Raw genomic sequence first — 274,712 nt, 5'->3', positions numbered from 1 at the left:
GACTATATAATGTCGTCCCGTTGCGCATGCTTTCCATTCTGACTCGTGCTGTTGTGTTGGTAGCATCTTTTGCAAGCGAAGTATGCTTTGGAGAAGAGTTCAAGAGGGGTCGCATAGTAGGGCTCCAGGAAGCGGGATGGTCTTATCAACATATTGTGCGTCATGCAGATATTACAATAGCATGGTGTTGGTGGCAGTGGATTGAGGAAGGCATGCACCAGCAACAGGATCTGGGAGACCTACATGAACCATGAACACGGAGAAGGAGAACTGACCAATTGTCTGACATGCACGGAGTGACCCAACAGCCACAATTGCGGACATTCAGCGAGCAGTGATGCCATCCATGAGTCATCCTGTTGGTGCAAGCACCATTGGCAGACAGCTGCATGATGCAGGACTACATGCACACAGGCCGTTATGATGACTTCCCTTAACACCACGTCAACTTTGCCAAAGACTGCAATGGTGTCGTGCCAGACTGTCATGGAGTAACTCAGAATGGCAGCGGGTCATCTTCAGTGACGAGTCCCACTTTTGTCTTGGTGGAGACGACCAACGAATCGGTGTGTGGAGGCACCGTGGTCAGCACCAAGATGAACGGTTTGTTGTTGCACATCACACGTTCAGAAGGCCTGGTGTCATGGTGTGGGGTGCAATTTTGTATGATGCTATATCACCTTTGGTCTTTGTTACAGGCACTTTGATAGCCCAATGTGACGTTAATGAGGTCCTGCAACCAGTGGCCCTACCTTTTCTGAACACACTCTAATGTGCTATTCCAACAGGACAATGCTTGTCCACATACTGCTGCCATCTCAAAAGCTTGCCTTGAACACACAGATACTATGACATGGCCAGCTGCATCGCCAGACCTATCCCCGATTGAAAATGTGTGGGATGCTATTGGACACGCTATCAACACTCCACTCCTACCACAAAATCTCTAGGAACTATGTGAGAATATTAAAGCTGCATGGGATGGATTATCACAGGTCACCATTAGGAACCTCAGCAACTCATGCTGAGACATCTGGCCCGACGCCATACTGAGAGACACTACTTGTACCACTGTATGTGTAGCTCAATACATATTGCCCTTATCAGTCTGAATTTTTATCATTTATTGTTCCTGGTAACCTTTGCCTTCCTTCCAAATAGCACTGCAATCTGACTTCTGGGTGCAACTATTTTTTTTGATGATAAGTGTATATACTGTCAATGATGTAGTGTCCAAAAAGTCTTTTTGTCATTCCTTAGTCAAGTCACTATAGCAGGTCAGCTAAGGGACCATGAGGAAATATTCACTGAATTTGACAAAAAGTGTATTGGATTGAAAATGTATACTGTGCCTTTAAGTCCAGCTGGACCCAAATGAACCCTGTTAATTCAACAATAGCTGCTCATATGTTAGCCCTATTTGAATGTGCTGCTAGAAAAAACAGCACGTTGTGTTTTGGATGCTGGTATGCTGGTCAGCAGCAATGGTAGTTAATATGTTGATCACCACCAAAACCAGCATTTGTTGTTTTGATGCTGGTATACTGGTCGTGCTGTTTTTTCAGCAGAGTGTGCATGTTTTAATGACATATTTGTCTGTTAGAAATAAACTAATTAAGTCTTGTTTTTGATTTTCAAACAGATTCAAATCTAGTAAAGATTATCATAGACAAGGAGGAAGAAAGGGTTGCCATGTGCTCTTTGCATTTTCAACCTAAAACATTTCATTTCACAAAATAGTTCTTTCCCAAAAATGCAAAACCCTGGATACCACTGAACTGCTCAAGAGACAGCCCTGGATCTCTTATACAGTATGTGTTTATAGTAGAGATTTAAACAAGAGAGCTTGACATAGAAGCTTAAAGGCTCAGGATGTTATATAACCAAATATAAATATTAAATCCAACATGAATAAAATATCCTGAAATTCCAGGATCCAAACAAGATCCATAAAATGTTTAGGCTAGCCTATTCATACACATAGAAAAGTAATATGAGACTATTCTTTTCTGTGTACCATATCAAGCTCTATGACGTGGTGATATTGGAGCACTTAATTCTGAGAGCCCAGCGAGGATGAGCCTACATGCTGGGAGTGAAAATGACTTAAGAGTGTTCTTGGCTCAAAAGAGCTCTCCAGACACTGTTTATAATAAATAGTCCTCAGACAACACACCCTCCTTGCCTTTCTTCTTCTCTTCAGAACACCTCACTTTCCTCTATGGTCCTTCTGAAAACCTTCTGTACACTATTTTTTAGTTTTGCAAGGTTTTGAACCCAGCAGGTATCACAGTCTCTTTTAACTTAAGTCTCTGAAATCAGAAATACTCCTCCATGCGATCACATACTTGCACTCTGTGAATTAACCTTGCAGATGATTGCAGTGAACAGCATCAATGTGGTAGAAATGCATGTATTCATTAGGGTTAGTTAACTTAGAAAGTGCTTCTTCAACAGTTCTGTGAGACTAATGAGCAAACACTGATAAATTGGATTACAAAATGTTGACTGAAAATTATTTTGTGGGATGATGATGCCTTAAAGGATAAGTCCCCTGTTTTGTTATTTATTTTTTTCCCCAAATTTCTGCATAATTCAATCACTGAGAAGTCATTCAGAGTGGTTTGATGTAAAATAATTCATTGTAGAGAAACTTACAGACTCAGATTTCTTTACAGTGGTGCTGACAGCAACCAGTGGTATATTAAACTATTGTGAAACAATGGTTCACACATTAAGTTGTGTATTTAACCATTTCCTGTCATAATTTTCTCTCTAAGGGAGCTTTTAGTGGCATTAAACTCTTCAGATGTCTAGTTCCCAACGTAGCATTTCACATCAAACCATGCTTGAATGACTTAGTTTACATCTTAATGGTTTAATTATGCAGGGATTTTGTAAACTTGGTGGGGTGGGAATTCCCCTCTAAAAGCTGCCTCGAATAAACACTGGACAGTGCATACAATCTATATTTTTGGAAAACAAATTTGCTTGAGGAACATTTTATGGTATTTAGGTCATATAGGTGGCAAACAGCTGTAAAAAATAAAGTGTTCTGGAAGACTAACAGGACAGGAAGAAAAGGAAAAGTAAACTAATATTATATAAAAACTAATATTATATAAAAAGTTCTAGCAGAAAGAACAAAGGAATGATTAGTTGTTTGCGACAAACATATTTTGGAATGGACATTACTCATCCAGAAGCTGATTATGATTTCTATATTGTTTCACTAGTTATTTGTCAGTTTCCTGAGTTTAATATTTTTTGTTGATCCTTCATTTAATGTTGTGGGTGGAGATGATGAAGAGTGTTTTTTTTTAACTCCTGCCACCTGGTATTTCCTTCCAGTTTCAAAATCACCTGACCACTGCTATACTCCTACATGTTAAGGGGCATGTGTATAAGCTTCTGTTGTTTCTGCAGTAATTCAATGAAATAATTCATTATTTATATTTGATATTTCTTACTTCCTTTATCAAATAAAGAAAATATGTTTAAAAAATTTTGTTGTAGTGTTCACCGCTCAGCCACGCCATACACAAGCGAAGCTTTTCTCTGTCTAACAGCTCATTTTCTCCCAGCTCACATCCAGGGCCATTACTAGGTTCAGGATTTTAGTCTACATCCCACAGTTTCTCCTTTGGATCATCATTGTTCCTTTTTTTACCTATCCATATCTGTTATACAACTTTTCCTTTCATTAGTTCTATTCTCATCCCTCTATTGTTCCATAAACTGCTGTTATTGTTCCATAAACCGATTTGACTCCAGTCACCCTGTTTGTTTATTTAATTAATCATTTATCTATTTATTTATTTTTCACCTGAAAATACATTTAGAAACCTACACTAAATCAAGTGATAGTTTCAAATTGATTTTATTTCATTTACCTCTCTCTCGCTCTGCTTGTTTCTGTCCTCACTAACTACTGAAAGCACACATTAGACATACATTATATACATTATATACCCAGCTAATGGAAAAGGTAGCTACTCGTTCAGTTAATGAGACAAAATACAGCCAGATGTACCAGCTGATTTCCTAATAATGTTAGCTACGTGATATTATACCATCAATTTGCTAGTTACCATTGAACTTTCTCATGCTGGTTGTATTATGTTATGTGCAGGTAAAAAAAATAGTGTTAATTTCTAATCACTAATATAGCCAATTATGCTAGTAGCCTAAACTGAGCACATCTGGAACTACTGGAACTAGATTAAAGCATGATGATTTAGCTAGCAATGGTGTGAGTGCTCCAAATAATAAAAAAAAAATAACACAAATTATGGAGTTTCATTTTACAAACATAGCTAATATGTAAATGCTGCTTATGAGCGCTTACATTTTTAACATAGCAATGGTATATGTTAGGCTACTTTAACATTACCAGGCTGAAGTGGGACAAATCAAATTTTTTGCCCTAATGTGACACAGATAAGATGTTTTCAGAGCTGTGTGGACAGCATCTTCGCAGTGAAGGCTTGTTCTGCTGGTTAATTTGTGCCAAAGGTTTCAAATAAAATAATAAAATACACAAGCAAAATATTAGTCTCAAAATGTCCAAAATATTGTGCAAATACAAATAATGAGTTAAATAAAATTTTCAAAAAGATTACTGCTCGTTTCCACTCATTCTGACACAAATGTGTTACTCATTTTGCCAGTTTTTGCTCTGATTTTTTGCTGATTTTGCTGGTATCTTTTTTGCTTCTGGAATTGCTCTTTTGCTTCTGAAATCTTTCTTTTGCATATGATTTTAGCACTTTTCAACAGAGGGCGTTCACCTGCGCTGATTTGGAGTGACAGGTCTTCTGAATTCTGTTTGCAGCTTTGTTTTGCTAGCGCTACCTTGCAAAGCCGTGTCCCCTAAAGAGCTAACTAGGTGAGCTTTGCAGCTGTTTAAATCAGGGTTTATTAGCCCTGCTTCAGGAGACCTACAGCTCTGCACGGTTTCAACTATTCCTAACATAAAAACACCTGATCCAGCTCATCAACCGATTATCAAGCCCTTCATGAGCTGAATCAGGTGTGCTGGGTCAGGAAATCGTTGAATCTGCGGTGCTGTGGGTCGAGGGAAATAATGCAGCGCTGACCTAAACACTGTGAAAAGTGGAAAATACCTCTGATTACTGCCAGCTATGACTTACTGCTGCCATGAGACAGTTGATAGACAGTAATGTTTAATTACTACAAAAGCAACTTGTCATGGTTGGCTGTAAGTTCTGGGGGTTATGAAGGCTGTTCTGTCAGTCTTTTGTTGTTTCTACCCACAGAATCCCTCGGTGCCAGTCACTGAAACAAGCTTCCTATCTCAGCATGCTTGTTTACAGGATGCTGCTGCTCCAAATTACTGTCTTCACATTAATACAGTGAAGTAACTTTACATATTTAAGCCCTAGTGGACATCTGCAAACCTGAAAGGCAGTGCAGTTTTGTTCATTCATAAACTACTAAGTTTGTTCTTAAACGCCCATATTAAGTTATAATTTGCCCAGGTTGACATCGTACCTATAAACTTGTAACATTAATAAGTTAAAATGAATATGATAAACATTGCTTTTAATGTCGGACATGCCAGTAAAACACCGTACTCAGAGCAGCGCTCAGTACAGCATGTTCCGCCATGCTGGGGGCGGTTCATGCTGAGTGTCTATGTGTTTAGAAGACCTGACGCTCCAAATCAGTTGATCTATAAAGAGTGCCAGTAGGGTTGGGATAGCTACTGAAAAATGTGTAGTTTTTGTAACTTGTAGCTTTGTAACTTTTGCTACTTTCCCAAAATTTGTAGCTAGCTACAATTTAGCTACTTTTCCAGAAAAAGTAGTGACTATTTTTTTCTTTTTTTTTGAAAAGTAGCTCTACTTTTTAGCTACTTTCAAAGCGGGATTGTCAGAATGTTTGTGAATCTCCACCTGACACACAAAACAAGCCCACCTAAAAGTGCATTTAGTCATGTGCCAGAAAGAAACATACAATTCAAAAGCTGCAAATATACAAAAAGATCACCAACAAGTAAGTTCAAGTGTAATCAACAATCAAACATTATCCAACAAAAATTTTGACTAAGTAAAGGCAAAGTCAATTATTCCAGGTTTTTCCTAACAAAAATCAACAAAAATAACCTTAAACAAACCAAACAATTTGTGCAAAGCATTGTCCACTGTTAAAATAAAACTGCTCCAATTTAAACATTTCAGCAAGATATACAGACATGACATTCATGAGTCCTTTGTTAAACTTCGGCAACACTTTAGCCTTAAAATTCTCATCAGTGACCCTGGTTCTGTTTGAGGTGAGAATCAGGCCTGAATAATCTCTCCACTGCTGCAGAGCTGTTGCGGCTCCACAGCAGAATTGGATTTTTAGGTTGTCATTTGCTGTAAAATTGTTATAACACACAGTTATAACACAGTTTTCACAATAAATGGTCTTAAACGCTGGAGTTAACACATAACTGCTACGATTGACGCGCAGACTGCTGGTCACACAGCAAGGCTGACAACAGTCTCGCCTAGCTTGTAACTAACGAAATGGCAAAGAGAAAGATGAACATCGATCATTTGGAGACGAACGGACTAATCTGCATTTAAAAGCACTCCAGCTGGTTGATACGTTTAATCTGCAACAAGAAGCTGTCAAGCATAAGTCGCGAAGCTGAAGTCTTCTCTTTCGCCAGCTTCTTGATTGATTTATCCCGTTCCTTAATTCAAACAAGAAGCTGGTGAATGAGAAACAATACCTTTTTACAATAAACTTTTGAGGAAAAGTTTCCTGATGGAGATGTGAGTGAGAAAAGCAGCTACAGCTGACCTGAAGGTTAAGCAGAGCAAAGTAAGTCTGCGTTTTCGTTTAAATATTTTTTTTAGCCTACACTAGCACATTAGCACATACTGAGACGTACTTACAGCCATGATGGTAACACGGACATAAAATGTTGTGGCTCCCAGTGTGGTTTCATTTTTGTTGAAAGGACAAAATGGCTCTTCTTAACATTTCAGTTGCCAACCCCTGAGTTAACCCTACTATTAAGGGGTGATTAGCGCGTGGGGTGAGCGCATGACCATTTGCTCGAACTGTCTGCGGCTCAGTCAGGATTGCAGTCGCGACTAGCCCAGTTAACGTCTGCGTTCTATGGTTCAAGTTTTGAGCAGATTACGTGAAGCCTGTAGCTAAATTGTAGCGAAAATTATCGCTATAGCTACACAAAAATTTGTAGGCGCTACAGCTATTAGCTACTTTTAATAAAACTGTAGCAGCTACAGCTATTAGCTACAAAAATTTGTAGTTAGCTACAAAAAGTAGCACGCTACTTCCCCATCCCTGAGTGCCAGTTAAAGCCCTCTTGTAAGATCCGCCCCTGTCAAAAAGTGCCAAAAGTCAGAAGCAAAAGAGCCGTTAGTTGTTTGTGGAAAAATGCTTTGTTCGAATTGTCCCGTTCCACCTTAAATGGTGCCTGAGGTGCCAGATTGTACTGCTGTGCCATTTAAGGTGGAACGGGACAATTCGAACAAGAAGCAGGAGAATGAGAAGCCTCGTAAAAAGTCAAACATTGAGAGACATTTTACAACAAACTCACGGAAAAGTTTCCTGAGATGCGAGAAAAGCTGATACAGCTGAACTAAAGGTTAAAGCAGAGTAAGTCTGAGTTTTCGTTTATTAAATTTTTAGCCTATGCTACTATATTAGCACATACTGAGACATACTTACAGCCAAGATAGTAGAATGGGCATAAAATGTTGTGGCTCCCAAGGTGGTTTCATTTTTGCTGAAAGGACAAAATGGCTCCTCTTAACATTTCTGTTGCCGACCCCTAAGCTAAGCCTACTAGTAAGGGATGATCAGCACGTGGGGCCAGCGTGTGACCGTTTGCTCGAACTGTCCACGGCTCAGTCAGGATTGCACAGTCGCCACCAGTCCAGTTAACGGCCGCGCTCTATGGTTCACATTTAGCGAATTTGTAGCGAAAATTATCATTATAGCTACACAAAGATTTGTAGGCAGCTATAACAGCTATACAGCTATTAACTACAGAAAAATGTAGTTAACTACAAAAAGTAGTGCGCTACTTAGCTACTCCCCCATCCCTAAACGTTACTGTGCGTGGTTTAATATACAATAGTATGCCAAAGTGCCAAACACCATCACATGTCTACTGTGGATTACTGATAACCCGAATGACCTGTTGAATGAACTAAGGAACCTCCACACAGGCAGGCTGTGGGGCCTGATGGAATCTGCTCCAGGGTGCTGAAGTCCTATACCAGCCGGCTCTGTGGGGTTCTAGAGTACCTGTTCTCTCTCCCTGTGACTACATAAAGTGACTCTGGAAGACTTCCTGTATAGTCCCAGTTCCAAAGATAGGATGTCCCTTAAGGACTGTAGACCCATCACACTCACTTCACAAATCATGGAGACCTTTAAGAGGCTGGTTCTTATATGGTTCCAACTTTTCTTCAGGATCCATCAGCCAGTCGTGTGAGGAAAACTGCAGGACCACTCAGTAGACCAGCCTACGAGGGACACTGTCTTAATGAGTCACTGACTGTTTGACTGTGCCAGTACACACCACAATATAATGGCTAATGTAATAGAAGAAGTCAGAAATGCTTTAATTGAAACACATTATGGATTTTACAAAAACCTAATAACAGGTGAAGTCACACAGTGGTGAATAATTGAACTTGAGTTGTGTCCGACTTGCCATTTTTCCTTTATCTTGCTGTATAAGCAGCCTTATTTTTTCTGTTACAGGTGAGGATACAGTCACCAAACACTAATTAGATGATAGAAATTATCTTTGAACCTGATCGATATTGTGATGACAGAGCTCCACAGCAAATATATCACAGCACAACAGTGGTCTGCACAGGATTGTTTTGCAGATGAGCAAATACGACACACACAAAACCCCCACAGTCACCACATAGCACCTCCTAAGGCTCATCCCACCCAGCGACCCACTCATACCTCAACACTTACAATCCTCAACATTGTCTGTCTCATGCTTGATGGCACCAGTAAATGCCAGAATGGCAGGCACCCCAGCTAGAACTGCAGTTTCCCATTGCTGGTATAATAATCCATCTTGCTCTGCTAGACACTCTAAGCAGTTAATATTTCTAAGTGGGCCATGAGAGGTGTCACCCACCCAAACTGGCCTCCATCCCTTTTGCACTTATACCAGTTCTCCTGTACCTGATGAAACTCCTCTCTCTTGAAGTCATGGGCAGCTTTGTCATTTGTCATGATCTTCACTGCTTCTGCTCATATATAGCTTTGTCTGTGCTTCCTCCTCAGCAGCCCCCTTGCTGTTTTCTACTGGTGCAGGCTCACAGCAGTGATGTGCATTGTGGCTTCTCTTTTGGTAGCACCAGCAAGCCAGCTGTGATGCAAGTTGTCAGACAAGCTCCACCTGACACCCTTCTAACTCACTATTGTTGATGTCCTCTTTAACATGGCAGGGCTGCAGCCAGCATGAAGGGGTTGAACAACACAGGATAACCTCTACTCTCTCTGCCTTGGTGATGACTTGCTCCAGTGCTGCTGCAGGTCCTCTGGCGACAGGGCATTAAGGATAACTTTGAGATCTAGCTCTTGTGCAGTTCTTCAGGACAATAGGCATATGTTTGCCTTACCAGAGTGCACATCGTTGCTGCCAAAACACCCAACCTTTCCCCTTTTCCTCTCCATCAATTCCACAAAAACCTTCACTGGACAGGCGGGGCTGGAACTTGGCCGAAGCACCATTGAAGAGCTGCTTTCAGTGCCTTTAGCTGCCCATGCTCTGCCTCAAAGACATTGCACTTGGTGGGCTTCCCCCTCCAATGCCAGGTTAACTGTACCGCTACTAGCTCTGCAGTCCAGCCATAGAATCTCGCCACTGTGTCCAGCTGTGCCTTGTGGAGCTACAAAGGACTTTGACCATTATTGCTGGACAGACATATGACTGCAGCTTGGTTGTAGTACAGCTGTAGAAGTGGTATCTGTCCCCTTCAGGACTCCCAAGTGCAGGCCATGGCTTGCCATCAACCTCTAGGCTGGCTCCAAGTGCCAAAACCTCCATAGTCACCTCAAACAAGTACGTAGACAACAGGGTTGCATGCTTTCAAATCAGCTCTTTGAAGATGGGTCATGACTGTACTGCACAAGACAGCTGCTTTCACCTTTTTCTTTTGATAATGTAATGTAACCTTACTCACAGCATCTCAAGTACCCTCAGCTGTAAAAACCCTGGAACCACTTCACAGAGACTGTCCATAAACTGCTGAATCTTCACCTTCACCTACTACAAGAAGAACAATGCCTTTTTCTCATACAAACCCTTGGATTCAAAGAGAACAATTCATCAAGAATAGCAGCCATCCAGCTCCCAAGTGGCACAGCAGTCTAAGCCTTGGCCCTATCATCAGGAGACCATGAGTTCATTCCCTGGTGATGCTACAGCCATCCGTGGCCGGGTGTCCAAGAGAGCACAATTGACCTCACTCTCTCTGGGTGAGTAGGATGGCCCCCCACTTCTACCCCCATCACTCAGTGTGGTGCTAGTCAGCACAGGCGTCTGTTAGCTGATGTAGCAGAACTGGTGGTTGGTGCTTTCTTCCAAGTGTGTTCGGCTGTCCGATGACGCTGCGTGAGCGGCAGTTTGAAAAGATGTGGCTGGCTTTACAGGTCTTGAAGGAAGCCTGTGCTTGCCTTTGCCCTCTTAGCACTAGGGGTAGGGTGTGACTGGGGGAGTTCTAACTAGTGGGTGGGACTGGAGACGACTAAATTGGGGGAAAAAAAAAGAATAGCAGCTGTCCCATAAGGTACAAGAAACAAGTGAGGCAACAACTTCCCCAATGCAGTCAGGATTTCCTTATAAAAGTTGAGGAGGTTCCCCAAAATTGACCCCTTTAAAACCATTCATAACACATTCTGACCCATATGAAAGTCCCCATATTCATCCAAAAATACTCCATCACATCCTTCCACCCTGCCTCATGTTTACTCTCTAAAAACAGCTTGCCCTACTTAACCCTCAGGCTTTTCATTCTGATGAGAGAATCCCATTCCCCTTTCCCCCACCCTCCCAGATACTGTCACAGGTCACTCTAGACTTCCCTCCAACAAAAACTGTGGTCTTCCGTTTGTAAATGAATAATGGTATGAAAGTAACAGACAACACATACTAAAGTTTGGTCAGGAAAAGTGAATTTAAAAGCAATACCTTCCCCTGTAGATAGAGTATGTTTCTCTTCCAAAACATCGTTTTTCCATTCTCTTCTCCCTCATTTTCTTCCTACTGCAAGATGACTGTAGCCCTTTCATCCCTCCTCACTTTAACTTCCAGAATTGTGACATGTTCAAAAAACTCTTTAGTATTTACACACACAGGCACTGCATCAGTGGGACCCACCTGCAACACAGCTGATTTACCCCAATTCAGCTTGACACCAGAGCCCTCCAGTACTTATCTCCATGTCTCTGACAACACTCTTTGGGCCAGATGTACGTACAAGCGCAGCTGCTGAATTATCTACACAAGAAAAAAACTGTTTGTTAGCAAGCTGGCTATTTACTACTTTCCCTCCAGCAGCAGCAAGATCTAAAAGTTTTGTAACAGATTTTGTGCCTAACTGTAACTTTATAGGTAAAGTTAGTCACTTGTTTTACTCATTAGTGATAGCTTTGCTAACAAGCTATCATAATGCTACATTCTTAATTTTACTTTACTTTTAGTTTTACTTGATAATAATGATAATTGTTCCCTTAAAAAAGGGAGCCTGTGACATAAAAATTTAATATGCAAAAGGTGATCTGTTTTGTGACATTAAGGTTTACAGATTGTTAAATCCAACTAGAGACACTCCCCCAAGGGGAGAATCAATCCAGGTGTGACAATCCTTGATGTTAAAAGAATAACAAGCCTCCCTTGATCAGGGAGACCAGAGGCTCTGAGTGAGTGAATGGGAGTAAACAGAGGAAATACCTGCATATCTGAGTAAACAGAGAAAATACCTGCTTTTTTGTGGATGTAGATCACAGTATAACAAACCGTATGTCCTGATGTTTATCTTCAACTTGCAGTGGTTTGTAGCCACATTTGTATTCATCTGGCTTTTGTTTGTTCTCTTCGCTCATAGCTGGTCACCTCAGAGTCAACTATGACTGCTAGGGGTCATGCTTGTTAATTTTGCAGGCTGTAATGGACACACACGATGGCCACCAAAAGTGCCCCTCCTGTGTGGGGATGACCCATCTGCATGAAGATATAAACAACCCTTGCAACACAGCTCTAAACCTCCCCAGAGAGGTGAGGCTCAGGGCAAAGTGTGGTGATGGCTGTGGCAGAATCAAACCCACTGTGGGATCAGTGTTGCCAGGACAGGATATGACTCAAGAATGGGTCGGAATCATTCATAAACGCTGTCACGATCATAGATGCTATGAAAATGAGTTTGTAGAACCTTCCCCAGTGAGGGTGTCAGCAGCTGCCGAAGATCAGGCAGCTTTGCTGACTGCCATACATGCCCTGTTCGTAAGTATGGACCACCAAGGCTTCTGGTCTTCCATACTTTGGGACATACCTCCTGCCGACCTGCTCTAATCTTCCGGGACCCTTATCAGTCATCAACAACACCCTGTAGTCCCAGGAAGGAGTATACAAAGACTGCTGATAAGCTTATATACTGAAGGAATTTAAGGAAGGACATGATGGGTTTACCAGTTGTGCCAATGCATGTGTTCCACTCTGACTCTCAGGGTATCCTTGACAGGGTGAAAAGGTCCAGACACATCACCCTGTGGCAGACCATGGGCAGGCATAGACATGCAGGGCTTGTTATGTTATGAGAGAACAATAGACATACAGGCGTAGTGTGTTTCTTCAAAATCAACAGTCCGGTATGGCTTATGTACACACTCAAGCTAGGACAGGGGATTGCCTCTGGTCCCAGTCATCCAGCCAGCACCACCATGTGCCACAGAAACCTCATCCAAAGAACAGGCCCCCAATGGCTTGGGATGGAATGGTGGCACAGCACATCAGTGCCTTTCCTGGGTACGGTTAACGATCTCCATTGGTTAGCTCCAATTATATTGATGCCCCATGCTCTTTCAGGGGATCCATATGACATGGGTTTCCAGCTTGGAGCAACTTGCACTTATGCCAGACATCAAAACCCTCCTGCAGAAGGGGGCAGTTTCCAAAGTAAGCCCCAGAAAACAGCATACTGGGATTTATTACACTTATTTCCTCATTCCCAAGAAAGATGATCTTGGATGATCTTCCTGACCCACTTTAAACTCACTTTATGGAACAGACATGCACTGATTTGCACAGAAAACACACCGACAGTGTATCAAATCAGTCATGAGGGAGGCACCAAATCTCTGTGCTACCTTCAGGTTTCACGGGAGCTGTTAATTTGAGTTTACCCATGACTGCCCTCTCTGAGAGCAGTCTGTGTGTCAGGGATTGTGAATCAGGTTGCCAGTCTCTTCTGTAGAACAGGGCTTCTCCCAAGGGAACTGTGCCTCCACCCAGAGGTGGTGGCTCAGATTTGGTCAAGGTGTAGTGTAGCTCATGTAGACCTGTTTGCCTATCCAAAGACAACACATTCCCTTCTGCAATACATCCTGGTGGGCTTGGGAGGACCGCTCGGCTTCAATGATCTATGTAACAAGTGGCCAGATGAGTTGTTGTATGCTTTTTCACCCTTCCCCGCAAGTCATCCAAGTGATCCTGCCTAGTATCCTTTCAGGCAGCCACACAGTGCTCCTACGGGTCCCAAAGGGTCCGAGCTAGCCATGGTTCTCCATCCTGCTCTGGTTATTACAGGGCACTCTAAGGCCTCTTCTTGACACAGAATTCTTGACACAAGTGAGCGGGCAGGTCTAGCGCCGCAATCTGACAGCTGTGGGCTTTGCCCCTGATTTGGACAAGTTGGCATGTACCGTGGAGGTGTATGTGGCAGCTCTATATGCATTGTATGATGCTGCGGATTGGGCAAACACCCCTCTGTCACAAAATACCTGATGGATGTGCACAGATTGCTCTGTGGCTGCTCACTCTGTTCTCCTACATGAGACCTGCTGGTTGTGCTCTGTAACCTTGCAAGGGCACCATATGCGTCCTCGACAACTTCTAGCCTGGGTTGCCTTACACTTAAGATTGTTTTTCCCTTGGCAGTGTGTTCGGCCAAGTGGTGGGTCAGAGAGTTGTAGGCACTCTCTGTGAGCCCAGAGTGTATGAGGTGGATTGCAGATGTTTACTCTTGTAAACTTTTGTTTTGCCATTACTGAGGAGAATTGTTGTAATACTTGGAAGAGCTTCTCTGACATCAAGGTTGAATATGTTTGGCTCAGAGCTTACAGTTTGTGATTTGGTTGGCCAATTCAGGCTTTTCCCGAATGCCAAATAGCAGGGGATGGCCATCTCCACTTATATGAGAGAATCTCTGGTTGTACCACAAGAAGCACAGGAACTAGTTTTACACTGAGTTAGACTAGCTAGCCTCCTTCTCCCCTGAGCATGTGGATGTCGTTGTTACAAACCAACGATGACAAAATAATAAGCGCTAAATAAATAAATAAATAAATAAATAAATAAAAACCTGTTCCAGTTTCATAAACTCTAGCTGTGTGAGTTCTTCGTTTTAGTGTTCAGCCCTGACCCAGTTACAGAACATCTTGATAAACAAAAAGAAAAAGAGTTTTCTTTTTTTATCTAAAGCTTTTTTTGTCTAAATTTAATTTATAATTGCATACATGTTTTTTATTGCACATAAGTTTGGCCTTAAATGATATCAAATCTTACCTATATTTAGAACTTAACTTATCTATATGTATTTGTGTTTGCTTGAACATACAGAATTTAATTATAAAATTCTTTTACATGAATAACTGTAAGGGAATATTATGATAGTAGGAAGTATTATGATAATAATATACTAATATAATAATTGGTGTAAAATTAACCTTTTGGGATAAAATTTAATGTGAACCAAAATATGGGTTTAATGGTTAATGCAGCTTGCCAGGTTAAATGACCAAACATTCTTGCTGGTTTAGATTATTGCAAATTCCATGGTGTCTCCAGATGTTCATATTTACAGTGTAACTTCTTTCATAGTTTGTAATGCAATGACTTTCATTGCTATTGTTTCCAGTAGCTTTTAAGATGATGGTGTAGAGAGTCTTGCAATAATGACAAAAAGAAATTCAGTTATATTAACTGGACAAAATTAGCATGCCTGTTCATTTCATTTCAGTGAATGGAAGGATAGTGTATTCTCCCCCACAGAGAATCATTTCTCTTCTTGATGATGCAAATGCCTACAGCGTCATTGTAGTTTGAGTAAACACCTTCTCCATTTTTATTGGAAAGCGATTTGTTCTTGTGAGACGCTAAAAATCCAAGCAGTCCATCATTATGGAATGCTTGTCCAGACATTCTGACTTTAGCTGTGAGAATGCACTCTATAGTATATGCCCCAGGAATTATCTTGCCAACCCATCTCATAGTGTACATTCTGTGTAATCAAGAGGATCTTCTACATATCCAAAACAGTACAAAGACAAGATTTTAAATGTTTCAACTACAAACCCATTTACAAGAAAGTTTGTGAAATGCTAATAAAAACAGAAAGCAGAGATTAATAATTCTGTTTGACCTGTATTAAAATAAACTTCATTGTTTTTTGGTAATATACGCATATTACAAATGTAATCCCTGCAATTTGTTCCAAATAAGTTGGGATAGGAGCATGTTTACTACTGTGTTACATCACCTTTTAATATTTAATATTTTTATATAGCACTTTTTATGCTTGTGGCTGCTCAAGGTGCTTTACAGACAGGTGATAAAGCTTAACAGTAACATATAGTATTAATTTAAAATCATATAATGACAGATCAAATTAAAAAGATAAATACCAAGAGACATAGAGTTTGAAGTAAACACTAAGTTAAGAGACACATTTTTAAATGTTTCTTAAAAGTGTGCACTGAGCATGACTGGCTAATAAAAGGAACTGAGTTCCACAGTTTCGAAGCATAATAACTGAAGAGGCCAGTATCTGCAGATCTAAGATCATGTGCTGGAACATAAACAGAGAGACATTCTGTGATGTAAGCGGATACTAGCCCAGTGAGAAGAGCATTACAATAATCAACTTTGCTTTTAATAAAAGCAAGAACAGGTTTCAGATTATTGGTCTGAGATAGAAAAGGCTGAAGTTTAGCAATATTTCTCACATGATAAAAAGCTGCTTTAGTGACTGCATTTACAATTGGGTTAAAACAGAGCTCAGAATCTAAGATTACGCCCTGGTTTCGTACTTCAGGTTTGGCATATGAACCCTGGCATATGAATCTTCTCATAAAGCATTTTTCTCAGAGTTTTAGTGCCAATGATCAGTATTTCAGTTTTTGTGATTTATGAGAAATATCTAACACACAGCTAGTAGGCCTGGCAACAGTCTTTATTATCTGAAGGAATGGAAATGTATAATTGTGTGTCATCAGCATTTGAAAATTTATATTATGTTTCCTGATGACATTACCTAGAGATAACTTGCACAAAGAGAAAAGCAAAAAACTGAGACTTGTGGGATTCCACCAGAAATGTTACATTTTTTGAATGATTTCCTAGTGAAACCAAGAACTGTCTGTTCACTAAATATGATTTACACCATTCTAAAACTGCCTGAGAGGCCTACTCTGTATTCAAAATGGTGAATTAGAATCTTGTGATCAACAGTATCAAGAGCTGCACTAACATTCCCATAAGACCAGAATAGAAGGATTTTGGGATCAGCGCTAAGCCAGAGGTCACTGACAACACGAAACAATGCTGTCTCAGTACTATGGTTAGAACGAAAACCTGATTGAAACTTCTCATAGGTTGATATTAGATACACGTTTTATTGCTTGAAAACAACTTTTCCTAAGACTTTACTTAAAAAGGAAGGTTCAAACTTGGTCTAAAATTATTTAGTGTGGAAGGACACTCTTTTTCAATCGAGGCATCACCAAGCCAGTTTTAAAAACACCTGTTAACAGAGAACAGTTTACAAGAGTTCAAACATCACTGTGAACACAATAAAAACAACTAATAAGCTAAGCTAATAAGGTCAAACATAACGTATCATGTCTTTGTACTATTTTTGTTCAAAAGAGGCCAAAGTAGATGTAACAATCACTGCTTTCTGTTTTTATTTGCATTTATCTTCTGTCTACCGTTAGGAAATTGAAACAGATCAGATGCTCGCAGATTAAAAAACAAGGTTGTTGTTTACTTAGAGGTTTCTGAGAATCACAAAGAGGATAGCCATAACAGTCCAAGGTCAAAACCAGAGAGCATAATAACCATAACCAAATGGACATCAAGAGAGTGAAACCAGTAACTAGTCCTTATTCAAAAGAGATGAAATAATCGCTGCAAACAAACCAATAAGGGCAAACACGAAAAAGGGTAGGTCAAACACAAAAAACAGGTCATACACAAAAAGGCTTAACAAAGACAGAATATGCAACAAAGAAGGTTGGCAATACTTTGCAATGTGCTAGTCTAAAGCCTGGGCTTAAGTACTGACTAGCTAATGACTAGTGATGATAAACAGGTGTGTGAATTCAGACTTCTGGTGAGGAGGAGCACAGGAAATTAAATATTCATTGGTGGATGGTGAAGTGAGGGGAGTCATATGATCTTCCAATGGCTCATTGGAGTTGGAGTCCTCTACACAGTCCATGGGCTCAACTGATCCCGCAGGAGAAAGAGAACAGGCAAAGGAGGCATCCTTGGCAGGAGGCATGACATCTACCTACTGTTTAGAACTGGTTTTGTAATGAACTTTTTTGTATATATACACTTATTCTTATGTTCCAAAAAAGATGGTACAGAGGCCACTGTGTCACTTCACCTTTCCTTTCAACAATGACCAGTTATCATTTGTTAACTGAGGGCACCAATTGTTGAAGTTTGAAAATGGAAATTTTCCACCCTCTTGTTTGATATAACGGCTGCTAAACACTCCAGGGTCTTTGTTGTATTTTGCGCTTATGAGTCAGCCAAGTCAGTGTAGCAGCTGCAGAATGTGGCATGCCATTGTCTTGCAGGGACAAGTAGGGATATCCCTGAGAAAGACATTGCCTAGATGGCAGCAAATGTTGCTCCAAAATGCGCATGTACCCCTACATTAAGCCTTTACAGATGTGCAAGTTACTCATGCCATTGTCACTAACACACCCTCATACCATGACAGATGCTGGCTTTTTGAACTTAGCATAGGTAACAGTTGGGATGGTCCTTTTCCTCTTTGGCAGAGAATGCAATGTCCATTATTTCACAAACAATTTGAAAGGTGGAGTCAGCACACATTTCCACTTTGCCTCAGTCCATCTCAGGTGAGCTTTAGCTCAGAGAAGTCAGCGGAATTTCTGGATATTGTTGATATATGACTTCCGTTTTGCATACTAGAGTCTTACATTTGTAGATGCAGCAATGAACTGCGTTTACAGACAAGGGTTTTTCAGTATTCTTGAGCCCTTGTGGTTATATTCATTATCGAAGCAAGTCTTTATTTAATGCAGTGCTGCTTGAGGGATTAAAGGTCATGAACCTTGTCCTTATAGGATGTAGATTTTGAAATTCCTGAATTGTTTTCAATCATGCATTGAGAAATGGTGTTCTTAAACCGTTGGACTTTTTGCTCACTTTTTTTTTTTTGAAAAGTGGCAGAAGAGCTTTTCATGAATGCTACTTTTACACCCAATCATGATAGCATCACTTGTTACGTATTTAGCTGTTTACCTGTGGGAAGTTTGAAAACATTCATTCCTCAGGCTTCCCAGTTTTACATTGCTCTGTCTTAACTTTTTGGAATTAGCGTATCTGTACTCTTCTTTGTGTTGTTTTCAGTTAAATACCTGTAAAAGACTGTTTACCAATCACTACTTTTTGGTTTTATTTACACTTATCTACTTTTTTGCAATTGGTTTTTTAGAAAAAGCATGCTGTCTCCACTTGTACAAAAGTGAATACACATAACTGTCCTAATTTATCTAATTTCTTGATAAATATAAGCTTGGTGGAATAACCAAATTGACACAAGATACCACTTTCAATAATGCTCCTAACGGAAATTCGGGGATGGAGTGGAGGGCACTGATTAATAACATGGTGTCCTGTAATTCAAGATACATTATTTCACAGTGCACTCTAGAGGCTCTCTTTCTCCTGTAGTGCAGATGTTTTGGGCTGATAAATGGAACTACCAGGTTTGCTAGAGTAATGAAACTAGGTGAGATAAGAGGATTGGCTGAACAGAGAAAGGGAATGAAGAGAGGTGCTGAAACGCTGCAGTCCTTGGGCTACGGCACTAGACTCACAACAAAGAGGCAAAAATGAGGAAGCATAAAATGGGGAAGAACATTAATCTAGCACTAAGACATCTTCACTTGTATCATAAGAAAGAAAACAATGAGTGTTTTATTCTTGAGGCCTAAATACAGTATGAACAGCTAACACAGATGGAAGCATTGTGTGTGCATTCTTCCTCATAAGTGATTTGAGAGTTGGTTGCTCTTTAAAAACTAAGAGCTAGAGGGAGCGAAAAAGACCTGATCTAAACATTTCTAAAGAAGTCATTAGGCAAAGGAGCCTTGGGGAAATCATATCTTTACTGCTGGACATCAAATTGGCAACTAGGTGTAATCAATCTGGCAACCTTCCACTTTGTTAAATGAGCGACCAAGCCCACCACACCATCACATTAGAACGGGAAATAGCTCAGGTGGGGGCGGGTGTAAAAGTACAGAAGGGTAGTACTGAAGGCAGTGGATTAGAGGACATAGTCTGCATTAGCATTCTTCCTGTAGCGTTGCATGTCAAATAAAGTATATTATCAACAATGCTTTTATATCGTTGCTGACAGAATGTCAGTGTTGTTTGATTTAGCATTTGACTTGACATTTTAGCATCATGAAGGATAATTTGAATGTCACCTTTGTAGTGCTGCTTTACAGCAAAACCAAACAAAGCAAAGGCATTGCCAGGCCTGGTAACTGGTTAGCAGGAGTTTAACATTGGATAAGTGGGGCCTCTAAGCACTTCTACTACAGAGGTGGTATGAATTAGCATGTTAGAAACCTCAGCTGCTTATGCATTCCACCACACTCATTTGATCATTGCTCCCTGTTTGCTCCCTTGTGACCTCCTACCTATGACAGACCTTTGATACTCCTGTAATGTGAGCACAAACGCACACACACACACACACACACACACACACACACAGAGCTGGGTAAAATGAAGTGAAGTAAAACCAGGCTTCTGTGAAAGGTGGATGATGTAAGCCTTTCCTGTTACATTCATTAAAACTGTCCAAAGTTGTTTTTCCAGAGGAGAAAAGGTGGTATTGAGCAAAAAAGGCTTACCAAATTTGTTCAAATGCACACAGTGTCATTGCCAGAGTGCAGTTTGATGATCATTGCACAGAAAATGGCTTCATACCCTGTCTTTAGCTGAACAAAATGTGAGTGGTATTTCTTGCCTGAGATGCAGAAATCTCTATTGGGCAACTTTTAAAATAAGAGAAATTATAACATGGGGGTTACTTATAGCAGTGGTTCTCAAACCAGTGACCCCAAGACTGTCCACATCTTTCCTCTATCCCTATATCTTGCAAGGTTCAAAAAAGGTTCAGGTCTGGGTGTCCCTGAGGACTGGCTTAAGAACCACTGGCTTATAGGCTCAAACAAAATCTGCAATGATGTACCATCTAGTTTACTTTTTATTACTAATGGCAATATTTATTGAATATGACACGATAATATATATAATACTTTCCAGGTAAAGAAGTTTCATAAGTGTAATGTCAGGAAGGAGCTAAATGCAAAGGTGCCAATAACTGTGACAACTATGTTTTTGAGATTTTTTTTAATGAACTTTTCTTCAAATAATTTACCTTGCTGAAAGGATTGTCCCATAGCCTTTTAATAATAATTAAAACTATTAATAACTTACAGCCTTTTGTAATTAGGCAAAGTACTATACTCCATATTCGTCACATTTACGGACCATTCTACCAAATTAGTTCCAAATGCAGTCCTACAGTAAAAAAAAAAAAGAAAGAAAAAACTAACAAAAAGAGATTAACAAGGATTGTGTTATTTTCTTTTTAAACCCAAGGCATTAATAGAGATTATAAATAAGATAAATATATACAAAATCATCATTTACAGCATACTTTGTATTTAGAGTTGTTTGCTAGTCATGTACTAGTGTTTTTGAGTTATACAAAACAGTCACTACTGAAACATTTGGTAACATTTTGGAAGTGTTATGATGGTTTTGGTAGTGACAAAATGGAATGTTCTATAACTTATTTTAATAAAATAAACATAACAAAGGTATAGGGTCATTCAGAACAAAATAGTTAAAAATCTGAAAAGTGTTTTCAACTCTGAATCAATTAAGTATCAATACTATCTATCGCTAATTATTGATACCTATAGGATACTAATTAAAGAAAATAATGCAATTTCAGGTTTTTAAGTGATCTTAGTATTTCCTTAAACTAGACCTAAAATTGCACCAGTCAATTTTAATGTGCACTCAAAACATGACTTCTTGGCAGTATAAATGTTGGGCCTAAATGAAGATTTCCCAGGTAAGTCTCTAAAGTGTAAACAGGCATAACTTCAAACAATATAATCAAACATTTTTTGCATTATTGATGTGAAATGCAAGTGTTGGGACTCCTTAATCAAAACCTCACTGAGATTAAAACTGTGTTGAACTTCACTGCACTGTACTTTGTGCATTTCAATCTTAAATCACTACAACTATGCTAAGTATTCACTTAAAGAGCAGGCAGAGTGCCTGGGTGTCACAAGAATATTTATATTTCATAAGTCATTCAAAGTGTTGACATACTAACAATGAATAAGTCATACGTCTTGTCTGAACTATTGATGGCATGCTCCACAGAGAGGTGGAGGAGAAAGTGCCAGATTTAATGGCTGCCTTATTCATAAATAAAATACATTTGTCTGAGACAAATACGTCTAATAGTATTATACAATGAAGTCATCAATAAATGAATATTTCATTTATAAAATGATCAGGGCTTTTGGGGGGCCTTTCTTACACTGTAATTCTAAAAGAATGAGATAAAAGGGATTTTGTCTTTAATAAATCAAAAGGTAGGGGAGCCGCACATTTTTTAAAATCAATTTGCAAGCAACGAGCAGAGGACATGCATGTAATTATAATACCAAAACAAAGAGAGGAGAACAGTCATTCATAATGTAAGAACCAAAGAAAAGCCACCCAGTAAATCACTACCAGCTGCATATGATTTAGCCAGTCTAAACTCTGAGACAGTATTTTTAAGTACAGGTATTTTTAAGTAACTGTTCATAACTTCATTGATTTCTGATTACTTAAAACTCATTAACTCAGATTTCTTTACAGCAATCCTACATGTACAACCCCAATTCCAAAAAAGTTGGGATGCTGTGTAAAATGTAAATCAATGTAAATAAAAACAGAACGCAATGATTTGCAAATCTCATAGACCCATATTTTATCAGATGTTGAAAGTGAGACATTTTACCATTTCATGAAAAACATCTCAAAAAAGTTACAAATAAAAAACAGCTGGAGGAGCAATTTGCAACTAACTCACATGACTGGGTGTAAAAAGAGCATTTTAGAGAGGCAGAGTCTCTCAGAAGCTAAGATGGCCAGAGGTTCACCAATCTGAGAAAAACTGCGTCTAAACATTGTGGAACAATTTCAGAAAAATGTCAAAGTAAAATTGCGAAGACTTTGAATATCCCACCATCTACGGTGCATAATATCATCAAAAGATTCAGAGAATCTGGAGAAATCCCTGTACGCAAGGGACAAGGTCGATGGGCAGTATTGGATGCTTGTGATCTTCGGGCCCTCAGGCGGCACTGCATTGAAAACAGGCATGATTCTGTACTGGAATTCACTGCATGGGCTCAGGAACACTTCCAGAAATCATTGTCTGTGAACACAGATGGCCATGCAGTCCACAAATGCAAGTTAAAGCTGTATCATGCAAAGAAGAAACCATATATAAACAGGATCTAGAAACACCACTAACTTCTATGGGCCCAAGCTCATTTAAGATGGACTAAGGCGAAGTGGAAAAGTGTCCTGTGGTCAGATGAATCAAAATTTGAAATTCTTTTTGGAAATAATGGACTGCATCCTCCAGACTAAACACCTCCCAGCTTGTTATCAGCGCAGAGTTCAAAAGCCAGCATATGTGATGGTTTGGGGGAGCATTAGTGCACATGGCATAGGTGTCTTGCGCATCTGTGAAGGCACCATTAACGCTGAACAAAATATACAGGTTTTGGGAACATGTCTCTTCCATGGAAGGCCTTGCATATTTCAGCAAGACAATGCTAAACCACATACTGCATCCTTCACAACAGCATGGCTTCGCAGAAGAAGAGTCCAGGTGCTGAACTGGCCTGCCTGCAGTCCTGTCACCAAGAGAAAACATTTGGCGCATCATGACTCGAAAAAACAAAAAAGACCCAGGACTGTTGAGCAGCTAGAATCCTACATCAGACAAGAATGGGACAACATTCCTCTCCCAAAACTCCAGCAATTGGTCTCCTCACTTCCCAGATGTTTACAGACTGTTGTTACAAGAAGAGGGGATGCTACACAATGGTAGACATGGCCCTGTCCTAACTTTTTTGAGATGCAATGCTGCCATCATTTTCTAAATAAGTCAATGTTTTTCATGAAAGGGTAAAATGTTTCACTTTCAATATCTGATATGTGTTCTATGTTCTGTAGTGAATAAAATATGGGTCTATGAGATTTGCAAATCATTGCATTCTGTTTTTATTTACATTTTACACAGCATCCCAGCTTTTTTGGAATTGGGGTTGTATGATATGAGGTTTTTATATGTAATGCTGATAATGCTAAAGCAATTTTGCCCACTGCATGTACCTCTCTGCCATGAATAGGCCATCATAAAATATTGTTTCAGGCAAAAGGCAGCATATCCATAACCATTAAACGCTTTAGACGTCTGGTTCCTAACACCAGCACTTTGAACAGTTCTGATTTTGTAAGTTTCTCAAGAATGCCACATTTCATGTCAAACCACTCTGAAAAACTCTTTTATTTGTTAATGATTACATTATACAGAAACTTTGAAAAATGATGGAACTGACATGTAAAAGCTGTTTTTTCAGGCAGGGATTAAGCCTTAGTGTAGTTTTGGACTAAATTGCAGTGTTAGGGGTAAACCTCCTTTGGAAATTCTTTAAGTCTTTACACTCAGACAGTGGTCATGTTGACCGTATAGTCAAGCAGTGAAGAGTTAGGATGCCATGATCTATGTACAAAACACACTATATAGAGGCTGAACAGTTGTTGTGGTGATTTATGTACAGATTTAACAATAAATACAGTATAATAAATATACCGCACCGTAGCCTTTATATACGACCTTCATTTTATATGGTCTTGTAAATAGGTCATTGGACAGTACGACTTTCAAGAAGGTGTGTTGCGCAGGCACTCAACACTCTAGTCTCTGTCTATGCATTTAAAAAGGAAATCTTAGGGACAGTTGAATGCGTGAGATGAATGCCAAAAGTACATGCTTCCTTTCAATTCTTTAAAGGGAACTGAGAAATCTCAATCTCAATTTCTCAATCTGCGTATTAAGCACAGACCAGCCGTCATGGCCGATGAGCATGATCCAAATCCTGAGTATGGAAGGCGTAACAAAGTTTTTGAATTTATTTTTTACTAGAATGCGCTGATGCAAGGACCCTAGGGCATACAAAGGCCATCCAATTAAAATTCTTCAGGCCATCCACCAACAAACCAATGCACTGTTGTAATACAGTGCAACAAAGCCAAAAGACTCTGCTCTTGTTCATCCTGTATACTTGTGCCCTCAAAACACTCCACACAGAGAGAATCTATAGCCTAGTGCTTTGTTTGCCCATCAGTTTATGAATGTGATTCAGTATAACTATAAATCCATACAACATCTGCAGCTCAGTTACACAGTCTCCTCCATCAAACTCTTCTACAAGCTAATGTGTGATAATTTGGGGCTTAAATAAACTGTCTATTTGCCCAGTCACCAAAAGACAGGGATTAAGTCTTACCTCTAGAATTTGATGGGAAGATTAAAACCATGCCAAATGTGTCTATCCTCAGTGAACTTTCATTCCTTTAAAATATCACTGAGTTCCTCAGTGGATGTTTGTTCATCCTGGTACATCTGGGCTCAAATACTTTAGCAGGTAGTGAGAAACAGTTAACGTCTTGGTTTCACCTCATACCCTGAGGGCAATGATACGGGAAGAATCATGATACCACAGTCATACAATTTGAGTCAATGTCTTTAGTAATGTCCAAGTGTTGCCAAAAAGACCTAGTATGGCTGGAAGAACACTGTAATTGAATTTAATTTTATTTATAGAGGGCTTTTTACAAAGACTGTCACAAAAAGAATACGATCATTTGAAAAACATATAGAAACAGGCTAAATAAAATTATAATATTATCACAACAATCTAATAATGAGAAATTTTCAATACATATTAGATTTAAGATGATTTATCTTGCCAAGATATCATCTCTATGCGGTACATTAAGGTTAGTAACTTCATTAAAATGGTTACTTGGATTATTTACATATCACTAAGTGAACAATATGAGCGATGCATTTAAAACATAATGTTCGTTTATACAAATTATCTGTGCCAGTCCTTTGGACATGGCTGTGTTACTGATGGAGTAATTTTGATTGTGAATATGACCAGCACAGCACAAGCAGGGAAAAACTTTCCAGAGCAGCAAACTTGGCAAAAAATCTCTCAGATCATCTTATCATTTGCTAATATAAAACTAATCGATAAAGTTTCTTGAACGGAAGAAGACAGAACATCTTCCTCACCTAAATAGAATTGGTTTTCATTCAGGAACAGACCTGCAAGCATTACATTTTCTTCATAAAGTTTTTATTTCAAAGCAGCTGTTTTTGAATTGTTTCTACTGCCTTTTCTCTAGGTTTTCAGATAGCATTAGCCAAATTAACAATTTTAATCCAGCATAGCTGGCATTGTTCCAAGAAAGGGCAGGGATATTGACATGCCTTTTGTGAATGATGTTTACTGTGGCTGGTTATTTCTTCCTAATTACTTAAAGGACTGTTGTTTGTTTTTTTGCTGGAAGTATTTGATAGGTAGCAGGCACTGAAGTTTGCTTTTCATGCATAGCAGCCACTGCTCTGTGGCCCAGGCACTGTTGGGTACGGGCTATCATTCACAGAGACTCACTTCCCTGAGTGCAGAGCAGCAGAGAGAGGCTCTCGTTGCCGCTAAGACACTACAGACTAATGATAGTGTCAGGCACAGAACAATCTGCATTCATCATTTCTTATCTGCCTGGCCGCCGCGCCGATATAGCGAGATGCATCCCTAGGTCAAGGACTGTATGATTGAGCAGAATGTGTGGTTTTTTGTGTGTGTGTTGGTCGCTGACCAGCAATACACCCCCCCACCCCCACCCAAAGTCTTTCATGAAATAACATTCATGCAGAGTATAAAACCAAGAGTTGCAAGGGCATATATGCACATACAAGAGATACCTATGCTGAGACTGCTGATCTACAAACGTGTTCTCTTTTATCTTGTGATCTTGTAAGACTGTAAATAATGTCTGTGTATTTTTATTCTATCCTACTCATTTTGGAAGCTTACTCTGCGGAATAGATGTCATAACCTAACTTGTATACCTTCACCTCTCTGTCAGACAAATGAGCAAGAGGTCTCAGCGTAGCAGTTTTGGACAAGAATAGTGAATGCTCTGCTCCCTGCATTACAAAGTCCTGAGCCACGACAGCCATCTCTATTAAAAATTTTAAATGTAAAAAAAAACATTGTAATTACTGTTGTTCCAATAACATATTGGTATTGGCATCGATATTAGCAGTTAAAAACCATTATTGGTATTTGCAATAGAGAATACCTGTCATGAAGCTATTTCTGACCCATATGCATCATGTTTGAGACAATAAGCAGTAAAAATGCTCATTGCAAAACGTGTAATACTAGTATGTCAAGAGGAGGCCCTGGTAGTGGGCAGTATATCAGTTGAAATTCTTACTAAGGTATTAGACAAATAAACGCAAATGCAAAACACGATCAAGATTAGTAGGCCAGCAAGTGATCTTTTGTAGCTACTCCCAGAATTTTCCCACCTCAGCCTTGCTTTAGATTTCAAGATGGTCTCATGAAATAAGCATATTGTGCGTTCAAAAATGGCATGCTTCTGTGACGGATATCACCATGTGGGCTCGAGAATATTTTGTCAAACTGTTGTCAGTAAACACCTTGTCATGCATCAACAAAGATTGTACTTTGCACCACGGAAGTCATAAGTCAACGTCCAGAAATGCTGCTTTCTCTGGTGTTAAGCTCATCTGAAATAGACTGATGCACAGTGGAAGTGTATTGTGGTCTGACGAGTCAACTTTTTAGTTAATGGAAATAATTGACATTGTGTTCTCTTGGTCAAAAAAGTAAAACACCATCCAGTTTGTTATCAGCATAAAGTTTAAAAGTCAGAGTGTGTCATGGTATGGAGGTATATTAGTGCCCATGGTGTGGGTAACTTGCACATCTGTGAAAGCACCATTAACACTGAAAAATATATAAAAATAATATATACATTTGGAGCGACATATGCTGCCTTTCAGATGCTGTCTTTTTCAGGAATGTCCTTTTTTATTTCAACATGATGCCAAACCACATTTTGCATGTTTTACAACAGCATGGCTCCGTAAATAGAGGTTAAATATTGGTCTGCCTGTCACCTACTGAAAATGTGAGGTGCATTATGAAAATAAGATAACATAATTCTTTATTAGTCCCACAACGGGGAAATTCACAGTGCTACAGCAACAAAGGGATAGCAAGACACTCAAGAAAAGAAGTAACAAGACGAGAATGAACAAACAAAGTTAATTACTTAACACAGTTACAGTTTATTACTTATTGTAGAATACATTACAGTTTGTTACTTATTACTGTATAGACAATACACGTAATACCAAAGATAAATAATATTAACTCTATATTGTTATTTTTTTGAAGGATAAACATTATAAATAGAAAAGCAAAAAATCTGTATGCTATAAGGATATTTTACATGTATTGCACATGGAGAAAGGAGAAGCAGCCTGTCACTGAAGGAGCTGCCCCATGCTGCCAGACTCTTATGCATGGGGTGGGAGCCGTTCTTCAGCTTGGATGCTAGTCTGGCTAACATTCTCTTGTCTCCCACCACCTGCAACAATTGCTTTGCCTGCAATGTTTCAATCTTGTAATCATACGGCTGCAAACTGCTTGCTAGTCTTTGGGTTCTTGTAGCTTTTTCTGGATTGAACATATAGATATGTGGACAGTTTGCAGGACGCTGTGCAAAATGTAAATAAAAAACAAAATGCAATGATGTGCAAATCATTTAAACCCCATATTGTCTTGAAAATAGCACAAAGACAACAAATCAAATGTTGAAACTGAGAAATGTTATTGTTTTTTGAAAAATATATGCCCATTTTGAATTTGGTGCCAACAACACTTTTCAAAAAAGTTGGGACGGGGGCATGTTTACCACTGTGTTTCATCACCTCTTTCTTTAACAACTCTCTGTAAGGGTTTGGGAACTGAGGAGGACCAGTTGCTGTAGTTTTGAAAGTGAAATGTTTTCCATTCTTGTTTGATATAAGATTTCAGCTGCTCATCATTTCAGGGTCTCCTTTGTCATACTTTTAATTTCAAAATGTGCCAAATGTTTTCAATCGGTCTCAGGTTTGGACTTCAGGCAGGCCAGTTTAGTGCCTGGACTCTTTTAAGACGAAGCAATGCTGTTGTAATACATGCAAAATGTGGTTTGGCATTGTGTTGCTGAAATAAGCAAGGCCTTCCCTGAAAAAGACATTATCTGGATGGCAGCATATGTTGCCAAAACATGTATATATCATTAGCATTAATCGTGCCTTCACAGATGTGCAAGTCACCCATGCCATGTGCACTAATGCACCCCAATACCATCATGAATACTGGCTTTTGAACTGTGCACTGATAACAAACTGAGTGGTCTTTAGCCTGGAGGACTCCAAAAAGAATTTCACATGTTGATTCGTCTGACCAACATATCTGTATCCTTTTCATGTGCAGTTTCTTCTTTGTGTTTTAGAGTTTTAACTCGCATTTATGGATGCAGTGACGAACTGTTTTCACAGACAGTGGTTTTCAGAAGTGTTTCTGAGCCCATGCAGTGATTTCCACTACAGAATCATGCCTGTTTTTAATGCAGTGCTGCCTGAGGGCCCAAAGATCATGGCCAGCAAATACTGTTTTTTGGTCTTGTCCCTTGCATACAGAGATTTCCCCAGATTCTCTGAATCTTTTAATGTTATTATGTACCATAGATGATGAAAAGCAAAAGTTCTTTGCTATTTTATGTTGAGAAACGTTATTCTTGAATTGTTATTTGCTCATGCAGTCTTTCACAGTGGTGAACCCCTCCTCATCTGTACTTCTGAAAGACTCAGCCTCTCTGGAATGTTCTTTTTCTACCAAGTGATGTTATTGACCTGTTGCCAATTTTGTTTGCCCTTTTGTTGCCCCTTCCCAACTTTTTTGGAATGTGTCTTTGGCATCAAATTCAATATGGGCATACATTTTTCAAAAAACAATTACATTTCTCAATTTCAACATTTGATATGTTGTCTTTGTACTATTTTCAATTAAATAAAGGGTTACCTCAAATGATTTGCACATCATTGCATTATGTTTTCATTTACATTTTGCACAGCGTCCTGCAAACTTTTTTGGAAATGGGGCTGTAGAATCCAATGATGTGCAAATCATTTATACCCTATATTTCATTGAAAATAGTACAAAGACAACATATTAAATGTTGAAGCAGAGAAATTTTGAAAAACATATGCATTTTGAATTTGATGCCAGCAACATGTTTTAAAAAAGTTAGGACAGGCGCATGTTTACCACTGAGTTGCATCACCTCTTTTTTTAATAACACTTCTTAAGTATTTGGAAACTAAGGAGACCAATTTAGTTATGAGGTGAAATGTTCTTTTATTCTTGCTTGATATAGGATTTCAGCTGCTTAGCTGTGGGTGACAGGTCTGGACTGAAGGCAGGCCAGTTTAGCACCTGGAATTTCAAAGTTTGATTCAGTGGACCATGAGACATTTTTCCACTTTGCCATCTTGAATGAGCTCAGGCCCAGGGAAGGTGGCAGCATTTTTGGATCCTGTCTTTATATGGTTTTGTCAATGCATGGTAGAGTTTTAACTTGCATTTGTGGATGCAGTGATGAACTGTGTTCATAGACAGTGTTTTTCAGAACTGTTTCTAAGCCCATTCAATGATTTCCACTACAGAATCCTGTCTGTTTTTAATGCGGTGTTGCATGAGGGCCCAAAGACCATGGCCATCTGCTGTTTCTGGCATCAAATTCAAAATAGGCATATATACAGTTTTTAAAAACAATGAAATTTGTTGTGAGTACACCATTTTATCCCCTGTAACTGGTCTTCTCTTGTCTTGTCGCCATAAATGTTGTGTTGTTGAATAAATAAGTCGTCTGATATCTCTTTTATTGATTTATTAACAACTGCAGTACTGCAGTACAACTACAAAAGTCTCTCACTCTCTTTCTTGGTCCTTTAGTTCTCAAGACCTGTTAAATTCTTGCAATCACACAACTATACCACACCATAGAAGAACCACTTTTGGTTCCTCAAAGAACTGTTTTTGGAAATTAAATGTGCAAGTGTGGAAAACCTTTTTAAAGTTTAAAGAACACATTATCTAATGGTTCTATGTCCAAGCCAAGAGCTATTCAGGAACTGGAATGTGGAAAACAATGTAATAAAACTCTCTCAAATAAAAAGTTGTATTTTTAGTTGGCAGAAACTGCAGGGAGGCCGTAAAGTTCTTCTGTGCAGGTTGTGTGCACAGTAATCACATGAGGCAGCCTGACCCCATACACACCTATGCATTTTTAACGATGCAATTTCCATTCCTGGGCCCCTCAGGGCAAGCTTGAAGGAATCCAATTAAATGCATTTTCAGAATTGCCTCATCACTTAGGAGATGGGCAAAGGTTGAACGTACACGGAGCCTTTCAAAATTTGATCAGGATTGTGACCATTCCTCAATTATGCGCTCTGAACTGAGCTGAAGTTTCGTCCAGCTTTGTTCACAGAGCGATAAAGTTTGTGAATTAAAATCTTTCATTTTCCATATGCGATACTCAACACTCAAGTCATCAACCTCGTTACAAGCTTTTACACCTGTGATCCCAGAGTTTGGCCTGTTTAATGAACACCGTAACTCACTGCAAATCATATCGAGTGAAACTAATGGTATAAAAGAATTTGACAGAGCACTGAAAAGAAATCAATACTTCTTATTTGCCCTCCAGGCTGCAAAAGTCAGCGTGAGTTTTCAACAGACCATGATAAACATTTCTCTCAATCATAGCCATTTTAGTCAAGATCGGCAGCTGTTGCCTGGCTTCTGGTTTGACCTCAGGAACTAGGGCTGAGAGCAAGACCCATGAATTTTTAAATTCAGCTCCAGCATATTTCCTTTAATTAGATTTGTAATAGAGAATAGCGATTTGCGCTTCCAAGTGCAGGCTTGTTTTCATATTCCTCCTGCATAGCTCATTTAGATTTCATTGCCTTATGTTTATAAGTGGGGGCTGCCAAAACAAACTCCTTCTCTACGCAGGTCTGAGCTTACCTTCAGAGGAGATGGACATGATTGTCTCTGTGGTGTAATCGCAAGTGAAACATAATGGGAAAACTCAGACCACCCTCTCTCTACTCAGCAGCCTCAGTAGAATCTTGCAACATGATGAGATATTTTAAGAGTGCTTCCAAACCATAGGGAGTGAAAATGTTCCTTTGGACTGTAGAGGGGGTAGTGAACAGCAGAAGTTGCAGGAAAATCTATCTATCAATCACTGTATGTCTTTCAAAGATCAAGTGTTGCTTTGTGTTTGACGATGACAATGCATGGCGTTCTGAATGAAGGTATTTAAATAACTGCAGTTCCTTTAACCAACATCCTGTGCTCACTGTTCAGGGAATATAAGGGTACTGCTTGGGGAACCTGTGGAATGGATTGCAGCTCCTATCTCTTCCAGTTTTTGTTTTATCTGCAGCTCAAAAACATTGCATTTTGATTAAAGATTAGAAGACAGACAATAATTTTGTCTCTTAAATGATATGGTACACTGGTTATTTGGTTTTACCTGTCAGTTTTTTTTGAGGGCCGCTCAAAACTGCCTGCTTGACATGTTTTTCTTTTCTTTAATTTTATTTACACTGAGAACCAGATAACATTAGTCACAAAATCATAGACGCGTCAGCCACACGTCATTAAATAGCAATGTTTAATGAACAAACCACACAATTTGCTTTGTAAACAGCCTTTTTGTCTTTCTGCATGTTATGTTATGGCCAAGATAACGGTGGTGTATATTCACATTTTATGGCATGTATTGCTAGTTCTAACTTAAACATGGTCACTGGAAACTTGTAAGTAGATTTCAGGTAATATATTTTCACATTTGTATGCTGTCTGGGATATAACTAAGCAACAGAAGACAAGAGGGAGTATGGCTGTTTCATGGTTGCATTGAGTGCAGTAGTTAGATAACGTAGAGCTAATAGATTGGGTAATAGTGCACTGTGAGAGAAAATGTGGAGGGTGAAATAATGCTGCAATTAGAATATGATGACAATCAAGGGATTTACACAGAATAAGTATGTTCTTAGAATTCAATTAATAATCAATTATCACTCCCAGATAACAAGAGGATAGCAGAACACTAGCAACCCACTGACAGTATGAATGCTAAAATGACAGTAAGAATACTAAAATGAATGCAATAAACATTTAAGTACCTAAAAACAAATCCACACAATACATTTAATTCTCAGTTTCTCTTCTTTTAAGAATATTTCCTTTCCTTTTGAAGATTCTCATTGTATGCGTCCCTGCTCATAGGATCTTCCTTCGGTTTAAAAAACTCACTTTAATCTGAAGTTGTGTGTTACATTACTTCGCGTTAATACTAAAAGACAGAAAACAAAGCCCTGCTTTTGAAATAAGGTAGGTATTTAGCTAAGAGATGTTCATGTTATTGTGTTAGAAGAGTTTCTGTATGTCTGTTGACCACTGAATGACCACCTTCACCTGGAGCAGCTGGTTTGAAAGGTGGACGCTTCTCTCAGTGGTGAGCTGCTGCTTCAGAGCAGACACTTCAATATACAAGCCAGACAGCTGTAAATAATCCAGTACAGCATCAACAACAACATATTCAATAAAATCATTTTATATAAATAGTTCTTTGTTATATTTGTCTTAGTTTGTTTTCCAAAATAAAAAGCTTTGTGTATTTAATTTTTGAGGAGATTAAAAATTAGATAGACCTTTCACGCAGGATAATAAACTACGTGGTCTGAGGAAAGACCATCAGTGCCTTACAGTCAGCAGGGTACTGACCTTATCAAGCTAGCGGACTGATATATGCTTGCTATCTTTGTTGTATTTATTATGTTTTATTTTATGCTATGCTATACTACTGGTATGATAAAATGAATTATGCTTAATGTGATCATATATTATATATCAAATCTTATATGCAGTGATCTTAGCTCAACCTTCATCTGCAAATTTATGTATCAGTTTAAATGTAATGGATCTAGTTAACTGGGTGATATGTACATGGAACCTGGTGGCTAGCTAAGTATGTTTCTGTAGTCTAGTTAGCTACAGTAGCTAACTTCACTGTATGCTAACATTAGGAAATGTTCCATCACCTTTCAGATTCAACTTTAACCCCTGCTTGCAAATGCATAGTAAAAGTAGCCTAGTAGGTAGTGTTATATAAAAGCATGCTAAGTATGACTGGAGTTTTGGTCTCCAATTCTTTGAACCCCCAAGGCAAATCAAACTGTTTACCTTTGTTTGTTTTACTGCAAAAACACAGGCTTTCAAACAAACCTACATGTGTTAGGAAACAAAAGGTCAAACTAAGTGGAATTTATTTCAAAACGACAAAGCTTGACAAAGTGTTCTTTAAAAGGTGGCTGGCATGTTTCAGGTTATCGTTTGATCAATTTCTTTGTAAACCTCTGCAGTGGCAAACAGTTGTTGCAGGTTTGCATCCAAACAGACTTGGGCAATATCTAAAATTAAGTAGCACAATGTTTTCTAGTTTAAAAATTGCCATTATTGATTATATCACACCAGCAAATAATAGCGCCCCCTGCTTGAGAAAGTTCTGACTGCAACACTGCAATGAAGATATTTCCAAAACCATGTTCTTTATATATTACCGTGCTTTATATATTAGTTAGTCCTTATAGCGGAGTCGCTTTGGAATGCAGCTATAGAGGCCTTTGGAAACACTGGAGTGACAATGGAGTCACAGTGTGACTAAGTGACTTTGGCCACAGTATCATCCAGTCTGATGCTAACTGACACAACAGGCAGCTCTATCTTCATTACATTTGTTTTAAGCTTTCAGGTTGTTATCATGTACCAGTGTTTATACGTGAAGCTCCTGATGCGGTTAAAAGATGTAAGTTGACTGGGGATATTTTAAAGTATATTTGTAAAAGTATGTCATTTTCTACCCGTCCAAAGCCAAAAACGAATGTAAAAAAATATTGTTGGCGGTTTTCTGTGAATTTGGTACTACTACAGTGCTCTTTTACTACAAAAGCAGGCACAGGATTTGTGAAAATGTTAAAGCAAATATGTAACAGTATAGGTAAAACATAAATGGACAAATAACATGTTTCATGCCCGACATGGGATAATGCTTTTACCTAAGATAGTTAGGTTTAAGTTTTAAAGTATGCTGTGTTGTTTTTCCTCGTACACCTCAGGAGTCTGATTTTAACTTAGTTTTATCATATTTTCTGGGTAGAAGTTGTACCTGAGCTGACACATGATTTATAGATAAGCTGCAGTGTTGGTTGTGTTTATGTTAATTAAGCATTCTGGTTGATTGCTGCTGTTTTGTATCTGGCGAGGTCCTAAGAAAAAGTCTATGCCAGATTCATGACGTGTTCTTAAAGTGCAGAACTGTTCACACCTTTGTGCTCTTGTGTGTGTGTAGATTCTGTTCTTACCTAAAAACAAATCCCAAATAAGAAAACACTGGTGAATGTCAGACGTCTTCATGAAAACTGCGTAAGTGTGTTTTAAGAAGAAATTTCTTTTTAAGAATGGTTGGTAAATGAGGCCCATTGTTTGTAGAAGCTTAAACTTTTTTATAAAAAAAACTTTTCTGAACACAAAACGGCATAAAATATTTCCATACTGCGGCCGTATTCTTAAGTGCTTTTTAACCTCGGATAGCAGTAGCGATAGCGTCTTTCTACTCAAAACCTGTTTGCTGTATAAAATCAGAAAGACACAGGTAAGTTTCTTTGACATACTTCTATTTAATACCAACTTGGCGATTATCACAGCATCCTCAACAAGTCACTTGTCAACCATTAGTATCCAATTACATCGCCATATCAGTCAGGCTCAATACAACTTGAACATTTCCACCTCTGTGCACTTAGTGCAGTCTTCTCCAGATTTTCTCCAACAAAAATGGTAAAAAGGCTTTTCTCTGAAACAAACATCATTTTGTTAAATATTTAATGAAGTACAATAACCTTAACCTAACTTTAATTTCATTAATGTTTACCAATAGTGAAATGGTTAAAGCATCTAAATACTTTTTGCGGCCCCTGTGTACACATATAAATTGTATATACACTAAGACTTACAAAACTGGAACAGTTGCCTCACAGTGATAATTCCTGATCCGGTTTTTGAGGGAATACTGGGGAACACAGCATTTGTACACTACTATAACTATGACAAGCTTTATACCTCACCTAAAGTGATTGTTTGATCTTTTGTATCCCTTGTACTGGGGAAACATGACAGGTTGTGTTGGATTAAGCTCAGCTTCCAAAGTATGTGGATTAATCCACAGGAGAGCACAACAAAAGGCGCAGGTTTGTTGTCAGAGAGCGGCTGTCTGTGAAGCCGATGTTAGCTCGTCAGAGTGAAAGCAAAGACTTCAGACGAGTTTCTGGCCCCACAGCGCAGCTACTGCAGACTTCACAGACCATACACACACATCACTGAATCCGAGTCTAATTCAAACACAGAATCTACAAGATGCAGAGAGTGAAAGGTTCACTCTTATACAACAAAATCTTATTATACAAAAAAAAAGAGATTAGGGAGCTTTGTACTGCTCACCCAGAGACTCTCCTACAGGGATAACAAAGAGAGCTCTTCAGGCAAACTTTATTAGCTTGCCAACTCAGGAATTAAAGTATATGAATGCTATGTTTATGTTGAATTCTGTTGATTTTATTGTCTTGGGCTTGTTGGTAATCATTATTTACAGCATACCAAACTTACAAACACAAAATGAAGATGTCTCACAAATTCAGATATTAGTAATTCAATGCTGCAACAGATTAAGTAATGTAATAATAACTGAAGAGTGGTCAAGGTGGAAAATATGTGAGTGAATGTACTTTACTTAAAAAATAGTTTGGCAAATAATCAAATTAACATGTTTTATCCCTTACCCCGGATGGGTACAATGGAAGATGCTAGGCTAAAGTTGCTAACAAACTGTGGACTTCAAGTCAAGTCAAAGTTTACTTATATAGAGCAATGGCAGCAGAAAGCCCCATGGTGGTCAAACTGGTCCAGAAGGCAGGCAAGCAGTGGATACCTGATCAAGGCAGCTGAAGCAACAGCATCAGACTGCACAGGTTGGGTCAGTTGTTCTGCTCAGCAAAGAAACACACAAAGTTTGTTCTGTTTAAAGAGACTGATTACAGTTTACAGGGTTAACAGAGTGCAGCAGAGGCTCCAGCAGGTTGAACTATTACAGCCTAAATAAAAGGAGAGCCAAGGAGTAACACAGACATGAGGACTCTCTGAGATGTCAGCGCCCCTCCACTCCACCGTCAACAAACCCGAGTGAACGTGTGAGAGCCGAGGGGCGCTGACATCTCAGGAAGCCCTCATGTCTCTGTTCCCTACTGGCTCTCCTTTTATTTAGGCTATAATAGCTAGACCTGCTGGAATCTCTGCTTCACTCTGTTAACACTGTGTACTGTGGGAAACTGGAAGTGTTGGTGCTGTCGTTCTGCTGCTCTGATGTGTTCACTCAAGTTTGTTGAGTGAACGTGTGAGAGCAGCGGGATGACAGCACCATCACTCCCAGTTTACCATAATACTCTATGTTCATGAACCCCCCAATCTGCACCTTTTATCTAATGGGAGAAACTAATTAGCAAAGGCTCGACTAAACAAGCAGGTTTTTCGCCTAGACTTAAGACTGGGGCTGTGTGAGTCCCAAACACTGACTGGAAGTTTATTCCAAAGCTGGCAGGCTTTGTTTGAGAAGGCTCTACCCCTGATGTAAATTTCTTAATTCTAGTTGCTAATAGTAAGCCAACACCAGGTGATCTAAGTAGGCGTGATCTTTCATAATAAGAGATAAGTTCACTTAGATTCTGAGGGGCCATTTAGAGCTTTATCCATCCATCCATCATCTAAACCGCTTATCCTTCTGGGTCGCGGTGGGGTGCTGGAGCCTATCCCAGCTGTCATTGGGCGGAAGGCAGGATACACCCTGGACAGGTCGCCAGTCCATCGCAGGGCAGACAGACAGACATACACATTCACACACACACTCACACCTAGGGGCAATTTAGCACGTCCAGTCGGCCTGACTGCATGTTTTTGGACTGTGGGAGGAAACCGGAGTACCTGGAGGAAACCCACGCAGACATGGGGAGAACAGGCAAACTCCACACAGAAACGACCCTGGTCACCCGGCCGGGAATCGAACCCAGGCCCGTTTAGAGTATTATATGTCAGTAAAAGAATTTTGTACTTAATGCTGAATTTAACTGGCTACCAGTGTAGGTTTGATAAAACTGGACTGGTATGGCAAACCTTTTAGTTTTTGTAAGGATTTTGGCTGCAGCATTTTGGACCAACTGAAGCTTGTTAAGGCTTTTGCTGGACCATCCAGACAGCAGGGCATTACAGTAGTCCAGGCTTGAGGTAATAAATGCATGAACTAGTTTTTCTGCATCCTGTAGAGACAGTGCATTTCTTAATTTGGCAATATTGCGGAAATGCAGGAAGGCTATTCTGGTTATATGTGCATTGAAGGACAAATCGGGATCTATCGTGACACCAGTGTTTTTTCAGGTGTACCTGATGCAATTGAGAAACTATTAAGTTTAATCATTAAATTGGACAGTTTCTAGCAGCTTTTGGACCAAGAAGAGGAACCTCTCTTTTGTCTGAGTTGAATAGGAGGAAGTTATTCGACATTCGACAGTCTTTTATGTCTTTTACACAGTCATCAATCTCATTAAGTCAAAGTTTATCATCTGTTTGGGTCGATATATAAAATTGTGTGTCATTAGTGTAGCAGTGGACATTGACGTCATGTTTACTGATAATGGTACACAGTGGTAGCATATATAATGTAAATAATAGAGGTCCTAAAACAGAGACCTGTGGAACACCATACTTTACTGTTGAAAGAGAGGATGATTCGCCGTTTACATTCACAAACTTATGAAATTCCAAGTTAAATCAGGTATGTTTACACTTGTTTGGAGTGAAAACCTGCAACCACACTGGCCCTTTGCAGACAAGATTGGACACCCCTGATATGTAGCCAAGGCTAAGAGAGGAGTTTATTATTGACAGAAGAGGTTTGGTTATTTCTGGAAAAATATCTTTGAGTTAATTGTAGAAAAAAACATGTGCCAAGCCCAAAAAGTTGCCAAAAGGCACAGTTTGCATGTTTTTGCATTCTTAGGGAATCAGTGGTAATATACCAGACTACACATATATTTCTTCGTTCTGTTTACTGTTAATTATTTTTTCGGACACAATTAATTTTTGTAGCTTTATTGTTATTCAAATTGCAACTACTAGCTAACTTTAAAAAACCAACATGATGCGTAATGATGGAGTAGTACTACAAAGTGTGGTGTTATGCGAATACAGTAGTTCTAATGTTAGCTTAAATTTTTAAATAAGGTCTGTCTGTGCCATTTTAAGATTTTTTAAATTTATTTATGTAGATGTTCAATACATTTTGGAGCAAATAAATTAAGGTTTTGGCATATATTTACAGAGATGAGTTTGGTGATAGTCCAACTCCAGTGTTTGTTAGTAACGTTAGGCTGACATCTTCCGTTGTAAACTAATGAATCACAACTATTCTTACTTTGTAAGATTTGAGCATTTGGAGACCTCTCTGGTGAAAATGTGGAAAAACATATCGCAACATCAGTCGTGCTTCAGGCCACAACGAGTGAATGAATCTGACGTCTTCAAGTACCATGGAAGAGTATTCAAAGCGAACACAGTCTAAACTTGGTGAAGGACGTGTCTTCCAAGGATGTAAGTGAATTATCTACTATTGTCATCATACCTTCATCAGTATAATACTGATTTTGCAATCAATAAACATCAAGCCAGAATTATTTTGAGCCTGTACATGTCCATACATAACAATGTATGAGATGGTGCAAAAAACCCCCACAAAAACTGACTTGACACCTCTGACTTCTAATTATTTCAGGTTTTACTGGGTAACTCGCGATAATGAACGCAAACCATCTTCAAAAGTGTTTCTCTTTTCTTCTGACTCAGTAATTCTACTTTTTTAACAGAAATATATAGTATAGTATATAGTATACCAAGTGAAAAAAACACAGTATACCCCTTACATTTTCATTTAAACCATGAAGTCCGTTCTGATCCTTAACAGACCGGTGTGATTGTGTTTTTTTTTTTTTCATTCCAATGTAGGTGCACATCTGATTTTTCTTTTTGAATCAGTTAGTCTCAATTTCACAATTGACTATATGAGCTCCTGCTGTGTTGGAATGAAAACCTGCTGTTGCAGTCAAGATGGGGCAACCTGATTTAAACCTACAAAGTACTTGTTACAAATTTCAAAGGGAAGGAGATTTTTCTTTTTCCTCTTGCTAATTAGTTGAGCTCCTCTTAGATTTTTCTTTATGAAAATATCCAACCGAAGTCATATCAATGTAAAATGCAACTAGCCATAACTATACTAATTTGTCTTTTTGCAAGAAATACATGATCACTGACCATTACTTGCCACAGCGCACACCCAGGAAAAACAAAAGTTTTAATTTACTGTTTAATCCCTTTTCACAGTAGCCATAAAATGCTATTTATGCGTCTTTTAGAGCTCCCTTTACTGAACTATGCATTTTTTTCTTCAGTAACTGATGAACTGATGAAGCAACTAACCCGTTAAAAATATCCAAGTCAATTTCCCATCTGCTGACAGAATGGTGACTAGGGGGCCTTCAGAAGGAGGCTACAAGCCCACTTTTTGCTTATATATACTTGAGTATGTTTAAATGTTACTGATACTTTTTTAACTCCTGTTTTCACTTTTATTTGAGTAAGATTTTATATGTGCAGTACCTATACTTTTAAGTATAGTTTCTCAGCAATTTTTCCACAAAATGTCCATGTATGGTGGCTTTGAAGTAACCAGTTTAAAGCGACTGTCAGTAATCATTGCAGCTTATAGCCCACTTGTCATTATTACATTAGGGCTTTGAATAATAATGGCCCTATAAAAACACACAGCATAGATATTTAGCATGCAATCTGTTAAAATATCCAGAGCTAATCTTGGGGGAACCTGCAGTGCTGTTTTGATTATTTTCAACTGGTGTGAAATGGTCAGCTTGGTGCTGTTATTTTACAGATACTGAATATTATGAGGATTGCGTAGATATGATATTACATATTCACAAGATGGCTCAGTGTGATGCTGCCTACTTCCAAAAGAAGCAGAGCTTGTAGAAGGATGGACACAACAAAGAACACTCACTATGCAGCTACGACCTGTTATTCTGGACTTTGGATCACTCTTTTGAAACTAGTCTATCACAAAAGAATGGCTAACTCTCCTATAGTGTTCAGGGTCAAAATTGACCCTTTTCGGGTTTCAGTGTCTCTAAACACTATTGCACGTTATCATTTTTTCATGACACTTGATGATTTCCTTAACAGCGATGATGTGAGTGTGTAAAAGTGAAGAATTTGATGTTTTTGTTGAGTTTCTACAGCATTTGGGTGCAAACATACAAACAAATTTGACCCTGAACAGGACCTTTGGACACACACACACACACACACACACACACACACACACACACACACACACACACACACACACACCTGATCCTTTTATGTGTGCCCAGTGTTTTTTTTCATACACAAAGATTGTCCAGAGGACAGTGTTGAAATCAATTCAGAGCATGAGGAATTATCCTCTGATGAGGAAACTGATGCACAGCAAAGTGGAGGGAGACAGTCAATGTCAAAAAATAGCACAGTGCTCATCCCTGTCTGAAACGTGGGGTGGAATAGCACCTCAAAATATATTCAGATTGACCCAAAGTCAAAGCTTTCTTCAGCAAAAATGTATCACTTTAGTTTTTGGTTTCATTTGCAACATAAGGGTCAATTTTGACCAGTAACATAAAGGTTGTAAATTTATTCATAATGTCATCAACACAAATTATGTGTCACAATATCTGTGACATACAAACATGCTAGAAAGAGATAATCAAATAGAACATATGGCTCCTACAAAATAGCAATTTAACCTTCTGGGGTCCACAAATTCACCCCTGTGTCCACTTTAATGTTTCTATATATGTTCCTGTATCTTTGCAATAATACAGCACAGCAATACAGTTCAAACATTTCCTGAATCTGTAGTGTCTGCCCTTTTGATTCCATCTCATCACAAGATTATACGTGACTCATATCCAGAGATATGAGGCTATAAAGAGGGGTTGAGAGACATGTAATCTGCCTCTCACCATGTGTAATTGGTTGATGCGTGTCCGTCAACATTTTGTATGAAATGACCAATGACTCAGAAAATCACTAAGGACTTACCCATCACATCGGAAACCGTTCATTCTTTATTCAGTCAACACCGGAATAAAATGGCATGTGAAAATGGCACGCAAAGAGTTTACAGTCATTGAAGTTGTTGAAGCGGTTTTGGAAAATAGCGACAAAGATAATGGAGCATTTTGATATGAAACATGTGGGTATCATGTTATATGCAAGTGACTTTAACCGTTGTGTGGTGTTCAGGTCTGTGGGACCTATTTTCAATGTTTACTAAAAGAAAAAATTAAACAATTTATTATTATTTCAACCTCAGATTCCTTGGCCTTTACTCATTTTCTGTGAAGAACATATAAAATAACACATTTTTAATGACTACACACTGTAAAGCCTCTACACATTTATATTACACATGCGGTGTTGGGGTGAACCCGCAGGGAATAAAAGTGTGGAGGTGCTGTGTCCTTTCACTCTGTTCTCCTCCTTCATGGCCTGCTGTTAGTGTGTTAGTGTGTGTCTGCGTGTGTATGTGTTTGTATATGTGTGTGTGTGTGTGAGGGTGGACTACATGGACAGGCTGCTGACTGGCTACAGCTGCTAAAGGAGAACCCTACGCTGGCCATTTGTGATATTTCAAACATCTGGGTTTTTTACATAAATTGTTATGGCTGTATTGATTTAAAATAAACAATAATGTGGTGGGTCCACCAGACCACTGAGTAACAAAAACATCAACACTACACAAGGGCTAACGGTGAATTTAAAACGATATGCAAAAATATATATAATGCTCAAAAACTGTTTTTTTTTAAATGCATGTCATGTTTTGAGCTAAATAAGGTAATTATGAACAGTAAAATACAATAAAAGAAGTTAATATCTAAGCGGTAAGTATTTGGCAAGTACGGTCAAATGAAATTGTAGGGCAACATCTATTCTTGGACTGTTCTGAGATGATTTAGCCATATAGGGTTAAAACTGACCTGCAAACACCAATGATGTAGCCAAATTTCAAACATAATAGGAAGGTAATGTCAAAATGCGAATGTGCAGCAGGTTGCATAAGCTTACCTATTCCCCAGAACAGGTAGTTATTAAGTTATTTTATGATAGACAGTCTAGTCTATCATAAAATCTAAAAGGGGCTTTCTTTGGAACAGAAGGATAAAGGTATGAGAAAATCAAAAAAATTACAGATTTCAAGTATATTGCACTTCTTTATAAATCCTGACAGCGTAGCTTTTGATAGAACATGATATTAGTCCTCATCAGTTCAGTCCTACTCAACAAAAGAAACAGGTGGACAGAAATGACAGTTACCCCACTATCCACTTTGAACTCATTTGAACAGTATGGGATGATTTGCTCTTTCTGACACACAAGCAAAACAATAGGCCTACTTTATTTCATTGACCAGCTGAATTTGTTCCATTATTGACTGACCTTGTTGCTGCACTGCTCATGCAATTAGACAGACAAGACATGATATCACTGATATCCACTGAACGTCATTTCTTTAGGATGTCATTTACTTGGCTATTGAGAAGGGAAAGGAGACAGAGGAGATCGTAAAAGTAGAGTTTAAGTTCATTTATTCTTCTTGTCAATGAGTGCATTTACACGCACTTAATAATGCAGAACATTTTGTCAGTAATGTAACTGTTCAATGGGTTTACATTACTTGGGTACCAACTAATGGAAAACTCCAGCTCTCCATCAGGTAATAATCAATTTCCTCTTTTGCAACCTGTCAGTAAACTCACAGAAGAACGTGACATAAAATTCAAAGACATGACTTTTTTTAAAAATTGGAGTCACCAGCAAATATGAATCCTCTAGAAGATGAAGAATTTTCAAACTCTTCATTTTGTCAAGCATGTAGTTGGTTTTAGCATCGTTCCAAAAGGGTTTCATTTCCATTTGCCGAGTGCTGTGTTAAACGCCGCTTGCTGTTTCAGGGACAGCTCTACCCTCTTACTGTGCACATGTGCTGACTAAGAAAAATGAAAGAAAACAGAATAAGGTCATACATACACTAAAAACCCAATTAGTGAGCTAAAATCCAGGTCTCCTTCTCAGATTTCTTGCAAACTGATAACAGCCTTAATCTGCTCTAAGAAATCGGAGTGTGCTGTTTACATGACCGTTTGAATAATCAGATAATTGCTGAAATCCCACAGTGATCATGCTACTGGTGTGCATGTAAACACACTCAGTGAAGGTCTCCTCAGATCACCATTAAACTGAATTATTCAAAACAGTGTAAAACAACCATTGCTGTGTACCTCTATCCTTACAAAGAGGTTATTGTGTGTTTATTGTGATTTAGGATTAGTGGATAATGGAAATGGTCACAACAAATAACAATCTTGGCTCATTTTTCCCTGTATGTCCTTTTCCCTCGTTAAGGCAACTAAATATCTTGGAACCTTTCACTTCTTGAAACCACTCAACAGGCCAAGCCACTGCCGTTGCTTTCAAGAAGGATGTCCATATTAGTTGTACTGCAGCAAAGCTGGAAAGCTGGGCGAGATGTTTCCCACTTCTAACATTTTTAGCACCTGACAAACCAGCGGAAAAATGATCCCCTTTTTTAGAGAAGATATTTTTCCACCTGGTTGAACAATGGAAAAATACAGCTTCCCTAAAAAGGAGGTACTTTTACAGCGATTGCAGCACAAAATGTCTAAATCACTCATTCATTTTCGCGAAGAGCATGTTAGTGTTTTTAACGTTCAGCAGTCTGGAAGTCACATCTTTACAATTTAAAGTCAAGTCAAAGTTTACTTATATAGCACTTTTTACAATAGGTGTCACAAAGCGGCTTTGCAGAAAAAAAGTAAGACTATGATTATTTAAGAACTGAAATTCTTCCAGGAAGCCATCATTAAATGAGACATGGGGAAAAGCCTAAGCAAATACTCGTTAGCATGACTTTACTGTTGATATCAACAGACAAAATGACTTTCTATTTTCTATTATGATATATTTTATTGACATTTCACAGTTCATTGTCACAGTCAGAATCACAGCATTCTTATCTAGAAGTCTGTAGACTGGCTCATTCTGGTTGGGATGCCATTTATATCCTGAAATAATACAATGTGCAAATGTACACATTACACACAAATAGTGCTCTTATTAATACTGTAGTTATTAACCTCTGCATCATACAATCACCTTAATGTGAAACATAAACAACAGCATGTGTTTTGGCTATAATCACAATCCACATTACAATATTAGGAGGCAGAGGAGAGCGCTGCCCTTAGGATTTGTACATTAAAACATGCTTTTTTTCTATGGCTTGTCACAGGTGACAAATGGGCCTGCTTGCAGGGACTTCTCAGACCATAAATTACAGATAATAATACGGGCACTTACAACATAACCTAATGGAGATGCTCTAAGCATCTTCAGCATTATATGCTCAAGGGCATAAGGTGAAAACCCCTCAAGATTGGAGCTGGATTCTGAGGAACAGTGTGTCAGAATGGATTTGGATAGAGGTTAATCCTGCAAAAAGGACCATCATAAAACAAGTGGAAAAGCCATGAACATGTGTGACTTCAAGAAACTCAACATTTTATTTGATGTAAGTGATTCTAAAGAAGAGCATCTATATTTTGATACAGAACTCTTCAAATGAAACACTGAGCAACACAAAAAAAACCCCATAGACAAGATCAACAACGACACACTCAGTAGCCATATTTGTTACCTGTATTGCAGAAAGAGTATGTATACTACATACTACTGCTCTTAGGCCCTTCAACTTAAAAACCTGAATCCAACACTTTTATAAGAACTAGTTTGATTTATTCAAGACCAGTGTGAATGTGCAGCTTGAGGATCAAATGAGAAAAAAGTGTAATCTATTTTTGATGAGTCTTCATCTACTAGCTTCCCTGTGGTGAGGCTCTGCATACAGGAGAAGCCACTGAATCTTTGTAAGGATTAAAGGCAACCTCTCTACTGCTGAACTGAACTGTCACTTTTTGGGGCTAATGAGGTGATTTTTGAAGCCTTGGTTAAAAAGACACAGGAATGAGTTTCATCATAATTAAGATAGCTCTATTTGTTCATATTCTTTAGAGTAGTGTGAAGACTTTCTTAGCAATCAAGAAAGAGCAGACAATATATATAAGGCTATGGGAAGTGAACTTAAATATCTGCTTTGGGTGTTGCTTGGATGATGGTTGATGCTGCTTTTTCATGTTTTTTAAACATTTTTTCTCCCAAGATGCAGGCATATTTATCTTCATCTTCATAACCTGCTTGATCCAACTAGGGTCACAGTTGCAATAGAGAAAGCAGAGAAACACAGACAAACCTGTCCCCCGCAGCTTCCTCCAGCTTATTATGGGGGATCCTGAGCCAAACCCAGGCCAACTTGGAGGTATAATCCCTCCAGCGGGTCCTGGGACAATCTCGGAGTCTCATTCCAGTCGGCCATTCCTGGTAAGCCAGCACAGGAGGAGCAGCAGCAGCAGGTTAACCCCCTTCAGTTATTAGGAGAGAACGTGCCCCAGGTGTAGGAGTTTAAATATCCTGGGGTTTTGTTCGTGAGTGATGGGAAAAGGGATCGTGAGATCGGCCACAAGCTGGGACAGGCAGCAGCAGTAATGTGGTCCCTGTAACGGACTGTGGTGGTGAAGAGGGAGCTGAGTCATGAGGCAAAGCTCTGTTTACTGGTTGGTCTCCATAGCCACCATCTTACGGACATAAGCCTTGGGTAATGACCAAAAGAATGAGACTGTGGATACAGGCGGCTGAAATGAGCTTTCTTCGGAGGGTGGCGGGCTACACTCTGCTTGAAAGGGTGAGGAGCTCATGTAGAGCTGCTACCCCTCCACACTGAGTGGAGCTAGTTGAGTTGGTTCATGCATTTGCAGGCATATTGTTTTAATCAATGGCAGTAAGACATAAAGGTTCACCAATTCTACAAAATTATAGCTCCAGGTTGAAGCAGGCTGCAAGTGCGATGTGGCTTTCTTAGGGAAAGTCCAATACTCAGTCACATCAGGCAGTGGTCAAAACACAGGCAGGCAAAATAAGACGCAGATCTATACTCAAAAAACCAGGAGGCAAGCAAGGGTCAAGAAGAGGAGAACAATACAAACAAAGAAACAACAGCTAGGAACTCAGGTTAACTAACAGAGAGATTTTGCAAACACAGGGAAAACAATGGGCTATATGTAACAGTCTTAATTAGTCCTGAGAACATTGTGCAGGTATGTAAAGGAGAAGTGGGTGGAACCAGGTGGAGCTGAAAAAGAAAAACAAAATTACATGGCCTAGTCATGTGTGCCACCGCACAGACCCAGGAGGGGGTAATTGGTGACAGAATCCCCCACTTAAGACGCAGCTCCTGAAGTGCATAGATGTTGGGCCCAGGCTGTGAGGAAGCACGGCTATAACCAATAGAAAGTCCAGAGGGAAGCGCAGTCCATCAATTGAATCAACTAAGTACTGTTTGCCAATTATACTTGACTCCCTCTTGTTTCTTTTCTTTCTGTTATTCACATTGTAAAGCACTTTGAAATGTGTGTGCATTGGAAATGTTTGAAAGGTGCTATCTTAAAACCAAATAAGATTAGATCAACTTGTGTCAAGAAGTTAGCAGAGCAATAAATCTCAGGAATGCAGGTATCCACACAATATTTCAGAATTAGGCAGACTATAGTAATGCATCATATTTGTTGAGATCAGGACTTGCCCCATTATTAAGTCCAATGGGAAAATAAGGGGGGCTACATATCTGTGTTTCTCTTATACCTATGTCCTGAGCCCTCCACATAAAGGGTTTACCTTTCTCTTTGAGAAACGCCACCATCATTGCACAATTACTTTAACGATGAAGTTCAGGTTAGAAATTGGACTGCCATCCGTTAGCCAGTGAAATCAGCACAGGGTCCAAATCTGGAAACCAAAATGAACTGCTAATATTATTTTATTGGTACACTCAGATCTCATTCTGATTAAAACTCTGTTTTTTGACAGGAGTTTCTTCAAGAAGCCTTACTTTATCTCCTCATGTGCTTTTACAGATGCTGGCACACACGCACGCATGTGCGCACACACACACACACACACACACAGCTATGTGTTTGGCCTCATGTTGTAATTCAGTTAGTTTCTCTCCAATTACTCTTCAGCTGTGGAGCCTTGAGACACCTTCCAAGATCAGTGCCACAGGCTGAATTTCAATGGACTCAGGTATGTAACAGACAAAAGCTTTTTATGGAGCTACAGACATTGCAGATGGATAGCTCTGCACTTTCCCACACTGATCTTACCTAATTATCAAAAACAACGCTCCAGAGATGTATCTGACCATGAGTCTGGTGGCACCTTATGACATTTTTTTTTACTAAGGGCAATGTTTATTTAGCCTCTTGTACCCTCTCATGAGCAAATTAAGTAAATCAATTAACTGTAGAAAAAGAGGCCTCCCACCTTGCTGTAGGTCTACATGACGTCTTTAGGAACTTGTTTAGGATGACCTGATTAGCATTTGCACTTCCCAATGTGACTCTGCAGAAAGCCATTCTGTATGACTGGGTAAAACTGGGTAAAAGTTGCCTGTTTACAGAATAGTTCATGTTCTCTGTGATCTCAGTTTTACCACCTTAGTCAAACAGGCATGTAGAACTAACTAGCTAAATGTCAAAGAACTTGATCAGCTTAAACACACACAAAAGGGTACAAAGTGTCATTGACGCAAAGCACCACTCTACAATGTAGCATGTGTGGTGGTTTCTTGCCCTTTGACTAGTAGCAGCATTGAATGAGTGACACGAAACGTGAACGAATAGGTCCTTTGGACCGAATCACAAGTCAAACGTAACTTTTTTTTGGTACCTACACAATGTTTACGTATGCAGGTCAAAGGACTGTAAGAAAATTCTAGTCTAATCTTTCAAAATAACATAAAGTTTGATTTTACATGGTTAAACCGGTTTATGCTTTTATGCACACAGCAATCATGGCTAAAACGCAAACTGTGAATGTGGTTGTGAAAATGTGGATAACATTCTCGTCTGCAGAGTGAACTGTGGTTAAGCATTTACAAACAGGTAGCAGACTTGAAATGATAAAAATGATTGCCTAGGGGTCGTGGTGCATAAAGACATTCCTGCATTTTCCAACATTCAGCAATCTGGTCCTCCATTTCTGTGGTTCACTGCACACAGAGAGTACACCCACATCTTTGCCATTTTTTTCTTCTAGCTCTTTCTTTGGTAAATGCTTGTATCACTTATTCAATTATGCCACAGAAAATCTTGGGACGCCTTCAATCACTCTGGAGGTAGATGTGAAGGCTTAAGATTCACCTTCTCTAAATATCCGGCCTTCCCTGGACTTGCAGACTTGATCACAAAAAAAGTGAACATTTCCAAAAAAAGAAAAACCTCATAACAAACAAATGAAACTCTTCTAGTGTAAATAATAGACAATTCATATGCCATGATTGAGTACATATTTTAAGACATTATTTTTTATATACATTATACATTATATATACATTAAGATTATTTTCTTTTAATACTGTTTTATGTGTGATAGGCCCCACCTCATTAGTGTTTTATACACTTGCAGCCATATGGCCTTGCAGTGATATGATGTTGAGAAAGTCAGTAAAAGTCATCTATGATGTTGACGACATCTAAACCAGATCTTTTGTGCTATTGGGTCTGATCAAGCTACCAACCTTTAAATTAGCTTATGGTTTTAAAAAGTTAAAAAGTTTAAAAAGTTGCTGCTTTAGAATCATAATTTGTAATAGACTTCATTAATAATCTGCAGCCAGCACTTCAAACTGGAGGACTCACGTTTTTTTGCTCTCCTTTTGTCTAACATCTACGTTTTAAAAGAATCAGAAGCAGAGTAACATTTAAAATCATTTTTCAAAGCCACAAGGTCTGCGAATGTCTATGACATCTACATCTTGCATTAATTTCTGCATTCTATTATTCAGTCACAATTTCTAGTCAGTCTAGGATGTGCATTTTTGCCCACATTCCTTTCATTCTGCTGCAACCAGGTGTGTGCTTTGATAATGTGTCTACAGAAAAATGTGAATGTTCGTCAAACCTTCCACTGTTTCCAAATGCTGCTGAAATTATTTGGAAATGTTTTCACTCAGGTATTTGTAATTCCCAGTCTATACAGAGGTGGAGAGAAATGTCCTGTTGTAATTACTTAATTATTTAATAACTTAATAATTTACCCTTCTGGAGACTCATTTGTCTCATGTATGTGCAAAACTCACCAAAACTCACCTTATTGAGGTCCTTGGGCAAGACTCCTAACACTACCTTCACCTACCTGTGTAGAATGATCAAATTGTAAGTTGCTCTGGATAAGAGTGTCTGCCAAATGCCATAAATGGATTCAGTGTAGATTGTATAATAATTAGCTTTACTTCTGTTACTAGTAGATTGATCCTAGTTTACTTTTGATACTACAGAAGCTCTCGGTGCAGCACTTTAATACTGTAAGTCAGATGGATGCTGAAGTGTAATATTATTCATTTATTTCTACCCTATTAAAAGATTTCCATGTTTGATTTGTGAAGAGCCACTGTACCTATAAGAAAGCATCATGCGCAAAAAAGAATGTACTGTCAAATGCCCACAACATGGGACATTAAAAATCTGTCACTTCTAGAAATGAAGAAGTAGACACTCTTTTGCACTGTCATGTTTGTTTTTAATAGAAGCTAAGCCATTTGTGAATCAATATTTTTCAGGTTCTTTTACCAGTGCATCCATTGCATTTATAATAATATATAAAACAGTTCTCCACATTTTCTTGCCACATCTACACAAAACCGACATACTGGGAAATCATCTTGTAAGTCTGTTACAATTCTTGAATGAAGAAGGTCATTATTATGCAGCCAAAGGAACTTTGCAACCTGGTTTTCTTAAAATGTCAACTGCCCAGTACACCAACACATACCTGAGCTGATGCAAGACCGACAACCCTCACTGAAATCCTTATCACCACCATGAAGCACACTGTTTTGGCCAGCAAAGAACTGCTTCCAAAGACATTCACTAATGCAGCCTGGCAGTAAATATGATACGTCTGAAACTAGCATACTTGAAAAATGAAGATTATTCAATTAAGAATGCCACACTTTCTAAAGATGACATTCAAATCATTTACCCCAAAAACTGAAAACTTCATGGTTCTGCATTAATATTCTAAGATATTTTAAAAATATAAATATTTTCTCTTAATGTCTACTACTGCCGGATCACATCCGGTGCCACCAGAGTAGAAAAGTGAGGCGTAAAGCGCGGTTCTTTCAGTGACTTTTAAAACTATGAACAGTTCTGTACTGTTCTCTATACACTGTGAGTCAAGTGTCAGGAAACCACCCAAATATCTGTGAACTGCTTAATGTTAGATCAATTTCAACATTACTGTTATATACCAGACCAATATGTAAATCTATGATAAATAGTCTAATCAGTGGCAAACCGTGACTATCACAGCTAATTTCTGCTCCTTTATGGAATTCTAACAATACATTAGCACTAAGCTAACAATGATCATTTTCACATGATCATTTTGGCTGTTTTAGAATATATGCTGACATTTGCAGCTTGTATCAGACATCTCGTTTCATTTGAAGCTTGTAACAGATATATTAACATATATTTTACCTTGTAGCAGTTTTGCAGTGACTGGAGGCTTACAGTGATGTTTTTCTCAAAAAATAGGTACCACCCATTGTAAATCAAAACATGACCAATTCCTCTGTCAGTTTCTAATTTTATTAGTGGTTAATCTGACATGTTATGCCTTTAGTTCAGCTCCTGAAGTCTTAACCATTGGGAGAGCTCACTTGTCTGTATCTAACTAAATACCACAGTGAAAAAAAGATCCTGATTGGATAATAATAGATATTTTTCAATAACACCCAAAAAACTCAAATACGGCATGTATTGTCTTACTATTCAAACTGATTAGTTGCAGATTAAACCCATATATTGTTGACATTGGGAAAAATATTTGCAATAATCTATATAAACATCTATGTATCTATTTTCTTTACATAATTTCCAGCAGCTCTTTATATTATGTGAAAACTTGATGATGAATGGACCAGCTAAAATGATCCAAAATGACTTGGAATAATCTTGTTATATGAACTGGCATTAAACATTAACAAACACTTAACACTTCAGAGATAGAAATTTTGTTCTGACAATGATGATATGCATTTTGAGATGTATTTTCGCTATCTAGTTCCATTAACTGCTCTTTCTTTTCCTTACACAGACTTTTTTAGCTGTTTTGTCATCCTCTAGCCCTTCATCAGCAGCACAATGTATAGTCCAAAATGCAGCTCTTCATACAGTGAAATTGCCTATGCAATGTATTAATATGCCTTTTACACAATAGATGTTTGAACGAACAGACTTGGGAGAAATTCTTTTTCTTTCTCAACAACATCCACAGGCAGTGTTCCCATGAAAAAAAAATCTGTAAGCCATTTCTTGATGAAAGCTGCGTGTGTTTAATGGCCCACAAACTAGTTCTGCTGGCACCCCTTCATGCTGTGCTTATATGCAGACCTTGTAAGCTTTCAGCATTAAATAAATGAGGCCAGGAAAATTGTTAAAAATGTCAGTGAAGTGTGGGAAGTACAGAATTCCAACAGCAGACAAATCTCAATGAAGTATTTTAGGAGTACTTGGCGTGAGAACACAGTTAACCTTTCTGTAAAATTTGGTAATGCTGATGAAAAAAAAATAGGTCACTCGTTACCATGAAAGCTTTTTATTGATCAGAGATGTAAAATATCTTTTTGCCTTTTCATACGTAATTATTGGGGAGTAGTTTCTATTAGGTGTAGCTTAATCAAATTGAAGAAAAAGAAAACAACTTGTGTGGAAAGTACTGTGTGTATTGTGTAGTGATATTACTTGTGCTTTTTTGTATGAATATTTTAAAAATGTGAAACTTGAATAGGAGGTCCTATCCAATGTATTTGCATATAATCTCATATTTGATATTATTTCATAATACCATACTATAATTTCATATTATATCATGTTGAATCATACGATCATGAAAAGGGATTTAAAAATGGACATGTTTAAGAAAAAAAAAAAAACGAACAACATATTTTGGACTAACAAAACTCAGGGAGGAAAATGCATTTTCCCCAGAAACAACTTTATGAACAATAGAAGTGACTTTACAATACATTTCCAAAAACCAGCTGGTTAAGGTAACGGATGGTCTCAGGTAGTTCAAACAATTTTTTAAACAGTTTGTGTAAAAGCAGTCACTGTTCGTCAGAGTAATAAAATATCATTTGTAAGAATCCAAGTGGATGGACCCAGCTCATCAAGGCTGTTCATAGAGTACATCAGACTTCATCCTTTGTTCTAATCAGTCCTTGAGTGTTTGAAAACGTCTTCTTCGACAACACAAACGTCTTATTGAATTGAAGGAGGACTTCACAGTGACCCTCCCAGCAGTATTTCGTCCAGAATTCTGGCTCTGGAACTCCTATTTAAAGTCCATCATTAAAGGAACTGTCTTTCCTCAAATGAGTCCATCATAGTTTTTGTCAATCTCAGTTGGGAATGGAACATGTCATGGTGTATAATTTGAAAGCAATGGCTGTCAAAGTAAATGATGACCAACACTATGCGGAATCCAAGAGAGCTGTGAAGGGGCTTTGGGACAGGACGTGGCACTAGGGTCATCCATCTGTCGTGCTTGTTTCTTGCCCTTCATCTTGTTGCTATTGATATGCTATGAAACGTGCCAAAGATCAATAGCCCACCAGGTGTTTGAACTGAATGATGTTACACTAAGTTCTGAAGGCACTTGATTTCATTGCAGACAGCAGCTCCATGTTCTGTATTGGAACAGGGTCCTACGGTGAAAGGTCTTGTGAAAGGACGGCTATCTTTCTGCACCTCAAGAAAACAACTGCTTGCAGACTGGCACAGCTTCAGAGGAGCACAGTTTGGAATTCAATGGGCAACCCATGCAGGAGTTAAAGGTTGACATTCAAGCGGTCCCTGCACCTCATTTTTAATGCATTTTATGAAGTCATTCTAAAATGAAAAGGCCAACTCAATAATTCTTAAAGACATCGAGTGTTCAACTTGTCAGTTATCCCATGAATTAAATGATTTTGGCCAAATACCTGCGGATATCAGAGATGACAACCAAAACATAAAGATAGCATTGAAACAACGTAGTGGAAGTCACCACCATAAAGAAGTGATACTGCAGTATGAATAGGCCATGACCTATTCATATCTAGGCATGGCCATATTATGGGAGGTTAAAAAAATAATAACAACAAAAGACAGCAGACTGAAACCAAAAGGCATTTCTAAAACAGCCCAGTTTTCAGGAGCCCTGATGAATTAAGCGATATGTAGGGGAAATTGTTCATATTCTTCTGCTACTTAATGTATAACAAAAAAGATAAGAAATGGATTCTTGTCAAGACAAACAATAATTTCTACTTTTTCTAATTACCATTTATCAGGGGCTCTAGCTCTTTCACTTGTGTCATATATTGCAATAATGTGGACGTCAAGATGAACACCGAGAAACAAAGCAAAACCTTCTGGAAAATACATGTTGCGTCTTTGTGCTTTGAGAAGATTCACCTGGTCAATCCACGGTTATCAAAGAATCCAGGCACACCCATTCACGTATTAAGAACTTCACCAACTTTAATAGGCTTTTGAATCCTGACTTTGCATGGTCTCCTGTAATGTACGGATCAATATTTGTTAACTAGTGATCGACTCCCTCCCGCACTCCATCTGGATCATTCTTTGAACTGTGATTCTCTCTTACAGACGGGATGAATCTTTGGTAGTTGTATTCGGACAGTCCTTGTCTGCCAAAAGCCCCTAGGAGTGCCAGAGCCGGATTTGACCTCTCCAGGACATGGTCACCTCCGATGGCCAGCCAGGACCAAGAGCAGAGTGAGACACAACTGCCATATATGCTCTGCTGTAGGAGGGGCCAGGGACCTCAGATCTAGAGATCAAACACATGATTGCAAGCACTCAATTATTTTTAACCAAAATAACTGTAAATCTACACATCAAATCTACACATACTTACACAGTATTTACATTTCTAGATTATAGTGAAAAGATACAGAACAGATGCCAGCTTCAGAATTTTTGTTCTCACTTTCAAAGACACACCATGGTTGCCTTGTTATTATGTTTACAGAAATTACATTTCCACAGAAACTATTCTACAGTACACATAATTCAACCATAAATTACCTTCTGAAATTTGTCATTTATTTTCATTGTATTATAAGTACTTGAAAAGCTACTCCAGATGTCTCAGTTAAAATCTCCATTTGTAAACAGCCTTGTGAATAGCTAGTCAATAAAACAGCCAGTGAAGCCAAATCACTAGTAAATATTTCATACACTGTATCGATTGAGTATTATAACATTAATGCAAGAGGAGTCTGATAGTCTGCAGTCCTGTTTAGAAATCAATACCTGAGAGATTTATCCTCTATTTCAAGACCATCCAATATACTCACTGCTATTGGGAGGGGGGTCTCGACATTCTCCCTCCTCAATGGTCACATCGTCTATGGCAATATCCCCTTCAATTCCAGGACCACGGAGGCCCTCCAAAACCATCTACATGAAGGGACAAGAAGAATGATCTGGATGAACGCCCTCTTCTTATGCCATTACACAAACCACATTTTTCAGTTCAGTGCCATGTGTAATATCTTGTTAACTGAGTTAGTACAACAAAATACAACATGTGGAATTTTTTTCTTAATAAACTCAAATTTAGTCAAGTCCAGATATTCATCCCACCCGTAAGACCAAACTGAATGCTTAATCAATGTCAAAGTTGCACTAGGCAGAGTATTCTACCAAATGAAACTTGAGGAAATATTAGTAGTCATCAGTTATCATTGCTTAATCTGAATACTTCTGTCCAATGAATGTTTTTCCCTATTCTATTCTCTATTTTAATATCTTATGTTAACGATAAAAGCTTATTCTCTGTTACTATTGCTCATGTTATTGTTTTACTATCTGGTATCGACCAGAGGAGGACCTCCCTCTCAAGGTTTCTTCCTCTTGCTCTTAGGGAGTTTCTGTTTGCTACCGTCGCCATTGGCTTGCTCATGGGGGCTTGGACTATAAAAATAAACAGTGACTTGACTAGTAAAAATACATGTTATTTGAAAGAATGGTTTGGCAAAAAATAAAATCACAATTCTCTCTACCTACCCAGATATAGTTGATCAGCCAAGACATGTTTGGTGCCCAAATTTTGCTTCTTTAATTTAGTGCTGGAGTTACAAGGACAATGTTGCTAAGAAACACTAGAAGTCACCCTAATCTTTTTTGTAAATACATCCTCAAAGCTTCTCTCAACCCACTGAACCCACATCCAAGACTTCATTCAGGACTTGTTGATGTTTAGGACACAGTATGACTTTCTGAGAACTATAAAATGGCCAAAATCTCACAGTATAACAAAGTGCAGTATTAGACAGTTATATTAGACAACAGCTGTTGTGCCAAATTCCAACTGCCCTGCAGAATTCCTTTCACATTCCCATATAACACACTCTAGATTATACTCTCAATGTCTGTTGTTTCTATTTATGAACATATATTTTCAGTTCTAAAATTCAGGATTAACAGTTATCTATAAAAAGAAACAACAGAAATCGTGAAAGTCATCTGTAGCGCCTATATGCCTACATGACGTGCACTTGAAGAGGAGTCAGAATTTGGCACAAATATCCGCTGCGTTTAGCTAAACAAGTTTTGTGCATTTATATAGTTCACAGTGAGTCATGCTGCATCATTAACTACATTGACAAGTCTGTGTAATCCTAATGAACATGGATGGGCAAAGTGAGAGAAGTTTGTGTATTTGCGTCCATTGATGTCGTGTTTATTAGCAACGTTAGCTTCGTAACTCCAGCGCTAAACTACAGAAGCAGCATGTCTAGAGTGTATAGATCGACTACATCTTGGGTAATAGTGAACCATTTCCTTAATAGTAGTAGGAATACAGTGTTACATGGTGAAGAAAAGTGAAGGCACCCTTTAAGTGGCCATTGGGACAATTGTTGTTACTTCCCATTCCTACTGAATGATTTACACCTGCACTGAGCCAATCATATATGACGAGTACCTTCATCATGACAAGTAAAAGCTCAGGTAACAACATTATATAAGCATACAATAAGAAAAACGCACTGGTACGCAGACGTATACAAACAGTGAAAAAGCATTGATTCAGGCTGCAGGCTTTTGGAGGCTGCTCTTGATTCTTTTTCCAGTAGAATAAAGCATAAAAAATTCTCCTTCTGCTCCAGCAAAACCACAGTGGAGTCTGCCAGTCAGGCTCTAATGTGCCTTTGTGTTGGTGCAGAGAAGGAGTAGAAAGCATGGTGGTTTTTGGAGGTCATCATCTTTGTCAGTTTTATATGGAAGTGAAATGCTGTATGATTAATATATACTGGAAAAAACAAACTAAATCATGAATCCCCTTAAAAACAGTGCACAAATCCTTATGACAGTTTATATGACACTATCGATAACAATATAAACACAAACCTGCCATCTCTATTTCCGATAAAATCTTCAAGAGAACCTCAGAATACATGCAAAGACACAAACTATAAATGGGTGGTGAAGAATGGGCACAAAACACAGGTTTACAAATCAATGTCAACTAAATGGCATTTTTGTCTTTAAATTGAACCATGTGGCTACAGAATAAAGTGATAGTAATGCTTCTTTCCTAATTGAGACAAATACAAATTTCATATAAATGGGCCAACAATCCATACAAAACTTCATGACACATTTCAGAATCTGGCAAAATCCTTTGTAAGTGCCCTCATAAAACATTTATTCGGAAAGTTTTTAACCTCCAACATTATTATTTAACAGCATTACATGTCAGCAGAAAAGTGATTTTTTTAGTAGGGATGTGCATTCTGACGAATATTGAAATGAGCACCCACAAAGATCAATAACTGGTTAATCATGGAGAAAGAAAAAAACAAAAAGTAACACTGGTGTTGCACAAAAACATTTAAAGACATGTTTTATTATTCAAATATACAGCTGAGGATTATCAGTATGTTTTTGTGTAGGCTGCCTCTGGTGAGCTAAAGAGTTAACAGAGGTAATGGTACAGCACTGGATACTGATGAGGACTCCTCATCTTCTTACAGGTGGTCTTTTATCCTCAATAAATAATTAATAATTATTATATATTAGTTTGCTAGAGAAATGTATTTTCACTGTTTCTGGACCTAGCTAACTTCAGCTAGAGTAACTTGCATAGACATGTTAGCAATGAAGCTATTTTTTCCTTCTCTGTCACATCCTTGCTAATGCAAGCACATTAAGACCCTCCTGTTTAGGAGCAGCAACACAAATTATACATGCTTCCTCGCAAATATGGGCAATATTTTACAGTCCTGTTAAAACATAAAACTGGCGTTCATCTGAGCTGTTGGTCTTTTTTTTGTGAAGAAATGTAACAAATAGCCGAATAGCGATTTTAGCATTTGAACACCGACACTTTAAACAGTTAACCGAGTACTCGAGTACCCGTGCACATCCTTAATGTTAAGTACCACAATAATAGGTGTCCTCTGGATTTCTGGCCTTAAAGTCAACCTGGAATCAAAACTGACCTTTTTTTATCTCATTTGTTTATGTCCCTCATCTTATTAAGCATGAGCTATCATGTACCAATTTAACGCAAAACAAATTCTTGTACAATACAATAGAAATCTTATGACATCTTCATGTAATGTTGTGAAAGCTTATGTCACCCACTTTCATTTAAAGTAAAACTTGTAGAGGCATGTATGTCTCTTGCTTGATGGCCTTCCAACTCGAATGTGACTTTTTTGCTGGCTTGACTGTTGCTGAAAACCAGTAGTGCCTTTATCCACTCCTTTACTGACAATACTGTAATTGCCACTTTACCAGCATATTAGAGTCCATTTCTTATCTAGACTAACTGAATTAGAGCAACCACCAAATGCACACTAGGCATTAAGACTCCCAAGCATACTAAGCATGCTTATCCTGCTTCTATCATTAATTCACAAATTGGGCCAGAGCTCTCTTCAGTGTAGGTTACAGTCAATTTGAGAATGACTGCAAGGTCTGTTGAATTATTAGATAATTATGACATAATTTGTCAGAAGAGAACAACCCCAAGCTACAGTGGTGAGGAGTGCTCCTCATCTATTTCTCAAGGTTTTTAAGCAAACCTTGGTAACAACAATTTCCAGAATGGCACATACGGAGGGGCGCTGACATCTCAGGAAGCCCTCATGTCTTTGTTACCTTCTCCCTTTTTAGTTAATCTGTAATAGCTAGGCCTGCTTAAGACTACATTGTTCTCAGTCACCCCAAACAGAACTGTGTTTTTTTGCCAAGCTGAACAACTGAATATCCTGTATGGTCTGATGCTGTTGTTTCATCTGCCTTGATCAGGTGCCCTTGCTCACCCATCTTCTGGACCAGTCTGACCAGTCTGTGCACTGCTGTGCAGAAAGCCCCACCTCCTTATGATACTGGTGCATGCACTTGAACTATTTAATTACAGGCACTGTGTCACCTGCCTCACAATACACTGAGTTCTCTGTATATTCATAATAACATATCATCATGACAGTAGTGGTCACTGGTTATCACTGGTTAATCTAAATACTTCTGTAGGATGACAGGCTGGTTTCTTTTTTCCCTTTTTCTATATTCAATATCATATTTTAATTGTAAAATCATTTTCTCTGTTCACACTGCTCTTGTTGAGTTTTTGTTTTTCTATCCTGTGTCGACCACAGGATGATGGGCTCTGGCTTATAGCAAGGCTTATAAAGATGACCTGATAATTGGAAAACTGTAACTCCCATCAGGCAATCAGATTTCAGCAGGCATTTGACAGGCTGCACATTGACCAATCATTATGAAACCTGAATGGTGTGTTTGTGTAGGAAATCTCAATTACTCTATGATGTTTCAAAAGAATTGGCCGCAAAGGGCACAACTCAATGTTCCAACATTTTAATCAAGTATATCTAACATATCATTCCAATTGTGGGCATTAAACTGGATTCAAATAATGCAATTTAGTGAGTACCATAACTCTGCAGTTACAAGTGTTTTAATAAAATTACAATTTTTTGAAAACAGCACTTTTTGCACTAGTTACAGGATTTTGATCCCATCATGTCAACACTGGTCCTGAAATAATCTGTGGCATCTGGAGGTCAATAATTATCCAAAAAAATCCCTTAATTAATAATTACTAAAAATTAATTACTAAAACTCAAAAACTCTCATCACCTCATCATCAATTCAATATTCTTTTTTTATTATGGTCTTTAATTGTTTTTTATTTTATCTGCACTTACTCAAGTTTATTCTGTTTTTATTTGGCCGAGTGCATAGCAGTACTTACTACTGTGTTTGTAAATTATTTCTCCCCTCTGAATTTGCTTTAATTGTTCCACTACATTATTTTTGTGTCATAAGAGACTTTGAGCTATTCTAGTTATATTTAAATAAAAAAATAATAATAATGAATGATACTAGTCATAATTAGGTAATTATTATAATTTTAGAGACACCAAAGCTTAACCAACAGGGACACAGGAATCACCAGGGAGGGTAACTCTACCCCAAGCCAATACTGGAGATGACCACAGCAGAAAAGTGGTATTTCTCACCTGAAATGAGGATGTAGGGTGGATGTCGATTCTAGCCTGCCTCCAGCGGTCCCCTTGGTTTCCGCTGAGGGTCCACACAGAGCTATCCTGACCAGTCTGACTCTTCTGTCTTAAATACACATTCAGGGAGCCTTTGAAAAAACAACAGCACAATATAAAGATTGCTAATAGTAAACAGTTACTGGTAATGATAAATGATAAAGTGAGTTGCAAGTACTGGAAAATGGTATCTGTCAAGGTTGCAGCCAAAAGTATGTTTCATTTCTTTGCAAATGAGGAGACAGTGAGGCACATGATATGCAGAAGAGAAGAGTACAGTCATGCTAGGATAAGTTGCCCTGGAGAAAAAATGCTTCAAGCAGGAATGGAACATGAAAAAAGAAAAAAACTGAAAACTCCAAATGCATACTCTTTGCAGCCTCTGATGCAAGCTATCACATCAGAAGAGCAAAACGATTTGAGCTTGGTGATTCTGCTTTTTTTTCTTTTTGCTGTGCAACCAGATAGAAGATTCTGCTTGGTTTTTGTTTCCTTAAACCTCAGGCACCTAGAGAGGCGGTGGTGGAAAAGGCCAGAGAGAGCAGACCCTAGCGAGGCTGAATTAGCTTGACACGTCCAATTCAGAGGGCAGACAGCTTTGTGAACCAGAAAATTGCAGTTACAAGCTTGTCTGTGAGGCCAGCAAGGTCATCACGATCCCTGAAGTGCAAGTACATGTCCAGCATGAATGGAGCATGAAAAAGACCTCAATCTGTCTGGACATCTTGATTTGGGTTATGGGGAACAGTGATCCACAGTGTTTTGGATCATTTCTGCAAACTCGCCACATAAAGAGATAGTTTCCTATCCTGTAAATGAACCTAAATTTGATAAAAACTTTCAGTGATGGATTTTAAACAGGGTCTGAGACTATATTACTGTTTGGCTGTTTTCTCCACTGGTATGTTGTTTATGAAGGTTATACATTCACTGAGAAGGTCAATGTGTTACACAACATGAGATCATCACAACTATCACTAAATAGTTGTATGTATCATTCATTATTATTCACAGAGATCATCTTACCTATGTGCTTCCCATACATGTGGTAGTAGAAGCTAAAGCAGTAGGTTGGATTAGTGGCCACATTTCCATAGGGATTTTTCGGAGCAACATTGAACAAAGGGGTCAACAGTCGTGCCTTGTCTCCTTCCTGACGAGGCCTTGAGGTTTCAATGTACATGTAATAACCTATGCAAAACATACAAACACACACACACACAGATGACTGCATCACTAAACACCCACTTGTACATTAAGTCTTGCACATTGTTAATAAATGAAATGCTTATAATCCCTAATATAAAAAAAACCTACTATGTAACATTTATTAGATTTTTGATGTTTATGAACTGTTGACTGCAGTAGTAACATCATTATAAGCATACACTCCTAGCAAGAGGGTTATGTATAGTACCATAAAAGTGGTTCTATGGCTTGTAACAACAGCTTACCCATTTTGGTGCCATATACGACCATTTTTTAAAAAATGTTCTTTACAGACCCACATACAACGGTTTTCCAACACAGAGAAGAACCATTTAACCACAAAAGCATTCAAATGGTTCTTTGAGTCTTCATAGTCTTGAGTCTTCATCTTCATTCTTTATATAACCACTGTCTTTTGTTTGGGGTGAAAGTTTGTTGTGGTCCAAGGGCCAAAACAGAGAAAAGAAAACAGCGAGCTCATTAAGACCATTTCTGTCATTAGATCCTGTTTTAAATTTAATAATTGTTACCTTTTTCCTTTGAAAATTGCTACGTGTGTGTATATATATACACACACACACACACATTTAGCACACACACACACCATATTCCAGCAACGCTGCTGTGTTTGATCTACTTGTGCAACACACACTACAACACACAGTACAACACACCCTAACACACCTCCACCAAGTCAGTGTCACTGCAGTGCTGACAATGATCCACCACTCAAATAGTCCCTGCTCTGTCGTGGTGGTGGTGAGCTCTGTCCTGACCGTTGAGGGACAGGGTGAAAGGGAACTAACAAAATATGCGGAGAACAGATATACTACAGTCTGTAACTGTACTACAAAGTGCACCTATATGCTAAGTGGAGCTGATAAAAAGGACAATGAGTGAAAAACATTTATTTTTTTATTATAATTGTTAATATAACACTTTATTAGGAACACCTAATAGGTGCAATGAAGAAAAAACATCCAATGAGTGGCAGTTCTGCAAATGAAAATGCATTGTTGATGAGAGAGGTCAATGGAGAATGGCCAGACTGGTTTGAGCTGACAGAAAGGCTACAGTAACTCAGATAACTACTCCGTACAACTGTGGCGACCAGAAAAGCACTTCACAATGCACAGAACGTCAAACCTTGTGATGGATGGACCGCACATCGAACAGCAGAAGACCACTTTTGTCAGCCAAGAACAGAAAGCTGGGGCTGAGTGGGCACAGACTCACCAAAACTAGACAGCTGTAGTCTGATAAATCTTGATTTCTGCTGAGGCACACAGACAGTAGGGTCAGAATCTGGTGCCATCAGCATTTATCCAAGGATCCATCCTGCGTTGTGTCAACAGTCCAGGCTGGTGAAGGTGGTGTAATGGTGTGGAGAATGTTTTTTTGGCAAATCAATCATCTCTTAAATGCCACTGCCTTTTGAGTATTGTTGCTGACCATGTCCATCCCTTCATGGCCACAATTTACGATCTTCTAAGGGCTGCTTCCATCATGTCACAAAGCAAAAGTCATCTCAAACTGGCTTTATAAACATGATGCTGTGTTTGATCTACTTGTGCAACACTACAACACACACTAACATAGCTCCACCAAGTCAATGTCACTGCAGTGCTGACAATGATCCACCACTCAAATAGTCCCTGCTCTGTCATGGTGGTGGTGTGCTCTGTCCTGACCATTGAAGGACAGGGTGAAGGGGAACTAACAAAATATGCAGAGAACAGATATGCTACAGTCTGTAACTGTACAACTACAAAGTGCACCTATATGATAAGTGGAGCTGATAAAATGGAAAATGAGTAAAAAACATTTATTTTTTAATATAGTTTTTATTATAACACTTTATAAACATGATAATGAGTTCAATGTTCTTCAGGGGCCTTCCCACTCACTGGATTTGAATCCAATAGAACACCTTTAGGATGAGGTGCGATGGGAAATGTGCAACATGAAAGTGCGCCTGAAAAAGGAATTGCATGATGCAGTCATGTCAAAATAGACCAGAATCTCAAAAGAAAGTTTTCAACATCTTGTGGAATACATGCCACAAAGAATTTAGGCTATTTTCAGGAAAAAGGGAAGCCCTACCTGGTATAAGTATAGTGATCCTAATAAAGAGTTAGGTGAGTGTTTATATCAATTCAAGAGTGGTGCATGTGTCACTTGCCCATGTAGTCAGACTGCAGACTGAATCTGTCACTTTGGACAGGACAGCCCTCCCTTTTGTCTCTGCCTTTTCTGGGCTCATGTTTTCATTTCATTTGTGGATATTGCTAAATATTCTCTATTTACCTGGCACATATGAACAACATAGTGAAACTGTATGTAGTGTACTGCTAGCTTGCCTACAGCATGAATTTAAACAGTATTGGACTTATCAGTAAATGACAGGATGACAGTGAAGTAACTATGCAGCTCAGATGGGAAAACAAGTTAATGAGCCAGTCACATTGATCCTACAAGTAATTACAGATATCAGTCTACCCAGAACATCATTAGATCATGACACCATTTTGCATCCAGTGTACACAAACGGGTAGAGAACTACATACAAAAACTGCAGCAGGATTTGTGAAATTCTCTTTATTCTTCATTGTAGTTTTACAATAAAACTTTAAAGCAGTTAAAAAAGCTTGGCTTTTTTAGCTTTCAGGCACCTGCAATGGATTTCTTACTATTTTAATTGATATTTTCTTCAGTTTATTAATACACTATACATTTCTTAGGTTTAGTTTGCTTCTAAATGTGTAGAGCTACAACAACAGAACTCATAGTTCATCTATAACATTATTGTTATATACCATCACCAAAATGGTTAAAAAAATTTCTTCAATTATCTTACACTAGCAGTTTCTTACATTTTTTTTTATTTAAAAAAAATACATTACAGCTACCTCCTTCAGGCACTAATCAACCAGTCAGTCAGTGATGAATTCTGACCTCTCATTTTTTCCATGTCATCTTGGCTCCTATATGAAAGCCAAAGGCAATCCAAACGCAAGAGTGAAACACGTCTTGTTGGTCTAGCACTAGACACATCCTTGTAGCCCAATGATAAAGAGAGAGAGAAATGATCACATCCATCTCAAGAGTACAGCGCTGTGGCTAGACTCTACTCTTGAAATCCAGAAGAGACCGTACTCCTCAAGGCATCTGAAGTCAAAAGAAGCTCATATAAAAGTTTCATAGTTTCACAGTTACGGCATGCTGCAGAGCTTCATTTCGCCCACATAATGCGCCAACAACTCTCCTATTCCCTCAAATCTGAACTTTGAAGATCAATCTTTGAGTTTATTTAATGTTTCAGCAGAACTTCAATGCCAAGGCAAGTAGCAGCCATTATCCACAGTTGTAGTCTACAAATCTTACCCTTTACTGCTCTCATGCCAAACAATATCTGAAATAATAATCAATTGCAGAACTAAAATTACTCCACAGTATGTTACTGTTGATTAACTCTACAATCTACTTAATAGATTCAAAGAGGCTCATATTTTTCTTTTAAAATTGGGTGACAGGCTGCAGCTGACTTAAATTGCTATTGAGTCAGAAGGCTTGACCTTCGCTGATAACATGCATTCAAACGTATTTATATTGAACTTGGCAAACGTGTTGTAGTTCTGGCTTTGTGCTGTGGCTGCTGTACGAATAACCAGAGATTGCACAGATTGAATAGACTGTTCTGGCAAAGGAATTGTACTGACTTGTCAGTTTGGCCCTTTGATATTGTATAAGACTGTCCACACTTCTATCTTTCCAACAATGCCATTTTGGTTTATTGATAAACACAACTGGGTGAAGTGTTTGCCTTCAAGAGCAGCTAATAGAAATTGTGGAGCCCCAATCACAACTCCTAAGAACTAGTCAACTGGACCTTAGCCCCAGTTGTTGTCAGCTTGTGGAACAGGCAGTACGTGAGTGCTTGCTGAAGGCTGTTAGAATTTTACTTCAGATAGATTCATTTCTCTTTAATCTAGGATGTAGCGACTGGTTCAATAGCAAACTATCTATTGCACCATTTCCATCACCAGATATCTAAAGTTAAATTAAAGTGTCTTTAAGTTTGCATAGCAGTTAGCAGTCCACAGGAATCAGCAAAATCAATTTCAGATAAAAACAAAGTGATTGTATTAGTTGCAAACAATAATATTCTATGCATATTAATCTTGTTTGCCAACTGTTGAAGAAAGAATTGCAGAAATAAAATCAACTTCACCAATCACAGAATGTGGCTTTCTTTTCACATTTTGGTAATATGATCTTAGTTCTGAACGACCCATAACAATAAAGTATCATATCTTTGAGATATTATATTTTTGCTAGCAACTGCTGCTCATTAGATGAAACTCATTAAATACGGTTCATGTGAATGGCAAATTCATCACTCAAAATGGTGAACTTGCCAAGAGGCGATGAGTTTGCATATATGATGAATATCTTCAGGAGCAAAACATTTAAAAGACATATTTATGCCTAGGTCTCAGCACTCAGTACCTTGCTTTGAACCACTGTGGTCACTGCTGGGTCCAGTGTTAGGTGTGTACTTGGTGTCCCTGGTGGCAGCACTATGTCTTGTCCAGTCGAATTCTTCTGTCTTGTCTTGGGTGAACATACATATGGCTTCTTCTTCAAAGCTGCAATGGAATTTACCTATGGAGATGAAATTATTTTATTATTACTATTATGTAATAATTGTCATCTTTTTTGTTCAGTTGCAGGACAAATATTTTACACTTAATCAAATTATCACTTACACATGCAAACAATATTACTTGTAGTATATACATGCTAGACTCATAACTGGCAAAGCTGGCCATAACACTGGAACAGTTACTCACCACCTACATTGTTTGACAGCACTTGTTTTTCTTAATAATGTTTCAAGTTTTAATAGAAAAAAATATGTTTAGTGTATATCCAAACTACGTTATGGCCACTATGATGGATTTAAAAGATACTCACTCCAATGGGGGTTTACGGGAGCTGTAAATCAGAAGAGAAAAAGATGTTAGAAAACATGAAATTGTAGCTGTGGGTGGGCTACAGTCAATAGCTCATTATTACGCTACATAAAAGATAGTGGGGAAACAATCGGGACCATGTTGTTTGTCCCCAGAGTGTAATTTGAGAAAGAGAAATATTTGAGCATCATTACCTTTTATCACACAGCCAAAGAGAGAGGGAGAACAGGGGGAGTGTGGGGAGCTGATGGAGGACAGGAGGAGTGTATATGTGTGTGTGTAGGGAGGGGGAAGAGGATACAGAGCATTTGACTGCATGAGCCAGACAGAGAAGAGGGGTGGGGGAGTAGATCAAGGCTCGAGGGTCTGTTCAGGTGAAGCAAGCAGATTTGTAGATGAACTAAGCAGACCTGTAAATGATCTGTAGCTCTTATAATTAACTCAAAAGCAGCATATCTGGGCACAGTAGAAAGCTGCACAATTCTCTGTAAACTCTCTCAAGGCTGAGAAAATGTTTTTTTCCAGGTGCTATGGAGAGTCCTGTGCATGCTTCAATAAAAAATACCACGACACAAGATTTTACACAACATTCTTCCTCTAGCTTAGCACATGGCACAGCTGGGGCTCTAATCTGAATCCCCCTTATGGGAGCATGTCTTAAATGGTGAGTAGTGCTCTGTGCACTGGTATGAACTTTCAACAGTTTTCTGTCTGGAGAAGGGCAAGGAGTCGCATGCTGTGATCAGACGGTCATGAAGAGAAAATGAAGCTTGAAAACTGTTTCATGAGGGACCCAGAAAAAAATCTACAAAGGTAACAGCTTGGCATAAAACCTGTTTTGGTATGAAGTGGTGCATTGTAGAGAGACTTACTGACTGATACATTTCTTGATTTCTTTACAGTGGTGCTGATAGGAAAGTTTGCAATGTATACAACACAAAGATCCAAATCCAAATGAACAGTGAAGCTTCAACTCTGTTCTGAGTTTTTATATGCAATGTTGATCAAGTGAAAAGAGTGCGAAATCTGGCTTGTCCCTCTCTTCCCTCAATGATTTTTACAAATACATTTTAGGCTAAAACATTTTCTATCTACCTTGAGTATCATAAAACAATCAGGCAGCATGTTCATAACTATTTTATGTAATATCTGTCTGTGAGGCAACTCTTAGAGGTTTTAAATGCTTCAGGTGTCTGGTTGTGACCACCATCAATGTGAACAATTCTGACTCATTAAGTCTCTCTAAAATGGCATATTAAACACTGAATGGCTTTGTTTACATCTGGACGATGTAACTATCCAGAAATTTAAAAACAAAAGTGAAGAATTCCCCTTTAATGAATGGATGTGAACATGGATGGAAGGATGTATGGTTAGATGAATGAATGAATGAATGAATGAATGAATTAAATTAGTTTGGTAAAAGTCTGTTTCAAAAAATATGCATTAATGGACCTCTATAACATTTAACAATCTTTCATGAATACATACATCTGACAATAATAAGCAAAATCAACATGCATAAAGATACCCTCAAGACTGGGTGAGAGTTAGATAGGAGATTGATCAACTTGCAAGGCAGTTCACTCTTATGACTATTTGTGATGGGCAATCAACTACAGAACAGTGAGACCTGGAGGACATGCAAAAAGGAGAGGCATGGCATGTGAGATTGGATGTTCGTGTGCAAAAGTTAAATGTAATGGAACCTGGTAACACCGAGGCAGGTGTCTAAGGTGTCTAGGTGTACCCAGAATTTCCAGGCACATCAACAACATTATTTGTGCAGTAGAAGAGAGACACCATCATGAAGAGATTGAAGGTGTTCAAAAGATGAGAACAGCCAACATTGAGCACCAGGAGCCAGGATACCAAGAAAGAGCAAATGAAATAGCTGGCTGCAGCAGTGACAAGAGAATGGAAGATATTTGACCAAGAGGTGGATAAAATAGGACAACCATGGTGTCACGCATTCGGTCAACTCTAAGGAAGACACGGACTTCATCTCCCAGAATCCTCTGGGAGATCACATGACTGAACATCCGCACTCAGAATCCAGCTCCGGAGAGAACTCCATTGCCCAGAATTCAATGGGGTCTCATGTGACTTTGGACTTTCACCGCCGAACCTATCAGCGTTCTCAATCCCCTGAGTACTAACTATGTTCACCTGTGCATAAGATCATATGACAGATAGTTAGCATTATTTAAGCCCGGGCTTTAGTCTGAAATCTTTGCAAGGTATTGTTTCCTAGAAACCTACTGAGCGTTATTTACCCATTTGATTATACTCCGTGTTTTGACCTTTGCTTCGTTTGTTCTGTTTTTGACTTTTTGCCTCTTCCCTTGGTACTTTCGCTGTTCTGACGGATCTGTGTTTTGACTTTTGGACTATGTTTTTGACTTCGATTTGAGTTGTGCCCTTTTGCTTCCGGTTGGTTTGTTGTTAATAAACCACCTTCATTTTTTCTGTCATGGCGTCACACATGGCTGGATACATGGAGAGAAAAATTATAGAAAAACATGGAAAAAGGAGAGGAAATCAAGATCTTGTAAGAAGAGACAGAAAAAATGTCTTAGGGAGACTGATCTAAAGTGTAATTTTCAAAAGCTGAGAAGGGCCTTCCATCAAGCAAGGGTGTGAGCAGATAGACAGGAGGCAGTGGGCAAAGGAAAGGACAAATTTCAACAAAAACGCCTTTAAATATCTAGCCTCTTGGTGACAGAACAGAGGAGCTGACAGTGACATGGAAGAGTACCTCTGTGGGACTAGCAGTGATCCAAAGTGTGAGAAAGAATTAGAGTTGGCAAAGAAATGTTTTAAAATGTATTAAATTTTGACAATCTTGACAATGTTCCCTTTCAAAGATGCAGAACCCACATGGTGAGAGGTCTGTGAGTTCATTAATAAGGCCAGGGAAAACTTTGCCCTAGCGTCCAATGCTATCCCATATATTGTGAGACGTTGAGGATACAGCAGTGTAAACTGAGGAGGTGGTGTATACCTGAGAGCTGGCATACTGCTGAGTGTTGCCTTATTTGAAAGAAAAGAAGAACTCCAGAGACATAAAGCAGTTCCAAACCATCTCAATGCTTAATGTGGAGAAACCCTTTTGAAATTTTTCATTTACAGTCGCAGCAGCCCAGGCAGTGGTCGGTATGTAAAAATCAACAACGAATAACAAAACATTCACTAACATGTCACAGATTGCATATATCACAGTAACATTATCCACTTTGCATTTAACAGGGCTACAAACTAATTACTACCAACAACTAAACCACGCTTATGAAAGTGAAATTCAGTGCTAACAAAAAGCACTGCCTTAACAATAAGCAGGCAAAGATATTCACTTCATTCATGCATACAACCGTTATAAATGTTATAAATCTTGCACTCTCAGACTTAAATGCAGTATTAGTTTCACTCATGCATAAATACCCTGTAAAAGTAGGTTAACAAAATACCCAATGAGCCATTATTATATCAATATGTACTTTGCCATGAGTTTATTCAAAATGTATTGCCATACTGACATTCTGAACATAGCCCAAGCACAGGGCTGAGCTTAATGATGGGGGAAGTGTGAAGGACATATTTAATGAAGCAGAAGCTTGAATAACAACACAGGAGAAGAGTGGCTTACCTAGCAGACTAAGAGTGGTTTAGCTAACACAACACTGTGACTAATCCTGGTTTTTGACTCCTTTCCGCAGTAGAAGTGCGGGTAAGGAAATTTAACAGCTTCCTTAGAGGATGACTATCAGGTTTCTAGTCCACAGGATTGTACAATAAATTACACCTGCCAGTAATGTTGGTTGTGAATATAACAAGTTTTGAAAAGTATAACAGCTGATATATAATGCATATTTCTCTAATGAAGGTGGCATTGATCATAATGTATTATTCATACTTCTTGTACGAGTAAAGTCCTCTCCCAACAATGTATATTATGAAAAAAATAGAAAATTCTTAAAAGTGGTCTATAATCTATTTAGAATGACAACCTTTAGGGTGGGCAATATGATAATATAAATAAATATTTTGATACATCACATTATGCTTTTCTGAGCACATAGTGGATATCATCAGTATGTAACAAATGTATTCACTGTAAAGCCAGGATAATTAGCCCTGAAATTCATTGTACTGCTTTTGATAGTATTTTTGGCACTACGTTTGTGGTACTGATGGTTCTTTTATGGCTGTTTCAAATGATCAAACACACACACACACACACATACATTATCTAAGACACTTATGCTCCTGGGTTGAGGGGAGCGCTGGAGTATATCCCAGCGTTCATTGAACAGAAGGCAGGAAACACCCTGGATGGGTCACCAGTCCATCATAGGGCAGACACACAGACATAAACATTCACACACACACACTCACAGCTAGGGTCAATTTAGCATCTCCAGTTCGCCTGACTGCATGTCTATGGACTGTGGGAGGAAACCTGAGCACCTGGAGGAAACCCATACAGAGACAAGGGGAAAACATGCAAACTCCACACAGAAAGGACCCTGGTCACCCAGCCAGAGAATAAAACCAAGGCCCTTCTTGCTGTGAGGCGACAGAGCTACCCATTGTGCTGTGCGGCCCTTATCGAACTGCAGAAAAACGTACTACAACGTTTATCATGTATCATGAAAAAGTCCTGAAGTATTGCACACTGTGAGGATGAACCTGGAGTAGGAGATGCAGGAAGACCTAAGCAGGCAGCTCAGATTTCCAGATGAAACTGTCATCACAGATCTCTGACCATCATTCTCTGGTTAAAAAGTATGACGCAGGTGGTCCTTGCTGATACCATGAGGCAAATCAACAGAGGTGGCACATGAGCAGATGCTCCCGAAATTTCAGTCCCTCATCCTTTGATGCAAGCAGAAAGGACGGAGTGCCTGTAATCTGCTAGTTAAGGTTGGCTGCAAGGGTTTCTCGGGGTAACCACTCTGAAGAACTTTAGAGCTGAAGGAGCAGCTCAGAGAAAATTGGTATTCTGCTTCAGTAAGCAAGTGAAAAAGGCTTCACAGTGCATATGGGTAAAAACTACGAATGTGGGAAAATGAAGCATGTAGTAATGAGGTAGAATTGAGCTAAAACTCAACACATTTAACAAGGGATGGTTCCAGGTTGCTGGTTCTGCTTTAAAACCTTTCTGAGGTATCATGAGCTAACTGGCATGCTAACGAGGAAGAACCCCATACCTCTTTGAACAGAGAGAACCTCAAAAGAAAAGAAGAATCAGTTGTGTTAACAGGAAACAGACAAAAGGCCTTAAAGCCCTGAGGTGGTTGTGACGATCCCAATGCACTTGAAGATGCTGCAAATCATTTTAATTGTTCATTACATCTTTTCGCTTTACATGTCACAATGAAGAATCTAATTACATGTCAGAGGTTACATTCCCCATCTGCAAACCACCCAGCTGTTTCTAAGTGGAGTAAGGAGGAGAAGCCTGGCTGGGCTGAGCCAAACAGATGTTGCATATTTGGAAACATGTGCCACATTAGAACACACTCTAATTGATACGCTCCCTCTCTCACCATTTCCCCTTCATACATATAGGCCTATCTCTCACCCTCACATGTGTTCTCGCTCTCTTGCTCTCTCTCTCTCACTGCATCTGAGAGAGCAATTCTAGCCATATATACAGGAGGCAGAAGCGCTGAGCCAATATCATTAAATACACACGAACAGTACCAGCATACTGTATACGTGGCTGAAGCCCATTATAATGCGCCTACCAAGAATGCATTTCAATCACTTACTAAGACTTTGCAAGAAAAATTAATAATATTAAGCATTTTCTTCTGGGGAACATTTCTGTTACAACACATAATAATATTATATACAATAAACAAACAAGGACAGGACTGTAAGTTTGGGCCCTCTACTATACACTGAATTTTGAGTACTATATGGTGTGTTATTAGATAGCAGGGTATTGAGTGAGATACAATGTGAACAGTTTTGGGGGTCTACCAGGTCTTGCATGGGTTTAGGGGTCTCATTCATTCCTTTTCTTTTATCATTTGTTTTTAAAGCTTCCCCATCTTTATGTAAGTGGATAACTGTATATAATCTCCTCAGAAATATCTCTTTATATTATTGTTTTAGATGATGAGTTTCTTGTGTGAATGCTTTTTAAAAAGGTACATAATTTCACTGAAAAATGAATAACTTGTATTTTGACTGTAAGTTAAATTAGCTTCTGCACAGTACTATATGGAGTAGTTAATCAAAAAGTGACTTTATTTGGCTAGTAAAGTTTCTGTTTGGGACTTTTGTTGGTAGTCATGGTGTCTGGAAATGATTCAGTATGTCAGACAAATAGTTAAAATTCCAGTCATTTATTTGTTGCTGCTCAAATCCGTTACATTGTATTATGACTCAAAGACTAGTCCAAACGTTACCTAACACATATTTGCAGATTGCCCAAAAACTGTTCGCTAACACAGAAAGTATAGTTTTTGATAAAACTTTGGCTGTAAATATCATACACTGAACAGGAGTTTTATATGGCTTGGTGCTCAGACTGGCAGAATATATTGAACCTGAACTTCCATCTCTGTTCATTGGTGACAATTCCTCCTCCATATGCAGAACAGCAGGGCAACAACAACAGGGCAAGGATTTTAATCACTTAACATTTTTTTACTTAAATTGAATGAATACTTTTACCAGATAATTTACCGGTATTTACCATCTAATGGAAACCCCAAATACTAGCTAAGTGATAAAGCTGCATCTATGCAGTCTAACAAGCTACAGCTTATTTTAGCCAGTCGTATCTGCTGGAGTAAGCTGGGGTTTGCAGTTGGGATGCTGAAAACAATGCAATGATGTGCAAATCATTTAAACCCTGTATTTAATTAAAATAGTACAAAGACAACATATCAAATGTTGAACCTGAGAACATGTTTAGAAAAAGTTGGGAAAGGGCCAAAAAAAGACTGTAAAGCTGTGTAATGCTAAAAACACCTGGTAGAACACCTCACAACTAATAAGGTTAATTGTCAACAGGTCAGTAACATGATTGGGAATAAAAAGAGCATTCCAGAGAGGCTGAGTGTTTCAGAAGTAAAGATGGGGCGGGGTTCACCACTCTGTGAAAGACTGCGCAGGCAAATGTGCAACAATTCAAGAATAACGTTTCTCAACTTAAATTAGCAAAGAACTTGGGGATTTCATCATCTGTGGTCCATAATATCATTATACGATTCAGAGATTCTGGAAAAATCTCTGTATGCAAGCGACAAGGCCGAAAACCAATACTGGCTGGCCATGATCTTCAGGCCCTCAGGTAGCACTGCATTAAAATCAGACACAATTCTGTGCAAATCACCGCAGGGGCTCAGATCTGAACACTTCCGAAAACCATTGTCTGTGAACGCAGTTTGTTGCTGCATCCACAAACGCAAGTTAAAACTCTACCAAGTGAAGAAGAAACCATGTATGAACAGGATCCAGAAATGGCACCGTCTTCTCTGGGCCCGGGCTCATTTAAGATGGTCTGACGTGAAATGGAAAAGTGTTAAATCAAATGAAATTATGTTTATTGTCTATCAACATGTACACAGGTGTGCAGGTGAGTGACAATGTTAGATGCACAGTCCCTTTCACAAAATATAAACACATTAATATACACTAGCATTGTACCATTTTTCTAAGTATACAGTTGTCATAGCAAGTTATGAAATAATAAACTATAACATATACAGATGTACACATAGATTAAAATATTATTATATGAATATTATTATTTATTTCCCAGATTAAGCAAGATATGGATAGAAAAACTATTTGTTGAAGTACAGATGTGCTAAATTTGAAATTTCAATAAAGTGCAAAGTGAGTCTGTATTGGGGTGTGAATGTGATGTGATGAACTGTCCATGGAGATCATCATCATCATGATTCAGATGAGAGATGTAGTGCCAGGCCCATTTATCAATACCCTGGTACTACTGGCAATTTAACAGCCTGGGGGCAGAAGCTGTCTCAGAACAGGCTCCTGCTGCTCGGCAGCTGTGAGAACAGGCAGTGGTTTTGGTGGGTGGAGTCCTTTAAAATCCTCTTGGACTTCCGGAGGCAGTTGCTGGTGCATAAATACAAGTGGTTTGGCAGCTGAACCTCAGTGATGTACTGGGCTGTCTGCACCACCCTCATGTCAAACCTCTTCAGCCTCCTGAGGTAGAAGAGGTGCTGTTGTGTCGTGTGGTGTTTTCGGTCCATGTAAGTTCCTCTGTGATGTGAACACCAAGTAAATTGCAGCTGGTGACCCTCTCTACTGTGGCTCCATTGACGGTGATTGGGGCGTGCACTTTCTCCTGCTTCCTAAAGTCCACTATCAGCTCCTTGGTCTTGTTGACATTAAGAGAGAGGTTGTTCTCCTGGCACCAGTGTGTCAGGATATCTCATTGTTGTTGGAGATCAGGCCCACAGCCGTTGTGTCATCGGCAAATTTTACAGGGAGTACAAGAGAGGGCTGAGCACACAACCTCGAGGGGCTCCGCTGTTAAGAGGGGTCAGTGAGGGAAAGGTGATGCTGCCCATCCTTACCACCTGGCATTTCCCCGTCAGGAAGTTCAGGATCCAGCTGCACAAAGAACTGCTGAGACCCAGATCCCGAAACTTAATGTCGAGCCTTGAGGGGACGATAGTATTGAATGCTGAGCTAAAATCCACAAACAGCATTCTCACATATGTATTTTTTTTGTCCAAATGGGAGAGGGTAGTGTATAGAGTCAGAGCTATTGCATCATCAGTGAATCTGTTCTGTCGGTAGACAAAGTGCAGTGGGTCTAAGGTGACAGGTAGTGAGGAACACATGAAGTCTCTAACCAGCTTCTCAAAGCACTTGCTTATGATAGTGGTCAGAGCAACCAGGTGCCAGTCATTTAAGGTGATAACACTGGCTGACTTTGCAACTGGGATGACAGAGGCCAGTTTGAAGCGAGCTGGCACTGAGAGAGATAGAGAGGTTGAAGAACACTCCTGCCAGCTGGTGTTTCACATGATTTAAGGACGCGTCCAGGAATGCCGTCAGGTCCGGCCACCTTGCGGGTGTTAACGCACACGAAGGTTCTTGCCGGTAGTGGGGGACTCTTTCAGGGTGCGCACCACTGGTATTTTCCACTGAGCGAGTTTTCCACTTAAATTATGTTATTGTGTTTAACCCCTGCCACAGGTTTCTCACGCTGGTGGTGTTGAACTGTGATTCCACCTTACCTCTGTACTCTGCTCTTATGGTCTTGCTGGAGGTGGGTGGGAGCAAGCTGGAGGAGTGATCTGATCTGCCAAACGGAGGTCGGGGGAGGGCTTTGTAAACATCATGGAAGGGAGTGTAGCAGTGATCCAATATATGTAATTTTGGTGTGCTGCATGAGATGTGTTGTAAGTACTTTGGAGCAACTTCCCTAAAGTTTACTTTATTTGGAATTTCCGGTGATAACCAGGTCTCAGTGAGGCAAATTACACAGCACTACTTTGTTTCTTGCTGGAAAGAGATCTGTGTCTGAGGTCGCTGATTTTGTTGTTCAAGGATTATACTTTAGCCAGTAGTATGCTGGGGAGAGGTGGGAGGTTAGCACCCCGACCTCTCCTGCCCCTCTTATGGTGTCTGTGATGTTTTCTCGACCAGGCAGCACAAATAAATGAGGCCTCTTCTGTGTTCCCAAACAGTGTATCTGTGTTGAGAAAGTCTGGTTTTCGGTGAGTGATCATCGATCAGATTTCCAGAAGTGTTTGTCCATCATAAACAAAGGTGCTGCCAACTTTTAGTGCAAAAAGAATTACATATAAACACACAACAAAAAAAAACTAAAAAGAGTGAAGGGAGCTCACAACATGGCAGCTGTACTTGGCACCATCTTGACTTCCTGTGGTCCGATAAATCAAACTTTGAAATTGTTTTTGGAAATCATGGATGCCATGTCCTCCTGGCTAAAGAGGAGAGGGACCATCTGGCTTGTAATCAGCACATAGTTCAAAAGTCAGCATCCGTGATGGTATGGGGGTGCATTAGTGCACATGGCATGGGTGACTTGCACATTTGTGAAGGCAACATTAATGCTAAACAATATATACAGTATATATAAAATATATTGGAGTAACATATGCTGCCATCCAGATGACATCTTTTTCAGGGAAGGCCTTGCAAAGTTCAGCAAGACCATACCAAACCACATTCTGCACATATTACAGCAGCATAGCTCTACAGTAAAGGAGTCCATGTGCTAAACTGGAGCGGAGTAAAGGGGTGCTGGGGAGTGTCTGAAAAGCCTGGAAGGAGGTCCACGTAAACATAACCAAGGATTCCGTCCTGGAGCTCAAAGCTCAAATGTTTTTTTTGAGGTTTGTGATACACTTGAACTATTTTCCATAATGTTCTACGTATATGCCAGGTTATTTGTAATATTAAGCCAGTAAATATATTAACTTTGCAGGGAATTAAATTAAAGTGTAACAACACAGAAAAATAACACTGTGGAAAAGGTTTCAAGTATATACAGCATTTCAATTACTGTGCCCATGCCTGGACTCATGCATATAAAAAAGGCTTCAGTCTTAGAATGGCAATGCTTGCCACTAACTGTTAATTACTGAAATATACTGTAACAGGAAAGAGATTCTAACACAGTTCTGAGGCAACATGTTTATCTGTGTACTTCTTTCACCTATGTCAACCTGTTGAGGTTCAGTTGGGACCAAAATAGCCTTTGAAATGGAGGCCTCCCCAAGATGGACCAACACACTAAAAAAGTCAATACAAAAATCAATAGCTCTGCACAAAATGAAAACTGTATACACACGAAAGGGAAATGGGAGCACAACCTATGACTCCTCACACATTCTGGCTGCAACCATCAAAGCCTTCAAGCTTCTGGCTACACATACAGGTCTCTCTCGCTGAAGGCTACAAGTGTTTTGTTCATCTCCACCTGGACCATGAATTCTTGGATTGGCAGAAAAGCAAGTATTTATTTCATGTACCAAGCTGTTCTTATATATCTGTGCTTTGAAGCTGTGCTATGTATTTCTTATCCACTGGTTTGTCAACAGCTCTACCGGTATTAGCATCATTTGCGAATACAGAACATCTGCAAGAAAAATAATATTTATTTCGATTTGAATTTGAAAGCGATTAAGTTGAGTCACAATTGCAGATAAAAGCCTGAGGCACAAGACGTCATATCTGCAATGCACAAAGACTTTTTAACAGTTTCATATTATTTTCCACTATTTTCCCCCAATATTTGATCAGTCAGTTCCCAATACAGTAGTAAATTAATCAATACCACAACCAGTCTAGGAGGGTGAAATTCAGTACATACACTCTTTGATGCATCTGAAGCCTACCACCAAGACAAGCAGCAATGCTGTGGGCTTCAACAAGCTCAAAGAGAAATATTCTCTATCATCTTTCCATTAATTGTGAATAACCAATTGTAATCAGATGCTACACATGTTGTAAAAACATGTGCAAAGCTAGGACTCGAACCTAAATCCTAGGTGTAATCAACTCAATCAACCCTCAACTCACATCATGGCAATAATGTATAACAGAATTATGTGTGTTCCATCTGAAAGGGACATAAATAGCTGACTGGAAAGCAGTTTGGAGGCTTTCCAAAGCCATCTACAGACAGTCATTTCGAAAACTTATGTGCCGAGTAACTGCTATATGTAATGACACACAATGGTACTGCGCTTTCATTTTTTCTCATTTGCTTGCCCATTTGTCTTGCACTATACAAACATGGATTTGCACTGCAAGTCCTATTTAACCATCACTGCTCAACCTTTGTCACAGGTTGTAAATGGCTTGCTTCATGGAAGTATGCCATCATTTAACAAAAGGGGAAAAAATACACCCTAACTGAAAAACAAACAGTGAAAAAGCTGGATGAATCTGAAGCTCATTCAAGACAAAACGGTGACTGCAGGTTACCTAATCTCAGACTTTATCATATAATAAAAGCACAAGAAATTTTTGATAAATTTTGATAGGAATGTACTGAATGTATTCAATACTGTGGAAACAAAGTGTAGAATTTTGTAACAAATCCATTGCCTGGTGAGGGCAAAGCTCAAAGTAGGGGGCGATGGTGCACTCCTCAACATTGTCTGATGGCCATCAAGACTGTCATTAGCTCATGGATGTACCCCAAGACAGCATGGCTGCAAAGTCCCCTAGAAAACGTCCAACAGGCTCTTTTCACGCTCATATAAGGCATGTAGATGTGTGCCAAAGACACATTACATGCTGTAAATATAAACGTTACCTCTTGCAAGGGAAAAAACGTTATCATTCTGTTAACTAATGACAGTGTATTGCCAGCTAGCTTGTTCTGCTTGTTTTATTAATTGTACTTCAAGGAATTTGGGGGTGGGTTTTAGAGCACTACAATCCATGGCCAGCATGACTGGAGCATGTATTAGTTACAAAGCCCTGAAAATAATGTTTACATTCAAGTCTTTTTAAGCTACTCTACCAAATTGTGAGCCAACATAGTACTTTAACTGACTATAACAAACAATTAAATTTATTATGTCTTAGTTACAAAGCGCATTGCTTTGATGGGAGGGCTCCATATGTGAAAGATACATCATCATTACTGATATATGAGGCTGGTGGTGAAATGACTTTCGTATTGAGAGAAGGGGAATGAAGCAGGGCAGAGGGAGAGGTTATGCGCCTCGGCTCTTTCAATTTTTTTCCAGAGTTAGCACTTCCATTACCGGAAACAAAAAGCCCTAGCAGAGCCACAGGGGCTTGATATGAACTTCAAACATCAGTACCTGGGTGAGCTACAGACGGGAGGTGAAAGGAAGGCTGAATGGATGAATCAATTAATGATTAGAGGAATGAGGAAAGAAAATGAAATGATGTATTTAACCAGAGCGAGTGTATGAGTAAATCGCTTGGTAGGTAGTTGAGAAAGAGAATGAGTGAGTGAATAAGTAATTGAATAAACACTGGAAACACTAACAACACGTGCAGGACCACAAGACTACCCCGATCTCTACAGCCGACTGAATGACCATTCGATCTGTGCAGCTTTGAAGGTGAAGGCTAACTTTAGCTGGTTTTACAAGGTGTATTAATACTTGCAAAGGTTCTCAGATGCTGAAGTGACCCTTTAATGAGCCTTTGCACAAAACATTGCAACAGAGCAGCGGGAAGTCGCTTGTCAGCCATAAAGCTGCCATATTATAGCTTGTTATTTCAGTTAGAGGGGAGAAGGGTTCAGGCACTAAGGGGTAAGGTTCTAGTGATTTGAGATACTTTACCTGTATCACGTCTGGCTTCTAGCAGATGAAAACAAAGCACAAAACCAGCCAAAGTCAGTGCAAAACCTACATGAGAAAATCAGCTGATGCATGAATTTTCTGTTATGGCTATATACAAAACTGAGCAAAAGTCAGAGACCACGCTACATTTATTTAATTCCCAAGTCATTTGTTTTTGTCTGTGGAAAAGCAAAAAAAAAATACTTAAAAGACCCAATTACAAAATTATAAATTTCTTTTGTAAGACGATAATCCTATATGCAATCTCCTCAGAAACATGTGCTGAAAAATGAATAACCTGCACTTAATGGCCATTTTGTAAATTAAATAAATGAAGGGTGGTCTCTGACTTTTGCACAGTACTGTAAACTATTTTAGAGTTAATCTGGAGTACGGTGGCACTATTCATTAAAACCATTAAATATGACAATCAATTCCCTTAACCAAAACAACTCAAACACTCAGCCAGCAGAGGTCTCTATTACATAAAAAACATGGCAGCAGCTTACAATGGATATTCAGAAGAGGTTCAGCCTTCTATATAACCAGCAAGACTGCACTGTCACTGATAAGGTGTCTCCTCACAGTGACAAGCATCAGTATTTCCTCTTGAGTACTGCACTCAAATATTCTGGGCTTAAATGAAACAGTAAATATACAAAGACTCAGAAGTTGAGGGGTCATGGCTTTCATGGATAACGACAACGTATGGACTTCTGCATGGCGGGTAATGCACAGACATGCTGCTCTACACTGCTGATCTAACACTGTTTGTCACAGTGATGTAGCAGCACTTCTTGCAATATTTGTTCCCTTTTATATGTGAAAAATCATTTTACTGAGTTTTGACAGGAGGGCAATTTATAGGTGCACTTGCCATCTGCGGTCCAAACATCTGCCCCACTGTGGGAAGCATGATGCTTTGAATCATTATTTTCATGATATCCCTCGACTCTGAACTATCTATCACATTTGCTCGCACACTGCATGCCCAGAAAATGCAGAAAATGTTTGTCATTTGCGCTTTATAGCTTTATTTGGAGGGTAAAAACAATGCCTTGATGCCAAGCGGTCATGCATATGCCAAAACAATTAAAGTGATGTTTTTTCTGTGGGTGGAGTAGAAAGACTCACAGCTGCCTGTGAATCATCATCAAGTTTTTTTTTTGCTTTTTTAGGTCACTGCAGTGTGAAGCAACACTAGTGTCGACTGTAGCAATCACCATCAAAAAAAAAAGCCCATAAAAGTTGGCACCACGCTGACCAGATTTTATATATTAAAAATATATATATATGACAAAGAAATGACTGCAGAAAGTGAAATGAAATGTCTGATTGATGAAAGTCTGATCAAAGCAGGCGATTGCTTCAATGAAGATCTTGCAATTTTCAGAACTTGTTGACTACAATGTGAAATAAACTGTGGTCATGTCATGTCTTAATCATGCTAGCTATTTTGCTACTCACCACTATAGCGGATGATCCTTTCAGCCGAGTCGCCCTCTCCAAAACGGGTGATGGGGGTTAGGCGCACCTGATAGGCCTCAGGTTTGACCAGCTCTGTCAAGTTGTAGGTGAGGAGCTCCCCCTTCTGGATGGTGCCTTCCATCGTGATCTCCTGTTCCCACCATCTCTGCTGCCCTGTCTGAGAAAGAAAAATATTTCAAAGCTCCTTTTAAGGAATTTCAGTTGTATAAATCTGAGATTGCACATTACAGACTCAGACCAGAATTCTACCCAGTAATTTCTGGTACACAGTCCAACCTCGAACTGTCAAAAAATTAATGTGAGTGCAGCCTCACTGAAATAATTATGTGCTTGGCCAGAGACACAGCTTGGTAAAACTTACTAAAATTACACAGTGGAAGAACTTCAGATAACATAAATAGTTCAGAGACTCCATGAAGAATGAATTCAGCTATTCTGATTTATATTTCTTTTTAATAAAAAACATTCACATGATTTATTTCTTTAAACTCAATGGACCATATTCATGAAGCTTCTCGGGTTAGAAGTGCTGATCTAGCATCTGTTCCAGTCAGTAAGGTCATAGTAAATAAAACAGGAATCTGCTCCAAAACTAGCACTCCTATTCTGAGAAGCTTTGTGAATATGGGCCATTGAGTGAAATTAGTTTGAGCTCTTAAAACTATATGCGAGCCAAGTTCTGAAATCCCTATGGACAGTTACTCTAGACAACTTGCAGTGATAGCTATTAAAATTGCTTCTTTCAGTCTTCTAGTTGACAGTTGAATAATGCCAACATGGTAGTACTTGGCCTTGCAACAAGTTTTTCAGGACCAAAAAGTCAAATATTCATTTCCTATTATTAAGCTCATCAATGCACTATTGCTTCAAAGAACACTGAACAATGAACCAAACAGTTCATTCTGGCATTCCTAATGTTTTGACTAAGTCTGCAGTTTATTTGTTCAGATTTCCATCATCTTGTGCATGAACTAACAACATAATGACACAACTGACCGGCAACTGAGCAGCCAACTGCCCAATTACTTTTGGGCTCCAAAAATGGCAGCAATCTGTACAAAAAGGGTAGCAAATCCTAGAGAGTTCACTCATTATGGACCCAGTATGGAGGGTGCATACCCTCATATTAAAGCTGGCAGCCTGTACTACAACATCACTGTTAACCAAGCCACTGTTTCATTTCCAAATCCAATATGGAAGAGTACAAAGCCAAAGCAACAAAAAATGTCACTTCTGAACTGGACTTACATTACTGTGACAGCATAAATAAACACACTGTTTGAGTGTTCATAAGCAGTAAGACAAAATACATCAGTTCCTAGGTAATTTCAACAAATTTGAGTTCAACAGAGGTCGGTTTAATTTTTTCTACAGCTATTCTCATCAAGTTAAAGCTTTATTATACTGTTTACAAACATACCATTCACCTCATTAGTCTTAAAACACATACTTTTACTACACCAATTTTGATTTATAGTTGTATTGCTCATTCAGTTTGAAACGAAAACAAAGCCAATTTCATTCAGGCAGCTATTTAGAGAATTTATGTTATTCATCTGCATCCATCATTATCAAACCTAGCTAGTTAGAACCTCTTGCACTGCTTATTTAAATGCATCTAAACAAATGTGTATTTTTAGTAGATTTAAAGGTAACTGTTGATATAAAAGATTTGAATAATTTTGTTTGAACAATGCTGAACATTGCTATGCGTGGCACATTCAAGACATCTCAAATTCACTTAATATTATCCTAATTCCAAGTTGAAAGTCATTCTTAATTTTCCGCAGCATTACAGAATTGTCAAAAAGTTAGCTACCACTGGTTGCATGAATCTGCTAAATATTTGCACAGAACATGAAAAAATAATGTGCAACTTATAACAAATCATTTGAGTATTGAAACAGAATATTTATCTGTTCTGTAAATGCTTTTCATCACTTTTGCTTAACTTAAAATGTTTTATTTACTCCAACTTTATCAATTATTGTCAAACTGCATGCATAAATCTAAACACAATGGCACCACATGAAAAGTATCTATTATAAGCACATGTTAAAGTGTCTGGCATATAGAAACTAGCACACGTGCTTAATTTCTTTATGCAAACACCCACACGCAGACCAGAGGTGAGTTTCACCAACAAAGCAGCCGATTACCGAATAAAGCACACCAGCGAAGTAACAATTACCAAATTAGCAAAGACACTGAACAGGCAAAAATACGCATTATTGAGTTTATAGTAAGATGTGTGAGGTGGCAGATTGATTTTGACAGTGATTTAGCTCCTTGACCTCTCAATTAACTTTTTAAATTTGAGGAGACTGAGTTAAATCAGTTCAATATAAGCCAATTCTTTCTTCCAACTACAGCTTAAAGCATTTTGGTTTTGGTTGATGCCTTTTATAACCAGCATGGCAGACGAGAGGCCATATCTAATTAAAATCCAGCACCAACAATTCCATCCTGGATTTCTCCAAGGACCCGGAGTGAATAAACAGCCTGGCAGTAAACAAACCATAATCGCTTGATAATCACAGGCGGAGACTTTGAATGCAACTGAATAAAGCTGTTTGCAGCCACTGGTGTCCGAGAAAGGAAAGGATATTGCACTGCAGACATATTTCTGTGCCATTTAGAAACTTAAATAACAATTACAAAGTCTTTACGTTTCAATATTACATTTAATGTTCCAAACATTTAGTGATGATGACAATCACAATTCACTATAATGAAAGAACAGCAGATATTCTTATTTCAAATAAACAGGCAGTAAAATGAAAGTGAATGCATACAGTGAATTTCTGGCCACCACAGACACAGTTGGGTGATTCAAACATGCATTAGATTAATTGTGAACATGAGCTTAGCTCATAACGTTGCCATGCGACAATTAGGCGAGCTGTAAATACACAATGTTGGGAAAACAGTGTTCCTGTAATGGCTGTTGATCTTGGCCACACAGATTTTACCCAGCAGGCTTTGCTGAGTGGCAGGCTTACATAGACTCCCATGGCAGTTGGACAAGCAACTGTGGAGTCAAATAAAAGATGAGCGCCCAAGTCAGTAAAGAGAGGGAGAGAAAGAAAGTGAGGGAGCAGTGGCTCAGAGGAGTTGCCAGTGTTTCCATCAGGGCTTTACTCATGTCTGGTAACGAGATTTCCATCTCGAGATCCAATTACTCTTTATTGCTTCTGTGCGATTTCTAATTCCATGCCTACAGATCTTACAGTGATTCAAGGCATCGGTGAATGGGCTGGGGTAGAGACACGATGGAATTCTCTCCCTCTAAAACACTTCTGAAACAAAATACCGTAGTAATCATGCAACAACTTTTCAAAAGGCCTTCATAAAAAAGGGGTAAGCCATACCAAAAGCTAATAGAGCTTTTAGCAGCATTTGATCTTACCTGTGAAAAGATGCTAAGCCAAAAACTCAATTAACCCCACCTGTCCAAGATGACAGAATCTTATTTCCATAATCCAAGCAAATCACTGTTAACGTTTCCCAGATGAATAGTGAAGCACCTGAACTCAAGAATGTTTTATATCGACACAAAACCATCTCGAGTGGAGCACCCTCCAGTACCCTGTTTGGATCCTATGTCATTAAAGAACTGCAAACACATCTGCTTATTCATGTAGCTCACAGACCCACTGCTTCTTTCGAGACAACACTCAAATCTTAACACATCCTTGAGCAAGACACTACAGCTTTATGACTGCAAGAGCAAAGCACAGATCTTGAACTATATGAGTGAACAGAATGGAACAGCAAGGAAGAGGAAACTTAGAGGGACCTTGAGGAACTGACTAGTTATGATTCATAATTAGACTAAAGATCTTAGCATGTATGAAAAACAGCTAACACATAATCAATGACCTAGGCTAACCGACTACCTGTGTGAGGAAAATTCTAGGAGTACAAACTGACTGTTTGCAAACACTCTGTCGTGCCTTCTTTAGTTACTGTTGCTATTGGGGCTACAACAACTAATTGACTTGATTTATTGATAACATCAAATTTATCAATAAAAAATTTAATTTTGTTATCAATTAGTTGGCTTGATGATGTTTGTGCTCCGCATTTACATCAGTTACCTGAGCGAGGCAAAAAAAGTAAAAAGTATGAGAACACTTCACTTAACATCATCTAAAAATGATGATTTCCTGTAAGATCTGTGAAACTGAGCTCAGCTTTAAGGGCAGCACGACTGTCCTAAGGATTCAGAGAAACACATTCACAGCAGAAAATGATAAAAGCTCTGCATGGAAAGTAAACCGCAGCAAAACTGTAGTCAAAAGTTAAAAACAGCATGTCATTGTTTACACTTCAGTGAACTCTGTTTTGATTTTCTAAATGATACTTATTCTTTGCTACTGCAATAATGAACACGAGGCCTGCTAATGCACAAGACCTGCTCGTCCTCATGGATACGGATATTGTTTGAACACATACTTTCTTTCGTTGAGTTTTGGCCTCCTGCCCGCTTGAAAACTGTGTTATAGGTCTCTGACAAACTGAGCTTTTGAATTATGCTCTACAGAGTGGAGATTTTTAAAACTCAAAATCTTTACCCTGTTGTTGAAAACGCTGAATTGTTTGCTTGCTGTTTGACCAGTGATAGCTTTTGCTACTACACGTTAAAGCGGCTGTTTTTTGTGTTGAATGAGGAGAACTCATTAGAGTCAAAGTCAGATGAGCTATTTATTGACAAAACACTACAGCTATTTGATGCAACATTATATGCTGAGGGTCTATTAGCAAACTTTAATGAAAGCTCTGCACGTACATGCGAGTATATTAATATTTATCCTTACTTGGAATTATCTTAATCAAAAATATGAGCACTGTACACTGATGTTTAATGTGACTACAATCAATCTGTCAGCAGCTACATGGGAAAAAGCTAAATAATCTTTATGTTGTTCTATAACGTAATTTATCATTAGACATCATATTAAAATGCGTGTTAGCAAATCTAGCAACCTAGCTCATCTTAGAGCAAACATAGCTGTTGATAGGTTTGACACTGAGCCAAGAGTGTGCTTTCCACATAGTTCAATCTTCCACATAGTTTAAACTTCTTCGGAACTGAAATAAAATACCACCATCCTCCAGCTGACATGGACAGTGTGTGGTGAATTAGATATTCCTCATTAACCATCTCTTTGCCTCATAATTCTGACTAACAAACTGCATTCTCTCTGCAGGTTTATTCTAAGGATTGTATCAATCATTATTTTGCAAACAGTCAGTTCTACCCTTAACTGTAACACTGCATAACAATTATTTCCACAACAGTAAAAAATTTTGTGACCAAACCTAGTTAATGGATCTGAATGGAAAAAGAACATGCTATCAATATTTAATCACTTCTATCACTACTAGATCAATAGTGTTCGTGTGCTGGGTAGATCATCAGTTCTAATTGCCTCACTCTATGTATTGTGCCCTGATCAGACAGCGACACCGCATAGCTGTATGTGCTTCATTTATCAGGCACTGTAGCAATTTTTGCATTTGCAGCAGGTGCTGATGGCCATCGCGAATAAATATAAAACAGCCCATCGTTTCTGAGAAATTATGCTGGCTTGCTATGTTTAGCAATTCACTCCGTCAGAATAATGTGGCTATTATTATTGTGATACATGACTGTGTGACAGGAAACAGCCAATTGATTGTTCTCCAGTTACAGATGTGCTGTTTTTCTGAACGATTGGGTCATTTATATTTAAACTTTATTAAGCTACAGGTGTACTAAATCCCTTTAGTAGAACCACTTTTATAGCTGAACCAGTGCATATAATGAAGTTGCTGTGGTCTGTCTACATGGTCTGTTAACATCACGTTTTTTTTTTCAAACATAGGAACAGAACAAACTCACTAAGCCAGGGCCAGTGGTCTCTAACCCTGGACATGGCGATTTACTTTCCTGTGGGGTCTACTTTCAATGACAATCTGCCACACATTCTCCAGCTAAATAACTTCTTCAGAAGTGCTGAACTGGCTGGATCAAATGCATTAGTGTTAGGTAAGAGGGGGAGGCTGTTAAACGCAGGTTGGAACTAAACTCTGCAGGAACATAGATCTCCCGGAGGAGGATCCCTGGTGTAAGTGTTGGCCCTACTGTCAGGAGGTTATGAGTTCACTGTCACAGCCATCCATGGTCAGGAGTCCAAAAGAGAATAACAGGCTTCACCCTCCCTCATTGGTCAGAATGGCTTTTTTCCCTCTTTATCATTCAGCACAGTGCTAGTCAATGCAGACTACTAGCTGACATAGACACAGAACTGGCAGCAGAGATGGGGACTCGAGTCAGCAACTCAGACTCAAGTTGCACGTTGATTGACAGACCTAAGACTCTTGAAATTTCAGCTTGAGAAAAAAAAATCCATGAACAAAACAGACTAAATTAGGACCACCACCATCAATCCAGTAAATGGATGACTTTGCCTGTCAGTTTTGCTACGGTCGTGGGCAGTCATCAGTGGAATGTCCTTCTCCTGTAGCTTACAATGGCATCAGGTTCAAAATGGTCTTAAATAACAAGTATGCTAATTCAGTCAGTCTGATGGACAAAATGAGGCTTAGCTGAAGTTTAGGTAAGGTAGAAATCACGTTTCTTTTAACACTTACTAAAACTTTTGTCACTTTCCTTTAAACACTGCATTTACTGTGTGCAGCGCTTCAGTTCTGTCTTTCACACAGAAGCCTTGTTATGTAAAAAGGCTCCTTATTTGGAGCCATGTTGAACCTGAAAGGTTTTATTAGAGTTTACATTTGTACAATGCAATACTTGCAGCTAACACAAGACAACACTAAAATTCTTTACTAAAGACTGAAGAACTTGTCTCAGACTCAAACCCCAGTGACTTTAAACTTGCAGGAAGCGACTTGTGAACATCTCTGACTTGCAGTATTCACCAAAAAGCAAATGTCATATGGTCCAATGATGACACGTTAGCCGCAGTTAGAAAAGATGTGGGGCCAGCTTTGCATGTCGCGGAAGAAGCAAGCTAGCCTTCACCTTCCCTATTGTGCAATTGTAGCACTAAATAAAATAGCAATAAAACTCCAAATAAATAAATAATTGGATTTTATTCACACATTACCTCTAACTAGAATGTTCTGTATTGCTTCTCAGTTAGACTGTGCGTGTGTGAAGATGTTTAACAAACCATATTTTCTGAACTATGAAAATAAAGTACAAGGACAGTATAATTGCTGAAACAATTTCTGAAATATACACTGCAGCTCTGTGTTGTTAGAACTATAGTATCTGACATGCACTGCAGAAAATCTGTGAGCTTATTTGTGTCACATCACAACATGCGACAACGCCCTCATTTGTATCCATTATGCTAAAAGACACAAGGACAAAAGATGATTTCAATGCCATATGTGGTGGAGTTGGCAGCAGCGAAGACAAAAAAGCCAAAGTTTCACTTCCTAAATGGGCTCAGTGCCAGAAGCCTCCTGTAAGGTCGCACTCAAGAGACAGGCATTATTATATTTGTATAATGCAATTTTCGTTAATTCCTCATTATCATAGTCCAAGAATGACTTTGACCACATTACAATATTACTTACAAAGCAGCGGTTTCTCAGCAGGATTTCCCAGCATCCAATCCACTCTCCAAATTTCTCCTACAAATCCCCTTTCTCTGAAGCTTGGCCTGTTGCAGATTGTCAGAGGATTTCGATTATGACTCCAATTGAGCATGATTATGATGCATGATGCATGACTGGGAGAACTCCCTTTAAGCTTCTGGGGCGTTCTGTACAACGTAAAAAATCTTGACATTTCCGTTCCTCTCCAACTGACCTTTATTCAAATACCAGCATCTGAGAGATGAATGCAGGTTCCCTTCCTTTGGTCCAGGAGGCAGGGAGACATGACCCTCAAAAAATTGGGGTTAATTACAAACACAGGAGGCTTGGTTAACCTTTGATGCGGCACTGACCCTGTAATCCAGCTGTGGATGCAGGAAAATAAACCCCATTAAAAGATATCAGCTTGGACGGAATTGAGATCCACAGAGAGAGCCCCTAGATAATCGTATTTTCATTCCAAAGTTCTTTTGTAACATTCCCCTTGAATGAACATACGGTATTTGCCAAACTTACAAAAAAAAGAGGGGGTCAAATAATCTCGCTTGTGTCACTGGAACCTGCTGGGCGTGCAAGACAGCGCAGAATTTTTGGCCAGTGTTGCGGTTCCGGGGACAAATAGAGGGAAAAGTTCTCAATTGACTGACTCTGCTCTCGCTCAAGTACACTCCCCCCACCCCCTGATTTTGTTCAGTCCTTTTGTATTCTGCAGTGTAATATATGTTGCCGGTTGGAAGCAAAATGCCTTGTTGCCATAGCAACCAGGCCCACTTTTCATTCATGACATCGTTCAGCAAATCTTGTTGTATAAAAAGGGAGAAAGAGAGAGAGAGCATGTGAGAGAGAGCAGGGATAGCGATATAACCAGAAAGAATGAAATGAGGGCTGAATTGCCCTCATGTAAAATCTACTCTAAGTCCTTTTTCTAAGCATATGGAGATACAACAGGCCCCAAATCCACGCAGGAGAATGGACATAATTTTTTCTGCGTAATTAACGAGATCATTTGTATTTGATCTAAGACGTCTGTGAGTAAATGTGTTTGTTCACAATTCAAAACACAGTAATTAAAGCCCTAAAAACCCTGCTAAAAGCATGCTGTTACATATCTTTGTGTGTTAATCCAGTTTATATAATTTGGCTGTATGAACAGTCCTGGCTGTATGATAGTACTGACATATGCAGTTGTCCTTGCTGGGAAAACCTACACATTTGATGAGTCCAAACACGCATTCTGAACATCATAGGGAAACAATCTGTTAAAGAGGCATGCAGGCCTAAAACCAGCATTTAATATGTAATTGTTATGTAGTGTTCTGTAGTGCAGCATTGTCCCCCTTAGCCTCATCAACAGAATTCACGATTTTGTATTGTTTTCATGTTTACGTCCATCAGTGTTTTCTCACAACAATACCCATGATGCATTTCAGAAATATATCACACAACCACCCGGTATCCCTATGGTGCTCAACAAATCCTTACTGCTAGCCGCTGATCTAGAGGAATAATTCAGTTGAACAATCAGCCAGTCAGAGCAAAAAAAAAACATTAATGAGCTCACCCCAAAGAGTCCAGCCCAAAGCACTTGTAGTCTTTCAAAACTGACTTCCAGATACACAATCAGAGGGGGTATTCCTAGTCTTTAAACCAGGAAATTGCGCTCCAGAAACTGCAGTGGCATTGCTGTATGATGTGAGCAAGCATGTTTACGACAGATGTAGCAGAGTTACATTATTCATTCTGACCAGAGTGTCCCTTTAAGACTAGGGGTGTGAATCTTTCAACTCAAAGTGAATTGATTTACTATTCTTTGGGTTCTGATTCGATTCAAAAGCAATTCTTATAACTTAATAACAGTGTGATTTGTTTCGATAAACTAACCAGCAATTGGATTTACGTTTCTTTATATATAAAGATATATTACAAAGCATTACAAGTATTCTTAAAGGACTTCCCCTAATATTTCTCAGGCAAAAATGCAATCAGGAAAATGACTTCAACCCTGTTTCTTGCACGAAAGATAATTCCAAAGGAACAAGCTCTAAATAGGCTAGGTTGAGGCTACAGGCTATACAGGCTATTTGTAGCATTTTAAATCGTTCTTTACCAATGTAAACGACTTTTATTTTGAAAAAACCTTTTTGTTCTTTAATGATCAATGTACCATGTTTCACCGGGATGAATTCTAATCGATGCATTGAAAAAAACAGTGAATTGACTCAAAATAAGAGTATCTCTGTTTCTTTATTGTGGGTTGGGGTGGGTAAAATGGCAAAAATGTAATATTACTGTACTTAAAGACATCTACACAATATACAATACATATCATGATATATATTGTTTATCGTGAAGATATCTTTAAGTACTTTAATTCTTTAGTCCAGACATAGGCTTAAACCGGGGTCTGGTCAATTTTTATGTGGTTTGTTAACAAGTTGGAACAGTCGTGCCGAATTTAAACAACCATAATAATTATATTGTCTGTTGTTTTATTCAGCAAAATAAAGAACAAGAGGTAAGATCAAATATTTGATTACCAAATATTGAAAAATATTGACAGGCTAGCATCTAATTCTTGTTACTGTGCAATTTCAATTTGACAGTGTGACATCACTTCTTGTTTGCTGGCCCACTTAATCTTTCATTTTATAATATAAATAATATAAAAAAATATATACATTATATTTGAATTCTTTGAGATGACACACTTCAAAATTCCACCTTAAAAGAACGGTTCAGTGAAAAATCTAATTTTCAAATTACACAACTTAACTCCAGATGTAGTCGATCGTCCAAGACATGTTTGATGTGCAAATTTTGTTTCTTTTAGTTTAAAACTTGAGATGCAAAGCTAATGTTGCTAACACTTGAAGTCAATAGTCACCCAAAAATATCCCCAGAACGGATTTCGTAAAAATATCCCCAAAACGTCTCTCAAACCACTCAAACCACATCCAAGGTTGAGGCAAAGTTTTTTTTTGACTCTGGGTGTTATTCTTTTTCGTACCATTGTCATAATTTATATTGTATTTGTGCTCCGTAACTGGTATATCTGAAAACCTGAGTTTGTGCAAAATACATACCTAGATCACTTGCATGCAATATATCCTCAAGTCAGTCAGTGATCTAAAGATATGCCAAAGCAGCCACTTTTAGTTTAAGGCCAGTGCTTCCCAACACTGGTCCTGGAGGCCATATCTCTGCACATTTTACTGTTCTCTTTGCTGCCAACACACCCGATACTCATTAACAACCTCGTATTGAGCTGAGTTGGGTGTGTTAAAACAGGAAAAGCACTAAAATGTGCAGAGTAGGGGTCCTCCAAGACCGGGGCTGGGAATCACTGGCTTAGACCTTAAAGAGTTACTTTTGGTTTTCTATTGTTTTATATCAAAAATAACTGCTTTGAAGAGATGTATTTTTTCTATTCATTTCTATTGTTCTGCTTTTTAGTTTTCTTTTGTGTGGAGGAGTTTGCTTTTGTTGTCTCAAAATAACACTGTCACCTTCACCAAAGGTAGCTAATTCTTATTTATGATGAACGAGGAATCTATGCATATCGGTTAGACACATGCACACACCCACACATGGGATAATACACAGTTTTCATCGCAGTACCTATTTCTGCGAGCAGTAAGGCTCTACACATGACTGATTTCATTATAATGTCCAATAAGGCACAGAGCCCAGGATTCATTTGTAAGTAGGGTATTGTGACAATGATAGGCCATATGCAGGCCTGAGGACATTTCAACTCCAGATGACTCATCTGGTGGGATGTAAATAGCATCTTTTCAGGCAACGGCCATACACCAATGTTGTGTGTCACTTTGCATTAGCCCAAAGGGCAATTCAATGGCAAGGCTACAGCAAAAGCATTGCTGTAGATGTTTACTGTGCCCTTACAAATCCTACATTGCTGTGGATGGGAAAAGGCAACAGTGTGTTAATGTTTACAACAGCACTTCATGATGCTGTAAGACAGAGGTGCCCAGTCCTGGTCCTAGACATCTACTACCTGGAGAGCTCAGATCTAGCACACCTGACTGTAATACTGTGAAGCTCCTAAAGGCCTTTAGTACCTGACTGTAATACTGTGAAGCTCGTAAACGCCTTCAGTACCAGGATCAGGTGTACTAGATAGGGGTTGGAGCTAAACAATGCAGGTTTGTAGATCTCAACGACCGGGACTGGGTAGTCCTACTGCTTTTAAGCACCCCATTCTAACAGAATGCCTGTTTTTATATGTTTATTATACAAAAATTTTGTAGCCAATACTGATTTAAAGGGGATAAAAAAAATCCTATAACCGATAATATCTGGCAATATAATTTTACATTTGGATTTTTTTATTTGATCTTATAATACTTTTAATGAAATAGTGCTTCACAGACAGACACGAGTGTCAGTTCTTTACTGTCACACTTTATAAACTAAAACAAACAGTAGAAACTCAAATAAACAGCAGCACTGGTTTCTTGAACAAAGATTAGAGTTGGACTTAACTGCAGTGTGAATGCTGAATTACTATAGAGAATTCTTTAGTCCAGGCTTAGGTTTAAATCTGGGTCTGGGAAATCAGCTCTTATAGTTTTGAACAATCTAAATATTGTAACACCAGGGGTGAGTGGATCTACTAGTTTAACAAGGTCAGCCTATATCACTGTGATTCAGTCTATATCGGTATGGCACAACCATTATGTTTTTTTACAGGGAAATCGCTAGTTCAAATCTGCAACGAGAAAAGTGTTGATAATTGGCTGGGTCATCATTATGGGCTGATATCATCCGCCAAACAACATTGGTTGTGCCCTAGTTTAAATTACACCGTTTTCATGTCTGGATTTGATGCAGCAGAAGTTCAAAGAGTAAGGAAAACTACACTGCACTGATGGTGTTTATAAATACGAATGTAGAAGAATGTATTTTTACATCACTAAAGGTATTTACATATTTTTTTCCATGAAATATGTCATTCATTTATCATTTTTATTTTCAGAGAGGGACAAGCTTGGCCTAGAAGCTTTTCTTTAAGAATTATCTGCATTACTATGAAGGTGATGTTCTCTTAAATTACCCAAAGAGCTCAGCCAATGTAAGCTGCTAATGTTTACTAAAATACAGTCAGTGTTGTGCTGGTTGGGAGTTAACATAGCCAGTAGTCAATTACACTTAATTGTCTTTTGTATTATGTGATTTAACTTTTTTAACATTTTTCTCTAGTGTTCAAGTTGTGTTGTATAGTGTGCAGTGCTGCTCATGGCTGGGTTGTATTCTGTGTTCTTATGAAACACTGACATGACATGTTTAATTACATCAGTGTTTGACCAGTATCATCACTAATGTTAACTTCTACTACAAACAAGTGTCAAAACATAGTGTTCATAGTGTTCTACACAGTATAACACACATTTGACTGGCTCATCTACCATGTTAGATCAATGTTAGATCACTAATGTAACACCACCAGTTTTTATTTTATGTACAGACATAACAAACATCACATATTCTCTCTCACTTACATACAGCTTTTTACCTTCTTTAGATCTGTACCACTCTCCCATCTTGTGCTAAAGCAAAAGACACCAGTAGCTTACTTTTAGGCCCAATCCCATTTCACCCCTTGCCCCTACCACTTAGCCCTTAGCCCTCTGTTTTGCGCGTTCACATCTAGGGTTAGGGTGTCCCAACTTTTGTTGAGATAGAGGGGTAGGGCGAAGTGTTAGGGCTACATGAGGTACACTCCAAACAGAGTGTTATGAAAAAAAAAGAAAAACTGGCAAGATGGCTGCGCGAGCGACCAAAGAAACCCACAAATGTGAGAATTTTCTCAGTTAAAAAAATCACGATAATCATTGTATTATCTTAGTTTAATGTCGTTTCAATGTATTATGGTCGTTTTCTTCATAACAAGCACAAAAAAATTGCTAACAGCATGCTAATGTCTCGGTAGTTAGCTAGCTAACTTTCCCGTTCCACCTTAAATAGTTCAGCAGTATTGACGCCATATGCCAAGTGCCATAATGTAACTGCTGCACCACTTAAGGTGGAATGGGAAAATTCGAACAAGAACCTGCTGAATAGCTGACTTCAAGCTTCGTATCACCAAAGAATTAGCGGTGGGCGATAATATATAATTGTGTTATATCCCCCCTTTGAAAGCGTATGATGCCCTAAATGTAACTAAAGCCCAGCATTGAGGCTGCTGAACTTTACCCTCCTCTGCTATCACTGAACATGGGCCGGGTCGCCTACAGAGCACCGCTAGCAGCCTGTTAATGAAGCAACGTTTTTTTTTATTTTATTATTATTTTTTTTTTGAGGGTTGTCTCATTTCATTCAAAGGGGTTAGGGTAACACTCAAAAACAAGGGGTAGGGGTAAAAAGAAGAAATGGGATTGGGCTTTAATATAGACCTTGTAAAGCTTGCTCCTCTCTGAAAATGAAAACTGCTCCATCAGGACATAAAAATGTAAGTCGTTGACATTCTCATTGCTTTGCCACTGCTGTAACATCACCACTGCTGTAATGTTTTCCCCACTATGACAACTTCCACTACCTTGAGTACGAAAGTGTAAAAATGGTCAATTGTTGTTAATCTATAGAGAGTCATCAAGCATGTAATTAAATGAAGAGCAAGCATGTCCATGTGCTGACATGAGTTTCTGTGGACCACTGTGCATGAACGCCCATGTTTACATTCAAACCTCTAAACATAAGGATGCCACAGCATGCTCTGTGTGAAACCCTGGCTTTGTGTGTATGTGCATGTGTTTGTTTTAGAGAGACATAGAGGGACAACGTACATGAGCGAACCTCAGTGAGGCTGTGGTTAAGTCATCGGAGAGTGGAAATTAGAAGGATAAACAGTATGGGGTATGCAACCAAAGGCGAGCTGGGGAAGTTGCAGTAAGGATGTAATGATTAGATAAGAGCCCCCCATTGAGTACACTAGTGAAGCAGCGGTGTGGCAAGAGTACCCGGGGGCTTTGAGTGGGCGGAGAGCTGCACTGCCTTTGAGACTTCAATGCCCAGGCAGTTCCAAACACACACACTCCTCCCAATCCTGCTAAATGAAGAACAGGCTACAGAAGCCATTACTTGGAAGCTGCATGCACAGTCTCAGATGAATTAACCTTTAAATGCTGAGGAATAAAGTGGCTATTTCTGTCCATTACTCTATTCTTAGACAATGTTTCAAAGCCAGTTTTTACCTTGTGTTTCAAACTACCATTTCAAACAGGCAAATATATACACACATATATAGTCAGAAACCATTTTTCATTTATTTAATTTGATAACCATCAGGGAAAAAAGCAGAAAATGACACAAAAGTCTTCAAAAATAAGCTCATAACTAGGAATTTCCATCCTCAGTCTAGGAAAAATCAAAGAAAATGTCTCCTCAGCTGGAAAGAAAGCATGTGACGTAAAACCAACATGGCTGCACAATAAATTTCATATTTATTTTTATCACATTAAGAGTTTCCAAAATAATCACATTGTTAAGACCTATGATGACTGATAAGGTCAAATTACCTCACACACGCAGTGCCAGAGAGATGTCATTACATTAGTGGTAGAAGCCTAATGAGTGCTTCTCTGTGTTAGGATTGGTTCTTGTGTGTCTAAAAAAATAAACATATATTTATTTGGTTTTTTTGCCTTTATAGAAAAAGTTGTTGAGGTAATGCTGACTGTTTCTCAAAAAGCAGTGCACAACAGTGCTTGCAGTTCTAATGTAAGTAGCCGTTAATAATTAATTTCTTTTTATTTTGCTCAATAGTAAATGGTTCTTTTGTAATTTTCTATTTTGCAATTTGCTGAAAGGAGAGGTCAGTTAGATTTCTGTTTACACATCCAAAAAAAAGGTCTGTACCTGTGCCATATCCAGTCAGAGGCACACTATTTTACTAAAACTATCTGACAGCTTTATTAAACATTGGTTAATATCGTACAGCCCTACCATCGAACAGTAAAGAACTTCCCTACATTTAAATTAAATTTGTCAACATACAGACATAGTAGCTGATTAAACTACAATACTGACAATAACGTTCCCTGTTTTTGGACGGTAAATTCATCATAGACGTTAAAAGTTATAACTCATATCACTAAGGATAGCTGGCTAGCTTTTTGCTAACAGTACTCGCTTTCATTTCATGTATTCCCACTCTGTGGCTCTAACACCTGGAGGCCAAAATTGACACAATTCCGAGCTCCGACTTCCCACTCGTGTAGCTTCACATTTTGGGATTTGCTATGCCAAAAAAAAGGGGGGGAAGTGCAGTTGAACCGTTGCAGTGCTGGGGTAGAACACAGGAACCACGATCAACGCAAGTGCTCCCACGTCCCATTCAGTGATCCTCATGGTGCTGCTGCAACAGTATGGAGATATGATGACACTGTTACAGTAACATTGCATTTCAAAGGAGACGGAGTGCTTTCTCACAAGGCGAAAGCAGAGGCTGATCTGCCAAACCTGATGGCCCGTCAGTCCTCATACTCCGCCTCTGACCTTCCTGCTGACCAGCGAGCCAAGTTATGATAAATTATTTACTTATGTGTATGATTGAAACCTAATTCCGAATTAGCAAAATTGGAGCTCGCCAAAAGCACTTTCATCCGTTCACACTCAAATGAAATGAGCTCATTTGAAAACCAATTACTTCTTCTAATTGGATTTCACCGGCATGGGGAAAACAACAATGAAAGCTTCAAAAACGGAGAAACAATGTGTGTATTTTCCACACCTACTGCCTCATGCACTGCGAGTTATGACAAGATTTACTTTTTGCCCTATATGGAGCCAAAGTCCTTGTTTTATTTGCACATTCAAACAAGAATTCCAAGGATCAGAGATTCTGACACGTGAATTTCGAAGCGCTGTGTGCAAATGCCTTTTGCATGCCTGTAAGTCAAAACAATGTCAGGATGGGATTGAATCTGCTGTGTTATAAACAGGCTTCTCTTTCCCTTTGTCATCGCAGTCTGGAAGCCAAAGATAGTGCATAAACAATATCATTAAAGAGATTTAATCCCCATTAATGCAAACTATAAAATCCCCTTAATTAAAGATGAATTGGTTATAAAATATTAAAAGGTGCAATATAACAATCTATACATATAAGTCACTAACTCAGCCCTGCAGCCTTGCAGTCGTATACACATAAGTTAGAGCCACTTTTACTACATCTTTCAGCCCTTTAGAACTTGTTACAAGGGACAATTAAGCCCCAAGTAAGAAGCTGAAGCTAATATATTAAAGGAAATATGGGGTCATTGAAAGAGCACATCATGTGAGCTCTCAGAAATAAAGCTCAAGAGCTGAGCGAGACAGAGAGGCAGAGTTTAGCTCCAGTTTATCTGACTGGCTATATGGCTGCCCTTGATTCATTGTGAAAATAACTAATCAAATCTGCCCTACTGAAACATTGTAAACAGCTGTTTATAGGGGAAGGACACAGTTCTAAAAGCACACACTACCACATAACGTGGAATTACTTTCCAGAGAGAAATCAGGATAGACATTGGGGCATGATCAAATGTAAAACAGATTTAGATGCTAAAAAGATATATTCATATGTAATTATTATTAAATCTGTCAAATGTGGACAAGGAGGCTCTGTAGACTTAAGGCCATTGCAAACCAACACAATGAGAAAAAACATAAACAAAATATTCCAACAAGATTATTTGCACTAAACCTATCGAAAAAAAAAAAGTTTCGTTTATGTTTCATTCGGGAGATTTTGCACCTAGTTCAGGTCTGTAACTCTAAGTTTGAGTTTTTGGAGATGCTAACAGATGAAGAAGACAAACGAATCTAAAAAATGATCTATCAATGCCAATTTTTATTTTGTTTTTGTTACAAACCACCACTCTGAACAGGCAACATATGTATAAAATACATAATTAAAAATATACAGTCCTGTTACACACGTCTATAACCTAAGAATAGCTCAATGGTTTTGCACTGAAGTCCCTGTAGATACTGAATAGTTAGACTTAGTATGTAATAAGCCTGGGATTTTACGAGGTTAAATACATGTAAAGAAACAAAAAGCAGAAAATGACCCTTTCACCCTTTACTACAGCTTTCATTCTTTTTGAGAGGCCTGCTTTCAGTTTTACAGAGAAAGCTGCAGGGATATTTTTTCACACCTCTAACGTTCTGTCCTAGAAGTTGGTTACATTTTCTGCTTCTCGCAATCCCAATTACAAATTTAGATTCATCAGTCAAACCTTACTTATTTTTAGAATATCACTAGACAGAATGTCAATGCAAAAAGACCCTGAAATGGAAAGATCACAAAATTAGGTAGGCACTAAAGTTTTATTCAGGAGCTTTTGCACATAGCTGTATCTTCGTTAAGGTTTTTATAGCTAAATCAAAGCTCTTAAAAGTTTTTTTTTAGCTTGGTTTAACAAACCGCTAGAAGGAAAAGTGAGACCAGATCGAATTTCAGATAGTGAGGACACATTGTACTGCAAGGTGTAAATTTAATCAGAGATATTTATTTCAATAGTATGTGTAAATGAACCACTGCTGAATGACAGTGCTGTATTAACGTGCTGAAATGCCTGCAAGAGAAATGACTGCAAGAGTAGTTCATGGCCTTAAGAGGTGTTGGGGCATATGATTCCATGACATTATTACAGAGCAGCTCAAGTCAACACTACATGCGTTTTCATGATTAATGCAAGAGTACCTCCATTCATTCTGTAGCCAGGGGCATGTGGCTCACCATCATAGGACGTCTCATGTGTAATCAGTGCATGCAAAACAAGTTGCTCACATTATGGCACCTTTACTGAGGGATGTTTAATGTGCATTTAAACAAGATTTTGATTTCTATCACTTGCATTTTGGTATTTGCATCTGTAAAAAACACTAAAAGGGAACTGTTTCCTGTCTGTGATGTTTGATACACCACTGAATATCAAATGAAGGGACAATTTTGGATCAGATGATCAGTGCCCACCCATCTACCATTGGCTGCTGACAGCAGTCTATGCAACACAGCTTGCACTAGAGCAGCCCCACTGAAATTTCTGACATGCCAGAAAATAATTCGGAACAGCTAGCGCTGGAGCATCTTTCATCCACCCACACTACAAGACTGCTGGCATGAGAAAGATCTAAGGTTTCTCTCCAACTGAAAAGTAGCTTGTAAAGGCTAGGATAGGGTAAACTCTGGTGTAGTGCCCAGCCTTTGAAAATTCTACACAGCCAAAGTTTGGGGATAGTATGCTGACGCTTGTTAGATGTTTGTTAAATGCAAAAAAATATTCTTGTATGGAAAAAAGTAATATTCAATATAGTTCTTTCAGAAAGTTGACTTTTTTAACTGTTCTAACACAGTATTTCGAAGTCCAGTCCTCAGGGACCATCAGATTTGCTTTATTTCAGCTCCCAGCACAAATGTTCTGGGCATACCAGGTTTGCAAACAAGTTGGATTGGACAACACACACCATCAAAACAGTACTGCTGTTTCACTTCCATCTTTGAGAGAAAGGAGAAAATCACCCTTGCTTCAGATCTGAAACGCTCCACAGCTCTATGCTATGGGTCTGAAAGGAAGTGTGTCTGTCAGGAAGCCGTCACTGAGAAAAGGAAATATACAGAAATTACACAAAGAAACTGCTGATGTTCTCATAGAGCTGAACGATTGGGGAAGATATCTAAGTCCGATTTTTCTGACCAGTATTGCGAATGCGAATTAAATTGCAATTATTTTTTATAAATTAAGGCTCAGGCTTTTTTTTGCCAAGAACACCAGAATATCCACTCTTTCTAGCTTGAGGCTTGACCCTGAATGTAGTCTGCCGGACAGCCTGTAAGTTGTGACTGCAATGTCATAACGCATGGAGGTTTGGTTGCCTATGATTGGTCTAACTTATCTACCGGCAGTTCACAAGCTCTGTGTTATTATGTTGAATTTCCCCAATTTAAACTTTATTTTTGAAAAAGTAGGCTATATATATATATATATATATATATATATATATATATATATATATATATATATATATATATATATATATATAGCCTACTTTTTCAAAAATAAAGTTTAAATATACATATGTATATTATTGTAGCTCTTGGGATTTGGAAATTGCACTCTCTTAAATTGCAATGTCAATATAAATATGATCAATCTTTCAGCCCTATGTTCTCAGAACACTGAACTGGCCATCCCACAACCTAGGCCTCAACATCACTGAATGTGTTTGGGATTATTTGGAGAAGCAGAAAATAACAACCAACTTATAAGACTCCAGATGGTCAGAATAGTGTATTTAAATTTTCTAAAGTAATACCTTTTCACCTCTCTTAGCCCAATAATTCAGAATAATTTACTGCTACTGCCACTGCAGGTTTGTTTTTCCTCCCTTGACAGAAGAATTATTGCACAGCGACTACTGTAACTAGCTGAGAGGTGTGCCAGTCAGTTCTGCCAGGGGTCAACTGGTTTAAATGTATGTTTTTTATGATAAATGCTCTCAGTGTTCTAGAAGTACTAATGTCATCCACGATATACTGAGGAAAACGTATCGTGATGCAATTTCTTATGCATACTGCCCACCCCTAGTGCAGACTACAACCTTACTAAACTTCAAGAAACGAATTTGGGTGTCACTGCTTTAGGCACTGTAGCACTGCCTAATATGCTTAGTTCGCAGTCTCTCCCCTAGCTAATCGCACCCCGCAGGCTTCACACACTCTCTCTGCAAAGAGAACACACGTGTCTGTCGTGCCCTGGAAATGTCACAAAGCCCAAAACACCGTGAAGAGGCGCCTCCATACACATACAGCCGAGTCCTGGAACGCTCTGCCGGGCTGCGGACGGCAGGTGACCAGCCAAGACAAAATGATGGATGAGTGCAGTGGGGAAGAAGCGAATCAGCTACAAACGGCAGCAGGCTAACGAAAAGGAATGCGTAGAAGGTGCACTGTTTAGCAGAGACTGGAGACTGCAGTTCTTTAATGAAGAGGGGAGGAAGCAGGAGTTAAAGCAGAACAGAAGAGGTGACTAACAATCACTCCGGGCATGTAACACAACTCTGTATGTGCACACCCACACACACACACTTCACACACTGCTAACCTATGAGTAGCAGTCTTGATTCTCCTGGAAACCTTATCTTATTATGGCAGTTCCATCCCTCTGGACACAGCTGTTAATTAGTTTTCTGCCCCTACTCTTGTTTTGGACTAGAAGACTCTCTCTCTCTCTCTCTCTCTCTCTCTCTCTCTAATGCCAGGTGTCCTCTTTGTTGCTAAGTCATGAAGGATAAAGTCCGTTCTGGTGCAGCAGAATACAACATTGCTTCGGTTTTCAAATTTATGGTCATAATGCTTTTAAAGCCATCATAAGGGGTCTCAAAAACGCATGAGACCATTTAGTGATAACTGCTGTTGTCCTGGATTTTATTATGGGTTAGTCTGCTCTGTTTTTCCCACCACCAAGTACCCCAACGCACACTTCCAATTAAGTATTTAAGAACTGCATCACACAAAATGTTTTATTCAAATTTCCAAGTAAGCACTGTCATAATTCAATAGGGAAGTTCAGTCAGTGGGCTTCTTTCTTTAGAGCGCTGACATTCAGTGACTTGTGCATCATCGCATACCATTTCATTTAAGTTGTACTGAACCTGAAATCCATTCAATGGCACGTTTCATTCCAGCAGAGATATGAACACACGCTGCTAATCTGGAAGCGCACAATATAATGTAAGTCCTAAACGGCACTGGGTTCACATATTTACTTTTACACATTTACTCCATTTTCTGTGATGACAACTTAATTTGTCATTATTGTTTTCTTGAAATCTCCAGTTCTTTACATCAATATCACAAGAAAACAAATGTTATTATCCCAAGATAACAGAAAAATATCCTTGAGATCTTTCATATATTTGAGATCTTGCAAAAACAAAGCCGTTTGCTGAGGCATCATATGGATGCCCTCACCATGGTTTACTAATGTGAGACGTTGTTTCTTTTTACTGTGGGCAGAAGCTGTGAAAGTAAACTCTGAAAAAAAAAAAACACAAACACAAAGTCTGTTTCAGAGATAGCTGGCATGCTGTGCTACTTACCAATACACCCCCTAATATAAACTGGGGGTTGCAAGACTAGTCATTTTTTACTAGTTGACTAGTCATTCAAAAAAATAAGCAGTCATAACAACTAGTTGGGGGAGGACGTCTATGAAAAGTATTTTGTTAGTAGCTTGTAAATAGGGTCTAGTGGCAGATGCTGCAGTTTGAGGTGTAAAATCTACACTGATTTTTTGTGTTGTATTTCAGTAGGTTTCAGCCTCAGGCACTCTGCCCACAGATGTACACAGACTGTCTAATGTAAATTGTCTGATGTAAACTGCAGGCTAAAATCACCACAGCTCTCTGAATCTCATATCTAACAGAGAATTTAAACTGGCTGTGGCTTTGATCTGTGCTTCTGTGCACTGGTTTTATCAGTCCGATAGGAATTTATTATTCAATTTATTAGTCAACTAGTCCATGTAAGCCCTAATATACACTTGACATACAAACAGTCTGACCAGAAAAACAGCCCACAGAGGCATACATTTTCTACCGAATTGGGCCTTTATGTAGTTTGATTTCACAGAATAAAAACTACAGGGACAATGTGCAGTGTGTAAAATGTGTAGACATGCTGTGAAGATGAGGGGTGTATGATAAAATGCTCAAAAGCTGAAACCACACCACACAGAAATAACTCCGAAATAATTACAGATTCCTGATCAATTAAGATCATTATTGAGATTATTGTTTGATACTTTACATCAATATTCAATTTCAAAAAACTGCTAGCTTCAAGTACAACTAATCTTGCATTATGTCGATATTTCAGGAAAGCAACATTTGCTATGTCATGACATAATGACATGACATTAATAACTCAAGATGTCACGAAAACAAAATCAACTCGTTATCACGTCTTTCCTTTTACAGCTTCCATACAATACCACAGAAATGCCTAAAGGTCCCCTAAGTCACTAGATTTAAGTGCAATGATTTGGCCCATTGCCTTCTAAACATCACTTATCATACTATCACAAAGGATAAATGCAAGGCAGAAATCTTTATAAAATACTGCAGACAGAGAGAGAGCGGGGAAGAGAAAGAGAGAGATTGTGTGTGTCTAGGACATTGTGAATAATTTCTCAATGTACCTTTGTACTTTGTGTTGACTTTGAGCGCCGGTGGGCGGCGGCCCACTAGCAATGAGGAGAACCTGACAAGGAATAAATCACCCTGCATGATGTCATTATAAACGGCCGCACGCTCCGCTGCTCCAGCTGAGCCGTGAAAGTGTGAAGGAGATGGTGACGAAGGAGGGTGACAGAGGGCCGCGCAGTAACTGCTAAGCGACAGCCGCACTGCTCGGTGAGGGAAGGCACGCAGAAGCAGAACGCTACAGCAAGCAGTAGAACACTAAAGCCCTTCAGCAAATATTAGCTCCGCCAAACAAACACAACCTCTGCTCTACAGACGGGAACAAAGTCAACAGTTTCTGACTCGGACGCCTCACAAAAGTCATAATAATGTTTTGGGAGTAGTATTTCTCACCTTTGTTCTCTTAAAAGGTGTGAAAGTAAAAGTGCTGGCATATAGACATTATACATGCTAATCTTGAAATCAGTCTCAACTAATCAGTCTCAGAAAATGAAATAATTGCGCAACTTCAAGCACAAAATCAGTTCATTCATTTAAATTAGAGACAGCATTTGTATAATTATTCCGTTTAAAGAAATATAATCTATAATAATCATATTATTAACTGAAATGACATCTGAAGGTTTCTGAAGAGCAGGGACCTTTTATATCATGGTACAAATCAAGACAGATAATGACTGCAAAAACATTATAAACATTTAATGATACATAAAACCTAATTTAATCTAATTCACTCTAATCTGATGTATGCATAGTCTAAATGCAAATCAAAAGTTTAAAGGTATTAACACACAAGATTAGCTGATTTAAGCATGGAGATGCCGGCTTGAACCCAAAGCAGTTTATCTTTGAGAATATATTCAGTTGACAAGAGCAGGAAAAAAAGGAAATGTGCACAAGAGGTTTACAGTTTAACCATGTAAGGACTGGCTGACAAGTAAATGTTCTCTTTATTAAAAAAACGGGTTCAGAACAGGGCAAGACCTTGGCTTTCATTAGACTTAGTTAAGTTTATTCATCTAACAATATAACTTGGAAAACATGGCCTGGCCCCTTCCATAAAACAAAAATAAACAGACAAACAAGCCAAAACACTGACTGGCAGGAGTCTATCAGTACCACAAAAACTAAGCAACATATCCTAAATGAGAAAAAGATGCAAACAATATTCATTATGTGTAAGAAAGAACTGAATGATATGTTGAAATTATACTGGATGCTGGGCTACTATGCTACTATGACTCATCAATTTTACTGCATTTGTGACCGTGTAGAAATAAATGTAACATTCTCTATAATGTTAATCCAGGTATATGAAGATTGAGTTTCTATATTTTTAAATGTGTGTCTACCCCTACTATCTACTGACTGACCATGTTTCATCATAAAAATATGTAAGCATTTGAGTCAGTGAAAACCTAAAAAGCATTTGAAATGCTTCTGTGAAACAGTATTTGACACCTTCTCAATAGATCAGCAGTGTTTAGTTGACAGCATGCATGATGATAATGCATACTTTACATTCTGCTACACGTCTCTCTCAGAGTAACAAACAGAGCCTTTTTTCTGTCTTACCTTTTAGTCATATACTGTTTCTATTTTTAAGTCTTTTAAAAAGTCTCCTAGTTTTTAAAAGTATTTTGGAATCATTGAAAGGCTATGCATGGTTTGTTATTGTTCGGTTTGAAAGCTTGGCTTTTTTAAAATCTCAGTTTATTTATATCAATAAAATGACTGGAAGATTACTACGTGACACAGTGAAAGCCCTATTCGAAAACATGATTAATATAGGATTATAGCTGTTTTTTTATTATCACACTGCATAAATAATAGGATTTCTTTATTTATTACTTCCTGGAAAAAGTCATTTTTCTACTCATTACTTTAGTTCTCTATTACTCTCTAAAACCTGCACACATCTGCACCAACTGGAAAGTACAAGGGAAAACACAACAGTCACTAATATATTTAGAAACAAAGAGCCAATCACAGCAGACATCATTAAACGGCATGTCACTATTTCTGTTTTTAAACAAGACACAGCCAGTTTTACAATTTGGGAGAAGTTATGTGGACATCCCATCTAAAAATTGAGTTCAGGTGTTTCAGCCACACTCTTTGCTAACAGGTGCATAAAATCAAGCACACAGCCATGCAGTCTTCACAGACAAACACTGGAAGAATGGGTCATACTGAAGAGCTCAGTGACCATCACGGGATGCCAGCTTTGCTACAGGTCCATGAAATTTCTACCCTGCTAGATCTGCCCAGGTCAACTGTAAGCTCTATTATTTGTGAAATGGAAGCGTCTCAGAACAACAACATAACCACAAACAGTAAAGCACACAAAGTCAGAGCAGGGCCACCGAGTACTGATGCACATGGCGTGTAAAAATCACCTATCCTCTGTTTCATCACTCACTACAGAGTTCCAAACTGCCTCTGAAAGCAATATCAGCACAAAAAGTGTGCATTGGGAACTTCATCAATTGGGTTTCCAAGCAGTTGCACGCAAGTTTAAGATCACTATGCGCAATGCCGAGCCTCGGCTGAAGCGGTGTAAGGCATGCCACCACTGGACTGGATACCAGGAGAATGCTAACTACCGGAATGCATAGTGCCAACAGTAAAGTGTGGTGGGTGAGGGATGATGGTCTGGGGCTGTTTTCAGGGTTTGGGATAGGCCCCTTAGTTCCAGTGAAGTGTAACGTTAATGCTACAACATGGCAAGACATGCTAGACAACAGCATGCTTGAATTTCCACACGCACACTCCAAACTTTTGTGAAAAGCCTTCTCAGAAGAATGGAGGCTGTTAGCAACTTTATATTAAGTGCCATGGTCTTGGAATAGGATGTCAAATAAGCTCATATAGGTGTGATGGTCAGATGTCAACATACCTATACCAATATAGCGTATATGTGTACATTGTTCCTAGTTCCTAGTTCAAATGCTAGAACCAGTAAGATTACAAGTGCATAATTGTAATTGTACGTGTACAATTCTGGGCAAATATAATACATTACGAGTTACAGTAGATTCCACAGGATAAAACTCTGATCAGCTACCAGACTGTCCCAAGAAAGAGTGTGATCAGCTAATTACACCAGTGATAGAAGAAAAACGGAAGATGGACTAACCTGTTTGATACCAAGACGATAGGCCATGATGCGGTCCACTGCATTGGGATTCATCTGCGTCCACTGGAGTTTGAAGCCATACACACTTGGCTTGTTCTGCCACAGGGCGCTGTATGTGTCGTAGTAGAACTCTGGAGCAAAGGCCTTACCTGAAACGAACACAACATCACCCTCATTTACCATAAAAAAAAAAACAAAAAAACAATGGCATCTATACTGTCCAGCTTATTTTAATATCATGACCACTTGGACCAGCCATGTTGTGTTGCTGGATGTCCTTGAATAGTTTTACAGCCATACAGACAGTATTTCTGTTTAAGTACTTGAGTGTAGCTCATCTAGCCATGAAGCAGGACTCTGCACTTATGAAGTCTGTCCTTGAATGGTTATGTCAAACCAACTTGTAAACACATATTGTGAGTCACTTCACTCGAGCATTGGCCAGATAAGGGCAAATTGGAATGGAAACATTTCAGATAAAAAAGATTGAATTTGGCATTTGCAAACCTTTACAGTTATGTTGATTTCGCTCATACAGTGCAGCATCTCTGCTGTCCAATGGTAGATTCAGGGGTCATTATTTAATAAATTAATTTAATGAATTACTGGTCTGCCTCTTTGACACGAGGGTTGAGGCCAGAAAATTAAACAACTGCAAGAAAGAGGGAAAAAGAGAGAGACAGAGAGAAAAAGAGAGACAAAAAAGCCCATCTCCATGAGATCTTCAAAGGAGACACAGACGCAAAGCTGTAAGGAACTAACTCTCTTTTATGACAAGCTGACAAGCCCCTCAAACCTCAAAACCTTCTACACAGAACAACTCTAAAAAACAGCACAGCATCAACCTCTGTCCATTTCTTGTCGAGCTAAAAGCCAGTGTGTCGTCTCAAAGTACAACCAAAAAGCAAACTCATTAATGGAACAGAAGCAGAGAAATGGGTGGAGGTTTTCCAATACACAGAGAACTCCAGCATGAAGCGTTTGCTGCAAAAGTCACTGTTTCAGCAGAAGAAACTTCATGGTCAAGCTTTGCATAGATGTCTACAAGGGGTGTGAGTAAGGGAAATCTTGCTGATGTCTGCAGGTCAGGGATTAGAGCTGTCACCAGCGCTTATTCTATCCTCAGCTTATTAAGAGAGAAAAAATCTACAGGCAGTGCTAATGGGCCTGCCGAGTTCACTCTGTTTAATGCTTGGGGATAAATTCAGCTCCGCTGGGAATCGCAGCTTGAGCGAAGATGTGTTTGCGGAGGTGAGCAAAATCACACTGCTCCTAAATCAGCCAAAGTGAAAAATCAAAACCTTGCATGGGCCAGCTGATGGCCAGCTTGGCTTGATGTTCCACTAGGTCAAAAAGACTTCAAGGTTTCGCTTGATTACTTTTTGGAATATCCACCAAAGCGTAGCACAACATACACTGGAACAGAAGCAGTACATGGCCTTTGTGGTTCCACTGCACTGCTCATGTGTATTAGCTGTTGAAAACTTTTAAGCTATATACAGCCCAATTGCTACAGCTTGTAAGCGTATATCATGGAATGCTTAACATACAGTGCCCATTGAAGTGTGTTGGAACACATAAAACAAATAACATAACATTAAAGACTAATCAAAAGGAAAATGGCAAATATTTGTGACAATTATTGACAATTATTATTGAAAGTACAATCCTAGGAATAATACCATACTCTACACATTTTCTACTCCTGTTGTGATGTTAGCACTCATCAGCATTCAATCTTTTTTAAGATAATCAATATAAAGATTGACAATATGAGCTTGTAACACAAGCTTTGATAAGTACACCATGAAAAAAACAGCCTTTGCTCAAAGCCAGTCACAATGTCACTAACATTGGTTCTTATGCAGCCAAAAGCTCTCTTAGTCGTCAACAATCACATCTACATAAAACAATAGGGAATCACTTGGACAGAATTATCCTCAGTCTGGTCTGCATGTGTTAAAACGTCACTAACATCGGTTGCTAATGCACCAGTATCGCCAAAGTTTAGACTTTTTCATCATTTCCTCTTAAAACATGTACCATACTTAAAAGTGTCTTCCCACATCCCACCTATGGTGTTTGAATGACAGGAGTGCTCGCTGACAGAGAAAATGCAATTGCAAACAGGGCTGCAAATGCATTTTAATATTGGCAAAGCTGAAGTGTGCATGAGGAAATGCAATTGCAAATCAGGGATTGTTATTTCGTTTTAATATGTCAGAGTCATACCATTAAGACAATGACAAACGAAATGTTATTTCATGTTATTTCATTTATGTAATTAGTAATAAGTATGTAAAGTAAATAATGTAATGTAAATAATAATAAAGTAATGTAAATAATGTAATAAGTAATTTCTTTTCCCTACATACTTTATCCAGTCAATATACAAAAAAATGCAAATGCAAATACACATTTTGCATTTGGATTTTCATTATTTCTTCTATAATGCAAACTCTCATTAGAAATACAACTGTAAAAACACAATCAGAATTTTCTAATTTGCAGTTTAATTTTAAAATATTAAAATATTAGAAAATACAGAATATGCTGCCAGAAACTTACCTTTGAACTCCTTCTCTGTGTCTTATTGCATATACTTAGTGATGCACTGAAATCAAAGTTCTAGGCTGAAACCAAAAACCATAGTTCAAGACACACCTGGTCAAAAACTGAAAAAAAAAGAACTTACATTTGAATTTTGCATAAACATACTACACAACAACTACCAGGTAATAACGGGTAGTAACAGAAATAAAACTGAAATTTCAAGTTGTCTGCAGACTTCTGATGGGTAGTATATTTGTGGAGTAGTACTTCTTTTCTTTTCAAAATCCCATGACAGTTCCAAACCTCAATCATCATGTGTATGTGTGTGTGTGTGTGTGTGTGTGTGTGTGTGTGTGTGTGTGTGCTCATGAGAGCAGTACAAACTTTCAATGGCATATAATGGATGTCATGAGCTCTGTCATGAAAGCTGAATTTACCTTACTAAAAGACTTGAGTAATTGAAGTGGAATCATGTCGCTCATTGAGCACATAACGGAGGTTGGCACTGCAGGGAGTCCATCTAGGCTTAAAGTAAAGCCCAGCACATGAATATTTCATGTCCGTCTCCTCGGAGATGTGCAGCTGTCAACCTGACAGGCAGCAGGCTGAGAAACTGATGCAGCACTGTTGTAGGAGAGCCACACGCACGGCCACAGGGCTACCGTAAGGAGCAGATGGAATGCACCTTGAAGCTTCTCTTCAACTGACTTAACCTCTATTTCATTAGCATTCCTTACAGCTTCTTGCGAAAGATGCCCACATTAGAAATGAGCCACCATTAAGGAGGAAGCTCAGGGAAAGCACATCTTATGTTTATGTGCTCATTCGTTTTCTGCTTCACATTCAAACTAATTAAACTAATTTGTTTCATTGCTAGCTGAGCCTCTATGCTATTAAACCTGCTAGTGCTGTCAGAGTTAATCGATTAAACTCAATTACACAACTAGAAAAAAAAAATTGATTAAACTTTACCTTCTTGAAGATTAGCAGTGATTAGCCGGCAATTGGGATGGTGATCATTAGGGATGTCCAATTCTAGTTTTCTTGCCATTCGATCTGATCGGAATACTATAATGTTCAGCATCGGTCGATACTAATCTGATCCATCTTTACTTTTTTTGTAGATAATACAGCCACAAAATTTAGTCTATTATTAAGTTACGCAAGTCTGCTAATTAATACTGCATTAAAATCTCTTTATTTTTAGTAGGTGCATAATGTGATGATCTGGGCTGAAATGCTTTGGTTTTTGGCATATATTAAAAAATTACCATTGCATAGTGCGTTTAATGACTTATGATTAAATTTGGTTGACCTATCTGACGGCTACCAGTTATTGTAATATTCTGCAGTAAAATAACTTTTTTGACATGTGTGTAATGATGTGCACTCTGAAGTGAATTTAGTTCTTAGTACACTATGATTTCATATTGTTGTCAAGTGCATGCAGTAGCTGCTCCTATGTCTTGATTTTAAATGAGCTGTTTCTTCTAATGTTGGTTTAAAATCAGAAGGGGCTGGGAAAGTAGGGGTGTGCATGGGTATTCGGACATACTCGATTAACCATTCAAGGCACTAGGATTCAAATACCGAATTCACTATTCAGGTATTTGTTATGTTTTATCACAGAAAGATGTAGAAAATCTACAAACAAACAAATCAGTGAAATGCTGATTTTATGTTCTAACAAGACTGCAAAATGTAGCAATTTCACTTGCATTTGCGAGTAAGTACAACTTCGCTACTACAAAACACAAGTGCCTGAATGTGACAGAGAATTCAAAGAACATGCAGCCAGCTTTGGTGTGGCTATATTGCTACTATATAAATACTGTAGCTGATGATGGCTAGGTCCAGAAACAATGAAATTATTTTTCTCAGACAAACTCTGACAATCACCTGTAAGAAGACAACGAGTCCTCATCAGCATCCAGTGTTGTACTGGTTAGCTCGTTAGCTCATTAGCTCATCTAAGAGGTATCCTTCGTTACTCAACGCAAACGAAAACCCTCTGCTGTTTCTGAATAATAAAACTTTTTTTTTAAAATGTGTTCCTCTGTGTGCTGCCACACCACTTAACTGCTGTCATCTAAAAAAGTAAGCCTACAGCCCTACATTAAAGTCAGCAAAAGTCTGTTATTTTTCTTGCTTGTTTTTCTTACCTACTGTCAACCGATTATCCGTTTATTAACCCTAACTGGTACTGGAATATCAAAATTTGTCGAAATGCACATCCCTACGATAAAAACTGGGAATAAATTTTGTACACGTTTTCGGTGGCATGCTGCTCGCATGACGTGTCAGAAAGTAGACCTATAGCCGCTTGCTCACATTTTATGTGTCAGTGCTTAAACAAAATATGGCTAGTTCACAGTTGAGTCAGTGGTGTGGCAATTACAATTCCTCACATTCCACTGCAATATACAATCCCAATTAAAAAAAAGTTGGGGGCTCCCGAGTGGCGCAACCGTCTAAGCGCTGGCCCTATCATCAGGAGATCGCGAGTTCGATCCCTGGTGATGCTACAGCCATCCGTAGCCGGGAGTCCAAGAGAGCACAATTGGCCTCGCTCTCTCTGGGTGGGTAGGATGGCCCCTCCTTCTCCCCCCATCACTCAGCGCGATGCTAGTCAGCGCAGGCGTCTGTTAGCTGACGTAACAGATCTGGCGGTTGGCGCTTTCCTCCGAGCGCGTTCGGCTGTCCAGTGACGTTGCGTGAGCGGCAGTTCGAAAAGAAGCGGTGGTTGGCTTCACAGGTCTCGGAGGAAGCCTGTGTTAGCCTTCGCCCTCCTAGCGTTGATAGCATCGTGTGATTGGGGGAGTCCTAACTAGCGGGTGGAATTGGAGACGACTAAATTGGGGAGAAAAATCGGGTAAAAGTTGGGACAGTGTGAAATGCAAATAAAAACAGAAAGCTTGATTTGTAATAGACTTTGACCTGAATGTAAGCAAACAATAGGAAAATAAGATATTTCATGTTTTATATTTTCTGCTTCATTGTCTTCTTTAAATATACACTCATTTGAATTTAATTGGCAATTTAAGATTAGTTCTAAACATTAGGTGATTCAGAAAACATTTTAAAAGTAGTGATGTAATCATGGTTGAGTATAAAAGGGGCATAAATGAAAGGCCTAGTCCTTTATGAGCAAGAATTAGTTGAGGCTTGGCACTTGGCCAAAAATGCATCAGCAAATAGACTGAAACCTTTTTTAACTGAGTCAGCGTTTGTCACGGTATGGAGGATATTAGTGGGTAACTTGCACATCTGTGAAAACACCATTAATCCTGAAAGATGTATACACATTTTGAAGCAACATACGCATATCTTTTTACACAAAATCTTTTTCAGGGACATCCATGCTTATTTCACAAGAAATATTCTGCATGTGTTACAAAAGCATGGTTGTGTAATCGGAGAGCAGGTGCTAGACTGGTCTGCCTGTCTCCTACTGAAAATGTGTGATGCATTATGAAATGCAAAATACAACAAAAAGGGCCCAATATGGTTGCACAGCTGAAGACTTGTACAAACGAACAATAGCATAAAATTCCACTTTCAAAACTGGATCAGTTTGTGACTTCAGTCCCTAAACGATTATTAAGTGTTGTTAAAAGGAAAGGTGATGTAACACACTGGTAAACATGCTCCTGTCCTAACTTTTTTGGAACATGTTCCAGGCGTCAAATTTGACAGAGTTCAAGCTAAATCATCAAATACTGTGTTTCAGTACTGTTTATAAGTTAATATCGGCCAAACAGAATTTACTATTCACTACTTTGTTTTTATTGGCATTTCACATATTATCCCAACTTTTTTTGGAATTGGGTTTGTAGTTCCACACTGCAGACATTTAGATTTCTTTGCCATCACCTGACAACGCACCTATTTTCTGCAGGTTGTGGGATAAAACGCATTTACATTACCTCTGTGACAATGGCAGGGGTAAAACACTCCAAAGTTCAACATTGGATTTTCTTGCTCTCATGCTCTTGTCCTCAGGTGTGTAGAAACACAGATCCAGACGGCTGTTCGTGCAAGGCTTAGGAGGAAGAGGCAAGTTTCCGCGATGTAGCAGAGGCTCATCATCAATGCATGGATTGTGCAAAATAATGGCCGTCAGCATGTCCTACTAAAGCGCGTAAAATACGAGGAGGGAGGGAGAGTGCACGAGAGAGAGAGAGAGAGAGAGAGAGGAGAGAGAGAGACTAGATCTAGTAGAATTGCCCAGATGGATGAGTGTTTTATTGGTTGGACTGGTGAATGAATGAGAGAGAGAGAAAGAAAGAGAGAGAGACAGAGTGTGTGAAAGAGAGAGATACACAAGGAATCAAGGAGAGAGGATATGAGCGATATAATCCTCTTTTATGCCTGCAGAGCAGGAAATTGTCAATGCAAATTAAATGATTAGGGGTGAAACATCTCCAAGAATAACCTAGGCATCAGAAAGCAGGTAGCTCATCTCTTCCCACATCCCTCTCTGGTCCAGGATGCCTCATCAACCAGCTGGGATTTCAGCTATGAATATTCAACGATGAGGGTAGAGCAAAAAGGAGAGGGAAAGAGAGAAAGAAAAATGCAGTAGCACTCATTTCCAAAACGAACAGCCTTGGTACAGTACCAAGCATGTGCTCAGTTTATGAGGTGGCACAAAATCAAAGACAAACCACCCCCTAGTCTGCAACTGCTCAGGATGACGTGGAGGGTGAGTTTTATCTGTGCCAGAGTTGGCCACATGCCAGCCATCTCTTAGTATAGCATCAACACTGCAAATAAAATTAGGGCACTGTCAGGGTTGTTTTTGGAATGGTCAACTGTGGTAAAAAGGAAAAAACAATAATAGGGCTGTCCAAGTTAACGTATCAAATCCAAAATGCATTAAACTCTCTTACCTGTTACCAGGAATGTGCAGCGGCCGGCGCCGGCTTCATTGGTGATGTCACAGGTGTATGCACCATAGCCCTCGCGGTTCAGTGCCCTCACATGGTACTCGGTCTCGTCACGTGTGTCGAACTGTCCCACGGTCAGCAGTCGTGTGCCCAGCTTCCACTCGTACTTCAGCACGCGAGACGGGTGTGCACGCAGCACTCTGCAGCTCAGGCTGAAGGCTCGGCCCAGGCCCTGCCGAATCTCTGTGTACACCGGCTCCACCGCTGGCGGATCTGTGGACAACAACAGAGCACAAGCTTTCATCATTGATGCCCCTTCAGCACAGAAAACAGAGAGGCTCTAAAAAAAGACATCAAGTCTACATATTTAGAGAAGCACAGACAAAAGTTTGGACTCATGTACAAAGGCTTTTATACATATGTTTGTGCAGAAGTGCATCAACGCAGGGGAATACTTTGAAGATTCTAAAAAAAAATTAAAGTACTGACATAGTTTTGATTTGTTTACCACTTTGCAGTTATTGTTAGAGCAGAAACTGTTAATTATGAACTCTTTACTACAGGGACAGCCTGAGTATCAAACTGTGATAATGCAAATTTTCGCTAGCTTCTATGGGTATTTCAATGTAGCGGTAGTGTTCACTGCCCAAACAGGGTTTAATACTACTTAAGGCAAATGCAGAGTCTATGCCGTAGCCTACACATGTGGCCTACACCATTGTGAGCGCTTAGACTCGTGTGTTGGTGAGTCTCTGCAATGGACCCTTTTCACTAAGAGTCATGCTTATTCACTTCAGCTTCATATAACTACTGCAGAAGTGATATCAGAATGTTATTGTAGTGTATCATATTGCTCAAGCATTAAGTTGCAACAGCCATATTGTAGTTTTTGTACACTGTCACAACAAATAGTGAAAATAAGAAGTAGATCAAAACACTGACCTTAACTTTAAACAGAGCTAAAATGCTGTAAGTGTGGTTTAGCGTTGTTTGCTGCTGCAGCAGCTGCTCACATGAAACAGTCTCTGCGTCTTTGTACAATATGCCAGCGATTCTTGAATGAATTCTATTTATGTTTTAAAATTAAAGCAAAACTTGTATATGTAGTGTGAATTTGATATACTTGGGTCATTCTACAGAAACGTCCACTTTTCTGTCTATCTATAGCTGTCACTGGTGTTACCAATCTTAATTGGTGTTACACATAAGAAAGGTAACACCAGTTACAGTAACACTGTAACTAATGAAAAATGCATTTTACAAAATGGCTGCTACAGAGCATCAAACCACATGTCGTCAATCATGGAATATCCACTAAAATATGTAATTTAATCCATTCGTATTCTATTTCTTCACAATTACCTAAGAATAAAGCAGGTCATACCAGTGATGTCAACTAAAAGCTTCATATGAAATCAGAAACGGAATGAGAAAATTTCTCATTCAGATCCTCAGAAAATAGGTAAAATCAGTCATCAGTGTGACTTTTATGTCAACATAAGAGATTTTTTTCTTACGCAGTAACACCAGTGAAACGACTCCTGGGGACAACAACTTTCATTATATATTTTATAATATTTATTTGCCTTTTTTTCTTTGTCATTTAATTTACATATTTCTTAGTCATGTATAGACAATTGCAGTTAAAATAGCAGAAAAATGTATTTTTTACTTGATATATGGCACTCACCCTTTACACATGACTATGGGGACAAGCACTTCTATGGTGCTTGGAATTCTAGATAATTGATTTAAAAACCAATATTGCTGAATTGATGGCTGAAGAAGGTGTAATTGTTGAAATAACATTGTTTTATTTTAAAATATAAATAAGCTGTAACCCTAACATGTTTTTGAAGTGTAATAGATCTGTCAACACTAGGGACACAAAAATGGACGTTTCTGTAGAATGACCCACTTTGTTTATATTTAGCTCGCTATAAAGGCAGTTATTATCTGTTATCCAGCTAACATAAAGCAGCTTTCTGCATCAAATTTTTGTATTTTTGTACTCATGTTTTTAAAAAGCTCATGCTATAGGCAATAAACTGTCAATGATGTAATTTCTCCTACATCAGCTTAGTATGAATGTTGATGTTAGCTGATGTTAGCTGCCATGTTATGTCAGAGACATGGCACTGCTCTCCCACACCACAAACACCTGTCAGAAAAGTGAAGTCAGAATGTCACAGCATAATCATGCTGCTAAGATACAAGCCAGGAGTTGAGTTTTCAAGTGAGTAGTGAAAGGTGGACATTATCCGATTTAAAAATTGGAGTGAAACTAAAAGAAAGACACTGTTTGGCAGATCGCTAACAAAACTTAATTTAGCCAGCTAATGTTTGCTACTCATATAAAGCTGGTTTTTCTTCAACTAATTTGAACTTAATGTTACGCTAGCTAGCTAACTAGAACGCGTATCTTGCTAGCCTACCATTAGCAAGAGAGCTTAAACAAAGTCTATCAAATAGACTTTAACCTACATATAAAAATGTTGGTTTGCTGTTTTAATGTTACAGAAATCACTACCATGCTATAAATGTGTCACAAAGATGCTCCACATTAGTTAGCGTTAGCTGGTGGCAGCTGCATAAAGAAAGCTAGCTACACTGTTTGGGAATATAGCTACTGTTAGTGACAGCTTCTTACTAGTGTAGCTAGCTACATATAAATGAAATCTATCAAAGTAGATGGAGAAGCTGGAAATACGTAGGAGGAAAATGCTACCAAGCAGATCAATCAGTTGTTATGGTCTGCCGCAATGTGTAGTTATATTTCTGGGTTGGGGTGTGTTAGACTACGGCGTAAGGTACGGCGTAAGGTATGCAGCTACATGGTACGTATGCCATACCTGTGGCACAGATTTGACACAGAAGCATAAATTGGCTCTGCTTAAACACAGACATTTCACAAGCATTTGAAATTGTAACAGAAATTCAAGTGGCATATTCTTTACTTTGCATGTTGCAGTTCTACAGTGAATCCTTTGGTAAAGTCTAACTTTGAGTGTTACTGGAGTAGTCTATTAAGCCTGTTAGCTGCCTGCTGAGTTTTAACCTTGGTTAAATAAAACCATTCAGTTCACAGTATTACTTCATATACTCACAATTTGCTAACTAAAAACACACATTGTGCGATGCTGCTGGTGTGGGTTTCCTCTCTTTCAGTGAGGCACAGAAAAGCGACTTGAGTGCTAATACCTCCCCCTTGTGGAAAATCATCAGCCTGCTAAACATCTTTATAGTCAAATTACCTGTGGATACCCTGTTAATTATGTTTATTTATATATGTTTATTATTATAAATTGTATCAGTGAATTTTTAAAAATTGAGTAATTGTATTAAGTAATTGTGACAGCCCAAGTCACTCCATAATTAGATATGTTTTAGTTTCAATGCCTTCACTATTAATTTAAAATGTGAAAAATATCAAAAATAAAAGGAAAACTGTTCACAAGTAGGTGTGTCCAAACATTTGATTGCAGCTGTAAGAAATAATAGGCCACAAGAGATCAGAGAGCAATTACAAAATTCACTGATGCTTTGAAGTTAATGTGGACTTGCGTGTGAAAAACAGTGACTGATACTGTACAAACTACAAATGTGGAGAAAGGCAGAGCTTAGCAGTTTTTCAGAGAGCAACATCAAAAAAACACACTCGAGCATCTGTGCAGAGACAGCTGTTAAAACTGAAGGATAAACCGGAAGGTGGCACAAACTGAACACTACTGACTCATTCTCCATGTAAGATTTGGGCAATGAATCATGAAGGGGCTGAGAGTCGAGATACATGCACACACTCGTCAGAGCGTGCACAGAGAAAGACGGTGGCCCCAAGAGTCCTCTGTTTGCTGAGCGATAATCTGATGTCCTCAGAAGGGTACTTCTGTCGACCCAGCGTTTGCAGTTTTTCTGTGTAATTTGAAGTAAAGCTCAGAGGATGTGCTTGCTACTGTGGTGCACAGCATTGCTACTGAGGTCCACTGAGAGTTGTGTGTGTGTGTGTGCGCGTGTGTGTTTGTTTTTATTTTTGGGAAATTCTCTATGCGGTTCCATACAGCATGTTCTAGTCAGTTTCCAACTGATTCACCCAACATCATACAGCACTATCATGTAGACATTTCAGTGTGAGGCACAGACAAGAACCCAAGTCAGCAAGTCAGTCTCAAGTAGCGAGTCGATCTGACTCCGCCGACTTGACTTGGCCTTGTGCTTAAATGACTCGTGACTTGACTCACACTAGCACTTAAATGACTCCCAACTTGACTTGGCCCCATCCTTTTGGAAAAGGCACAGTGGCAAAAACAAGGGTATTATCCAAGAGCAGCAGACAAACTGAATTTGCTCTGGCCCGAGAGCTACTTATGGGAAAAACTCCTGTGAGTCCTTACAACCATGGCCTGGAGACAGAAATCATGAAAGGTAAACGGCAGTAAAAACTGTACTGCCGTTCTTCTCACAGCTCACAGCCTTTTATTACAAAAAAACAATCAGTCAGAAGGACAAAACAAAGCTCTACATACAATGACTGTAGTGTTTAAAGAAAAGAGGCGATAGCTAATTTATTTTTAAATTACTATCGACTAATCTAGCTGATGTTTTACTAAGTTACGGATGACAGTCCTTTAAATGTTTTACAAAATTCAACTGGATTAGCTATTACGCTAGCTAGCAAGCATACTTACAAACTCCAGACTGACCAACTGTATCAAGTTTGTTTTGCCCCTTTATTTTAAGCACTGCATTTACTGAGTGTAGCACTTCAGTTCTTTCTTTCAGACTGAAGGCTTTTCTGTAAGCAAAGGCTTGTTTTTTAAGACCTGACAGGTTCAGCTAATAACAAGACTGAAATATTCTACTGAAGACTTGAGACTCCACTCGGAGTTGCACCTCAGAGACCCGAGACTTGACTCAGGCTTGCATGAAGTGACTTGAGAACATCTCTGGTGTGAAGTGCTCTATTCGTGTCAAACCTTCCATAGCAGTCAGTGTGTAATAGAAAATGTGTTACCTACATTTTAAAATTGTAACTTTAAAGGTCCCATGTTCTACATTTTCTTGCATTATATTTTACATTTTATTTTTATTGTTGTTTATTTCTTTCATTATTATGTAGGGTTTGCACTATCAATTGTATTAGCAAATGAGTAACTTGTTGATTACTTTGATGATTAATTGAGTAATAAATTGATTTTCTTTTTTGTTTTTTTTAAAGACAAACCATAAAAAAGAATAAAGTATTGACAAATATACAATAGTGAATATTGAATAAAGAAAAGAAATGAATCTGTCATAAGAGGAGAAGATAATGTGATGAGATGTGATGTTCTGCCTTTTTTAACTGGGTATAAAGTGCAGCACTTCAGAGTCTTCACTTCTGATAAAAGACAATCAATGACTTTGTAAAGCTCACTTCACACATTCTCACTTCTTATCAATCAAAGGTTTAAATTCCCCTATTAAGCAGTACTTCTTCTTTCTCATAGTGAGAATTTAGCACATGTCAAAACAAGAACACATGCTATTTTAGTAACAAGATTACCAACTATCTACTTACCAAGTGGCAGGGCAGCTTACTGGGTTTGAAAATGAAAATGGCATTAGCAATTGAAGCCCTCATGGTATTCAGGCAAATACAGTCCAGATTCAGGCCAGCAGCCTTAGTCTTATCTCCTTTTCTTGTTTTTAATGCAACAGAGTTGAGTTGACTGTACATATGAAACTGAAAACTGTGCAACCAATTAAAATTCTGCCAACAAACATCTAATCCCTGATGATCCACCACACAGTCAGGACCCTGAAAAATCAGTGATTTGATATTCGCTCTGCAGAACACAAACAAGAACAAGGAGCCACAACTGTTATGGTTAATTACAGCTAAGCCCTTATATTCAAACCTAAATAAAGAGCTACAAACTGTACATCTCTTTAACTACCTACAGATGCCTTCTGTTCCTTACAAGCAATTTCATTCAGGTGGACTTAATGCTCTTTGTAGGTTGATGTGTACGGATTACAATTAATCCACTCCATCTAATTCAGGTATCCTAAAATCTCTGTTGGTTAATCATGAGGGAATTAAAGCTACAATCAGAGACCGAAGGTACTTTTATATGTTTGACATCATTAAGCGTGATAGTGGAAAAGACGTGACAATTCTCTGACAATCATTCAGAAAAGAGTCCCATGTAAACGTCCCAGTCACAATACATTTGTTGCAGCCTGTCAATTTGTCGTTGAGTCTGGAGGAAATAAGGGGAATGAATGAGGAGGCAGGAGGAAAGAGGGGCAGAGAGACAGACAGAGAAACAGACAGAGAGGCGTGATGCATCAGACAGAAAGCAAGACTCTTTTAAACAGTTTTTATTTCACTCTAAATGACAAACAGGCCCCCACACTGTGAGTGGATTATAGACTGTACGATACAATATCTGTTACAGCTGAGGTCAACAGTTCAATCTCCGCATTGACTGTACACGGGCAATGAGGCAAGGCCAAGCCTAGTGCTTTTTGTCATTCTGAATTTCACGCCTGAGTTTCCCAAATTGAACCGATCCTGGCTGCCATGTAGCCAGTGGATGAGGGTTTGATAGACTAGTCACGGAGGTTATCACGTTCTCGTGCTGACAGACAGCAAGCAACATTTTGTATTTGCAAATCAATTTTCAGCAATAAGGAGAGGGGGGATGCAAGGAGGTAGTTTGTAGTGCTGGAATCGATTTGAGCATGCCTCTCTGCGTGGAGGAAAAAGAGAACAACAACTTCATAGAAATTAGGGCGGGAAGGTGAAGGATGGCTCAAAAATAAAGATGAAACAACAACACAAACATGCTAAAGCTCGCTTATGAATATGCATTAAAATCTGAAAAACACACAAGAGCATCATGCGGTTGCGACAAATAGGCTAGTGGATGTTTGTGGCTTATAAAGTGAAGAAACCAAAGGCCTTCCCAATGTAAAGTGTTTAAAAAAACCCTTTAGAACAGAGAAGAAAATACAGAGACAGGAAAAAAAAATCTATACGAATTTGGTGTTTTCTAGTATGAATTCAATAAACACACTAGACTAGATTTTCAATTGGACACTTAGCCATTGTAGAGAGATTAGGATAATGAAAGTTGTCTTTGATTTTCAATCCTAGCACTGCTACTTGTCACTAACTTGTTGTGGATTTAACTGTCAATCATGTTGTGGATTTAAAATAAATTTCTAATAAATTCTCTCCTTAAGTAGGCTACTCTTGTAAACTTGGTTTTTAAAAATTAAATATTTCTGTTGTGGCAGCTGCTGTGCTCTATATGCTTTGGAAATATTCCTGTTCTTTTAAATATGGCTGTTATTAATTTTTCATCCAGAGGGAAACTATGTAAGCACATCCTCATTGTGTACAGACAACGGAAAGTTGCCTTTGCTTGATTGGTCAGCGGCTGCCGTGTTATTTGCCAAAAGCTGAAGCCTAAAAAAAAAGTTAATTTTTCTTGTCCACGATGGGGTTCATCGCTGTGCCATAATCACTCATGTATTTTTGCGCAACCCCCTGTTATAAAAAATGACTGGGGATGAAATTTTAGATGACAAATTTATGTGCAGTGGAAACGTACTGCAAGAAGCTTTACCAATTGAAGGAGAGCTGTCTAAAAGACTAGTCCATTTATAATTCCATTTACATGCAAGCCAGCATAGTCTATCTTTACAATGGTAAATGTCCTCTTCAAAACATGCCTACATTTATCCACATTTAAGTTACGTATTGTACTTTACTGGCCCTACAAGGGAAATTTGTCACTTTGCTGCCTAACTAGGCCCAATCTGTGAGCAACATAGTGCAGCTTGGGGCAGTGGGGGGTTAAGTGCCTTGCCCAAGGGCACAACCAGGTATACCTAGTCAGTTGTGGGATTTAAACCTGCAACCTTCCAGTGGATAGCTCATTGCTCCTACCACAAGGCCACTGGCCACCCTAAGTTTCCTGTGCTTCCAATATTATGCTGCTTTTTCTCCTTCAATTTAAAAAACGAATGGTGTCTATTTCTGACGAAATGCTTAATGAAGGATGTCTCTTCCTGTCAGCGACAGTGCAGCCTTTTTCACCTTTGTCACTCATTTTTTGTTACATGTGTAGTACTACAGAAAAAGCTGCAAAATGGCTTAAGTCACTGGAGCTGACTGGACCATATGTTAGAACTGGGTTAAGCTCAGGTCAACCTGATTACATGATCACAGACCGCTAGTCTAACTAAGCTGAGATAGACTATTATTAAACCACTGGTGTGCGTGTGAGTGTGGTTATTGGTCATACTTGCTGAATTGCCTACTTTAGTCTTTCTCAACCCTGCTTTCTGTTGATTTTAGTGTTATTACTCAACCTCCCAGCTAATTAACAATCCCTTCCTAAGCTGAACTAGTTGTGTTAGAACAGGGGAGAACTAAACTATGCAGGGAAATTACGAAAATTACTACTAAAACTACTATTAAACATTGCACAGAAGTAGTGGTCCAAGAAAATCACTGAGAACCACTGACCTACATGGTTTAGATGCTGCTGTGTCTGGATAAGATGTTTATGTACAAAAAGGAATGCTCTACCAGAGAGATCAGAATTTAAAGATGAAATCACCAAGTGAGTTGTTCCAGGCACTTCTCCCTCTTTAATACAAAGGTATATATACCTAGATGCCGTGTTGTTTGCTGTTCTCTATCTAAGGTGATACGTCTGCGCCTCCCCCACATTGGGACAGTCAAGAGCCACTTGTAAACAAATACACGTGTATTGAAATATGATGAGTTATCATGATAAAATCTGCCAAAAGTTCCTTATTACTTAATCATCTCGGTAGCTTTTATTTCTATTTAATAACAGTGATCGTGCTGGTTAGCTGGCCAGAGCAGCAGGAAAGTATTCAGCCTGCACCCGATGTTAAAAACCAAGCTCCGGTATAAACACAATGTCACACACATCAGCAAATCCATCAGTGTGTGAATCACTTCTAATCTTAAAGCACATTAAAATATAACAATCCCCCCAAAAAGAAAGAGGCTGAAGTTGGCTTTCTATTAGTCAGCTTCTTGTTCGAATTTTCCTGTTCCACCTTAAGTGGTGCAACAGTTACACTGTGGTTGCAATAATTAAGGTGGAACAGGAAAATCTGAATAAGCTGACTTCAGCTTCGTGCAAGAAGATGCTAATAAAAGGTGCTAAGAAGGTGCTAATTGTGATTATCTATATAGACTAAGGAATACGCAGCAATGACAATCATTGTAAATAAATGAATATACCTACTACATCAAGCTTAATATAAAACCAAAGGATCAACAATCACACGGCCATATATACACATGAACATCACACAAAAAAATAAGCATTGCTGCGTTCTCTCCGTTATGTAATCCTATCCCACTTTCTGATGGCATCTATGTATGTATATCTAGGCTTTAATACAGTTCGGCCTGATTCTCAAAGCACTTAGGACAGTCATTACTCACTATCACCATTGTATCTTCCCAGCCTCAGTCATAACTGGCTGGTCCATCTATTCTCAAAACATTTTGGGTGCCATTTTGTTACATCACTGGTCTGTGAGCGTGATTGCGGTAAAATTTAGGACCACCTCAGAGTGGTCCTAGCAGGATAAAACTAGGAAATATTTATGATCTTTCAAAAATGTCATGAAAAGAGCCCTCCCCCGTAATGTAAACAGCACTGAAGTCAACTGCAAAGCCATCAAAACTTATAAAGGACGATATTTAAATTTAGCCTACAATAACGTTGACTTTGCTTAACAGCAGCGAAACGAAAAGTATTTTTTCTTCATATATATATATATATATATATATAACTGCGGTCCCACCGTGAAAAAATAAATAAATAAATAACAATTAAGTATTCAGAGCTTAGATATTTAGACTAGCCTATGTTATGATCTATTTAAACCCAAGGCAATAACTGAGATAGTAATAAACTAATTATATACAAAATCATCATTTATAGGGTACTTTCTTTTGAGAAATGGCTGTCACATACCACAACCCCTAAATTTCAACTTGTGAAAATAAAATCTAACGTTTAAATTTTTTTCAATGTTGTTTTTTAAAAGATCTTTTCAATTTCTTTTAAAGTTGAAAGATTTAGATTTATCATGAGTTTAATTTTTAAATAAAAAAATTTAAAAAATGATTTTTTTTCCATGTTGTCATGTCACTATCAAAACAAAAAGAGCCTTATTTTAGCCACACCCCTGCATTTAAGAGGCCACATGGTGAGCAGTTAGATCCCATTATTTTGAATTAAATGTGAATCTGAAAATCAGTGTGTAACATTAATTGTGTTTTAAAGGTGTCATTGAATGGAAAACTGGATTTATGTTGGCACAGTTGAATAGGGAGAGTTTGGCACGTGGAACTGACATACCATGAACCTCAAACACTGCTGTCTCCTGCTTCAAATACAAATACTGCATTTGCAGAAGAGGGCAACAAAACAGGCCAATTCCAAAATCTTAAGCTGTTACATAATAGTCTTGACTTAATATTTACGTCCCCAAAATGTACATATATGAGCCTAGGTTCTAGCCCAACAGGAAACAATGACAACAAAGCAACAGCAACGGAAATGGCAGACTACTTGTGGGAATTATACCATCGCTAGGTGTGAAGGGCAATTTTTATACCCTTCCCAATGAACTGAACTGTCAACAAGCATGATTGATGTTTATCTTTAAACGAGGCTGAAGTTGGCTTACTATTTGCCAGCTACTTTAATCCAATGTTCCGATCCACCTTAAATGCTGTAGCTTGTACAGGCGCCAGAATGTAACTAGCACCATTTAAGATGGAACAGAAAATCTGAAAAGCAAGCCAGCGAATATGAAGCCAACTTCAGCTCCCACATCTTTAACAGGATCCTAGACAACTTTAATTCAAATTTGTTGGTTTGCTCTGCACATTTCACTTCGGACAGTTTCTCAAACATTGGACAATACTGAGCAGGCTTTGCCCAGCGTTTGACACTGAAGAGATTGAAGAGAGGGGCAGTTCCAACTTTATTAGCATCACAACTCCAACGGAAAGTAGCTAGCCATGTTGTGTGATTTTATCCACTTTTTGATGGTTGAAGCCAGATCATCATCAAGTTTCATAGTGAGCTAACAACCTTAATTCACTTTGTGTTTTTGCCCAGATCGAAAACAAGTAGCTAGTATAGGTGACATTAGCTTACTAGCAAACTCCAAGTAACGAGCACAGCTAGCTAAATAGTATGCTGACCTAGCTTATTTACACAGAGGTACGTTTTATTTTCCTGCCTGTGTCTATTACAACATGTTGCTTTTGTGTGAGCCATTGCAGCGCCTCGTTGTAAACCAGCAAACTGAAGCAGAGCTCAACACATTAATCATGAGCCCACCAAAAAAGGGAAAACCAGCTTGTTTCATTCTAGGGCCAAATCATAGGGTTGTAAATGGCCGTGTAAAATCACATCTGGGTTTTTTTTTAGCCTCAACCGAAGTCACATACCTTCTTTGTTGATATTAGAGAACAATTTAAAGTACTGAATAATACCTTTAATAAAAATGTTTGCTAGTCATGTCTTGGCTAGTGTTTTTGAGTTATGCTCAAAATGAGCTAAAACTGTCACTACCAAAACAGGTATTACCAAAACATTGGCTAAAGTTTTGGTAGGGTATTACTGCTTTGTTAGTGATAAAATGGAATGTTCAATCTTTTATTTAATAAAATAAACATAATTAAAGTACAGGGTCACTCAAAAAAAAGAATTTTAGTCTTAAGTCCAAGTCAGTTACAAGTCTGAAATTACAATGTTTAAAACTCTGACTTTGAAGACCTTTGGAAGAGCAATGTTAAAAAAGAAAGCAGAAGTGATTAAAACCACATATTGTAATAAACTGTTATAATACAGTTCAAAAGAAACACTAATATAAAATAAACCTTGTTCATTACACTTGTCTGATGATTGTGATTTAACTGCATGTACTCCACAGAAGTTCTTAACGTTTTTTCCCCTTATTTATGTATCTATATCTAGTAACACAAAAAAATAGGGGTTATGCACATATGCATATATAAAAGATTAATAATTACAAAATAATCGTACGTTTACAGTAGGCCAGGAGCAATGATGTACCATGTGAGCTTCCTGTCTCACTTCCCATTGGCTGCGTGCATACTGTTAGATAGCAAAACAGCTGACGTGCCACCTTCCTTTTAAGGTTTAGATAGATAGAGAGATAGATAGATACTTTATTGATCCCAAAGGAAATTTAGCAGCCAGTAGCAGTCACACAACACAGGACAGTAATAATAATAAGGGTGAAACAATATAAAAGGAAGAATAAATATAAAAAATTCTATCTACAGGCATATATACAAATAGAAATATAGAAAAATATGCAATAAGATCTATAACCTGAGATGAAACAGGCAGTGCAATAATGAATGTACAAGGAGGCGCAGGTAACGGCATATAATGACAATACTGAATTAATATGTGCATATATTGGTACTGAAATAAAGTGTCTAGGTGAGGTGTGTCCAGATGTGCAAGATGCACGATAGGGGGTACAGAAAGTACAATATCTACAGTAAGGTGTCCATATGTGCAGATGTATAAAATAAACCTATGATTTAACATGAGATTCAGATTCAGTCCTCATCTCTCCCCTTCCCTCTTCTCTCTTCTCTTCTGGCCCCACTGGGAAGAGTTGAAGAGCCTGATGGCTCTAGGGACAAAGAATCTCCTGAATTGGTCGGTTGAGCAGCTCTGTGACAGCAACCTGCCACTAAACATGCTCCTCTTGTCCATGATGATCATGTGCAGCGGGTTGCCATCATCCTTCATAATGGAGAGCAGTTTGTGCATGTTTGCGTAACTTGCTGTTAGCATGTCTGGATTTGCTGGTTTTGATGGCCCTGAATCTTCTTCCAGAGGGAAGCAGCTGGAAGAGGTGATGTCCAGGATGAGTGGGGTCAGCTGTAATTTTGCTGGTGCGCTTTGTCACTCTGCTTTTGTAGATGTCCTGAAGCGTTGCCGGACTACATCCAGTGACCCTCTTTACTGTCCTGATTGTGCTCTGGAGTTTCACTGATTCTTGTCATGTGGGGGAACTAAACCAGATGGTGGATGATGGATGATGTGAGGATGGACTCTATGATGGCAAATCTCAGCATCTTTACAGCTGGTTCCTTAGAAACACAGTGAGAGCACACAACCTTGTGGTACACCAGTACTGAGGGTCCAGGGTTCTGATGTGCGTTTTGCTAGCCACAGCTGCTGTCTCCTGTCTGTCAGGAAATCCATGATCCACTGGCAGATGGGATCTGGCACAGACAGCTGGGACAGTTTGACCTGCAGCAGCTCTGGCACTATGGTGTTGAAAGCTGAGCTGAAGTCCACAAACAGAACTCCAGCGTAGATTCCAGGACTGTCGAGATGCTACAGCATGAAATGCACGGCCAAGTTGACTGCATGTTCGACAGACCTGTTAGCTCTGTTCACGAACTGCAAGGAATCCAGCTGAAGGTTTGTTATGCTCTTTAGATGGACTACAACCATGCGTTTAAAGACTTTTATGGCTATAGAGGTTAGGGCTATTGTACAGTAGTCATTTAGTCCAGTAATGTAATTTTTTTTGGGGACTGGAATGATGGTAGATATTTTGAAGCATATGGAAACAGAGCAAAGTTCCAGTGATTTGTTGAACATGGTGGTGAAAATTGGCGCTAGCCGATCACAACAGTACTTCAGAGTGGAAGAAGAGACTCCGTCTGAACCCGGAGCTTTTCTTACCTTCTGTCTGCTGAAAAGCCTGCTAACATCCTGCTCATTAATGGTGAGATGAGGGGGTCAGTGGAGAGAGAGCCAGAGTGGGGGAGGAGGGCAGGGGACTGGCAGAGGGAGACTGAAGATTGTTCTTTGTGTGTTCAAATCTGCAGTAGAACTCAATCAGGTCATTGGTGAGTTGGCAGTCATTCAGGAGATGGGGCGTTTTTCTCACCTTGTAGCTGGTGATCTCTTTGAGGCCTTTCCAAACTGAACTTGGATCATTAGCAGCAATGTGGCTTTTTAGCTTTTCTAAGTATTTCTTAGTCATGGAGGATTTTTTGGATTGAGTTAGTCTGGGTCTTCACTCCAGACCTATTTGCCTTGGGAGACCATACCAGGAGCAGAAGCGGTTAAAGATGATGATTATGAGTATTTCTTCTTTGCTGCTTTAATCTAGTTCTCCAGCTTGTATTTGGCCTCTTTGTAGAGAATTCTGTCCCCACTCCTGAACGCTGCCTCCTTTTCCCTCCGACGCTGAAAGTTCAGCTGAAAAATTGCTGTAGTTCAAATGCAGCTGTCCTTATACAAACTGATGTATGATGTCACAGTGTCTGTACATTCATCTAGGCTCCCTGTCACCTCTTCAAAATAGTTCTAATGTTGAAAATGCAAGGGAAAGCATCAGTGAATTAAGATATCAATTCTTGTGATGAATACCTAATGCTAGTCCTGGTCTTTCCATTTCATTTTGACACACAAAAAAGAACAGCTGACAGTTTCAACTCATTACACATACTTTGTATTCAAACAACGAAATTACAGTGTTTCATCAACCGACTTAGGTAATGTCTGACATGGAGGTGATGTATTTTTCATTGTCCGTCGCAGCCCAGAGGGGCCATGTCTGAACTGAGGTAGTACTTGAGATGTCTTGTCCCATTTAATTCTGACATTATACATATGTCAATTACACAGCTGAGATGACAACACTTCTAGGATGAAGACGGACAAGACTGCCCACTAACATGAGTGTGTGAAAATATGTGACACGTGCAATTACAGTGCACAACAACTCACACATGTAGACAGCAGTGTTAAATCCAATTAATGCGCCAGCAAGCCTCAAAAGGACCCTGGACAGAAGTCTGCATCCACTGTTAACTAGAGCAAGCCTGTAATTTTTCAGCTAAACTCACTTCTTTAGCTCAGGGACCCGCTAAAGCCAGCCGTGAAGCATGAATCGGTGATGGCACTTTGTATTTCACTGAGGAGATTTTTCTTCTGCTGCCCCCCCACCTACATTTCATGAGTGTACTCTCTTTTTCATAAATGAATACTAGTGGGGATAAATTAACTCGCTGCTAATTAGGCTGGCAGCCAGCTTTCAATGCCATGCTTAGCAAACAGCGAGCATGGAACGTTGGCATTGTGTCATCCGAGCTGGCTTCTGTGGAGAGAAATATTCCTCTATTCTCTAATGTTCATCCCTAGTTCCACTCCGCTATTCAGGCTGCCAATTCTATCGCTTTATGACGAAGGTCCACATCGCTCTTTTATTCGGCATTGATATCCCCTCATCTGCATATGTGCTGTTCCCAACCCTTTCACTCCGAATAAATATCCGTGAGCCCCAAAAACTCCTAAAAACTCTTTGTTGTCACAGTTAGATGGAGCGAACATCCGTATGCCTCAGAACTTGTCTCGGGTGTAATTACTTTTTACCCCAAGAGAAAGAAATAGCTGTTGTAAACGAGACTGCAAAAAACCAACAATAACGGGAACTTCTCAGAGGAAGAGTGCTTTTATGAACTTTCATTATCTCTATGCTGGAATACTGGGCGAAAAAGAGACAGAGGATGTTCAAGGAGGGCCATTAGTGTCAGGGTTTAACTGCAATTATCTCTTCATTAAACTATATTAGGTCATTAATAATCAGTAGGCTTTGCTGCATTTTGGGGCAATTAAAAATGACTTTTGTCCAAGGTGTTAAGAGGCCTGGCTGCGAGGCGGTCAAGAATCTTTGTCATTTGTCTTCTAGCGAGAGTCCGTCTCTAGAATCTAATCTCATGGCTGAATTAACATTCCCACCACATCCTCTCGGAATTAAATTATTTTTCCATCCACTCTGTCCTGTGGAAAGAAGTTGCTAGAACCGCTGGCTGGGCTTCTTGGGCCCAGTGCTAAGGATTAGGGTTTCTGGTGTTAAAGGAAATGTCACGTCCTAAATGAGAGAGGCTTAGCTATCAGTCCTCTGTGGGCTGAGCAACGTTCCTCAGAAAATGAACGCACACTCAAGTAACCCTCCATCCTCCTTTGGCTTCCCCTTTTCTCTAGCTTTCATCCAGCCCTGCATCAAATGGCAGGTGACCGGTGAAAAGTACGGCAATTGACCTTTACAGCAAGTCTAAGTTTTGGCATGTGTGTGATGAGGTTCCATTCCTCCCCCAAAGTCGGCCAGCCGGCAACAGACACCTTAGGTCTTGTGGGTTGATCCAACTGAAGCAGCATGTGCTTAATAGCGGGTGTAGGGGAGGGCTTCTTTCTTATTCTTTTCTTTGAGCTGGTACACACCCAGACAATGAATCAAATTAACCCCTTTAGCTGGTGAAGGTCGAGGATGTTGGGGCATGGTATCCAAGTGAATGCTCACCACAAGACTGAAGATAATTGGGTTCAAGTGCCTTACCTGAGAGTACTCAATTAAACTGGTGCTTGGCCTGAACTCGAGATGCTTGTCTTTTTCGTCTTCTGCTTTCTTTTTTTCTGTTTCCAATCAGCACTGTCAGGTCTCTGCTTGAAGTAGCTTTCTCATCAACTGTCACGTTTCACACCTCTGTCTCATACAGTAAAAAGTGCCAAATCTGTATCCGGGTTTAGTTTTTTTGGTATTGACAACAGTACAATTTGATGAGAAATATTTCCAATTACTTTCTGGTCCTCTCAAATCATCTCGTGAATGAGTTGCAGTGCTTAGAGTTGAACCAGAGTATGTAATCGCCCAGATGGACATGGCCAGAAATGAGCAGGGAGGGCTTAACTCATGACACTTGACCTTGGATGCGGCTGTAACAGCCACATATGCGCCACTGGCAACCGGCGGTCTGTTGCTCTTCAGAATTCCTTGGGGTGTTCATTTCAGCCCAAACTCTCAGCCAGGGCAAGATTTGTGAGGTCAGCATGGGCCAGCAGAAGCGTTGAAGAAAGAGTTGTGAGTTTGTGTACAGCAATTAATCCGAAGTCTGAGAGCTATGAACACAGAGGGGTCGAAGCAAGGGTTATTGTGTGTAGCTTCAGAGTCACAAGCAGATGTCCACAAGGAACACAACAAAAAACATAATGTAAGCTTGTAACTACTCTGCAGTGGGCAGACTTGACAGCGCAGCATAAGATTCTAACAACTCAGCCTAATTATTACAATTCAGTTATTTCAGTTTACTAGAGTGAGCAAGTACTTCTTCATACATGAAGATTGCATTTTTAATTAGCTTGCACATCAAACAAATATCAGAGATAAAATGTTGTTTTTTTTTCTCTCCTGTCAGACTTGCCACACATTGGTGCAGCCCAAAAAAAAGAATGAAAAGAACAATGATCTGTAATAGGGTTGCCACCGTCCAGTTTTCACTTGGACAGTCTGGTTTTAAGACTGTGTCTGGTTTTGACTATCATTTGCCCGGTTTTTGCTGTGGTTCTCCCAAATTGTGTGGGGAAAAAGCAGCCAATAAAATTGTGCTGGTCATCTTCTTTGTCACTCCCCATTTCCCCATCTTCCACTAGCAATTTTAGACCAATTGTATTTAGCATAGTTGATGTTTCTTAACGCAATGGCCAATTACATAGAGAGGTACCAGACGTCACAGCATCAGAGTCACAGAGAAGAAAGGAAGAAGAGGCACTCTCAATAAATCAGTCAATGTCTGTTTCTTACTAAAGATAAGCAAGGCCGAAGAGGATTATGTTCCAGCTGCTGGACTAACATCAGTGTGTCACGAGTTAAGCACCATGTCATCTACTTATCTCAGGTATAGTTGACAAATGATAGGCTGCTTGTACAATTTTCAACTTACTAAAAGTCTTGTTTTGAAGAAAAAACTTGCTGACAGTGGCAAGGTCAAATACAAGTACAGCTGGAAGACACATTAGGGGTGAGTCTAATGGAGTTTTGACTTTAAATGCATGTCTTAGGACAGACAGGTGTCCAGTTTTACCTTATTGAAAAAGTGGCAACCCTAATCTGGACTAAGTCTGAGTCTGACTGCTGCTGTTCACAATGAAAACAGGAAAAGGGCATGATGGACAGCAGCAAATCCCACCTCGGCTTATTTGATTTGCTGGAAGAAAGTAAAATGAATTTGAACTATGTTTCCCATCCCCAAAATGGGAGGGGAGGGCTAATTCCAGTTCAGTGGTGCGACCAGTGTGATAAAGTGGTTCAACTTTTGGTTCCTCTCCCGAGTGGCTTACTGCTTGGGGCAGAGTCGGTGATGCAGTTAAATCCTTAGAATGATAAATTTATAGGAAAAGTGTACGTTTTTACAATGTGGCTGAAAAGGGAAAAATACAACGGGTGGGTTAGCACAGGGCTTTAATACATTAACCTCCTCACTATGTGTATTGGAGAGGGAAGTGGAGGGGAAGAAGAGTGTGGCTTTCATTTCATTACCAATATAACAGTATAATGCTGATTTGAAGCTCTATGGCAGAACGAAATCCAGGGTAATCTCCCCGGTGGACAAAAGCATCCTCCCTCTCTGTACATGTCTCTTTTCCACCCTCCACCCTCTCTGTGTTTTTCTCCCCCTCATCACTCTCCCTCCCTTCCTCTCTAACCAGTTTCCCAATGTGCTCTCCCTTCCTCACTCCCTCCCTCCACTTTCTCTCCACCCCCGCAGTTGTACCGTTTGCTGCAGGAGCCGCTCAGCTGTCACAGATGCGAGCAGACATTATCCACTGGCATACATTTCGGCCCTCTACAAAGTAATGACTGCAGTGTAAGGATTACCTCTACGCACCCTCCGTACAGCAATCATGCTGGCTTGCAACAAGGGGTGGAGGGAAAGAAGAGGTGGAAGGGTTTTTATGACAGGAGAAAGGGATGACAGAATTAAACAGAGTGGTACGGAATGAGTCATCAGATACAGTCATCCATTCTGAGTGGTTAACGCTAATGCTAATGCTAATGCTAGTCAGCCTTTCAAAGCGATGACTGAGGAGGTGATAAAAAGCGGCTACATATAAGAATCTGTGCTTGTCGGTAGGCACGACTATCCTCATATCCACATAAGATGATGTCTGGCATTGATCTTCTAGCCTTGTAATGATTTTTTTGCGAAATAACCTGAGGTGCACGACGCAAGCGCTTCCACAAACATAAGCACAAGAGCTCCTACACAACAGAATTGCTTAAACGTCACTGCTGCGATCGTCAGTGGGAAATTTTTTAAATAAATATATATCTGTATATAAATGAAGGCTTTTTAACTGACATCCTTATTAATCTACTCGCATTTTTCTCGACTCTGCATTCATTAGTTTATTTCTGTTACTTCCACTCTAGTCCCGTGGAGCCAGACATGATCTTGTAATGGGAACCAAACAACAAGCCTGTTGTTAGCTAACGGATGTAACATAAGTTAGCATGGCAGCAAAGTCCCAATCAAAAAACTCAGATTAAGAATGAGTGTCGCATGTGCAGAGTAGGGACATGCACTGGTACTTGACTACTTGATTAACTGTGTTTAGTACCTGTATTAAACCTGAAATCACAATTTGGGTATTTGTTACACTTCATTGCCCCCAAACATGATTTCTTGTTCCTGTGAGACTACTTGCACCCCTCGCATGAAACAAGTGTGCTACAGCACTGTCACAATTGGCTTCAGCAGATTCATGAGATATGCAGCATTAATTACACATTCACTAATTTTACATACTGAATACAATATGTAAAGGTCAGAATGATTTACCTACATAGGATGTAACAATCACACATTCCGTACTGCTAGTAGGATGGAGGAGAAAAAAGACAAAGCTCTCAGCTCAAGGAGAGCATGCTACTGCAGAGTAAAAAAAAAGCACTGAATCAAGACTAACAAACAAAATCAGTGACTCAGAGTACAACATCTACAACTCCCATGAAAGGTCTTGAGCGCTAACCTCAATCAGACTCGGAATAAAAGAGAGGACAGGAGAGCAACAAAAGGAGTACATGAGACTTTTATGTAGGTCCACATGGTGACGTGTTCAAAGACGTGCTTTTCAGAGATAAAAATTTTGGCAAGAAATTTAATCTTAAAGTGCTGATGGGTTTTGCATACTCCAAAAAAAGGATCTTAAAGAAAACTTTAAGAGATTGTATGGTTTGAGATGCAACCAACTAACTTAGTTTTAAATAGTTTTACTTTCTCAATTGTCTCAGTGTCACTACTGTATTAACGAATATAAACTCTGATATGATGCCACAGGTTCACTCTTCCTGAAGTTTGAAATTAGCATAAAATATATAGTTAATGTATAATTCAGAAAAATGATATGTATTGAAATGCCTCCTGTGAAGGTGTTTTTCCTTACAGCTAAAAACCACAAAATGCTTTGCTTTTATAAAATGCAGCCCAAAGGCAACAATGTCCTTTTGGTTCACTGGCCCTCTATTTTTACCAAATACCTCTCATTCTAAAGCTGCACTATTACTACTTATAGTAAATATTCAAAATTGTATTCCTGTATGCTGATATGAATGTGCTTCATTTCATTATGTGTGCAAAATGTGTTTATATTAGGACTGTGAAATGGCCAAATAATTAAAATAATTCATCATGATTATATTACTATTTTGTGTAGTTAATTCCTATAATTCACATTTGTCTTACTTCATTATATTTCATTTAAACATTAACATTTATTTTGTTGTAACTATATAAACTGACAAAATAAGCTTCATCACAATGTAGTTATTGCTGTGACTAATACCAATATTTTCATCAGTGGATGGAGGGTTCATATGAACCTAAACATAAAATCCATTTGATTTCCGCACAGTGAACGCATTTTCCCAAGTTTATCACCAGCGCCCAGTGAGAACAACAGCGGCTGCATGTTCCAAAGAGTATATATCATATTAATGGTCAAGGGTTACAATCCATCAAAGATTGCAGCCTCTTGTTCTCACTTCTAATTCATATAGCTCATGGATTTTGTTACAGCGGAGGTTCTCGAGAGAAACTGTAGCTTTCTGCGTTGCTACTGCTTCTGTTAGTTTGCTGTTTGTTGATTTATTCACAGGTCTCGCCAACTTCAGCCTCCACTACTACAGATGGTTGAAAAGATCAAACTAGGAAAATGTGTTAAAATATACGCGTCACTAATTATTTATCGCGTTAACTAGTCATTAACACATTAACATTGGAAGCACATATATATGTAGCACTGATGTATGTACGTACAGTATGCAAAAGTTTGTGCACCCTTGACTAAATTACATATTTTATGGATTTGAAAAGACGTAATCACAATCAAAGATACAAACATCTAGGATCTCTCTGAGGGGGACAATGACAACATACTTTATTTGACCATCTACAAAATAAGTGTAATCTAGAAAATACTCATTTCTTTGGATATTTACAAGCAGAAGTTTCATCAAAACCAGAAGGGTTTTATGTTTAATATTCAGAGCTCCTCAATACAGAAACCATTTCAAAAGTATTTAAAAATTTTATTTTATTAAAACAATTTGCTGCAGAAGTTGTGTTGTGTCTTTTCACATCAAAACTCAAGAAATGATGTGATTTGGCCAGGGGTGCCAATGTGTGTGGTTGCCCTTCACCACATTCTCAGTTTCTGTCCAATGCTTTTACTTTCCAGACCAAAACAGATGGTTTTTATCCGGTCAAACACTTCTTTAGCACCCCTTTATCAGTCCTGTTGAGTGCATTCAGCTAGAAAGGCAAAAAGGAGGTGGAAGGGTTACAAGGCAGGGTGACTCAACTCTCTGCATGTAAATGTAGAGGCCAAGAGAAAGAACAGAATATTTGATATTAACAATAGTTTCTTCTAAATAAACGAATACGTTTCGCCAAACACACTTACTGACTTCAACTCATACTGAAATCTCTTACGCAGCAAAATTCCCAGGACACTGCATTTATAGAGGCTGGAAAGCTGACGTTGAGTCCCGAATGGATGTTTCAGCAAAGCCGTTCTTTTAGCATAAAAAGTGACCCAAAATAGCTTTTATTTAAAATGTCATCCAAGCAGCACAAAGTACACGACCTTCATTATCTAAACATTGAGCTTCCTCAAAGTTCAAAGTGAGTGTCCTAGACCCTTCTGCTTAGCAAAGCATTTCAGCTTATTAGCTTTCCTAAACATGAATATTTAAAGCTGATAACAAATAGCTAACCAACATTTGCTTTGGCCTTCTACAGAAGATTCTGGTTCCATAACACTGTATTAAAGAATCAGGCATTAGCAAAATATTACTACTTACAACATTTGTCCCTTGCTTTCACATCCTCCCTGTTGAACTGTTGCTTGCATCAGACATTAACCTATTATTTTATTTGTGTAATTATGTATTGTGCCTTGGCCTGCTAGTGTTATCCATAAAAGAGGCCCTGAACCTGAGTTCATTTCATCATCATCAGATGGCTGGTGAAACTTTGGAAAAATGCTAATCTCTCTAAGCTACAATATTGTGGTAACAAGGCAAGCTGATCAAGAACACTTAGGAGTCTTTAACAAGCTAACCTTGGATTCTTCACCCCAATACGATTTCACACCAGCACTGTAATTAAGAGATTCCATGATACCACGCGCCCCTCTCATTAATTCAAGTTGTATGAAAATGAGCACAGCTGCAATATGCTATAGATTATTGTGTGATCAGCAAACCGCCTCTTCCTTCCCAAGGGTGCATCCAGAACTGGTCATTAACACCAGCACCTGCCTTGACCCCCACGCGCACACTGCACGTGACTGAATTAAAGTGCTCTAAAGCAACTCATTCTTACCACGTAACTACACTATGGAATTCATTACATTGCATTAACCTCCGCACCTGCGCTAATTGAATTCGCAAGTCTTAATGATGAGCAGAAGTGGAAAAAGATCTGCAACGAACGACGTGCGCCAAGGTTGCCTGTGATTATAACAAATAATGCCCCTGAATGCTTCCGACTTTTTTCTTCTCCCCAATCTATTTCCTCATGAAAATGAATGGTTTAGTTTTGTTGAATAGAAACCTTAAGCACTGGTTGTTCTAGTCAGAACGTCTTAATTAGCTTTAGCATAAAGCTCAGTCCATCCTGAGCTATGAAGAACTATGGGTACTCACACTGCACAATGAGCTCCACGATGGCCTCACGAGGCTTCACGTTGAAGCCGTTGTACTGGCTGGTCTGGCAGCGGTAAGTGCCGGTCATCTCGCGTGAGACGTTGACGATGCGCAGGATGCCATCGTAGCTCTCCGTCTGCATGCTGCCGTCCGGCATGGGCGCCTCCTTGTCAGCGTGAGACCAGAGGATGATGGGCTTGGGTTTGCCTGACACTAGGCACTGAAGCTCCACTGTGTCACCCTCCTGTGTCACCAAAGGAGACTTCCCTCGGGGGACTGTCAGGCTGGGGGGGACTAAGTGAACATAGAGAGAAAACAGTGAAACATAACTATCTATATGGTTACATCTAACACTCTTTGTGTCTGATGGTTTTCTAAAAGACTTTAAACACTAATCACTGGCTAATCTCATGAATCTTTCTTCTGTTTGATCTGTGTGCATCAGTAAACCTATGTGTATTATTTGTATCTTTATATGTTTACATCCTACATTTTTCTTTTCTTTCACCCTTTCTTTTGAGGTCCCCTTTAAACATATGTGTATCTTTATATACCAAAACAATCAGAATTAATTTCTACATGAAAATCAGAATAAATTTACATCATTTCTTACTATTAAACAGGCTGTTTTTGTTACTGTGCCTTTATGCCAGATATACAATTATATGCAAATGTCTGAATATCTGCAAATTACATGCTTGTTAATTTTCTGAGTGTACATTTCCTGTACAGAGAACCATTAAAAACATGCCATTTTTCTGCAGTTTTAATGTATACGTTCTATATATGTGCTGAGTTTAACACATTAGACAAAATCAAGACATACATAATGTAAAATATGCCATAACCTCTGCACAGGCCACAATACATGTTTTATTTATTTATTTTTGCTGTATTGTGTCTCATTCAAATAGCTGTCTGTGCTGAAACACTCCCTATAACTTTGACACTAATGCAAGGGGCTAAACTAATGTAGGCTGAACAGACGCAAATATGTAAACGTGATGGTTTATGATGTCATGTTATGAAACTGTAACAATGTTGGAATATTACATTAAAATCTTTTATTTCAAAGAGGCAAGAAAAATAGGGTTTAAATAGGGTTTGATGTGCTCCCTTTAATACCACTACCCAGTGCAGCCCAAAAGAGGATGTTGTGAGTGACCACTCATGTTACCCCATGTACTAGGTATTGGTTGTTAAGGTGGTGGTGAAAGCAGAGACAACTGGGTCAGTGGCAGAAAATATGATGCAAGACAGTGATATTTTATAAGTAGAGAAATAAAATAAAAATCCCTCCAGCCACACAGCAAGCTGATGCTCTCCTCTTAATATTAAGGCAAAGGAGCCATGTGAAAACTTTCACCTCATTAACCTTAACAATGCTAGACCAACTAGCAAAATAAAATTGCAATCAAGAAGAGAATAAACAGAATCTTAAATAATTTTTCAAGATTCCACATATCAAAATGGATGTAAATATGAATATGTACATCAAACAGTCACTTCATTAAGTGCACCTGTATACTTCCTGTCCATTTTATCAGCTCCACTTACTATATAGATGCACTTTGTAGTTCTACAGTTACAGACTGTAGTCCATCTGTTTCTCTACATAGTTTGTTAGCCCCCTTTTACCCTGTTCTTCAATGATCAGGACACCCACAGGACCACCACAGAGCAGGTGCTATTTGGGTGGCAGATCACTCTCAGCACTGTAGTGACACTGACGTGGTGGTGGCGTGTTAGTGTGTGTTGTGCTGGAATGAGTGGATCAGACAGCAGTGCTGCGCCACTCTATTAGACACACCCACCTTGTTGGTCCACCTTGTAGATGTGAAGTCAGAGACAGTAGCTCATCTGTTTCTGCACAGTTTGTGTCGGTCATTCTCTAGTCCTTCATCAGTCTTCACAGAACACTGCTGGCTGGATATTTTTGACTGGTGGACTATTCTTAGTCCAGCAGTGACATTGAGGTGTTTAAAATAAACAGCAGCACTACTGTGTCTGGGGGCGGCACGGTGTCGCAGTGGGTAGCGCTGTCGCCTCAGAGTAAGAATGGCCTGGGTTCGATTCCCGGCCGGGCGACCAGGGTCATTTCTGTGTGGAGTTTGCATGTTCTCCCCGTGTCTGCGTGGGTTTCCTCCCACAGTCCAAAGACATGCAGTCAGGCCAACTGGACATGCTAAATTGCCCCTAGGTGTGAGTGTGTGTGTGAATGTGTATGTCTGTCTGTCTGCCCTGCGATGGACTGGCGACCTGTCCAGGGTGTATCCTGTCCTCCGCCCAGTGACAGCTGGGATAGGCTCCAGCACCCCACCGCGACCCAGAAGGATAAGCGGTTTAGATGATGGATGGATGGACTACTGTGTCTGATCCACTTGTACCAGTACAACACACACTAACACACCACCAGCACATCAGTGTCACTGCAGTGCTGAAAATGACCCACCACCCAAATAACACCTGCTCTATGGGGGTCCTGAGCATTAAAAAACAGGGTGAAAGGGAGCAAACAAAGTATGCAAAGTCTGTAGCTGTAGAACTATAAAGTGAACCTACAGGGTAAGTGGAGCTGATAAGCTGATAAAATGGACAAAGAGAGTACATGTGTAGTGTTTTTTCTGTGTGTGTATATATACATATATATATATATACATACATACACACACACATATACACTCATCGTGCATTTTATCACCCTATCAGCTCCACTATATATGTATGTATTTATCCATATAGGCCTACAAAAATATTTAAATATATATTTAACTACTCAAAAAATATGGTGATGCATGTTTGTTATGACAGTCATTACTGCTTCACACATTTTAAATACAACAGACAGCACGAGTGAAGCCCAGCCCAGGGAAGCATTTGCTGGCTCTAACGCTTCGTTTCTGCCATGGCGGTAGGGAAGTTCATCCATTCTATCATTTCAGCCCTTGTGTTTATCCGTAACATGGTGTTTATCGCAAAAACTCACATCACGATAACGATAAAAATATGATTTATTGTGCAGCCCTAATGTACACTGTAAAATAGGACGATCAAATATCTTCCCTGCAGCTTCAAACAATGCCTGAGGAACACCTGCTCCTCTAAATATAGCCCCTGGTGTGCTACAGAGCCCTCCTCCATTAAGCATGAGCCTTTAGTCTGCTTTAATGTTGAGCATCTGTACATGAAGTTAGCAGGCCTCCACGCAACATTTTCCTAACCTCATAGCGTCGACAAGCCCTTCTGCAAGAGTAATGCCCTGCCTAGATGTGCCAGTGCTGGAAGGTCTTTCACTGCTCTCCATGGAGCTTTCACCGCTGCATTTTATTAGTGGCGACTAAACTAGTGACCGCACTAGACGAGCAGTAAGGAACACTCATGCATGTGTAGTTAGGAACGAGGGAAGTGGGGGTGCTGAGGGGGCAGCAGCACTGCCTGATCTCAGGACTGCAAGTTCTAAAAGCAATAATAATAATACAGAGATCAGAACCTTTTAATAAACTGAGTGTTGCAAAGACTCATGTGCTTGTTTTAGATTTTTCTATTTTTTTTTTTTTAGATATTTTCAAAATCTGCAGTAGCCATGCAAAAATCTGCAGTAGCATTTAAATTAATGCTGTATTTTCATAACAGTGAGTCGAACAGCTTCCCTCAACAACAGCTGGCCGCTTTGGGGGCGTGTTGCTAAAACATATGCAGCTTGAAGTGCAAAGTGTAAAAGTGGATGCAGAACAAGATGCCAGTCCTGAACCCCAAATCAGCTTAATTCTGTTTTTAAACTTTTAAATTGTGCTTTCCAGTGTTAAATCTCACCATATGACTGTGGGCATGACACAATCACCGACCGCACCACATATCAACAATCTTACTGGTCGTGACTTTGTTAATTGGCATAAGGTTCATTCAGAATGAGAGAGCAAAGAGAAGATCAAGGGTGCAACAAGGGTCTGTTGTGTCAGTGGCGAGTGACATATTTTGAGGTAAAAAACATGTTTTTCTGCAATTTTAACTACAATAATCTATACATGACTATGGAATATATAAATTAAATGACATAAAAAAACAAATGGCAAATAAATATCATAAAATATTTAATGAAAGTTGTGGGTATGTCACTGGTGTTACCACGTAACAAAAAATGTCTTATTTTGAAATAAAAATCACACTGATGACATGACTTCCTTTTACCCATTTTCTGAAGATCTATGAAGAAAAGCACATGGTAAGTCCACTGTGTCTTCTAAGTTATCAGAAATTTTCTCATGTAGCTCATGATTTCATATGAAGCTTTTAGCTGAAGGTATGACCTACTTTATTCTTAGGTAACTGTGAAAAAGTAGAATACAAATGGATTAAATTACATATTTTAGTGGGTTATCCATGATTGACAACATGTGGTTTGATATTCTGTAGCAGCCATTTTGTAAACTGCATTTTTCATTAAAATTGTCACTGGTGTTACTGTAACCTTTCTTATGTGTACACCAGTGACACCTACGGATAGACAGAAAAGTGGACATTTCTGTAGAAATCCCCATATATATATATATATATATATATATATATATATATATATATATATATATATAATTAGTGACCTCTTGCTTCATTTTAGTGGTATATATATTCTGTTTGAAGTATGAAAAAATTCTAATGGAAAAAAAGGAAAATACTTTTGCATGATGTCATTGTTCATGTCATGTAAATGTTGTTTAAAATTTCACACCCCCAACTTAAAACACCTTGCCATGATCCTGCGTACAAGAGCAGGAGCTGAATGAGGAAAGTGGTGGGAGGCAGAGAGTGGGGAGGGCATTTTTTTCAGCACTGATAAAGTTCACAACTGAGAGGAGGGAAGAGGGCGAGAGGGGAGATGGACAGGAATGAGCAAGTGGGAGGTTGAGAGATGGATAAAGAGAAAAGAAAAGAGGCACAGAAGACGAGCGGGGGCATCAGCAGAATGTATTTTAACTGCAGGGGGCCGTGTGCTTGTGTGAATCTGCACGTTGATAAAATGCACCTGCTGTAGTGGCACAAAACACAGACAGTCACGATGGGAATCCCACAATATTTTGCATCAGTAGCTTACCTATTTTAGAGAGGTTGAGAAGAATATTCCGCTAGCTGTGTTTTATGTGGAGAAAAGCCTTTAAGGGGAATTCCACCATATTTGCAAAGATTTTTGCATAATTAAATGATTAAGATGTTAACAAAGTTATTCAGAGTAGTTTCATGTGAAATGCACCATTCTAGATAAACATACCGAGAATTGTTCACAGTGGTGGTGATAGGAACCAGATGGCTGACGAGTTCAATGCCTATAAGAGCTACCACACAGAAATCCTTTACAAGTAATGGTTTTGAACATGCTGCCTGATGCCTGAAACAATTTTTAGAACACATTTTTTAAATACATGAATGGCATACGAGTGTCATAAAATGTAGGGTTTTTTTGGATTTAACATTCTTTTACCATTAGCAAAATTACATAAAAGACTCAGAAGACACATGCATGTTGACAGGTCATTTTGGATAGGAAAATATTCAGCTGAAAATTGTCAAAAAAGGCATTTCTGTTTTTTGTCCAAATGAGAAAAAAGGCTGACATTATTGACAAACTGGTTTATCAAGTGTGAAGTGAGAAAAAAATAGTGATTAAAAATGCTGTTTTTTTCTGTGGCTGTCCTGTGCACAGACTGCAGTTTGCAGTTTGAGCAGCAGCGAATGAACAATGAAAATGTCAGCCATGTGAAATTATTTCATGATTTTTACGAGGGACATTAGACAAGTGACTGTTCACGTCATACATTAAGAGGGGATGCAACATCCAAGGACTTCTCCACTACAGGACTGATGCCTTTGAAAACATGACACGGCTTGATATAATAAAACAAAACAACAGAAGCAGATAAGTCCCTGCTAGCACGCAAATGCCATCTGTAGCCTCAGTTTCTGACATACACACACGGGTTCCCATCCACAACACTGAAAAAATCAGCACATTGGGAAGTTTCTCTACAATGAACCGTTTAACATTAAAACTATCTAAATGACATCACACTAATTAAATTATGCAGAGGTTTAAAAAAATAATAGAGGAATTGGCCTTTTGTTGAACTTGACCAGTTTGCCATCAGATGTCTAGCATATTCTAGTTCCTAAATGCTCTCTAAACGATCAGTTTCTATATGCTCTCTTTAACAACTATGTGCAGTTATGGCATTGGAAAGTACACTGACACAATGAAACAAATACTGGAAAAAATGATAATGAATCTCATAATCATAACTTCCTTTTGCTCAGAAATAAATATTGGCAAAGTTCTACTGTACAACTGCAATATTCCACAAACCATTAGCTCCCACATCCATTGCAATTATTTCTCATTTACAGAGTGATGCATGGATGATTGCAAATTAATAACAATTCAGTATTAATAAACCCATATTAAGGGGTATCTGCCTAGCTGACTGAATTGCTACATTCTCAGTCTCCTGAAGACTAGAAAAGAACACAGAACTCAGAGCAACATATTAGATTTTTTAAACATATTTGGAAAACATGGTAGCAGCGCTACAGACAGTTTGGAACAAGGCATCCCATTTGCAGGTCTCAGTCTGCTCTCTGCCTCCAAATAGTCAAAATAGTCTGTCTTAATTTATCAAGGGTGAACAGGGATGCTGATAGGTAACTGACCTTAAGATAAATCTCACTTGGTTAATAAAGTAGTGGCAGTTACTACCCAGAACCTTCCCAAATGTAAAGGAATGCTTTAGTGAAAAATCAATTTTGGTCTACATAATCTCCCTGTTACCCCTAAATGTAGTTCTTCAGCCAGTACAAGTTTAGTGTCTGAAGTTTCTTTATTTTTGCCCTGGGTCTACAAAGCAGGTGATGGAAAATTGGTAGTAGCAGCAGCCGTCTTGAAATCTAATATTTCACACTTCGGCCAATTTTAATATCTGGTGGGGTATAAGCTGCCATTACTTCTAGCCCCATTTGCCTCACAGCTCCCGTATGAAGCTAAAGAAATAATCTTTGGAAACCAAATTTGGCTAACTGGCTACATTTGGAAAAAAAGAAATTAAATTAGGGCTGCAACAAGTGACATAACTGAAAACATTGTTAATAAAAAAAAGTTGGCAACAAATCTCGTCATCGATTAGTTGGCTTGATGACATTGGCAATTCCCATTTACATCACTTGACAAAGAGAAGAGGAGAGCAAATACAGATGGAAGAAACCACAGTACAGGGTTGCATGACTCAAAAAGTCAAAAATATGGGAACACTAATTCATGGTCATCCAAAAAGGTGTTTTTCTGTTAGATGTATTTAACCAAGCTCACCTGGTGTGACAATACAACTCAGCATCGTGAGTAACTGCTGAAACCTGTTTTCTGCTTTTCAGCTAGCTCTGTTTTAGTTTAGCAAATAGAAGAAAACACTGTTGGCTGTTGAAGGGATGAGCTGCATTTTCAACTAAACTGCATGGCTAAACTGTACTCCTCAGTCGCTTGTGGGCTGCTTGTGCACTAATGCACACAGACTTGCCCATCCACACATATACAGATATCTTTTGAAAATTCAGCATGTTGACCTTCTGTCCATGTACATTTCGTTCTTGTGTTCTTCCTTTATTACTTCTGCATCTTTCACACTGAGCAAAATAGGACTATTTTAAGAGGAGAGCTAATCCTCTGCTCTTGATAAAAGTTGTGTTTTGTTTTCCTTGTTGTATATATGATTTTGAGGATAGGCAAGGTGCTTTATGTTTGAAAGAGCGTTGGGCAAAAAGGAAATGATCCTTACATTTTAAGTTTGTTGAATAAAACAGTATGTATACGTGAAATATTTAATTATCGAAAGACTAATAATGGCACTTCTTCTTTGCACAACTAATCAAACGCATAATGGAGTGACTGATCGAATATGGAAATAGTCATTGGTTGTAGCCCTAATTCAAATGTGGTTTTCGGCTAAAATGTTCCTCTAAAGAAAACCCTGATTATGACTATCCTCAACATGATGTACTTGCACAATACTATTAAAGAATGCTGTACAAACTAAGCAAAATACTTTGGTTGTTACTAGCTTATTATTTTTGTTGCCACATGAAATGGCTGCTCTCTCTCTTGTCGAGGAACTTCTCTAAGACTGCAATTTTATTAGCAGCCATGGTTACATTAACCTGTTAAACAACTTTTATTTTTGTGGTCACAGCCACCTCAGACATTTTGACTCACCAGTAGTGGATGAGATGTTAACATCTATGCTGATCTCGGGTATGCCCCCATTCCTCAACGATGCCACACAGGTGTAGGTACCGAAATCAGTGAACTTGAGGTCAATTATGTCCAGGTTGGTGGTTCCCAGGGCAACGTCAGGGTCTGTCTGGGTGATGACCATGCGCTCGGAGCTGCGCAGCGGCCGGCCGTTCTTCAGCCAGCTGAACATCAGCTCCTCGGCTGGCGTGGCCTCCACCTGGCAGGAGATCTTTACTTCCCGGCCAATCTGGATATTGTCATCATTGTGATAAGGGTCTGGAGTGATCCAGAAGCGGCCTTTCCTCAGAGCTGGATGAAATGAGATGGAAAATAAAGGAAAGCGTCGGTAAGATCATCAGATCATGCAAAGGCTTCTGAGTAAGCAGCTGTTTTGAGCGTAGTTTCTCAGGTTCTCACCCTAAACAAGGAAACCAGCCTGAGGATGTTTGCTGAGTGAACTGATTCAGGTGGAGCTTGATGGGCAACAAATGTGACAGCAAGAAAGGCCCTTCATCATGTTACTAAACAGAACTCTCTACTATTGGTTTTTATATGTGTATATATATCGATCTTACATTTTTTAATGGTTTACAGTATGACTTTGTCTGTTTTCCTTTCAAAGGACAGAAAGAACATCTTTTTAATCAATAACTATTGATGATTACAAAGGTCATGTGCAAATATTTGGACGATGATGCTGATCAGCAAGATAGTACCGATGGCTGCTCACTACTTTTCTTTAAACGGCTCCAAGCAGGACATTCTGAATCCAGGCCAAGAGAAAGCTTAGCCAGGCCCTGTTCTATGCTAAGTACTCCTCATATCTTTAAGCGGACAGTAATTACAGCTTTAACTGAAAAAGGACCATCACAAATTGAACTATTAGTAATGCTATGCATTTATCATTTGTATTTGAATAGGGGTTGTGGGGTCTTCATAAAGTTGCTGATAAATTTAACAGAAAATTACACCAACACTACACTAAATATATCAAATCTATCAGTATCTACTCCACTCTTTACTTTGTGCACCTTACTGACACTACTTTAACTTTTTCATCCATCCAATCTTAAAACCAACAAGTTAAAGCTGTGTCCTCCCAGCATAAGCTGTTCCCAAATGAGTCACTGACATTATGTTCCCCTTTAAAGAGACTCTTACATTAACACAGGTAACTCAAACTCACCTCAGCTGCCTTGCAAGTTTCTTTCCCTAAAATAGCTAAATGCTTCTGATGGGATTAGATGTAAACTAATACACATACATAAAAAGGGCAACAGTAAAGGAAAATAAGAGGAAAAAAAAGGAGTTTTGAAATCAGTTAAAAATATATTAAAAGATACACACAGGACTTTCAAAATCAAAGCTGGTAGACCATCAAAACTGTCACCATCAGATAAACAGTACTGATCAGTCTAAATTTATATTTTGGATTACTTGGATCATTAGAAGTAGAAACTGTATCCAACTTCTGAATTGTGGAGGTGTGGAAAAATATCCCTGCAGATTTGTTTAAAAAACTGAAAGGAGTCTCCCCAAATGAATGTAATATGTAATAAATGCAAAGTGTGGACACATTTAATACTGACAAAATTCATATTACATTCAGTTGTTAAGACCTCTGTGTAGTTTTTTGTTAACATATGTTCTCTGCTTTTTCCTGGTGCTGAAAATGTACTTAATGGTCATTCGGACTAATAATTAAACCAGTGAATAGCTGGTCTCTAACTTTTGCACAGTTCTGTAAATAACGTAAAACACATCTATGATCTAAAACATTTTATCATACCATTAGACAACCTGTTTTATTAAAAATACATCCTAAATAATACTGGGCTTGCAGAGCTGATTAAGTCTGCCATTTTGCTCTGCCACTGCAAATTCCGCTAACGTCCCTGAATCTTAAAATAGACTGTTCCAGTGTCTCCACAAATAAAGTGAGAAAATAAACTGAGAAGCCCTCAGGACAGGGACTTTGAGAATACAACTGCATTATTCCATAGCCATGATGGCAAAGAGTCACGCATATGCTGCGTTCGGAGAAAACTCATCACCCAGAATTCAACTCTGGTGACGTCTGTACAGAGGAACAATGACTCATGTTCATTCGCACCTATGGTGTTACCAGTCATGCAAGAACAAAGTGCTATGGCATGGAATTTTTCCCTCATACTACTACGCTTGCTAGGACATTCTTTGTGGCTTATGTCTTACTTTAAGACCCTTCTGCTTATTTTAAGACCCTTTTGCTTTTTCATCTTTTGAGCACCCACCAATCTCTCTTTCACAATAGGATTTAACACCTCCCACCCTAATTCTCCTACTACCCCCCCCCTCCCCAATCAAGGAACATCCCTCAGGCTAGTCAACTAACAATATAACTCCTAAGCACCGTAAAAGCAACTAGTGCCTGTGTTCATCTTGCTTTGCAATCTATGCAGTTCTTCCTGACCACTTCAGCTACTCAGTTACAGTCCCTGTTCCAAAAAGGTCCAAACAGCTTGCCTAAATGATACTGTCCATGTCATTTTGACCTGAAAAATGTACACTCTGTTTGTGGAGGCACTGTGAATTACTACTAAGAAACTGTCATGAACACAGAATGTTTCATCTAAAAACGGAGCTACAATTTTCTGACACTCAGGATACTTTATGTACGGCCAGGACTCTCACTGTCAGCCTGTCTGACTATTAGCACAGGTGCAGCACAAGGCTGAATGCTTTCTGTCCTACTTACCTGCCTGCACACCCAAGACTGCACTAGCAGTGATCCAGTCAAAATACTCTAGTTTGCCATAGTCATAGTAATAGTCATAATCATCAGAGGGCAAACCCTCTAAGCCTTTAGAGAAGACCTATTGATTTCTGGGAATTAAATCATACATGTCTGTAACTTTTAGTTAATTTTTATTTAATACAGTAATCACATTTTGAACGAATTGCATATGAACTGCAGTCATACTCTTGTTCATTCTTAAGTTTTGGTTGGAAAAAAAGGGTTAATTCTTGGAACCAACGAAATATTGTCCATTCAGAATTGTACCTCTTCTGTCTTACCAAATGACAGCGGAATCAATCTCCTTTTGATTTTCAATGAATGGGACCAAGTCTGTGAGGAATAATGTCACTCTATAGTTTCTAAAAGTCCTAGATAAGTCACTGACTGCAAAGATGAGTGGCAGCCTGACCAGTGGTTTGTTAGAAATGGAAAACAGAGAGTTCTGTACAAGTGCATGGTAGAGAAAAACATCATCAAGGTCATCAGTGACCCCGTCTACTCAAGACACCATTTGTTCCAAAAATTCTCTCTGAGAACCACTTGAAATCAATCAATAGCAGTACCAGCGGTCAGCCAAATAGCCTTTTTCTCAGTGCCTTGACTCAAACAAGCGACCTAGATTGACCAGTTCACCATCACACTCAGTGTTAACCCTGTTAACATCTCATACCACAATTTATGTCTCATTACCCCCCTCACTCAAAAACTGGTCACAAAAGACATCCAGTATTTACATAACATCTGCTGTAGTATTTGTGGTATTCACTTGAACAAATTTTAAAATTAGGGTTCAAATAATATGAAAGTTTCATGATCAGTACAGAAATAAATTTACATGAGCTAAAAAACCAATAACAAATCATGTATACAGATCCATTACACAGAACACATTTTAAGGCACAATTACAGTTTACATGTTGTGTAATTTAACATAAAATATGGCCTATGCAAAAGTTAAAGCACATTTCACATTTTATGTTTTTTCCGCAATATGTAATTTGCTAACACATAGGAAGCGCACACTTAAATGTGCCGAAAAATGCCATATTTAGGTTTGTTCCCTGTAGAGAATGTGTTTGCCTGCATATGCCTATATATTGGTCAGGTCCTATTTCATACTTAACTGTACTGGCATTTACTTTAAATGACAGCTGTAAAAGTGTCAGTTACCCATTTTGGGGGCAATCTATCAAGGCTAACAGGTTCCATGCCAGGACATCACATGTGAACCCTAACTGTTGCTTTCTTTGATGAGCAGCCCTAAGATCTGTTTCACGTGCAATGGCAAAATGAATGTTATCATGACAGATCGAAAATAATAAACAGCTGTGACTTTGCTGGGCTGTTGCTTGTGCGGTTCAGCTTGACGAGGCTTTTGCGCCAGCAAATTTGCGAGTTAATCAATGCTGTAATTGAGCTGGGATAGTGGCACTCTCTTTGGATAACCACATAAAACTTGAGAGATGTTAGGCTGTAGAGCTCAATCCTTTCGCACAAGTTTCTGTCATTACCAAGAGGTATTACAGACAAGCAATTTCGAAGTGACAAGCTGTGTAATCTCTGCTGAAAAACGTTCTGAGTCAGGTTGCTATGCGTGGGCCATTTGATGATGATTTCTTAATCTCCACGCTGCTGTTAAGTCTCTTTGAACTTCAGCGCCTAATGTGGAAGTCCAAACTTGTGCTTCAACTTTTAATGAGCTATAATGAAAAGAACACCTTCATGTGCCGTGACGGAGGGACCACTAGCTGGAATGTACTGTCATGTTAAAGATACTGAAATTGCTTTTTACGTTCATATTTTGTAAAAGCCGTTCCATAACTTTTACTTGACTTAACACATGGTGAGTTTTTTCAGCTTAGCATGAGACTCAGTGACAATATTATTTACTCTAATCCTAAGCTTAACCTGTGTCCAGCCAACTGTTTCATGAAAATCCATACATACAGATTACAAACGCTAGTACATTCAGTTTATAAATCTACATTACCACATAGTACCATCTGCAGAATCCTAAAAAATGTGCTTGAACTGTTACTTTTCAGGCAGATTTTAATCTCTAAAATTTCTGCTTTGGTATCAAATGGTATTAGTTTTTTCCTCGGCTCAGCAGCCGTCACTGCAAGTTTTTTCCTTGCAGCATTATATATGAATCCATAATCCTTTTGACGTCCCTTTTAACCACAATTTTATGACACATTTGGATAAGAAAAAAAAAACACACAGCAAACTGAGGAAAAAGCAATTTAAAAGCCTTGTGGTCGTGGATAGTGTGCTGTGCTAATGTATATTCCTTTAATTCTCTTTCTTACATAATGATAAGCATCATGATAGTGCCTTTGCAGTGTCTTCTACCCTGCTGTGAACAGAACTAACCACAGCAGCCAGTCTTCTCCAAAGCTATTGAGTTCACAATGTGTCTCTTTTACAGGATGACTAAACACCTCAAACTGCTTAACACTTTTGCAATGCTTTGAAATGACAGAAATCTTCCCGTCACATGTTGCAGCAATGGAATTCACAAAATGAGCCTCATTCATTACAACAAAGATATTGTGAGATCTCTCCTTAAAGGCAACAGTTTACCTGCAGCTGTCTAAAAGCGCTGAAAAGCAAGTATGCTCCAGTTTCTGAAACGCAAGTTACTACTGTTGTGCAATTTTTCACTAATTACTTATGCAAAAACTTTCTTTACTTGTAATGTAAGTTAATGTAATTTTGGTCCATTTCTTTTTCTCCATTCATAAAAGTTTGACAACGTAAAAGACAACAGCTGTGCTCAAAAACTAAAAATAAAATAAACAAACAAACAAATGGAAATACATTTTTTGATTTGATATGTATACATTTGGGTGTCATCAAATGATTAAAATGACAACTATTAATTCTTTGCCTTTGTCTTTTTTGCTCAAAGATAGATTTTTCTCCATTTAAATATAAAAAGCAGTGCATTTTGTTAAAGCTAAAAGCAGTGCATTTTGTTCTGTAGCTAAATGAGCAGACAAAAGAAGCTTCATGTGAATGTATTCATTACTTTCAATAACTCGATAACATTGTTTTCGTCATGTGAACGCAGAGTTAACATGAACTTCCATAGAGTGAACGCATCACCAACATCCAGTGAGAGCAACAGTGGCTGCATGTTACAACCAAGGAGTGTATATATCATACACTATATTGCCAAAAGTATTCGCTCGTCTGCCTTCACACGCATATGAACTTGAGTGACATCCCATTCTTAATCTATAGGGTTTAATATGATGTCGGCCCACCCTTTGCAGCTATAACAGCTTCAACTCTTCTGGGAAGGCTTTCCAAGAGGCTTAGGAGTGTGTTTATAGGAATTTTTGACCATTTTTCCAGAAGCGCATTTGTGAGGTCAAACACTAATGTTGGACAAGAAGGCCTAGCTTGCAGTCTCCGCTCTAATTCATCCCAAAGGTGTTCTATCGGGTTGAGGTGCAGGCCAGTCAAGTTCTTCCACACCAAACTCGCTCATCCATGTCCTTATGGACCTTGCTTTGTGCACTGGTGCGCAGTCATGTTGAAAGGGGCCATCCTCAAACTGTACCCACAAAGTGGGGAGCATGAAATTGCCCAAAATCTCTTGGGGCCGAGCCCAACTCCTGAAAAACAAACCCCACACCATAATCCCCCCTCCACCAAACTTTACACTTGGCACAATGCAGTCAGACAAGTACCGTTCTCCTTGCAACCGCCAAACCCAGACTCGTCCATCGGATTGCCAGATGGAGAAGCGTGATTCGTCACTCCAGAGAACACGTCTCCACTGCTCTAGAGTCCAGTGGCGGCGCTTTACACCACTGCACTTGACGCTTTGCATTGCGCTTGGTGATGTAAGGCTTGGATGCAGCTGCTTGGCCATGGAAACCCATTCCGTGAAGCTCTCTGTGCACTGTTCTTGAGCTAATCTGAAGGCCACGTAAAGTTTGGAGGTCTGTAGCGATTGACTCTGCAGAAAGTTGGCGACCTTTGCGCACTATGCGCCTCAGCATCCGCTTCGTGGCTGAGTTGCTGTCTTTCCCAATCACTTCCACTTTGTTATAATACCACTGACAGATGACTGTGGAATATTTAGTAGCAAGGAAATTTCACAACTGGACTTGTTGCACAGGTGGCATCCTATCACAGTACCACGCTGTAATTCACTGAGCTCCTGAGAGCGACCCATTCTTTCACAAATGTTTGTAGAAGCAGTCTGCATGTCTAGGTGCTTGGTTTTATACACCTGTGGCCATGGAAGTGATTGGAACACCTGAATTCAATGATTTGGATCAGTGAGTGAATACTTTTGGCAATATAGTGTATATATAGTCATATGCAAATTTCTGGCCCTGATCAAATTGTGTCTTGTTAATATTTTAAGTCAAAATAAGTTAACACATCCTCTACAGAAAAAACACTTCTTCACATTTTCATGTTTAATTGGCTGAATATATTGTGAAAATAAAAACATAAAATGTGGCCTGTGTAAAAGTTATGGCACATTTTACATTTAATTTTTCTCCAATTTCTCAAACTAAGCAGAAAAATAGACACTGTAATCTGAAATTTGCCATATTTAAGTGTGAGGATATGTTAACTTATTTTCAGTTGAAAAACAACAAATACGCAATTTGACCAGAGGTGTTTAAACATTTCGCACGTGTATCATGTATACAGTCTGTAGCCTCTCATACTCAGACATTCTTTTGTTATTGCTTTCATTACATTTGCTGCTTTGTGATTTATATGTACATGCTCCACAAGCACTGTCCAGCACAGCCTACTGACGGTGCCAGTGCTCTCACTTCAAAAGTCATTTAAAAGCTGTATTTGAGTGAGATGGCTACAGCCGTAGATTCTCTCACAGCAACAAACAGCGCACAAGAAGCTGTATACCAACCTGGACCAACAGATGGTTTGAAGGGTGACACTAAGTAAATGTATTAATGGCAATAAAAATCTGTAGCTTTAATAAATGTATTGTATACACCAGGGGTGTCCAATCTTATTCGCAAAGGGCTGGTGTGGCTGCAGATTTTCACTCCAAACAAGCTGAAGCAAATCTGATGCTGCTTGTTTAATCAGTTGGTCTCAGTCTTCAAAGTACTAATCAGGTGACCTCCTGCTTTGTTGGAATGAAAACCTGCAGCCACACTGGCCCTTTGTGGATGAGATTAGACACCCCTGGTAAACACAACTGCATAATTAATTACATAGTCATATAACAAATTCTATTTAAATTTAAACATTAATTATATTATCACCACTCACTTTATCTTTATTTCTTTTAGTAACAAAAATGGCAAAACAATGCTTTTCAAAATCCTTTTCAATTTGAAAAGGATGAATTTTTGTTCCGCAAAGCAATACTGTACACGGAACGTTTTCATTAAATTCAAATCACAAAATACCTCCTCTTCTACTTGTGATGTGGGTTTAAAGTTAGATCCCACACTTTCAATAGAATTTCTCTGCTTGTTTCAATGTGCTATGATTGAAAAAATAATGAAATTAAGGGCATTTCAAAGTGTATCTTGTCATTAAGTTTTAATGTAGAGGACAAATTTCCAAATGGACAGGAAGAAAAGTTAACAGGGACAGCAAGGGCGGTGGAATGGTTGAGGGACGCATCTCAGCTCCCCTGCTATGATTACCTACTGAAAAAACAACCCAACCAGGAGATGATATCTCCCCTGTAAATAAGTAAAAAGGTGCATTACCGTGGCAGTGTGCAGGCTCAGCAAATCCTGGCCCCCCACCTTCACTGCCCCCTTCCACTTATAAATAACTTACAGAGCGCGCGACTCCAGCTTATTTTGCTGGAGTCCGCACAGCAGCCCCTGCAACGTGCTGCGTAATCTGCTGAAAAAGCTACTGACAGGGCTCAATACAGAGCGCATGAGCCTCACTTGTGCTTTATTGATGGAGCTGCCCTGTAGGCGGTGTGTCAGAAAAGCCTTACTCAGAGCTGCCCAGGACGGTTACTCCCACCTGGGTGCTGCTGACCGAGCCTTCATTTCACCTCTCTTGCCCACCTCCCTTTGTGAAGGGTGTCCTTATCTGTGCCTGTAATGTACACTGAGCGGGCAGGGTTTGCAAGAAAAAAGATTAACTATAAATCTAAAAACTGAACACCAACCAGTACAGAAAACAGACGTACTGTATTTGTGTGCTTTCTGCTCCAATCTTGTACTTTAGCATTACTTTTTCAAACCATCTGTTGATGCAGTACCACAAACGGCCTTCTGCTCGCTCCAGTTCCATTGAGACTTTGGCCTGTTTAATTCTGCCCACCAAACTTTCATAAAACCTGCAAAATTACTACGCCAGTTTGCACATATCCACTGCTAAGCTATGACTGAGCAATTGTTATTTAGGGCAGGGGTTTACACTCTTTCCCGCACGCTCTTTATGAGTGACATACCCTTAGTGAATCTTTGGACAGATTCCTGCAGTAAACTATTACACAAAGGATTCTGAACAGACTACACTACCAAAAAGTGGTGGGGGATCCCATTTATGCTTATGTATGGCATTATTCTTAAGGTAGTAGGTGGGTGGGCAGTATATGTGTGTGTGCTCAGTGGGCTCTCCCTCCTTTGTCAGGCTGCTCATGTTCCTTCCTCCACAAGGGATGAAAACATTTCAGATGACCACCATGGAAGCCCTTGTTTAAGCTGAGCACAGGCAGCCAGCAGCGTGCGGCCAGATTACAGGAGTTCACAATCCTCCACATGTAATATCGTTTTCTCCTCAATCCCTTGCTTATTTTTTCCTGGCAAATGAGATTCAGCCATCTGTGCAGCAGAGAAGCCTTGTGACTCGAAACCTCCCCACTGACGGTCAGAATGGCTTATCTTACGAGAAGTGCCCTCCATCCACCAAGCTATCACTGATACTATCTGTCTAATGGCATGGATTGTGGTGATTTATGAGGGAAAAAAACTTACGCAAGATGAAAATCGAGAACACAAGGCTTGGTAAAAACAGTCTCTAGAGACAGAGTGAGTTGTTGCGGTGACGTTCTAATGCCCATGTCTACCACATAATGACACGGATCACCTCACAAAATGAGCAGCTTTTCTGTAACAGGAGGCCGACAGATCAAACTTATGGCAAGTTCCATTACAATCCCAGATGCAGAGGAGGAGACAGGTTTTTATGCAGACAAGTTCACCCAGCGAACCACATAAAGCAAAGGGGGTTACAAACATTGATAATCGCCCTACAGTGTTAAAAAGCCTTTGGGAACATTTAAGCACACAAACTACTCTTATCCAAAAGACAAGAAAAAAGAAAAACATCACATTATGCACATCTAATGCATACACTGCCTTCATTAGAAGGCAAGAGAATGTTAATTTCAGAAGCTGAAGAGAAAATGGTACCATCAGAGAAAAAAAGCAGTATGAAAAAGAGCAAAAATAGGCCGGAGGTTCAAGATCTGAGGATTATGAGAAAATCAAAAATGAAGGACTTGAGAAAACATCATGAAGAACACTACACTTGAACTCTAGTACTAAAAGTGGCAGCTCAGCTGAAGCAGCAGTTATAAGAATCTACAGGACTGTAATTCTGAAGTATATCTTGGGGTTATCTGAGGTTATTCCATGCGTACTCAGTTAATTAAACAAACACAGTATTTACATCTGTTTTCTTTGATATTTTCTCAAAACATTCTGTTCCTGAAGGAATTGCGTGTTTTCATCGGCTTCAGCTTTCTGTTGCTTACAGAGGCTCTGACTGCTGCTGATCAGTTGAGCATATAAAATGTAAAATTACAGACAGAACTCATGAGGATACATGCTTTTTGTCTTCCATGCGAAAAATTTCAATCAGAGTTTGCCATGAGAATTAAAGTCAGTCTTCAAAGAATCTCGTCAAGAATATAATTCAGACAGTTGATGCAAGAGGAAATAGTGTAAAAGATTCACATGACTTAACAGCCACATTCTGAAACCGGGCTGTATTTTGCAAGTAGCACTGTAGAAGGATTAAGGGATGGTTCTGCAATGATATGTTCAGAGTAAAAGAGTGAAACATATGTCGTTTTCACTGACATTCCATCCACTTCAACCAAACCTCTTACTCTCTTACTTCTTTCCCAAGTTGGCCTAAAAAAATTTACATTGGAGCTGGAATCTTGTTATTTGTTGTGAATACATTTTGGTTCTCAGAAAAAGCTACTCAGAATAAAAGCCTGACAAATTCTCAGAAAGGCCAACTAACTATCCATGTTCTGCCCATAAATGCATTCCTTCATAATTACTGCTGGTAGCTTTGACAAGCTTTGTGGTTCACAACTCACATCACATTGCTACAATGTTTGAGTCTCTACATAAGATAAACTACAATTTTAGCTAATCAAAACCAGGCAGGTTGGAAACGACAATGACTTAGAATTTGTCACCATGCTAACATATCCCAATAGTATAACCGTTTACACGCATACAAAATTAATAACACACTACAAATCTAGGTATGCTGTCTGGCTGGCCTGAATAACTGTTTTCAGAAATTGAATACTTGTTTTCAAAACCACTCTTAAAAACAATCCATAATTTTAAGTATGTTTCTGCAGCTTGATATTTACCCAGTAGGCAGCAACAACGTATTAATACTGTATTATAGAGCAAAGCGGTACTCCTAAAAACGTATTAATAGAGTGTTATAGAGTAAAGTGGCTCTATGATAAGGATCACTATACTTACTTTGAAATGATTCATCAACTTTGTTATGCCTCCATGTTATAACAAGCACTTCTCTCATTTTTTTTTTACATTTAAAGTGATTTATTAGGCAGCTTTGCTCTTTAAGCTTCAATGGCCACATGGAAAGCAGGTTGTTGCTTTCTGAGGCAAAGTGATGTGGAAGCCTTTTAGGATTCATTCAACTAAACCAGCTATAATTTATATATTTTTAAAATTTTCCACATATAAACAATGACTGTTCTATATTAAGGCCTTTGCTGATAAACTGTGTTGTAGTTTAGGCTGAAAAACAAAGCTTCCAAATAGTAAATGAAGAAACGAATACTAACATAATGAAATTATTCGGGTCAGCTGTAGCATTTTGATAAAAACCGAGTTACAATTTCTTATTAGGATCAACGGGATTTCTGTCAGCATTCTATAATGCTCACCCAGACTCACTAGAGTTACTATGAGAGAATGCATTTGTGGGCAGAGCATGGATACATCAATTGAAATACTGACCATGTCCTCTACTACCCGTCTGTGCTGTGTGAGGAGCACTACAGAGGCTTTAGGAATGGCACCTAGCATCTGTTTCTCTCCGTCTCTGTCTCTCTCCTGCCTCTGCCATTCTTTCTCCTGTACCCAGCTGATCCCCTGCCTTGGCAAACCACCTGACTCCTGAGTCTCCATCCAGCCTCATGCTAATGCAGTCCGAGCTTCATTTCATTCTGCTTCTCAGAGACAGCGGGTTGACAGCCAGTAAAAGCATTCACACTCAAACCAGGGCCTCCAGATGTGCAAACAGCTTTCTTTGCACACCAGGGATCGCTTTTGAGAGGGGGTAACTATGAAATAAGCTACAACAGCTGCTAGAGTCTAGACTCCCACTGAGAACGACACACTCCAAATCTCCTCCTCCGCTGGATTTGACTTAGTTCCTTCATGTTTGTGGGGTGGGTATTTAAAGAAATCATGATACAGTTACTGCTTTTAGCAGTTTGACAGTGGTTTACTGGTTCGACTCAATAGATAACTGTGCTATTAGGAAGCCTTTATTTATGACTACTTTTAATATATATTTTTACCAGCAATAGAACCTGAGCAACAGTGTTTAACAGTGTGAGAAATGCCAATTCTGCTATCAGTAACAAATAATTTGCTAATTCTTTATTAATCTTTATTGCCATTCTCACACTTTACTTCCTTACTATACCATCATTGTTATCCCTGTAAGAGTTTGTAAATTTTAAAACTTGTTGCAAAGTCTACAGAGACGCACTACGCAATTAATACTCTGGACCAATGAATAATTAATAAATTTTAATTTAGACTTTTTTCCACTGAAAAGATCAATTTTAAATTCACTTGAATCAGGCTATATTCAGCAATAATCAATTAAATATTTAGCAAAAATAAATGTAAACTGTGCAACAAATGAAACATCCTGGGATAGCTTTGGAAAAAAGCTACAAAGTGGTGCGCCTTTTAACATGAAATGGTAAAAATCAAAGTGTAGGCAAGTCTGAATTAATACTGTCACATATAGTATCCACATACAGTATCCACAAAGTGCATTTTTAAAAAATGTACACTTAATTCTGGTCTTGAGCCCATAACTTCAATGTACATTCTGATGCAGTGACTGAGAGTGACTGCTCAAGGCAGCGTCATTATTTATATTTGCATGTATGCCGCACACATTGTTTGAGACATTTATTATCCTTGCCCCGAGTCCTGTCTATCGTTTGCAATTCATTGTGCGCTGACAAATTGCGAAGCGTTCTCTGAAAAATGATGCCAACTTATGGGTGCCGTGAGAGCTTTCCTCCACGTCGAAACTCATATATGCGGCCCTGCAGATCCTTGAACCTGACAGCTATTCTATATGATCCACCAAGTGTGTTTGAAAAGAGCACAGGTAGTAGACAGCAGTACAGACCTCTGACAATGATGTTTGTGGACTTCTTGGCGGGGTTGCCGACGTTGTTACTGGCCACACAGCTATAGACACCAGCCTCTTCGGTGCTGATGCCAGGGATGGTCAGTGTCCCACCGTTCAGGACACTCTTCTTAGGAAGGCCCTCAGCATTGCGTACCCATGTTAGGACTGGGGTGGGCTCCCCACCAGAAGTGATGCAGACCAGAGTCACTGTCTGTCCTGGGTTAGCCACAATGGGGTCTTCCACCAGCAGCTTAATGGTGGGAGATGCTGGGAACAAATTGGAGCAAATATTACTAAAACTGATATATGGTGTATGGTAAGGTGGTATGGTCTGGTAAGGCCTGAGCGATATTGGCAATGATTAACAAGTAATGCAATGAAATGCTTTAAAGGCAGTGATCACCACGTTAAGAAAAAGAACAAAAAGAGAACTAGAAAGGACTAATTTAATTTTAAACAGGTTGCTAATAAATCCTACGTAACATGCAGATGTAATGTTTTATTCTCTTTTACTGTTAAAACAGCTTTTACTGAGTGCAACATACAACATACACTTGTCCTGATCTACAGGCAGCTATAGTTCTTTTCCAGAGTGACTCTGCTAAAATGATGCTGTTACATATCTGCAAAAGCTCCCTGTTTTGTTTGTTTGTTTGTTTTTTTTAAATATGTAAAGCACATTGGACGTGACTTTGGAAGTCAGCCACTCATTGGCACATGTCCATCAGTCTAATGTTTCTCCACAAGAGGAATATATTAGCATGCAAGTCTGTTCAGCATGCATCATTTAAGGAGAAGAAACAGCTATGAACCCACACTAGCAGGGACTCACATATGTAAGTTTGCAGTCACATATTTCAAAATGAGAGGTGAAATAGCCATTATTACCAAAAGATGCTCAAAAAAGCATCAGTGACTAAAGCTTTCAATCCTTACAATCAAACCTGCCCCTAAATGTTTCTGGCATAAGAGTGCTAGCATGCTGAGAGGTAAGTGTCTTAAAGTTGGCTTTATCATCAGCATAAGACTCTATGTGTGGCTAGAGCGATGCTGAGAGAAAGAAATAAAGAGAGAGAGAGAGAGAGAGAGAGAGAGAGAGAGAGAGAGAGAGTGGGACACAAACAGAGAGACAGCCAGAGGGAAAAGACTGCTGGCTCTGATCAGGCTCTAATGGATCCCGTAAAGGTCAGGTCATAGCCACGAAAGAAAGTGGAGCCCACCGGGACAGATAAAGAGTGCGTGGAGCCACAGGGGCATTTACTTAAGAACATGGTTCTTCCAGGGACTGAATTAACTGCGGAGGCAGTGGTGAAAACTGCAGGGAACCTTCTCCAGCAATCAACAGGCCGGAGGAGTAGAAAAGAATTGGCAAGTCATCGAGTTTAACAGACTTACCATGCTCTCCAACAGCTGTTCTGCTCATGGACTATTTGCTACTGGAGCATGCCACAAATATCAGGTCAGTCCACAGCAGGTTGCTTGAAACCAATAGTTTGGCAAATCAGTAAAGACTAAGGGCACGAGACAGAAGAGAACCTGGCAAATCAATGTTACATCTTTCTTGGTGTTTTGCTGTTTGTCAGGAAGCAAAACGTACCCGTTCTGTTGGTGAGTTGGAAGAGTACACTCTTGTCAGGGATGCCACAGACATTGCGAACCGAGGCAGTACAGGTGTAATTGGCATAGTCCTGAGGTCGAAGGTTTTTCAGCTTGAGGATCTTTGTCTCCCCCTGCAGCTCAGAGAAAAAGGTTGTATGTAAAGTCCTCCAGCAAATGACTTTCATTCTTTGACACTTAACATTTCAAGTTCATGCATAATACACCCTTGCACCACTCCTTTTTCGACATCCTTCAGACACTCAGTACTGATATAGTTCTCATAAAGAAATATTGCTGTTAATGGTCCAAAATTCATGTGAAGGGTAGCCTTCATTAATGTCAGTGCTAGAATAAATAATGAATCAATCTCCTAAATCCATATTGATTAAATTCTAAATGCAGTTCCACACATTCAAAAAGAATAAGTGCATGTTTTACTGAGTCACAGTTTAACAACTTCAGGGTTTATTCATTTTGCCTGGGCTGGCTTTAATCATCTTTAAACAGCACTTTGAGCATAAGCGGAGACACATCTTATTTCAGTCAGTTGTTCATCATTATTCCCACTGGCCACTGGACTTTTACACAAGAGTCTTGCATCATAGTTTAGCTAGTTCTCATTTTACACCATTAACCTCAAATCATTATACTGTACTGGATCCTAATGGCTAAGAGTTCACTCTGTGTTGCCCCAGATGACGTTTCCCATCCTCTCTGACAATACTGAGTTTAACTTAACTAACAACTTAGACTGGAATTTCAGTATTAATACATTTTTGTCAAATGCTTCAATTAGTCAAGAAAAGTAGCACTTCATAGTCAACATCTATTCTAAGTTACCAGATGCTCTTTTGAACAAATGGCTTTTTTTGTGAACCAATGACAGCAGCTATGCACTTTTCATGTTTGCATTTCTGCACAAGAGTGAGAAAAGGCTGGGTCCAACATAACACTGAAAATCTCTTTTGTCAAAAGCATACGGGCTGATCCTGTGCAATTCTCCATCCCTTGGGGAAAGGGAGTTCAACACAGCCCCGTTTCCTGTAACTAATTACAGATACGAATGCATTCTAGATTTTTGAAATGCCACTCAGCGGACGATCTCTCCACAGTATCTAGCGTAGCGGGATCACATCTGAAAATCTGCCTTTGTGAAGCTGTCAGAGCCGATGTGTTCCCCACTGGTCCAGATAAAACTCCTGACGTCAAAATGCTTTTCACTCAATGCATCTCTTGTTAGTGATGATGACTCTGAAGTGAAAGCAAAGGATTTTGCCTTACGTCCCACAGAGATTCTCCTGCAGGCAGGTGGAACTTGCAGCATGAACGAAAATGTTAGAAAGATGCTAAAGTTTGTGACATCTCTTGAGTGGGAGAGAAGTAGACCCCTCAATATGAAACTGCCTGTGAACTTTTTGAAATGGCTCGAAAATGTCTGCAGAATTACCCTTCTAATCTGCTTCTAATAGGTACACGCATGCCATCTTTTATACATACTTTGAAAGGCCAGCCACTATTTTAAATAGGGCCAGACCGATATGAATAATACTAATTTTAAGGCAATGTGAAACTGTGTAAAACTTAATTTTATATTTTAGATATTACATTTATATTCCCTTAGTTTTAGTTAAACAGTGCTTTACTGACAACATGATTGTCAGTTCACAGTTCCATGTCTTAAACTCAAATCAACAGCAAAAACTCACAGTCTTACAACCCCATTTCCAAAAAAGTTGGGACGCTGTGCAAAATGTAAATAAAAACAAAAAGCACTGATGTGCAAAACATCTAAACCCTATATTTAATGGAAAATAGTACAAAGACAATCATATCAAATGTTGAAACTGAGAAATTTTACTGTTTTTTGAAAAATATATGCCCATTTTGAATTTGATGCCAACAACACATTTCAAAAAAGTTGAGACGGAGGCAACAAAAGGCTGGTTAAGTTGTGTAATGGTGGTTAATTGGCAAGTCAGCAACATGATTGGGTATAAAAAAGCATCCCAGGGAGGCTGAGTCTTTCAGAAGTAAAGACGAGGAGGGGTTCACCACTCTGTGAAAGACTGCACGATCAAATAGTGCAACAATTCAAGAACAATGTTTCTCAATGTAAAATAGCAAAGAACTTTTGCTTTTCGTCATCTATGGTACCTAATAACGTTAAACGATTCTGAGAATCTGGAGAAATGTCCGTATGCAAGGGACAAGGCCAAAAACCATCATTTGCTGGTTGTGATCACTGCATTAAAAACAGACATGATTCTGTATCGGAAATCACTGCATGGGCTCGGGAGCACTTTTGAAAACCATTGTCTGTGAACACAGTTCATCGCTGCATCCACAAATGCAAGTTAAAACTTTAAAATGCAAAGAAGAAACTGAACATAAACAGGATCCAGAAATGCTGCCACCTTCTCTGGGCCCAAGCTCATTTAAAATGGACGGGGGGGAAGTGTAAAAAGTGTCACGTTGTCCGACAAATCAACATTTGAAATTCTTTTTGGAAATCGTGGACACTGTGTCCTCTGGGCTAAAGACCACTCAGCTTGTTATCAGCACAGTTCAAAAGCCAGTATTCATGATGGTATAGAGGTGCATTAGTGCACACAGCATGGGTGACCATCTATGAAGGCACCATTCATGCTGAACGATATATACCTGTTTTGGCAACATACGCTGCCATGCAGACAATATCTTTTTCAGGGAAGGCCTTGCTTATTGCAGCAAGACAATGCCAAACCACATTCTGCATGTATTACAACAACATTGCTCCGTATTAAAAGAGTCTGGGTGCTAAACTGGCCTGCTTGCAGTCCAGACCTGTCAGCCACTAAAAATATTTTGCACATTATGAAATGAAAAATGGTGACCCTGAACTGTTGAGCAGCTGAAATTCTATATCAAAGAAGAATGGGAAACATTTCTCTTTCAAAACTACAGCAATTGGTCTCCTCAGTTCCCAAACGCTTACAGAGTGTTGTTAAAAGAAGAGGTGATGAAACACAGTGGTAAACATGCCCCTGTCCCAAATTTTTTGGAACGTGTTGTTGGCATCAAATTCAAAATGGGCATATGTTTTTCAAAAAACAATAACATTTCTCAGTTTCCACATTTGGTATGTTGTCTTTGTAGTATTTTCCTTTAAAAACATGGTTTACATGATTTGCATTCTATTCTTATTTACATTCTGCACAGCATCCCAACTTTTTTGGAAATGGGGTTGTATATAATACAAATATTGTAGCAATAAGGGCAGTGGTACCCAGAGTTCTACGTGGTTTGGTTTTTGTTAATTACCTCTTATTATTCTTAGTTTTTATCAGTTCACACCAGAAAAGGGTGATCTCATAACTTTATTCTCATGTTAAGGTTTTCTTACATTACAAGGTTTTAATTATTCTCTTTTGAAATATGTTTCTGAATTTTAAATATGATGGCATTTTGTGTTCAAATGTACTGGTTCAGCTTGTATTGCTGTCTTGTAATTACTCATTATAAGAGGGGTTCCCAGTGTCACAGCCCAAGTTTCACTCTGACATCAGGAGACTGGAGTTTGATACCCAGCTGTGCTGTAATCCCAAAAATTGCTGATTAAAAAAAATTCTGGCTAATGATACCAATATTACTGGCAAACCAATAAATTTCAACTTTGACGCTTTTAAATATATTGAAATTTGATACCATTTTCGATACCAAAGGCAAATAAAACTGAGGATCTTTTATTTTGTGCATAAACATGTCCAAACACACACATTTTCTCTTGTCTTCACTCCTCTAAAGTGAGGCTCATTTCACACAAGCAGTGCAGACAGAGCGGCATGACAAACAGAAATACAGCTGTTGTGTCAACATCCTTAATAACTAAATTCTTTATATTTAACACGAGAGCATTCAGTTGTCAACACAAATAAATGTTGAGGCCATTACTGGATGCTTTAAGGTAACTTCAAGTTAGCTTAGCTGTTGTTAGCATTTGTTGCTTTTAGCCCTAGAATAGGATAATAAGCGTTTAGCACGACGATAGTTTAATGAGAAACCTTGTTAAATGTCACAGAGATACTGAAAAGGGAAGCAATCACCAACCTCCTGGAACACCATGTACAGGTCCGCGTGCTGGTAAAGCTGGTAACATTTTCTGATAAGGACATTTAGACATACATTATCAAACTATCTACCTGCAGTTTTAATACAAGGCTGAAGTTGTCTTTTTATTTGCCAGCTTCTTGTTCAAAGTTTCCCATTACACCTTAAATGGTGCAGAAGCCTCAGGTGTCACAATGTAACTGCTGCACCATTAAAGGTGGAATGGGGAAATTCAATCAAGAAGCTGGCTTCAGCTTGGTAGTTTTAATGCTGGTGGTATTTTTTGATAAGGTGATTTAGGCTATCAAAATATCCTACCTACAATTTTATGTACGGAGATACCTACAAGGTAGCACTTCATCAGAACAGCCTTTCTATCTTTATTTGCTTTAAAGCCAAAGTATGTTCACACAGCACTCCTGCTGTCTTCTTTGCTGCTGGATGTGAACTCACTGCAGCTGCCATTTCAGCATAACAAAGCGCACCGCTAGCAAGACCCCCTCACAGCGGTACGTTATGGAAGCCTATGTGGGTCAAAAGAAAGCACGAGCAGGATAGCACATTTGATATGAATAGTATCGATACTGCAGGAAATGAGTATTGTACCATTTCAAAATTTTCAGTATTGACAACACTATTGGACACTACTTTATAACACTCTCAGACATAATGGGTGTGTCTCAAATCCTAGTGAGCTCTCTACATAGACAGCATTTTACGTCACAATATGCGCGCTCCCAACAAGAAGGCTGTCCCAATTCTTAGATATCTCAAATATGCTGCCTACTGAGGTACCTCATTTTGGCCCAATATTGAGACAGCATCGGATGTTTCCTCAGCCGCTGAGGCAATCCCGCGATGCAGCGCGGTGCAACTTTTGTTTGAAGAAGGCGGGCAGAAGCGCTTCGCCGAGAAGCGACGTCATCTTCAAATGTAAGTTGTTCTGATTTTCTGGGGTATTTATCTGTTTTCTAGTCATAAAGGTGCACAAATAGGCTATACTTTCCACATTTGACCACGACTATTGTCTATTTTGCTGTTTCATTCAGAGCAAATACAATTAAAATCGCTATATAAACTGCCAGAGCAGGATCCATGTTTGGTTAAATGTGATTCTGATGGCTGAGGTAAGAAAACGCCGGTCTCGTCACAAGCGGCGACGTCACTGCCGTCTAACTAGAGCGTCTCATTTATCTGTCTTATAAGGATAGATGACGGTTGGAACGCTGCCTACTTAGACAGCTGCCTATGTAGACAGCAGCTACTTAGAGAGCTCACTAGGTTTTGAGACACACCCAATGTTTTAGGGGTGGTACATACAGCAAGTGTGTGTAAACTTTAATACAACTTGATACAATTCACCAATGCAACATGTACTCTGTGGTGCAACTGCACAACCTCCATCATTTCTAAAATCTACAACTTATTCACATTTATCTTCTTAAGTTTATAGTCAACATGCCATAGTCCAGCAGAGGAAAGACAGTTCCACACATTTCTGAAGCATGTATGGGACAGCAGTAATTAAGTAATCTACCAATTATTTTGACTATAGTTTACTTTAACGCAAAATAATAAAATAATATAAAGGATTTAACTAAACAATAACAAGTCATGAAAAGACTTGGATTCCAAAATATGTTACTAAAAGAAGAAAATATAAAACCTTCAAAGCCTATATATAAAAGCATTATGTGGCAAAAACACATATGAATGGGGTGAGCAGCAGGAAAATTTAAGATATGCATTATTATCAAGCAAACTGCTTGGAAACTGAGAAAATGCATTTTAATCAGTTTTTTAATATTAAAAACTGAATTATAATTGAGTAACTGTACAGATCTTGACAGACCTTCTACTTTAGATACTTTTAAAATTTACATAATTTTAATGTAAAACATAACAAATTTCAAATTTTAAATGCAAGTGAAATTACACATTTATGCATAAGCCTTTAGATTAAAATGCATATTTAGCTACATGTCCAAACTTTTGACTAGTAGTGTATGTGTGGCTTTAAAACTTACCTGCGTAAAGAAAGGCTCATAGATCTCTACGCCTTTGTCAGAGCCTTGAGATAGAAACTCGCGTCCACGTCTCCAGCTATATCGCACTGGGGGGTTGGAGTTGGCAGCGCAGCGGAGGAAAACCGTTCTCTCATAGTAGAACTGCTCCTTAGCTTCTCCTACACTCTGGTGTACTGTCACCACAGGGTCATCCAGATCTAAAAGGAAAATGATGCACATATAACACAATTTGAAGCGATGTCTAAGGGTTAAAAAGCACACCAACCTCTGGTTCATGTGAACAGCAAAAAGAGTCTAAATTGATGGAAATGTACACAAACATAGAATCTTAACACAATCTACGGTGTGCTAACAGCAGTACAGCTACACTCTTACACTGTCCCTCTCTTTCTAACGGTCTAAAACCATTAATTTTTGGTTTTCATTATGTCTCAAGTAGTCTAGATTATTGCTATTTATTACATCCAAAGTAGTTCCAGTGCATTCAGCTGCACAGGTAGCTGGCTTAACTTGCACAGCCAGATAAAACAGCACCCTGCTGTTTTGATTAAAGTACGCTGCCTTATCCTCACTAAACTGCAACAGCACAAAGGGAGTCTGGGAGAAGTAGTAATATGGCCAAATTTATGTAGACATCTGACCATCACACTAACATGAGCTTGTCAGAAAAATCATGGGCATTAAAATGTTGGAAGCATATGATTGTCTAAAATGCTGTTGCATCTACATTACCCTTCACTGGACCTGAAGGGCCTGGACCAAACTCTGAAAAAAGCCCCAGACCATTATCCCTCCTCCACCAAACTTTAATGTTGGCACTATACATTAAGATAGGTAGCACTCCCCCGGCATTCACCAAACCAAGCTTTATCCACCATTCATCACAGTGATTCATCACTCCAAAGAACACTTTCCACTGCTCCAGAGTGTGCTTTACACCACTTCAGCTGACGTGTGGCATTATGCATAGAGATCTTAGGCTTGTGTGCAGCTTCTCGGCCATGGAAACTTCAGCACTTCAACACTCAGTGGCCCTGTCATGTGAGTTTGTGTGGTGTACCACTCCATGGCTGCGTGGTTGCTCCTCCTAGATGCTTCTATTTCACAATAATAACACTTATAGTTGACCTGGGCAGATCTAGCAGGACAGAAATTTCACAAACTGACTTGTGGCAAAGGTGGTATCTTATGGCAGTGCTAGCTCTACATTACAACCCATTCTACTGCTAATGTTTGTCTATGGAGATTGTATGGATATGTGCTTATAGACCTGTTAGCAATGGGTGTGTCTAAAACACCTGAGCTCAGTAATTAGGAGGGGTGTGCACATATTTCTGGCCATATAACGTATAATGCAGCAGCGGAAATAAAACGGTTATCTCCAAAATTATACTACAAAATATCAAGATGCTTCTTTCAAACATTTGCTCAGTGAACTTAATAACTGATCATAAGACTGTTTGACTGTGTGACTGGTCTCATTAAAGACTCTAAATACTGTCCATGTTTGTCTTTCTTTATTTTTGAAACAGCGACAGCTGACATCTAGCACAAACATAAACAGCAATTTTAGTCTTCATAATGGAAAAAGATTTAACATGTCAAGGTAAACTTACTGAACAATTAAACACTGCACAGACACTGAGTGACAAGCAAAAACTTTGCTTGACAGCTTCTATAATGTTTTCAATAAAGGGCCACTTAGGAATCAGTTTTGCACTTCTATTAAGAGTACTTTTAAACCTGTCATATTAGGTCTAAATAATTGCTGCAAAGTGCTGTAGCACTATATGGTTTATACTCCGCCATCAGAAAGCTGAAACCGAACTCCTTGCCCTGCTTTCACTCTTCTTCCTTCCACGAAACGAACACACAATTACAAAGAAAAGCGCACAATTGCCTTTGAGACTTTAAGATCTGCATTTCACAAAGAAGTTCAAAACCTGAAACCTGAATCAGCTCATTATTAGTTTCACTGGTCCACTGCCTCCACCAATCAGCAGCATCACATGGAAGACCAGATGTACATATGAGCGCAGTGCAGAATATGTCTTGGTGCGACCACAGCATGCACACAATGTGTCTGAAATTAACTAGGGATGCACTAATAAGGGAATTGTGGTGATGTTGAAATCCAATATTTTTCATGTACATATCTGCACGATACACAAACATTTATCAAATGTAGAAATTGGGAGCATTATGGAAAAACAGTGCTGCCATGATCACGAAATTTTAGCTGACAGTTAATTGCCATATAAATACTAGCACTTTTCTTGTTCACAGTTTGCAAATATTAAAATACAAGCCTAAGGCTATGTGCACATTACCAGGCTGAAGTGGCACAAATCCGATTTTTTGCCTTAAAGTGAATCAGATCTGATGTTTTCAGGGCTGTGTGGATACGCAAATATTTTCAAATCTGACCTGAGTCACTTTCATGTGGTCTTAGATCGGCTATGTATCCGATTCGTGGCCATGTGACCTTAATGAGAACGCTCAGATTGGAATTCATGTGCTTTTTTTCCATTGCGCGTGCGCCATCATTCAGCGTCACCATAGCAGCAGTGCCGAACAGATGTTAAAGCCTGTAAACGGTGTAAACGCAGCACATCTCACCTTTTTCACCTTCGTCTCGCTCTAATAACGAACAGCTAAGAGCTGTTCAGAGTTAATTATCTTCACAGCGAAGGCTCGTTCTGACCGTTTGTTTGCTGATGATACATGTGACGCACGCGATTCATTCACGTGACATTACTGAGTAGGATGTGCGCATGCGGGTCATTTCAGGATGATGGTTCATTCACAGTAATGACAGATTTGAATCACTTACTAACTAGTAATGCTTACTTTGTTGCTAACACTGGTTGGTACTGTTAAATCAACACTGTGCGCACTCTCACACAAAAGTCTACAGTTAGACAGACTAATAAGTGTAGTTAAAGCTACACGTTCTTCACGAGAGTGATAATATAAGCAAAAAAAAAAAACAACACTCATTCTGACAGGATACATGCTAAAATTTTAAATTAGCTACACAGCTAACAAATAAACAAACCTTACTCAGCACTGCCCAGACCACCAAACTAGAACTTCTTTTTGTTTGTATCCACCCCATGATGTCTCAATGAATGCATTTACTGAGTTCTTTCATTTACATTTATCTGCCTCAACTCAACTCACCCAATTCACATTTTGTGTATTGCTGCATAATATGACTGAATATGCAAAAATGCAGTCAGCTTTAATAATTGTGATCGTCTCAAATAACTGTAATTATCTCAAATAATTGCAGTTAGGTAATTATGTAATAATTGCGACCGCTCTACAGAGAAATATAAAGTTTATTTCTGCAGGATTACACATAGGTTAAGCAAAAACTGTCTGCTAAGTTCATTAACACATACATTAATACATTAATACATTTACAAATGAAATTCTTTCCCACCAAAACATTCTACAGGAATATAATTCTACACCAGCTAAGAAAACAGAATTTGTAAAACAACAGCACTTACAGACCTCTGAAATCGTGTGTCATTCATCACGCCCATATTAGCAACTCTGGGTCTAAACTGGATTTCTATGACAAAACTAAATGATTTTCAAAAAAACACCACCATCGCGCCCCATGGTACACAAAACGATTCTAACAAGCTTAGCACATCGGGCCCTGAGAATCTACACAGCAGTGCTTGACAGTGTTGTTGTTTATTGGCAGAGTGAGTCCCTCTTCTTTATCAATGACATGTGTCTGCTCTTTGATCACTGCATCTGGAGTAGCATGGTCAATAAGAGCCCATGCCTACTGGTGACTCGTCCAGCATGGAGCCGGGATAACGACGATAAGCTCAAGCCTGATTTGGAAGGCGGGAGTAATGACTCTCTCTTCTCGCTGTCTCCCCGCGGCAAAGCTGCCTGCCACTGTCCATTGCTCCACCTATTTATCTTACATCTCCCGCATAAAGCACTTCAGCACCAGCCTCATGCTTGTTCAGACAAAAGAGTGGCCTACTTTGTTTCGAGAGGTGAATCCAGACACAATGATGAGCACAATCTCAAACATTCATATACAGAATTAAGTATGTTATATTATTATGCTGAAAGAACTGAGTATATGAAAAATGGTCATGAAATGAGCATGTCAGGTGTCACTGTACTTACGGCTCTTTCAATGCCATTTCGGAGGTCATCCAGTGTTGTTGGGAGTGGTGGCACATACACAGAACCCTTAACGTACCCCCACAAAAAAAAAGTCACACGGTGTGAGATCTGGTGGTGCCGGTGACCTTTTTCTTGGAACTGTTGGTACCAATGACGAATGCTCTGAGCTGTTGGAGGTTCACTGCCATACTAACAGTCAGAAACTCTATGACCCCCTCTTTCAGTTGTAAAAATACAGCGCTTTGAAATCGGATTAATCTTTTTGAATTACTCCAATTTTTTTTTTTCAGTATTAAGTGTGCCCATCCTTTGCATTTATTTTAGCTTTCGTCCTTTTCAGGAAGAAATCTGCAGGGATGAAGTTGGTTGTATTTTCTGCTTCTAACTATCTAAGTAATCCCAAACACATTCAGTGATTCTGGGCGTTGGGCAGTCCATTATTCTGAGAACACTGGCAGGTTCTTTGCTTGCAATTTTTCTTTTTGTCTACACATTCTTTCAGACTCATAGCATTTTCTTCTCACAGCGCTGTCTTCTCACGGTGGAAGGATGAACAGAAACAGATCTGAAGTGAGAGTAGTTGTGTTTCTCCTGTCTCAAAAGGATGAAAGCTTTAATTACTGTTCATCTGTTAGATAAACACAGGTTTGGTTCCTGACTTCTCAGTGCACTTAAGCCACTGCATAGAATTGTTAAATTCCATTAGCAGCACCTGATCATATTTAATGACAGACTGATTAGCTAAAGGAGGTATTGGAAGATAACTGTAAATACTGGACTTTCTTAAGAAAAGCTTTGGAAATGGATAAGCTAACACAGTTTGCACAGTACTGTATGCTACGCCTACGGGATTTTCCTGTTAAAGTATTTTACAGTTTCCGGTACATGAATCCTTTACGTTTTAAAGCAACATGAACAGAACAAGTGCTTTCAGAGCATATTCCCTGTTTTCATTCTCAGTTTTATCCCATTTGTTGCCTTTTCAAAGACAAGCCTTTCATTTCAATTACGTCCACTTACCTGCAGCTCGACAAATTCCCGTTGTCAGTTACGGTCTAACACTGTGTCACTAAGCACAATGATGAGACTGCGCAGCAGGTAAAATTAATACTGCCTCACAGAGCTAAAAGCTTACATGCTCTCAAAATGATGATGTGTGGAAGTACAACCAAACCTCACTCTGGCAGACAGCAGTTTTGCACACAGGAATGCTTTTATGTTGGGTAATTTTAGAAATGTCCAATTAGGGCCAGTTTAGAAAATGCACTGGACAAGCACCAGTTAGACATGGGTGTAATGATCCATTAGAGTCTAAGTTTTACCATCATTGCTATTTTCAAGTGTGATTTAATCAGAGAGAGTATTGATTTACAGGGCCCTTGTGTTCTCTTCCCAGTCCAGATTTCTCCTGAATTTATGCAGTTTTTACAAGACAAATATATATATATATTTCATATATCTTAGTGAGGTCTGTTTGATTATCTACATTGTACCACTCAAATGTCTGGAATCAATGTTATCAATAATCTAAATGCGATTTGAGTAGACACAAGTGTATAAACATATTGTAACATGCTAACTTTTTGCGACATCGCAGGTTACAAATAATTTGTAAAAATGGAGAAATTTTAAGTGAGTCCAGAATTATGAGCAGAGCTGTAGAGGACTGTAAAATGAATTGTAAGCTCAATAATACAGATGTTAGGATACCACTTTTTCTCTCCCAATACTGGTACCAAAACCTTGGTTAGTACTTTCTTTAGCTATAATTTTTCCTTTAAAAACTACTAAGCTTTTCACCGAAATAGGGCTGCACACTAAATTGTATTTTTAGTGTTATCACAATATGAGTTATCATGATAAACATATCGTTAAAAGCTGCAAAGACAGAACAGATCAAATAACCTCATACATGCAGTGCTAGAGAGACATCATATTGCTGGCAGAAACTGTTAGAATGCTTTCCTGCGGTGGACTAAACCCTCTTTTTCTACGTGGGGGGGACAAGTAACTTAGCCATTCTGCTAAATGGCCAATTACATACCACGCATGTGCACAACACAAAACTGTTTCATCTTGAAATACACACCTGCAAAAACCCTTCAAACAATAGGACTGTTCTCACACCCAGGTTTAAATTATAGTAAGCATTTATAGCATTTCTATGAAATAATCATACTATGGGAGCCTGCTCAAAACCTTGTCATTTCCTGAATTTTCTGCCACAAAATACCTGATCCAGCTCAAGGGCTCGATAACTTACTTGATGTGTTTGGGGTGAAATTATTTGAAAATGTGTGTGGCAAGGGGTTTGCAAGATTAAAGCTGGGCCTAATGATTGAATAAAGTGTGAGTAACGCTAAAAGCAAAAAACATTGCCTATGGTTACGTTTTTGTAACATTCACAAAATTCATCTTGTAATTTGAACTAAATTACATAAAAAATCAGAGCTCAAACATTTACTTGGAAGATTGCTAAATTAGCTCACAGGGCAACACAGGGCAAGTGTGTCAATTGGAGGTGGAAATATTTTGACTTTGGGATGCTGTCAAATTATTTAATCACAAGTGATGCTATGACATGGTTTAGAGTGTAAATTGTTGGCACATGTAGTTTTAGTGACATGAAGTAGCACTAAGTAGAAAAAATAGAATGAATTTAGTACTTCAGTAGCCTTTGGACATTCATAAAAGTGGTACTTTGAGTGTTGGTCTGTATAGATTCAAAATTTAAACAAGCTATTTTAAATTGAAGCACTTCATCATCAAGATGATCATCTAAAAGTAGGCTATCATGCTGAAACTACTCAAACACACTACTACCCCACTGGAATAAATACACAGCTAACATCACATAACACAGTGTGAGAGTGTGCTACGTCAGGCTAGGACTGGACCAGATTCATTCTTTTTTTCTCTCAAAAAATCCTGTCTACTGTACAAAATCAACAATTAAGCTATTATGAAATTAATATCCAGAATTCATCACATTTCATAAGGATAACATTGACATAAAAAGGTCTAAAAATACCTTTTGGCGAATCGTATTGTATTGTATATAATTGTAATATTTAAATCAACTCTACTGTAAGTTATTTTATATATGTATATATATATATATATATATATATAGACACACACACACATATTATTGTATACAAAATAACAAACATGGTTAATATTGGTAATATATTCACTTTATGTACAGCTAAATGTTTTTTCTTTTTCCATGCTAATGCAGAGAGCAATATAATTTCTGTCATAAAATCAGTATGACAGTCGTCCTAGAACACTGTGTGATATTATGACTGTACTGGATGTGCTTTCAGCATCTTTTGCTCCGAGATTCAATTCTTAAAGTTTAACTTAATGACGATGCGTCTACATAATGACACCGATCCTCTGAGCTGCGTTCTGAGTCATTCTGTCTCATTATCCTCAATTCAACAGGGCACTTAAACAGAGAGCAGGCCCACAAAAAGCCGAGGAGAAAGCATCATCAGTCCGTGGAGAAGCTAACGCAGGACTAGCACCCTCTTTAGGGGAGTTGTTTAGAGGTGAGGGACAGCATATTCAGAGTGTTTGTGTGGTCAGGGCTGACAGGGGGTAGGCCTTGTTAACTCACAGTAGACGTCCACTCGGATGGACTTGATGGCGGGGGAGCCGAGGCCGTTCTCTGCCTTGCAGTAGTAGCGGCCACCCTGGTGCCTCTGGATGCGGGATATGCGCAGAGTCTCGTTAAACACGCTGGAGTCCTGGAAGCGGTCAGAAGCACTGCCTGCTGTCTTGGTCCATCGTATCTGAGGGAAAAAGGAAAGGCAGGAGGTTACACACGCTGATTAAGAGCTTCATGTCAATGGGATGGTCAGCGGTGATGGAGTTCATCTGTTGTATCTTTATAAAGTCTCTGTAATATAACTGTGAAAATGATCCACACATTTTTGACAATATTATTTGGACACTATTAAGACTATTAATTGAATATTATTTGGATGCACACAGTTAACAGCGCTTGGGTAAAGAAATTAACATGTTATGAATGGGAAAATGTACATTATTTGCATTTTCAGTAAATAGTAATTGCATTTATTTTTGATATTTTATTATCATTTAACATCAATGTCAATTCTACAGATTTTTTAAAAATTCTTCATAATTAACAGGGACACAGAAAGGTGTTTTAAATTGGGGTGCTGAAATTTTGATGAACAAAGACATCATGCTAAATGATTTGCCCATTTTCCATTTGAATCTTTTTTGATACTCTGCATCAAACAGAATGTGTCATAGTGCACTATAATAAATACATATAACCAAATCCTCTCTCTGCTCTCTCATTCTCAACAAACTTTATGCAAACTAAACAAGTGGCGACCAATCAAACTGTTGACATGTGGCATGGTAACAAATTGTGTCACATCCACAGTCATGAGGTAAGATATTAACGCTGGAAAACGCACTGAGTGGGATAAAACAGTTGATAAAAACATTATTATTATGTTAGAAGATTTAAGGTTTAAAAACAGTTTCAGGGTGCTTTGGGACTCAGAACTGCCCTGTATTCTGCATACACTTTCACTCTTTGAACCTCAACCTGCATGTGTTTTATTGATGCGCCCCTCAAAGCAGCCAAGACTGTGGAGGGAAGCAATTCAGCTCACTGTAATGAAAATACTGTGCTAACTTAAGCAGTGTAGCTACTACAGGTTTTGAAAAAATGTAAAATAAAAATAGAAAAATACAAAAAGTCCACTCTAAAACAAGCATGATTTAGTTTTTGCCATGCTCAAATCATTACCAAGTGACGATCTCTGTATTTTTATTACTTTCCTTAGCAAATACAGTTCTGAAATCAGCACCCCTACTTCCCGCGTCCCTGATAATTGAATCATTGTAAAGAAAGGTACCACATTCCCAAGTGGTGCAAACGTCTAAGCCAGGGGTGCACAACTCTGTTCCTGGAGAGGTGGTGTCCTGCACAGTTTGGTAGTTGCCCTACTCAAACACATTCAATAAACCTGCCAACAAAGAAGTTAAATCAGGTGTATATAAGCTGTGAGATCAGCAAACTATGCTGGACACTGGCCTTCCAGGACCCCTGGTCCAGGCACTGGCCCTATTGTCAGGAGATCATAAGTTCGATCTGAGTCCAGAAGAGCAAAACTGGGCCTGCTCTCTCCCAGTGGGTAGGATGGCCCTCCCTTTCCCCCATTGCTAGACAATGCAGGCAACTGTTCCCTAATGTAACAGCATTATGTTCTCCTCTAAGCATGTTCAGCTCGATGTTGCGTTAGCCACAACTCAAGAAGACGCAGTGGCTGGCTGCACATGACTCTAAAAAAGCATATGCTAGCCGTCACCCTGCCAGTTTGGTAGCATGGTCTGACAGAAGGAGACTTAAGTAGCGTGTGGAAAAGGAAATTAATATATTTGGGGGAAACTGGGTAAAAAAATTCCCCCAAAATTACACATTTATGAACAGTTTCTAATACGTTTGCATTGTCTGTTATTAAGTCATCGCTGTGACAATACAACAGTCATTTAACAGATCAATGAGTAGCCAAGCTCCTGGTACGCTACTGTATAATAAAGCTATACATCAGGCTGCAAGTCCTCTATTGAAGGCAAGAAATCAGCCAGAGCTCCAGGCCAGCCAGAACTGACAGCTGTGAACTGGTCAGCCTGAATGTAACTGAGCAAGGAAACTCCTCCACCACTGCAGCAGAGCCAGAGTATGAGTGAGCCTTTCTGTTCAAATGTGTTGCCAGTGAGTATGTGTCACGCATGTAACGAACTCTCAGGGAGAGTCAGACTCCATTTCCCAGAATACTCTGGGAGGTCATGTGACTGAGAGACTTCATGCCGAGTCACAGTCAGAGAAAGACTCCAATACCCACAAGTCACTCAAGGATCACGTGACTTCGGACAATGTCTCACGCACCTGTCAACGATCAAAGTCTCCTGAGTATTAACCTGTTTCACCTGTGCTTTTATCATGTGATCTGTTTAGCTTAGTATTTAAGCCCAGGCTGTAGGTAGAGTCAGTGCGAGGTATTGTTTCCCAGCGAACTTACTGAGCGTTTATTTCTATCTGTATATTTCTGATTATCCGACCTTTGCTTCATTCTTTGATTTGCCTCTTGCCTGCCCTTTTTGTACCATTGCCCTGTCTTTTTGATCTGTGTTTTTTGAACTTGCCTGCCTGTTTTTCGACGACGTCTTTTGTCTTGTCCCTTTGGTTTTGTTCGCCTGTTGTTATGATCACCATTGTGATCCTACTCCGCTTTTTGGTTTTGATCCCTGCCTGTGTATTGACAACGAGCCTGCTTAGCGATAATAAAACCTTTTTTACTCATTTAATCCGCACGCGTCTGGATACTGCTGTTTGGTTACAGTATGAGGTATACAAAAATGACATGTTTAAACGTATGCATGCATGTAAAAAGCACTGTAAAGCAAATGTGTGGATTTTATTACGTGTAAATAAACAGCACTGCCCCTGTACATATACAGCACTGAAGAACGCCATTACCAAGCACAGTTCAATTTGCAATACCCTAACCTGCAAACAGGCAGGCAGCACCTGCCGCTAGTCCAAGTCATACAGTTCATACCTTCTGCAATGGAAGGACCTATGTGTATTTGTTTATAAACACCAAGTAAAAACCTTTACTGGTCTTCTTAACAAAAAAAACAAAAAAAAAAACAGCATGCAGGCATATGCAAATTTGCTGTATTTGCATTAGCATATGTCTACTCATAAAAGCTATGCTATTTATAGTGTTTGCCCACCTTTATTTACAAGTTCACAGTTTTGACATGCTTTGAAGTACAAAGAGCACTTTAGAAACATTTACTTCCTAACCATCACCAGAATATCTTTTTTGTTTTTTTTTATTTTTAGAATTGCACAGTACAATAATGGGAAATATGACAAGCTGTATTTATTGATAATAAAACTGCTGAATATTGTACGAGATCCATTTATGAGGACAAGCATGAGAAATGTGCAATAAATAGGTGCTGACTCACTGTTATCTGGGCAGTCCAAACTACAGAGCAATTCACATGGAATTCCTTAGAGAATTTTCTTATACCTCAGACTAGGGACGTGCATAGGTACTCAAGTACTACTTAACCATTCCAGGTGGCAACATTAAAATAATGAAATCAATAATGTGGTATTAGTTATGTTGCATTACGGGAAGAGGCAAAGATTATATAAGCTACCAGCTTAGTTTTGCTTGTGTTTGCTAAGTATGTATATTACACTTAGCTACTATGAATTGCATTAACATGAGTGCACTGCCAAGGATGGATTGTTAAGGATGAGACTAAGTCAGCGTGACTGTATCATTAACTAGGTTAACTACTCTAGTAGGCTTCTGTGATTGATTTTTCCCTGTTAGCTCCTTAGCTCATGGGAAGAGGTAATGTAGCCTTCTATACTCATCCAACACAAAACTGTATTGATTTTGCCTTGCTACTTTTGCTACTTATGATACGTGTTTTCAAATGTATTCCTCTCTGTGCTGCTAACTGTGCTACTGAATTTTTAGACACACACCAGTGCTGTAACCTAAAACATAAGTCTACGGCCCTATATGATAATAGTTTTTGGTAGTTATTCTTTCCCTTTCTCACAGTTTACTGAACACTCATTACAGACACTTCAATTCAACATTAGTCAATTAGTCAGAATGCAGAGCTCTACTTCTGACACACACAGTATTGCTTTCATGTAGTAATTCATAGTTGGTGTAAGTGTGGATCAGAAATCATAAGCAGAACGAGTGGAAAACTAAATCTCAAAAAGAGAAATCTTTTTCAGTGCATAGGAAAGAAAGAGAGAGTGAGAGAGAGAGACAGAGAGAAGGAGAGAGGGAGAAGAGCAAGCATGAGACAGTGACAGAGACAGCAACAGACAGAGTGAAAGAAAGGGTGAGCTAGAAAGAGAAAAAGAGAGACAGTGTGTAAGTTTGTGTATGTGTGTGTACACTTGATCAGCCAACCAGTCAGACAAGTGGAGCAAATTGCCTATTCAGGCCTGGCTTGGCCTTCTGAGCCCTGAGTGAGACTTCCTGTGTGGGTGACCTACATTACAACAAAACCCCTCTTCATCATCCCCAACGCTGCAAACCCAGAGAGAAGGGAGCAGCTCAGCTCGAGCCCAGAGCCCAGCTAAACAGCTCTCTCCTGCAAGAGTGGAAGGATAACACATCCTCCCTCACAGCCGCCAACCTTCAGTCCACCCCAACCATTAACACCTCTCTCTATGACTAATTACAGGCATTTCAGCTGTTCAACATGAAAAGGGGCAGATTTGCTTCCGTGTGGTCCTTGCTCTCCTCATCAGAATGTGCTGGGAGGAGGGAACGTCGGAGGGTAACTCTGTCTGGAGCCTGAAAGAGTCATAACCTTTGAAATTGGAAGAATGAAATCCATTTCATGCCTTGCTGAGGACGAAGGGTGGGAGGATTTGTTTACACGCATATCGGCTGTTGGTTAGGAATAACGGTGCATTGGAATTCAGAGGCTTAGATACGCTGGCTTTCTCTGTTAGCCGTGAGAGGAGGCAAGGTGAAAGAAAAGAAGCGGTGGCACTGTGCGCCTGTGTGTCTGGGTAAGCTGCGGCTGACGGAGCACAAATAAGAGTTCTTATTTTCTCAAGTGAAAATGGAACACAAGAACACATCCACAATCCATTAGTGACTTATGTGGTTATGATTCAGTGCAACGCATGAGTATACGTACATAGTAGTGATGGGAATCACCAAAGGCCCTACGAGATGATATTATCACAAAACTTAAGTCACAGTGCGATTCTACTGTGAGTGCTAAAGATTTGACATGACATGGCAATGTAACATTACTTTGACTTTCCCTATTTTGTCTTAGGATGTTGCATTTCTTATAGCAAAACAGAAACATTAAAAAAGACCACTGACATTCGTGTATATAAGCCCCTTTCACACTCTGGGATATTATTAGGATACTTTCACTGGTAATGTTTGGGTTTTGCTTCATTCACACCCGCTGCCCTTAGACAGATTTTACCGGGATGCCCACATTGATACATGCCATGAAAATCCAAGCCAACAGGAGTTGACATTCTCAGCATGAATAGCCAAATGCTCCTTCATGTCTGATTCATGTACAAAAATACACTCTCAGGACTTTTTTGCTCTTGTAAAAAAGTGAAAATGTTCTGCTTTGCTGGGTACACTGTGCCATTTTTGCACTGAAGCAGCCATGCATGCACGCAGGGTAGGTTTTTGCCCCAGCTCTCTATGAATCATGTACAAAACACACTCTTGTGATGTTTTTACTTGAAAAACAAAACTAAAAAACCCGACTGTGTAAAAAAAAAAAAAAACAAATAGAAACGTTCAGATTTGCCGACTGTAATCTTAACGTCTTTTTATTTCCAGGTAATGCACTGGTTTCTCTTCACACATGAGCCTTCCTGGTAATTTCCCAGGTATTGTATGTCTCGTGAAGGTAAATTGCCACACCAGCTTTTCCAGGATTTCGAATCTGGCTGGTGTTCACATTTAATCTCTTCCCATTTAATAACCTTTGAAATCCTTGGTAAAAGTCCATGTGCGAAACGAGCTTAACAGAGACTTCTATCCTCTCAAACCCCAATCTTCCGTGTGTGCGTTGTTGGTGTAGCCTACTCCCTTTCACTATTAGACCACATCTACCTATGCCACCACTAGCAGAACACTGATCTTAGCAAGACAAAGAAACAAGCAAAAATAAAAACAAAAACTTCTTAGCACCATCTTCTGGATCAATAAATCACCAAATTTTGCCATGCTATTTGTCCACCTATAGCATTACATACATTAAAAACTAAGAATTAAACAATGATGGCCCCATCATTGGGAGATCACAAGTTCGATCCCCGGTGATGCCACAGCCAACAATGTCCAAAAGAGCACAACTGGCCTTCTGCTCACCTCCTCACTCAGCATGATGCTAATCAATGTAAATGTCTGTTAGATCAGTGTTTCTTAGCTCATCTGTAAAAAATCTTGGTGTCATTAGAGACCCTGATCTGTCCTTCGACACACATATAACTAATATTACTAGAACAGCCTTCCTGCATCTCTGCAATATTGCTAAATTAAGAAATGCATTATCTCAACAGGAGGCAGAAAAGTTAGTTCATGCATTTATTACTTCGAGGCTAGACTACTGTAATGCCCTGCTGGCTGGATGTCCCAGCAAAAGCCTTAACAAGCTTCAGCTAGTCCAGAATGCTGCAGCCACAGTTCTTACTAGAACCAGAAAGTTTGACCATATCAGCCCAGTTTTATCAACCTTACACTAGTTACCAGTTAAATTTTGGATTGATTATAAAATTCTCTTACTGACTTACAAAGCACTAAACGGACTCGCCCCTCAGTACCTGAGTGAACTTCTCTCTCACTATGAACCATCAGGCCTACTTAGATCACAAGGTGCTGGCTTACTATTAGTACCTAGAATTAATAGTTACGTTAGGGGGGAGAGCCTTCTCATACAAAGCCCTCCAGCCTTGGAATAATCTTCCTGTTCATTTTTGGGACTCAGACATGGCCTCAGTGTTTAAGTGTAAGCTAAAAACTTACTTGTATAGTCAAGCCTTTGGTAATTAGTTTTCCCTGTCAGTTCTATACCTGCCGGAGTCTCCGCTGCTCTGCTAACACTGCAATTTGTGATCAGTCACCCATTACAGAACTGACTCTCTGTTTGTTTTCCCTTTCTTTTCTTTGCCGAGTTGAACAGCTACCCATCCTGTGCATCTGATGCTGCTGCCTCTTCTGCCTTGATCGGGTGCCACTGCTCGCCAGCCCTCTGGACCGGCTTACCACCATTGAGCCTCCTGCTGTACAACGCCGTGCAAACCTCACCTTCACAACCTGACCCCACTGATGCTACTGCTGTAGCTACATGAACTAATCAAAATTAATCATTTGAACTAATCAATCATTTAAACTAATCAAATTAATCAATCACCCATTACAGAACTGACTCTCTGTGTGTTTTTCCTTTCTTTCTTTTCTTTGCCGAGTTGAACAGCTGCCCATCCTGTGCGTTCTGATGCTGCTGCCTATTCTGCCTTGATCGGGTGCCACTGCTCGCCGTACAAACCTCACCCTCACAACCTGACCCCACTGATGCTGCCGCATGAACTAATCAAATTAATAATTTGCTCCACCTGTTTTCCCTGTTTTTTGTACTATAATACTTTATACTAACAATGTTTTACTATTCGGTGTCGACCAGAGGAGGATGGGTTCCCCTTCTGAGTCTTGGTTCCTCTCAAGGTTTCTTCCTGTTTCTCTTAGGGAGTTTTTCCTTGCCACTGTCGCCTCTGGCTTGCTCATGGGGGCTTGGACCCGGATTTCTTTCTGTAATGCTGATTTCCTTGTAAATCTGCTTTGTGACAACACCTGTTGTAAAAAGCGCTATATAAATAAACTTTGCTTGCTTGCTTGCTCTTAACACTGGTCCTAGAGGCCCACTGCTCCACATTTTTCTGTGTTTTCCCTGCTCCCAACACACCTGATCCAATTAATCAGCTCATTAACAGCCTGCTTTTGGGTTAAAGTGGGTATGTTAAAGCAGGGAAAGCACTAAAATGTGCAGGACAGTGGGCGTCCAGAACCAGGCTTGAGAAACACTGTGTTAGATGACGTGAAAAGCTGTGTAGCTAGATTAAAAAAGACGCGGGGGCTGACTTCATGTGTCGCAGAGGGAGCACAACCTAACCTGCTGCATTGTGAATGTTTTCGTGATTTTTCTTGAAAACTGGAAGTGGCATAATTAATACAAATAATAAACTGAGTTGGAGAGTATGTTGCATTTTGTTGTCATGAGGCAACAGCATGCGACAGTGGAGCTACAACCAGTAGTAAAGCAATGGACTGCAATAGGACACTGTCACATTCATCATCCTTTTTCTAAAAATACAGAAAAGTATTACCAGACCTGTAAAGATGAAAGAAAAATGAACTTGGAATATAAAAACATTTGGGAAGTAAGAATGTATTTATTCACTCCCACTGTATGCATTGTAGATTTAGTTTAGTTGCCCAATTCTGTTGCCAACTGATAGGTGGCCCTCCATGCATTATTATTTCTCAGCAAAAAACATCTTGACACTACTTTGTAGAACTTTTGCTCCCAGCCCTAACATATAGCTGCAGTTTGATATTAAAACTTTCAGAAATGTACTGTATATATTAGCAACCTTACTGCTGTAGAATATACATTTCTATGCTGGTGAAAGGCAGATGCATGTGCAGCAGACTTCCTTAATTTTCTAGATTTTCTATATATATTCACTAGTTGACCATCACTGGTACTGTGATACTTAATTATGCAGAATACAACACAACACTGAAATGATGAGCTCTTGCCAAACAGAGTTGCCGCACCAGCTGGGCCACTTCCCAATGAGAACACAGATGAAGGATAGATTAAGGAAAAAGACCCACTGTCGGATGTCAAAGCACAAATAAACGTCCATGAACAGCATGCAAATTGCTGGGCTAATTCTACCACACACGGCGAGATTCAAATGTTAGTGCTTGAGAAATGACAAGGTACTGAACATGCAAACACTACCTGAAGATGCTTGGTCTTTGAAAACCACCATAAATGTCTTTTTTGTTTATGTTTCATTTTTTTTTTACTTATTTTTACTAACTACTACAAATTTTTTACCGATTCCCATTATTTACATTACTATTTAAGTATGAATGGAATTTTACTCTCCGAGCATGCTCTGATCTTCTACAGCTGGACTGCTTACTATTCCCTCTTCCAACCTCTATAGCTTTGGTGACTGAGCTATATCCAGACTTGCTCCACGGCCCTAGAACTCTCTCCCTTCAAATATTCAAAAGTCAAACTCTCTGTTTTTGTTCAAATCGGATCTTAAAACATATCTACTTTCTCTTTCCACTTTCCTAAAATCGTATTTCCATATTTACACCCTTGTCTTCAAAATCTAGGTATTACAGATGCGCTATTTAAGTTTTAGGGACTTGGAGACCTCTCTTGTGGAAATATGTAATTGCACACAACATCCGGAATAACATCAGTTGTACTGTCAGTTGTGCTTCAGATCGCTTCCCCAAGAAGAATCAAATGAATGTGAGCATGTTGAAAGAGTATTCAAAAAAGTACCCAGTCAAAACTATGAGGATAAAAGTGAATTATTTATTATATATTTACTGCCACTGTAATTTGGATTTTGCATTTGAGACCTAAACATTGAGCTGAATCTTCTTCTTGAGCCTATGTGTGGCGTTAAAGCAACAATATGTAACAAAACCTCTCACGAGAACTGTGTAACGCTTTACTAAACCGTGTCATACAACAACAACTATGGCTCTTCAACTAGCTATAAGAAGAAGCTAGCTCTGTATTCCCAGCATGGACCAAAAGACCAAAGAAGAGGTCTGAGGAAGCGAGGAAGAGAAAAGAGTGGCACAGTAAAACAGCGAGAATTAAAAGAAATAAAAGGATGCAAGAGATTTTCATGGCCAAAGGAAAAACGACAATCTGACAGCACAGTGTGCATCCCCGCCAATGTTATTTTTTTTTAAGACTGCAACATAGGCTTATCTGTGCCATTCCTATCTCATGGTGTTTTGAAGTTTTTCTGAATGCCATAAGTCATCTAACCTCAGTACTGTCTCAGGCTACCATGCAAAGACATCATTTTATCTCACACCAGAAAGTTTGGTCAGTCTTTGTCAATCTCATGCCAAATAAGCCTTGAAAGTTTGCAGCCTCCTGTAACAAAATCCTGTAATATTACTCCATCTTAAAAGTTGACAGTTCTTTCTCATCTGATCGCACACAATACTGCTTTAAGTAAGAATGATGAATCATACCCCTCTACTATGTAAACAATGTTTTCATGACTTATTTTGAAAACTGAAAATGGCAAAATTATTTAAGAGAATTTTTTTTTAAGTGAAAAAATATATTGTAGGGTATGCTGCAGTTTGTTGCCATAAGGCAACAGCACGCAACAATGCAACTGCTTCCTGCAATGCACAAAACTGGACTAAACAAATACACTGCCATGCGGCATAGTCGACATGAAAATATACTAGACATGAAAATATAATGGGAGTAACAGGCAAAATGTTTTAAGAATACAGAAATGTATGAAAATACTTGATAAGGTCTACATGATCCACGATAAATGACTAAAATCAACAAGTTGTGGAAATGGCAGCATCCAATGGCATTTACTCCCACCATATGCATTGCAGATTGCTGTTCCATTGCAACATGCTGTTGCCATTTGGCAACATTTATCATTTAATATACAGTGATAGTATGCATGCTGGTTTCAATTATGAAAATAAAATTAAATCTTCCCACAGATTGTATTTAAAGTTTTCTGCTGATGTTGTTGTGTATAAACACTTAATTATGCACACTTTAAGAATACTTCAGAAGCCAAGCCTTACGATGTATTGTGTGTGAATAAAGTACATACTGAAAGAGAAGGGATAGGATCAGAACCAGAACACTGCATCACACATAAAGACTTCTCATAATCCAAGTAATCCCAAACACATTCAATGATGTTAAAGTCTGGACTCTGGGAAGGTCAGTCCATTGTTTTAAGAAAACTAGCAGTTTCTTTGTTTGTCTTCTTTACTGTTTATTTAATTTTCCCAGGAAAAGCTTCTTGACAGCTACACAACCTTTCTCACCCATAGTGGTGAGCTGTCTTATCACAGAGGAAAAATCGACAGAAACACCTGAAGTAAGAGTACAGCTTGATTTTCTTCTCTCTCTCAAAGATGAAAGCTTTAAGTACTGTTTACTTGATGGTAAAAGTTTTTCGTGGTTTACTAAGTCTTGCATGGTGGTTAGGAGTCATATTCTCAATATTTTTTGACAAATTTTTGAACTCCTGTTTTTTTTTTACTTATTTTCTTTTGACTTTCTCCTTCCTTATGCAATTATCTTGTATCTAAACTTCTCAGAAATGTCTCCTGAAAAAATAAATACCTTGAATTTAATGGTCATTTTAATTGGAAATTAAATAAATGAACCGTGGTCTCTGACTTCTGCACAATACTGTCTTAACATAATGCAGGGTTAGGATTAGTAATGCAGACACTACAACTTTCATATGTGCAATATTCCAGCAGTGTAACCATGTTTCAAAGTTTTGGCAACTTGGTCATCACCAACTACACTTACTTCCAGGAAAAACAACCTCATTAACTAGGCTTAGTCAAGCTCCAACATCATGACTTAATTGTCTAAATAAAAAGAGTGAACTGGTCCAAGACTAACACTGCAGTTTTAATACATTTCTAATACATTTCTATCACTTTAACAATCTGAAATTCAGGGCACAAAGCTTATGGAACACTTGCACACTCATCCATTAGTCTTCTGAAAAACTGGTGGACACAATGTGGAAATAATGCTATTAATACAAACATGCAAATGTATAATTAAACAGTTATTAAGCTGCTGTAATGTAAAGTGCTACATGAAGAGATCTTCAGCACACATCTTCGTCTGAGCGCTCCCTCTAAGAATCTTGAAGGTTGCCAGCTTGCTTTGCCAGCAGTGAGTGGATCAGAGCCACAAAGAGTGTGAGCCAGGCCACTGATGGGAGTTGTGATGTGACGCTCGGAACAGCACGTCAAAGGCAGGCAGCGTGTGTACATACGCAGCACTATTAATAGCCTGCAGCCTCCTCAGTCTGTCATAAAGCAGAGCTGGCCTCCACTTCCTCTGGCCCACTCGCTGTCTGTGAAATGACTCGGCTGAAAGCACAGAGAAAACCAAGGAGCAGAGGCTCGGTGGGTTTGTGAAGTTACTGCAGGTCCACCTGAGGGGTACCTCACAAAGCAAGCTCAACATTTCCAGCTTTAAGTTTCTCAACAGCTCACTAAACCAAACAGCAAAATCAATTTACCCATAAAAGTTGCAGTTAGTACCTTTACATTTTTGCCAAGGTTTTGTCATACTTTTGACACTGAAACGGCAAAACAAGCCAGTACTGATTTCTCATCCACATTCTCTATATAGAATGTAACTGGCAGTGGTGAACCCTGCAGGACCTTGTGGGCCTTCAGAGAAGGCCTAATGATTTCTGTTAACTAAAACATTGCTGCCACTCAGAGGTATCTAGGCAGATCCAGTCAAGCGAGATCTCCGGTTGGATAGAGGGAGTAATAATATATATATATATATATATATATATATATATATATAAAAATTATACCATTAGTATAATTAAGAAATGACAGTGGAATTAACCAAGGACCTTTTGATATCCAAAGGGTGGGCCCAATTTTGTCAGAAAAAATGGATGCGGTTAAATCACTGTAGGCTAAATAGGAAAAAATTGGATGTTTTTACTGCTTGGTTGGTATTTATGGGCTATATGGACTAAGGAAGGGAACGGTACATTTTGAAAGCAATATTCATATGCTATACTATATCACACCAAACTTGTTACAGCTGATCTTGGCTAGGGTAAAACTGCTGGGGTAAAACTGTGTAAATTAGAGTTATCATTTTAACATCATGAAGGTGAATATCACTTAGCTGAGCCAACTCTTTAGCATGGCCTACTTTTGTCTCTGTAATTGAGGAAGTTCATCTGCTGAAAAATTGCACAGTAACACCATAAATGTGCTCAAGAAATTTGTCTTGTCTTGTCAATGTCTTGTAATAGGCAGCATTGATGACACTTCAGTCATCAAGATTCAGTGCTGTCCTTCTAGCTTGTTAAGGCGTTTAGAAGTGCAGGGCTTGTAAAGAAACAGTGGCAGATGTCACAGGCCTCAGAAAAAAACATACACATTTTACCTTCTTGGTGTTACTGTCATGAAATATTGTATGAGGCTGACTGACTCAGATGAAATGCCTAAATACTTATTAATCGTTTATCAATCTTTAATATTGGTTATAACAGCACACAAATATTCAGATTTGATATTTAATGTTTTAAAATGTCTTAAGACACATTGAACACTATTCTGTTTGAGCTCAGTGTTAGATTTAGGACTTGATTTGTAGTCAAATATTAAAGGGAACTTTTCAAAGCCTGTTGTGCCAGCCCTCTAACAAAATGAACTGCAGAAAAATTCACCACAACTTACAAGCGACTTCAGAAAAAAAAACCAGATCATTTGAGCATGGGTGCTTTTATAGCATAAGACCTTCCCAATTTACTCTGATAAAACGTGCCTAGATCCTTAGTTTTGATCACTGACGTTTTCAACTAAAGATGGTCAAAATAAGCATCAATGTATGCCCCAGCACCGCTATAGGCTGCCTGCGTAGTGACACAGGCAGCCATGTGACACCATGTGGACCAATAACAGTCAGGGGGAGGTCTCAGAACAAACAACGCAGTGATTAGTAGCAACCTCAACGTACAAACTCAAACCACTGCACCATTTAGGGCAAAAAGACATTGATTAGCTTCAAAACATCATTTACATTTGAAGTATACTTCAACGTTTAACTGATCATATGAACATCAGCAATGTCTGATTTTCCTCTACTACCATCCTCATCTTCACCGAGGGAAGGTGTTTCTGATCAGGCAGTGCGTCTTGAGCCTTAACGGTATGAGCCACTGACTCAAGCTGCCGAAGAGTTAACAAAAGCCATGTTTACATGCAGCCTAATAAGCCGTTAATAATCTAACTAATAGCTCAATCGGAATAGAATACGTCCATATATACACCTCAATCAGAATAGACTAGTCTGATTGAGGCCATTCGGAATACAATTTCTATCTGATTGAACGAGGTGGGTAATCCTGTAAATATTCCATTAAATAGAAGAATAATAGCCATGTAAACGCCTGTATCTGATTACACTTCCATCCGGAACATGTAAGTACGTTCTACGCATGTGCGTTCGCGTCATAACCAAAGTTTATAACGTTCAACATGGCGGAAGCAGAAACTGGTCTGCAGAGGAGACAAAGTTTATGCTTTGAACTTTACAAGACAGCAAGAGCTTATGTGTCTCAAAATATGACGTCTTCCTCTCGCTGCTTGTTCCATAATTTTAAAGCACAAGCGTGCCAGCTGAAAACTCGTCTCACTCTGACTGGGACCATGATGCTCGCTGTCATGTTAACGTTTACTCTAAGTGGTACTTTACGCATGCATGTAATTTTGGATCGGATTACTTGTAATGTGCATGTAAATGGAAATTTTCCATTAGACTGTTGAGTAGAGTGGGCATATAAACACCTCAGTCTAAATCTGTAATCGGAATGTATTCAATTGGATTGGCAAAAATCTTTGCATGTAAACATAGCCAGTGCCAGAAAATGATGAGCAGCGAGCGGCAGAGGCGTCCGAATGGTAGAACATTCTCTAAAACCGCGACAGCTAGCTTATAATTATTTGTTCAGCAGGTCCATATTCAATATAACCCCAGTCCTTCCAAATAAATTAAGTGGATTTCTTTGAAGTTTCATTCAGTTTGACATCAAGATCGCAGACCCTATCACCGGTCTGCCAGGGTTTGCTGCAGTGGCCCTAAATCCTTACGTTCTGCAAGCTGTTCATGGCACTTACCAGTGTTACATCCGATTCAGTTCCTTCTCAAATTCACGTTCCCCTTTATAAATGGAATGCTGGATCGTGAACTAACTGAACAGAAATCAATGGCAAGCAACACGGAAAGTGGAAAAAAGTTTGAGAAAGGCTGTACGGACGCAAGGTTGACACAGTCTGCCATTAATCCTTTCCTGAACTGTTTTGCTTTCCGTAGATCCAGTGTTGCTTGCCATTGATGTCTGTTCAGTGAGTGCTTGTGCCCGAGGGTCCAAGTTGTGAAGGGAAATGTGAATTGGATGCAGGACCAGCAGCTTTATGGAGACTCTCAAGAATCCTCAATTGGTCCAACATCTTTATTACAAAATAAGCTTAGATTAACTGGGTTATTTACAGTTATTACAGACAGCTGGCATATCGTAGCCTTGTGAGGTGGTGTTGGGGGTATTTAGCTTAGTGCATGAGTGTGGTTATCTTCTCACTCCAGGGTCCTATGCTTTCATATTTATAAGCGCAGCACGAGTAGGGCACCATCAGAGGGCAGTAGGGCTGGGCAATACTGCAAAAGGGTAAAACCTCGATTATCTTCAAATTTATTAACGATTCTCGATTCAGTTTGATTTTTTTTTCTTTGGTTCTTGCATAATGCCATTGGAAAAAGACAATTTCTTTTTTGCAAAAATAGTAACAGCACCGCCTATAATTGCTAAATTGTGCAAATAGTGGTTACTTTTAAATATCCTTTCAAGGGACTCAAACTGTGCAAGCACAACAAAATTTGTAACAAAAAATAGCAAAAATTAATACATAAAAGAACCATTTTAATTAGTGATATTCTTTTAAGAACAGCAAGCAGCTTCCTTAAAGCTCACAAGCAACTCTCACTTCAAATAATGTGCAAGCATAACCTGCTTACATTAAGAAACACGCAAACCACAAAGTTCTTTATAGGTTTCTTGAACGGAACACAAGACTATCCACTGTTTCAGGCTTGAGAGACGCCATTTGAAAGGTAAAACCCTCAGCAGACTTCTTGCGGAGACGATGGCTTCAAGCGAACAATGTGCCGTAATTGCGGAGAAAACGAACAACCGCAGACGTTGCGCGGAGGCTTCACTGCACTTGGCCGCTGGGCGAACTCCGCGGACGAAGACACTACGCGACAAAGCCTGTGATTGGTCGGTAAAAAAGAGGCGTGCCATTACACGAAGATGGCCAACTTTGAGGACCTTTGGCATCAGCAGACACACTAATATTTCACTGTGAAACGCGCATTTGTTAAATAAACAATGAATACCTTCTAAATGTAAGATATTAAGTCTACTATTTGGTAGTACTTAGTAGTACTCGGCACCAAAACATACAGGTTATCTTATATTTAGTTTTCACAAGAGGACGAGGCTGAAGTTGGCTTTCTATTCACCAGCTTCTTGTTTGAATTTTCCCGTTCCACCTTAAATGGTGGCAGTATTCTGAACTCGAACATCACCATAGTTAGAACTGTGAAAGAATCGTTTTCCATCAGTCATGAAATTATCATAAAATGTCATAGCATGATGTGGAGCATCTGCGACAGGCAATACAAAACCGCAGAAAGTACGCGAAGGTGCTTCTGGCTTCGCACAACCCTCGAGAACTTCGTTTCGCAAGAAGTATCCTGAGGCCTTAGCAACGTTCCCAGCCACACTGAAAACTCACTCATTTTCATTGCGTTGTTTCACTCATTGCTCCCACAGACCACTGTAGTCGTACATCATTCTGTAGACCTTGTTATGCCCATATTAGGAACTCCGGGTGTAAGCCCCATTTTTCTATGGGCAGAATGAATAGGGTTTTCGAAAAATCGCCTCAATCGCACCCTGTGTTAAATAAAAATGTTCAGAACCTGATACGTTTTGTCCTGTGTACATTTTTCTCCCAAACACCACTGAATCCTCTGAATTATGAGGTTGTTAAAGAGCTATAATACTAATTTTGCTGCATGTGAGCTAAAGCTACTGCGCATCAATTTGATGTCACTAAGCTACACGAAACTAAGGCAGGCTGTGGCGGTGCCCTGACGAGCTGTGCTACCTTATCAAAATGTTCTACCGTTGCTTATAATTACAGGTATACTCGTAAATAAAACCCCTGTGTAGGATATTTTGATAGGCTAAAACTCCTTATCAAAAATACTACCCGTGTTAAAACTACGAGGCTGAATTAAGCTTCTTTTTTCACAGCTTCTTGTTTGAATGTTCTGGTTCCACCTTAAATGGTGCAGCAGCTGTGACTAGCTGTCACCAACATTAGCAAACGAGACCAAATACTGACCTGTCCGTTCTGTGAAACAGCAAAAATAAGTTAATGTTACTCAGCTGTTAAACGTAAATAGTGAAACCTCCTCATATCATGCCTTTCAACCCTCCATGAAGCTTGTTCGAATTTACCCGTTCCACCTTAAATGGCGCAGCAGTTCAGAACGTGACTCAAACAAAAGTCGAACAAAAAGCTGGCGAATGTCCTGAGAAATGTCCTCAGAGCAATGTTACCAGCATTAAAATAATAATTAGGATATTCTGATTCCGAAATCAGTTTATCAGGGGGTCAGCAGTGATATTAAGCTGAGTCTGTACTAGTTTAGCCTGAGTGCAGGTACGTTTGTAGATCTTTTCAAATCAAGCTAAAAGGAGAGATCTATCGTGTTTCAGTGAGCATCAGATGAAGAACAGAGAACTGCAGGGAAACCTGCTGATTTTGTTCTACTTTTCATCTGCCTCAGTCTGTACATGGGAATGTTTACCGCCAAAACCCGCTTAAGGAGGCTGCCAGTCAAATGACGTGAATTCAGTGCGCAGTAGCTTTAGCTCACATAGCAATATTCATATTTCAACTCTTTAATGACCTCGTAATACGGAGGATCCAGTGCTATTTGGGAGAAAAATGTACACAGGACAAAACGTATCGGGTTCTGAACATTTTTATTTAACACAGGGTGTGACAGAGGCGATTTTTCGAAAACCCTATTCATTCTGGCCATAGAGAGTTCCATACCACTGATGTTTCCACCTTTCTTTGGTACGAGCTCACTCCTCTGCGAAGCGCCGCCTCCTCCAGCTTGGAGTGTTTGTGTTTTTTTTTTCAGCACACTGACCTGTGAGAGGCGGAGTTTTTTTTATTTAAGATGCGTTTTTCGTACGGCTTGAAAATTTGAATAGTTTTTGTTGGTATTTTAATTAAAGTACAAGCAATGTAAACATGTACAAACTCGACTGTCACATTTCTAACATCGTGTGAAAACGTTAATTCAAATTAACCAAATTAATCGTGAAAATCGCCCAACACTAGAGGGCGGTAACGTTGTTTGACTGATTTGCATACTGTGACGTGTCATGGTACTTCTGTATGAAGACACGTCATCCACCCCATAGTTCAACCAGAGGGTGCTGCAGTGGCGGAACTGACCATAATAAAAAGGATATTTTTTGCAGTTTAGAAAGATGTGTTTAAGCATTACTTTACTGAGCATACCATACATATATTGTCACTACTATAATAAATAGTAAAAATAATAAACTTTATTTACATAGCGCCAACAAGTTACAAGTGCTGTACACAGAAACATGAAGACATAAATTAAAAACACAGAGTAAACATGAGCTGGAAAAAAAACAAATTTTCAAAAATAAAATAAAAAAAATATATAAAAAACACATACAATAGTGAAATATATGATGAAATAAAATGATTAAATAAGTACAACAAAATAAAACTAGAAACCACAATAGGACTAGTAATACATTAAAAAAAACAGAAAAGCTAAGGTGAAGTGATAAATGTTAAGCTGCTTTTTAAAATTGCTAACGGAGGATGCTTCTCATATGTCTTACAGAAGGGAGTTTCACAGTTTAGGAGCATTTACACTAAATGCTGCCTCACCAATACTTTATATACATACATAATACATAAATAACAGAGTGCATGGGTTTCCTTGGCCGAGCAGCTGCATATAAGCCAAGATCATGATGCACACTGCCAAGTGTCAGCTGAAGTGGTGTAATGCATGCTGGACTCTGGAGCAGTTGATATGCTTTACTATCTGACAGTCTGATAGACAAATCTGGTTTTGGTGAATGCCAGGAAAGTTTTACCTACTGGAATGCATAGTGCCAGGAAATGTTTGGTGGAGGTATACAGAAATTTGAGACAACTATATGCTTTGAAATTTTTTGGCAATAGTCTGGGGAATGCCCTTTCCTGTTCCAGCATGACTGTGCTCCTGTGAACAAAGCAAGGCTCATAAAGACAGGATTTGACGAGTTTGGTGTGGAGGAACTACAGTGGCCTATATAGAGCCCTGACCTCAAGCCCAGAGCACCTTTAGGATGAACTGAAACATCAATTACCCTATATCAGTGCCTGACTTCACAAATGCTCCTATGACTGAATGAGCACAATATTCCAAAAGACACAAACCAAAATCTTGTGGAAACCCTCACCAGAAGAGTGAAGGCTGTTATAGCCATGGAGGACATGCAACTTGATGTTGAATCCAGGGTTTTGTAATGGAATGTCCAACAAGCTCAAATAAGTGTAATGGTCAGGTGTCTGCATACTTTTGGCCATATAGTGTAGCCTTTGTAGACCCTGACTCAAGCCTGAGGGGGCCTGACAAAATATCAGCCTCTCTATCTCTCTCGTAACATTACAGTCTATAGCTGCTTTAAGAACAGCTCCAGAGTTTGAGTAAGTGAATGTGCCCCTGAATGAAACCATGGATGATGTGATAGGTTGGTTAAAAGGTCACAGCAGATCTTTCCCCCTTGCTTGCGAAGCTCGTCTGAAGTGTGTTAAACATTTCTCCAAGTAGCAGCTATGGAGAGCCGCTTTAGTACAGCAGGGCTAACAGCTGCTCAGACGAGCGTAAATGCTGTTCCCAGCCACACACAGTCAGCAATTCCACGAAAAAAATTATTAATGTCATGCTGGGATAAACCGGTATCTTAGTCCACTGTGTGACTTAATTCATCACATCACCACCAGCATAATGGGTGCATGGGTACATGCGTTGTTTGCACCCTACCCTTCCCATAATGTGAAACAGCAAACACCAAACTAAAGCAGGTTAGGCCATGTTTTTCTTGTGCTTTCATTCTTTTGTCTACTGCCACCACCGTTTCTTGTTTTTTTGCAGCAGAGATTAAAAAATTAGAAATTAGAGAAATACTAGCCATCACACCCTATTCATGTCAAAGTATGATGGGTTGTGTATATTTGTAGAGGTTTTGCCTGCTCCAGGCTTCTACTGGTATGTTAGTCAACTAGTTGGAGTCCGTCTGTTGATCTGATTTGTGTCAGCCTTCTTTCACCTCTTCTCAATAGGCCTTTTTCATCCACTGGCCCGCTATTACCTGGATATCATCTGTGCAGTGGACCATTTCAGATGCACCGATACAAGCATGCCAAGCACCTATTATCAAACCCCATTCAAAGACACTTTAAGTCTTTTTTCCTCACCTAATCTCCATCACAACTCACATACTCAGTCCATGTCTCAACTGTCTATAGCTATAAAAATCCTTCTTTAACTCTTCACACTGAGGGGTATTTAACGAGAGAAAGTAGGGATCATAGCCTTCACTTGGATTCACCTTGTCAGTCTATTTCAAGGAAAGAGCAGGTGTGCTTTATGCTATAAAAGAGACATATTTTATACCTGCTCTCGTTGACTGTCTTAGTAAAGGGGGAGGGATAAGAGGTGTGGCCCTTCAGCGGTGGTCGAGAGCTCAAGTACAGCTGCATCACAGCACAATACAGAGAGACCACACATGTTTTATGTTTTAAGTTAGTTTATAATAAAAGACTATATAGAATCCTAAAGCAAGTGCCATGTAACAAAATAAAAATTGAATGTTATATTAAATGTTCAGTGTCCTATGTCCTCCTCTCATTAAAACATTATCCAGGTTTTATATGGCAAAGTCTTAAAGAAGGTAAAGTTCTTAAAGTTCTCTGTCTCTGAATGGTGATGTTGCTATAAATTACACGACTGTTTTACACTGTCCTGTCCATCAGAGATAATAGCAGAACAGCGAAAGTAAGAGCGACCATGTTTGTTTGAGTGCAGGGCAAGACGCTTGCTTGATGTGATGCAGAATCAAGCAGGAAATCTGAACAGCCTGATGAATCACATGCCTTCCTATGAATGCATTAACATGATTTTCCTCTAAATCATCAAGGCTGTCAATTTGTACAGTCTTACCATTCATGACTGCTCAAGTCTGCTCAAGACTGCTAACTGGCTGTCTAAACTGTATTCTGAAAATATGATATTGACACAAACGCTTCTCAATGAGCTTGTTTACAACTTGCATTAATGTGTTTTGTGTCCTGATCGTATCTGGATAAGATCTTTTTACGCATCTTTTCACTAAAATGCGTCGCCAGTGTGACGTTCTGCGTAAAAAGCATGCCAGCGTACACATAGATTTTGTTCACTCTTTTCCCTGTTATTTGTGATATAAATTGACAGGCTTGGCTTGGATGCATTCATTGGCCTGGAATTCAGGGGGCTTACTTCAGCCTTGCATATCCTCCATCTTTTGTTTTGTTGTTTATTATCTCACCTGCCAGTAAGACGCTCCATAGATACATTTCAGCTCACGCATTTGTATACAGATACCGAAAACACCTTCAGTTTACGCTTCTGTTAAATGCGGTCAACATCTGTCTCTGACCACCTCCAAATGTGGTTTGAGCGATCTGATCGTAATCTGATCACAGTGCTTACTGGGGGTGTTTACATCTGGCTGTTCATGCAGTCAAATGAAATCCAAACGTGATCTGATAAGCAAAAACACACTAACACAAGGTATAAACAGGCCAGAGTAGTGTGCAATCCGTTTCTGTCAACGTTTCTGTAGTTCCTGCAACTCACTCTCATTTCTTGTTTAAACCACGTCCACTTTCGGTTTGTTAAAGGAGGTACCAATAAATGTGATGTTCAGGTATCATTATTAAAATTAAGGCATCAGTTTTGTAATCAAAAATAATTTTAGTGATATCCAGCCCTAATGAACATACACTTTGCTCTTCGTTCTAGAGTCAGATTTTCTCCATTTCAACATCTATATATTTGTGAATTTATTTTGGCTGATCCGGGTAAAGAGCAACAAATTTAATCTATTCTTTAACCCTAGTACACAGAAAAAATCTGTTTAAATTCAAATTGCACAGCAATTTCAAATCTGTCAATAAATTCTTGACAGAAATCTCAGACAAGGCTAATATGTGTTTCGTATTCTACAAAGATAGAATATGTGTTTTCAAAAGTACTAGTGACTTTCTGACTTTCAGAAACCTCTGTAGTTCACTCACCTCAGTTGAGTGTACGACAGAGTTAAGGCAGCAAACTATGGCAGTGTTAAAACTGACAACCAGTGATTTCCAAGTCATTGTGATTAAAACTGCAAAGGAAAAAAGTTAGCAATATAGCTTAATAACTCTTATGCTGGTTGTGAATAAAGAACAATTACACTGTACTTAGTGAAAAGGATTATATCATCACAAATTACCACTGAACAGCTTGACTGACAAGTCACAAAACCCACTCCAACAGCTGCTGTCAACAACAGTGCTTTGCCCTACTAATTTTGAACCACCATGAAGTAGCCAATATATTTTACATATATTAAATATATACATATATTTTTGCTAAAATAATTATTATATAATGTACGTGTCTTTATTACCACTTACTCACTATAAAATATATTTCTAACAAATAAATCTACATAAACAATATTTTTAAGTAATTAAAAAAATATAGAGGCATGAATATTTTTCACATGAAAAATATACAAGTAAAACATATTTATGACTAATTTTGTTTAAATGTATTTCATTTATACATTTTTACACAAAAAATGCTCAATTTAAGCTGACAGAAAAAAGTGGTTTTGCACCCATTTTAGTCATGCTGTGACAAAATCTACCCCCGCTGTAGAAATTTATTAATGTTGAAATATTTTCATGTAATAACTTACTGTGTAACATCTACAAAGAATTGTATGATTTGGAGGACCAGTGTCCAGCATAGTTTGGTGGTTCCCCTAAACCTGACCTTTAACAGCTGGGTTGAATCAGGTGTATTTAAGCAGGTAACTCGCCAAACTGCACTGGAAACTAGTCTTCTAGGACAGGAGTTGTGAACATCTGGTCAAGTGCATGCAAGTCTTATGCACAAGGGATAAGCACAACTGAAAGGGAAACTATTTGATTTGAATTGTTTGCTAATATTTGGATTTTTAGGTGCTTAGTCTGAGTGTGAGGAATTCTCGCAGTGTTGGCCTTTGTCTCCTGGGAGATTCATGGCATGCTTCTGCAGTTGTTCACATTCAGTGATTTCCCTTGTGGCCATCACGTTTTCTCCATTTGCTTGGTGGGACTACACTGCAAATGCTGCAGTAAGACCAAAACAAGAGGTGCAAAGAGCTGCCTATCTAAAAAGACAGGCAGGCAATGGTACAGATTGACTCCCTGCAAGGCATGAGGAGTAGAGGGGATTTTAAGATTAAGAACACATAAGCAAAGGTAAAATAGAGAGAACTGCGGTAAAGTTTTCTTTTTCTTTCTACTTTGAGAGCCCTTTGACAATATTTGGTCAGTGAAATCCCAAACTGTTGTTTTGATGTATACTCTTGAAATAAAAGATAATATGACATTAAAAAGAGGCAAAACATACAGAATGTGGTATATCATTTTGCAGTAATAGAGATTGTGTTTAATCTATATATCTATGTATATCTATATATAATCTAAACATAATATAAACAAAGCTTGACTTGCTTCATACAATATAATAAAAGTCTTTTATTAAATACATTTCAAATTTTCTAAAGAGAATCAGTTGCCTATTTAAATAACAACTATAAAAGTGCTCCATCAAAAGTAAGTGGAATCTGGTGGTTGGGGATACATTTTGGTGATTTCTCTCTTTGAAAATACTTCCCTGATGGCACGTATATTTGGACAGTCTTAATAGTAGTCATATTTCCACTAGATTGTTTGTTTTCAGGCTGGGTGGTAGGCCTTTGGTACTCCAGCTAGCACATTGTGTATGACAGGATAGCACTGCAACCTTTACAGTGAGCTGTGAAGGTGCTCAGACCAATGACACAGTACAAACATCAAATAAAGCATGAGATCACAGTGTGACTGCATAGTAGACCGTGTGGAACCAGAGCTACTCTGCATATTTAAAACATCTCTGATGAAACTGCAACTCATTTGACTAAAATGCACTGATGGAATGCACTATTTGAAAGTGTCCATGATACTAATATTGCGTGTGATGAATATCATGGTGTACCTTATTTTTAAATATTGGCTCACCGACTGGCTTTTAAGCACAATGAGTTATGCATAATTATGCTACGACATTTTGGTACAGATGTAGCAGCAGCATTCAAATACAGTGCCAGTACACTTATTCATATCATAAAACAGTGACAGATTAGACTAAATCAAAATAATAATAATCAGCTGTTTGCTGATTGCACGCTTTAAGGAAAACTGTCCTGATTCCGAGAAGTTAACATACTGCATAAAATGGTAACCTCCAACAGAGTATCAGATCATATGAAATATAAAGTGATACCGAAAAAACAACTGGAAATCATAATTTTTTTACAATGTAATCCATCCCACCAACTAGGCCACCAGATAGAACTATGAACTACCTCAGGCTGATGACCAAAGTGCTGTGGATTAGTTGCCAAAGAGAGACTCACCTGCGGCCGTGGATGCCCTGAGACCAGGCAGACCAGCTCCAGCGTCTCACCCTCCCGGATCGTATACACCCTCTCACTGTACCGCTCGTCCTCCACGTTGCATGCGTGGCCGGAGTGGATGATGCGAACAGTTGGAGGAGCTTTACAGACGGGAGGAGGTGAAGAAAAACAGAAGGAAGTAAGATAACCACATAAGGATGGGCAATGTGGCAAAAATAACACTAATTCCTGAACACATTTTCACAATATATAATAAGTGATCACACTATTTAGCTTTAAACAGTTCTGGCAAATTTACAAGTAAGAACCAGAAACTACAAGTACAATTTTTTTTAGTTATTTTTTTCTATTTAGTCAATAAGTCAATGTTAACTGGAAATTATGACGCATTTTTCCTGTGCATAAGTCAGAGACACCTCAGTTTTTCTACATTTCTCAAGAAGTAAAAGTTATCCATTTTTCAGGACAGAATTCTGAGTGGAACAGATATAAAATACTTGAGTCTCCAAATCAAGCGTCAGAAAATTTTTCAAAGATACAGAGAAAGTGGGATTCTTCATATCCATGTAAGACCTGATAGACCACCAAAACTGTCACCATCAGATAAACAGTAATTAAGCTGTTAAATCTTTGAAAGAAGAAAATCATGTTCCACTATTGCTTCAGATCCGAAAGATGTGTTTCTGTCCATCCTTCCACTGTGAGAAGACAACTCAACACTATGAGTTTGAAAGGACGTGCAGATGTCAAGAAGCCCTTAGAGAAGGAAAAATCAAACAAAGGAGCTGTTGGGGTTCTGAGAACAATGGACTGACCACTTCACAGTCCAGACCCCAACATCACTGAATGAGTTTGGGATTACTTGGATTGTGAGAAACAGAAAATCCAACCAACTTCTAGGGCTGAACTTAAAAAAGAAAATATAGAAAATATCCCTGCAGATTTCTTTGGAAAACTGAAATCACATTGAAAGTAAGTTAAATACTAAAATACTAAATACTAAAATATATACCATATTTAGTCACTGAGGCTTCTGTGTAATTTTCTGTAATGTTTTATGCTTTTTCTAACACTGAAAAATAAATAGCTTGTACCTGTATTGGACAGAAAAGTTTGATGGAAGATTACAGGAAACAAGAAATATTAAATGTGTTTTAAACGGTAAATTGTGCTTAATATCACCAGGGACATGAACTAACAAGGTAACTTTTTGAAAAAAAAAATCATTTCATGTTGACTAAAAATGTGATATTAATGTGATAATGGCATAAAGGGTAGGCATGTAATCAGCTACTTGTTACTATGCACTTTAGGCAAATGGTTAGTTCTCTACAACTCTATTTTATGATACATGCAGTTTTTAGTACTTGCTGATAACGATACCATAGTAAGTAACCTATTTAAATTAAGCAGTCGTTATAGTAAATGAGTACAATGCACCTTAACAGTTAAACCATTAAAATCTATCTGCATTAGCTAACGTTAGCTGTGTTACATTGGATCGAGCAGCTCTGAAGTGTAGATAAGTGGGTTATCTTCCATGTCAGAAAACCATTTCTGTATAGCTGTAAGCAAAGTATGCTTCATAGATTAGATCCCAAACTTCTCATCTGTCTCTTTCAACAATAGTCTCTGTAGCACTGTGACAGCAAGAATTACATCCAGTAATGCATCTGAGGACTTCACGTTTCGAGTTTTATGTCTTGTTGGAGTCTTCTGATTGGCAGGTTGAGCTGTAGTTGAATGTCCTCTAAGCCAGGCACAAACTGTGTGATTTTGGAAATCTCAAACTGTATGTTTGAACAGACCATCGTGTATGGACAATGTCCTCGACTTATGGGCTCACAGTGTATGAAAATGCTTGGGCAGAATAACACGCTACATGAAATGCTGCTCCTACAGTCTCCGATAGACTTTTTAATACAGCTGTTTAATTCAAAACAACATGCTGCTTGTCCGAGTACCAAGCAAAAACGCTGAGAAACTAAGCTAACACTACAGCGGCTTTGCTAACTTGTGCCACAATGTGCACTACAAGTAAATTCAGATGGTGATGTATATGGTAAAACAATTCGGTCTCTCTACAGCCTGATTAACAAAGACAATTAAAAAAATAGATATTTATTGCTATATCTCCCAACTCTATTCAGTCAAACAGAGTAAAGTTGACATATACAGACTAGCAAAGTTTTTGTGCCTGTTTTGCTAGCTTACGTGTCTCCACTCGTATTGGGGAAGTGGTTGTGATTGTGTGTGTTTAAAAACAGGCTGAAATTGCACAGTGTCTGCCTGGAGAGGCTACACCAAGGCAAAATGTTTAAAGAGATCAACGACTATGCATCCAACTGCCACACTATGTAAGTGGACCCTCGTTTACTGCCAGCTTGAGTAGTTTATTCATTAGTGCAGCCGGGTACACTAGGCTTATGTCACATGGTATCAGGTGGTATCGGAAGTTGGTTTCAGTGTATATTTTACAAGTACAAGTAAATGAGCACAGTATCGGTATCAATACACATGATCTACTCCGAAAAGTGAATCGGAATGTAGTTCATGTCATCAATCAATCAGAACAAAAAACTTGGAAAAGAAATTCAGCCCCAGCCACACAAGGCCAATGTTACAATGCAAATCAAATTCTCAGTTAGTCGTTGCAATCGTTCTCCTCACTGGCAGATGTAATTTACACTACACCAGAGGCTCGCTCCATGCATGCAAATGAATCTGAGACTTGCATGGCCCCCCAAAAATATTACCAACAAACAACAACACCCACATCAAAGCATTATGTTGTTTTACATCACATGGCTGAAGCTAGGCAGCTGATGAAGCAGAGTTCTTCTATTAATGGGTTCGCCACAGAGCAAGAGTAGTGCTCCAGTACACTGCTACACTGATCTGCATTTAGGAAGCATTACCGTGAGGCACGAGCTAAACAGAAGGTTGCACAAACTGCAATATTTTCATTGACGCTCAGTTGATGTTACACGCCAGAGTATAATGGCACACGGGTGGCCGAGGCTTCAGACTCAGAGTTACATTTTAGGGGCATTCTCAAGCCTAAAGAAAATTCAGAGGACTACATATTGTCTCAATCCCCTGCAAACAGTTACGTAAATGTTTCAGGGACAGCGTTTAAAGGCCATAAAACTGTGTTCTGTAAGTAAACATAGGAAACAAGAGTTGACATTGCCTGGAATGGAGACATCGAAAAGATTTAAAAAGGCACACCAGGCTACTGTTGAGCATTTGGGCAACAAATACAAACATCACTGACAAGCATTATGTTGCTACAGTCTACAGTGAACGCCAAAAAAAAAAAGGCAAAAACAAAAGTATCCTCTTCATGTGTGCCAGATGCCTGCTCTGTGCCCTGGCCTAGTTTCTCATTGTCTATTTTTAGAGGAACAGTTCTCCCCTCCCCTCCTATGACTCTGCTAATGTCCTGCTCTGTAACGTGAAGACTTCCTGAGGCAGACACCATTGTACAGGCCCCAAAGGACCGTGCCAAAGGTGGTCTCGGGATCATTATTGGTTAATGAAGCTGCTTCGCGCAACATACGCTTAATGATGGCATTTGGTGTGAAAGAAAAAAAAGGTAATTCCTTATAGATAGGGCTTTATAACTGAATAAAAATGAAGATTTAGAAATGGCTTCACTGCACAGGCAACTACCAAGAGAAAAGTCCAGATAAGTTTATGTGGGGATAGAAAAAGTAACATTAAAATAACTTTAGGCCAAAGCTTAAAACAGAAATTGACTAATTAAAAAAATCCTGCATAATTGAAATGCAAACAGTCAGAGTGGTCTGATGTGAAATGGTTCACTGTTGAAAAACATACCAACATGGATTTATTTACAGTGTTAGTGTTAGGAACCAAGGGTCAATAGATTTGCAACGCAAATGCAGTCATTTTACTTCCTATCCAAAACCACCAGTAAAACGACATGTGTAAGGGTGGGGGGAAAAAATCGATTCTTAGATGCATTGCAATGCGGACATGGACGATTCTGAATCGATTCGCAAATGTCAAAAATCGATTATCTAAATTTTAATTGATAAAGTAATGTTGACGGAATGCAAAAGGCGGAACTGTGCAAAGTGCGGAAGTGCAGTGCCAGGACAGTCTGTGGTGTGCACACTACATTAAAAGCTAGTGCAGGGGTTGCAACCCAAATGGTAATAAGAGTCATTTTGTCTTTTCAACAAAAATCAAACCACCTTGGGAGCCACAACATTTTGAGTCCATTTTACCATCTTGGCTGTACATGTGTCTCAGTACATGCTAATGTACTAGTGTAGGGTAAAAATATAATACAAACAAAAACGCAGACTTACTTTGCTCTACTTTAAGCTTTAGCTCAGCTGTAGCCGCTTTTCTTGCATCACCAACTGGAAACTTTTCCACAAAAGTAGAACAGTTTCTTGTAAAATGTCTCTCAATGTTCTACTTTTTATGAGGCTGAAGTCACTTCTTAAATGCTGCACCATTTAAGATAGAACGGACAAATTCAAACAAGAAGCTGGTGAATTAGAAGCTGACTTCGGCTTCACGTTTTTTTGGTGTTTAATAGTTTCTCGTTCCAGACTAAATGTATCAGGAAACCAGCTGGAGTGATTATAACGTTAATAAGACCGTCTCCAAATTATCAATGTTCATCTTAAATCTTTCTCTTTGCCTTTTCATTAGCTACTAGCTAAGTGGACTAGCAGTTATAGGCTACATTAATTCCAGCGTTTAAGATCATTTATTGTTAAAACTGTGTTTGAACGATCAGCAGAGAAATCTAATTCTGATGTGGAGCCACGACCGGCCAGTAAAAGAGGTTGCAGACGCTTGAGCTAGTGTACTGGCTTCTGTGGAGTTGATGGTGAAAACCATATTACATGTTTCCATCCATTTTCAGTCCGGTTGTAGTTGCTGCCAACCAGAGGACCATCAATCAAGCGATGTCAGAGCTTCCACCCAACTTGGAAAGGACGAAGCAAACTACAAACTCTATTGCAACTTTTATTGCCAAGGATTTGCATCCTTACAAGTACTTTGCTTTAAAAGTTCCAAGTTGTCACACAGTGAGAAAAAAAAAATACTGTATAGAAAAAAAGATGCATCAAGATGCATTGATAATCGTTTTATAATCACATCGCAGCCCTCTGAATCGCAATCGAACCGAATCTTGAGGTGCCTAGAGATTCCCACCCCTAGACATGTGTCTATGTTTATATACCAATCAACCACCTCCTTGTTTCTACACTTACTGTCCATTTCATCAGCTCCGCTTAGATATAGGAGCACTCTGTGGTTCTACAATTACAGACTGTAGGCCATCTGTTGCTCTGTAGACATTGTTAGCCCCCTTTTACCCTGTAACAGGCCAAAATCCTATCTCAAAACTACTGTAAAACAATTTTTCAGACATCAGTCAGCGTATTCATGCAATAGCTTTCTGTAGTGTAGCTTTTAAACTTAAAATCTGGTCCCTATCACTGCTGTGAACAATTCTGACTTCAGAAGTTTCTCTAGAACAGATCATTTCAAATTAAACTACTCTGAATGACTGTTAACATGTTAATCATTTAATAACACAAAAATATGATTTAATAACAAAACATGGTGGATTTCCTTTTTAATACATCAAAATACAACATATATACAGGTCTCAGTTCATTCTCCTATATTAGCAGTTCAAGGAGTGAATAGTACTTTGAACTGTCCCTTCCTGGAATACTGTTTGGTGTCTCAGAAAATCCTTCTTGGCTTGCAAGTTGTGCTTTCCTGCCTAGATCAATCAAATCAGCAGACGCGTGATTGCCTTGTCCACTCTGGAAGCTGATTCGGATGTTGAGCCACAAGGCCGCGTTACCAGTTCGAAGGAATGGCTCAGGAAATTGGAACGTTTTCAGATTTGCCCTCCCAGTCATACACACTTTGATTTCAACCGTAATCTCTCCTCTTGCATTCCAAAAACAAAAGAAAAAACAACCCAGCTTTATATGCACCACAATTTCTCTTCCACAGTTTTATCACAAAGATTTATGGTCAGTGACTAATGCAATTAACCTCTGCTACATTTGCACTGATTACAGATGGTTAATCCCTGACAAGCAAACACACTGGGGAGTAACGAGGGCTTACTGTAATTAAATAAATGGACAGGTGTCAATAAACTAATTGAGCAGAGCCTGTGGGATAAAATGGGTAAATATGCACAGCTTTGGTGGCCAACTGAATTTGGTGGAACTTGTGGCCCACAGTTCGTTTCCACATTCACAATCCATTCATTCATCCCAAAGAAAGCCTGCATTGAAACACTGCTTGATAAACAATTTCCAAATCAGTCAAATGTATTTGAAGAAAATGTCTTAAACTAGTTTAGGAATCATTCATGTTGGAAGCAACACACTATACATGCATTTCTGTATGATAAACTTATTATATTTTTTTAGATTAAATTTTCACTGTACTACATTAGTGATGATTAATTACGGTTGATCTGAAACATCTTAGAATGCCACATGACTGTATTAAAAACTCCAGGCAGTATTTTCACTGCAGTGATTCAGTGATTTTTAACGAAAAAAGGATCTGTTTGTTAAACCATTCTTATTTTAGCCCAGACTGTATTTTCAATACACACAATAAAGGGCAGCCAATCAGAACAGTTATGACGTATGACATTTGTGTGGATTAATGTACCAAAAATCGTCACAAGTGGACCTCCAGGGGAAAAAAACAAAATTCTAGAAATATTACGTCATGAGTCCTTTAAAAACTACTACACTTAAATTAGCTTTTTATAATTGCAGCACTTCACTTAAGATGGGCAGGCTATTGTGCTCAAAGTACTCCAACACACTACTACCCCACAGGAAGATGCTAGCTGCTCAATACCGATACCTAGTATCGGATTGGTGCCATCTCTAATAACACAGATTAAAATATGATGCCTTATACAGTCAGCTAACTCCAGTCATAACAATGTCTGAATGAACTTAGTGTGGCAAGATGATACAGAAGCTGCATTAAAAAGTGTTTTTTTTTTTCACCAACTTAATGTCTTAGAGCCTGCCATTGCAGATAGCTCTATTTTAGATGCAAAAATGCTTTCAGTACAGCCTTAATACTGAAGGGCACAGTTGGACTTTAATCCCCTTTTATTGTATAGCTCCCTTTTGCTCAATCTCTCTAATCAGACATGGACAGAGGAGGATAATAGCCCCGATTGGATGGAGTGAGCCGTTGGCCCTCTGATAATCACTTTGATACACATGGCATGACAACTGCTGTTGCCTGAGAACCAGCAGCCTGCAAGCTCCTGTCATGTGGATTAACCCCCAGCTAACCTGGCAACCCGCTCGTCCGCATCATGCGGCGTGTTTTACAGGCCCTGAGGGAAGCATAGAGGTGAGAGAGCATATTTCCATATCGTATCCCGCTCTCATAATTCCATAATCGGTACAGAATTGGAGAAAATGGTAGAAAACCAACGTCTCCCAGCCTCACACATGCCTGGTTCAAGCTCTCTCAGACAAAGAGCATCCAGTCAGAGACGATTAGCGGCCAGGTCTTGGGCCTGTCATTTGGTCGAGCATTTAGTTTGATGGCTAATAGGGCAAGAGAGGTGCTAGGCTGGATGGCACAGGACTCTCTGTGCCTGCCAGGCTTGATGCCCAATGGAATTTCTTTCCTCCTTCATTTGTAGAGGAGCCCAACTGAGCACGCATGTCAGAACGACTCATTACTTTTTATTAACGTGGCACTAATTTGGTAAGTGCTATATAGGCATTCGGATGTGGGTTGACAATGCTGTTTCAAATATCCTATTATTCAAATGATTAATATTAATCATACTGGATGTGGTTCATCAAGGAGTGGGTTGCTGGGGACCTGAGAAGAAAAAAGTAATGAAATTTATGACTGTACAAAATGTCCTGCATTGTTAAAGGGATGTGTATTTTTTCTGAGCGATAAAGAAATAACAAATATCAACTTCAAACCATGCCAAATAGGGATTAAAATATAATCCTTTCTGAAAGCATCTTTTCATGCACTGATGAAGGTTTTAGAAGACGATTAATTGTGCACAGAAAAAATGGCTTATTGTTTGTAATTGTGGACCTACTAGAAGTACCAAGAAGTGTCTAATAAAGTGGCCAGTACACTACCACTTAAGTAAATGTATAATAAATTCAGTATTCTTGTTCTGTGTCATTTCATAGCTTTCAAATAATTTGTAGAATGCTGTAAAAACAAAAACATTTCAGCTCAAAATAATGAACGTAGCTGTAGATGATAATTAAATGGCTAAATCAATCCTAGATCAAATCCTGAGGATCAGGTTATGTACAAACTAGATAAGTAATTTACAAAAACCCCCAAATAAATAAAAATATTGAATAAAACAACTAAATGTATTGATGTCTAGTTTCTATGATTTATATCTACACAGTAAAAAATTATTACTATAAATATAAAAACAGATATTCATACAACATATGGTTCCAAACTGAATGGTATTTTAAATGTCTGGTGTTTAACAAGGAGTCAGTGTCACTGATGTAAAGTACTGTAGGACCAAAAGCTAACTGAACTCTAACAGCGACCCCTGTGGAGAATCTTCAGCCTGTTAAAGGCTGAAGGTGAGTGAGTGATCGAGCGAGTGAGTGAGTGAGTGCGTGACAAGCCTGGTCCATGAGGTCCTTTGCATCTAAAAACCCCAACAACACACTCATAGCAGCACAACAAACTCTACTATATCCCTCCCATGCTGGTGTCACATGCTGAGAATGATCCACAACACAAACAATATCTGGTCAGCACTGATCCTGTGATGGCCCTTTTCCATTTATGTGTAGAAGGTGGCTGATAAATTGTGTATAGCAAAATATGGGCTCCAGTCAACACAACTACAAAGCCAAAAAAAGAACAGGGACTCTTCAGCTTGAAGGAATTTAGTTGGCCTCCCTGTAGGAGAACTCTTTTTGGTGTTTGCTTCTGACTTTACAGAAGGGCTGTTCACAAAAATGGAATAGTTCCCCTGAAAAAGAGAGTGTTTTTGCCCACAGTGGATAAAGATTGTTCCCAGTATCTCAAGTGAATTGTTCAGTTCCCATGTGGTTTTGAAGTAACCACCAACATAAATTTTACCTGACAGTAAAGGGTTCTCTAAACCATACACTCAAAGTACAGTGGTGCTAGAAAGTTTGTGAACCCTTTAGAATTTTCTGAATTTCTACATACACTAAATGGCCAAGAATATGTGGACACTGCTCCTACTTAGAAGGAATTTCTACTCACATAACTGCTTCAACTCAGTAATGTTTACTGGGATTTCTTGCATGAACTCCACAGTTTAGGTCCTGCTAGAACATTTCTACTTCCATAAGGTGACCAATCTTTGGTAAATTGACTGGTGTTTTTAGGGTTGTTGTCTTGCTGTTAGACCCACCTTCCATTGAGCTGATACAATTCCAACTCCATAGTAGCATTGAATAATGGCAAGCTGTCCTGGTCCAACGGCAGCAAAACAGCCCCAAACTCTGTTACTGCCACCATCACATTACACAACTGGGATGAGGTTCTTATGCTGGAATGCTGGAAAACATATTGATTCTCATCTAAGCCATAAAGTTCTAGTGTTGCAACACCGTCCACATAACATTCTCTCAGCACTCTTCTGGCTCACCTAGGTGGTCTGTAGAAAACTTTCGACAGGTAGCAATGTTCTTCAAGACCAGTGGCTTCGTACCTGCTATCATTTCATACACAATATTTTTGTTCAGTGTTTGCCTAGTAGACTGAAACACTGACATTAACCAGTGAAAGACAGGCCTGTTAATCCTTAGATGTTACTCTATGGTTTTCTGTAATCTCTGAGAATATTATACGCCTTGGTTTCCCCTTTACTGAACTCAGTATTAGAGGATTACACACTTTTGCCAACAAAAACATTCAATGTTGGATCACTGTGTTCAAAAAATTATGCAAATCTGTATAATTGTTTGTGTTTTTTGTTTTAGTGGATTCTCTTCAAAGACTTTCTAGTACCACTGTAGAAGCCTTGGCGATACCTTTTTCCACTAGCACAGATCATGCTTCATTCTAGGTACAGTGACAGTGCTAAAAGGTAGCAATATTAAAGCCTGCAGGTCTCTAGTATTTAACTGAGTAGTTCTCATTTCCAGGCATTTCTCATTTTCTCTGATCTACCACACCAGACTCAAGTTCATAAAGGGGATGAACTATAACCTTAAGAACTGTGCAAAAATGCTAAAATGTGCAGTACATGGTCCTCCAGACCTGGCACAGAGAACTATTATTGTAATCTTCTTTTTTTTTTTTTAACCATGACAGGATCTGAACCTATGCCTTGCAGTTACAGATCTGATGCAATTTTACACTGCACTGCTGCCACAGCTCATATGACAAATTATGCATGCAAATTATGGTCACTCAGTACTGTATATTTAACTTCAACACTTTTTCTTAAATCTACAGTTTACATTCACATTCATTGTTGTTACTTTTGTGCTGGCTGTTATACGAATCAAACATGACTGATGTTCAGTTTTGTACTGATTAACCACCAAAACTTCCATTAGCATTCCACTGCTGAAACTGAAGCAAGATGCATCTGGGGGCATAAAACTGTGGTCAGTGGTCTGTACATTCCATTAGAGTGGGCTACAAAAACTACACAGGACATTTTAGGCATTCTACTCCACAAGAACCTTCAGATCATAGACTCTGTGCTACAAGCCTAGGATTTTCCCTATAACCCTACGTTCTCTGCCCTGAACTTTCTTATTCTTAAGCCTCTGAGCCTCTATGGTTACACTGACTGCATTTTAATTGACTCTGAAGTCTGTGTTTGTGACCTCTTGTATAGCTTGTACACTCTTAGCAACAAGGGTTCTATATAGTACCAAAAAGCATTATTTGGCTTGTAACAATAGTGGAACCCTTTTTGGTGCTATACAGAACCTTTTTAAAAAAGGTTCTACATAGAATCATCAGCAGCACATTATCCAACAATCTGAAGAATGCTTTCATGATGCAAAGAATCCTTTAATCTCGCAAAGGGTTATTTGAGTGCTCATCGTTCCAGTTTCTTTACTAAAGAACCTTTTGAAGAACCATCTTTTTTTAAGAGTGTATACTTGGCAGGAAATGCTGGATCACCTGATTTCCAGACCGCAACTGCTAAAAATAATAATAACAATAAAACATTCTGCACTTTAGAATAATTTGTGTAGAAGAGAGGCATGTGTGCTTGTTTAAGAATGGAGTTTGTATTTTTATATTTTCAAAATCCGCAGCAGTTGTGCACTGTACACAAGTAGTGAACACAGCATCATTGCAGTGAGCTGAACACTGGCCGCTTTGGGGATGCGGAAAAGGAACTGACAGGTTGAAGTTGAGGTGCAAAGAAAGAAAGTCTACTCACAGTTACAGGCCAGTTCCCAGCCCCAAAGCGTCCATGATTTGATGTGCCAATTATATGTATATATTGTTATCTCTCACCTCATTGTAGCACTTGTACAACATGTTCTGTTTCTAAATTAATAAAATAAATAAATAAATAAAGGCAAATCATTTTGCATAAATTTCAGCACCCTCACCCTAAACAGGCCATCTCTAGTTTCTGCAGCCACATGCTCTCAGTGTGCTGTACTCACTTCACTATGAATGCCACCAAAAATAACTTATTCATCTTTATTATTGTTATGATGACTAAAAACCGACTATGTTTTACTACAAAGTGAGAATAATTAAGCCTGTTTAATTGAATTTAGTACAGTGCAGTTTGTGAAACACTGAATAAACATCCTTGTAGTAGCAGGTTTATTACTATGATTATAGTATTATATAGGTGGCATATAGATTAAATAGGTGGCACTACAGGTTATATTTTGCCTGTTCTAACTTATTAAACCCCAAAACTCTGTCATGGTCTTGGGCCCACCTCACAGCCTTATTAAAGGCATGTACAGGCAAACAGTGACTCTCATTATCTTGCTGCAGCTGTTTGCAGTTACATAAGCTAGGCTAGTGCTGCTTCTGCAAAGCATCTACCTTGTCATAAAGATGTACAAGAGTTGGTCAGATATGCGGCTAAGTAACAGGACTGGACAATATATCGAATATCAATACACTGATATAATTTAGATTTTTTTTTTTGGAGGTATAAAATTTAGCAACATTGTGAATATAATAATCTTCATGCACCTCATTATATGCATTTCAAGCATTTATTTGAGTTTCCTGAAACCCATGACAGTCACGTGACCCCTCTTCATCCCTCGAGCATGAGTGTGTTGAGTCTCATTAACAAAATACAAATCTTAAGCGATAATGTAAAGCATCTAAAGCAGATTGACAGTGCAATGGGTGACACCACTGCCCTGCGAACATAGATACTTTTCAGGGTTCAATTCCCCATTCAGACAGGAATACGGACAAGAATTTATTTGCTTCCCATATTAAGTGGCTCTGGATAAGAAGGTCTTCTAAAAATGTACTTAGAGAGACACAAAGTGGGTAAATTAGTAGGATAATAAAATTGTTCATTTCTGCATTCAATATTTGAAGCTACATCATGAGTATTGTTTCACAACAAAAAAGAATGGCCTTTTATTTTCTTAAAAGGGACTAATCCTATTTAACTCCTATTTAAATCCTATTTCCATTTTTTTTCTGAATAAGAACAGCTATTTCTTCTTAACAAACAAGTTTAAGTTGTGCAATGAGTCCTTCTTGTTCTTTTTTTAAAATAAAACACACAGTGTAATAGTAGTAAATCTGTTTAAAAATAAAACACTGGATATTTACCTTTATAATGCTCCAGAAATGCTCCAATTCTATTTCATGCTGTAAATAAATTATGCACAGAATCTTTTGTAGAAGTAAATAAAGTATCCTGTCTTGCTGGCCATAAAAATAAATGTCCTGGCCACAAGGATGCAAAAATGACAAATTCCTTTCCAACAAACAGACATGTAATATGATTCCCTAGGATTCACCTGCCCATTTCCTGCTGCACGCTGACATTCTCAAAACCTCTGTGATGTAAAAGTGGTCTTTTCTGATTTTCTCATAACTTTCAAGCTCTTTCCTGTTGACCATAAAAACTGTTCTGATGTCCAGCAAGACCTTCTGGAGAAGTACAAAGGTTAAGCTGGATTTGGGCTTCTCAAACAGATACCTCATTTAAAAAAAATCCTTAAAACATTAAGGAGCCACAATACACCTGTTAGAAAATAGGATTAGTCAATTTGAGAGAATATTGGCTCAGAAATGCCTTTAAAATGGATTTTTAGTTATGAAGCCATTCTGAACTCATGGTGTAGCTTCAAATATTACATGTAGAAATGAATAATTCACGAATTTGCTAGAAATGTTGGAAGACTTCATAAAAGTTTAATTTTGCAAAAATTATTTTGGAAACTGACAGAAAGATTTACCTCCAAAGATGAAATATTGAACAGCCTGACATCCTCCAAAGTAACCTGGTGTAGACATTAGCATGAAACCAGCCAATTTAAAGTGAAATATTATTTATAACCTGTTAGTATTTCAGCTCAGCTCTGCTCAGCTAAGCAGTCATTGTGTGAACATAACCTGATATGGCAAATTTTACAAATTTATACCTAAAAAAAGAACTAGAGCACACCTTTAAAAATTATATTGGCTGCAGAATTAAATTGTAGCTTTTGCTCGAATTTTTGTTAAGAAAATCACAGAGCATTATCAAGACATTGACATTCTCTTTTGAATACAGTGAGGCTAATAAGAGTGCTATATGACTTCAACATGTCATGGCTGTAGATTTCGTATGTGTCAAAAAAGGTGTGGCAATGTGTTCATCAAAGTATCAATACATTTACTTACTGAGCAACATAAAAGCCTCAAAGGCTCAAATTACACCTCAGAAGAAATAACTCTCACCACTGACTGATAGGTCTTGCTAGGTTGGGTTTAACAGAATATATTGTCTTGGTGGTTAAACTTTATTTATTTTATCCAATAAATGTTAAATTTTGCAAATAAACAAGTAATTGTTCATTAAAGTGTGTTTGTAGAGGATGTGTACTTATTTTAATGTATAAAATTAGCAAAACATGCAATTTTGCCCAGGGCACCCACATGTGACCATATACATTAAATATATGATCAATGGTTCCAATTCCTCTGCGATAGTAGCCCCCTGCTCCTGTTATCCTTCATACATCTTGTGAATTTTTGTTACAGTGAAGGCTCTGAAGGAAAATCTAGCTTTCTACTTCGCTATTGCTTTTGTTTATTTGCTGCTCCTTAATTTATCCACAGGTCTCCTGCGAGCACTGTCCAGTGTAATCTGGTGAAGGTACTGCTTTTAAGCCATTTAAAAGCTGAATTCTACAATCATAGATTCCATCTTTGCAACATACAGCAGAAGTGCAGCTGGGCTTCAGCCCATCAAACTATGAAAATTAGTTAAATGAATAAAGTAGACGTTAAACAAAGCAGTGCTGTTAATAATAACATTAACACATATTTTGTAGAGTGTCCTTGGGAGCTTTGAAATGTGATATAAAATCTGGAAATGCAGCTTCATAGCAGGTCCCATAAGCAGTACATACTGTGGATGAAATGCACAGTGCTACAGAGAAAACGAATAGAGGCTGCTGCCAAGAACTAACAAGTCCAATTCGGATTGGATTAGTTTATCAGAGACTTCTGTGAAAAAAAATAATCACACATCTCCTATAAATAAAACTCATGTATCAGAAAGGTTTTGGGGTGTTATTTCTATGAACCTGGATGTGGTCATGTGATCATTCTTTGTCTGAAAAGTTGATGATTTGAGAAAGTCTTTGATGATTGTGTAGCTGTATGTGAACATAAAGCGCTTTACACATGTTGCTGTCATGAAAATCACCCCTTTAATAACCCGCGAGATCTTGCTTCTCTGACACACTTTGTTTCTCCTTCAGCTAATGTTCTCCCAGTGTAGAGGGGATGGAGAAGATGTTCTAACACCTAGAACAAGTAAATGGTTGAAAGACATTGAAAACATCCACTGTTTTGCAATTTGGAAAATATGCATGCTAGAAGACCAGATATGGCAGCAGTGACAGCAGCAACATTTGTTTTTTTGCAAAGCAATGCAACATCTGCCTGCAAAATCTACAGAGTCCACAAAAGTCACAGGGGTTTGTATCTTATTTAGTAATTCTGTCTATAACTTCTTCAGAGAAGAAGGAAGAAAAACACTAAAATGGCCAATCTGTATGGAAATAAAATCGCTGAATAGACCCTGTAAGAGGAAATTTCCCCAAATCCCATATGAATTTAATCCCATTTGAATAGGGCTATAGTTCCACCTTTGCTGTATCTGATTGGTTCTGGGCTTTTGATATGTGCATGTGCGCATGTATGTGTTTACTGCATCTGATAATATGGAAGCCAAAGTGACAGTACAAAGTTATCTCTGACAATTATGAAATTATCTCTGATCAGCTCTGCAAATCTCCGCAGCTGGAGCTGGGGTTGCCGAGTGCATATCTGTACATTGCACATTTCAATCACTCCATAGAGATTCCACCGCCTCCTGCCCCAGCGCTCCACTTTACAAGCGCAGCGCTTTGGCGACTCAAAATGCAGAAACACATAACTGGCACAAAGTCGTCCCGCTGCGCAAAAACAAACCCCGTTGATTTTTCATCGCTGCCATCAAACCCTTCTGAGTCCAGACCTGTTTGAACACAATACCTGATCATGAGGGGCCAGTAATGAAATTTGAAAAAGCTGCTTATGGCTTAGAGAAGAGCTAATCCCCTAATGCAGCATGCTGTCCACATGAAAAGTGATGATTAGATTAAGGCTCTGATTCACCAGTGCTGTCACTTGAATTCACTTAATGTGAAGGGTGGATAGAAAAAGAAGAAAGATGACAACCTCATTGTCTCCCTTTAACCACTTCAAATAACCAAATTTACATTTTACGGATTTTTCTTTTGCTGTTGCTGTGACTGTCATTGGATCGGTTTAAAGGGGAATTCCACAGATTTTGTAAAATTTCTGTATAATTTAACTAATGACATGTAAACAAGTCATTTAGAGGTGCTTTGATGTGAAGTGGCTCACTGTAGAGAAACATACCATCTCAAATTTCTTTACAGTGGAGGTGATGGGGGCCATGCGCTGAAATGTCAACAACACAAATACAGCCATTTTATTTACTACCCAAGACTACCAGTTAACCTACATGTGTTCTGACTATTTATATGTAAAGTTGATGACGCTAAAATAGTGCTAAATCTTAAAAATATGTTTTCTGGGCACTACTTTGCCTTACAATGCCCTGCATGTACTCTCCACCATCTTAAAACATGCCTCAGGTATCACACAGTGCATTCATAACCATTTCATGTGATTACTTCCTGTGAGGGAGCTTTTATAGGCATTACACACTTCAGATGTCTGGCTCCTATCGCCACTACTGTGAACAATTCTGACTCAGTCAGTTTCTCTAGAACTGAGTGTTTTCACATAATGAATTTTGAACAGTAAGTGAAATTTCCCTTTCAGGCTTGTTTAAGAGTACAAACTCTGGTGTTCCCATTGGATTGATTATTATGCATCACAATCAATAGGTAAGTGAGAGAATTCCTTTTTCATAGATAATTTATTGACACGTTAAACAGATGGCTGAAATTCCACTGCAGCACTATGAAAGTGAACACAGCCCCATCCCAAGGTCTGCTACATGTATGCAGCTTATGATGTAATCTTTCAGTCAATAAGCCAAGAGAGTCCAAAATTATGTAAAATGGCGATAAATACAACATAGAATGCATTTGATATTCTATTTTATCCCAAATGTTCTACTCAGAGAAACAAATGTTTTATCCCAAATGTTCTACCCAGAGAAAAATTTCACAAGTCCTTTGTGAAAATCTGTATACTCACTTGAGGGCACCTTAAAAGCCTTCCTAAATGGTAAAATACTTTAAATGTTACGATATGATTCAGGAGAGACAGACATTCCCTGGATATCTGACTTTATTGTGCTTTGCTTGATATAAGTCCAGTCTGAACATTGGTCTACTGAGGGCTACAAATGGATATATCTACAGCAGTGATTTCAGTCCGCTGTTTTTCACCCTCCTTTGCACATGGGGCTCACTTATGCTGATGATCATTTTATGAAGAATTATAATCTCCTCTGAAGTACAACAGTGCATCACATTTAAGCAAATTTATAAAAGTGCACTGTCACTGCGCAAAAACAAAAGCTATTCAGAGCAGTTCCCGTCTCAGTCTTCTTTAAAATGGCGGTGATGATGTCTACAACACAAACATAGCCATTTTATTTACTATCCAAAACTACACAGGTCTTCTGAATTTTACAAGTTCATGAAGGTAAAATACAATAGAGGTAAATATGAAAGAAAACAAAAAATGTTTTCTATAGGGAATATTTTGCTTTACAATTTACCCCTGCATGTACCTCTCCACAATAAATGGGTTTAAAAATTCGCTTAGTCCAAAAGTGTGTCCCAAACCTATGGTAAAATAATGTATCAGGCATCAGATAACACATTTGTAACCATTAAACACTTTGGAAGTTTCACTGAAACAATTTCGTTTCTCTAGCACAAACCACTCACACAATTACTTAATAAAGCAGATTTTTTTTATTATTTTAAATAAAGAGTTTTTGAAAGTTTAGTATGCTACCTATATTTCGTCAGGATTTTGTCTGCATTGGAAATTCCAGCTTGAATTTTTTTCTAAAAAAATGTTTATTCTCTAAAGCATTTCTTTTACACTTTTTAAAGCTTCTGTATGTCCGCTTCTGAAGTAAAAAAGGTTACTTCACATACGTCTTCCCAATGGCATAGAATTAACAGCAAAACTAATATTCTGTTTTAATTAAGTTATTCTTTTATTTCTTATGGTCAGATCTGACAAAGAACAACTCACATATCACATGTATGATCTGTTTGAATCCACCACTAGCACAGCTTATTCATTTGATGATGCACTGAGTGAAACAAATTCAAGTACTGGATAGCAATTACGATTGTCACAGAAATAACTGTAATTAATTTGTCTTTTTTTGCTAACTGAACTCAACAATTAAAGAACTTTTATTTTCTAAATTGGCCAAATTGACTGATTAGCTTTTTTATTTCCTAGCTGTCACTAATTAGTAGCTACCAATTCACAGCTAAAGCTCAAATAAACAAACATTATTCATTACTTATAGCACCAAGGCAAAGGTTAGAACATTGTTTTTTTGTCTTTTTCGTAAGACCTTTTTTTACATGTCTTCATGTATTTGCCTCAATCCAGTGGATGAAAACACACCCAATTCACATTCTGTTTGTTGTGGTATAAATATATGATAACTATGGAAAATAATTCCCATTATCTCAAGTAACTGCAGTCACATGACTGTGTAATAATTGTGACATACCACAAGCAACCATAACCACAAGCAATGTTATTGCTGTTTTGAGCAAATAAAGTCTTACTGCCCTTTTATAGCTTTTAAAAATAATTTTATTAATTACATTTTAGAAATTTCTGTACATATATAGTACCTTGCAAAAGCCAGAGACCACCCTTCATTTATTTAACAAGTACAAGTGTAATTTATTCATTTTTCAGAGATCATATTTAAGAAAAATCATTTCCATAAGAAAGGATAAAATCAAAGGAGGATTAATCCCCTTTCAAAAGAGGATTAAAAAATTAAAGTTCAAAAAAATAAAAAAATGTAACTTCTATCAGTAGACCAACAAAACTTCAGATAAACGGTACTTAAACAGGGCTTAACATAAGGAAAACTTCTGTGTAGGGCTGGGCGATATTGCCAAAAATCAAAATCTCGATTATTTTCAAATTTATTAACGATTCTCGATTCCGATTTTGGTTCTTGCATAATGCCAGTGGAAAAAGACTATTTCTTTTTTGCACTTTAATTTAAAAGACTGCAGAAGTACAAAAATAGTAACAGCACCACCTACAATTATTAAATTAAATATCCTCTCAAGGGACTCAAACTGTGCAAGCACAACAAAATTTGTACCAAAAAAATTACAGTAATTAAAATATAAAAGAACCATTTTCATTAGTATTATTCTTTTAAGAAGGAGCAAGAAGCTTCCTTAAAGCTCTCAAGCAACTCTCACTTTAAATAATGTGCAAGTATGATCTCCTTACATTAAGAAAAGTGCAAACCACAAAGTTCTTACAGGTTTCTTGAAAGGAACACAGGCCTATCTACTGATTCAGGCTTGAGAGACGCCATCTGAAAGGTAAAGGCCTCAGCAGACTTCTTGCGGAGACGATGTGCCGTAATTTCGGAGAAAACGAACAACCGCAGACGTCGCGCACATGGCAGCTGGGCGAACTCCGCGGACGAAGATGCTACGCTACGCTACGCGAGCCTCTGATTGGTCGGTAAAAAAAAAAAATGACTGGTCGGTAAAAAAGAGGCGTACCATTACGCAAAGGTGGACAACTTTGAGGAGCTGCGACAAACACACTAATGTTTCACTGTGAAACGCGCATTTGTTAAATAAACAAAGAATATCTCCTAAATGTAAGATGCTAAGTCTGTTATTCGGCAATACTAACTAGTAATGAGTACCAAAACATACAGGTCACCTTTACAAGAGGACGAGGCTGAAGTTGGCTTTCTGTCCACCAGCTTCTTATTCGAATTTTCCCGTTCCACCTTAAATGGTGGCAGCATTCTGAACTGAAACGTCGCCATAGTTAGAACAGTGAAAGAAACGTTTTCCAGCAGTCATGAAACTTATCATAAAATGTCATAGCGACCTGGAGCATCCGTGACTGGCAACACGAAACCGCGGAAAGTATGCGAGCTTATAAGTCCGCGAAGGCACTTTCGGCTTCGCACAACCCTCGAAAATTCCGTTTCGCATTGTTTCACTCATTGCTCCCGTTCCACTGGGTGTTTGTGTCGTAAGTGCTGGAACAGATTCGTCGTACTGTTGCATTTGGTTGCAGCTGTCTTTCGACACAACTTACACTTTACATGAATTTGTTCAACATCTGACTTTTCAAATCGGTACCAGTTCCAACCCCTGAACTGATGTTTCCACCTTTCTTTGGTACGAGCTCACTCCTCTGCGAAGCGCCACCTCCTCCATCTTGGAGTGTTTGTGTGTTTTTTGTTGTGCGGAGGTCAGCACAGACCTGTGAGAGGCGGCGTTTTTTATTTAAGATGCATTTTTCGTACGGCTTGAAAATTTAAACAGTTTTTGTTGGTATTTTAATTAAAGTACAATACAAGCAATGTAAACATGTACAAACTCGACTGTCACATTTCCAACATCGTGTGAAAACGTTCATTCTAATTAATCGTGAAAATGGCCCAGCACTATTTCTGTGCCTGAAATGTGTTTGGGGGGTCAGGCAAAGAAGGGAAGGGGAGTTCACAAAATGAATTAACTGAATATGAAATGCTTTATTAATAAATTAGGAAATAACAAGTAGTACAACAACAAGTTATGCAAGACGTACAATGTATGGTAATTGTATCCAAGTTCAACTTTCAAAGCCATAGAGAATATCCCATACACCAGTCCTTCAAACTTGTCATCAATTGTCCCTCCATTAGTCTCTGAACAGCATGTACGGCATACTGCTGTCAAACGATTTCCAAATTTCCAAATTCCAAAAGATCACAACAATGACATGAAAACAAAACAAACAGCCTATCAATTGCAGTGTTTTTTTAAAGGTGTGCGGCCACATGCATTATTGAGCTGACACTGACTGAGCCACAGTGTAAACAAAGGTGTTTATTAGTAAAGTAGTTCTACTTTATTAATATATAATATTGGGTTCCTTATGACTGTGTTCATACACATACAGCCATCAAAAAGCCACAAGAGGCCAAGTGTTACTGCAAGTTCATCACGGTTAAAGGTGTTCTCAGGAGCAATGTGAAGCGAAGCAGAAAAACATTAATTTGCTCATCATTATATTTTGCAGTTATTTAAACTTTTTAACTTTTTGTTTGATAATAATGAACATATCATAAAATAGCATTGCTTAATGCAAAAGCGTTTGCTTTATAAGTACTTTTTGCTCACCAAATTACCACCTCAAGTCTTATACAGCAATAATCTAATGACACCCCTCTTCCCACGCTGTCCCTGAATCTCAAATGGCTCCCCGCTCCGTATATAGTGCACTACGTAGGAATTTAAATATTGGTGTCTGCACCATAACGGTGTATAACATATCTAAAAAAATAGCCATTTGTGATTCAGCCACATCCATACTCGACAAATGGTGCACTATTCAGCTAGCTAGCTAGTCCTGTGGGAAATATCAGATTTATGAGATGAATGCACATGAACGCCACCACAATGTCATATTTACTAGTGGGAAACTTGTCAATGAGCCCCGAGTTTCCGAGTTGGGGGTGTGTCAACAAAAAAGTAATGATAGCCGCTGATAAACTGGCTGTATTTCAGTTAATAATCAGCCACACATAGAAATACAGATATAAACACGTTGTGTTATACATCTAACTGCATAAAATATTACTCTTCTCATAAGCATCTTCTGCTCTTCACCTCGTTGCAGTAACACAAAATACACAGACTCTATGAACAGAAAACAAAAGCAAACCAAAAACATTATTCCAGTGTATCTATCTTATTTCCAACCAAAACCACTTGAACGCAAATTAAGTCGTAAGTAGGAATGTCCAAGGAGGACTTGAAGGCAGCATAAGCCATGCAAGTGACATTCTTTAGACTTATATTGCTATATTATATTGAGATTTTACAATGAATTATATTATGAGTACTTTAATTCAAGCCTATGATACACTACATGGACAAAAGTATTGGGACACACCTCCTAATTATTGCGTTCAGGTGTTTCAGTCACACCCATTACTAACTGGTGGATAAAATTAAGTTGATAGACCTGCAGTCTCGACAGACAAACACTGGTAGTAGAAGGGGTCATTCTGATGAGCTCAGTGTCTTTAACCATGGCACTGTCATAGGATGCCAACTTTGCCACAAGTCAGTTTGTGAAACTTCTGTCCTGCTAGATCTGCCCCTGTCAACTGTAAGTGCTATTATTGTGTAATGGAAGCACCCAGGAGCAACAACAGCCACAAAGCGGGAGACCAACCAAACTCACAGAGTGGGCCCACTGAGTGCTGAAGCGCACAGTGCCAATCCTCTGTTGAATCACTCACTACAGACTTCCCAATTGCCTCTGGAAACAGCACCAGCAAAAGAACTGTACATTTGAAGCTTCACAAAACAGGTTTCCATGGCTGAGCAGCTACACACAAACTCAAGATCAAAATGCGCAGTGGCAAGCGTTGGGGAGAGTGGTGTAAAGCACACTGCCACTGGGGCAGTGAAAAGGCATTCTGTGGAGCGACAAATCACACTTCTCTATCTGCCAGTCTGATGCATGAGTCTGGATTTGGCAAATGGCAGGGGAACGTTACCTGTCTGACTGCATCGTGCCAACTGTAAATTTTAGTGGAGGAGGGATAATGCCATGAGGTTGTTTTTCAGGGGTTGGCCTAGGCCCCTTAGTTCCAGTGCAGGGAAATCTTAATGCTGCAGCATACTAAGACATTTTGGACAATTGTATGCTTCTATCTTTGTGGGAACTGTCTGGGAAGGCCCTTTTCTGTTCCAGCATGACTGTGCAACAGTGCACAAAGCAAGGTCCATAAAGGCATGGTTGAATATATTTGGTGTGGAAGAACATGACATCCCCACACAGAACACTGACCTCAACCCCATCAAACACATTTGGGATACTGAGAACAGAGATTGCAAGCCAGGCCCTCTCATCCAATATCAGTGTCTGACCTCTTAAATGTTCTTCTGGATAAATGGGCCAAAATTCCCACTAACACTCCAAAATCTTGAAGGAAGTTTCCCAGAACAGTGGAAGCTATAGCTGCAAAGAAGGGACCAACTCCATATTAATGCCTATGGATTTAGAATAAGATGTCAAAGTTCCTGTGTAGGTGTCCCAATACTTTTGTCCATACTGATTAATGATAGAGTTGTTTAGCATGTTTGCTATCTTTTAACTAGCTGACCAGACTAGCACTAGTTAATAGGTCGTCAGTTAAAATAAAACGCGTTCTTACTTCATCAGTGCACTCAGAGGTCCATGTGAGCAGCATTAGAGTCAGATTATTCCATTAACAGCACAAGGATTTTTTGTGACGTGGTGTAGCAATACAAGAATTCAGTTGTGACAAGGCAGTCACAGGTGTGCTTACATGGAGCATTTCACAACGGCTTTGAGCACGGCTTAGCCAATCAGATTTCAGCACTGGAACTATATTTTATAATTATATATTTTTGGCCTGGCTTCGTGCTGGAATGCCAGCACAGTGTCGAAGGACTTTCATCTTTAAGAGAGAAGAGAAAATCAAGCTCCACTCTTGCTCGAGATCTGAGAAAAAGTGTTTCTGTCCATCCTTTTTCACTTCAAAAATCAACAATACACGCTATGTTTAAACAGTCATGTTTAAACTGAAAATTAAATAAATACAGGGTGGTCTCTGACTTTTGCACACTATTATGTAAATTTCCTATATTAATATAAGGTGTAAGATATTGCATTAAGTACTGAAGTGGAAATTCAGTGAAAAGGACTGTCAGGAAGATGCAATGCCTGAAAAGGTGAGTGAGTTTAACATAGATTATTTGAGGCAAGCAGATTTCATGCATGTCTGCACAAATTCACCATCTTCAAAGCATTACCTTCTGGAAATACGGTGAGCATATGATGTGCAAATCACAGGATCTGTATTTCTTGCCTGCATCACATCTCCAACTCTAGTTTACTACGGGAATTTAAATGATCTGTATTTTACAGTCAAGATGTAACTTTTTAGTTTTTAAAGTCAGAATACAGAAAGACCAATGATAACACTAATCAGAACACAAAAGTGGTTATTCCAGCACCTGGAAAGAAGTAATCTAATTAAAAATATTAAGGGTTGGGCGGTATCCACTTTTTTAATACCTTCAAACCGTCTCCAAATATTACTGCAGTACTCGGCATAAACGGGTTCGGGTGGGTAGCGTAGTGAGTGACGTAAAAGCATTTATGTTTCATTCTTGTTGTCTCAGTCTGTGTTATTTCAAAATTGAAAAAGAGCAGTTTGCTGCACAATTTTCAATCCATCATTCAATAAATGTCAAACTAACTAACAACTGCTAAATATGAAACTAGGAGAGAGGAGACGGTTAGCTCTAGCTTGGCTAGCACGATAACAGCTCTGTTCACCACAGAGTATTGTTGATTCTGGCTAACTGAAGCTAACTCACTAACTTGGTTGGCATGGCGACAAACAAGATGACCGATCAGCAGTATACCAGAAACTGGAACTGTTTTTCAAACGTTACAAGGAATAGAATATCCAAAAGCAGCTCAAACAGGGCTACAAACATCCGAGTTATAAAGTTTCAGCTGCTGAATGACAGGATAAAGCTCTCCATGCTACTTTAACGTTTCCAAAATGGTCTTATTTGCACCTGAAAACATCTGTCCCATTTGTTTTGTGGTTCATCTCGTGTGGAGCTGCATCTCCAAAAGCAGCTCAGACTTGACTAGAGTTGTGTATAGCTTTGTGCAAAAGCACTCAAGGTTTTAGCTCCTGAATGAATCTGAGAAGCTCCCTGCTGTCCTTTTGCTTTTCTGAAGTGGAAAGCATTCTGCTTAAAGTCACAGTTTGCTGGTTTTGTGAGCAGCAAAGGATATCTTTTTGATGGGTATTCTACACTTTTTTTTTTCGTGGTGCGAACAACAGCAAAAAAATAAAAATACGCAAATAAAACATGCCTCAATATTTAACTTTTTTTATTTGGTTTTTCCTGGTTCTGATTTTACGCCTCTGTGAACACCATCTATCATTGAGCTCCTCTCACCATCAACCACTGAGTCCCTCTAAAATATAGATCAGACGTGGAAGAGAAATCTGAACCATCATTTTTAAATATCGGCATCATTAAATACTACAGTATATCTTATTACAATAATACAGTCTTAAGTAAGACTTAGAAGAAAAACAGTTTTAATAACATTAAGTCTAATAAAACAAAGGTCAACTGTGTCTTTGAGTGTACGTGATTTTACAAAGGTAAGCACGGTGCTATATGCTCAGAGATGTGCACTGGCCAGAGAAACTAATTTTCATACTAGTACGTCCCAAACTGATCTATGGGCCATACTGGCAGCAATACAAAAGCGCTTAAAATCATCTGCAACACTAATCACAGCTGATTTCAACCTGACAAGGGCAAAGGGTCCAGTTCGTTTTAAGTCAGCATTTTGATGAAAAGGCTGCTTGTGGTAACTTTGCTCAGCTCCAGTACAACTGGCCCCGGCAGCACAATCAGCACAGACTCATGGGAATTCCTTTCTAGCAGGGCTTGGGCAGTGCATACAGATGCCATCTGCTAGGTCCCAGAGGTCCTGATGATGCACATTGGACAGAAAAGGCTTTTTTGTGTAGCCACTGTTTGTTTTCTTTCATCTTTCTCTCCATTCATCACTTCATCATTCCTTTCATATCTGAATCCTGTCTGACTCACAGGCTGTGGCTCATCGCTCCATGAGCTGCTGTGTGAGCATACGAGTGTGTGCACGGCCCCCGAGCATGCTCCTCTGCCAACATATCACACACGTCACACCTACAGCTTACATAATGTGCATGGACTATTTATAGCACACTGAACAAGAGTAGAAAGGTAATACAGTAACTCCAGCCTTTGTGTTTCCTTGCGGATGAATAGCAAATGTAATAAGCACATACTGGAAGTTTGATTGCAGTTTTCAGAAATCCTTTACTGAGCAGGGCCACTTCTCTTTCTTATGGCACTGCCTCAAATCTTTACTTTATTTCTACAAAAGATCTTTTTAAAAAAACTGCACTTACAGTTCTTTTGAACCTGACCACTCAGCAGGATCTCAAGTGGGCTCAGTAATGTAACCAGGCAAGCTGAACAGTAGCCAATGTCAAGCTCTAACAATTTCTAAGCCCATATAATTTCAAAACTTAATAATGTGACCACCTAAACCTCGAAGGAAAAGACAATGCGTAACTGCTGAAAAAGAGACATCGCTTCATTCAAAAACTTTGGAAAAAGTGGAGAAAAAGAATGGCAGAAATGATTAGGCTGACTGGAAATCCTACAGCAGGCATATTTCAGATTATCCCTCATGCATAAAAAAACTTGGAAACAGTTGACGACACACCACCAGATTACGCCATTAATCTTCTCTGACAAAAAGGGCAATTGGAGGCCAGGGGAAATGCAAACATGAGAATAAATTGGTCAGGTGGAAAATATTTTCCACACTGTTATTAATGCAGTGCTTCACCTGGGCACTCAGGTCAGTTAAAAAAAAATTGTCTGCCAAGTGCAGCATGCAGCTTAATTTTTCTGTAAAACTCTCAGAAGAGAAACCCTACTATCAATAAGAGGATGGAGAAACACAGTAGCTGTCTGAGCAACAGCAACACACTACTCTTTGTTGCAGGGCTGTGAATCTTTAAGCTGGTAGTGAATCAAATCAATTCACAGTTCACCAGTTCTTGATTTGATTCAAAACATGATGTTTGTAAAATAAGAACAATTCGATTTGATTCAATATACTAAACAGTGATTCGCTTTTGTGATTCAATTCAGCAACTCGCGCTTATTTAAGGAACACTACAATGCATTAAAAGCATTTCTAAAAGGCTTCCCTTTCGTCCAGTCGCCATCACCAACTGATGGTAGTACAGTGGGAAGGTCACATGGTGGCAGGCAAGCAAGAGCCACTTCAAAAACTATAAACAAATAAATAAATAAATATCTGCGCGTGCATAGGAGAATAGGCGTAGGAGGTGTCACAAATATTGTCTGAGAAGCTGCTAACTGACAGACTGAGATTCACTGCACCTTTCTCCAGTAACCCAGTTAAGCATGGCAAATAATATGGTAATGTCTCAGAGAAGCCTGCTTAAACAGGAGAAAATAAACATCTTATGTTTCTTCTCAGAAACTTGCAAACTTGCTAAACTAACTTTGTTCTAGCTGGTAAAATAGTATTATAGTAGAGCGCAAACTGCTTCTTGTTAAAATAACAAAACGGCCCCAGTTCATTGTGTTAAGTTAGCTTACAGACTAGTGTTACTACAGCCTTATATTGTTACTTAGACTGGGTTATATATACATTTATTTTTTAACAACTTTGACGGAAAAAAGCATCATCAGGGCCTTTTGAGTTTAGCAAGCATGACCGCAGTAATGTAGAATGTTCTGAACTTAGAAAATGAATCAAGACTGATACAGGACATGGACTACATATCAAAAGAAAAAAAAACACAACACTTATGCTTTTCTTTTGTGCATCTTAATGCTGCAGACATTGGAATCCTCATCTATTAGCAGTCACTATTGTCAGCCTGCTCAAGCCGAAGCCCAACCCCTTAAATCATCATTTATTTCCAAAAGTCAAAAAGCAGAGTTGAACAAAATGTATTTATTATTTACTAATTTATTATCATAGTAATGTTCATGTATAATTAATGAAAGATCAACTACAAAGAAATTTCAAATGTTTTTAGTCTTTTTTAATTTTTCACCCACTCCTGGTCTCAGTCTCACTACAATAACAGGTGGGGGGAAGGTTGTCGAGAAGAAAAGGCTTATAATTTGGGTGGACTGGGTAACATTTCTGAGAATGATTTTTCATAAAATCTTTTAAATATGTGAAACTGTTTTTGAATTGCCATTATGTAAAAAATTCCCAATTCACACTACAGTGGTTGGGGGACAAAAAGTGAAATGGAGGAAAGGCGGAGAGGCTCCAACAGTGCTCTGTGACAAGGTTTTTTATTTTATTTTATTTTTTTTAAGGCGATGACATTTTATTTATTTATTTAATTTTTTACAGATGCCGAATGACAGCAGAGGGAAATGCCTTAAGGAAGCACATAGAAATCTGTAAACATCCCTGGGATACAACTCCAAATCAAACCAGGAACCTTTCAACACCACTCATCTACAGTTTGTTGTATGACATGTCTGTTTCTCTGTACTATTTGCTCCCGGGCCTGTATTCACGAAGCATCTCAGACCAAGCGTGCTGACCAAGGACTATTACACTGTTGTTATGGACCTTTTCAAACTCCACCCACAAATGTGTTCTTTTGTAGTAACTGCTGCAAGGATAGACAAGCATTACAGAACATTCACAAAAATTCCATTCAGTCTCACAGAAATTATAGGGCACAACTCTGTTTTTGTCAAAATACTCAAATTTGAATCAAAAGTGATTTTAGAAAATAAGAACAATTTGATTTAATACATTAAACGGCAATTCAATGCTGTGATTCAATTAATTGATTCAGACTTCTTGAATCAAATCAATTCACAATTCATTGGTTTTTGATTTAAATCCAAAGTGATTTCATCAAGTAAAAAACAATTCAATTTGAATTAATACACTAAACAACGATTCAACAGTGATTCGATTCACTGATTCAGGCTTCTTTGCAAAATTTTTGTTGCTGGAATTGCCAACTTGCCTAGTTTATTTAGCTATAACAACACAGTGCAGTTTGGGAGCGTAGCGCTTTAAATTGCAAACTCAAGGGACCTATTTCACCAACCGTTCTTAAGAAGAAAATTCTTCTTAAAACCCATTTACGCAGTTTTCCCAAAGATTCTGGCATTCACCAATGTTTTCTTATTTGGGATTTGTTCTTAGGTTAAAAACAGAATCTATGCACACTCCAGTGTACAAAGGTGTAAACAATTCTGCAGTTTAAGAACATGTCATGAATCTGACGTAGACTTTTTCTTAGGATCCTTCTCAAAAACAAATTTCAGAGATGGGTCCGATCTGATCTGATCCGAAAGGCTAAAGGGATTACTTCATTATACTCTATGACTAACCACTATCTGTAGTGGAAAATGTTGGATTTTGCAGCCTGTTGGAGCATTTAGAGCCCAGGTATAATCTGCCATCCAGAAAATACATTTCAGAGACTGCTATACCCATACTACTGCTACTGTTCTATGACAGGCATGAATTTGCATGAATTTCATCACAGCAACTCATAATGTGACTCAGTGGTGTGTATGCCCCCTCACGTATACGCACTCCCAACAACGTCTGGGCATGCCCCTGATGAGATGGCGGATGGTGTCCTGGGGGATCTCCTCCCAGACCTGCATGAGGGCATCTGTGAGCTCCTGGACAGTCTGTGGAGCTTGGTGGCTTCGGATGCACTGATACACCATGTCCCAGATGTTCTCAGTTTTCAGGATTCAGGTCTGGGGAACATGAGTCAAGTCAAGAGGCTTTTATTGTCATTCCATCTATGTACAAGTACACAGTGGAGCGAAATTACGTTCCTCCAGGAACAAGGTGCAACAAGGAACAAAAAGTACAAAATTACAAAGTGTGAATGTGCAGACAGTGTACAAACAAAAATTAAGCTAGAAACAATACAATAAATATGATAAATTAAACAGACATTAGACACAGTAAACAGACCGGACAGTGTAGCACCGACACAGCACAGATTTCTGGACATGAGGTAGTGGAATAAGGTGCAGATATATTTAACATGATGTGATCTGTAAGTTACATCAGATAACATACATATAAACAGCAGTTACTGAGGTAGTGAAAAACAGTGTAAACACAGTATTGACAACAATGTTCCAGATAGATAGTGCAAGTAGAGCATCAAAAGAGGTGTGTATGAGTGTGTAGGGGGGGGTTTAGTTCAGTCCTTGTGAGTTTAAAAACCTGATTGCTTGAGGGACAAAGCTGTTGCAGAGTCTGGCAGTGATGGCACGGATGCTCCGGTACCTTCTGCCAGACGGCAGCAGTGAAAAAAGTCGTGTGGGGGACGGATGGGGTCATTCACGATGCTGGTGGCTTTACGGATGTAGCGTGTGGTGTAGATGTCCATGATGGAGTGGAGAGAGACCCCGATGATCTTCTCAGCTGTCCTCACTATGCGCTGTAGGATCTTGCGGTCGGAGGCGGTGCAATTCCCAAACCAGGCGATGATGCAGCTGCTCAGAATGCTCTCCACAGTCCCCCTGTAGAACATGGTGAGGATGGGAGGGGGGAGATGGGGGCCAGTCAATAGCATCAATGCCTTCACCATCCAGGAACTGCCTACATACTCTGGCCACATGAGGCCGGGGATTGTCCTGCATCAGAAGGAACCCAGGGCCCGCTGCACCAGCATAAGGTCTGACAATGTCTTTGAGGATTTCATTACGTTACCTAACAGCAGTCAGGGTACCACTGGCTGTCACATGTAGGTTTGTGTGCCCTCCAGGAATATGACTCCCCAGACCATCACTGACCCACCGCCAAACTGGTCATGCTGGATGATGTTGCAGGCAGCACAACGTTCACCACGTCGTCTCCAGACTTTTTCATGTCTGTCACATGTGCTCAGTGTGACCCTGCTCTCATCTGTGAAGAGAATGGGGCGCCAATGGTAGACCTGCCAATTCTGGTGTTCTCTGGCGAATTCCAATCAAGCTGTACGGTGCTGGGCTGTGAGCACAGATCAAACCCTCATAGAGTCTGTTGCTGACAGTCTGGTCAGAAACATACACACCAGTAGCACGCTGGAGGTCATTTTGTAGTGCTCCAGTAGTGCTAACTGGACAGATTGATATGCCTGAAGTGTAACTGACTTGTTTTCGAAAACTGTGTTTTTTGTTACAGTCAACAAACACATTTTTTCACTGCTAGTTTTTGTTTTAGTAATAGTTTTAGTTTAAGGAACTGGAGTTTATTTGTACTATGATAACTAATTATTATAACCCTGCTACTGATATCTGTGTAACATATCACTGCCAGTGCTAGAGTTCATACATGAACAGTCATATCGAAATTCATGTGACTTTTATGTCAATCTAACTCAATCTTCATTACAATTTTGTACCCTTTACAGCAATGTCAACCATACACCTGTTACTATAGTAAAACATGTCATGTCCAACAAAAGAAATCAACCTAACAGCTTTTTACAGTCAACTTTACAACAAGTTTTTAACACTATTCAAGTGTTTTTATCCAATGTAGGTTTTCTCTCCGTCCTGGCGACAAGTTGTGTCCTTTAACTAGCATTCGTCTTCACGCACTCTAAACAAAAGACATTGAGCTTCCTGTTTCTGTCTGGTCACCTTCCACAATTAAAACAAACAAAGAAATTCACCATTTTTTATCTTTTTTCTGGAAACTTCATTTAATGTTGTCCAGTTTATTGTCTGCTGTTTGTCCTACAAATTCTGAGTAGCAGCTCACACAGCTCATTTTGACATCTCATGAAAGAAGACTAGTAATCTTAAAGAAATATAGAGGACAGTTATGTTTGTTGGAAAACCATGCCAGATGGACTAGGGCTATAAATCAGATCTGGACCACTTTTAGCTGCAGTCTGAGCTAAGCCAAATATTCAAATTATTTATTTATTATAGAGTTGGAATGCACACTTATCACTAAGCATGTAACAATTCCAAAACAGTAAGAACAATGTTGAAAATGTTATTCAAGACTGTATCATTAATACACCCCTCTTTTTTCCAACAATCTCTAATTCATCATCTCTTTGGAGAAAAGTCACTGAACAAAAAGAAGCATCTTTGCGCTTCATATCAAAGTAAAGTGGCTGGGGAGGGGCTGGGTTTATGCCATGCACACACTCATTCAAATGACTGGGCTTTTTTCCTGTTGCATATTTTTGCTTATTTTCTGGAGTTGCAATTAATGGTGGTTATTTTGTAGTCGGCTGGCATGGCTGGCAGTGGGAAAGCTCTACTCATAAATTTATTTATCCAAACAAAACCAGTCAATATCTGTAGATCACATAAAAATCTAAGTGAATCTTGACCTTAGAATTGGAAATCATATCAAACCTGAAAATGTGTGTATCATTACATCCCTACTCATCACCATCACTAAAGATAGGCTAAAACATCCAAAAGATTACTGAAGAAAGTTACAGTTTAACAGCACTCACTGGACCCAGTGTGTGACCTTTAGCACTAACAATGTAATGTTCTGCCCTAAAGCAGTTTTAATATACCATAATTTTCATATTAACAGTGAATAGTCTTGAGCTTAAACATTCCACCAAAAGGTCAAGTAATCATACCGAACATGCTGAAAAGACAAATTCATGGTGACGTGTTCACATATCATAACAACAGTGCTAAATAAACTGTCATTTACACATTTTGTAAAGCGTAGTTACATTTATAAGCATTTATAACAAATCCATTTCAGAGAAATTTAAATATATTTTATGCCATTTTAAGAACCAGAATCTTATTAAACGTGACCTGGAGAAGGTCAAGGGATGCCAAAACTGGTTCAAATGATTAGAGACTGAATTTGGTTTTTACAGTGCAAAGTAAAGCAATATTTTGTTCATCACACAAGGACACTCTTTCTCTGTTAATTTCATTTCCTCAAATTGAAGTCATTGTCTTTTCTTTCGCTTTGTCCTCAAGAGTAACAAGGTAGCTGAAATGGAGAAGCAAAAACACAGGTATGGAGAACCTAAGCAATTTCATCAGAAAGCTTCAAAGTGTAATAAACTCCAGTGCACCAAACTGCTCAACAGCTGAAAGGTGCCATTTAGAGCAGTCCTTAGACCCGTGACAGGTAAGTAAACTGGTTAAAATTCTGAGAAATATGGTCATCCTTAACACAGCTTTAGGAAGGAGAAGACAAAATTATGATAGCACACCAAAGAAGAAGCAAAGAACATTATCGAAAGGTTGTTCTGCATGTTGGTATGTCAATGCTCTGACCACCAAATATGACACAAACTATGGTAAGTTATACCAGAGAAAAGACTGCCTATGAAGTAGGGATGTAAATTTTGACTAATTTTGATATTCAAGTATCCATAAGAGATAATGAATGAATATTTGGTTAACCACGGGGAAGAAAAAACTTAACAGCCAATATCAGTTTGGCTATGTAGGCTATGGAAACAGAAATTGTCAGTAACTTTTTTGAATGTTGCCAAAACTTTTTCTGTTTAAATTAAGCAGAAAATTGTTTATCGATACTTAAAATATTGCAAAAACATAAACTGGAAATAGCTTTTTTGGGAAAAATAACACATCTAAGCATAAATTTAGCATTGTGATAAAGTTCACTCACATGCCTTTTACAATAAACACAAATATGGACAGCATGACGGAGCGGCAGAGCTGGACTGAGGAGATGACAGCATTTTTAAAAGAAATGCTGCCACTTACAGAACTTACAGAGAGCAATGTGCAGAAAAGGTTATAGCCTTTTTACATCAAAGCAAAGATCTCTTATGTAAGGGTTCAGATAAAATAAATAATAACAATCAAATTAAAAATAAAATAAAATCAACAAAATTCACTTGTTAGGAGGCTATGGATAAATACGGGATTCCAAATGCACACAAGTTGCAACATATACAGTGCCCTCCACAAATACTGGCACCCCTGGTGAACATTAGCAAAACATGCTGTTCTTTGTTGCTTATCATTTTAATCTTTTATATGAAATATTAACAGAAATATAAACTTTATTTGAAGTACAATGTTAGAAAGAAAAAAAAATCTCATCATGAAACAAATATTTTTCTCAAATCTGTGTGCCAGTATTGTTGATATCCCTTCATTTAAAACTTTGTGCAGCCTCCCTTTGCAAAGATAACAGCTCTGAATTTTCTTCTATAATGCTTAATGAGACTGGAGAACACATGGCAAGTGATCCTCCATAAGGAACCTCTCCAGATCCTTCAGATTCTTACGTATGTTTTGTGTTGTTTTTTAAGTGTGCTTTGGATATCATCGTCCTGCTGGAAGATCCAGTGGGGATGAGGTACTTATCTGCATGGCTATTTTTTATGCCAAACTTGCCTCTGGTGTTTCTTGCCAAAAAGCTCTATTTGGGTCTCATCTGATCATAGAACATGGCCCCACTGAAAGTTCCAGTGTGGCTGTCAAACTGTAGGTGCTTGTTGGTTCTTGACAGCAGATGCCGCCTTCTGGCAACTCTCCCAAACAATTTGTGGTTATGAAGGTTGTGTGTATAGTTTGGGAGACGTTCTCCAGTTGCTTCAAACTTCTTAATTATTGCACTGGGAGTGGAAATGGGCATTTTCCACTGTTTAGCCATTCTTGTAGCCATTTCCTGATTTGTGCAGCTCAACAACCTTTTGTTGCACATCGGTGCTGTACTCTCGGGTCTTTCAAATAACGATGGATTACTAAGGGAATTTGGTCTGTGTTTCATGACATATAGTGAAAAAGAAAGTCATGGCTGACCATTTAAGTGTTCCTAATCGTTCAGGTGAACTTAAATCATAAAATATGAATGGTAATATACTTCAGATAGATTTTACTCTTAAACATTTCTAAGGGTGCCAACAATTGTGGCGAACACAGAATTTAGAAAAATAATTTCTAAATTAAAATAATAAAAATTTTATGACAAGATTTAGTTTTTTCTTTTAAACATACTACAAATATTATATAAATAAAAGGTAGATTTTTGATGATATTTTGATTGAAGGAATAAAAGTCATTTTTAAAAAATTTTTGCAGCCTATTTTGCTCATGATTACCGGGGGGGGGGCAATATCTGTGGAGGGCACTGTATGTAATTATGGATGGAAACATGTATCAATACATCAAAACTTAGTGACAATAGTTGTTTGCAAGAAAGGACATCATTATGTAAACTATTTTTATTGCTTAAAGTCAATTTGATAGAAACTAGCTGCAGATTAGTGTGTAGAGCAATCTAAGCCTAAACATACCCAAATCTTAAACTGTCCATCCTGGATCATGTTTTAGTTGCACCAAGCTGAGGTCAAGTAAGATCTTAGTTAGACTACAACTATCAAACTATGCATGTGAGCAAAACTGTCACAGTTTACAGTTATATTAAAACCTTAAATCACAGTTTTACTGAATTGTTGAAATATATAACCTCATCTCCCAAGATGCAATTTCAAAAACACCCAAAAAGGGATTTCACATTTTGAATATTGGCACAGAGTATTCAAATACCCCTACAATGCTGGCATCAGCACCCAATCTCGCACATTCTCTGAAATCTTCTGTCTTAATTCATTTACTTTGAGAAACGTGGATTTGTACTTGGACTATCTCAACCCAAATGCTCAGTGTGGGCTGAAATGTGAAATTTGAAGTGTCATTCTGCACTCATCCATTAATTCAGCTTCATCTGACATCTGACGTCATCCTTCCCGACCATCTGATCCCCTCCCATTTAGAACGTTCCTTAAGTTGACCAAAAGCTGGAAAGACAGCGGAGCTGAAAATGGCAACAGCAGCTCATTGTAATACAGCACTCTGCCCTCTTTTTCTCATGTTAATGCTCTGCAAAGGGCAGAGATGATGATGCCAGTGTTTAAAAATAATAATGGAGAATATTTGCCCTCTTTAGACCACAGCTGGTTTGTCCTGCAATTTCCATCCTATGTCCGTTGACTTAAAAATAATAACATGTATAGTAACAAAAATAGTAACATGTTTTCTGATGTTACTTGAAATATCTTACATTTGGCTCCCTCACAAACTCAATCACTATGGACAAAGAAACAAAAGACAAAAAAATTAAAATGCACAATTCTTTTCCATTAATGGCAGAATTGGAGGACTGCACAGAACTGCACTGACTCTTCCTTTACAAAATGATCTCCTCTATGCCAGAATAAAGTACTTTTATGGTAGTGACTGAAATACTTCAGTACTACAGAGTATCAAAAAATTCGGTGTCACCAGCATCTGTAAGCCTATAAGCATGCTTGTTCCAAAGTCTTGACTGTGATTGGCTATCTACATGACATCTTGCATACATCATATGCATACATAAAAATACATCTATATTTATAGATATACATATAATCTTATCCAGAGTGACTGGCAGTTTATACTTGCTTTAGATGTAGGTGAATGCAGCATTAGAAGTCTTGCCTAGGGACTCTCATTCTTCACTCTTCCTAAGAGGGAAACTGAACCCCAGTCTGAAGCAGGAGAGAAGTGATACTGTTCACTGTGCTATATCAACTAGGGGTGTAACAGTACATGTATTCGTCCCGAACCATCACAGAACAGATGTTACGGTTCGGTACATGCAGTTGTACAGAGAATGTGTGGTATATATCAGAACTGATGAAAACAATCCACAATTCACAAAGTTCACCAATATGATTCCGATTTCATTGTGCATCCCCAGAAAAAAAGCACAGTATCAAAGACAACTGAACAATTCTAAACGATACCCAGCCGTAATTTCCACAAAGCCAGCCAAACAGTGCTAAAAATTAGAGCTACTGTGTGTTCTTGTCCTTATGGGCAGGGGCAGGCCAGCGCATTCTGAGTTTGAGTTCTGGCACGGTGTGCAGATTATGAAAGGAACTTAACAATTCAGCCTTTCTTAATCACAATTTTATCTCAGAAAGCATAACAGCATCACCATGGCAGCTTGAGTCTCAAGACACAGCCTCAGGGGTGCACATCATTTCACCCACAGAATGCAGTGATAAACAAGCGAGGTTAGAAAATATTTAGTACAAAACTGAAGGACTGCGTTAGTCGTTGGTCTCTGCCAGAGCTATACCACCAAAATGTAATGCTACTTATCAGGAAATCAAGCTTGAGTCTAAAAGACTGTGATAGACAACTGCAGAGTTATCCACATGTCAAATGGATTCCAGTTGCAGGCGTTGTCTAAGAACTTTCAATGAAACCACAAATAACAAAAGCATTGAGAAAACAACATGCAGACTGTCTCTATTTGTGAAGAAGCTTGGAAATGCTGCAAAGTAGAGAGCACATAAAATTACTACCATAGACAACAGACATACATGAACAATTAGAGCAAGATAGCAAGAGAGAATGAGCAAATGAAGTAGGAGGCCTGTGTGATACTTTGGTAAACAGATGTCCATTTTCCATTTAGTTTGGCAGCTCAGCTTATTTTGAAGCAACACAATATGTAAAAGTATCATGAACCATATTTATATTTTATAACCTGAGGTCTTTCAGAGAGCTCATCAGAAACAAGTTACTAGCCTACAAAAAACAATATGCTTATAAAGTCGGACAGCAAAAAACTTATTTGGAAATCTGTCTCATAATGTGTAAAGAGGCTGAAGTGAAGTCAAATAAATCTCCATTATATAGTGTTAATTTAAACAAGAATTTTATATTCAGAGTGAAGTAGTGTCCATTAGTGGAAACATTCTACAAAGATTAGTTTATTGAAACAACTACAGTAAACAATGAAAATAAGTGAACAATGAATCAACTCTATTCTAAAGACGAAGTAGTTACAATAAGAACTGCAACTGCCAATAACAGACTACCAGAAACATAACCAGAAACTGCTATCTTTAGGACCTGCCATATAAAATACTGTATAAACCTCAGGTCTATGAAGGGATAATGTAACATATTAAATAAAACTGATATTGATTTTACACTGCTAATCTTACAAAAGATCATGACTAATAATATTAACTGAAGATCATTTGCTCTATCCAAAATACTCAGATTCCTCTAAGACAGTGTGGGCCAGTGTCCAGCATATTTTGGTGATTCCCTCGCTCAAACACATCTGATTTATTTGCCAGGTTTAGTAAGTGTTTTTTGAGCACAGAAACAGAATTGAATACCCCTGTTTTAGGGCACTCAAGGCCTGATGTACTAAGCTTTTTGCAACAGTTTCAGATGCAAATCGGCCACATCCTGCCTGTATATTATGTACTAAATTAACGCACAAGCCTAAACACAGTTTTTGGGTCATGTGCATAGAGATAACACAGAATATGCATATAGATTGAGCAAAATGTGCAGCGATTGCACAAAAAAGTGGATATATGACCCACTTAGCTGATTACATATTCCGCTCACCTTACCACACTTTGAGCCACTCGTGATCGCCAGATTTCTTTTTTTTTCCTCTGTCTTTAAAAACCAAGCCTAAATTTGCAGAGTATTCTTAGGAGTCTTACTGATCTCAGGATCAAATGTACATGTGTGACAAGACACTGTGTAAAATATGCCATGACTCTAGGGCTGGGTGATGTCTAAAAAATATTTAGTGATATTTACAAGTTAAAAAGTCAAGATTAGCAATTATATCCCTTCCCTTATATTCTATTTTTAGTTTAGATACTTTTTTAAACATTAACTTTTTTAATGAAGATCGGTAATAATATCCCATATTAAATAATATAATACATGAATGCCTTCCCCCATTGACCACTGAGAAAGGCTCCAAAGTCGCTTTCTGTCATTATATCAGGATCACACTGCAATTCAGCTACAGCATGCAGTATTATACTTTCATAATTTGCATAATTTAATTCATCAGAACCATCGGGACAGCTGTATAGACAATGTACAGACAATGTTGCACATTTTTCAGAGATGGTGTGTCACACTTTGAGAAACCCACAGCAGACATGGTAGAGCATTTACTCTACTGTTCTCTAACAGGTTTTTGAGACCCTCTAATAACCCAGTGTTTTAACAGTTAAAGTGAGATTTTTCTTGTTTAAATAAGTCTTATTTAGCAAGCTATTTAAAGCTAAATCATCTCTAGTCCTCTATCAGTTCAGTTTCTTTCTTGACAAAACCTGTACGCATAGTTTTAGATATGGCACAGGCACATCAGACTAACCCAAGTTTACATGTATGAGTCCAAGGAGAACACTGATACAAACGTCTAAGTAAAGTTTGGTTATTTGAATATATGGATGAACTGTACACATCTTTGACATAAAAGCCTTTAAACCAGTGGTTGCCAACCCTGGTCCTGGATATCTATCTTCCTGTAGAGCACCAGTGCTCAATCCTGTTCCTGGAGATCTTTCACCCTGGAGAGCACAGATTCAGCACACCTGGCTCTAATATTCAGATGCCCCTGAAGGCCTTTATTACCTGGATCAGGTGTGTTTGATAAGGGCTGGAGCTAAACTGTGCAGGGTGGTAGATCTCCAGAACCAAGATTGGGCAACCCTGCTGTAGAGTCTAGATACAACTGCAATCTGCCAACACATTAGGGCTGGGCGATAAAATCACGATATAACTTTTCCTCGATAGAGCGATAAGACAGGTTCGATAGATTTTCGATATACACCATTCTCACACTTCCACGTAAGCGAAAGCCCTGGTGGCGTTTTCTACTGCAAGGAAAGCGACACTACTCTGCTGTCGCCAGGAGAGGGTGCACTTCCAAGTTTTTCAAATTGATTAGAGAGGGAGGAGGCCACGAGTATAAAAAGGGTCGCCAAATATACTTTAGCAACATCTGAAACATGGAGTTATACATTCCCTGTCTGAGTGGAGCGACAGGCGATCTGTTCTCCTGTGAGTGTGAGTGACGAGATCAGTGGCGTAACTGTACTGACCTTCGGTGACCTCACCTCCTTCCGTGCATCCTAACAACTTTAGCGGTGTTAAATCACGTCTGCAGTGCCGTGTTACAGCGCCAAACCGTCATATTTTAGTATTAGTGCATTCTCGAGCAACGAAAGTGAAAGAAAGAAGTGGGTTAATGTGAGTTACAGCCCTGATTTAAACGAAAGTAAACTGAGGAAGCTGTGAGGCATTGGAGAGCGGGAGAGCGCTAGGTTAGCTTTCCAGGCTAGCTGTTTTTTAGCTGCTGGCTAACTTGAAGCAGCGCTCCGGCACAACACAGTGAATTGATGATATGGTAGATCAAACAAGACACAAAATCACCGCTTTCAGTTTCAACATACCTAAAAGGAGGACTCTGTTTGACTGGTGCGAGAGATTCACACTGCAGATAATGCTTTTACACAGCGAACGTCAGATATGTTGCGGTTGACCCCTTAAACTACTTCGATAGCATAGAGAAATCCAGTCGTCTGCTAGCCGGTGTCTGAATACTGTGATCTGCTCTGACATGGATGTGGTAGGAGTGACAGCAGTGACCTACCGAACCGAGTTGACGTTGTTGAGAAACTAAAGAGTTTAGCACTGTTGTTGGCCACTTGTTTAGCATTTATAACTGGATAGCTGAGCGCTCGTCACCAGACAGCTAAAAATAATCTGTTTTCTTTCTTAAACGATGACTATTATAAAAATTGCAGCGGTGCTTTTCCAGCTGATAAAAACAGCTCAGAAACTTTCTCCCACCGTCCCAAGACAGATTAGTGAAATGTTCCACTGTTTGCAGAGTGTTTGTCATGGTCCGACCACAAGTGATAGTTTAAAACCACAATTACCCACCCAGGAGCAAAATCAGCCTTCAAACGTGAAAGAAATAACGATTTGACATTTATCGTGATATGCATCGATATCGAACGATATGAATTTTGTTTATCATGATAACATTTTTGGCCATATCGCCCAGCTCTACAACACATGCTCCAACTAATTCACTTCTTCAGAAATGTCTGATGGGCTAGATTAAATCCTCTGTTATGTGAGGGGACAGGCACCATGTTAGATGCAGGTTGGAACTAAACTCTGCAGAAAAGTAGATCTCCAAGAGAAGGGTTGGGACCACTGCTTTAAAGCATACTAAACAAACCCTACATAACAATGTGATGTTTTACTAGTTCGTGCTACTAACATGCTAAGGGTGCCAAGTTAGTGATGGACCGATCAGTGTTTTTGGGGCCGATACGGATCACATTTCAGCACGATCGGTCAATGTCCAATCAGTATTGGGTATTGTTTATTTTATTTATTTTATTAGTATTGATCAAGGGTGGGGCTGAATGCCACATTTAAAGGTGCAGAAGGTGTAGAAGCTAGTGCAGTCTCAGTTAAGCTAAGATTAGCACTTGGATGCTAACATGTTAAAAGAAATGAATCCTCACAGCTTTGACAACAAACCACGTAAATTACAGCTCTGCACATTCACACAGCAAGTTTACAGCAAAATAGGAGCCAAATATGGAATATACCTCAAGAAAAATGCTTTTCATTAGTGAAATATTCGCAAGCTTCTAGTTTGCCAGTTTCTTGTTCCACGTTAAATGGTGCAGCAGTTACACTCTAGCACCAATATGGCTCATATTTTTCAGGTCACTGATCAGCTCACAGGTTCGGCTAAGTTAGAGAAATATCAGCCTATTGCCGGTTGCATGTTTGGGCTGAAAATCAGCCAATACCAATACACAGTCAATCGATCCTTCCATCTCTACCTAAAGTTTAAATATTTACCAGAAGTAATTAACTGAAAAAAATTACTGAAAGAAATACAAAATATAAAGTAAACATGTTAATGCATTGTTTTACAAGCTTTGAAGTCTACAGCTATAAGGTGAAGTGCTATATCTTACCTTGGAAAATAAACACACACCCCAAATATCTTGATGCTAAAATAATAGGGTAATTCAATATAGACACTAATAGAAGTTAGCCTTAGGCTAACAGTGTTAACAGACAAAGTATGTCTGCATGGCTGGGGCACTATTATGATTATATGTTACCATAAATTTTTACGTTTCTATTATTATAATTTACCATAACGTCCTGGACTCTTCCATGCTTTTTTTGGTACAGATTATGCAAGTGAATGAAGATGATAACAGGTAAAAAGCACCAGAAGTCCCAAAAGAAATAAAAAAATTAACTATAGATCTATGAAGAAATTTGAGTTATTTTAGTTGGGTAAATAGAGCCCGACCGATATTTTTAAGACCCACACCAATTTCAGTACTTGGGGATTTAAAAATTCAATATATCCGATATATCATCCAATATTCTTCTTTTCTTCTCCAGAAATACAAAACATGAACAAGGGCTTTCCTTAACATGTTATATGTAGTTATTTAGGGCCCTCACCAAGATAACATGACATTAAAAATTAAAAATGAACTTGCAATTTTGGGATTTCACAGTGTAGTGTTATGAACACAAATAAACATCCGTCGTATTATTAAAAAAAATTATTGGTTAAGCGAATTACAAGCAGGAGCATCTGAACATGGTGTATTGCTCGTAACTATACCGGAACTCCTTTTTAAGAAGTGAATAAGGTCTCACAGCGTATCCATGCGCTCTGTGCTCTAACAAAGTAGCGTTATTACAACACACACACGACACATTTGTAAGTTTGAAAGAGAAGGCAGGTAACTTTGTTTGGCTACCAAGCCATGTTAGGTCCTTGTTTAGCTTGCATTTATTTATGTGTCCCCTCTGGTTTAAGGATTTTCAATGCACCAACTGCGAGTCGCAGATATATTAACTATTGCTAGTTTCCCATTCCACCTTAAATGACACAGCCGTTACATTCTGGCATTTGAGGTTACTGCTGTAACTGCACCATTTAAGATGGAACTCCAAAATTTGAACAAGAAGCTGGTAAATAACAAGCTTTGTCATTTAGGCAGAATTTGTTGGTCACATCAAGACACACTTCATGCTTTGCCTGAGCTTGTATGTACACCAGATAGTGGTAACTTCCTATCAGATGTAACATAAATTTAAGAAACTTAAAATGGAAATACCATGTCCTCAAAACACATTTATTTGTTAAAGCACAGAAAGGTCCTCAGGGATGGGCAATTTGATGATACTTAATTGTCATTGTGACAAATTATGTCACAATACATTTTTCTGATCATATCGATGGTACTGTCAGTACTTTCAGAGCACTACGTTTCATTAAAAAATTACCATATTAGGCCTGTTTAATTGGATATAGTGCAGTGCAGTTTGTAAAACACTAGTTGTAGTTATTTTTATATGTGGCACTAGGTTCTTTTTTGTCTGTTAAAATTTAATAAAAATCAGAGAAAAACTAAATATCATGACGCACATTGTGTATCATGAAAATGTCTTGAAGTATTGTGATGTAATATTTCTGCCTATTTGCCCACCCCTAGAGGTCCTTGTTTCAAAATTCTTTTTAGGACAAGACAAACATAAAATGAGCTTTGCAATTACTAAGATCACCATGTTACAATTAGAGCTCCAAGCAAAGGTTGGCTACATCTGTTAGCACGAGTTTAGCAAGTCCACCAGCATGTGAGATCTTATTTAAGAGGAGCATCCTTACACAAATCACGGTAAGGCATGGTGGTAACCTGGGGCAGGTCGCTGTCCAATGTGCTGATATGAAAAGCAAGTTTACTGGCAATAGGCATCTTTGTACCTCTCCATTGATTGCAGCAGTTGAAAAATAAATAAAAACTGAGCGTCCACTGTATGAATTGCCCCTCAGTATTTTTAGATACCTTAGTTCAATATCCCACAACGACGAACCTGTGCTGCAGGGGATGAAAAATATTAAAGTAATATGAAATTTCAAGGAAGAGCAAAACCGGGACCAAAATTAACCCGGACAGAGCAATGAACCACAAAATGAAGCATGGTCACGTTGCTGGCAGTAATCTGTACTGCTTTATTCTCATTAGCACTCATTAACACTTATTAACACTCATTCCCAGAAAATCTACAGTTAATGGGTTGATAAACGCAAGGGGAGTGCCTGCGCTAATAGGAAAGCTCTCAGGGCCAGCACGTCGCAACGCTGGGTTCTTTGAGCGTTGACAAACACAGTCAATTCCAACCTCCGTGTCTGCCCTGAAGGTTCAACTCATACAACTGCAATATAAGCAGTTTCCCATAAATACTCAGTGGCCTTAAACTGCAAGCTGTTTTCCTTTAAAGCACTGAATTAAAGGCAGGAAAAATGTCACAGAAACTTTGAAAGAAAATCTTCAGCTAATTATGTAACGAACACGCCCACACACAATCACGATAGGAGCACAATGATCAAATTATTATGAAACTATGAAAAGTCTATTATGTTGACATTTTTCTAGATTACGTTTACATTATGAAGACTAATTAAATAAATATTTGTACAATGTAAGGACGGGCAATATGAGCTCAAATTTATAGCATATTTTTCACTATTTGGACGATGTTACTTTTTTATTATTTATTATTTTTTATTATTATTATTATTTTAAACACTTTAAAGTTAACAAATGATACAAGGGGCCTTCTTAACTTTCTAAAACTAAACACAGTGAGACATTTTTAATCTGAAAGCTTTCTTTTCTTTATCTTCCCTGTTTTAGAACCAGCTCTTTGTCATTCTCTCTTACAACTTCTAAGTCTCCTCCTGTTCGTTTTGTTTTTACCTCCTTACTCATCCTCAATTCTATTTTTTATAAAACAGGTAAGTTTTATCCAATAAAGCACAACAATAGAGCAAATAAAACAAACATCACAACATCTGTGGCAACATCAGTGGTGCATTACACTGATTAACATACGGTAGTGCTGCAGTTACCTCTTCGTGTCAAATGTTCTTTTGTTGAGTTCATAAGAAATATTTGAGTTGTTCAAGCTAATGTTTCATTTTTCTCAGTGTCGGGGCTGTTCATGGATCACTGCTTAAAAAATACCATCAAAAAATATCAATACAATGATTTGTGTACCAAGTTTTATGTACTGTGATACAGTAAATCCAGTTAAACAAGATTATGCTCTCTTTGTAAGTCGGTCAGTGTTCTTTAAGTACAGACAATATCCACGATATACTCAGAAAAGGGCACTGAAACATAATTTATCACAATAACAGAGAAATATTGTCATATTGCCCACCCCTACATCGTGGTATCCATGGTATTTCAGAATCCATATAATGAGACACACAAAGCAGAATTCCCTTTTATACAAGCATACATCCCACCCCAAGTGCAAATTATTAATTATTTAGAATGTACAACATACCTGGCTACCTGTAAAAGACCTGGATTTGGAAGCATTATAATGGATGGTTTCACTGGAAGAGATTTCATGTTATTTTCACCTCAAAAACATCTCATAAAAATATCCTGAAAACAGGAGTAACATTCTGAGATGCTTTCTTCTGTTAATACTGTCTAAAAAGGAGTTTTGGCCCAAAAGCACTCTTCTAATCGACGTGGTGTCAGAATATTTTGTATTATTCTCCATTGTCCCCATTGCAGCAGGTCAAGTGAGTCATAGTTTAGTTTGAGGCTTGAGTGGTGTTCTACCGTGCTCTGACTGATATACGAAAGAAAGATTTGTCAACAAACAACACGTTAGCTATGAACATTAACTGCTAATCTGCAGTCTTGATGACTATCCATCATAAACTTTTTAGCAGCTGTTTACCAGTTGTTTATTTGTTGACTTTACAGCACTGTTCATTTTAATCTCTCCTTTTTGTGTCCCGGAACTTTTAATTCAGTCCACGTGCTACAAACCTGTCAGCAGCACATCTTCTAGAGTAGTCTTTTTGTAATTCTTATACATTTGAGCTCTAACAGTGAAGCCATAAAAATTTCAATGAAAGGACATGATGCTCCCGTACATTAAGTTTTTATAGCGTGGAGACAGCACAGTTGCAGGCTAAAACTCAGACATACTTCAGCAGCATGGTCGAGCTTTACAGGGACATTTTGGTGTAGACATTAATGGGCCATAACCGTATGAACCCTGAACATTGTTAGAAAATAGTATGTCTACATGCTGAGAGCGGTTACAGTGCTGTTTCAGATGCTAAGATTACTTCACAAATACTTGATCAGTTGATAATTATCTTATTTTCAGCATCATTAAGGGACATACAGGGGTGTACAAAATAATTGAAGCACAACATTAAATTTTATCAACTACACATACGAAATAGGTGAACACTGTAGGAGTAAAATGACTATAACCCATCTGTTGCTGCATAATTCATCAGCTGCCTTCTATCCCATCTATCAATGGAATGGGACCACCAAAGGAATATTATTTGGCTGGTGGACCATTCTCAGCACAGCAGTGACACTGACATGGTAGAGCCAGGCTACTGTGTGTTGCGGTGGTTCAAGTGTCTCAAGCACAGCTGTGTAGCAGAAGTTTTTACATACTTTAATGTCACTGCTGGGTTAATATTATATCTAGCCAACAGTGATCTTGTGGTCAGAAACTCAAGCACCTAAATGATTTCTGGCCAGTGGTGCTGCAAAAGCAGTTCTTTTCCATTGACGGGATGGGGTAGAGGAGGGCTGATAAAAACACAAGCATTGGTCCTATTATCAGGAGATCACGATTTCAATCCCTGGTGATGTTAGAGCCATTCATGAGTCCAAGACAGCATAACTGGCCTCACTCTCTCTGGGTGGATAGGGTGGTCCTCCTACTTCCCAATCACTCAGCACAATGCTAGTCAGCACAGGCATCTGTAAGCTGACTTAACTAGCTGGCAGTCAGCGCTCTTCTCCAAGTGTGTTCAGCTCTCCGATGATGTCGTGTTAGCGGCAGTTTTAAAAGATGCAGTGGCTGGCTTCACACAACTTGGAGGAAGCGTGTGCTATTCTTCACCCTTCTAGCACTGGCAGTATCATTTGATTAGGGAAGACCTGGTTAGTGGGTGGAAATGGACATGACTAAAATTGGGAAAAAATGGGGGAAAACACAAAGGTCAATGAGTATGAGTATTTCATGTGGTCTTTCCATTACTTCATACGCCTCCATATTTATTATTATATTTAGTAATATTATAACTTTATAGTATTTGCATGTTAATTTTGCTATCCATCAGATTTCTGTAAAACTGCTTTGCAAATATGTCTGCTGTAAAAAAAAAGTACAGTCTATAAATATAACTGAAGGGAACTGAATTGAATCAATCTTCTGCGGAGCTGACTGTGATCATGATCGCTAAGGTGGACAGGAATTAAATGGAAGAGATTTCGCTACATTGTAAACTATAAGCATGGCCAGTGCTTAAATGGTATTTACAGCTGCTAAATTAACCACTAATGCACTGTCATAAATTCGCTCATAGCCTGATGCATGCAAACACACGTTTTGTAGCCCTATACGCCACGGTTGGCTGCACACAGCGATGACTTGTAACACAAACTAGCCTACGAGTTTTAATAAATAATTGAAAGAATGGTTGTTTTATTCTGCCTTAACAACCCTGCTTAATATTATCTGTAATGAGCTTTGCCTGTAGCCGCTGCCCTGGAGGTTACACGGTTAATGATTTCTGCATCGGTGCTCCGTAAGTACGCTGAGAATGTAAGATAGTAAGAGGGCCTCATAGCAGCAACAGATAAAACAGAGGGGGAGATGGGATGTGTAAAGTGTAAATGTGCTAAGGAGCTTTGTATGCCTCCGTCCAACAATAACTTGCTCGTGGAAAACACAGAACCGGCATAATGGTTGCCTAATGCTTCTTCTCAGCCCAGCTAAAGGACCCTGTGCAAAAGAAGTGAATTATTCAAAAGGAAAGGTACATGAACAGAGAACAGCCTTGTTAAGCAGTGGCCATCTAAGTTCAGTGGCTCTATTTAACACATTCACATTATTAACACTCTTCATATTCTTCTACTGCCCTGTGCTATACTATGTTACAGTAAATTACAAATACTAAGCATAGTTTTAATGTAGAACCAAGTACTAAACATCTAATAATAACTCAAGATGAAAAACCACATATCATTATATTGTCTCATATATTAGATTTAAGCAGAATACTTTTATGTAGGGCTGCAACAACAAATCAACATTATTGATAATGGTAAATACAATAGTTAACAATGATTTGGCTTGATGATAGTTTTGCATTTCTGTCACATGATTAAAAGAGGGATATAGAGATAGAGTGCAGAGTGAATTACAGTGTCTCACATGACCAAAAAAAATAAAACATAATAAAAACACTTCACTTTACCGTCGTTTAAAGAGAGTTTGCTGTTACATGTAACACTGAGCTCAGCTGGCGGCACAACCACCAGGCGCTAGCACGAGAGAGAACACAAACTGCATCTACAGCAGAAACTCAGGCTGGTGATGTACTAATATCTTAATAATACCACAAGTCAAATGTAAGAAAATAACGCATCCAGTCTGCTTGTCAACTAATTCTGTTTTAGTTCAGCAGATACAATAAGCAGTGTCGGCTGAAGGTATGAGCTGCATTATGAAACTGCTGGTCTCAACTGCTCAGCTAAACTACAGCCATCAGGGCTGCTTGTATAGTAGGGGTGGGAATCTCTAGGCACCTCGCGATTCGATTCGATTACGATTCAGAGGGCTGTGATGCGATTATAAAACGATTATTGATGCATCTCGATGCATCTTTTTTTTTTCTATACATCATTTCTATTTTCTCACTGTGTGGAGCAAAGTATTTGTAATGATCCATAATGAATTTACTTCCACTATCTTTTATTAATAAATCAAATGGAAGTGATGTGGCAAGTGAAATAGAAGGCTCTCATTCACTGCCTTTGGAGCACATGAAACACTGCTGCCAGTCATCTGCAATAAAATGCGCAGATATGGTGAAATAAGATCCAGTGGCAGTGGATGTCCACGCAGCACGTTACAGTCGTCCTACCCGTTTTTAGTGACTTTATAACTTTGGTTTTGGTCTTGTTGTAGAGACCCCCCCCCGGTCGCTGTGTCAGTAAAATATCTTCAAGACGGAACGTGTGCAGCATTGCGCGAAAGCCCTGTTTCGCAACAACTGAGAATTGCCATGCAGACTGCAGGTCACCTAGCAACGATGCGTTATTTGCATTTATAAGCAGCGCAGTTGGTTTCCTGGCAAGTTAAATCTGCAACAAGAGACTGTCAAACAGTAAAAAGTTGCGTAGCTGAAGTCGCTTCTCTTCTGAATTTTCTCGTTCCACCTTAAATGGTGCCGCATTAAAATTCGGTGCCTCAATCAGAATTTAAGGTGGAACGGGAAAATTCAAACAAGAAGCTGGAGAATAAGAAGCGACTTCAGCCTCGTAAGACAGCCGAATGTTGAGAGACATTTTACAAGAAACTGCTCTAGTTTTGAGGAAAATTTTTCTGGCGGAAAGGGGACGAAAGCGGCTAAAGCTAAAGCTTAAAGCTTAAAGAGTAGAGTAAGTCCGCGTTTTCGTTTATATTGTTTAGTCTATACTAGGACATCACATACTGAGACATACTGGACATTAAATGTTGTGGCTCCCAAGGTGGTTTGATTTTTGTTTAAAGGACAAAATGGCTCTTCTTATCATTTGTGTTGTGACTCCTGATCTAACCTGGCTTTAACGCAGAGGGAGCCGGTCAGATTTCTCACTAGTCCATGTGTGTTTTTGTTATGTGCACGTCACAGACTGTCCGGGCGTTGCACTTACCCACTTCCAAGTTCCGCCTTTTGCGTTTCGTCAACATTACGTTATAAATTAAATATTTCGAAAATTGATTTTTGACATTTGTGAATCGACTCAGAATCTTTCACGTCCGCATCGCGATGCATCTAAGAATCGATTTTTTCCCACACCCCTATTGTATACTAATGTTTACAGACATATAGAAGGCCGTTTCGATTAAACAAAACATGTTTAAACATGAACGCTGAAAATTTTATGCGTAAACACCAAAAATGTGAAAATGTGACCAAAAAAAACGTTTTTAAGATCTCCACCAATAGGAGGCCTCAAATCTGGACATGCATGCATTTTCATAATAGGAATTACCTTACACATTACAGCTGACAATAAAAGTTAAAACCTACATGAATGTAGCCCCTTCATGCCGTGTGAATTATCCATGATATAGTGAGCCAAACGTTTACGTATGGCCAAACTGAGTCTATTTCATCACACAAGGGAAATGACCTAAGGGTAACTACCCCATTAAGGTGAAGCCAACAAATTTAAACATTTAGAGGGAGTGAACCAGAAGGAATGAGAGGAATTGTGTTTTTTGGGAAAAATGACTTTGCATAACTTTCTTTTAAATTGCAATTGTAGTTTTTGGGATTAAGACTTGCTCAAATGGACGAGGTAAACGCTATTGAAGCAACAGCAGCTAGATAGTGATCGTGTTTTTTCACACGCACAAATAGTTTTGAATAGTATTATATAAATTCTTTATTACTGTGTTAACGTACTTTTCACACACACACACACACACACACAGCCTGCCATAAAGACTTGCTCGCCTTTACCTCTGGGTGTTAGGCTCCTGTTCGCACAAATCCAGAACTTTAAGGTCAGTGAGGTTTTTTAAAACTCTGTTTTTCATTATTTGAATGTGGACTGATAAAAAACGTTTTTATTTGAAAACACCGTCATCATGTGCATGGCTTTTGCCACTATATGCGTGATGATCTGCTTTAGGGCTATGTTCATACTGCAGTTAAATTGGGATTGTTTCTCACATCAGATCTTTTGAGACATTGTTATTTGCAAGTGACCAGATCGGATTTATGTCCAGACATCACCATCCTATCTGCATGGGTTTCTGTGCTTACAACGTAGCTACACTGGTGAAGTGGATTTCAGACACGGATGCAAGAAAGATGGAGGTCATCATCTCGCCCTTCAAAACTCTTCAAAATTCTCTGGCATAAGCATGAATCTTTGGCAAATCCCATCTCTTCCTAAATCCCAGCACTTCTGTCACTCTGGATTTGACATCGTCGTCTGTCGCAGTGCGAGTGACACAAACACACTTTGAAATCAGACTTGAGCAGAGTGTCCCGACTGAGATGCATTCGTAAAAAATCCAACTGGAATCGTATTTCAAACCTCCAAATGTGGTTTAGATCCAAATGTGGATTTGCAAAAATCACATCTTATGTGTTTTTTTGCTGTCCAGACTATCAAACATCAATGTGGATACAATATGGATAGGCCAATAAAATCGGATCTGGGCTGGCAGTCTGTACATGGCCTAAGTCTCTGTAAATGACATGGCTGATGACTGGACTGTTAGTGTGTGATGTGTAATATCAAATTTCATTACATGACATTATCAATCACCAAGACGCTTTTAATTTATTTTTACTTTATCATTATCATCTGCGAAACCCAGAAAACCAGCTTATCTTTGACTGCCATGTAAGATTTGTTTGTGTTGTTCCTTGTTTCTGTACCTTTCAAAAACAATGTAAATCTGTTACAGCGACAAAAAAGCCCATTTTGGAAAATATGAATTAACACTTAGATGTTTTATATTTTTATAAAGAAAGAGTAATCACTGTGTTTTTAATTTACTGAATAAAACATTATTGTCAGACTAATATTTACAGATTTCCTAACTAAATGATTAATCAAGGTCATAATGGACCAACTAACTGATTATGGAAATAATCGTTAGTTGCAGCCCTACTTTTACAGCAAAGTAAGTAATCTGAAATGTATTCAAAACAGAAAAATATAAAACACACTAGGGCAGCTAGGGCCAAAAAATAATGAATACTTAAGTACAGCAAGATTTACACTGACCAATGACAGGATGCAACCAGCTTAAGGTGTCATAGTGGCAGCCGACTGGGGGTGGGCAATATGATGATATTTATCATTGTTGTAATAAATTACATCACAATATGCTTTTCTGTGCATACTGTGTATACTGTCTGTACTTAAAGATCACTGATGAACTGCATGTTTCATTAGCATAATTTATTCTGTTTACCTGGATTTAGTGCAGTGCAGCTAGTGAAACAATGTAACTAAAATAAATGCGCTTTTGACAGTATTTTCTTAAAATATGATACTACTGGTGCTTTTTGGCCTGTTCTAACCTATCAAACCTCAGGAAAAATACAACTAAATACTGTGGAATACATTGCATGTTGCAAAAATTATACTGTTTGCCATATCACCCACCCCTACATCTTATGTTACAGCTTATGTTAACACTGTATAAGGCCATCAGAAGGAGCAAGGGCAAAATCATCATTATGAAAAATTTCATTCAAGAATTTCCAAGGACACATACACACACACACACATTTTCTAAGTCACTTTTCCTTTTGGGTTGCAGTGGGTGCTGGAACCTATCCCAGCACTTATTGGGCAGAAGGCAGGAAACACCCCAGACAGGTCGCCAGTCCATCACAGGGCAGACACACAGACATATACATTCACACACACACACACACACACACACCTAGGGCCAATTTAGAATCTCCAAATAACCTGACTGCCTCTGGACAGTGGGAGGAAACCGGAAAACCTGAAGGAAACCCGGGAAGAACATGCACGTCGCCCAGCCATGAAAGCAAACCCAGGCCCCTCTTGCTGTGAGGTGACAGAGCTACCCAATGCGCCAAAATCCTGCGCCTCCAAGGACACATGTATTTATTAAAAAATCAGAAGAACACCAAACAAACTGAATGCTTCCACTCACTGGCCAATTTACGATGCCCACCTACCTCACTGTATATTACTATTTAGGTGTACAATTAAAGACTACAGAACTTTCTCAACACAGACAGTAGTAGAACTGAAATGGTAGTCTGTGCAGTGCTGATATAAGCATCAGGCATAGGACCATCATTATTTTTTTATGCATGTCAGTGTCAGTTTTAGGTTGAATTTGCAGAAAATTCCTCAGTCAAGAGCAGCTCTGTGGTCAGGAAGGTCCTCTTAGAGGCCTACTTTCCTGACAAAGTTAGTTCCAATCTCAATCTAACATGCTAACATGCTGCCCCCTTTAGTTAACACATAATGCCTCTGATTAATGTTATGGAGCTGGGGCAGGTGTGGCAGATTATGGTTGGAACTTCCTGGACTCCACAGAAAGGCAAATCTCCAGGACCACTGGTGACCAATAGAGCAGAAAAGGCGGACCGCGGTTCGAGTCCGGACCCAGACGCTGTCCTATGCGGACCTGGACCTATAACTGATAAAATAAGGATAATTATTTAATTTCGAAAGGGTGGTCCTATTTTAATCGGCGTAACATTTCATAGTCAGTACTGGTTTTGCGGCCCGGGAAACTCACCGACCAATCGCATATGTTGTAAATATCACACGTGACGTGAAAGCCAGTCAGATCTGTGCATTACGATGTGCACTGCAACTCGAATCAGTGATGCACACACAGGGGAGGGACAAGGCGAGACACAGCAGTCGGGGAAGAAAGTGAGCCCGATTATATTACATGGCTCTAAAAAGAGAAAACTGACAATAAATATTGTTGAAATATTACTGAATTGTACTTTATTTGATTTGACATTCAGTTGCTGACTACATAAGATGTTGATATAACTACTAGGCTACTTCAGTATTCAGTATACGGCACTGAATCATAATGCAAGTCAGACATTATGATGTTCCGGAAATTTTCTGTAACTGGACCTTACTGAATTAAATACCCCTGCACTAGAGGATGGCTAACACAAACCCCGCATTGCAACAGATGGGCTACATTTATTGTGTGCATGTGTATATATGTGTGTGTATATATATATAGAGAGAGAGAGAGATAGAGATAGAGATAGATAGATAGACACGTATGCACTATATTTATATATGTATGTATAATGTATTATATATTCATAGTGGGAGGGGAAAAAATACAACAGACAATTAATATTTGAGTGATAACTAGGTTCCAATAATAACGCTTTATTATTTAATTATTATTCGCTCTAATGTGCATTGAGCAAGAATGCAGAAGAATCATACTGGCATCGATATTTGATGAAATATGTATTATACTCATTACAAGCAAAAAGTGATGCTGGGCTGCTAAAATGTATTGTCATTTCACTTATTCTTTTGCATTTATATCCATAAATAAAGTATTACATTTTTCTGTCATGCTAATTTAGATGGATCTAGTACCAATTTCTCCATTTTATAAATGTTTATGTATCAGCATCAGCAGATAAGTATGTGAAAAATATTGGATACTGGCATCGGCCCAAATACCATATCTGTGTATCCCTAGTATTAAACCCACTGTTAGACAAAGTGGATACCACAATACTTTGATATTTTAGTCCACAAGATGGTGCTGAGATGGCACTTTTTTCCCTTTTTTCTGTCTAGTGAGACCAAGGCTTCTGCCAGTGGCATTATAGTTAGGAACAGTTAGAAAGCACACTGGATAACACCATCAACTCCCACTCAAGAGAGTGGGGTACAATTTCTGCCCAGGTGAGAATCCACACTGTAATACAGCCATATGAATACTTGGGCAAGATTCCACTGTAGGGTGGAAGCTTGTTTTTTCATCTGTAAGGATACTGTTTTCCTGTTGATTTGTCTACTTAACAATTTTGCTTCAATAATAAAAAAGCTCTATCATTTAAAATGTTTTATTTTTGGAGGCATAAGTTTCAGTCAAAAGTAACATATTTAGTAATTATGAATTCAAAAGCAATAGGTCATATCACTATCATAACATCACAAATCTTTACAAAGTTACACCAGAATTTTATAGTGGCTCAGGCATCGTGATAATATCATATCATGGAGCGTTTAGTGGTTGCCATACCCAATGACACACTAACTGTACACCAGCAATGTGGACCTACATGTTAGGGGTTTCTAATAAAGTGGACAGTGGGTGTGGTCATTACTTTATCCTGTAGCAGTTGCTCAGTACTTCATCTGCTACCACTGAATTTCTATTATATATCTGAAAGGCAATAGTGAAGAGTCATAACAACATTACTGTCTATAGCTTTCAATCTGAGGGTCCTGCATCGTCTCAGGCATTACTGAATGTTGCCACCGGTCACAGATTTTATGAGCATTCTGACAAATTCTGAAATGCGTAGTAATTTTTCTTTGCAGCCCTATTTTTGAAGCATGCCATATGGAAATCTCAAACATCATATGATCAAAGTTGCAATATGCTGCAACATGCTTGCAGTATAATATGTTGTTCTTATCATGCAGGCCTACTGTCTCTTACACACCAACAAGCGGGGAGAAAAAAGCCAAAGAGCAAACAGATTCAATAACCGAATTCAAAATGAAAACAAATAGCTCAAGAAGAAATAAACTCCTAGGTAGTGCACAGCCTTTGCAAAATCCCACTAGATCATAGAGTGAGCATAATCATTTTTTCAAAGCGTAGCTACTGCTCATTAAACTGTATTGGAGCTTTTGGAAATTAAAATGCGAGGCTACAGAGGATGCCTTCATGTTCATCCCCTGAATTTGCACTGCAGTAAAAAGAAAGGTTTTGTTTTTTCATTTAGGCTCATAGGACTATCTTTGCTCAGCAAGCACAGTAGACCGAGCACAAGTCGTATGTGGCTTGGGAGAGCTAAATTATAATGCTCCCTCAAAGTTATAATTCCACCCAAGCAGATAATGTATGGAAATGAACATTCAGCGTTCAGTCCTGCACAGGAACGTTCCGATCTGATCTAACAGATTAGGATTGGAGTTGATGCAGGTATATTGTAATGGATTAGGTTATCAGCTATATTACGCACAATCCAAACTTTGTCTCTTTTTGGCACTCTCTTGACATCACCAGCATCGAGGCGCCATAAAGAATACAAATACACCGCCTCACCCACAATTATGCTGCAGCATTTAAAAGAAACTTGTCATCAAATCATCAGATGAGCAGATTCGATCATAACTCTATTAGACACTATATAAATGTCATTAAAAAAATACCAATCCAGAGCCTCATATTACGCACACACTACAGAAATGAAGCACTGTAGAATTAATTGCCATATCTAACCTAAACTGTGTGGTACAAAAATAAAAACATCAAATCAGATCTGCAGATACAACACATTTATTAAGACACATCATGAGTCTTTTGAAAACAACAAAAGTTCTTGGTGCTAAACACCTTTAGAGGCGTATGGTAATGTTTGTTTATTTGAGCTTCAGCTGCATCTGTCATCAGCAGGGAGCTAGGGAAAGGAGAAAGCAGTTGGGTAAGTACTGACAGCTAGGAAGCAAGAAAGCTAATTGGCTAATTTGGCCACATTAAGCTTATCATCTAGTAACTAAATACAATGAACAACAAGACAATGACATTGTTAATGGCAGTTAATTATTTGGCAACTAGCTTAAATTTCATGATTATGACAGAGCTGATCTTACAGCAAAGACCAAAGGCCTGTAAGACCAGACGATAATCTGATTCCAATTAACTTAACTTTTCCAAGCAAAAGAAACAGAGAGAAGAACGAAATGTAAGAAGAAAAACTCTTTCACATCATTTGCCAGACCTATATTACAAAACACTATAAAGAAAGAAAATGACTAGATACTCCAAGATGTTCATTACCACATCTGGTAACATATTCTTTCTCTGCATGTAACTCAAGTGGGCACTGAAGATACAAATTCAATTTCTCCAGCAGTGTTGGGTATCAATTCCTATTTGGAACTGGCTTCATCTAGTTCTACTAAAAAGAAATGACCTCACACCAATTTCTGATTACTAAAGTGAAACATCTTCTAAAATGTTAGGTGAAACACAATCTAGGATCTAGCTTTGAATTCAAAATTTGCCAGGATTCATGTAGCCACTGCTACAGAACTAGCCCTAATTCTGAAAGAACAATTTCAAATTTGTTTTCTTTATGATATATTCTGTATCTGAGAAGCTAGCTAAGTATACACCGTAGCTAAAGCTAACACCACTCACTGTGGAGGCTTGTTTGTTGGATAAGACAGTGGGTGGTCATATGAACACCACATTCGGTTGACAAACAATAGATGGGATCCACTGCATCCAGTCAAATACCACTTCATACATCGTTGCAGTATTCAAGACGTCTGGTACCAAGAATATCCAAGATCTGAGGGGCTATTTATCAAAATGACAGACTTTTCCATGCCATAATGAGATAGTTTCAACAGCATGTCCAAAAAATGCCTGTACAATTTGAACAGTGCATGTTCAAATTATATTCAAGTGCAAATGCCACTTCTTAAAATGCAGTTAATGGATTGGTTCTATCTCACAAATCCCTTCTGTTTTTTTTTTAATCTAGCTACAGATACCTTTTATCTTCTTAACGTTTTATATTTGTGACATTACCACCTATAGACAATGCTGTTCTAACTTATCTTACTTGCTTGTACTTATTCCAATATTGACAACACTGCTCTTAAAATAGACTATTAATATTTACCCTGCTCTCCTATGTTTTTGGGAATTCCCCACTGGAACATTAAACAGTGGATACCATTCAGGTGATTCATACTTTAACATGTGGTTGTCCATGAATCACAATATTTGGATTCAAACCCGTTTCTTCTATCATTATTTCATTATTTGTTTAAACACACCAAAGCCCTTTCTAATTATCCAGATAAAGTAAAGCTTTCCATCCAACATTTTTTTGCTTGTAGTTTACTTGTTTTACTTTTTTCAAATCACAGGAGGGCACCAACTACAGATCAGCTCTTGGCACAGAAATACCTTTTGTGTGGGACAAACAGTAACCATTAGAGTTAAATATTTAAACATTTAATCACTGTGTGGCTCCTTACAGCAATCTACAATGCCACATGCACAGTTGTATGACATCTAGGCAACTGGAGACCAACACTAGACTACAATTTAACGTTTACTTAACAAGACGCAACATGAGATGGCAAACAAAAATGTCTAATGTAATGCGTCTAATGTATTCTTACTCATTTGTCAGTTTTTTTGATTATTACAGGATTTATGCAGCCGAATTTCTTTAGTAACTTATATCCCCCAGGGTGACCACAGTACTGTTTAAGCAATTCCTGATTGATTTTTCACTTGAAAATAAAACATTTAGCCAGAAAATGTGTATAAGATTTGTGCTAACAGCCACTTTATGTAAATTATACAGACGCCTCATATGCAAAAAAGCTCTCACTTTGTTTAAATATGCCGTCTTAAGAATAAGGACTAAGCTGCATAGAGGGCCATGCTAGATTCCTTGTCATGTTTGTCATTGTCTTCAGATACATGTTAACATATTTACCACTTTGAGTGAGCCAATATGCACATTTTTGAACATGTTTTACAGTTGTGCATTCTAAATAATTTGGATATTTGAGTATCCATAAGGGTTTATCATTGAATATGTGAAAATGTGAATTTCACCAATTTTCAAAATTTCTGCATAAACTATAAGATGTAAACAAAGAAATCAGAATTCTTTAATATGAAATTTGTGATTCTAAAGAAATTTACAGAGTCAGAACTGTTCACAATGACAGTGACAGGAGCCAGACATTCAAAACACTTAACACCTCTACAAGTCTATAAAGGAAGCAACTACATATAGTGATTAAGCATATGTAACCTGATGGCTGAGACATTGTTCTAGAATAGTTTTTAGATACAGTTTTGGCTTAAAATGTCATTTTAAAAATACATTAATGACAAAGAGGTACATACAGAGTGCTGTAAGGCAAAGTAGTACCCAGAAAAAATTTGTTTTTTGTATTTATGCCTATATTATCATTATCAACATTACACATAAAAGACACATGTATGTTCACTGATTATTTTGCATAGCAAATGAAATGGCTATATTTGCTATATATTGGTCACTTCCATACTATTGGTCACCTCCATTGTAAAAAAAGCAGTTGCTATGTTTCTCTGCAATTGGCGTTTCTCAATTTCTAAATTATACAGAAATTTTGGAAAAATTCCCCCCAAAATGTCAACACATAGTCTTGTTATAGGCCATATGTTTTTCGTACCCCTAATACACAAATGTGGCAAAATGCTGTGAAGCTGCTGTCTCTCTGACTTCCTACCATGACAAATACCCGACTAGAGATTTTGGTATTCAAATACTGCCACCTGGAATGGTCAACCAAGTATGCGTATTTAATTATCTGTGAACGCTCCTAGTTTATTTAATAATGCAAACACTTTAACAGATCTGGAGCCCATTGTAGACTGAAGGTTACTGAGAAAATTGCATATATTTGCCTACTTTGTCTCATATTTCTAAGAAGGCCCCTGAGGCCATCCAGCCTCAACTGAGTAGACTGTATGATGAAAATTTTTACGAGACGTTTTACTTACATTGTAAACACTGTATTTCTAAAGCCTAAGGTCTTACATTTCACTATACAGCCATCTAGGTTTTGGCTGGTCAGCCTCAGAGGCAGTGGGACAATCAAATATTAAAAGAAAGATTTAACTTCCATTTTTTTGTTTATTCTTCTGAAACTACTGATGATTTTTATTATACCTGTACTATGAAAACTTTCAAAGAAAATAAATTTATTTTTATTACTTTGTGTACTGATGATTAATTGCACAGGCAAATGAATTTATTGTTAAAGAAAAACATCTTCTGGTTACCATTCTAAGAACTGGATATATCAGCAGCTCCTCACAATTAATCACTGCAGGACACAATCGCCCATGATTTCATGAACAACGTTATTTTAAAAATAAACTGCACTTAGACAGCTAAGATTCTTTTAAAATAAATGTAGAAAACAGGTAATCTAAACTTAAATATCAAATTAGAACATAATTCCCTTGAATACTTACTTAGCCAAACTCAATAAAACCTTTACATATGCTTTCATCAGACACATTCTGGAGGATAAAAACCAAAAAGTGATCAAAGTACCACCAGGAGCAAAGCTGCTCTCTTACCAGCTGGATAAAATTGTGACATCTCTACATTTTAAGCACTCTTCACACATAGTCTTTTTCAAAGAAATAAAGTGCTGCAATTAACTGAATGTAATTTTGGACAGAATTAATTAGATTTGTATGGCAATACAGAAGACCTTTTATCTTTTTTTCACAATACTTCTGTTGGGAACTGCCTTCATACCCGTAGAGATCACTGTGGATATGGAGATGGTAGATAGAATATGACTCTCAGATCTACAGTTGATTCCCATTTCAAAATATTACCTCAACAGGTACCATTCAATTTTGCCTTAGTATATGCACAAATAAAAACTTGTAACTGTAAAGGTTTTTGACATAGAGCTCTGCTCTAAATATATTGTCACTTAATTCCATATATACATTAAATTAATATGTATATGACATAAAATTAATTGTCAGCTAAAATCTGATAATCATGACAGGCTTAACCTCAATATTTTGATTTTCTGACGTTTGATAAATTGGAACGGACAAAAGAAGCACCAACAGTGCCATATTTAATGAATTCTGACATAAACTGTGAGTACACTGTTTTTTATTTAGTGTTTTATATAAATCCAGGACTAATTAGGCTCTCGTTACAATAAAAAATGCTGACAATATCCACGATATGCTCAGAAAATCATACTGTGACATTAATGTTCTAACTAAGCTTTCTACTATTTCTCAGAGCAACAGAAACAATGCATTTAACTGAGCTGGAGTTACTAAACCACATATCACACTTTCTACATGTATGACTCCGACAGCTAAGCAAGCTAACATCCCAAAGAAGGTAAGAATTTAAACAGTCCATTAAAGCCAAGAGCTCTCTGCTGCTGCTGTTAAACCTCTGCTGAAAGTGAACTGAGGTCATGTGTACGGATTTATGCATTCTCTTCCTCGCTAATCCACAGAGTCTTCCATTAAATAACAGCAAATCTGCCTTTGTAAAAATCCACATGACGTCAGCAAGCATAGGTGTCCCATGCATAACTTTACAGCCTTGGCTGGTATCTCAGTCCGCACAACCAATGCTAAGATTCTTGCTGTTGACTACTAATAGAGTACTGACATATGGGATTTTTTTCAAGAGACGTAATACGGTAGCTCATCTGGTTCTTCATTTTAATGAACAGAATGGTACATCCTTAATTTCTTAAGATCCTCTTTGGCATTTCTGCCCCAGTGCCCACAGACAAACCTACTTGCAACTGTCGCTATTCAAGCCATTCCCTTGGTTGTTACCACTGGTTGCATTTTTGAAAGTAAATTTCTATAAACCAGGAGCCAAAGCAGCTTGTTAGCTAACTGTGTACAACCTACGTGTTTTGATCAGGTGTGCAGATCAATAAAGAGCTGTTTTTCTTTTTTTATTATTTTACGGCTCATTATGCCGAGCTGAACGGTGTTATTTTATCAGAGTCTAAATGGCTGTACTGGTGCTTCAACCACACAGCCTAGCTAGACAAGGATTTCACACACAGGTACTAAACATGAACAAGCACTGAATAGGAATTACGAGGCTATGAATCACTGACGCTTAAACACACAGGACCGTAACATGCCTCATTAAAATCGTCGAGACGAAGCCAGTCGAAATGAAAAACCTCCAGAGAACACTGAACGCAAGACGTTATGACATCGGACATGAAGGCTGGTCGCACTGATGGGATTCCACTGTGAACACCATCCAAACCCCACATTTCTCACAAGGTCACGGCAGCTATCTTTCAAAAGGTAGTTACACGACGCAAAAACACACATTTCTTCTTACCGTATACACCCTGGCAAAGAATGCCCTTCAGAAACGCAGCCAGCAGCCAGAGGAGAGCAAAAACTACATCCATTTTTTACGTTGGTATCAACATGTCCAGCTGTGGTGGCGGCAGCTTCCTCCACGGGCGAAACCAGACTTGCGGTCTTTACGTCTCGCGTTGTTTGGCAACGAATTCGAGATAATGAAGATGCGGAGAAACCAAATCCTCTACCATAAACGCTGTTTTAAGGGTCATTTTAATCGACCGACATAGTTACTGTTTTTCCTTCTCTCCTCCACCCGGTCTTGGCGTTTGAAGACCGATTGGCTGTGATGGGCAGAGCCCTCGGAATGAGCCTTCCGGAGCAGAGGAACCCACTCAGGCTGAAAGTGACCTGAAAATAACGACTTTAGTTTTGCTCATCTCCGTCTTCTCATCCATCACTCCTTCGCCCGTTACCTCACGAAAGAAAAACACGCCGACTCTTCTGGAAACGACGAGTAAAGGAGGTGAGAAGCTGACCAAACGTGCCGGAGAGACGACACCTCCTCCCTCAGCCTCCCTCGCAGGCACAGAGCACCGGCCAACGAGGGGGAAAAGGCACAGCGAGGCGGCAGCCTGCCTCTCGCCTCACATGCACTCACTCACTCAGCCTGCTGATTTTTCACCGTGCAGCCCACAACGACTGCTCATCTCCGGTGGCGGGCGGACGAGGACGGGTCCGTTTCGTAAGAGCCGTGTTGGCTAGCTCATATCTGTTTGAAGCTTCGGTACCCGGCGAGAGGAGAGGGGGGGGGGAGATGTTACACGTGAACGCATGTGTTATTGGTCCCTATTTTCTTGATGACTCGCGGTTGAGGGGGGATGGATTTCAGAGGGGAGGGGGCGGTTCAGCTTAAGCGCACGCACGCTGCTGCGCCATACCAGCTGGCTGACTACGTCAAAGCGCTTTTTTTGTTTCCCACCCGTATTCTGAAAAAGTCCCCCACCTTCGCTGGGATTGGCTGGTAGTTCACATTCACAACCAAGTGCGCCGATTTGCATATTACAAACTGATAGCCAATCCCAGCGCAGGAGGCCCAGGATTATCTTGTACAGGCCCGAAGCCGTCGGCCAATCATATCGGGGTTTGTCGGAATACTGGTGGGAAACAAAATAAGGCGCTCAGCTCTCATTAGTATGAATAGCACTTGCACTGTGAGAAACGCACAAATGTGGTTCATTATACATTAAGGGAGCTGGTCTACGGTGGCTGCAGGGGTTTCAAACGCGCATTACTGGTTAAAGCTAGAATCATTTTACTTGGTACAGAAACGGATGGTGTGTAATTATCTTTTTTGTTGCCAGTGAGCTATCCATCCATCGCCTTCGTCTTCCTCCTCCTATAGGGCCTCTGGTGAGTTCATTATCATGGACAGCTTATTGGACAAGGCAAAACTTCAACCTCAGCGGCAGTTGCTTGTGGATATAACGCATTTCACTGCACAAGTTACTGTATCAGCCTATGCTGATATACACTCTTCATTGGTGTCCAAAATACTGGGTAATAGGTCACATGCCAGATCTAAATGAAAACAAACGAATGACCATATTACACTATTAAGTGCTGGCAGACTACACATTCACTGGTCTATGTAAGTATAAACCTAAAGCTTACAGTTATTAATGCCACTTTAAAGAAACCAAACGCCATATGTGTAGGCTGCATACAATGGGAGAGAAATCAGTTTTCTTATTAATCTAAATGACAAGTGTGGTTACAGTAGCCTTAATTATGGTCAATGGGCCATCTTTTTATATGCACTAGGTACACTGACCAAATGGAGTTGTGTACATACAGTGCCATCTTCTGGAAATAAAGGGAAGAAAGTCTTCTTCGCTCTACTTGACAAGTGCTAGTATATAACAGACTATGGCAGCTCTTTTATGTGAACAGGTAGAAGGGGACTAAGGGAGGACTGAGGAGATGGATTTTCTTGAGGTTTTTACAAGTTTGAAACTACTAATAAGGTAACAGCAGTTTTCTTATTATTGTTTCCTTATATTCTCAAATACACACACACACACACACACACACACACACACACATGACGTGGTGGTGGCATATTAGTGTGTGTTGCTCTGGTACAAGTGGATAAGACATAGCAGTGCTGCCAGAGTTTTTAAACACTGCGTACACTCATTGTCCATTCTAGTAGACACACCTACTTTGATTGTCCACTTCATAGATATAAACTCAGAGACAGTAGCTGTTGCTCACAGTAGCTGCTGTGTCATATGATTTAGTTTACTGTCATAATTTAGAGTAAGATCAAGCTGATACAACAAAAAACTTAGTTTTCATTGACTTTCTTGCTCATCTTTTGCAAGGATGCCAATTGTGGCAGGCTCTATAATTAACACCGAGTTGCCAGTGTATTAGGTACAACCAATACATTCACACAAATTGTACAATATTACAAATATTACAAAAATGACAAAATATTACAAAAATACAAATTGTCCAACAAGTCATGCGTACCGTGACTGCAGTGTTAGGAGATCAGGCAGAGTATAGCATAAGTTTTTGTTCAACTGAGTGTTGGAATGGCCAGACAAGTGAGCTTGATGACTTTGAATATGAAGAACTGTGCAGAACAGATATATCACCAGGCAAATCACAATTCAACACTGGTGTCAACAGTTCAGGCTGTTGGTGGCAGTGATTGTGTGTTTCCTGGCATACATTAAGGCCCCTCAAACCCACTGAAGAACATTTCAGTGGCACTGCGTATCTGAACACTGCTATTAATCCCTTCATGTATTGTTTTGGAATTTGATTAACCATCCTAATGCATTATTTGATGCTGTTTGATCTGCTTCTTTAAATACTTTAAATTGAATGTGTTTTGTCAGTAAGTACAGACATCTTAACACCGCCAGAATTAATTTGCACAGTTTGAAGAAAGCATATTGTAAATCAGAGACAGCATCATTTAAATAAATACAGATGGCAACTTAGCACTTACTACTATCACACTTATGTGGGTAGAATCAGCAGTTTGCGAATCTGCATAAACCTTAGAGCAAGTTTCTTATTTATCTTTGCTCTAGCTCATAGAGACTCATTCCCTGGCTTATGTAGCATATCCTTATCCTCTATACATTTGCACCCTGCATGGGTCATTGTGCAACATGCAGTGTTTCTTCATTGGGTAAATAAGCAAACTAAGAAGTAAACTAGTAAGTAACTAGTAGGTGAACAGTAAAGCAGAACAGGAAAACTGAAGATGTTGTTTGATTCATGTGATAGCTACACTGAGCCAAAATTAACCCATTTAGCAAGTTTTTTCAAGCTGCAATTAAGCAAAAAGTCAGTGAACTTTCAAATGTCAAACCCACGATGCTCTGCCACCCACTGCTAGTCTTAACAGTCACTTAATATTTTCAAATGACTGGTTAAAGTAACCTTATTTACATATCCATACTGAATGCTTAAAGCCTAGGGATACAATACATAACAGTAGTAAGTATTGTGCACTGTATAAAATGACTCAAACGTGAACGAGTAAACCTGTGTATCTGTGGGTGGAGCTGTTAGCCTAAGCTACTTTAATTCATATTAAAGTAAATATAGAAGGATAAACCACCAGTACTTCCGGCTCACTGATGCTGCACTGACACAAGTTTAAAGGATAAAGACTCAAATCTGACCGAGTGAAGTTGAGTGACTGATGCCAGAATGACAAAACAATAAAATAGTTCCCATTATTAACCCTATAAAATCACAGGCTTATTACATAGTAAGGCTTATTATTCAATAACTACAGAAACTTCAGTACAAACTGGCTAAGCTATTCTTAGGACATAGAAAACTTTGGGCCCACCGGTTGGCCCATGGCCATTTAAGGGGTTAAATTTACAGTGGGAGCTTATTTTTGTTTCTGCTCTGCCTCATCTCAGTATGTTCAGTCCATAACATAGAGACGGTGTGCAGAGTAGTAGTAGGGGAAGGGGCAAGGTTTTAAAAAGGGGCAGCAAGAGGGAAATGCACAATTTGCATGATCGTACATAGTCATAGATTGGATCCAGTTCATGGCATAGTCCTTTTCTTGATGTTCATGGCCCTAAATGGTCAAACACAGCATTGCACCGCCGACATTAATCTCCTCTATTCTCCTGTTCCATACGCCATTTTTTGTAGTTTCTTGGGCTTAACAATTATACATAAAAAATTTAAGAAATTGCTATTAAACATGGATGGTTTTTGAGGTCTTAATTTATGACTTTAGGGATATTTTAAGACAAAAAATAAATAGAATAGCTGGCTTAATTTTAAATTGGGAACCAAACACTTAATGCTGTTTCACCAACTCAGAGCACATACCCTACAAAAACACACTACACTACAAGACTACAAGTATGTGGACACTCTTTCTGTTTTCTATTTACTTTTTACCTAAGTAAAGCCCTTCTATTTAGTGGATTCAGCTATTTCTGCCACACCTAGACCCTAAAGCAAGGTCTACACTACACAAATATTTAGCCAGATTTTACCCTGACTTGTCCCTTCTGACAAATTTTTACAACCTGAAGCAATTTTCCAGGTCAGAAGCTCAGTTGAAAGTAATTGACAGCGTGGATGATCTGAGAATGTAAGAAGGGAAACAAGTCAGTCTTTACATTTATGATCCAGCTCCAAAACTCGAAACATTCATGGCTCCTATAGTATGAGACGGTCAATGACATAACTGAATGAATGTTTTAAGCAATGAGCCAATGAGCAAGCTAGAAGACAGGAAAAAAGGAGAAAAAAAGGAGACGTCTAAGCCGCAGATCACAGAAATGGAGGAGTTGTTTGCACAGGCTAATAACAGTCTCCATAATATTTATAATGTATGGACCCAGAATTTGCACTCACGTTACAATTTTTACAACTTTAAAAGTAATATAGTGTACACCCAGCTTAAAAAGTACTTAAAATCAAGCATACAGCCATGCAATCTCCATAGACAAGAAGTCAGTTTGTCAAATTTCTGCTTTGTTAGAGCTGCCCTGGACAACTCTGAGCACTGCTAGTGAATGTGGAAACGTCTAGGAGCACCACTTCAGCCGTGTCTTGCATGGCTGTTTTACAAGGCTACAGAATAGGACCATCAAGTGCTGAAGTGAGTAGCACATAAAAATTGTCTGTCCTTGGTTGCAACACTCACTACCAAATTCCAAACCGCAACTGCCACTCTACTTCTATTCATTGGGAGCTTCATGGATAGGGTTTCCATAGCTGACCAGCAGCATATAAGTCTTAAATCAACACGTGAAGTGCCCAGCATTGGCTGGGGTAAAGTATACCACCATTGGACTGTAGAGCAGTAGAAACACATTATGTAGAGTGAGGAATCCTGCTTCACTATTTAGCAATCTGACAGCTGAGTCTGGGTTTGGCAAATGCCAGGAGCTAGGCCTTATCACCTGACATCAGTCCCTGACCTCACTAACATTTCTGTAGCTAAATGGAAGCAAATCCCTGCAGACATGTTCCAGAATGTAGTTGAAAACCTTGTCGGACGAGTGGTGGCTGTTATAGCATCAAAGAACACCTCCATATTAATGCTGATGATTTTGGAATGAGTTCAACAAGCTCATATGAATATGACGTTAGGGATCTACTTATCTTTGGTCATGTAGTGCATGTGGTGCTAGCTGATTTTGATGAACATAAAGTATGTATCAGAATGTACCAAAATTACTACTCCTGTAAACTACAAGGAAGCTGTTACTACACCATGCCCTCAGTATAATGTAGTGTCAATGCAGTATTTAAGAATATAAGAATAGTAGGAGATGTGCATAAAAATGGCAATTCATTCTCTAAAGTCTTTCAACATCATACATGTTTCACTAAAATATGTTCAACTAAATGTTTTTTTGGCAACTCTGCACCCCTAAAAATTTTACACTTACATATATAGACAGTAATCGAGTTAGAAGCAAAGTTCATGTGGTGCTTCATAAAAAAGAAGGAGGGAGTTCAATTTATTTGCCCATATTATACAGGCCTGCAGGAAGTGCTGCAGCAATCATAAAGGTAAGATGTTATAGAGAGCAAGCATAATCTTCTGCAAAACCTACTTCTACCATCCTTTTCTGGCACAGTAAAAACAGCAGACCATAACTACACGATGACAGTTCCTTGGCACTGACTGAAAGCCGAAATTGTTCTTGCATATGGCAGTGATGCTACTAGTGAAAAGGAAAGCTCTAATTCTGTTAATGTTTACCTCTCTAATATTTGTAGTAATAATGTGCAATGAGGCAGGCACCTACGTTTCTAGCAAACTCAGGTATCCATCAACACTGTTGTCCATATTTCATAAAATCCACATTTCTCTGTGGTGTGAAACGTAAATCCAAAGCATTAACTGTTTAGTTATAGTTATTAGTACTCCCCCTATACAAAATATTTGTCAAAGAAGAATGTGCAGAAGCAAAGAGCTTTTATTGCTGAGAGCCACTAATAATTGTGATAGTTTTATGATTTCACTTAAGTAAGATTTATAAAGAAAGATGAAATGGCAAGAAAATGCAAATAAGAGTCCTGAATGACTGATCAAAAGAAACCACATCCATCACAATTAAACACTGTTTCACATTTACAGTACAAGAAACACATCATGATGTACTGATACTTTGCTAAAATGCGATTACCTAAACAAATCTAAAAGCTAAAAGTTTGGTCACCCTGGCCAAAAAAAGCATATTTTGTTGATTGTTGAAGTGAAAAGAAGTAAACACAACCTTTACAGCAAACTAAAAACCAACATGTTTCTACACATTTCATTTAATTTTAAAAATTTAAATAAAACCCTCAGCAGCCATGAGCTCCTCTAATCAGCTGGCTGGCAAACTGAAAATGAAGCTAACCTATGTCTACAAAGCAGAAAAAGGCTATAAAAAGATATCAAAGCTCTTCCAGCTCACAGTTTCCATGGTCTGAAATGTTATTTAAAAAGGCAGTTAAGGGGAACTGTGGAAGTAAAGGCAACCAGGGTTGACCATGCTGCCCAAGCTTTTGTGTACAACTGTATATAAGAACGATCAAGAAGATAACTATCACACACACACACACACACACACACACACACACACATAAAAATATTTTAAAAGGAAAACATCTTCAACAGGTGGAAGCAAAATCACATTAGGTGCCAAAACCTGCAGAATATGTTTTACTCTTTCTTAACTGCCTTAGCTGCCTGAGTATTTTTTACATGTTTTTCTCTTTCTCTCCTTGTTTTCACCTTTGGAATGTTTCACCTTGAGAAACAAAGGTATTTGGAGGCAAGCCAAACTTTTTCATGTTCATGTCAAATAAAATAACTGCTGTTGTCCTCCCACCTTTTTCCTGTGTACTTAATGCTTTTCTAAAGACTCATGAGTGGAGCTAGGTAATTATAATTACTTAATTACTTGCCTAGAAAACACTGTTAACTGCTTTGCAAACGGCTAATGATGAAAAAAATTATAATAATAAATTCAACTTTAAAGCTGCTAAAAACTCAGACCTAAATGAGGCACAATGAAATGCTATGCCCAAATTAGTGCTAAAGCTACAGTTATACAAAGCTTACACATTGATCATGTAACAAAACACATAACATCCAAAGCAACAAATGTACATAAACATACTGTACCAAATGTCTTAAAGAGAGGCAAATCATCCATCGTTCCAGGCAAATCGGAATAAATAAAACACAATGGTCTCAGGGCGGTCTACAATGCACTGAAACTGGCATTACTGCTAAAAACAACACACACAGTATGATTCCTGTAACCTTACAGGAATATTTTAACAGAGATGGAGATATTTTTTAAATATTGTATTCACCTTTATTGTAAGTTTCCATGATATATTTGCTTGACATTTTCATGAAAAATATCCTTAGGATATCCTTAGGATATTTTGGGAGCGTATTGTAGGAAATGGTATTTTACTATTAGATTGATGTTGGCTGTTTCTTCTCTGAATATCTAAACATAACAGAGGTTCCAAAACAACTGCGCTGATTAATGATGCACAATGTTATTGGAGTCATATCTGAATATGCAGATAATTACTAAAAATATTGGCATCAGACCGATTTAACTTATGTTTTAAACCAATATTTCATGTCATATTTATTTTACTCCAGAAGAGCGGAATGTATAAGTGGTGATGGGCTACTGTGCTAAATATGTACATGGAAAAAATAAAGTTTTCAGCCCACAGTTCCCAAATCGGTGCCTCCCTAGTTATCCACAATCAACACTCAGGTAACGGGGTGTACAAAATAGCAGAAACATATACATTTTTTGCCACGTCACCCGCCTGTAACTCAGAGTTTCTTTTTTAATCTTTTTTTTTGTTTTCTTTTCATAATGGTTACAAAAAGTGCTCTGCATTCTTGTCATTTTAGACACAGGATATTGCTAGAACCCATAATGTAACTTAACATATTTATAATTTACAGATATAGAAATATGATATTTAACATTATACAACAGTTAGCTCCAACCTTACAATCTGATTGCTTGAGTAGTGTTCTAACTTTTTCACACCAAAATTGGAACACTCTGCTAACACGTTGCCAAGTAACGACAAGCTCTATGGACACAAACCTTAGCTGTTTGGTATTCATGCTTATACAAAATGAGAAATTGATAAAACTGATGACTTTAGGATAACATTTGACCTGCGACCTCTTTGGCCAGAGTGTGACTGCAGACACACATCAAAATTTGAATCTACCATTATCATGAAAACTGTTAAGTGGACTGCAGGGACGGCAGAACAATTGAACACGCTGGAATTGGCTAAAAACGAACAGAACACATTCATCAAACAAGATGGGCTACAAAGTGCTTTACAGACTGGCTGTTACCAAAATGATATTCAGGTTAATTTGGCAACAACTGAAAAGGCTGAGCTGAACATGATACTTCGACAGTTCTATGGTTCTATCCGTACCACAAAAGCTGAGCGTTGTAGTATCAGCTGTTATCTTGGACTGCACACAGGGCTCAACAGGTATCTTAACAAACTTCCACTTAGTCGTTGCTGGTGTTTAAAGAATGATTCTGAGTTTAAGGCTGCAAACAGCGTCTTCTTTGGGACCATTAAAACAATGAGGCAGGCTTCTTTGATTTATTTTTTTTCTTTATTTTGTAAAAACTGTTGTATAAAAGCAATAGAACACTCAAGGTTGTATGTTATCATGAATAACATCACGGCTGTGATGATCTACAGCACTCACCTTCGGCTTGTGCCTGCGACCAAATCAGCTGTGATGTTATTCGTGATAACACACTCCCTCTCATGTTCTATTGCTTAACAGTCCACTTAACTACACCTAATAACAATAAGGCTGGGATGCTAAACAGATCTGGCAGCTGTTCAGCTCTGAACACAGAGTTAAACCGTGCACAAGATTCCAGTACATGCGACAATGCAGCCACAGCTGTACCTTCGGGTCTCTCCACACGTTCCATCAAATTTACAGTTTCACACCCCTTTACAAGTTAAGCTGAAAGGTGAGACCAGTACAAGGTATATGCAGTACAGTACATGCCAGCACAGCTTATTACCACAGCAAAGACACTCATTCACATGCCAACTGGCATTTTTCACAGCTATATATTTTGTATGCAGTCCTGAGGCTCTCGCTGTTTGATAGCTTGTTGTACAGTATCAGTGAACCAGAGCTAGGGTGGATGTGATAGCTGCAGACAGGTGGTAGCCTAAGGCACAAAAGCAATGCACTGTAGAAGACAGACAAACTTTTTTGGCTAGGGAATTCCTAACACACAGCAGTGAACATTTATTTTGACTCCTGATCTGATCGTACCCGAAACGTTTTATGAAAGCCACAAAGCAGAGTGTTGTAAATTTTAATAGGGATTTGAGACTCGTATCATCCGAAAAATTAGCTTAATCTAGAGGGCTAAAGCTGTCATGCCTGAAACATCCTGAGGACTAAAAGGCTGCAATGTCATTGTACTAATAGACGGTAACTTGAAAGAGGTTGGAGCGTCTGGAATCACCTACCAGTTTATGGACACACACATACAAATTAAATAGCTAATGAGGGCCTGGACTAGATTTTGGTAACACTCATACAAAATACTAACCTAAAAAGTGAAGTCTAAAAAGTATTGAACTTTAATTTTTTATAGTTGAACAAAAAGTAATTTATATTTTGTAATGTATTGGGCCTGATAAGTGCAGGCATAATGCAAAACGGGTATTGATGCAACTGCAATATGCACTTACAATGCGTCTGAAATAAACGCTGACCATAGACCTCTGAAGTTGTGCATTATTCAGTAATCGATGTCATGACCATATTAGGAACACCAGGTCTCTGCAGATTTCTTTATTCGAATATAAGTTAGCATTTTCAAAATTTGCGACCGTCACAACCAGTGGTAAACAAAAATGTTCCAAACCCGCTACGTTTTGTACTGTGTACATTTTCCCTGTGTCACTGGATCCTCTGAATTATGAGGTCATTAAGGAGTCAAAATACAATAATGCAACATATATGCTTAAAGCAAGCTAACACTTCTGTGCAGTGAAATGACACTGCATGAAACGTTTACTGTACACTAAGTACACTTACTTGTATCTACACTCTGTCCATTTAATCAGCTCCACTTACCATATAGGTGCACTTTGTAGTTCTACAGTTACAGATTGCAGTGTTTCTCTGCATGCTTTATTAGCCCCCTTTTACCCTGTTCCTCAATGGTCAGGACCTTCACAGGCCAGGGAGGAGGCAGAGAAGGTATTATTTGTGTGGTGGATCATTCTCAGCACTGCAGTGACACTGATGTGGAGCTGCTGCTGTTGCTGCTGGAATTTTTAAACACCTCTGTGTCACTGCTGGACTGAGTGCAGTTCACCAACCAAAATATCCAACCAACATTGTCCTGTGGGCAGCATTCTGTGACCACTGATGAAGAACTAGAGGACGACTAATACAAACCATGCAGCAACAGATGAGCTACTGCCTCAGACTTTACATCTACAAGGTGGACCAACAACAAACTGCACATAGGATTACCTAATAACTGTGGGCTCTGGAGGCAAATGGATTAAAAGGTGCAGTGAAATACAAGCTTGGGACAAAGAAAATGAAAGTGCAGTGACTAAGAGATGCAGTGCAGTGTAAGAACAGGTGGCACATGCAGTGTGAGAACAGTGCAGCGTGAGAACAGGTGGCGCAGTGGGTGGTGCTGTCACCTCACAGTGCAGTGTAAGAACAGCAAGAAGGGCCTGGGTTCGGTTCCCCGTTTTTTTTTAATGCAAATGGCCCATAAACTGCATGTTCAGGTTTGTGTGCCAGTTTCATATGTCACACAAGGTCAAACTGCATCCAATTTGCTCTTGAAACTGGCAGAAAAAAGTCCAGTCCAGTGTGCATTCTTGTAAGATGTTTTTCAACCAAAAAAGCTCTAGATATGTAACAGTGTACCCCTTTGGAATCAATTCAATAATTAAGTAATTTAATCTGGATTAATTACACAATTTGAAAGAGAACATGGAACATTCGGGTATTGTTTACACCACAAATATAACTGGCAGAGATCATTTTCTTTCTGTAGTCATAACAAAAGCAAACAGACATTTGTGTGCCACCGCAGGGATGTTGTATGTTCAAGTAGGTTAAATATGTTCAGTCACTGACTGTTCAGATTACTGCTGAGTGAAACTATCTGCCATTAACACTTCTTCTAGTAATTTTATACACATTTAACAATGCACTAAAGTCCACAGAAAATATTTCTATTTATAAATACATAAATATACATCCCTCTTAATGCGTATGAATTAACTAAATACAAACAACAGCTACCTATTTAAATGATCTTATACTATTTTGTTGGAAGTGGGGGGTCCTTAAAAAGAATAAAATGCTTTGAACTTAATTAGATCTCTTTTGGTTGATGTAAGAATGCAGTTGCTGGACGGATAAAACTAGAAATGCTGCATAATGATCCGGACAGCTGGGTGGGAGGGTGCCTGCCGTGAGGCTGTCTTTTCATTTTCCACTCCCTACAGGGCAAGTAAATTGTATTACTATCACTAATATGTTTCTTCCCTACTAAAGCTTACCCATTAGGACTTGGTCTTAATTAAACCATGACATGGGCCTGTGCACTAAATATGCCGCTATCATGACTGTTTGGCGAATTTTGGAAGTCACTTGACTCAAACACTATTGTAGCAGGGATGTTATTTCAGTGACAAGATGTAAGGGGTAATACACGCTAAGGCAACATCCAAGCTCTTAAGTAGGTCATCCTTGAATAACCTCTACTACTCTGTTCATGCTTCACAAAGTCATGGTAATGAGTTCCACTACAGGCTGGTTGTTTTCATGAAGCTTACGGAAGAAAAGCATATTTTCTCAAATCAGTGTGTTTGAAAAGTGAATGTGAAATAACTGTCACTTTTTCAAAACTGAATCACAAATATGAAGAACACTTTTTTTTTGGGGGGGGGGATTGGAGCTTGTTTCCTCTCTTGCTTCATAGACTGTTTCGCTCTCTAATTACCACAAGCCTTCAATGCGGCACACTGCCTTTGAGTTGTTAATGGATACTGCAATCAACTGTATGCAATCTGAATCCTCGCAGCTCTTTCATTCTAAACTCTTCATCTGTCTTCCTTTCTCTCTCTCTGTCTCTCTCTCTCTCTCTCTCTCTCTCTCTCACACACACACACACACACACAGTCATGAATATGATCATAAGATTTCATAGTACAATTTTTTTTCAATAATTACTGTCAAAAACAATCATCAGTCTACACTTAAGAAAGCCCATTTAAAATATTGAAAAAGTTACACTTTCTAAGTAAGAAACTACATGCAGGCTTTATACCAACAAACAGGTTTAACACTTTACCACTGCACAGTACACCAGAATTGGGCAAAATACTTTTGAAAAGTATTGATGGCTGAAAACTGAATATACTTTTCTAAATGTATTCAAGTAACATACTCCATTACAATATAGTAAGAAGTAACATATTTAGAATTAGGGGTGCAACGATTATTTGACTTAGTGGACTAAAATCAAAGACCAAATTAGTTGGCAACTAATTTATTAGTCGATTAGTTGGTGAAGTCATTGCATGTCTTACTCACGCTCACTAGGAATGTTTTGACATTCCTGCTTACTGAAGAGTCGACA

The 274,712-nt window shown here is 38.8% G+C and overlaps 1 protein-coding gene across 1 annotated transcript; it reads right to left on the bottom strand.

Moving 5' to 3' along the window:
* Positions 1 to 54,592: 54,592 nt before the first annotated feature.
* On the bottom strand, positions 54,593 to 262,151 carry mdga2a (MAM domain containing glycosylphosphatidylinositol anchor 2a). The gene is made up of 18 exons (XM_036593740.1): positions 261,515 to 262,151; positions 200,312 to 200,451; positions 175,595 to 175,769; positions 167,806 to 168,002; positions 161,691 to 161,823; positions 160,091 to 160,360; positions 146,650 to 146,979; positions 138,405 to 138,698; positions 115,299 to 115,568; positions 107,854 to 108,002; positions 81,867 to 82,044; positions 80,400 to 80,417; positions 67,100 to 67,120; positions 66,632 to 66,787; positions 61,940 to 62,104; positions 60,875 to 61,005; positions 55,676 to 55,778; positions 54,593 to 55,146 (listed from the first exon to the last, which is right to left on the bottom strand). The coding sequence occupies exons 1-18, from the start codon at positions 261,585 to 261,587 to the stop codon at positions 55,058 to 55,060; spliced, it is 2,892 nt and encodes a 963-aa protein (XP_036449633.1). The 5' UTR covers positions 261,588 to 262,151; the 3' UTR covers positions 54,593 to 55,057.
* Between the last annotated feature and the right edge of the window lie 12,561 nt (positions 262,152 to 274,712).

The sequence above is a fragment of the Colossoma macropomum genome, unplaced genomic scaffold (assembly GCF_904425465.1).
Source record: "Colossoma macropomum unplaced genomic scaffold, Colossoma_macropomum, whole genome shotgun sequence".
In the NCBI taxonomy this organism is placed as follows: Eukaryota; Metazoa; Chordata; class Actinopteri; order Characiformes; family Serrasalmidae; genus Colossoma; species Colossoma macropomum.
This window is presented reverse-complemented; position numbering and strand designations above follow the sequence as displayed.

What these genes read in the sequence shown, in the direction of transcription:
- mdga2a (XM_036593740.1), bottom strand. Translation starts at nt 261,587, where the DNA reads ATGGATGTAGTTTTTGCTCTCCTCTGGCTGCTGGCTGCGTTTCTGAAG. An exon ending in CGTGGAGCTCATTGTGCAGT is followed by an intron (nt 115,569 to 138,404) that starts GTGAGTACCCAT and finishes TGTTGTCCACAG; the next exon opens with ATCCGCCAGCGGTGGAGCCG. An exon ending in TCCCGTAAACCCCCATTGGA is followed by an intron (nt 66,788 to 67,099) that starts GTGAGTATCTTT and finishes TCATCTCCATAG; the next exon opens with GTAAATTCCATTGCAGCTTT.